This window comes from Lissotriton helveticus, chromosome 1_1 (genome assembly GCF_964261635.1).
Source record: "Lissotriton helveticus chromosome 1_1, aLisHel1.1, whole genome shotgun sequence".
Classification (NCBI taxonomy): domain Eukaryota; kingdom Metazoa; phylum Chordata; class Amphibia; order Caudata; family Salamandridae; genus Lissotriton; species Lissotriton helveticus.
In genome coordinates this window covers 95897101-96185458 of record NC_136057.1, presented here as the reverse complement: position 1 = coordinate 96185458, position 288358 = coordinate 95897101, and the positions used below count along the sequence as shown (strand labels likewise).

At 48.0% G+C, this 288358-nt stretch overlaps 1 protein-coding gene across 1 annotated transcript; it reads right to left on the bottom strand.

Annotated features, from left to right (window-relative positions):
* Window positions 1-113137: 113137 nt before the first annotated feature.
* LOC144758972 (uncharacterized) lies at window positions 113138-244839 on the bottom strand. Its single transcript, XM_078646460.1, is given in 3 exon segments — window positions 113138-116034; window positions 228790-230680; window positions 244649-244839. Coding segments are annotated over 2 exon segments (2373 nt in total). The 5' UTR covers window positions 229869-230680; window positions 244649-244839; the 3' UTR covers window positions 113138-114740.
* Window positions 244840-288358: the final 43519 nt, after the last annotated feature.

The window sequence follows — 288358 nt, the reverse complement described above, 5'->3', positions numbered from 1 at the left end:
AGTGAGTGCAGAGTGCAGAGTAGTGAGTGCAGAGTGCAGAGTAGTGAGTGCAGAGTAGTGAGTGCAGAGTGCAGAGTTGTAAGTGCAGAGTGCTGAGTGCAGAGTAGTGAGTGCAGAGTAGTGAGTGCAGAGTAGTGAGTGCAGAGTAGTGAGTGCAGAGTAGTGAGTGCACTCTCCACTCACTACTCACTACTCTGCACTCTGCACTCACTACTCTGCACTCACTACTCTGCACTCTGCACTCACTACTCTGCACTCTGCACGCACTACTCTGCACTCACTACTCTGCACTCTGCACTCACTACTCACTACTCTGCACTCTGCACTCACTACTCTGCACTCTGCACTCACTACTCTGCACTCACTACTCTGCACTCACAACTCTGCACTCACTACTCTGCACTCTGCACTCACTAATCTGCACTCTGCACTCACTAGAGTAGTGAGTAGTGAGTGGAGAGTGCAGAGTAGTGAGTAGTGAGTGCAGAGTAGTGAGTGCACAGTGCAGAGTAGTGAGTAGTGAGTGCAGAGTAGTGAGTAGTGAGTGCAGAGTAGTGAGTGCAGAGTGCAGAGTAGTGAGTGCAGAGTAGTGAGTGCAGAGTAGTGAGTGCAGAGTGCAGAGTAGTGAGTGCAGAGTAGTGAGTGCAGAGTAGTGAGTCCAGAATGCAGAGTAGTGAGTGCAGAATGCAGAGTAGTGAGTAGTGAGTGCAGAGTAGTGAGTAGTGAGTGCAGAGTAGTGAGTGCAGAATGCAGAGTAGTGAGTAGTGAGTGCAGAGTAGTGAGTAGTGAGTGCAGAGTAGTGAGTAGTGAGTGCAGAGTAGTGAGTAGTGAGTAGTGAGTGCAGAGCAGTGAGTAGTGAGTAGTGAGTGCAGAGTAGTGAGTGCAGAATGCAGAGTAGTGAGTAGTGAGTGCAGAGTAGTGAGTAGTGAGTGAAGAGTAGTGAGTAGTGAGTGCAGAGTAGTGAGTAGTGAGTAGTGAGTGCAGAGTAGTGAGTAGTTAGTGCAGAGTAGTGAGTGCAGAGTGCAGAGTAGTGAGTAGTGAGTGCAGAGTAGTGAGTAGTGAGTGCAGAGTAGTGAGTAGTGAGTAGTGAGTGCAGAGTAGTGAGTAGTGAGTGCAGAGTAGTGAGCAGTGAGTAGTGAGTGCAGAGTAGTGAGTAGTGAGTGCAGAGTAGTGAGTGCAGAGTAGTGAGTAGTGAGTGCAGAGTAGTGAGTAGTGAGTGCAGAGTAGTGAGTAGTGAGTGCAGAGTAGTGAGTGCAGAGTAGTGAGTAGTGAGTGCAGAGTAGTGAGGAGTGAGTGCAGAGTAGTGAGTGCAGAGTAGTGAGTAGTGAGTAGTGAGTGCAGAGTAGTGAGTAGTGAGTGCAGAGTAGTGAGTGCAGAGTAGTGAGTAGTGAGTGCAGAGTAGTGAGTAGTGAGTGCAGAGTAGTGAGTAGTGAGTGCAGAGTAGTGAGTGCAGAGTAGTGAGTAGTGAGTGCAGAGTAGTGAATGCAGAGTAGTGAGTAGTGAGTGCAGAGTAGTGAGTAGTGAGTGCAGAGTAGTGAGTGCAGAGTAGTGAGTGCAGAGTAGTGAGTAGTGAGTGCAGAGTAGTGAGTAGTGAGTGCAGAGTAGTGAGTAGTGAGACTGTTTCCCTGGCATTCTGAGGAGACCTGACCGGCGCTTTGGGGGAGATTAACTACGGCCAGTGCAGAAAGCGGGACTGCGAGTCCCAGTGGACAGTGCGGCGCCCAACCGGCCGCACCTGGAGACTCTTTCCGCCCCGCCTTCAGAGCCCTCTTCACGACTCGCGGCCCCCGCTCCGCAGGCGCCACTCGCAGTCGAGGCGTGAGGGCAGAGGTGTGAGACTGTTTCCCTGGCATTCTGAGGAGACCTGACCGGCGTTTTGGGGGGATTAACTACGGCCAGTGCAGAAAGCGGGACTGCGAGTCCCAGTGGACAGTGCGGCGCCCAACCGGCCGCACCTGGAGACTCTTCCGGCCCGCCTACCCCTATATAGTTCCTCCCTACACCGCGCATGCGGGACGCGCGCGGGTCGGCGCCGGGCAAAGCCCGGGCCAAGGGCGGGCCCGTTGTAGCCCGGAAGAGACCGGACCGGGCCACCCCTCTTGGTCTCCCCGTGACTGATCGTGAATGTTTGGTCGGGAATAAGCTGATATTGTAAGAACATGGCAACGAGGGAGACCAGAAACAAACCATCAGGATTATCTGCCAAGGCTACAGGTACTTTGGATGGTTTTTTCATTAAGCTCAATACCGCAGTAAATAATAGCATGACATCCCCGGAAGATCAGTCTGTGGAAGGATCTGACTTATCCCCATGTCTAACTATGATTGCCAAAACTCCAGACACTGAGAACGTCCCCCATTTGTCTCTTTTGGATAATATAGACCAAACTATAGAATCTGTTCTGCAGCAGCTGCGGACCCCATCGAATCCACGTCGAGATTCCTGTCCTACACCATCTGAGGTCTCCATTTCTCCAACACCCAAACCAGTCACCACTGTGGATGAGGGTAGTGACTTAAATGCAGCACATTCACGGGGACTCCGGGAGGGTGCAGTTCCAAAGAGAAAAAGAACTAGACAGCCAAAGGGTAAAAAAAGGCCCAAACTGGATCACATCCCTAATTCTATTGGCACTGGGCCTGAAACGACGGAACACCCTGCTACCGTGATGGCTACTGAAACGGCAAGCTCAATGCACCCTGTTGATGCACAGACGCACGTATCGGCTGGCCCATTTATATTTGGTGAAGGGTCCTGTGACGCAAGGGCTCAGTCCATTGATTTTATTGTAGATGCCATTAAGAAACTTCTAGATCCCTTGTTGGCCAGGCTTGATTATATTGATATTAGACTACAAGCTCTAGAGGTAGCGGGAAATACAGGAGGAGGGATACGGCGCTTACGGGGTTCGGGCAATAGGTAGCACCCGCAAATACCGGAACCAGTCGATTTATCCCCTCCCGGTTTTCAGCTTGATGCACACGGAAATCAAGCGTCATTGACTGCACAGAGTCTGAACCACAGTGTGCGGTAAAACAGATCAGATGTGACACTTTCCAGGCAATCGACAACGTACTTCCTTTTGCTACTACAAGCTACGGCAGGAACCTACACACCTGAAACCTCCCTACAACACGGATACGTTTCTTCGATATAGTTCTGCAACACCAGTACCCTAGAGAATCTAAACCTATATCTGTACTCATACGTAAGCGGACCACAAAGACACATTGATCGTGACCTTTTAGAACTCTTGGTCGTGTCTTAAGCCCTGATGAGTCGCAGCGATTTGTTCCACTGCGACGAAACACGTGTCGTCTGGTTGTGGAATCAATAAAATCTACATCTATTTTCCAAGGATACTGTACTGTATTGCAATTGTCTGTCTGGCTCTGTACATGGAATGTTTCTGTAGACCTTGCCTACTGTATTGTGATACTTTGTCTTGTGTGTGCGAGGGCATTGCAGCATTTTTACTGTCTTGTAGGTTTGATCTCTAACTTACATTTGAGCGGTTAAGGGGTCTTTTCCGCCCGCCTGTACGCATCACTACCCAATTCTAGTCTCTTCTTTTCACCAAACGGTCACACTAGGTAGTGCGCCCAGCCTATCTGAAACTCTAAAAAACCCACCTGCTGTGTCGCACTCTGGTGGAGACACCATCAAGTTCACACATTCAACTCTCCCTAAAGTAAAATTAGATTAAGGTGAAAAATTGCTCTTTCTCAGAAAAGGTACATTTTGAGAATATTCTGTGGGCACGTTTTTGAGAAGATATCAAACAAGAATTACTGCACTGGGGCGGGAGGAGGGGTCCTTTGAACAATGACCACCAAAATAAATCTTAGGCACAATTTGCCATTTTATTATTTTCTTTCTCTAAAACTTCCTCATTTAAATTCAACTGTAAGGGTTTCCTTAACTAAACCAAAACTAGGAGGCGCTTGGCCAGTGCGCTAACCTGAGGTCAGTGTAACGGGTTGAAGCAAATCAATTTGCCATGGTGTTGAGGTAAATGATTAACCTGTCTAAAGGTTCTGAAAAAACATATATAAAGACTCGTTTTTAGGTCTCGGCCGAGACCTATTGCAGCCGAGTTCGCTCTCAAGGGAGGACAGAGCGGTGCACGAGCCTACCAGGGTCTGAGGACGCGCACACACACAGGCAGGCACGCGCCAGACACACATAGACAGACAGACAGACAGACAGACGCACACACACACACGCACGCACACACACACACACACACACACACACACACACCCTCCCTCTCTGCCCACTCCCTCTCTGCCGCCCCCCTCTACCCCCACTCACCGGGCTCTTTCCCTCCGCAGCAGGTCAGTCGCGGAAGCAGGCAGACTCGGTGTCTTCTCCGGCGATCTTCAGCTGATGTGCACGCCCACGCTGCGTCTCGTACGAGCCCACCACGCTGTTTCGCGCCCGTTGATGCTCAGTTTGTGATTACTACTCCTTCTAACCCGGATTTTAAATTACTATTTCTTGGTTCTCTAACTCCACTCTGTTGATTCGTAACAAACTGATATTCAGCACATTTCACAGTCTCGCTTTTGCTTTTCATAAATACAATAAGATTATTTTAAGCAAATGTCTACCCTTCATTTGGTCCTGTGCCTATTATGCTTCGGACTATAGAGTTTTAGAAAGTGTGGTGGAAGATTCCATGATATCGGCGGTGCGCACAGTGCGGAAACTGGGTGTCATAGACATAGAAAAAGACTGCCCATGTGCCAACTTGTGTGCTGACTCCAGAGTGTGAGTGCAGAGTGTGAGTGCAGAGTAGTGAGTGCAGAGTAGTGAGTGGAGAGTGCAGAGTAGTGAATGGAGAGTGCAGAGTAGTGAGTGGAGAGTAGTGAGTGGAGAGTGCAGAGTAGTGAGTGCAGAGTAGTGAGTGCAGAGTAGTGAGTGCAGAGTAGTGAGTGCAGAGTAGTGAGTGCAGAGTGGTGAGTGCGGAGTGCAGAGGGGTGAGTGCAGAGTGCAGAGTGGTGAGTGCAGAGTGCAGAGTGGTGAGTGCAGAGTGCAGAGTGGTGAGTGCAGAGTGCAGAGTGGTGAGTGCTGAGTGCAGAGTGCAGAGTGGTGAGTGCAGAGTGCAGAGTGGTGAGTGCAGAGTGCAGAGTGGTGAGTGCAGAGTGCAGAGTGGTGAGTGCAGAGTGCAGAGTAGTGAGTGCAGAGTAGTGAGTGCAGAGTAGTGAGTGCAGAGTAGTGAGTGCACTCTCCACTCACTACTCACTACTCTGCACTCACTACTCTGCACTCACTACTCTGCACTCTGCACTCACTACTCTGCACTCTGCACTCACTAGAGTAGTGAGTAGTGAGTAGAGAGTGCAGAGTAGTGAGTAGTGAGTGGAGTAGTGAGTGCAGAGTGCAGAGTAGTGAGTAGTGAGTGCAGAGTAGTGAGTAGTGAGTGCAGAGTAGTGAGTGCAGAGTAGTGAGTGCAGAGTAGTGAGTGCAGAGTAGTGAGTGCAGAGTGCAGAGTAGTGAGTGCAGAGTAGTGAGTGCAGAGTGCAGAGTAGTGAGTGCAGAGTGCAGAGTAGTGAGTGCAGAATGCAGAGTAGTGAGTGCAGAGTAGTGAGTGCAGAGTAGTGAGTACAGAGTGCAGAGTAGTGAGTGCAGAGTAGTGAGTAGTGAGTAGTGGGTAGTGAGTAGTGAGTAGTGAGTGCAGAGTAGTGAGTAGTGAGTGCAGAGTAGTGAGTAGTGAGTGCAGAGTAGTGAGTGCAGAGTAGTGAGTGCAGAGTAGTGAGTGCAGAGTAGTAAGTAGTGAGTGCAGAGTAGTGAGTAGTGAGTAGTGAGTGCAGAGTAGTGAGTAGTGAGTAGTGAGTGCAGAGTAGTGAGTAGTGAGTGCAGAGTAGTGAGTAGTGAGTAGTGAGTGCAGAGTAGTAAGTAGTGAGTGCAGAGTAGTGAGTAGTGAGTAGTGAGTGCAGAGTAGTGAGTAGTGAGTAGTGAGTGCAGAGTAGTAAGTAGTGAGTGCAGAGTAGTGAGTAGTGAGTAGTGAGTGCAGAGTAGTGAGTAGTGAGTGCAGAGTAGTGAGTAGTGAGTAGTGAGTGCAGAGTAGTAAGTAGTGAGTGCAGAGTAGTGAGTAGTGAGTAGTGAGTGCAGAGTAGTGAGTAGTGAGTGCAGAGTAGTGAGTAGTGAGTAGTGAGTGCAGAGTAGTAAGTAGTGAGTGCAGAGTAGTGAGTAGTGAGTAGTGAGTGCAGAGTAGTGAGTAGTGAGTGCAGAGTAGTGAGTAGTGAGTAGTGAGTGCAGAGTAGTAAGTAGTGAGTGCAGAGTAGTGAGTAGTGAGTAGTGAGTGCAGAGTAGTGAGTAGTGAGTAGTGAGTGCAGAGTAGTAAGTAGTGAGTGCAGAGTAGTGAGTAGTGAGTAGTGAGTGCAGAGTAGTGAGTAGTGAGTAGTGAGTGCAGAGTAGTGAGTAGTGAGTGCAGAGTAGTGAGTAGTGAGTAGTGAGTGCAGAGTAGTGAGTGCAGAGTAGTGAGTAGTGAGTGCAGAGTAGTGAGTGCAGAGTAGTGAGTAGTGAATGCAGAGTAGTGAGTAGTGAGTGCAGAGTACTGAGTAGTGAGTAGTGAGTGCAGAGTAGTGAGTAGTGAATGCAGAGTAGTGAGTAGTGAGTGCAGAGTACTGAGTAGTGAGTAGTGAGTGCAGAGTAGTGAGTAGTGAGTGCAGAGTAGTGAGTGCAGAGTAGTGAGTAGTGAGTGCAGAGTAGTGAGTGCAGAGTAGTGAGTGCAGAGTAGTGAGTGCAGAGTAGTGAGTGCAGGTGCAGAGCAGTGAGTGCAGGTGCAGAGCGGTGTGTGCTGTTGAGTGCAGAGTGCTGTGTATTGGCAATGTAAATGACAATGCCATTTATTTATGATTTAAAGAAAAAAAAAGAAATGTCATGAGCAATGCCAATAGCTCTACCTTTAATGATGCCGAGACCATTGCATTGTAAATGCTTGTTCTTTCTGATATCAGATCTCTTTGCAGTCCTGGTTGCAAATTGTCTGAGCTGCAGCTTATTGGCAATAAAGCCATTTTTGAAGCCTTTGTGTGTGCCCTTCTTGTCCCTACTTACAGATTGTGTGCTTTCACAGTAAGTATGTGAGAGGGTATGCGAGTGGCTGTATGGTTATGTGACTGGGTCTACGAGTATCTGTATGGGTGTGTGAGTGGTTTTCTGGGTCTCGGAGAGGGTGTGAGAGTGTCTGTACAGGTGAGTAAGTGGTTGTGTGAGTGTGTAAGTGGGCATGTGAGTGTGTAAGTGGGCATGTGAGTGTGTGATGGGAGGGTGGATATGTGGCTGTGTTGATCTCAGAGTGATTCTCTGGTTCTGTGAGTAGATGTATCAGTGACGGTATAGGTGTGTGAAAGGATGTGTGAATGACTGTATCGTTCTGTATGTGTCTGTGTGTGTGGTTGTATGGATGTGTGAGTAAGTGTATGGATTTGTGAGTGTATATATGGATGTGTGATTGGGTGTATGAGATAGAGTGTGTTGAGTGGGTCTGTGAGTTGGTGTCTTTTTTTTACACAGGGTCTGTATCTGTGGATTCACACAGGGCCACGAAGAGCGCTGCGGTGGATCCGAGGATCCTCATGAGTTAAAATTAAAATCATTTTGCACAATTTCTTGCCCATGAGGAGTCCAGCACAGACCCTTCCATCAGTCCCATGGGGTCGGGATACCTATACTCTGATCCCTTATACATTATTTCTACTTTATTTCCATCCCCCGCCTTCGGAACCATGCTCCGATTTACGAAATGGCAGCTGCAACTTTTCACTCAGGTTGTATCTATTTCTCTTGAGAAACATAAATCTTGTTTCTTTAAAAGCTCCATAACTACAGAACAGATTTACACTACATTAAAACAAGCATTGGCAAATCCAATAGTTCTCAGCAATGCCCAAGCTTTGAGCTATTGACGTTGGGAATTTGAATGTCTTTTAGCCATATTTGGCCCCCTAATTGATGTTACTGTGACAGTGTTAATGTTAGTGTCTTAATGTTAATGTTACTGTGACAGCACCCACGTGCAAAAAGAAAAGAAAATCTGATTGCAAAGTGAGAACAGATCTGCAAAATAAAAGAAAGCTAACTATCGTAAATAAATGTTTGCAATTTTGTTCATTCTGCTGGGCACATTCTTTTCCAATCAAATGCCTTCTGTATGCTTCACACTAAAAGTTAAAAAGAACAAAATATTACCTCAATCATGCAGGGAGCAGCAAATGAGCACTGACGAGGTTGATTACATTTTCCCTCTGGTTTCTTGCTATAAAATCCAAGAGTAAATCACAATTAACGCAAGAGAAAGGCGCACATAGTGCAAAAAAATAGCGATGTTACACAGGCACAAGGTATAATAATGGGGTGTAATTGTTGGACATGCACATTGTTTTACACAGAGCTGCATTACAAATGATTAAAACCATGATATTTATAGACATGCGCGCCATTTTATAAGCAAAAAATATTTGTACACCAATGGGTCTGTATATGTAATACACTTAAAGCAAAGGGTCCCCTACAAGCGTCCTGCGTGATGTCTGATCCAAATAATACAATGGGAAACACTTTTTTCAGGCAGTGGGTATCAAAATAAACCACGCTTGTCACTCGAGAATAGTTGCATAAAATAAACCAACCACAGAACGAGTAAATGAAATAAAAACCCACACAAACATGACATTACCCTTTATTTTCGCCTGCCTCTCAGAATGTACGATGTTTGTCAAGGGATCCTATCTCTTTGTGCGTGTGACATTCAGTATGCAATTCCACTAGCTCAGACGCTGCATACTTTCAGCTAGATTCATAGGCTGGGGGATCGGTGGGAACCTGCTGATTTAATTTTGCCTCGATCAGCTAATGTGAAGGGTAGCCTAGCTTCAGCCAAAATACCCAGGCACCTTAAAACATAGATCAGATTGTAGTGAAGTTCCTTCAAGTCTATAAAGGATCTGCATGTTTAGACAACATAAACTAAGGTATTAGTATACAGACTGATTCGAGACCCCCCCCCCCCGAGGATATGTTAGTCTGTAGACCAGCTAGCTCACAGTGGGCTCGATTCACAGAACTAATTTAAGACAAAATGATAAACTTACTACCATTTTGGTATTCCCAGAAGGCACCTACTCATTTTGGTATTCACAGAAGTTAGGACTCCTAACTTTAGGACTCCTAAATGCCTTCTGTGAATACCGAAAGTCTTAAAGTTAGGATTTTTCTCAGTTTAGGAGTAGTAAAGTTAGGACTCCTAACTTTGCTACTCCTAAACTGAGAAACATCCTAACTTTAAGACTTTCGGTATTCAGGAAGGAATTTAGGAGTCCTAAAGTTAGGAGTCCTAACTTTACTACTCCTAAACTGAGAACATTCCTAACATTAAGACTAGTAAAGTTAGGACTCCTAACTTTACTACTCCTCAACTGAGAAACATCCTAACTTTAAGACTTTCGGTATTCACAGAAGGCATTTAGGAGTCCTAAAGTGAAGAGTCCTAACTTCTGTGAATACCGAAATGAGTAAGTGCCATCTGTGAATACCAAAATGGTAGTAAGTTTAGGATTTGTCTTAAGTTAGTTCTGTGAATCAGGCCCAGTGCCACTTTGAGCCCCTCTTACCAAGGAGTGAACAGTTCCTGGCAACTATTGAACATGACAACCCTGATTCCTCAGGGATAGTGGCAACAGTACAGTACTCTTCGCTCAGTCACTCGTGATCACTTGTTCTCAGAGAGATATACATAATAAAATATGGGGACGTTTTCAATAAGCATTTATTGAACCAGCGTCATGCCAGTACAAAATGCGTGTGCTGCAACAACCATTAGACAGTAACTGATGCATGCAGTTATAAGCACCAATAAAGTAAATAGAAAGTCAAATTCTACTATAGTTCTAAAACAATGATTATGTGCAGGCATATAGATAGATACATGACAATAATAATGCGTACTCCTACGATGCAAACCCAACTAGATGTACCTAAGTCTTCCTAGAATGTATGTAGGTGTATAGCCAAGAATCCCCCTAGGAAAAAGCCAGCCCCATCACCTGATGTGAGAGAGCGAAGGACCCAGTCTTGGTCTTGAATTGGACACCCCTTGTAGGATATTAGACCACTCCGTGCTGGAGTATCTCCGGGCAGGGACTTCAGCGTCTCCTGTCAGCATGCCAGCATGTCAGCATGGAAGTTTCTTCTCCTTTGGCAGCCTGGCAAAGATATGGTGCTTATATACCCGAAAGGTACCCTCAGGGGTTCTACCTAGATGTGTCATAGTACTATGGGCATGTCGGCCAAGGATGATAATAGTGGTGATCCTTATACAGAGTTATTATGCAGAAGATGGTAATCCTGCTGTGATACTGAGAATCCTCATGCATAACAAATGAGGCTGGTTTTTGGAGAAACTACACAACATTTATGCAGCACCCAACTAGGTAAAGGGTCAGCACCAGAACCGTTATGTAGAACAATGGTAAGACAAATGTAGGTAAAAGGTCGTGCAACTACCTAGGACTATAATGGGGTACATTGGGGTTCAAAACAGGATCTATTGGTGACAGCAATAGAAGATAAATATTCATGTAAAAACGCCTCCAGAGCTTCCAATTTGAGAGATGTCACCGATTCCCAACTAAGGAAACAACAATGGTGGAAGAAAAGCACAAGTGACAAGGACAATTCATCTATTTCGTGCAAATAGTTTATTTAGCATACTCGGAGAAGAACGTGAAGTGTGATCATTTTTATTGACAATCGTGTTAAAATAATAAAGGATTGTTGCAGGGAATCTGCTCTGGAACAGAACTATGCTTGGGACCATAGAACATCAGCATGTAGAGACTTGGGGGCATATGTAGGTAATTTCCATTTTGCGATTCCCAAATAGCGATTTTTAAGGAATCGCTATTTGAGAATAGCAAAATGGAATGTAGGTAAAAATTCGCTATTTTTTTGCGAATCTCTAACATTCCTTAATTGCGATTAGCAAATTGCGAATTGCACTTAAGGAATGAGTGTCCTATTCGTTCCAATGGGCCAAAAGGCCCATAGGAATGAATGGGGATACATTCTCAAATTGCGATTTTCTGTGTGAAAATCGCAATTTGAGAATAGCAATTCCAAGGGTGCCAGGGTGTCCAAAGGACACCTGTTGCACCCCTGGAATGTGCCTGTAAGTACATGTGGCGCACATACATTCCCTAAGGGCATGTCTGTGTGCCACATGGCACTTTGAATTTTTTAAAAAAAAGCATTTTTGAAGGAAATCGCAAAATACCATCTACTTGAAGTAGGTGGTATTTTGCGATTCCTTATGCAAAAATCGCAATTTTTAAAGCACCCCTACATAGCATTTAAGGAATCGCAAAATTGCCAAACCACCTCAGTATCTTAAGGCAGAGTCCGACTAACTAGAGTGCCTCACATGCCCTCCTAACCTTACCAGAGAAACAAGTGAATTTCACCCCCAGAACACAACACGCTAGACCAACTCAGGGATCGCCGTAACAGGAAACACAATTTCGTTTGCTCACTTGTAATTGTCAACCAAAAGATAACCAAAAGACACAAAGACGGTTAAGAACATTTATTCTAACTATTGTGCTCTGAAATGAAGTATACGTGCCACAATTAGAAATGAGACACATAATAAAAATATTTTTGGCATGTATAATGATCGATATACAATCAAAAGTGCTGTCATTTTATAGGACAGAGTAATCTTACACACCCTCCCCTGCTTCTAAGGCTAAATGAGCATATGAATGATCTCAGGGATTGCCGGCAGACCCCATACCTAAGCATGCACAGATGGACGTTTTAAATTTCAGCGCACGCAGTGCTATTCTATCAGAACTCTCCTTCCATGTGTCTGTTTTAGCTGATGTACTCATCTATATGATAGGACATGTGTGCACATAAACAACAGCTGCATTCTTGTGTTATATCTAGGTGCTAGTGCCTGGCCAGAAAGAGTAACATGGGGCATTATTGTCTGGCCATGTTGGTTGCATGCAGACTAAATTCCAGGAAAAAACAGAACGAAAAAAGATTTGCAGGTTCCATGTGAAAGTACAAGCAACCATGTTTATATGGTAATGTGTGCAAAGAAAAACTAGGCCTATAATGTGCACAGTTAGGCTAACATAGGGAAAACTAAAATGTCCCACGCAGGAAACACATGACAGGAAGAGAGGCTAGTTTCCACTTCCACGGGTGAAAAAATATTTTCACATGCACTTGGAAAAGATGACGAGTTGTTTCTGAAAACGGAAGTGTTGAACAATGCAAATTTGTGCTGTTGTGGGCGGAAATCGCATTTCTAAGCAGAGTTCTGCCCATCTGCAAGCAACAGCCACATGGCGTGAGGGAGGGGGTGAGGTCACGTAACACGTGCCCTCTAAAGACAGCATCTGGCATTTGATCTCAGTGTTTGAATGCACAGCAAATGGGAAGAGATAAGAACAAGATTTACCAGCCTGTTTACAGAAACTGAATGGAGTGAGTGAAAACAGGACCGATTGTGTGAACTGCAGTTCAACAAAGTGAAAAAGTCGTTCCTAAAAACGGGGCTAAAATGAAACCAATGGATTGATATAGTGATTGCCCCATGCTGTCGGGGAGAACTAAACACAGGAAAAGGCATGACGCATGCATGCCATGGACAAATTGGGAGAAAGACGAGACGGAGAGCCATAATGGAGCCAGCAAATGGGAAGCCTATGGGCGGGCTGAAGCCTAAAAAGTATATGCATCATGTCTCGAAGATGTAGCACAAGCTTTGTCTAGCTGCGACCTAAAAATCACTCTTTCTGGACCAAGATCTAGCTTTCTGGAAACTGCATGTGGGACCCTCGCAATTTGGTACCCTCCTTGCATGTCACTATTTCACTTTTACAGCAACGTTATTGGTGGCATGGTTTGTATCAGCAAACTCACCGTTATGTCCTATGTTGTGACATTTGTCAACAGATTAAGTCTTCTACTGTGCCCCGTCCACCTGAGACACAGCTCTATATTTCAAATCATTTGGCTGTGTTTATCTTGACCATTGTGGTCCCCTTGTTTCTGATAATGCATGCTACTCGATGACATCCATGGGGGTGCAGGTGCATCTTTCATGTCCGTATAGGCATGAGGGCAATTCTGTTGTGGAGCCGATGAACTGCGACTTAAAGCAGTCTTTAACCGCATCGCTGCGGCGACTTTTCCCGCTGTGTGCGGCATTTTTTAAATTACCGCGTTACATGACGAGCTCAGCTCGTCACCCGCATACGGCAGGTAACGCTGATGACGAGCTGAGCTCGTCATCAGCATGGAAGGGGTTAATGGCAAAGGTATTAGGTACGGGACGTGGCTGGTTGACTCATCTTTATGGGGGTCAACGTGCACTTAACAACCTCCCTAAAGATTTCTGGCTAGACGTAGCCCATATGAAATGCTCTTTGGCATCAAGATGTATGTTCCAGACCTTGATGGTCTAAACATTATGGCGGCAGCCACAACCTTTGACAAAGATAATCACTGTACTGTCTTGCAGAATTTACTAAAATGTTGTGACTCTCTGGCAAATGCACATTTGCCTTTGACTCGCTCATTGGATGCAGCTGTTCTGATTCCGGTCTCTGGCTGGCTTCCTAAAGTTAGTGATCTGGTTCGTGAAAAGGTGGCAATCAAGAAAGAATTTGGTCCATCTTACTGTGCTCCTGTTCCAGTGCTTGGTCTTTAGAGTACCGGACCTGTGATTCTACCTCCACTTTCAGGATTCAAAGACAATAGTTTTGTTTCCATTGAACATATCAAGTTACAACATATGGCCAATTCTAAATAATATGCCTAGTAGTGTCCCACTACAGAATGCTGTTTTGCAGCAGTTAAACACCATCATCCCTGCTTCTCCCCGGCCACCGGAGGGAAACGTCGAGTCTTCAGTTGACCTGGTACCTGTTACATCTACTTCACATTCCACGATTTAAATAGTTTATTCTGATCTACCACTCAAGACACCTTCGGATGTGCGAGCTTCTAGTTCTTATCAGGAATTACAGCGTCCTCTATTCCAACTGAGTTTTTCAGGCTACTATATTGATTAAGATAAATGTACTTCCCACAGATTTTCATTGTCCTCGGTTTTGCATCCCCACCAGTGCCGATTTGTGTTTTCATCTCCTGGTTGAAATGCACATATAAAATGTAAATGTTTTGTACTTGTATAGCGCACAGCTACCCGGACCGGGTCTCACGGCGCTTGTACTCATACCGCTAAGGAACCCTTCCTGGCTTTTCCCTGTGAAATGTCCACTCCTGGGCATCCCCAAGGTGAAACCAGGCATCCCAGCGCTTGTTGGGGCCACAACCTTTGACAAAGATAATCACTGTACTGTCTTGCAAAATTTACTAAAATGTTGTGACTCTCTGGCAAATGCACATTTGCCTTTGACTCGCTCATTGGATGCAGCTGTTCTGATTCCGGTCTCTGGCTGGCTTCCTAAAGTTAGTGATCTGGTTCGTGAAAAGGTGGCAATCAAGAAAGAATTTGGTCCATCTTACTGTGCTCCTGTTCCAGTGCTTGGTCTTTAGAGTACCGGACCTGTGATTTTACCTCCACTTTCAGGATTCAAAGACAATAGTTTTGTTTCCATTGAACATATCAAGTTACACCATATGGCCGATTCTAAATAATATGCCTAGAAGTGTCCCACTACGGAATGCTGTTTTGCAGCAGTTAAACACCATCATCCCTGCTTCTCCCCGGCCACCGGAGGGAAACGTCGAGTCTTCAGTTGACCTGGTACCTGTTACATCTACTTCACATTCCACGATTGAAATAGTTTATTCTGATCTACCACTCAAGACACCTTCGGATGTGCGAGCTTCTAGTTCTTATCAGGAATTACAGCGTCCTCTATTCCAACTGAGTTTTTCAGGCAACTATATTGATTAAGATAAATGTACTTCCCACAGATTTTCATTGTCCGCGGTTTTGCATCCCCACCTGCGCTTGTTGGGGCCGTTGTGGAGATTAAGCAAGCTATTGCCCAGAGTTGCAGCGTGGGACCCATGATTAGAATAGGCACCGAGGCGAGAAATCAGGTCTGAGGAATTAAGAGCTCAAGACCCCGCCAAGACCCGCCGAGGCAGGAATTGAACCCTGGTCCCAGGCCAGACCTCTGCATCAGGGTCTGCCGCTCTAACCATTGAGCCACACTTCTCCACAATCTGGTTCCACAGTGGATATATATAACAATACTCAATGGGAACATTGTCCAATTCTGCCTCAGGATAGCTCCAAAACACACAAGATAAAATATACAATTTTTTTCAATTTCAAATCTTTATTTCGATCTGGTGATCATAAAAGATATACAAAATATCACATCATTAAAATTCCAAAGTATCAGTGTATCATTGGTATTAGTACATGAGTTTAAAACAGAAATAATAAAACAGGGGTGATAGTAAAACAAAGGCAGGGAGTTTCAAGGGTCTCTTGCCATCTTAATGTATTGGATTCGGGCATGCCACATTGCAGTTAGGAATTTAGCCAAGGCAAACACAGTTGGCGGTGATAAATCTGTCTTTAGAACTCTAAATGCAGGAAAAAATGTTCTAAATCCCAGGTTTTTAAGGAGGGGGACGAGCCAAAATTTCCTGCTTTTTTGATAGGCTCGACAGAAAAAAATCACCTGTGCTTCATTCTCCTTAGTGTGGGCACATGCAGGGCACGTCTCTGTGGGGGACCGGGAGGACCATGCTTTGGTAAAGGACATCAGAGGAAGGGTCCCATACCTCCATTGCAGAAATAGTTTTCTTGTTAAGACAGGGGTCATGCCATCCAAGACACTTTCGAGGTTGTATGAGTCTTTGATTGTGATAAAACGATGTGTCAGAGATCCCTCTCGTGCACTGTCCAGGGCTCGGAGAAGCATTTTGTCGAAATATGCTCTAGAGAGCACTTTCCTTGGAATCATGGTGCTTGTGCTTTCTGGATGTGACCATAGTTCTAGTAGTCCAAGGGTCTCACAAGTTCTCCTGATATAATTTATCCAAGGGATCTTGGTGGCGTTGGGGAGAGATAAAAATTCCTGTAACTCAGATCTGTAGGAGGTAAGATCTTGGCTGCTCCAGATACGACGCCAGAATGTTAATGGTTTGAGCCCTAATTCCTCCGTGATAGGCCTCAGACCCAAGTCCAGTCTCAGGGGCAGGAGTGGGGTACTTGGCGAGAGAGCGGTCAGCTGCCTTAGGAATTTGTTTTCTGTGGTCAGCAAATTAGATGATGAATTGTGACCCCATATCTCTCCCCCATAGGTAACTCCCCCCCGCGCCTGGGCTTTATATATTTGAATAGCGGGGCTAAGAGGGCGATATGTTGACTTAGTCGCAATCCTCCTGATACCACCCGCCCTCTGGGCCAGCTTCATATTTGCTTTAATCTGGTGAGCCCCCCACGTGAGGTTTTGGTTTAGGGTTATCCCCATGGACTCTATTGTGTGGACCCATTCCAAGCGCACTGTGCCAAGCAGAGGATTTGGCCGCTTGAAGGACATAGGGTTTAAGATCATAAATTTCGTTTTCTGGGGGTTGATTTCGAGTCCCCTTTCTGTACAAAATTCCAGAAAGGCGTCTAACACCCTCTGTATGCCCATCGGGGATTTGGACAGGAGCAGGGTGTCATCCGCAAACATAATTGCGGGCACCCTGCTACCGGTCAATTTTGAGGCATCGGTGTTGGCAATCCCAGTCAGGTGCTTGATTACCCCGTTCACAAAGAGGCAGAACAAGGTTGGTGCAAGCACACAACCCTGTCTCACCCTTCTGTGAACGGGGAATCTTTCAGTTAGATTACCACTTTTCCCGCACCTGACCCGTGCGAAGTTGTTTAAATGTAGTTTCATCAGGATTGCAAGGATGTCTTTCGGAACGCCTAGCTCTCCCATTACCTCCCAAAGTTTGGATCTTGGCACTAGATCGAAGGCGGCACGTAGGTCCACAAAGACCGTGTACAAGGTGCCGCCCTCGATCAACGCAGTCCTCCAGTACATGAGATTTAATCTGAATATTTGGTCAATTGTGGAGACCCCCCTCCTGAAACCTGCCTGGTATGGGCTAAGAGTGTCTGTTTCCTCCAACCAGTTCTGCAACCGATCCAATATTAGCCTATCGAAAAGCTTCTGCGAAACATCGATAAGGCTTATTGGGCGGTAGGTGGCTGGGAGCAGAGGGGATCCCTTTTTAAATATTGGGACCACCTCTGCACCCAGCCAAGTGTCGGGGACCTCCATACCCTTGAGAACCGCATTAAATATCAGCAGGAGATAGGGAGCCTATATCCCTGGCTCCTGCTTGTAAAGATCTCCTGGCACCCCATCAAGGCCTGGGGCTTTCCCTCCTGCCAACCCTGCAATTGCAGCGCGAACTTATTTTTCCGTGAAAGGTTCACCCTCTTGGTTGCTCGGAATAGTACAATGGGGAGTACCTTCCGACGAATCCTCCATTGCATATAAGGATTGATAGTGCTCTTGCCATGTACTCGGGGCAATGTTGGGTTCGATTGCCGTGGGGAGGTCTTCTGACCCATTATTGACTAGCCGCGAGAGTCTTTCGTGGCTAGTACACCAGAGAGTTCCTCCCAGTGTTTTTGGTCCCATTCGGCCTTAGCATTTGCCAACATTGTCTTATAAGCCCGTCTTCTTGTTTTTATCTCCTCCCGGGATCTACGCGCCTTTATTGCAAGTAGAAGTTCTCATTTTGAGTCCCGGCATGTAGCATTATACCAGGACTTTTTATATGTCCTGCTAGTTCTACCTACTCTGTTAACAAATAGATCTAACTCCAGGGTATTTATCAGATCTTCGTGGATTCGCCATAGCTGCTCTCTATTTTCCCCATTATCTAGTTCCTTAGCAAAAGCAAATGCCTTTTCCAGCACCTGGGTAATTCTGGCATAGAGCCTAGGTAGTTTGTCGCCACTTGTGTCCAATTTTCCCCACCTAACTCTCCTCCTATTATTCTCCAGAAGTAACCCTGTCACTGCATTTTCTTTATCCGGTCGCATGTCCTCGATGCCTGGCATGGCGTATTCGAGTTCGAGGGCATTATGGTCACTGTCCTCTCTATCCAGAACCCTGAAGTCGATAATTTGTGACCAACATGACAGTTGGACCAGGACATAGTCTAGTCTGGATTCACTTCCTATTTTATTGAAAGTGTATTTGCTTGGGTTGTCTGATTTGGTGCGGCCGTTACAAGCCCTTAGACCATGGTTAAGGGTGAGTGCGGTTATCTGAAGTGCAAGGGGGGTCCAAGCTCTTGGTGGGGGTGCTACCGTGGCAGGTATCAACCATCTTGTATCTTCCTCTAAGGAGGGTCCATCTAGAAGGCCAGGAAGTGGCTCATAGTGCGAGTTCAGGTCCCCTGCAACCACATAGGGGCAATCCCGTGGGATTTCGCTCAGGAAAACCGAGAGTTCTTCGATGGTATTTGATTCGCATGATATAACAGCAGGTCTCGAATAGACGTTTATTATCATCAGTTTTGCAAAATTTGGCCATTCTAACAGGACAGGTAAAATATCTTCAGAGTCGACAGTTAAGCACCTGGCCTGACAGCCTAGATGGGAGGCAACGAAAGTTGCCAACCCACCTGACGGTCGTCCCCTTCCCCCCCATTTGGCGTATTTGGAGAACCCTGCGAACCCTGGGTATGTGTACTCCTCTCTTGCCCAGGTTTCCTGGAAGAGGCAGATACTTTTTGAGCTAATGAAAGACAGCCACTCCGGGAAATCCATTTTATTACCAAGCCCAGCTACATTCCATGAAATCATGTTGAATGTTGGAGATCTTGGGGGTAGTGTCTCAGTATTAGGGTAGCTGTTTTCTTCTGCGGCAGAGTTTACCGTTGGGTGTTGTAATGATTCCCCCTGTCCAGCCCCTAAGTTACTACTATTTCCCAATGTATCTGTTATAGGGTTACCAGAGTCTTGGCAGTGACTAAGTTCATTGGGAGCAGTTGTTAATTCTTCTAGGGGCTGGGCTCGTTCATGGTCGGTAAATATGTCCTCACAGCCATCCATTGGATAAAATTGGTGCCAACCCCTGACTTTAGACTCTAGCAGTCAGTCAACCGTTTCCAGGCTGCTGTACCTGTTAGAAGTGGGGAAGTAAGCTGGGTGGTGCATTCTGTGTGGCATCGGGACTCCTCTCGTTCTACCACCCCATCCACCCCTCCTCCTAGTGCTATTCTCCCAGCCCTCTTCATCACCATGTATAGGTAAGTATTCGGGCACAAAGCTCCTACGATAATGAGGCTCCCTCCTTCCAACACAATTACTCTCCCAATCTCCCAATAATTCTTGGTGATACCCCCATCTTGGATCTTCTATTGTATACATGCTTGATGGGTAAAAGAATGAGAGAGGGAGAGACTGGATGTTGCTCCCTTGGTCATCAAGACCCCAGCTACAGATGTAGGAGGCTTGGTTCACTAAAACTGACCACAACGCAGTCACCTCTGATTGTTTTTCTCAGATTACCCACCCAGGGGACACGTCTCACCATAAGAACATCGCTGGTTGTGCCTTGCGGAAGAGATCTGTATATATCCAACAACAAAAAAAGAGAGAGGTCTCGTCTGGTCAAGTACACGACTACCAGAAATGTGGAGCAAAAGGATAAGTGGATAGTATTGATCACAGTCACTCTAGTTGAGTGGGATCACAGTCACTCTATTTGAGTATGAAAGCCCTCACACACCGACCTAGTCAGTGTCATGCTTCATCATCGGGCCCCACCGAAGAGACCGAGTGTCTCTTCGGTGTGCTACGACGCCAGAAAGACTGCGGAGCTGGTTGTGTGGGGAGGAAGTGTTGTGAAAATTCTCAAATTAAAAGTGACTAACAGGGTATCAAAAAAACTTTAATGAGTGATCCCTAAGACACGTGTGAGTGGTATATGTGTCTGAATTTAAAAGCCAAGGTTATTAGGATTTTGTTTAAATTCAGCTAAATACCACAAATTTATTAAAATTAATCAGTCAACATGTTTCTGCCTTCAGTGTGGTATATATTCACCATGGCATTCTTCAGGACTATAACCCCGGCGGTATGGACACTCTAATAGTCCACCCTAACCTGGGGGCGTGAAAGTGAAAAGGAAAAGTGAAAAAAGTGCTTAAAAATTGGGAGAGCAATTTGCTCAATCCAAAAAACCCAAATTAGGGGTGTATCAGCACCTGTAAGAAAAGACATACAGACAAACAGATATAGACATACATACAATTAGTATATGCCAGCGTAGACTTATCATAGTGCTCCTAAGATGGTGGCAAACCTATGTGTGCACACAATAACAGATAACTTATGCACCATCCAAGTAGCCCTTAGGGATATAAGTACTTGCTAGGAGGTGAAGTGCTAGAGGTGGTTAAAAACTACTGTTTGTAGTGAAGGAGATAAAAACGCGATGTGAACTCTCCATGAGAAGGGATCAATTTGACCAAATGGTCGGTGACCCCCACAAGATGGTGAAATATGGAGAACATCTCACTTTAAAATTGGGCGCTACTTGCACCATGGGTCTCGGGAGGGGGGTTGGAGCGCGCTTGGCACATCCTAAGAAAAACCGGAATAAAAATGTCAGCATAACCCATACAACACACAGGCACTTAGCTTTTGTTAATCGTAGTAATCGTTCCGCTGTGGGTGCAGACTCACGCCCTCAGCGCTCACAGCCCGCTTGGCAACCTGTTAGAACCCTCTAGACCGGACCCCGACGATGGAGAGCGGGGCCGGTGAATGCGTTTAAGAGCGCTTTGTTTACGCGCTCGATTCCGGGTTGGGCGTGCCTCGTTGGGTTCGGGTTGGGCGTGTCACGCTGGAAACGAGGCTTGGGGCGCACACGCCCACTTGGGCGGAGCGCGTTTGTAATCAGACCGAGGCTTGGATTGAAAAGCCTATCCCTGCGCTAAGCCTGAGGGAGGTGTTTACACGCTAATGGTTGTTATGAGAACCATGGGTAATTGTTGTTTGTCGGAAAATAGAACGAGGGATTTGCTCGTTTTTCCTTTACTTTCAGGAAATTGGTACTGCTATGAACCAATGGGTAAAGAATTTTTTTTGCAGAGGGACAGAGCGAAAAAAACACATACTTTTAAAACACATACTTTCAAAAGGATTGGGATTTTATACATGGATTGATCTGTGGACAAGATGTTAAAGTGCACAGAGTTTTTATGAGAAACATGTTGAATGTTGCATGTTTAAAACAGATCAGTTCTGTGTGATGTCTAACAGCCTACTGGAGTTATGGAGTTCATGTTAGGACTGTGTTCCAGGGGATATCGTCGTTGAGCCCATTGGTATTTGTCCCCAGACGGTACACCCAACGCTGTTCTTTTTCGAACAGTCTATTTTGTATATTCCTTGCACCATCAATGGTTTCAATGACAGTCCACTTCATGTCATTAGTGGTATGATTCTTTTCTAGGAAGTGGCGGCTCAGCTTTGTTGTTACTTTCTTGCACCTTATATTACTCCGGTGCTCGCAGATCCGTTGTTTCACTTTTCTAGTGGTCATGCCCACGTACCGAAGATTGCAGGAACATGTGATCAGATAGACCACATTGCATGAGTTGCAATTAGTATGATCACGTTGCGTCCACACTTTCCCTTCTTCCAATGCCAAGGTTTTTGTAGGTTGTGTTAAATGGCAAACACTACAGTCCGAGCAGGGGTAATGCCCGGTGATTTTAGGGAGTCCCCACGACGTTGTCACTGATGGTGTCATATTCAGTGGATTCTCTTTTGGGCGTGTGTGGACCAGCGTATCTCTTAGACTGCGTCCCTTTTTAAAGGAAAAGAGGGGTTTTTCCCAATCCTTTTTAAAGGTTCTCACAATACTCCAGTGTTTGTTTATACTCTTTTTCATGATGTTGGAGAGGCTGCTGTATGTCGTGACACAGGTGAGTGGAATCTGATCTGAATTATTAGTTTTTTCTTCAAGAAGAGCTTCCCTTGGTTGATTTTTAGCTCTTTTGAATCCTTTGTTTAGGGTGGAGTTAGGATAGCCTCTATTTTTCAATTTTTCGGTCAGATTAGCTGATTGATTTTTGAAGTCTATGGTTGTGCTGCAATTTCTCCGAAGCCTCAGATATTGCCCGTAAGGGAGATTTTCTTTTAGCGGACGCGGGTGGAAGCTGTTAAATTGCAGGAGATTATTTTTTGCAGTAGGTTTGTTGTGGGTTTTTGTGGCCAGTGTCGTTCCACTGATTGAGATGACCACATCTAAGAACACGATTTCTTTTTTGCTTGTGGTGTTAGTAAATCTTAGATTAGGGTCTAAGGTATTGATCCATGAAAGGAAATCTTTCAAGTCATTATCACTACCATTCCAAATGAGTAGGATGTCGTCAATGTAGCGTTTCCACAAAAGCATTGACGAAAAAAAGGTGGCAGTTGGAGGTAGGATATGTTTAGCCTCAAAATCTGCCACATACAGCCCCGCCACGCTCGGCGCGAAGGTGCTGCCCATGGATGTCCCAGAGCATTGAAGGTACAATTTGTTTTTGAATGAAAAAAAGTTTTCTTTTAGTGCTATAGTGGCACAGTCGATGATGAATTTTTTTGGGGTTTGGAATTCCCAGTTGGTTGAGTCTAGGGCCTTTTTAAGGACCTCGATTGTGTCATCCTGCGGAATGCTAGTATAGAGGCTTTCCACGTCTAATGTTACAAGGGTGATAGAGTTTTCAGGAAAGTTGATTTCTGTCAAAAGTCGTAACAGGCTCTTGGTGTCCTTCAGGTAAGTCGGTGTCGACTGGACTAATGGTTTTAAAAAATGATCACAAAATTGTGATAGTGGTTCCAGAAGTGACCCAATTCCTGAGACGATTGGGCGTCCAGGTGGGGGGAGTTTGTTCTTATGCATTTTCGGCAAAGTGTAGAAGTAGGGTATTATCCTACTTGTATTGTTCAAAAATGCAGCTTCATTCTTGGAAATCTGGTCTTGGTCCTCTGCTTGTTTTACCATGGAGCTAATTCTTTTTGTAAGGTCTGGGGTTGGGTCCAAAACAAGTGGCGTGTAATTTCTAACGTCACTGAGTAGATCTTTGCAGGTGGTCTCATATGCAGTAGTGTCTTGGATGACGATCCCTCCGCCCTTGTCCGCGGGTTTTATGGTTATGGAGGTGTCGTTTTTTATGTGTTGCAATGCCTCGAATTCAGCAGTACTGAAATTCCCGAATGTTCGCGGGTTTTGGCAATGTTCTAGGTCCTTAAATACCGCTTGCTCAAAGGCAGTTATGGCTGCTGGTATTGTGTGTGAGGGCGGGATGAAGGTGGAGTTAGGTCTTAAGCCTGTGTCACCTTTCCTGACTGATTCCAGTGGGTCTGTTTTTCCATCAAAAAAAGCTTTCAGTTTCAATTTGCGAAAAAACCCTGCTAATTCGCAGTGCATTTTGAATTTATCGGGTTTGGCTGTGGGGACAAAACCCAGCCCCTTCTCCAATACTTTGATCTCCACAGGAGTAAGTATTCTGGTGGATAGATTTGTCACTAGACTTAGACTCCGCTCGGACCCGGCTGCTGGTTGCTCCGGGAGTGGTTCGCTACTGAGTCGTCTTCCTGCCAGGTTACTCTGGTGTTCCCTCTCCTCTTGCCTCGGCCTCTCCGGCCGCTCTCTAAAAAAGGCTGTCTATACTGTTGTTGGTAGTTGGCCGGAGGCAAGAAGCCTGGGTTCCAGCCCATAAAAGGGTAAGGTGGCTGTTGAAAAGCATAAGGGTGGGTGCCCATCCCCATTTGTGGGGGGTACCACTGTTGGTGGTTGCCTTGGTTTCCGTGTCCACTTCTGTTCGTTCTATTGCCACGGTTACCCCTTCTTTTAGTTTGTTTAAATGAGTTGTTACTAGAACCGCTGCTATTCGATGAGTCATCATCTGAGTAGTCTGGGTTGTTGGCATTACGTGCTGGTGGAGTGAATGAAGCCGCAGAGTAGGGATATACTTTCTCAAACTCAAATTTCTTTTGGTCCTTTTGAAGTTTTGTCACCTTTGATTGCATTAGGTTGTCTCTGTATTCGTTCATCTCCTTGTTAAGTTCATCTAGTCGTTTTTTGTAGCCGGTGATAGTGGCTTTGAAGTGAGTCTCTGTTTCCCTAATTTCTATCATAATGGATTCCGAGAGTCTTAAGGCTGTTTTGATTATTAGGACCATCCAATCGCGTGTGCAGTGCCATGCGATTGCAGCCCAGTCTTTACGGAAGGCAGCATCATTCAAAAAGATGCGTGGGGCATTGGTCACCAGAAGGCCTTTCGGTGCTGTGTTGGTTGTTAAATAGCCCTTCATGATAGTACCATGAAGGACAGTACGTATGTGCTCTTTCTTTTTTTCTGACAGACTGTCCCATTCAGCCGTGTTGGCTATTGCCTGTGATATGTGAGGGTCTGCAAAAACTGCAGCATCTGACATCAACTCCTCGATTTCTGCCTCAGAGTATGTCAGACCCAGGTTCGCCATAGTGAGATGTAGGTTAAAAGAACAAGCAACAAAAGGAAACTATTGTTGTCTTGCTCGCAATAAAAGAAAGCTCTCACAGCTGTGCGCTGCTATGATATATATCAACAAGGAGAGAGGTAGGGAAATTCAAAGACACTCTCTTAGTCCCCGGTTAAATGTCCAACAACAAAAAAAGAGAGAGGTCTCGTCTGGTCAAGTACACGACTACCAGAAATGTGGAGCAAAAGGATAAGTGGATAGTATTGATCACAGTCACTCTAGTTGAGTGGGATCACAGTCACTCTATTTGAGTATGAAAGCCCTCACACACCGACCTAGTCAGTGTCATGCTTCATCATCGGGCCCCACCGAAGAGACCGAGTGTCTCTTCGGTGTGCTACGACGCCAGAAAGACTGCGGAGCTGGTTGTGTGGGGAGGAAGTGTTGTGAAAATTCTCAAATTAAAAGTGACTAACAGGGTATCAAAAAAACTTTAATGAGTGATCCCTAAGACACGTGTGAGTGGTATATGTGTCTGAATTTAAAAGCCAAGGTTATTAGGATTTTGTTTAAATTCAGCTAAATACCACAAATTTATTAAAATTAATCAGTCAACATGTTTCTGCCTTCAGTGTGGTATATATTCACCATGGCATTCTTCAGGACTATAACCCCGGCGGTATGGACACTCTAATAGTCCACCCTAACCTGGGGGCGTGAAAGTGAAAAGGAAAAGTGAAAAAAGTGCTTAAAAATTGGGAGAGCAATTTGCTCAATCCAAAAAACCCAAATTAGGGGTGTATCAGCACCTGTAAGAAAAGACATACAGACAAACAGATATAGACATACATACAATTAGTATATGCCAGCGTAGACTTATCATAGTGCTCCTAAGATGGTGGCAAACCTATGTGTGCACACAATAACAGATAACTTATGCACCATCCAAGTAGCCCTTAGGGATATAAGTACTTGCTAGGAGGTGAAGTGCTAGAGGTGGTTAAAAACTACTGTTTGTAGTGAAGGAGATAAAAACGCGATGTGAACTCTCCATGAGAAGGGATCAATTTGACCAAATTGACCAAATTTGACCAAATTTGACCAAATGGTCGGTGACCCCCTACTGCAAAAAATAATCTCCTGCAATTTAACAGCTTCCACCCGCGTCCGCTAAAAGAAAATCTCCCTTACGGGCAATATCTGAGGCTTCGGAGAAATTGCAGCACAACCATAGACTTCAAAAATCAATCAGCTAATCTGACCGAAAAATTGAAAAATAGAGGCTATCCTAACTCCACCCTAAACAAAGGATTCAAAAGAGCTCAAAATCAACCAAGGGAAGCTCTTCTTGAAGAAAAAACTAATAATTCAGATCAGATTCCACTCACCTGTGTCACGACATACAGCAGCCTCTCCAACATCATGAAAAAGAGTATAAACAAACACTGGAGTATTGTGAGAACCTTTAAAAAGGATTGGGAAAAACCCCTCTTTTCCTTTAAAAAGGGACGCAGTCTAAGAGATACGCTGGTCCACACACGCCCAAAAGAGAATCCACTGAATATGACACCATCAGTGACAACGTCGTGGGGACTCCCTAAAATCACCGGGCATTACCCCTGCTCGGACTGTAGTGTTTGCCATTTAACACAACCTACAAAAACCTTGGCATTGGAAGAAGGGAAAGTGTGGACGCAACGTGATCATACTAATTGCAACTCATGCAATGTGGTCTATCTGATCACATGTTCCTGCAATCTTCGGTACGTGGGCATGACCACTAGAAAAGTGAAACAACGGATCTGCGAGCACCGGAGTAATATAAGGTGCAAGAAAGTAACAACAAAGCTGAGCCGCCACTTCCTAGAAAAGAATCATACCACTAATGACATGAAGTGGACTGTCATTGAAACCATTGATGGTGCAAGGAATATACAAAATAGACTGTTCGAAAAAGAACAGCGTTGGGTGTACCGTCTGGGGACAAATACCAATGGGCTCAACGACGATATCCCCTGGAACACAGTCCTAACATGAACTCCATAACTCCAGTAGGCTGTTAGACATCACACAGAACTGATCTGTTTTAAACATGCAACATTCAACATGTTTCTCATAAAAACTCTGTGCACTTTAACATCTTGTCCACAGATCAATCCATGTATAAAATCCCAATCCTTTTGAAAGTATGTGTTTTAAAAGTATGTGTTTTTTTCGCTCTGTCCCTCTGCAAAAAAAATTCTTTACCCATTGGTTCATAGCAGTACCAATTTCCTGAAAGTAAAGGAAAAACTAGCAAATCCCTCGTTCTATTTTCCGACAAACAACAATTACCCATGGTTCTCATAACAACCATTAGCGTGTAAACACCTCCCTCAGGCTTAGCGCAGGGATAGGCTTTTCAATCCAAGCCTCGGTCTGATTACAAACGCGCTCCGCCCAAGTGGGCGTGTGCGCCCCAAGCCTCGTTTCCAGCGTGACACGCCCAACCCGAACCCAACGAGGCACGCCCAACCCGGAATCGAGCGCGTAAACAAAGCGCTCTTAAACGCATTCACCGGCCCCGCTCTCCATCGTCGGGGTCCGGTCTAGAGGGTTCTAACAGGTTGCCAAGCGGGCTGTGAGCGCTGAGGGCGTGAGTCTGCACCCACAGCGGAACGATTACTACGATTAACAAAAGCTAAGTGCCTGTGTGTTGTATGGGTTATGCTGACATTTTTATTCCGGTTTTTCTTAGGATGTGCCAAGCGCGCTCCAACCCCCCTCCCGAGACCCATGGTGCAAGTAGCGCCCAATTTTAAAGTGAGATGTTCTCCATATTTCACCATCTTGTGGGGGTCACCGACCATTTGGTCAAATTGATCCCTTCTCATGGAGAGTTCACATCGCGTTTTTATCTCCTTCACTACAAACAGTAGTTTTTAACCACCTCTAGCACTTCACCTCCTAGCAAGTACTTATATCCCTAAGGGCTACTTGGATGGTGCATAAGTTATCTGTTATTGTGTGCACACATAGGTTTGCCACCATCTTAGGAGCACTATGATAAGTCTACGCTGGCATATACTAATTGTATGTATGTCTATATCTGTTTGTCTGTATGTCTTTTCTTACAGGTGCTGATACACCCCTAATTTGGGTTTTTTGGATTGAGCAAATTGCTCTCCCAATTTTTAAGCACTTTTTTCACTTTTCCTTTTCACTTTCACGCCCCCAGGTTAGGGTGGACTATTAGAGTGTCCATACCGCCGGGGTTATAGTCCTGAAGAATGCCATGGTGAATATATACCACACTGAAGGCAGAAACATGTTGACTGATTAATTTTAATAAATTTGTGGTATTTAGCTGAATTTAAACAAAATCCTAATAACCTTGGCTTTTAAATTCAGACACATATACCACTCACACGTGTCTTAGGGATCACTCATTAAAGTTTTTTTGATACCCTGTTAGTCACTTTAATTTGAGAATTTTCACAACACTTCCTCCCCACACAACCAGCTCCGCAGTCTTTCTGGCGTCGTAGCACACCGAAGAGACACTCGGTCTCTTCGGTGGGGCCCGATGATGAAGCATGACACTGACTAGGTCGGTGTGTGAGGGCTTTCATACTCAAATAGAGTGACTGTGATCCCACTCAACTAGAGTGACTGTGATCAATACTATCCACTTATCCTTTTGCTCCACATTTCTGGTAGTCGTGTACTTGACCAGACGAGACCTCTCTCTTTTTTTGTTGTTGGACATTTAACCGGGGACTAAGAGAGTGTCTTTGAATTTCCCTACCTCTCTCCTTGTTGATATATATCATAGCAGCGCACAGCTGTGAGAGCTTTCTTTTATTGCGAGCAAGACAACAATAGTTTCCTTTTGTTGCTTGTTCTTTTAACCTACATCTCACTATGGCGAACCTGGGTCTGACATACTCTGAGGCAGAAATCGAGGAGTTGATGTCAGATGCTGCAGTTTTTGCAGACCCTCACATATCACAGGCAATAGCCAACACGGCTGAATGGGACAGTCTGTCAGAAAAAAAGAAAGAGCACATACGTACTGTCCTTCATGGTACTATCATGAAGGGCTATTTAACAACCAACACAGCACCGAAAGGCCTTCTGGTGACCAATGCCCCACGCATCTTTTTGAATGATGCTGCCTTCCGTAAAGACTGGGCTGCAATCGCATGGCACTGCACACGCGATTGGATGGTCCTAATAATCAAAACAGCCTTAAGACTCTCGGAATCCATTATGATAGAAATTAGGGAAACAGAGACTCACTTCAAAGCCACTATCACCGGCTACAAAAAACGACTAGATGAACTTAACAAGGAGATGAACGAATACAGAGACAACCTAATGCAATCAAAGGTGACAAAACTTCAAAAGGACCAAAAGAAATTTGAGTTTGAGAAAGTATATCCCTACTCTGCGGCTTCATTCACTCCACCAGCACGTAATGCCAACAACCCAGACTACTCAGATGATGACTCATCGAATAGCAGCGGTTCTAGTAACAACTCATTTAAACAAACTAAAAGAAGGGGTAACCGTGGCAATAGAACGAACAGAAGTGGACACGGAAACCAAGGCAACCACCAACAGTGGTACCCCCCACAAATGGGGATGGGCACCCACCCTTATGCTTTTCAACAGCCACCTTACCCTTTTATGGGCTGGAACCCAGGCTTCTTGCCTCCGGCCAACTACCAACAACAGTATAGACAGCCTTTTTTAGAGAGCGGCCGGAGAGGCCGAGGCAAGAGGAGAGGGAACACCAGAGTAACCTGGCAGGAAGACGACTCAGTAGCGAACCACACCCGGAGCAACCAGCAGCCGGGTCCGAGCGGAGTCTAAGTCTAGTGACAAATCTATCCACCAGAATACTTACTCCTGTGGAGATCAAAGTATTGGAGAAGGGGCTGGGTTTTGTCCCCACAGCCAAACCCGATAAATTCAAAATGCACTGCGAATTAGCAGGGTTTTTTCGCAAATTGAAACTGAAAGCTTTTTTTGATGGAAAAACAGACCCACTGGAATCAGTCAGGAAAGGTGACACAGGCTTAAGACCTAACTCCACCTTCATCCCGCCCTCACACACAATACCAGCAGCCATAACTGCCTTTGAGCAAGCGGTATTTAAGGACCTAGAACATTGCCAAAACCCGCGAACATTCGGGAATTTCAGTACTGCTGAATTCGAGGCATTGCAACACATAAAAAACGACACCTCCATAACCATAAAACCCGCGGACAAGGGCGGAGGGATCGTCATCCAAGACACTACTGCATATGAGACCACCTGCAAAGATCTACTCAGTGACGTTAGAAATTACACGCCACTTGTTTTGGACCCAACCCCAGACCTTACAAAAAGAATTAGCTCCATGGTAAAACAAGCAGAGGACCAAGACCAGATTTCCAAGAATGAAGCTGCATTTTTGAACAATACAAGTAGGATAATACCCTACTTCTACACTTTGCCGAAAATGCATAAGAACAAACTCCCCCCACCTGGACGCCCAATCGTCTCAGGAATTGGGTCACTTCTGGAACCACTATCACAATTTTGTGATCATTTTTTAAAACCATTAGTCCAGTCGACACCGACTTACCTGAAGGACACCAAGAGCCTGTTACGACTTTTGACAGAAATCAACTTTCCTGAAAACTCTATCACCCTTGTAACATTAGACGTGGAAAGCCTCTATACTAGCATTCCGCAGGATGACACAATCGAGGTCCTTAAAAAGGCCCTAGACTCAACCAACTGGGAATTCCAAACCCCAAAAAAATTCATCATCGACTGTGCCACTATAGCACTAAAAGAAAACTTTTTTTCATTCAAAAACAAATTGTACCTTCAATGCTCTGGGACATCCATGGGCAGCACCTTCGCGCCGAGCGTGGCGGGGCTGTATGTGGCAGATTTTGAGGCTAAACATATCCTACCTCCAACTGCCACCTTTTTTTCGTCAATGCTTTTGTGGAAACGCTACATTGACGACATCCTACTCATTTGGAATGGTAGTGATAATGACTTGAAAGATTTCCTTTCATGGATCAATACCTTAGACCCTAATCTAAGATTTACTAACACCACAAGCAAAAAAGAAATCGTGTTCTTAGATGTGGTCATCTCAATCAGTGGAACGACACTGGCCACAAAAACCCACAACAAACCTACTGCAAAAAATAATCTCCTGCAATTTAACAGCTTCCACCCGCGTCCGCTAAAAGAAAATCTCCCTTACGGGCAATATCTGAGGCTTCGGAGAAATTGCAGCACAACCATAGACTTCAAAAATCAATCAGCTAATCTGACCGAAAAATTGAAAAATAGAGGCTATCCTAACTCCACCCTAAACAAAGGATTCAAAAGAGCTAAAAATCAACCAAGGGAAGCTCTTCTTGAAGAAAAAACTAATAATTCAGATCAGATTCCACTCAGCTGTGTCACGACATACAGCAGCCTCTCCAACATCATGAAAAAGAGTATAAACAAACACTGGAGTATTGTGAGAACCTTTAAAAAGGATTGGGAAAAACCCCTCTTTTCCTTTAAAAAGGGACGCAGTCTAAGAGATACGCTGGTCCACACACGCCCAAAAGAGAATCCACTGAATATGACACCATCAGTGACAACGTCGTGGGGACTCCCTAAAATCACCGGGCATTACCCCTGCTCGGACTGTAGTGTTTGCCATTTAACACAACCTACAAAAACCTTGGCATTGGAAGAAGGGAAAGTGTGGACGCAACGTGATCATACTAATTGCAACTCATGCAATGTGGTCTATCTGATCACATGTTCCTGCAATCTTCGGTACGTGGGCATGACCACTAGAAAAGTGAAATAACGGATCTGCGAGCACCGGAGTAATATAAGGTGCAAGAAAGTAACAACAAAGCTGAGCCGCCACTTCCTAGAAAAGAATCATACCACTAATGACATGAAGTGGACTGTCATTGAAACCATTGATGGTGCAAGGAATATACAAAATAGACTGTTCGAAAAAGAACAGCGTTGGGTGTACCGTCTGGGGACAAATACCAATGGGCTCAACGACGATATCCCCTGGAACACAGTCCTAACATGAACTCCATAACTCCAGTAGGCTGTTAGACATCACACAGAACTGATCTGTTTTAAACATGCAACATTCAACATGTTTCTCATAAAAACTCTGTGCACTTTAACATCTTGTCCACAGATCAATCCATGTATAAAATCCCAATCCTTTTGAAAGTATGTGTTTTAAAAGTATGTGTTTTTTTCGCTCTGTCCCTCTGCAAAAAAAATTCTTTACCCATTGGTTCATAGCAGTACCAATTTCCTGAAAGTAAAGGAAAAACGAGCAAATCCCTCGTTCTATTTTCCGACAAACAACAATTACCCATGGTTCTCATAACAACCATTAGCGTGTAAACACCTCCCTCAGGCTTAGCGCAGGGATAGGCTTTTCAATCCAAGCCTCGGTCTGATTACAAACGCGCTCCGCCCAAGTGGGCGTGTGCGCCCCAAGCCTCGTTTCCAGCGTGACACGCCCAACCCGAACCCAACGAGGCACGCCCAACCCGGAATCGAGCGCGTAAACAAAGCGCTCTTAAACGCATTCACCGGCCCCGCTCTCCATCGTCGGGGTCCGGTCTAGAGGGTTCTAACAGGTTGCCAAGCGGGCTGTGAGCGCTGAGGGCGTGAGTCTGCACCCACAGCGGAACGATTACTACGATTAACAAAAGCTAAGTGCCTGTGTGTTGTATGGGTTATGCTGACATTTTTATTCCGGTTTTTCTTAGGATGTGCCAAGCGCGCTCCAACCCCCCTCCCGAGACCCATGGTGCAAGTAGCGCCCAATTTTAAAGTGAGATGTTCTCCATATTTCACCATCTTGTGGGGGTCACCGACCATTTGGTCAAATTGATCCCTTCTCATGGAGAGTTCACATCGCGTTTTTATCTCCTTCACTACAAACAGTAGTTTTTAACCACCTCTAGCACTTCACCTCCTAGCAAGTACTTATATCCCTAAGGGCTACTTGGATGGTGCATAAGTTATCTGTTATTGTGTGCACACATAGGTTTGCCACCATCTTAGGAGCACTATGATAAGTCTACGCTGGCATATACTAATTGTATGTATGTCTATATCTGTTTGTCTGTATGTCTTTTCTTACAGGTGCTGATACACCCCTAATTTGGGTTTTTTGGATTGAGCAAATTGCTCTCCCAATTTTTAAGCACTTTTTTCACTTTTCCTTTTCACTTTCACGCCCCCAGGTTAGGGTGGACTATTAGAGTGTCCATACCGCCGGGGTTATAGTCCTGAAGAATGCCATGGTGAATATATACCACACTGAAGGCAGAAACATGTTGACTGATTAATTTTAATAAATTTGTGGTATTTAGCTGAATTTAAACAAAATCCTAATAACCTTGGCTTTTAAATTCAGACACATATACCACTCACACGTGTCTTAGGGATCACTCATTAAAGTTTTTTTGATACCCTGTTAGTCACTTTTAATTTGAGAATTTTCACAACACTTCCTCCCCACACAACCAGCTCCGCAGTCTTTCTGGCGTCGTAGCACACCGAAGAGACACTCGGTCTCTTCGGTGGGGCCCGATGATGAAGCATGACACTGACTAGGTCGGTGTGTGAGGGCTTTCATACTCAAATAGAGTGACTGTGATCCCACTCAACTAGAGTGACTGTGATCAATACTATCCACTTATCCTTTTGCTCCACATTTCTGGTAGTCGTACTTGACCAGACGAGACCTCTCTCTTTTTTTGTTGTTGGTCTTTTTTTGTTGTTGGACATTTAACCGGGGACTAAGAGAGTGTCTTTGAATTTCCCTACCTCTCTCCTTGTTGATAGAGATCTGTATATAGACAACCAGTTAATAACTTTGTTCTTAAGTGAGGCAGTCGTCTCTGTGGCAGTGGGTAATAGTTCGGGGACACCCACCAGGATCACTGTATAGGGGGACGCCTCAGGTGGTATATTTGCAGGTTTGATTTTGCGGGGATTATTTTGCATGTTATCTAAGGGTTTTGGATCGCTTTGTATTTTGTCAGAGGGATTAGCATTGTCTTTAGGGTTTACAGATGTGTTTGGGGGTGGAAGTACCAGTGCCTGAGTTTGTGTTGGTGGAACGGTTTTGTTTGCAGTGGCCATGAGTTGTGGAGTCTTATTTTGGTTGGGTTTGTGTTGTGTGTGATTTTTCAATGTTGACCAGCCTGGCTTCGATCTTTATCAGCCGGGCTACAAGGGGGCTTAAGAGTGACCTAAACAGTGTACCTATATCTGCGAGTGTAATGTCCTCGCTAGAGGGTTCCATAGAGATGTTAGTGGAATGAGGTGATGTGTCCGTCGGTACAATAGCAATTTGTGGGGCATCTGCACTAATCTTAGATGATTGGCCGGAGATATTGGCACCAGAACTAGCAGCGTCCTTTTGGGGGTTGGGCTTAGATGTTTTTGGCTTGCACCCTCCTTTAGTTTGCCCCCCTTTCTTCCTTTTTGGAATTGCCCCTTCCTTTACTCCCCTTGAGCGATCGGAGGTGTTCTCGCTGATGGTGACTATGGCTGAGTCCTGGCTAGGGATCGGGAGTGGGTTAGGTGGGTTAGGTGGTATTTGGCCCGTTGGTAGAGTCATTAGGCTCATATCCTCAAGATCATTTAGGGCCTCCATGGTGAGGTCTGGGTTAATAACTGACTGATTTAGCCCTGAACCCTCATGGATGGAAGTGTGGAGTTCTGGCCTTCCTTCGGGTGTTTTAGCCAGAGCCAGTGGACCCATTGATGATCTCCTTACCCAATCGATTTCTTGGGAGATACGTCTTTCGAGTACAGCAATCTCTATCAGAAGTGATCCTGCTTTGACAAAGTAATTATCGATGGTACCTTTGGCAGTTCCAGCCGCGATCTGTGCGGATTTGCTCCTTGTTTCCCTGGTACCCATCCCTGGGTCTATGTGGTCAAGGGGTGTGACAAGTGGGATGGTGTAATGGTCCCGACCAGGGGGATGGCCCGGTCCTGGTCTCTCCGGTCCTCGAACGGCCTCTAACGGCCCGCCCTTTGCCCGGGATTCGCTCCGCGCTTCGTTCCGCGCGCGTCCCGCGGGTCTTAGTCTGTCTGTATACGTGTACACTGGGGACGTGGCTGACAGGGTCAGGTGTTGGCCTCGCAGGGACTCCTGGTTGTTGGAGTCCCTGGCGTCACGCTCACAGCCCGGTAGCACTGCCACACACACCCCAGTGGAGTCCTTGTGCTGCTCCGGCGAACAGTTGATGGAAACTGGGCAATGCAAGTGGGTCCGAGCAGCAAGTCCTGGAGTCCGCTCTATCCGAGGTTCAAAAAGGAAAGAAAATCCCACCATATACATATTTCACGAGTTATGATGCTTCGGACCCAAAATCATCCTATTTTAAATTGGTTCTCGCTACTTAAAAAAATATATGCTTTCTCAAACTAAGTTAATATATACTGCCTTGGCAACCTAGTCCTGAAAGTCTACGATAATTGGAAGGATTATATTGACTTGAAATCTATTTGGGGCACTAAGTCCTGGCAAGTCCAAGGTACAGAATCTCATTTTCATGCATGTCTGATTCCCATCAAAAACATACAGGGGGAATGGGGTCAGAGGGAAGTAAATTAAAGACCTACTACTGGTTCACTTCCCCAGTAACAATAATTGAATAACACACAAGAACCTAGGAGGTCTAGAGGCCAAGCAGATTGCTGGCAAACAACTGTCAGGAATAATCTCTATGTCAGTTGGTGCCCCAGTCACCATATAACAATATGTACAGAAGTAGAGAAGAAGAAAAGGGGAGCAGTGATATCTAATAATCAATTAGAGAACTGATCACACCAAATCCAGTACATGTGTATATTGTGGATAACCATCAAACAAACCAAATGATCAGTCCTATCACTTGGTCGTCCACACTGTGACCTGGCAGGTCCTTAGATCATCTAGACCATATGCCACACAGTCTTAATAAGTACTGGATACGGTCCACAGTGTACCTCCAATTGTTGGTCAGATTGTGATGGTCAGTAGGAAGTGGTGAAAAACAGTGCAACATACAAAAAGGTGGTGAGTCTTAAAATAGGGTGATATGTCTGAAACAGATACTTTAATAGAAACCAGGCACATCCCCTAGTTAAAAGATAGGAACAGCGCAAACGACAGTATGGAACAAATGACTGTCGCAATTAGGGCCAACATGTTTCTGCCTACCGGGCAACACGTCCCTTGGCTTTCGTCAGTGCCACTGCTCTAAAAGATTGCTACTGTTATATGTGTTAGAAAACAAAAATATATATGACAAATCAGTGAACAAGAGTATAAGAGTAGGGACGATACAACCCTGTCATGTTGGATCGCGTTGAGCACCTACTGACAAGGAGGATGAGTAATTAACCGTATTTGTGTTAGGCTTTTGCTTGCTTATTTTGGCACATGTACTGCATACTAGAGCATGATAGTTAAAATAAACATTTTAGGGGGCGTGGCCAAGCAGCATGGCCGACAGGACGTGAGCTCCTTCGGCTCCCGACAGGCCAGCGCTGAAATCCTGTTAATTATCCTTTTGTAGGGTGCTCGGACCGGGTTTGCGGGGGTATATGAGTCCCTGCAAATGAGGGGAACATCCTACTTAGCAGTTCTCCTGCCCGGTGATCTGCAAACGACTGTCGCGGCTCTGGGCCGCGAGGCTGGTGGGCCGGATCAACGCGAGGCCGGGGCAGCGGCCTGTGTCGGTGTAGGCGTGGGCGGAGCGCGGTCCTGGTGCCTGCCGCGGCCTGCCCTGGGTGAAGTGTTGCGGTGAGGGAGGCCATCGGGGGCCTCCCGTGAAGAACCACGCTCCTACAGCGCGTCCGGCCTCTGCAGGTACACGGCTAAAAACAGGGAAAGCGGCGAGGTCCTCGGGGATCTCCATCGGAGCTGAGCCCGTCTGGGGTGGTGTCTGGACTCTGGAGGTGTGCCCTTGTCCCTGGGGGTAGGGGGAATGCCCTAGATGGCAGTGGGCCGGACCGGAGGCTTGCAGCCGACTGCTGAAGTGCTGGACTCCTGCGGCTGGTGGGCCGGCTCTAGGTGAGGTCGGGGCTGCAGCCTGTGCCGGCGTAAAGGAGCGCGGTCCTGGTGTCTGCCGTGGCCTGCCCCGGGTGCAGTGTCGCAGCGAGGGGGGCGCCTGTTGCCATTGGGGGACCCCCTGTGGAGAAGCACGCTCCTGCAGTGCAGTCGATACGGAGAGCGGCGAGTAACCCGGGGGTCACCATCGATACTTGGCCAGCCTACAGTGGTGCCCAGGCCGGACCCCGGGGGAGCCATGGTCCTCGGAAGTGGGGGAAATGCCCTAAGCGGCGGTGAGCCGGACCAGAGGCCTGAGGATGACTGCAGCAACGCTGGGCCCCCGCGGGGCATTCTGTCCATCAACTGTTGTTTTTGCATTTGTCACCCCGAGTGGGACGGGTATGCTCAGACGTGAGTCCTGTGCTCTCCATGTCACTGGAGTCAAGCTATCCTGGCTGATGATGGCTTTATAGCCAGTAACCTGTCCTAGGATGCTTGTTTCCAGTCCAGGGAGGACCTGGCTTGGCAATTCGGGCTGGACTGTTCCCATGGGGCACAGGGTCAAGACTGATTTGCATATGGCTAAGTTCAAACTGGAATGGCATGGTGAGCAAAATAACGATGGATTTAGGCACAGATCTCTGTACTGGGGTGAATGTATGACATTGTTCTGCATTCTGTCCATCAACTGTTGTTTTTGCATTTGCCACTCTTCAGCCCACCACTGATACGGTCCCTAAAATTGTCAGCAGCTCAGTTGCTACCTCCTCAGTTCTGCCATGAAGGGCGTGACCTGTTATGTCCTAGATTGCAATGCCTTAAGGGCTTCGGTTTGCCTGCCTGGAGCCATTCAAGATAGTGAGAGTATTTTGGGGGTGATTGAACTAGGGGGTGCGCTGATACTAGGGGTACCAGGGTTCTGAGAGTTCCACATGTACATCCTCTGATGGTTCGAGCGAATCACTGACAAAATATCGCCCTAGAAAATATGCGCCTACAGAAACATCGATGCTGAAATATCGAAGGCAAGAATATCTACATCCCATCTACAACATGGTAAGTACTAAAATATCGATGTTAAAAATATCGGTTTTTTTTCTGTAAAAATATAAATGTAAAATAAAAGTAAATAACACTAATAAATAAAATAAACATAGTTAAAAATATATAAAAATGTTTAAAAGCTGCGAACAATAGTAAAGATTTCTCTACTGTTATTGTTAGCTCTGGATATTTTGTCTGCAAAAAAGGTGCCTTTGGCTTCTTTAATGGCAGCATAGTATTGTCTTTGGGCGGTGCGAAGAACAGCCTTAGCTCGAGGGCAATACTCCAGGCGTCAAGCCCGTTTCAAATTTTTTGCAACCCAGCTTCAATGTTTTTAGGTGGTCAGTGAACCATCGTTTCGATGGGGCGACCCGTGTGCGACGACTCACCGAAGGTTGCGGGAGCGAATGGACGGCTTCGCTAATCCATTCCGAGAATCTCTCTACTGCACTCTCTAAATTGGAGGCTTTGGCGGGGGACGTAAGAGCCAGGGCTGTGGCCAGGGCTGAGATGTTGATCTTTTTCGGTGGAGGGCCAAACAGGGGGGGGGGCTGCAAATGTCCCATGAAAAACTAATCAGATGGTGGTCCGACCAAGTCACTGGCCGCGGAACCCCCATATCAAGATTAAAGTTAGAGCAAACTAGGTCTAAAAGGTGGCCACAAGTGTGGGTGGGATCGTGCACCTGCTGAGTAAGGTGGGTAAGTTCACAGAGGTCTGTCATATCTCTAGTCCCGGGGGCCAGTGGGTTCTCCAAGTGTATATTGAAGTCGCCTAGCAGCAAACATTTAGAGAACCTGAGCGCTATCTGGGTAATGACCTCCTCTAGAGATTTGATGAAATTACCTGGCGGACCAGGAGGACGGTAGATCAGAACCCCTCCCCGAGTAAAGTGTGGGGATAAGGCTAGAGAAAACTCCAGCGCTTCGCCTTAAAGAATTTCCCCTGTGCACTCCTTTAAGAGTGCCCATCTTTCCCTGAAAATCACGGCGATGCCGCCTCCTCTGCCTGACTTACAATCTAGTCTAGCGAACTTATACCCCCGTGGAGTTGCTAGTTCTATCACCGGGGCACAGGAGTCATGTAGCCATGTCTCCGTAATAAACAGAAGATCTAGCTTCTCATCTACAATCAGCTCATGTACATCTTCTGTATGTTTAACCAGTGAGCGCGCATTAATAAGGGCCGCACGATTGTTGGCGTTGTATTCGGAGCGAGAGGAAAAGGTGGAGGCAGGTGAAGGAGTCTTGAAATGAAAGCGGCAGAAGGGGCAGGTTCGTGACCTAGAGTGCAATACATCCCAGTGCTTATTGGTGTTACATAGATTGTCATTAAGCATAAGCAATGACTCACGTCTGTAGCATATTATGTCGTCCCTAGACCCTGCCTCATTAGAGCCAGCGTTTCTGGCCCTGTGCGCTGTCGGTGCGCGGACGGTCGCAGACGGGCTTACCTTTGGCGCACCATCGGAGCGCCACCGGCGCGCCCGCTGCACGCGTCCGCTGCGCGCACGAGGACACATGTGCATTATATGGCGTGCTCCCCCGATAAGCTGGACCGCTAACTCCGGCCCAACCTCGCTTCGGGACACAACCCAAAATGGCGCTTCGCCCTCCACACAATCGGCACAATCAGCCGCGGTGGAACGGGGCGAGGGAGGCCACAGAAAGGTAAAAAGTGCTCTGGCAGTAATGTGATCTAAAACAGGGTTATAGCTGGTGAGTAACACATTTTTAAAATAAATCGGCGCCAGCATCTAAATCATGCTAGCGCTGTCAGCGTAGTTCAAACAGGCTCTGAAATGGTTTTGGGAGCCTCAAAAGTAAAGCTGCCCACGCTGTCACAGAATCCCCAGTGGACTACAGGAGCTGCAACCACCTGAATGATCCACGGCTATGTGGGTAGAGGTATTTGGCATGTTCGGACACGTCACCTGACATGGGGTATAAGTTTCTGAGCTGGAAAGTGAGGGAGGTGGGTACATGCACCAAGAGGTATAGGGTTCTGTCCTCCCTTCGCATGCACAAGGTATCAATTGCGTGCCTCCAGGAAACTCACCTCACTGACGATGGGGCCCAAAAATTGTGGAAAAAGTGGCGGGTCAGGTGTACCATTCTTCGTTTTCTACATATGCCAGGGGGGTCCTAATATGGGTGGCACCTGGAGTCCCGTTTGCTGTCCAATATGTGGAATCGGACATCCACGGGAGATACCTGCTCCTTAGAGTGAAGCTGGGTGGCAGGGATATCACTATACTGAATTCGTATGCACCAAACACGGATGACCCAGTCTTTTTTCAGTCCCTCCAAGAGGTTTTGATCCATGACCTGGAGGCACCGGTGCTTTGGTTTGGGGACTTTAACTGTGTCCTGGACCCCACTCTTGACAGGTTCCCACCCCGAGCTGGCACAAAACCACGAATGACAGCGAAACTCAGGGAGGTCATGGGGAATATAGGAGCTCTTGATGTTTGGGGCCTGAAAAACCCGACTCAGAAGGTGTATACATGTTTTTCCCCCACTCACAATACACATAGTCGCTTGGACAGGGTCCTAGTTGCAAACACAGAGTCAGACATGTCAATTGAGGTTACCCATCAGGCACGTTTCCTATCTGATCACTCTCCTGTAGCGTGTATGGTGAATTGGGGAACTCAGTTATATCGTCCCCGGACCTGGAGGTTACCAACGGATATCCTTCAGGACCAGGTGGGGAAACATCATATAGAAACCGCTATAAACGACTACGTGGATCTTAATTGGGGGGGGAGCTCACATTGGCCATGAAATGAGACGCCTTAAATGCGGTGGTGAGAGGGGTGTGCATGGGCCTCACCTTCGGGGTTCGGAGACAGCTCCAACGGGAACTACAAGACGCGGAGAGTAGACCTGCAGTCCTCTGAGACTCCTGATGCTCTACCACCAGAGGGGGAACAGGACGCTCGGTCTCGTATTCACAATATCCTGGAAAGGCTTGACAGATATACCCTCACCCAATATAGACAGTGCCTTCACAGGGAGGGCGATAAATATCCGTCTGGAGCAGGCCCCGGAGAGAATTGTGGCCCTGCAGGGGCCTACGGGGGCAGTGGTCCACTCAGAAGTGGGTCTCCTACGAGTTCTCCAGTCTCACCTCCAGCGGGTGTATGCCGCGGACCCCGCCATTTCCGAGGCCTCTTTTCTCCCTTACCTTCAAGGGTTGACCCTGCAGTCTCTTCCCAAAGCAGCACAGAAGGATCTAGACAAAGCCCCCGACGCTAGGGAAGGTGCGCTCCGCACTGCAGCACCTACCGCGGGCTAAGTCCCCAGGAAGCAACGGATTCCCTCCTGAATTTTATCAGACATCCAGGGTGCACTTTCCCGACTCCTATTGCAGGTATTCCTCGAGGCGTTTAAGAGCGTGACTCTCCCACCGATCATGACACTGGGGGAAATATGTATGATCCTAAAACCAGAGGGGACGCTCATGAACCTTCGTCGTATCGTCCGATTACAATGATCAACACGGACGTAAAGATCTTATCCAAGTTACTGGCCTCGCGCTTGGCACTGTATATGTCTCACCTGGTCCACGAAGACCAGTGCGGTTTTAATCCGTGGCGCAATACAGCCATGAACCTGTGGCGGTTGAATCACAGTATTCATGAGATACGTGGTCGGGAGGAGCAGATGGTGTTGCTGTCCATTGACCTCGCTAAAGCGTTTGACACAGTCGACTGGGGGGTATCTACTGGAGGTCCTCCGCGCTGTGGGGCTGGGCCCCAACTTTTGTCGTTAGATTTGCATCCTGTATATGGCTCCTCGTGGCAGAGTGAGACTTGGGGCCGCACGGTCCGAGGAGTGGCAACTAGGACGGGGTACACGCCAGGGGTGTCCCCTCTCGCTGCTCCTGTTTGCCCTGGTCATAGAGCCCTTTGCTGTTTCGAGTCGAGTCCGTGGGGTATCACGATGGGGGACACGTGCAACGTCATCTCTTTATATGCGGACGATGCCTTGTTCTATTTGACTGCTTCAAGGGAGGCACTGCCGATATTGCTGCGCCATCTGGATCGGTTTGGTAAGGTGTCGGGGTTGCGACTTAACCGCAATAAGTCTTTGATTTTTCCGCCTGCTGGTCTTGACTCTGTGCCCCTGGGAGACTTACCAGACCTCGGGCTGCGATGGGAACGAGAGGGGTTCTGCTATCTTGGAATACAGGTGGCCCGACGGATTCACAGCTGCTGGCCCAGAATGTGGATTGTATACTCACGTCCCTACAGCAGTCGGCATCCTTTTGGAATTCTTTGCCACTCTCTCTGATGGGACGGCTGGCCGTCGCCAAGTTGGTAATGCTTCCTCGGACGTTATATGTCCTCCAGAACTCACTGTGTCCACTCCCTCCACGAGTTTTCCGCACTCTCAATACGCTGCTCACGTCTCTGCTAAGGGCGGGTCGGCGCAGCAGGGTAGCACTCCACCCTGTTGTCCGCAGTTACGAGGAGGGAGGTCTCGAATTATATAACTATGCAGCACAGTTGCAGCCTGCTGCACTGTGGTTCACGGACGCGTAAAATGGGAGACGCGCCTCCTTGCGGGTAGGCCGGACATCCAGATGCTACAGGTCGCCATAATGCAGGGCAGGGGGGCGGAAGAGACTCTTCCTTATGTTGAGCGTCACGTGGCCGGCATTTGGCAGAGGTTTGTTGAGAGGATCTTACGGAGGGCACCATTCCGTAGGGAGCTACCGGTCTGGATACTGACCCCCTTCATCGACATGGAGAAATTCATGTCTTTTCACTCCTGGCGGCAGGGTGGCTGCGGGGTTCTGGCTGACCTTTACCCCAACGAGTCCTTCCTAACTTACGAGCAGGCAGAGGAGGCCTTCGGCCTTGGGAGGAGACAATACTTGCACTATCGGGGACTCCAGGATGTAGTGAAGGTTACCTGGCCCTAGTACCCGGACGCACCACCCTTGACTCACACCTTGAACATCTTTCTATCCCACGGCAAGGGGCGTAAACTGACCTCTCTTCTGTATAAGGCTATGAAACAGGATTCCACCCCCCCCGGTACCACCGTCCCGGATGGCCTGGGAGGCAGATCTCAGCACTACACTAGAACAGGGGCAGTGGAAGCGTATAGGTTCCCTCACACGCAAGGTCTTGTGCAATGCACGGTTTAAACGGATACACTTTAATTTATTACACCGCACCTACCTGACCCCAGTTTCCCTGAGGCGTATCTCTGAGGATAGAGACGGCAAATGCCCTAGATGTAGCGCAGAGAGAGTGGGCTTCCTACACTTAGCCTGGGACTGTCCTTTGGTCAGGAGTTTCGTGGTGGGGGTGGTGGATCGCATAGTCACGGCTACATGCCTTTGGATAGCGATGGACCCCCTGCATTGTCTGAAATGGAAGCTCTCATATAAACTCTTACAATTAATGTTGGTGCTCGCCAGGCGGAGGGTGGCGATCACTTGGATGGGGCAGAGGGCTCCGGAGGTGCCTATTTGGCTAAGGGATGTCCAAGAGTGGTCCCTGGCTGAGGAAACTCATATGCAACTCACTCGGAGAGACAAGAAACTGCAGGACAACTTACTCGCCTGGCGCGTCATGTGTGCTTCAGGACTAGCAGAGGGGAGCTTTCCTCCCACGGCGAGTCTGACAGTGCGGGTGGCTGGATGAGTACACCAGTTGGGTCGGGGTCTGATGGTGAGGGAGGATGTGACCACTAGAGATATTCACCACCTATAGATGTGCTGGGCTTGGCTGCATCCTCACGATGTATTATTTGGCTGCTATTGTGTTTCTTCCCCGTGAGTCCGTTCCTCCCTGGATGCTGCCTTCAGTCCTAAGTGATGATAATGAGATCGTTGATCTGTATACATACGCTGTAGTGATGCCAATTGGGTGTTCTTGTATATGTTAAGTAAACTGAAAAATAACGTTTTTAATAAAAAAAAAAAACAGTTTAAACTTGTCTTGTGTCTCTGACAGAATTTACTGTGGACAAGTACATGTGTGAGAGCGAAAGGGTGTGTCCTCTCACCGCTATTGCTGATAGTCGGGAGTGTTGTGTTCTGGGGTGTCTAATCCCTTGGCCCTCTATGAGTGAGTAGGAGGGCAAGTTAGACATGTTAGCGAGTCGGTCCAACACTCATGGGTTCTAAGGTTCTAGGATGACTCCGTCCCTGCCTACTAAGGTTCTATGGTCCCAAGCATAGTTCCTCGACTACGCAGAATCCCTGCAATCTTTCTAACAGTAAACGTACTATGCCCAGGAAAGTGCACCTGCTTATCGTCAGCAGTGATCTTATTCCATTTTTAAGCCAAAAAATATGTATGTAGCCCCGGATTCAGTAACATTCAGTGGGCTGGTGTACCAGCTGGAGGCAAAGTCTCTCCCTCGCTAGTAGTATTCAGAGATTTATTACATGCCCACCCATTCACAATGAGAATCAAAACAACATAAACAAACTCAATGACCAAAACAAATACACCTGTGTCTGCCTTACCAGGGCCCAGGAAGGAAACCAAAGTTACAACTGAAAGGAATGTTGGTGTCCGCATTATCGACAAGGTTCATGTTGAGGCAACAACTACAACAGCCAATAACTGTTCATAAAATCAAAGCTCGACAAAATGTAGCTTTAACAAAACGCACCAATAAAATGAAGAATTAATTGTGAGTCTTCCCCTAAAAACAAGAGAATGGCATTGCACTTTGTACTTTTTACAACAGACCGCACTCTTTGCATTCTTCAGTCTCGCAGGAGGTCTTCTCCTGCCAGAAGTGCTCTCCATAATCCCAAACCCCTCTGGTGGAGACACCATCAAGGTCACACATTCAGCTCTCCCTAAAGTGAAATTATGCTTAAGTGAAAAACTGCTCTTTCGAAGAAAAAGTTCTTTTTGAGACTATTTTTGGGGCACGTTTTTTAGAAGATATCAAACAAGAATTACTGAAAGAAATCAAAGTGCACTGGAGAGGGTTGGGGGGAGGGGTCCTCTGAACAATGACCACCACAATAAATCCTAAGCGCAATTTGTCATTTTATTATTTTATTTCGCTAAACCTTCCTCACTTAAATTCAAGTGTAAGGGTGTCCTTAACTAAACCAAAAGTAGGAGGCGCTTGGCTAGTGCGCTAACCCAAGATCAGTGTAATGGGTTGAAGCAGCGTGAGTAGCGAGCACCAGTGAAATTAAATTAAATTCCAGCATTTGCAAAGCGCACACCTGCCTCCGGAGAGGTGTCCCGCCGCTGGGAGCTGTCGGAAAGATTAAGTGAGCTATTGCACAGAGTCACATGGTGCTGGGCTAACCTGCCGCCGGGGATCGAACATCGTACAGTGAACCCAGGGGCCCGGAGTCAGGATCCCTGGCCGCTGCGCCACACTTCTTCTCAGTGAAAGAATGATGGTAGTTACTCATGCATCGCGTCCCACAGACATCAAGAAAGAGGTCACTGCAGACTCCAAGCTCACTACACATCACTCATCCTTACAATTTTCAAAGCAATTCGCAACATGACCCCATGTTGTGTGCCTGCCCTGATGACACCTGTGCTCCCCGCCAGAAAGAGTTGTATCCAGCACTGCACTCTTCTTTTCAGATGCTTACCTCTCCAGGATAGGCCTCACCTCCTCTACACTCCCTGAACAAGCCTCACCTCCTCTGCACCCCTGGACAGGCCTCGCCTCCTCTGCACCCCTGGACAGACCTCCCCACCTCTGCACCCCAGGACAGGCCTCACCTTCTCTGAACAGGTCTCTCCTTCTCTGCACCCCTGGACAGGCCACACCTCCTCCGCACCCCTGGACAGGCCTCTCCTCCTCTGCATCCCTGGACAGGCCTCTCCTCCTCTGCACCCCTGGAGAGGCCTCACCTCCTCTGCACCCCTGGAGAGGCCTCACCTCCTCTGCACCCCTGGACAGGCTTCTCCTCCTCTGCACCCCTGGACAGGCTTCACCTGCTCTGCACCCCTGGAGAGGCCTCACCTCCTCTGCACCCCTGGACAGGCTTCTCCTCCTCTGCACCCCTGGATAGGCCTCTCCTCCTCTGACCCCTGGACAGTCCTCTCCTCCTCTGCACCCCTGGACAGGCCTCGCCTCCTCTGCACCCCTGGACAGGCCTCTCAACCTCTGCACCCCAGGACAGGCCTCTCCTCCTCTGCACCCCATGACAGGCCTCTCCTCCTCTGCCCCCTGGACAGGCCTCACCTCCTCTGACCCCTGGACAGACCTCAACTACTCTGGACAGGCCTCTCGGTGAAGGATTCTCATTAAGGACAGAGGAGCCCAGAGTTCATTTCACCCCATCCAGCACAACTGACTCTGCCCTGAGCCTCGGGGTGCTATGCACAGGCCCCGAAGAGAGACACTGCCCCCCTTGACAGGCCTCACCTCCTCTGCACCCCTTGACAGGCATATCCTCCTCTGCACCCCTGGACAGGCATCACTTCCTCTGCACTCCCTGGACAGGCCTCACCTCATCTGCACCCCTGGACAGGCATCTTACTCTGCACCACTGGACAGGCCTCTCATCCTCTGCACTCCTAGACAGGCCTCACCTCCTCTGCACCCCTGGACAGGCCTCACCTCCTTTGCACCCCTGGACAGGCCTCTCCTCCTCTGCACCCCTAGACAGGCCTCACCTCCTCTGACCCCTGGACAGGTCTCACCTCCTCTGGACAGGCCTCACCTCCTCTGCTACCCTGGACAGGCCTCTGCTCCTCTGCACCCCTGGACAGGCCTCACCTCCTCTGCACACCTGGACAGGCCTCTCCTCTTCTGGACCCTTGGACAGGCCTCTCGGTGCTTCTCACAGGAGCTCTCGGGGAAGTATTCTTAAGGACATTGGAGCCCAGAATTCATTCCACCCCATCCAGCCCCTTTGACTCCGCCCTGAGCCTCGGAGCGCTATGCACAGGCCCCGAAGAGAGACACTGCTCCCCTGGACAGGCCTCACCTCCTCTGGACAGGCCTCACCTTTGAACCCCTGGACAGGTCTCGCCTCCTCCGTACCCCTGGACAGGCCTCACAGCCTCTACACCCCTGGCCAGGCCTCATCTCCTCTGCCCCCGGACAGGCCTCACTTCCTCTGCACCCCATGGACAGGGCTCACCTCCTCTGCACCCCTGGACAGGCATCTCCTCCTCTGCACCCGTGGACAGGCCTCACCTCCTCTGCACCCCTGGACAGGCCTCACATCCTCTGCACCCCTGGACAGGCCTCACCTCCTCTGCACCCCTGTAAAGGCCTCACCTCCTCTGCACCCCTGGACAGGCCTCTCCTCTGCCCCTCCTCTGGACAGACCTCTTGGTGAAGGATTCTCATTAAGGACAGAGGAGCCCAGAGTTCATTCCACCCCATCCAGCACCTCTGACTACGCCCTGAGCCTCGGGGCGCTATACACAGGCCCCGAAGAGAGACACAGCTCCCCTGGACAGGCCTCTCCTCCTCTGCACCCTCCAACAGGCCTCGCTTCCCATGCACCCCTGGACAGGCCTCACCTCCTCTGCACCACTAGACAGGCCTCACCTCCTCTGCCCTCTGGACAGGCCTCACCCATGGACAGGCCTCACCTCCTCTACACCCCTGGACAGGCCTCACCTCCTCTGCACCCCAGGACAGGCCTCTCGGTGAAGGATTCTCATTAAGGACACAGGAGCCCACAGTTAATTCCACCCCATCCAGCGCCTCTGACTCCGCTTTGAGCCTCGGGGCACTATGCACAGGCCCGAAAAGAGACACTGCTCCCCTGGACAGGCCTCTCCTCCTCTGCACCCCTGGACAGGCCTCACCTCCTCTGCACCTCTGGACAGGCCTCTCCTTCTCTGCACCCCAGGACAGGCCTCACCTTCTCTGCACTCCTGGACAGGCCTCTCCTTCTCTGCACCCCAGGACAGGCATCACCTCCTCTGCACCCCTGGACAGGCCTCACCTCCTCTGCATCCCTGGACAGGCCTCACCTCCTCTGCATCCCTGGACAGGCCTCACCTCCTCTGCACCCCTGGACAGGTCCCTCCTCTGCAGCCCTGGACAGGCCTCTACTCCTCTGCACCCCTGGACAGGCCCCACCTCCTCTGCACCCCTGGTCAGGCCTCACCTCCTCTTCACCCCTGGAAAGGCCTCAGCTCCTCTGCATCCCTGGACAGGCCTCTCCTTCTCTGCACTCCTGGACAGGCCACACCTCCTCTGCACCCTTGGCCAGACCGCTCCTCCTCTGCACCCCTAGACAGGCGTCACGTCCTCTGTACCCCCAGACAGGCCTCTCCTCCTCTACCCCCTGAACAGGCCTAACCCCTGGACAGGCCTCACACCCTCTGCACCCCTGGACAGGCTTCACCTCCTCTGCACCCTTGGGCAGGCCTCACCTCCTCTGCACCCCTAGACAGGCCTCACCTCCTCTGCACCCCCTTTACAGGCCTCACCTCCTCTGCAACCTTGGACAGGCCTCACCTCCTCTGCACCCCACGACAGCCTTCACCTCCTCTTCACCCCTGGACTGGTCTCAGCTCCTCTGCACCCCTGGACAGGTCCCACCTCCTCTCCTCCTCTAGACAGTCCTCATTTCCTCTGCCCCTCTTCTGGACAGGCCTCTCTTCCTCTGCACCTGTGGACAGGCCTCACCTCCTCTGCACCCCTGGACAGGCCTCTCCTCCTCTGCCCCTCCTCTGGACAGGCCTCTCCTCCTCTGCCCCTCCCCTGGACAGGCCTCACCTCCTCTGCACCCCTGGATAGGTCTCGCCTCCTCTGCAACCCTGGACAGATCTCTCCTCCTCTGCACCCCTGGACAGGCCTCACTCCCTCTGCACCCCTGGACAGGCCTCACCTCTTCACCTCCTCTGGACAGGCCTCTCCTTCTCTCCTCCTCTGGACAGGCCTCTCCTCCTCTGCCCCTCCCCTGGACAGGCCTCTCCTCCTCTGCCCCTCCCCTGGACAGGCCTCTTTTCATCTGCCCCTCCCCTCGACAGGCCTCTCCTCCTCACCTCCTCTGGACAGGTCTCACCTCCTCTCTTCCCCTGGACCGCCCTCTGCACCCCTGGACAGGCCTCACTTCCTCTGCACCCCAGGACAGGTCTCACCTCCTCTGCACCCCTGGACAGGCCTCACCTCCTCTGCACCCCTGGACAGGCCTCACCTCCTCTGCACCCCTAGACAGGTCTCACGTCCTCTGCACCCCTAGACAGGCCTCTCCTCCTCTGTCCCTGCTCTGGACAGGCCTCTCCTCATCTGTCCCTCCCCTGGACAGGCCTCACCTCCTCTGCACCCCTGGACAGGCCTCTCCTCCTCACCTCCTCCGGACAGGCCTCTCCTCCTCTGCCCCTCCCCTGGACAGGCCTCTCCTCCTCTCCTCCTCTGGACAGGCCTCTCCTCCTCACCTCCTCTGGACAGGCCTCTCCTCCTCTGAACAGGCCTCTCCTCCTCTGCCCCTCCCCTGGACAGGCCTCTCCTCCTCTGCACCTCCCCTGGACAGGCCTCTCCTCCTCTCCTCCTCTCCTCCTCTGGATAGGCCTCTCCTCCTCGCCTCCTCTGGACAGGCCTCTCCTCCTCTGCCCCTCCCCTGGACAGGCCTCTTCTCCTCTACACCTCCCCTGGACAGGCCTCTCCTCCTCTGCCCCTCCCCTGGACAGGATTTTCCTCCTCACTTCCTCTGGACAGGTCTCTCCTCCTCTCCTCCTTTGGACAGGCCTCTCCTCCTCTGCCCCTCCCCTGGACAGGCCTCTCCTCCTCACCTCCTCTGGACAGGCCTCACCTCCTTTCCTCCTCTGGACAGGCCTCTCCTCCTGTGCCCCTCCCCTGCACAGGCCTCACCTCCTCTGCACCCCTGGACAGGTCTCGCCTCCTCTGCACCCATGGACAGACCTCTCCTCCTCTGCACCCCTGGACAAGCCTCACTTCCTCTGCACCCCTGGACAGGTCTCACCTCCTCTGCACCCCTGGACAGGCCTCACCTCCTCTCCTCGTCTGGACAGGCCTCTCCTCCTCTCCTCCTATGCACCCCTGGACAGGCCTCTCCTTCTCACCTCCTTTGGACAGGCCTCTCCTCCTCTGCCCCTCCCCTGGACAGGCCTCACCTTCTCTGCACCCCTGGACAGGCTTCTCCTCCTCTGCACCCCTGGACAGGCCTCTCCTCCTCTGACCCCTGGACAGTCCTCTCCTCCTCTGCACCACTGGACAGGCCTCGCCTCCTCTGCACCCCTGGACAGGCCTCTCAACCTCTGCACCCCAGGACAGGCCTCTCCTCCTCTGCACCCCATGACAGGCCTCTCCTCCTCTGCCCCCTGGACAGGCCTCACCTCCTCTGACCCCTGGACAGACCTCAACTACTCTGGACAGGCCTCTCGGTGAAGGATTCTCATTAAGGACAGAGGAGCCCAGAGTTCATTTCACCCCATCCAGCACAACTGACTCTGCCCTGAGCCTCGGGGTGCTATGCACAGGCCCCGAAGAGAGACACTGCCCCCCTTGACAGGCCTCACCTCCTCTGCACCCCTTGACAGGCATATCCTCCTCTGCACCCCTGGACAGGCATCACTTCCTCTGCACTCCCTGGACAGGCCTCACCTCATCTGCACCCCTGGACAGGCATCTTACTCTGCACCACTGGACAGGCCTCTCATCCTCTGCACTCCTAGACAGGCCTCACCTCCTCTGCACCCCTGGACAGGCCTCACCTCCTTTGCACCCCTGGACAGGCCTCTCCTCCTCTGCACCCCTAGACAGGCCTCACCTCCTCTGACCCCTGTACAGGTCTCACCTCCTCTGGACAGGCCTCACCTCCTCTGCTACCCTGGACAGGCCTCTGCTCCTCTGCACCCCTGGACAGGCCTCACCTCCTCTGCACACCTGGACAGGCCTCTCCTCTTCTGGACCCTTGGACAGGCCTCTCGGTGCTTCTCACAGGAGCTCTCGGGGAAGTATTCTTAAGGACAGAGGAGCCCAGAATTCATTCCACCCCATCCAGCCCCTTTGACTCCGCCCTGAGCCTCGGAGCGCTATGCACAGGCCCCGAAGAGAGACACTGCTCCCCTGGACAGGCCTCACCTCCTCTGGACAGGCCTCACCTTTGAACCCCTGGACAGGTCTCGCCTCCTCCGTACCCCTGGACAGGCCTCACAGCCTCTACACCCCTGGCCAGGCCTCATCTCCTCTGCACCCCTGGACAGGCCTCACTTCCTCTGCACCCCATGGACAGGCCTCACCTCCTCTGCACCCCTGTAAAGGCCTCACCTCCTCTGCACCCCTGGACAGGCCTCACCTCCTCTGCACCCCTGGACAGGCCTCAAATCCTCTGCACCCCTGGACAGGCCTCACCTCCTCTGCACCCCTGTAAAGGCCTCACCTCCTCTGCACCCCTGGACAGGCCTCTCCTCTGCCCCTCCTCTGGACAGACCTCTTGGTGAAGGATTCTCATTAAGGACAGAGGAGCCCAGAGTTCATTCCACCCCATCCAGCACCTCTGACTACGCCCTGAGCCTCGGGGCGCTATACACAGGCCCCGAAGAGAGACACAGCTCCCCTGGACAGGCCTCTCCTCCTCTGCACCCTCCAACAGGCCTCGCTTCCCATGCACCCCTGGACAGGCCTCACCTCCTCTGCACCACTAGACAGGCCTCACCTCCTCGGCCCTCTGGACAGGCCTCACCCATGGACAGGCCTCACCTCCTCTACAACCCTGGACAGGCCTCACCTCCTCTGCACCCCAGGACAGGCCTCTCGGTGAAGGATTCTCATTAAGGACACAGGAGCCCACAGTTAATTCCACCCCATCCAGCGCCTCTGACTCCGCTTTGAGCCTCGGGGCACTATGCACAGGCCCGAAAAGAGACACTGCTCCCCTGGACAGGCCTCTCCTCCTCTGACCCCTGTACAGGTCTCACCTCCTCTGGACAGGCCTCACCTCCTCTGCTACCCTGGACAGGCCTCTGCTCCTCTGCACCCCTAGACAGGCCTCACCTCCTCTGACCCCTGTACAGGTCTCACCTCCTCTGGACAGGCCTCACCTCCTCTGCTACCCTGGACAGGCCTCTGCTCCTCTGCACCCCTGGACAGGCCTCACCTCCTCTGCACACCTGGACAGGCCTCTCCTCTTCTGGACCCTTGGACAGGCCTCTCGGTGCTTCTCACAGGAGCTCTCGGGGAAGTATTCTTAAGGACAGAGGAGCCCAGAATTCATTCCACCCCATCCAGCCCCTTTGACTCCGCCCTGAGCCTCGGAGCGCTATGCACAGGCCCCGAAGAGAGACACTGCTCCCCTGGACAGGCCTCACCTCCTCTGGACAGGCCTCACCTTTGAACCCCTGGACAGGTCTCGCCTCCTCCGTACCCCTGGACAGGCCTCACAGCCTCTACACCCCTGGCCAGGCCTCATCTCCTCTGCACCCCTGGACAGGCCTCACTTCCTCTGCACCCCATGGACAGGCCTCACCTCCTCTGCACCCCTGTAAAGGCCTCACCTCCTCTGCACCCCTGGACAGGCCTCACCTCCTCTGCACCCCTGGACAGGCCTCAAATCCTCTGCACCCCTGGACAGGCCTCACCTCCTCTGCACCCCTGTAAAGGCCTCACCTCCTCTGCACCCCTGGACAGGCCTCTCCTCTGCCCCTCCTCTGGACAGACCTCTTGGTGAAGGATTCTCATTAAGGACAGAGGAGCCCAGAGTTCATTCCACCCCATCCAGCACCTCTGACTACGCCCTGAGCCTCGGGGCGCTATACACAGGCCCCGAAGAGAGACACAGCTCCCCTGGACAGGCCTCTCCTCCTCTGCACCCTCCAACAGGCCTCGCTTCCCATGCACCCCTGGACAGGCCTCACCTCCTCTGCACCACTAGACAGGCCTCACCTCCTCGGCCCTCTGGACAGGCCTCACCCATGGACAGGCCTCACCTCCTCTACAACCCTGGACAGGCCTCACCTCCTCTGCACCCCAGGACAGGCCTCTCGGTGAAGGATTCTCATTAAGGACACAGGAGCCCACAGTTAATTCCACCCCATCCAGCGCCTCTGACTCCGCTTTGAGCCTCGGGGCACTATGCACAGGCCCGAAAAGAGACACTGCTCCCCTGGACAGGCCTCTCCTCCTCTGCACCCCTGGACAGGCCTCACCTCCTCTGCACCTCTGGACAGGCCTCTCCTTCTCTGCACCCCAGGACAGGCCTCACCTTCTCTGCACCCCAGGACAGGCCTCACCTTCTCTGCACTCCTGGACAGGCCTCTCCTTCTCTGCACCCCAGGACAGGCCTCACCTCCTCTGCACCCCTGGACAGGCCTCACCTCCTCTGCATCCCTGGACAGGCCTCACCTCCTCTGCATCCCTGGACAGGCCTCACCTCCTCTGCACCCCTGGACAGGCCTCTACTCCTCTGCACCCCTGGACAGGCCTCACCTCCTCTGCACCCCTGGTCAGGCCTCACCTCCTCTGCACCCCTGGAAAGGCCTCAGCTCCTCTGCATCCCTGGACAGGCCTCTCCTTCTCTGCACTCCTGGATAGGCCACACCTCCTCTGCACCCTTGGCCAGACCGCTCCTCCTCTGCACCCCTAGACAGGCCTCACGTCCTCTGTACCCCTAGACAGGCCTCTCCTCCTCTACCCCCTGAACAGGCCTAACCCCTGGACAGGCCTCACACCCTCTGCACCCCTGGACAGGCTTCACCTCCTCTGCACCCTTGGGCAGGCCTCACCTCCTCTGCACCCCTAGAAAGGCCTCACCTCCTCTGCACCCCTTTACAGGCCTCACCTCCTCTGCACCCTTGGACAGGCCTCACCTCCTCTGCACCCCGCGACAGGCCTCACCTCCTTTTCACCCCTGGACAGGTTTCAGCTCCTCTGCACCCCTGGACAGGCCTCACCTCTTCACCTCCTCTGGACAGGCCTCTCCTTCTCTCCTTCTCTCCTCCTCTGGACAGGCCTCTCCTCCTCTGCCCCTCCCCTGGACAGGCCTCTCCTCCTCTGCCCCTCCCCTGGACAGGCCTCTTTTCATCTGCCCCTCCCCTCGACAGGCCTCTCCTCCTCACCTCCTCTGGACAGGTCTCACCTCCTCTGTTCCCCTGGACCGCCCTCTGCACCCCTGGACAGGCCTCACTTCCTCTGTACCCCTAGACAGGCCTCTCCTCCTCTACCCCCTGAACAGGCCTAACCCCTGGACAGGCCTCACACCCTCTGCACCCCTGGACAGGCCTCACACCCTCTGCACCCCTAGACAGGCCTCACCTCCTCTGCACCCCTTTACAGGCCTCACCTCCTCTGCACCCTTGGACAGGCCTCACCTCCTCTGCACCCCGCGACAGCCTTCACCTCCTCTTCACCCCTGGACTGGTCTCAGCTCCTCTGCACCCCTGGACAGGCCTCACCTACTCTGCACCCCTGGACAGGTCCCACCTCCTCTGCCCCTCTTCTGGACAGGCCTCTCTTCCTCTGCACCTGTGGACAGGCCACACCTCCTCTGCACCCCTGGACAGGCCTCACCTCCTCTGCACCCCTGGACAGGCCTCTCCTCCTCTGCCCCTCCTCTGGACAGGCCTCTCCTCCTCTGCCCCTCCCCTGGACAGGCCTCACCTCCTCTGCACCCCTGGACAGGTCTCGCCTCCTCTGCAACCCTTGACAGATCTCTCCTCCTCTGCACCCCTGGACAGGCCTCACTCCCTCTGCACCCCTGGACAGGCCTCACCTCTTCACCTCCTCTGGACAGGCCTCTCCTTCTCTCCTCCTCTGGACAGGCCTCTCCTCCTCTGCCCCTCCCCTGGACAGGCCTCTCCTCCTCTGCCCCTCCCCTGGACAGGCCTCTTTTCATCTGCCCCTCCCCTCGACAGGCCTCTCCTCCTCACCTCCTCTGGACAGGTCTCACCTCCTCTGTTGCCCTGGACCGCCCTCTGCACCCCTGGACAGGCCTCACTTCCTCTGCACCCCAGGACAGGTCTCACCTCCTCTGCACCCCTGGACAGGCCTCACCTCCTCTGCACCCCTGGACAGGCCTCACGTCCTCTGCACCCCTAGACAGGTCTCACCTCCTCTGCACCCCTAGACAGGCCTCTCCTCCTCTGTCCCTGCTCTGGACAGGCCTCTCCTCATCTGTCCCTCCCCTGGACAGGCCTCACCTCCTTTGCACCCCTGGACAGGCCTCTCCTCCTCACCTCCTCCGGACAGGCCTCTCCTCCTCTGCCCCTCCCCTGGACAGGTCTCTCCTCCTCTCCTCCTCTGGACAGGCCTCTCCTCCTCACCTCCTCTGGACAGGCCTCTCCTCCTCTGAACAGGCCTCTCCTCCTCTGCCCCTCCCCTGGACAGGCCTCTCCTCCTCTGCACCTCCCCTGGACAGGCCTCTCCTCCTCTCCTCCTCTCCTCCTCTGGATAGGCCTCTCCTCCTCGCCTCCTCTGGACAGGCCTCTCCTCCTCGCCTCCTCTGGACAGGCCTCTCCTCCTCTGCCCCTCCCCTGGACAGGCCTCTCCTCCTCTACACCTCCCCTGGACAGGCCTCTCCTCCTCTGCCCCTCCCCTGGACAGGCCTCTCCTCCTCACTTCCTCTGGACAGGTCTCTCCTCCTCTCCTCCTTTGGACAGGCCTCTCCTCCTCTGCCCCTCCCCTGGACAGGCCTCTCCTCCTCACCTCCTCTGGACAGGCCTCACCTACTTTCCTCCTCTGGACAGGCCTCTCCTCCTGTGCCCCTCCCCTGGACAGGCCTCACCTCCTCTGCACCCCTGGACAGGTCTCGCCTCCTCTGCACCCATGGACAGACCTCTCCTCCTCTGCACCCCTGGACAAGCCTCACTTCCTCTGCACCCCTGGACAGGTCTCACCTCCTCTGCACCCCTGGACAGGCCTCACCTCCTCTCCTCGTCTGGACAGGCCTCTCCTCCTCTCCTCCTATGCACCCCTGGACAGGCCTCTTCCTCTCACCTCCTTTGGACAGGCCTCTCCTCCTCTGCCCCTCCCCTGGACAGGCCTTACCTCCTCTGCACCCCTGGACAGGCTTCTCCTCCTCTGCACCCCTGGACAGGCCTCTCCTCCTCTGACCCCTGGACAGTCCTCTCCTCCTCTGCACCACTGGACAGGCCTCGCCTCCTCTGCACCCCTGGACAGGCCTCTCAACCTCTGCACCCCAGGACAGGCCTCTCCTCCTCTGCACCCCATGACAGGCCTCTCCTCCTCTGCCCCCTGGACAGGCCTCACCTCCTCTGACCCCTGGACAGACCTCAACTACTCTGGACAGGCCTCTCGGTGAAGGATTCTCATTAAGGACAGAGGAGCCCAGAGTTCATTTCACCCCATCCAGCACAACTGACTCTGCCCTGAGCCTCGGGGTGCTATGCACAGGCCCCGAAGAGAGACACTGCCCCCCTTGACAGGCCTCACCTCCTCTGCACCCCACGACAGGCATATCCTCCTCTGCACCCCTGGACAGGCATCACTTCCTCTGCATTCCCTGGACATGCCTCACCTCCTCTGCACCCCTGAACAGGCCTCACCTCATCTGCACCCCTGGAAAGGCCTCTTACTCTGCACCCCTGGACAGGCCTCTCATCCTCTGCACCCCTAGACAGGCCTCACCTCCTCTGCACCCCTGGACAGGCCTCACCTCCTTTGCACCCCTGGACAGGCCTCTCCTCCTCTGCACCCCTAGACAGGCCTCACCTCCTCTGACCCCTGGACAGGTCTCACCTCCTCTGGACAGGCCTCACCTCCTCTGCTCCCCTGGACAGGCCTCTGCTCCTCTGCACCCCTGGACAGGCCTCACCTCCTTTGCACACCTGGACAGGCCTCTCCTCTTCTGGACCCTTGGACAGGCCTCTCGGTGCTTCTCACAGGAGCTCTCGGGGAAGTATTCTTAAGGACAGAGGAGCCCAGAGTTCATTCCACCCCATCCAGCCCCTTTGACTCCGCCCTGAGCCTCGGAGCGCTATGCACAGGCCCCGAAGAGAGACACTGCTCCCCTGGACAGGCCTCACCTCCTCTGGACAGGCCTCACCTTTGAACCTCCTGGACAGGTCTCGCCTCCTCCGTACCCCTGGACAGGCCTCATCTCCTCTGCCCCCGGACAGGCCTCTCCTTCTCTGCACCCCTGGACAAGCCTCTCCTCCTCTGCACCCGTGGACAGGCCTCACCTCCTCTGCACCCCTGGACAGGCCTCACATCCTCTGCACCCCTGGACAGGCCTCACCTCCTCTGCACCCCTGGAAAGGCCTCACCTCCTCTGCACCCCTGGACAGGCATCTCCTCTGCCCCTCCTCTGGACAGACCTCTTGGTGAAGGATTCTCATTAGGGACAGAGGAGCCCAGAGTTCATTCCACCCCAGCCAGCACCTCTGACTATGCCCTGAGCCTCGGGGCGCTATACACAGGCCCCGAAGAGAGACACAGCTCCCCTGGACAGGCCTCTCCTCCTCTGCACCCTCCAACAGGCCTCGCTTCCCATGCACCCCTGGACAGGCCTCACCTCCTCTGCACCACTAGACAGGCCTCACCTCCTCGGCCCTCTGGACAGGCCTCACCCATGGACAGGCCTCACCTCCTCTACAACCCTGGACAGGCCTCACCTCCTCTGCACCCCTGGACAGGCCTCACCTCCTCTGCACCCCTGTAAAGGCCTCACCTCCTCTGCACCCCTGGACAGGCCTCTCCTCTGCCCCTCCTCTGGACAGACCTCTTGGTGAAGGATTCTCATTAAGGACAGAGGAGCCCAGAGTTCATTCCACCCCATCCAGCACCTCTGACTACGCCCTGAGCCTCGGGGCGCTATACACAGGCCCCGAAGAGAGACACAGCTCCCCTGGACAGGCCTCTCCTCCTCTGCACCCTCCAACAGGCCTCGCTTCCCATGCACCCCTGGACAGGCCTCACCTCCTCTGCACCACTAGACAGGCCTCACCTCCTCGGCCCTCTGGACAGGCCTCACCCATGGACAGGCCTCACCTCCTCTACAACCCTGGACAGGCCTCACCTCCTCTGCACCCCAGGACAGGCCTCTCGGTGAAGGATTCTCATTAAGGACACAGGAGCCCACAGTTAATTCCACCCCATCCAGCGCCTCTGACTCCGCTTTGAGCCTCGGGGCACTATGCACAGGCCCGAAAAGAGACACTGCTCCCCTGGACAGGCCTCTCCTCCTCTGCACCCCTGGACAGGCCTCACCTCCTCTGCACCTCTGGACAGGCCTCTCCTTCTCTGCACCCCAGGACAGGCCTCACCTTCTCTGCACCCCAGGACAGGCCTCACCTTCTCTGCACTCCTGGACAGGCCTCTCCTTCTCTGCACCCCAGGACAGGCCTCACCTCCTCTGCACCCCTGGACAGGCCTCACCTCCTCTGCATCCCTGGACAGGCCTCACCTCCTCTGCATCCCTGGACAGGCCTCACCTCCTCTGCACCCCTGGACAGGCCTCTACTCCTCTGCACCCCTGGACAGGCCTCACCTCCTCTGCACCCCTGGTCAGGCCTCACCTCCTCTGCACCCCTGGAAAGGCCTCAGCTCCTCTGCATCCCTGGACAGGCCTCTCCTTCTCTGCACTCCTGGATAGGCCACACCTCCTCTGCACCCTTGGCCAGACCGCTCCTCCTCTGCACCCCTAGACAGGCCTCACGTCCTCTGTACCCCTAGACAGGCCTCTCCTCCTCTACCCCCTGAACAGGCCTAACCCCTGGACAGGCCTCACACCCTCTGCACCCCTGGACAGGCTTCACCTCCTCTGCACCCTTGGGCAGGCCTCACCTCCTCTGCACCCCTAGAAAGGCCTCACCTCCTCTGCACCCCTTTACAGGCCTCACCTCCTCTGCACCCTTGGACAGGCCTCACCTCCTCTGCACCCCGCGACAGGCCTCACCTCCTTTTCACCCCTGGACAGGTTTCAGCTCCTCTGCACCCCTGGACAGGCCTCACCTCTTCACCTCCTCTGGACAGGCCTCTCCTTCTCTCCTTCTCTCCTCCTCTGGACAGGCCTCTCCTCCTCTGCCCCTCCCCTGGACAGGCCTCTCCTCCTCTGCCCCTCCCCTGGACAGGCCTCTTTTCATCTGCCCCTCCCCTCGACAGGCCTCTCCTCCTCACCTCCTCTGGACAGGTCTCACCTCCTCTGTTCCCCTGGACCGCCCTCTGCACCCCTGGACAGGCCTCACTTCCTCTGTACCCCTAGACAGGCCTCTCCTCCTCTACCCCCTGAACAGGCCTAACCCCTGGACAGGCCTCACACCCTCTGCACCCCTGGACAGGCCTCACACCCTCTGCACCCCTAGACAGGCCTCACCTCCTCTGCACCCCTTTACAGGCCTCACCTCCTCTGCACCCTTGGACAGGCCTCACCTCCTCTGCACCCCGCGACAGCCTTCACCTCCTCTTCACCCCTGGACTGGTCTCAGCTCCTCTGCACCCCTGGACAGGCCTCACCTACTCTGCACCCCTGGACAGGTCCCACCTCCTCTGCCCCTCTTCTGGACAGGCCTCTCTTCCTCTGCACCTGTGGACAGGCCACACCTCCTCTGCACCCCTGGACAGGCCTCACCTCCTCTGCACCCCTGGACAGGCCTCTCCTCCTCTGCCCCTCCTCTGGACAGGCCTCTCCTCCTCTGCCCCTCCCCTGGACAGGCCTCACCTCCTCTGCACCCCTGGACAGGTCTCGCCTCCTCTGCAACCCTTGACAGATCTCTCCTCCTCTGCACCCCTGGACAGGCCTCACTCCCTCTGCACCCCTGGACAGGCCTCACCTCTTCACCTCCTCTGGACAGGCCTCTCCTTCTCTCCTCCTCTGGACAGGCCTCTCCTCCTCTGCCCCTCCCCTGGACAGGCCTCTCCTCCTCTGCCCCTCCCCTGGACAGGCCTCTTTTCATCTGCCCCTCCCCTCGACAGGCCTCTCCTCCTCACCTCCTCTGGACAGGTCTCACCTCCTCTGTTGCCCTGGACCGCCCTCTGCACCCCTGGACAGGCCTCACTTCCTCTGCACCCCAGGACAGGTCTCACCTCCTCTGCACCCCTGGACAGGCCTCACCTCCTCTGCACCCCTGGACAGGCCTCACGTCCTCTGCACCCCTAGACAGGTCTCACCTCCTCTGCACCCCTAGACAGGCCTCTCCTCCTCTGTCCCTGCTCTGGACAGGCCTCTCCTCATCTGTCCCTCCCCTGGACAGGCCTCACCTCCTTTGCACCCCTGGACAGGCCTCTCCTCCTCACCTCCTCCGGACAGGCCTCTCCTCCTCTGCCCCTCCCCTGGACAGGTCTCTCCTCCTCTCCTCCTCTGGACAGGCCTCTCCTCCTCACCTCCTCTGGACAGGCCTCTCCTCCTCTGAACAGGCCTCTCCTCCTCTGCCCCTCCCCTGGACAGGCCTCTCCTCCTCTGCACCTCCCCTGGACAGGCCTCTCCTCCTCTCCTCCTCTCCTCCTCTGGATAGGCCTCTCCTCCTCGCCTCCTCTGGACAGGCCTCTCCTCCTCGCCTCCTCTGGACAGGCCTCTCCTCCTCTGCCCCTCCCCTGGACAGGCCTCTCCTCCTCTACACCTCCCCTGGACAGGCCTCTCCTCCTCTGCCCCTCCCCTGGACAGGCCTCTCCTCCTCACTTCCTCTGGACAGGTCTCTCCTCCTCTCCTCCTTTGGACAGGCCTCTCCTCCTCTGCCCCTCCCCTGGACAGGCCTCTCCTCCTCACCTCCTCTGGACAGGTCTCACCTCCTCTGTTCCCCTGGACCGCCCTCTGCACCCCTGGACAGGCCTCACTTCCTCTGTACCCCTAGACAGGCCTCTCCTCCTCACCTCCTCTGGACAGGCCTCACCTACTTTCCTCCTCTGGACAGGCCTCTCCTCCTGTGCCCCTCCCCTGGACAGGCCTCACCTCCTCTGCACCCCTGGACAGGTCTCGCCTCCTCTGCACCCATGGACAGACCTCTCCTCCTCTGCACCCCTGGACAAGCCTCACTTCCTCTGCACCCCTGGACAGGTCTCACCTCCTCTGCACCCCTGGACAGGCCTCACCTCCTCTCCTCGTCTGGACAGGCCTCTCCTCCTCTCCTCCTATGCACCCCTGGACAGGCCTCTTCCTCTCACCTCCTTTGGACAGGCCTCTCCTCCTCTGCCCCTCCCCTGGACAGGCCTCACCTCCTCTGCACCCCTGGACAGGCTTCTCCTCCTCTGCACCCCTGGACAGGCCTCTCCTCCTCTGACCCCTGGACAGTCCTCTCCTCCTCTGCACCACTGGACAGGCCTCGCCTCCTCTGCACCCCTGGACAGGCCTCTCAACCTCTGCACCCCAGGACAGGCCTCTCCTCCTCTGCACCCCATGACAGGCCTCTCCTCCTCTGCCCCCTGGACAGGCCTCACCTCCTCTGACCCCTGGACAGACCTCAACTACTCTGGACAGGCCTCTCGGTGAAGGATTCTCATTAAGGACAGAGGAGCCCAGAGTTCATTTCACCCCATCCAGCACAACTGACTCTGCCCTGAGCCTCGGGGTGCTATGCACAGGCCCCGAAGAGAGACACTGCCCCCCTTGACAGGCCTCACCTCCTCTGCACCCCACGACAGGCATATCCTCCTCTGCACCCCTGGACAGGCATCACTTCCTCTGCATTCCCTGGACAGGCCTCACCTCCTCTGCACCCCTGAACAGGCCTCACCTCATCTGCACCCCTGGAAAGGCCTCTTACTCTGCACCCCTGGACAGGCCTCTCATCCTCTGCACCCCTAGACAGGCCTCACCTCCTCTGCACCCCTGGACAGGCCTCACCTCCTTTGCACCCCTGGACAGGCCTCTCCTCCTCTGCACCCCTAGACAGGCCTCACCTCCTCTGACCCCTGGACAGGTCTCACCTCCTCTGGACAGGCCTCACCTCCTCTGCTCCCCTGGACAGGCCTCTGCTCCTCTGCACCCCTGGACAGGCCTCACCTCCTCTGCACACCTGGACAGGCCTCTCCTCTTCTGGACCCTTGGACAGGCCTCTCGGTGCTTCTCACAGGAGCTCTCGGGGAAGTATTCTTAAGGACAGAGGAGCCCAGAGTTCATTCCACCCCATCCAGCCCCTTTGACTCCGCCCTGAGCCTCGGAGCGCTATGCACAGGCCCCGAAGAGAGACACTGCTCCCCTGGACAGGCCTCACCTCCTCTGGACAGGCCTCACCTTTGAACCTCCTGGACAGGTCTCGCCTCCTCCGTACCCCTGGACAGGCCTCATCTCCTCTGCCCCCGGACAGGCCTCTCCTTCTCTGCACCCCTGGACAAGCCTCTCCTCCTCTGCACCCGTGGACAGGCCTCACCTCCTCTGCACCCCTGGACAGGCCTCACATCCTCTGCACCCCTGGACAGGCCTCACCTCCTCTGCACCCCTGGAAAGGCCTCACCTCCTCTGCACCCCTGGACAGGCATCTCCTCTGCCCCTCCTCTGGACAGACCTCTTGGTGAAGGATTCTCATTAGGGACAGAGGAGCCCAGAGTTCATTCCACCCCAGCCAGCACCTCTGACTATGCCCTGAGCCTCGGGGCGCTATACACAGGCCCCGAAGAGAGACACAGCTCCCCTGGACAGGCCTCTCCTCCTCTGCACCCTCCAACAGGCCTCGCCTCCCATGCACCCCTGGACAGGCCTCACCTCCTCTGCACCACTAGACAGGCCTCACCTCCTCGGCCCTCTGGACAGGCCTCACCCATGGACAGGCCTCACCTCCTCTACACCCCTGGACAGGCCTCACCTCCTCTGCACCCCAGGACAGGCCTCTCGGTGAAGGATTCTCATTAAGGACACAGGAGCCCACAGTTAATTCCACCCCATCCAGCGCCTCTGACTCCGCTTTGAGCCTCGGGGCGCTATGCACAGGCCCGAAGAGAGACACTGCTCTCCTGGACAGGCCTCTCCTCCTCTGCACCCCTGGACAGGCCTCACCTCCTCTGCACCTCTGGACAGGCCTCACCTCCTCTGCACCCCTGGACAGGCCTCTCCTTCTCTGCACCCCAGGACAGGCCTCACCTTCTCTGCACTCCTGGACAGGCCTCTCCTTCTCTGCACCCCAGGACAGGCCTCACCTCCTCTGCACCCCTGGACAGGCCTCACCTCCTCTGCATCCCTGGACAGGCCTCACCTCCTCTGCATCCCTGGACAGGCCTCACCTCCTCTGCACCCCTGGACAGGCCTCTACTCCTCTGCACCCCTGGACAGGCCTCACCTCCTCTGCACCCCTGGTCAGGCCTCACCTCCTCTGCACCCCTGGAAAGGCCTCAGCTCCTCTGCATCCCTGGACAGGCCTCTCCTTCTCTGCACTCCTGGATAGGCCACACCTCCTCTGCACCCTTGGCCAGACCGCTCCTCCTCTGCACCCCTAGACAGGCCTCACGTCCTCTGTACCCCTAGACAGGCCTCTCCTCCTCTACCCCCTGAACAGGCCTAACCCCTGGACAGGCCTCACACCCTCTGCACCCCTGGACAGGCTTCACCTCCTCTGCACCCTTGGGCAGGCCTCACCTCCTCTGCACCCCTAGAAAGGCCTCACCTCCTCTGCACCCCTTTACAGGCCTCACCTCCTCTGCACCCTTGGACAGGCCTCACCTCCTCTGCACCTGCGACAGGCCTCACCTCCTTTTCACCCCTGGACAGGTTTCCGCTCCTCTGCACCCCTGGACAGGCCTCACCTCTTCACCTCCTCTGGACAGGCCTCTCCTTCTCTCCTCCTCTGGACAGGCCTCTCCTCCTCTGCCCCTCCCCTGGACAGGCCTCTCCTCCTCTGCCCCTCCCCTGGACAGGCCTCTTTTCATCTGCCCCTCCCCTCGACAGGCCTCTCCTCCTCACCTCCTCTGGACAGGTCTCACCTCCTCTGTTCCCCTGGACCGCCCTCTGCACCCCTGGACAGGCCTCACTTCCTCTGCACCCCTGGACAGGCCTCACCTCCTCTGCACCCCTGGACAGGCCTCACCTCCTCTGCACCCCTAGACAGGTCTCACCTCCTCTGCACCCCTAGACAGGCCTCTCCTCCTCTGTCCCTGCTCTGGACAGGCCGCTCCTCATCTGTCCCTCCCCTGGACAGGCCTCACCTCCTCTGCACCCCTGGACAGGCCTCTCCTCCTCACCTCCTCCGGACAGGCCTCTCCTCCTCTGCCCCTCCCCTGGACAGGCCTCTCCTCCTCTGGACAGGCCTCTCCTCCTCACCTCCTCTGGACAGGCCTCTCCTCCTCTGAACAGGCCTCTCCTCCTCTGCCCCTCCCCTGGACAGGCCTCTCCTCCTCTGCACCTCCCCTGGACAGGCCTCTCCTCCTCTCCTCCTCTCCTCCTCTGGATAGGCCTCTCCTCCTCGCCTCCTCTGGACAGGCCTCTCCTCCTTTGCCCCTCCCCTGGACAGGCCTCTCCTCCTCTACAGCTCCCCTGGACAGGCCTCTCCTCCTCTGCCCCTCCCCTGGACAGGCCTCTCCTCCTCACTTCCTCTGGACAGGTCTCTCCTCCTCTCCTCCTTTGGACAGGCCTCTCCTCCTCTGCCCCTCCCCTGGACAGGCCTCTCCTCCTCACCTCCTCTGGACAGGCCTCACCTCCTTTCCTCCTCTGGACAGGCCTCTCCTCCTGTGCCCCTCCCCTGGACAGGCCTCACCTCCTCTGCACCCCTGGACAGGTCTCGCCTCCTCTGCACCCATGGACAGACCTCTCCTCCTCTGCACCCCTGGACAAGCCTCACTTCCTCTGCACCCCTGGACAGGTCTCACCTCCTCTGCACCCCTGGACAGGCCTCACCTCCTCTCCTCGTCTGGACAGGCCTCTCCTCCTCTCCTCCTATGCACCCCTGGACAGGCCTCTCCTTCTCACCTCCTTTGGACAGGCCTCTCCTCCTCTGCCCCTCCCCTGGACAGGCCTCACCTCCTCTGCACCCCTGGACAGGCTTCTCCTCCTCTGCACCCCTGGACAGGCCTCTCCTCCTCTGACCCCTGGACAGTCCTCTCCTCCTCTGCACCACTGGACAGGCCTCGCCTCCTCTGCACCCCTGGACAGGCCTCACCTCCTCTGCACCCCTAGACAGGCCTCACCTCCTCTGCACCCCTAGACAGGCCTCTCCTCCTCTGTCCCTCCTCTGGACAGGCCTCTCCTCCTCTGTCCCTCCCCTGGACAGGCCTCACCTCCTCTGCACCCCTGGACAGGTCTTGCCTCCTCTGCACCCCTGGACAGACCTCTCCTCCTCTGCACCCCTGGACAGGCCTCTCCTCCTCACCTCCTCCGGACAGGCCTCTCCTCCTCTGCCCCTCCCCTGGACATGCCTCTCCTCCTCTCCTCCTCTGGACAGGCCTCTCCTCCTCACCTCCTCTGGACAGGCCTCTCCTCCTCTGGACAGGCCTCGCCTCCTCTGCCCCTCCCCTGGACATGCCTCTCCTCCTCTGCACCTCCCCTGGACAGGCCTCTCCCCCTCTCCTCCTCTCCTCCTCTGGATAGGCCTCTCCTCCTCGCCTCCTCTGGACAGGCCTCTCCTCCTCTGCCCCTCCCCTGGACAGGCCTCCTCTCCTCTACACCTCCCCTGGACAGGCCTCTCCTCCTCTGCCCCTCCCCTGGACAGGCCTCTCCTCCTCACTTCCTCTGGACAGGTCTCTCCTCCTCTCCTCCTTTGGACAGGCCTCTCCTCCTCTGCCCCTCCCCTGGACAGGCCTCTCCTCCTCACCTCCTCTGGACAGGCCTCACCTCCTTTCCTCCTCCGGACAGGCCTCTCCTCCTGTGCCCCTCCCCTGGACAGGCCTCACCTCCTCTGCACCCCTGGACAGGTCTCGCCTCCTCTGCACCCATGGACAGACCTCTCCTCCTCTGCACCCCTGGACAAGCCTCACTTCCTCTGCACCCCTGGACAGGTCTCACCTCCTCTGCACCCCTGGACAGGCCTCACCTCCTCTCCTCCTCAGGACAGGCCTCTCCTCCTCTCCTCCTCTGCACCCCTGGACAGGCCTCTCCTTCTCACCTCCTTTGGACAGGCCTCTCCTCCTCTGCCCCTCCCCTGGACAGGCCTCACCTCCTCTGCACCCCTGGACAGACCTCTCCTCCTCTGCACCCCTGGACAGACCTCACCTCCTCTGCCCCTCCCCTGGACAGGCCTCTCCTCCTCACCTCCTCCGGACAGGCCTCTCCTCCTCTGCCCCTCCCCTGGACAGGCCTCTCCTCCTCACTTCCTCTGGACAGGTCTCTCCTCCTCTCCTCCTTTGGACAGGCCTCTCCTCCTCTGCCCCTCCCCTGGACAGGCCTCTCCTCCTCACCTCCTCTGGACAGGCCTCACCTCCTTTCCTCCTCCGGACAGGCCTCTCCTCCTGTGCCCCTCCCCTGGACAGGCCTCACCTCCTCTGCACCCCTGGACAGGTCTCGCCTCCTCTGCACCCATGGACAGACCTCTCCTCCTCTGCACCCCTGGACAAGCCTCACTTCCTCTGCACCCCTGGACAGGCCTCACCTCCTCTCCTCCTCAGGACAGGCCTCTCCTCCTCTCCTCCTCTGCACCCCTGGACAGGCCTCTCCTTCTCACCTCCTTTGGACACGCCTCTCCTCCTCTGCCCCTCCCCTGGACAGGCCTCACCTCCTCTGCACCCCTGGACAGACCTCTCCTCCTCTGCACCCCTGGACAGACCTCACCTCCTCTGCCCCTCCCCTGGACAGGCCTCTCCTCCTCTCCTCCTCTGGACAGGCCTTTCCTCCTCACCTCCTCTGGACAGGCCTCACCTCCTTTCCTCCTCCGGACAGGCCTCTCCTCCTGTGCCCCTCCCCTGGACAGGCCTCACCTCCTCTGCACCCCTGGACAGGTCTCGCCTCCTCTGCACCCATGGACAGGCCTCACCTCCTCTGCACCCCTAGACAGGCCTCTCCTCCTCTGTCCCTCCTCTGGACAGGCCTCTCCTCCTCTGTCCCTCCCCTGGACAGGCCTCACCTCCTCTGCACCCCTGGACAGGTCTTGCCTCCTCTGCACCCCTGGACAGACCTCTCCTCCTCTGCACCCCTGGACAGGCCTCTCCTCCTCACCTCCTCCGGACAGGCCTCTCCTCCTCTGCCCCTCCCCTGGACATGCCTCTCCTCCTCTCCTCCTCTGGACAGGCCTCTCCTCCTCACCTCCTCTGGACAGGCCTCTCCTCCTCTGGACAGGCCTCGCCTCCTCTGCCCCTCCCCTGGACATGCCTCTCCTCCTCTGCACCTCCCCTGGACAGGCCTCTCCTCCTCTCCTCCTCTCCTCCTCTGGATAGGCCTCTCCTCCTCGCCTCCTCTGGACAGGCCTCTCCTCCTCTGCCCCTCCCCTGGACAGGCCTCCTCTCCTCTACACCTCCCCTGGACAGGCCTCTCCTCCTCTGCCCCTCCCCTGGACAGGCCTCTCCTCCTCACTTCCTCTGGACAGGTCTCTCCTCCTCTCCTCCTTTGGACAGGCCTCTCCTCCTCTGCCCCTCCCCTGGACAGGCCTCTCCTCCTCACCTCCTCTGGACAGGCCTCACCTCCTTTCCTCCTCCGGACAGGCCTCTCCTCCTGTGCCCCTCCCCTGGACAGGCCTCACCTCCTCTGCACCCCTGGACAGGTCTCGCCTCCTCTGCACCCATGGACAGACCTCTCCTCCTCTGCACCCCTGGACAAGCCTCACTTCCTCTGCACCCCTGGACAGGTCTCACCTCCTCTGCACCCCTGGACAGGCCTCACCTCCTCTCCTCCTCAGGACAGGCCTCTCCTCCTCTCCTCCTCTGCACCCCTGGACAGGCCTCTCCTTCTCACCTCCTTTGGACAGGCCTCTCCTCCTCTGCCCCTCCCCTGGACAGGCCTCACCTCCTCTGCACCCCTGGACAGACCTCTCCTCCTCTGCACCCCTGGACAGACCTCACCTCCTCTGCCCCTCCCCTGGACAGGCCTCTCCTCCTCACCTCCTCCGGACAGGCCTCTCCTCCTCTGCCCCTCCCCTGGACAGGCCTCTCCTCCTCACTTCCTCTGGACAGGTCTCTCCTCCTCTCCTCCTTTGGACAGGCCTCTCCTCCTCTGCCCCTCCCCTGGACAGGCCTCTCCTCCTCACCTCCTCTGGACAGGCCTCACCTCCTTTCCTCCTCCGGACAGGCCTCTCCTCCTGTGCCCCTCCCCTGGACAGGCCTCACCTCCTCTGCACCCCTGGACAGGTCTCGCCTCCTCTGCACCCATGGACAGACCTCTCCTCCTCTGCACCCCTGGACAAGCCTCACTTCCTCTGCACCCCTGGACAGGCCTCACCTCCTCTCCTCCTCAGGACAGGCCTCTCCTCCTCTCCTCCTCTGCACCCCTGGACAGGCCTCTCCTTCTCACCTCCTTTGGACACGCCTCTCCTCCTCTGCCCCTCCCCTGGACAGGCCTCACCTCCTCTGCACCCCTGGACAGACCTCTCCTCCTCTGCACCCCTGGACAGACCTCACCTCCTCTGCCCCTCCCCTGGACAGGCCTCTCCTCCTCTCCTCCTCTGGACAGGCCTTTCCTCCTCTGCCCCTCCCCTGGACTGGCCTCTCTTCCTCTGCCTCTCCCCTCGACAGGCCTCTCCTCCTCTGGACAGGTCTCTCCTCCTCACCTCCTCTGGACAGGCCTCTCCTCCTCTCCTCCTCTGGACAGGCCTCTCCTCCTCTGCCCCTCCCCTGGTCAGCCCTCTCCTCCTCACCTCCTCTGGACAGGCCTCTCCTCCTCTGGACAGGCCTCCACACCCCTGGACAGGCCTCTCCTCCTCTACACCCTTGGACAGGCCTCTCCTCCTCTCCTCCTCTGGACAGGCCTCACCTCCTCTGGACAGGCCTCTCCTCCTCTGCCCCTCCCCTGGACAGGCCTCTCCTCCTCACTTCCTCTGGACAGGCCTCTCCTCCTCTCCTCCTCTGGACAGGACTCACCTCCTCTCCACCTCTGGACAGGCCTCTCCTCCTCTGGACAGGCCTCCCCTCCTGTGCCCCTCCCCTGGACAGGCCTCACCTCCTCTGCACCCCTGGACAGGTCTCGCCTCCTCTGTACCCATGGACAGACCTCTCCTCCTCTGCACCCCTGGACAGGCCTCTCCTCCTCAGCACCCCTGAACAGGCCTCACCTCCTCTCCTCCTCTGGACAGGCCTCTACTCCTCTCCTCCTCTGGACAGGCCTCTCCTCCTCTGCCCCTTCCCTGGGCAGGCCTCTCCTCCTCTCCACCCCTGGACAGGCTTCTCCTGCTCGGCACCCCTGAACAGGCCTCACCTCCTCTCCTCCTCTGGACAGGCCTCTCCTCCTCTGCCCCTCCCCTGGACAGGCTTCTCCTCCTCTGCACCTCTGGACAGGCCTCTCCTCCTTTGCCCCTCCCCTGGACAGGCCTCTCCTCCTCACCTCCTCTGGACAGGCCTCTCCACCTCTGCCCCTCTCTGGACAGGCCTCTGCACCCCTGGACAGGCCTCTCCTCCTCTGCACCCCTGGACAGGCCTCTCCTCCTCTGGACAGGCCTCACCTCCTCTCCTCCTCTGGACAGGCCTCACCTCCTCGGCACCCCTGGACAGGCCTCTCCTCCTCACTTCCTCTGGACAGGCCTCTCCTCTTCTCCTCCTCTGAACAGGCCTCTCCTCCTCTGCACCTCCTCTGGACAGGCCTCTCCTCCTCACTTCCTCTGGACAGGCCTCTCCTCTTCTCCTCCTCTGGACAGGCCTCTCCTCCTCACTTCCTCTGGACAGGCCTCTCCTCCTCTCCTCCTCTGGACAGGCCTCTCCTCCTCTGCCCCTCCTCTGGACAGGCCTCACCTCCTCTCCTCCTCTGGACAGGCCTCTCCTCCTCTCCTCCTCTGGACAGGCCTCTCCTCCTCTGGACAGGCCTCTCCTCCTCGCTTCCTCTGGACAGGCCTCTCCTCCTCTCCTCCTCTGGACAGGCCTCTCCTCCTCTGCCCCTCCTCTGGACAGGCCTCACCTCCTCTCCTCCTCTGGACAGGCCTCTCCTCCTCTGGATAGGCCTCTCCTCCTCACTTCCTCTGGACAGGCCTCTCCTCCTGTGCAACCCTGGACGGGTCTCGCCTCCTCTGTACCCATGGACAGACCTCTCCTCCTCTGCACCCCTGGACAGGCCTCTCCTCCTCAGCACCCCTGAACAGGCCTCACCTCCTCTCCTCCTCTGGACAGGCCTCTACTCCTCTCCTCCTCTGGACAGGCCTCTCCTCCTCTGCCCCTCCCCTGGACAGGCCTCTCCTCCTCTGCACCCCTGGACAGGCTTCTCCTCCTCGGCACCCCTGAACAGGCCTCACCTCCTCTCCTCCTCTGCACCCCTGGACAGGCCTCACTTCCTCTGCACCCCTGAACAGGCCTCACCTCCTCTCCTCCTCTGGACAGGCCTCTACTCCTCTCCTCCTCTGGACAGGCCTCTCCTCCTCTGCCCCTCCCCTGGACAGGCCTCTCCTCCTCTGCACCTCTGGACAGGCCTCTCCTCCTCTGCCCCTCCCCTGGACAGGCCTCTCCTCCTCACCTCCTCTGGACAGGCCTCTCCACCTCTGCCCCTCCTCTGGACAGGCGGACAGGCCTCTCCTCCTCTGCACCCCTGGACAGGCCTCTCCTCCTCTCCTCCTCTGGACAGGCCTCACCTCCTCGGCACCCCTGGACAGGCTTCTCTTCCTCACCTCCTCTGGACAGGCCTAACCTCCTCGGCACCCCTGGACAGGCCTCTCTTCCTCACCTCCCCTGGACAGGCCTCTCCTCTTCTCCTCCTCTGGACAGGCCTCTCCTCCTCTGCACCTCCTCTGGACAGGCCTCTCCTCCTCATTCCTCTGGACAGGCCTCTCCTCCTCTGGACAGGCCTCTCCTCCTCTCCTCCTCTGGACAGGCCTCTCCTCCTCGGCCCCTCCTCTGGACAGGCCTCACCTCCTCTCCTCCTCTGGACAGGCCTCTCCTCCTCTGGACAGGCCTCTCCTCCTCTCCTCCTCTGGACAGGCCTCTCCTCCTCTCCTCCTCTGGACAGGCCTCTCCTCCTCCGCCCCTCCTCTGGATAGGCCTCTCCTCCTCTGGACAGGCCTCACCTCCTCTGCACCCCTGGTCAGGCCTCTCCTCCTCTGCACCCCTGGTCAGGCCTCTCCTCCTCTGCACCTCCTCTGGACAGGCCTCTCCTCCTCTGCACCCGTGGACAGGCCTCTCCTCCTCTGCACCTCCTCTGGCCAGGCCTCTCCTCCTCTCCTCCTCTGGACAGGCCTCTCCTCCTCTGCACCTCCTCTGGTCAGGCGTCTCCTCCTCTCCTCCTCTGGACAGGCCTCTCCTCCTCTGCACCTCCTCTGGTCAGGCCTCTCCTCCTCTGGACAAGCCTCTCGGTGAAGGATTCTCATTCAGGACAGAGGAGACCAGAGTTCATTTCACCCCATCCAGCGCCTCTGACTCCGCCCTGAGCCTCGGGGCGCTATGCACGGGCTCCGAAGAGAGACACTGCTCCCCTGGACCTGCTCAGAGCCCCGGATGCAGCTGTGGCTCGATGGCTTTAATCCCAGTGTCTCCAGCATTGTTCAAACCCCCAATTTAAAGCTCACTCCAGATACGAGGCGCTGCACACTGACAGGTGTCACTCAAAGTGATGGAATGACAGAAATGTCCCGATTCAGCCCAGGGCCCTGATCTGTTTCAATTAATGATCCATTTCCAAAGAGTGACCTCTGACCCCTGGGGTGCCCTCTCCTGAGGGGGCAGATCTCTGCTGTGTCCTGTGCGGGTGACACTGCACCCTCTGCACCCCACTAATGTCTGCCCCTCTGGGTGGTCACACTGTGTGTATCTCTTCTCGTGAATAACTTGTGATAATAAATGTTTAATTAATCCACTCCACCCGGCCTCGTTCACGCTTCATAAACCTCCTGACATAAATACAGAATAAACCACCCCCTGGGGGACAGCTGCTGCCTCTCCTTGGGGGGCCCTGTAGAAGGTTAGGAGGGGCCCCTCTGCTTCTGTATGAGGGAGGGGCACCTCTGCTTCTGTATGAGGGAGGGGCCCCTCTGCTCCTGTGTGAGGGGGGGGGGGCCCTCTGCTTCTGTATGAGGGAGGGGCCCCTCTGCTTCTGTGTGATGGTGGGGCCCCTCTGCTCCTGTATGAGGGAGGGCCCCTCTGCTCCTGTATGAGGGAGGGCCCCTCTGCTCCTGTATGAGGGAGGGGCCCCTCTGCTTCTGTGTGATGGTGGGGCCCCTCTGCTCCTGTATGAGGGAGGGCCCCTCTGCTCCTGTATGAGGGAGGGGCCCGCTGCTTCTGTATGAGAGAGGGGCCCCTCTGCTCCTGTATGAGGGAGGGGCCCCTCTGCTCCTGTATGAGGGAGGGCCCCTCTGCTCCTGTATGAGGGAGGGGCCCCTCTGCTTCTGTGTGATGGTGGGGCCCCTCTGCTCCTGTATGAGGGAGGGGCCCTCTGCTTCTGTATGAGGGAGGGGCCCCTCTGCTCCTGTATGAGGGAGGGGCCCCTCTGCTCCTGTATGAGGGAGGGGCCCCTCTGCTTCTGTGTGATGGTGGGGCCCCTCTGCTCCTGTATGAGGGAGGGGCCCATCTGCTCCTGTATGAGGGAGGGGCCCCTCTGCTCCTGTATGAGGGAGGGCCCCTCTGCTCCTGTATGAGGGAGGGGCCCTCTGCTTCTGTATGAGGGAGGGGCCCCTCTGCTCCTGTATGAGGGAGGGGCCCTCTGCTTCTGTATGAGGGAGGGGCCCCTCTGCTCCTGTATGAGGGAGGGGCCCCTCTGCTCCTGTATGAGGGAGGGGCCCCTCTGCTTCTGTGTGATGGTGGGGCCCCTCTGCTCCTGTATGAGGGAGGGCCCCTCTGCTCCTGTATGAGGGAGGGCCCCTCTGCTCCTGTATGCGGGAGGGGCCCCTCTGCTTCTGTGTGATGGTGGGGCCCCTCTGCTCCTGTATGAGGGAGGGGCCCCTCTGCTTCTGTATGAGGGAGGGCCCCTCTGCTCCTGTATGAGGGAGGGGCCCCTCTGCTCCTGTATGAGGGAGGGGCCCCTCTGCTTCTGTATGAGGGAGGGGCCCCTCTGCTCCTGTATGAGGGAGGGCCCCTCTGCTCCTGTATGAGGGAGGGGCCCCGCTGCTCCTGTATGAGGGAGGGGCCCGCTGCTTCTGTATGAGAGAGGGCCCCCTCTGCTCCTGTATGAGGGAGGGGCCCCTCTGCTCCTGTATGAGGGAGGGCCCCTCTGCTCCTGTATGAGGGAGGGGCCCCTCTGCTTCTGTGTGAAGGTGGGGCCCCTCTGCTCCTGTATGAGGGAGGGGCCCTCTGCTTCTGTATGAGGGAGGGGCCCCTCTGCTCCTGTATGAGGGAGGGGCCCCTCTGCTTCTGTATGAGGGAGGGGCCCTCTGCTTCTGTATGAGGGAGGGGCCCCTCTGCTCCTGTATGAGGGAGGGGCCCCTCTGCTCCTGTATGAGGGAGGGGCCCCTCTGCTTCTGTGTGATGGTGGGGCCCCTCTGCTCCTGTATGAGGGAGGGCCCCTCTGCTCCTGTATGAGGGAGGGCCCCTCTGCTCCTGTATGAGGGAGGGGCCCCTCTGCTTCTGTGTGATGGTGGGGCCCCTCTGCTCCTGTATGAGGGAGGGGCCCCTCTGCTCCTGTATGAGGGAGGGGCCCCTCTGCTCCTGTATGAGGGAGGGCCCCTCTGCTCCTGTATGAGGGAGGGGCCCTCTGCTTCTGTATGAGGGAGGGGCCCCTCTGCTCCTGTATGAGGGAGGGGCCCCTCTGCTTCTGTATGAGGGAGGGGCCCTCTGCTTCTGTATGAGGGAGGGGCCCCTCTGCTCCTGTATGAGGGAGGGCCCCTCTGCTCCTGTATGAGGGAGGGGCCCCTCTGCTTCTGTGTGATGGTGGGGCCCCTCTGCTCCTGTATGAGGGAGGGGCCCCTCTGCTTCTGTATGAGGGAGGGGCCCCCTGCTTCTGTATGAGGGAGGGGCCCCTCTGCTCCTGTATGAGGGAGGGCCCCTCTGCTCCTGTATGAGGGAGGGCCCCTCTGCTCCTGTATGCGGGAGGGGCCCCTCTGCTCCTGTATGAGGGAGGGGCCCCTCTGCTTCTGTGTGATGGTGGGGCCCCTCTGCTCCTGTATGAGGGAGGGGCCCCTCTGCTCCTGTATGCGGGAGGGGCCCCTCTGCTTCTGTATGCGGGAGGGGCCCCTCTGCTTCTGTATGCGGGAGGGCCCCTCTGCTCCTGTATGCGGGAGGGGCCCCTCTGCTTCTGTATGCGGGAGGGGCCCCTCTGCTTCTGTATGCGGGAGGGGCCCCTCTGCTTCTGTGTGATGGTGGGGCCCCTCTGCTCCTGTATGAGGGAGGGGCCCCTCGGCTTCTGTATGAGGGAGGAGCCCCTCTGCTTCTGTATGTGGGAGGGGCCCCTGCTTCTGTATGAGGGAGGGGCCCCTCTGCTCCTGTATGAGGGAGGGGCCCCTCTGCTTCTGTATGAGGGAGGGGCCCCTCTGCTTCTGTATGAGGGAGGGGCCCTCTGCTTCTGTATGAGGGAGGGGCCCCTCTGCTCCTGTGTGAGGGAGGGGCCCCTCTGCTTCTGTATGAGGGAGGGGCCCCTCTGCTTCTGTATGAGGGAGGGCCTCTCTGCTCCTGTATGAGGGAGGGGCCCCTCTGCTCCTGTATGAGGGAGGGGCCCCTCTGCTTCTGTGTGATGGTGGGGCCCCTCTGCTCCTGTATGAGGGAGGGCCCCTCTGCTCCTGTATGCGGGAGGGGCCCCTCTGCTTCTGTGTGATGGTGGGGCCCCTCTGCTCCTGTATGAGGGAGGGCCCCTCTGCTTCTGTATGAGGGAGGGGCCCCTCTGCTCCTGTATGAGGGAGGGGCCCCTCTGCTCCTGTATGAGGGAGGGGCCCCTCTGCTCCTGTATGAGGGAGGGCCTCTCTGCTTCTGTATGAGGGAGGGCCCCTCTGCTCCTGTATGAGGGAGGGGCCCTCTGCTTCTGTATGAGGGAGGGGCCCCTCTGCTTCTGTGTGATGGTGGGGCCCCTCTGCTCCTGTATGAGGGAGGGGCCCTCTGCTTCTGTATGAGGGAGGGCCCCTCTGCTCCTGTATGAGGGAGGGCCTCTCTGCTCCTGTATGAGGGAGTGCCCCTCTGCTCCTGTATGAGGGAGGGGCCCCTCTGCTCCTGTATGAGGGAGGGGCCCCTCTGCTCCTGTATGAGGGAGGGCCTCTCTGCTTCTGTATGAGGGAGGGCCTCTCTGCTTCTGTATGAGGGAGGGGCCCCTCTGCTCCTGTATGAGGGAGGGGCCCCTCTGCTCCTGTGTGAGGGGGGGGGGCCTCTGCTTCTGTATGAGGGAGGGGCCCTCTGCTCCTGTATGAGGGAGGGCCTCTCTGCTTCTGTATGAGGGAGGGCCTCTCTGCTTCTGTATGAGGGAGGGGCCCCTCTGCTCCTGTGTGAGGGAGGGGCCCCTCTGCTTCTGTATGAGGGAGGGGCCCCTCTGCTTCTGTATGAGGGAGGGCCTCTCTGCTCCTGTATGAGGGAGGGGCCCCTCTGCTCCTGTATGAGGGAGGGGCCCCTCTGCTTCTGTGTGATGGTGGGGCCCCTCTGCTCCTGTATGAGGGAGGGCCCCTCTGCTCCTGTATGCGGGAGGGGCCCCTCTGCTTCTGTGTGATGGTGGGGCCCCTCTGCTCCTGTATGAGGGAGGGCCCCTCTGCTTCTGTATGAGGGAGGGGCCCCTCTGCTCCTGTATGAGGGAGGGGCCCCTCTGCTCCTGTATGAGGGAGGGGCCCCTCTGCTCCTGTATGAGGGAGGGCCTCTCTGCTTCTGTATGAGGGAGGGCCCCTCTGCTCCTGTATGAGGGAGGGGCCCTCTGCTTCTGTATGAGGGAGGGGCCCCTCTGCTTCTGTGTGATGGTGGGGCCCCTCTGCTCCTGTATGAGGGAGGGGCCCTCTGCTTCTGTATGAGGGAGGGCCCCTCTGCTCCTGTATGAGGGAGGGCCTCTCTGCTCCTGTATGAGGGAGTGCCCCTCTGCTCCTGTATGAGGGAGGGGCCCCTCTGCTCCTGTATGAGGGAGGGGCCCCTCTGCTCCTGTATGAGGGTGGGCCTCTCTGCTTCTGTATGAGGGAGGGCCTCTCTGCTTCTGTATGAGGGAGGGGCCCCTCTGCTCCTGTATGAGGGAGGGGCCCCTCTGCTCCTGTGTGAGTGGGGGGGCCTCTCTGCTCCTGTATGAGGGAGTGCCCCTCTGCTCCTGTATGAGGGAGGGGCCCCTCTGCTCCTGTATGAGGGAGGGGCCCCTCTGCTCCTGTATGAGGGAGGGCCTCTCTGCTTCTGTATGAGGGAGGGCCTCTCTGCTTCTGTATGAGGGAGGGGCCCCTCTGCTCCTGTATGAGGGAGGGGCCCCTCTGCTCCTGTATGAGGGAGGGCCTCTCTGCTTCTGTATGAGGGAGGGGCCCCTCTGCTTCACTTTGTGGTAGGGGCCCCTCTGCTTCTGTATGAGGGAGGGGCCTCTCTGCTTCTGTATGAGGGAGGGGCCCCTCTGCTTCACTTTGTGGTAGGGGCCCCCTGCTTCTGTATGGGGGAGGGGCCCCTCTGCTACTCCTTCTCCTTTGATAGAGTAGGGGAGAGAGAGGATAGATGGATGGATGAATGGATGGGTGGATGGATGGATGGACAGACAGACAGACAGACGAATGGATGGATGGAGGGACGGATGGATGGATGGCGGATGGATGGATGGCGGATGGATGGATGGGTGGATGGATGGATGGATGGATGGGTGGGTGGGTTGATAGATAGGTGGGTAGATAGATGGATGGATGGGTGGATGGATGGGTGGATAGATGGATGGGTGGATGGGTGGATGGATGGACAGATGGATGGATGGATGGGTGGATAGATGGATGGGTGGATGGAAGGATGGATGGGTGGACAGATGGATGGATGGATGGATGCGTGGGTGGAAGGGTTGATGGATGGACAGATGGATGGATGGATGGATGGATGGATGGACAGATGGATGGATGGATGGATGGAAAGGGAGAAAGAGGGAGAAGGGAATTTAACATGAAGCTTAGCAGGTGAGATGACAGGTGGATAAGGACCCGCAGTCTGGAGGGGCCTCTGTGATACACTCCTTGACCCCGAGGCCGCTGTGGCGTCTTCTGATAGTGAGAGCATGGCAGGTGATGGAAATGATGGTCCGCAGGTGGCCGGGGGAGGGGCCTCCAGTTAGGGGCGTGGCTCGTATGGAGCACCCCTGTGCGGGGGGGGGGCGACTGTCTTCTGATTGGGCGCTCAGAAACCGTGGACTGGATGATTGGCTCTTGATGTACCTCCCCCGGAATATTCCCGCTATGTTACATGTTTTATAGACTAACAACTGCAGTAGGTTTGTATGATATAAAACTGAAAAATAAAGGCTTTAAAAAACACATACCGCCTCCGAGAGGTAGGACATTGGGTGCTGCACCTGCGGAGAAGTGTCTTCCCAGTAAGTGTACAGAACCGGCATTAGAAGGCGTTTTTGTCTACGGCATCTGACCCCAGAAACCGGCGCTCTTGAGGTAATATCATGGTGGCCGCAATCCTGCAGAGGCTTTCGCGTGCGAGTAACTATTCTGGTTCCCGTCAAGAGGATTCCTTGCTTAGTGTTACATTTCCCTTCCGGTGTGTTTTTGAAAGCCAGCGCGTCTCCTCTATGGACTCCTTCGGGGTGGTCACTCTCGGGGTCCGATCTCCAAAGGTAACGTTAGATCAAAAGTCCAACTTAGACGAAAGTCCAACTTAGACCAAAAGTCCAACTTAGACCAAAGTCCAACTTAGACCAAAAGTCCAACATAGACCAAAAGTCCAACTTAGACCAAAAGTCCAACTTAGACCAAAAGTCCAACTTAGACCAAAAGTCCAACTTAGACCAAAAGTCCAACTTAGACAAAAAGTCCAACATAGACCAAAAGTCCAACATAGACCAAAAGTCCAACTTAGACCAAAAGTCCAACTTAGACCAAAAGTCCAACATAGACCAAAAGTCCAACTTAGACCAAAAGTCCAACATAGACCAAAAGTCCAACATAGACCAAAAGTCCAACTTAGACCAAAAGTCCAACTTAGACCAAAAGTCCAACATAGACCAAAAGTCCAACTTAGACCAAAAGTCCAACATAGACCAAAAGTCCAACTTAGACCAAAAGTCCAACTTAGACCAAAAGTCCAACATAGACCAAAAGTCCAACTTAGACCAAAAGTCCAACTTAGACCAAAAGTCCAACTTAGACCAAAAGTCCAACTTAGACCAAAAGTCTAACTTAGACCAAAAGTCCAACTTAGACCAAAAGTCCAACTTAGACCAAAAGTCTAACTTTACTACTTTCCGTCATTCACAAAGGGACTAATGAATAGTATCTTTACGCCTGCAGGGGTTCCACACTCGGGGTAGCACCTCCGCACTCGGACGGAAGGTCAGCACTTGGGGCAGAGAAAGTGTCATTACATACCCTGCAGATAATCAATGCCACCCGCAACCCACGCACTGCAAGCCACATAAAAGCGACACACATCCAAGGCTCTGCTTCTTCAAACACATTCTTGACCTGGCTGCCTTGCTTCTACGTGCCCTCGTCAAGTGCTGGTATGTTGAGTGTGAGGAGGAAGACAGAAGGCAGCGCTATGGCGCAGTTGGCTAATGCCGTCAGTGCATTGGGGGAGGATGTCCGGTTTGTCACCGACATCAAATAGAAGTGGCAGGATGAGAGGAGAGAGGTGAAGGAGAGGTTCACCAGGATAGGGGTGGCCAGAGCGCTCCCTAGTGGGCAAACTGGAACCCATCTCTGTCTGGCTCCACTTGAGAAGGACGTCCTCTCCACCATGCACCCCCAAGGCTGCTTGTGCTGCCTGTGGCTGACCGTCTCGTTCCAGTCTCAGGTAAGATGTGGTGGGTAAACAATGGACCCAATTCACAAAGATCCTTTGAACTCAGAGCAGAAACTTTGCAACGAGAAGCTGTAGTGCAAAGATCCGACCCGACTGCCGACGCTCTTTGTGAATCGGACCCAAGGACTTTATTAGAAAAATATTTAATATGAAGTACAGATGTGACTATGGACTTCAATTCAAGTTTGCATGGGTAAAATGGGCTCTGGCCCAGGGCCCCAGCTTTTCAGGGGGCCCGATAGAGCCAGCTCTGTTCTGCAGAGAGTCTTGCTCTCATGATATTGAATAATTCTTAAGCAGATCGTTTTAAATAACGTTTTCTTTAAATTCCTCTTTAATGTCAGTGAGGTATTGGAGTCTATTACATACATTTTGTAGAGAAATGTCTTTATGTTTCATGCAACATCCATAGAAAAAGTATTTTTTAGATCAAAACAGGACCGCACATATGCAAAATGGGAGGGTGTCACAAAGATTATTTGCAGTAATATTAGTGAGCTGCTGCTGTGTTGCATTATTGAAATCACACGTCACGATCCCTGGATATTAGATGTAAACACATTTAGTAGTTGAATGAGTGAGCTGTGCACTGTCAGTTTTTTTTGTTTTTTTTTTACACATAAACAAGGGAACCCAGAAGGTATAGTATAGGGACCTTGGGCAGTAGCATATTTTATAAAACAGTGGTCCCTATTTTAGAAACGAAATAGTCTGTGAGGACAGACAAAACAATTTTCATACACTTGATAGGTGAAATTACTTTTGTCCAGCCGGACAAGAATTTCATTTTAATTTGATTTAGAACGATAATTATGAAAATGGAAGAACCATTTAGTATCAAGTGGGCACAGCCGTGACCCATACAATACAAGACAAGACAAGACAACAAAACAATAGTGGCCAAGAGGGAAAAGCAAAAATTGCATCTGTATACTATTAATCAGTTGTTACAGATTTTAAATTTCATTATAACACTCCACTGCAAATGATAATATTTCAGTCATATATTGCATTTGGGGGTTCAGAGGTCGACGACGTTTCGATGCCGTATTTTAATCTAGGGCATCTTCATCAGGAGAGGAAATGACAGTTGTTGTCTTAACCATTATATTTAAACTAAGCCTTTAGTCACAATACTGTACATAAAACATTTACATTTATAAATGGGAAGAAAAGGGAAAAAGAAATATAAAGAGTATTTTGTCAGTTTTAGGCATGTTAAATTACTATACAAATCTCATAACCATTGTGAGGGTTTTGTGAGGATAAAAAGGGACGGCGGGTGCACTGTGAAAACGCTAATAGCATGCAACATGGTTTGGTGGAAAGTGATGGTCCAGGCTTGTTGAAAGTTATATTTCTCTCATAGCGAGAGTGCTTATGCCAATTCTTATAAGGTCGTCAACCAAGACTCCAAAGGCATGCTTTTTGAACAAATCGCTTTTAATCATGCCTTGAGGATGTAAAACAAAACGACGGCGATTGATTTGCATGCTGTGGCTTATTATAATACAACGGGCATGTGAAAACGTGTGGGCAGATTGAGCGGCGCGTGCGAAGCATGCTGCGGGTGGGCAGGTTACCTAGGTGGAGGTTAATGTGGCCGTATTCCGTGACGAGGTCGGTCAAACTGTTTTTTTGGAATCTCTGAAGAGAAAAACAATTTTTGGTGTGAGCTTGGTGAGCATAACGTTTTTTAGCCGCAGTGAAAGAAGCATGAGAATATTTACCGGGTAGCAAGGCACACTGTTGCCCCTGCCAGGATAGGGAGGAGAGCCCAATGGCTCGAATAAAGTTCTGCTCAATGGCGTCTAGAAGGAAAATAATAGCAATATGGAATCAATAAAATTAGAGCGTCTGGGTTCCTGACACTAGCGTAGGGGATGGGGATGAGGAGGAGACCCTTACTTGTTCACCTTTCAGACCGAGCAGCAATGGCAATCAATCGGTGAGTGACTGGCCTGCACTGAAGGCTAATAAGCCACATGGTCCGTGGAAATCGAGAAGGGACTACCCATAGTGCAGAGGTGTATCGAGTGCTGGCAACCATGGCGGCCATTTTGTAATGGCTAAAGTGGTGAATCTTAGTGCAGGGGCTCGTGGTGACATTTCAAAGAAAGGCGCAAGTGATACCATTGGGGCACAAATTGCAGATCAGCGATCATGAATTAAAACATTAGTACTGGATTGAGAGCGACGCGTAATCTTCAGATCATAAAATAAAACAATGTAATTAAGCATTACAATAAAGAAGTCCAGTCTTCCTGACGGTTGAGCCCATTTCTAATGCTATCACATTTCAAAATCCAACTGGACTTCTTTATTGTAATGCTTAATTACATTGTTTTATTTTATGATCTGAAGATTACGCGTCGCTCTCAATCCAGTACTAATGTTTTAATTCATGATCGCTGATCTGCAATTTGTGCCCCAATGGTATCACTTGCGCCTTTCTTTGAAATGTCACCACGAGCACCTGCACTAAGATTCACCACTTTAGCCATTACAAAATGGCCGCCATGGTTACCAGCACTCGATACACCTCTGCACTATGGGTAGTCCCTTCTCCATTTCCACGGACCATGTGGCTTATTAGCCTTCAGTGCAGGCCAGTCACTCACCGATTGATTGCCATTGCTGCTCGGTCTGAAAGGTGAACAAGTAAGTGTCTCCTCCTCATCCCCATCCCCTACGCTAGTGTCAGGAACCCAGACGCTCTAATTTTATTGATTCCATATTGCTATTATTTTCCTTCTAGACGCCATTGAGCAGAACTTTATTCGAGCCATTGGGCTCTCCTCCCTATCCTGGCAGGGGCAACAGTGTGCCTTGCTACCCGGTAAATATTCTCATGCTTCTTTCACTGCGGCTAAAAAACGTTATGCTCACCAAGCTCACACCAAAAATTGTTTTTCTCTTCAGAGATTCCAAAAAAACAGTTTGACCGACCTCGTCACGGAATACGGCCACATTAAGCCTCCACCTAGGTAACCTGCCCACCCGCAGCATGCTTCGCACGCGCCGCTGAATCTGCCCACACGTTTTCACACGCCTGTAGTATGATAATAAGCCACAGCATGCAAATCAATCGCCGTCGTTTTGTTTTACATCCTCAAGGCATGATCAAAAGCGATTTGTTCAAAAAGCATGCCTTTGGAGTCTTGGTTGACGACCTTATAAGAATTGGCATAAGCACTCTCGCTATGAGAGAAATATAACTTTCAACAAGCCTGGACCATCACTTTCCACCAAACCATGTTGCATGCTATTAGCGTTTTCACAGTGCAACCGCCGTCTCTTTTTATCCTCACAAAACCCTCACAATGGTTATGAGATTTGTATAAATTTAACATGCCTAAAACTGACAAAATACTCTTTATATTTCTTTTTCCCTTTTCTTCCCATTTATAAATGTAAATGTTTTATGTACAGTATTTTGACTAAAGGCTTAGTTTAAATATAATGGTTAAGACAACAACTGTCATTTCCTGTCCTGATGATGATGCCCTAGATTAAAATATGGCATCGAAACGTCGTCGACCTCTGAACCCCCAAATGCAATATATGACTGAAATATTATCATTTGCAGTGGAGTGTTATAATGAAATTTAAAATCTGTAACAACTGATTAATAGTATACAGATGCAATTTTTGCTTTGCCCGCTTGGCCACTATTGTTTTGTTGTCTTGTCTTGTCTTGTATTGTATGGGTCACGGCTGTGCCCACTTGATACTAAATGGTTCTTCCATTTTCATAATTATTGTTCTAAATCAAATAAAAATAAAAATTCTTGTCCGGCTGGACAAAAGTCATTTCACCTATCAAGTGTATGAAAATTGTTTTGTCTGTCCTCACAGACTATTTCGTTTCTAAAATAGGGACCACTGTTTTATAAAATATGCTTCATCATAGGGCCTGCTACAAACGCCCTGGTGTAGCCACAACCAGGGCGGAGCATTAGGGAGAGGGGAAAAAATAATAAATTCCACACTACAGGACGTACAACCAAATAAATCAATACGTACAACGAGTAACACACATAAGTTGTAGAACGTGCAGTGAGCACCTTGTGACTTAACTGATAGTGCGACAAAGGAGTGCAGTAAGGAAGTGGTTAAAACTGATTAAGGGTGCCAATAGAAAGAATTACTTTATTTAGACACAGTTTGATACCCCTATCAGGATTAAAAATAAGATATAGGATGGAAAAATGTCTTATTGAGAAAATGAGGTTCCTCAAGACTTCCCTCCTACCACTGCTGAAGTCAACATGTTTCGACCGCTTGAATTGTGCCTAAAGAGGTCACCCCGGTCTTCGTCAGGACTGTCGCGATCAGAGCCACTTGACGCCCTGCCGTAATTTGGTCACAGGGCCTCCAGTATAGAGTAGGTCATTCAGATCCGTACTCCTCCAAATCTTCTGATCGTTCAGTGGACATTAGACCCCATAATGCGGGAAAAAACATTCACTGGAAAAGAGCAGAGGGTAATGATAGGAACACACGTTCTACCCACCATTCACTATACTCGCCCTTTTAGATTTCAGCTTCGATAAATAAGGTGTTACTCTAAGTAAATGAGATATGCTCACATGAGTTTCAATATTAACACTATATCTGTAGTGTTAAAGCCCAGGTTTCTTTGCTTCAACCCCTCGGATGATTCACTACAATCACTTGATCATCAATTATGACATTTGTTTAGTGATTTTATAATGATAGGCGCACCACACTCCTGCTACCATGGCCAAGCCCTGGACTCCCGTGAACTCACACACACACCCCACGTGTAAACCACTCTGTAAAAAACGCGTAGATTTAAGTCTCTACTTAAGCTAATGACACATTCGTAGATCAAACTTACCAAGTTTATGTGATACACAAACTCGAACTGGTGTCCGCCAGGAGGGTCTCCCTATGAACACAATCTATGAGGGAATAATAAAATGTAGAAATGCTTAATCTCAATAAAATAACCTTTCGGCGACTCTTCAGCTGTACCGGCGTCGCCCAAGAGCAAGATCGAGGAACTGTTCTATACACCCCTCAACCAACCTCCTTACCGTTCTCTGGGGATTACCCTGTCAAATATTCCTGTACCTCAGAGCACCGCGTAGATGGAGAACGCCGTGTCAGAACAGTTACTTAACGGAGATCGACCCATTTCCTACTCCGCCCGTGCCGCCGGACATCACGTACATAATGACGTCACGGCGTGAGACACAGGGCTTTATGGTTCTGTCGAAAAATGTAGTTCTCATCCCTTTCACCAACTCAGGGATCAACATGATTTCAAATTTCCGGGAACATCACACCCAAGGAACACACAGTTATCCCCCAGAAGAAAGATAAATTAGTATCCTTGATCTAAGCCGCTTGGCTGAAAAATGCAGCATGAATGTGATACGATAACATGGTGTATAAGGGACAGATCACTCGGTAATTGTAATCATAGTACCTCAAGATCCATGCGTGTGTGATATTCGAGGGGCACTTCCAATCCTATAGATCCCCAACAAAAACTCGAAGGAAAGGGTGAATGGCTATTGGGCATACTTAACATACTTAACATTGCTTCACCAAGACCGAACTAAGGGCTAGTTCATCAGGCTGAGAAGTTGTTCTATAATACAGTCACATTGGAATAATTAATCGCATCCACCCCGTTTTATGCTCCCATCCGGTGGTCATGTCTACAATAATGATATTATAGTAGTGACATAAAACAATATAATGATAGAACCTAACTCCAGTAGGAGCCTTCCAGAATCAAATCTTAGGTGTATGGAAACATGAGTCAGAAGTTCCCTATAAACCTAGTGTATGGAGGGTGTCTTAAGATATAAATAATAAGACGGTGGTCAAATCACCAATGTCAGTATTACAATAAAGTGTCATGTTTGGTATCTTCTCAGTGACTGCCATGGGATATCATCGTTTAATCCCTCTAGGTCACTTTTCAGACGGTACACCCATCTCTGTTCTAGTGAGAAACAGCCTCTGATCTTCTGCTTGGTGTCTCCCAGGTAGGACCTTCTCTATCACGGTCCATCTAAGATCTTCTATACTGTGTCCAGTTTAAGAAAAGTGAGCTGTAAGTTTCGTATTTGTCTTGCCACACCTTATTGTGCTCCGGTGTTCCGTGATTCTACTGCGCACCTTCCTACTTGTCATCCCTACATACTTTTTTTGACAGGGGCAGGTTAGCAAGTAAATCACACCCTGGGAATTACAATTGGTGTGAGATCTCTGTTCCCAGGGAGTGTGGAGTCCTAGATCAAGAGAAGTAGAGTTGTTCGTCATGTGGCAGACGCTGCATGAACCGCATCTTGTGTGTCCCACCAGTCTAGGTAAACCTGTCACAGTAGTCATCTCACTTGTTAACCCCCGGTCCCTGGGTCTGGTATGTATGAGAAGGTCCTTCAGGTTCTGACTGCGTCTAAAAGAAAATAGCGGTGTCTCTATACTCATGCCCCCTGTATTGAGTATCTTCCAATTCTTCAAGACCAACTTTTTAATTTGGTGTGACGCGGTGTTAAAAGTGGATACAAACACCGGTTTCTTAGTTTGGGGTCCCATGTTCTTAGACAGCAGAGCATCACGGTTTGCATTAAGTGCTCTTTTGCGGGTTCTTTTAATAACCCGTCTTGGGTATCCTCTTTGTTGTAATCTCATTGTTAGGGCTTCTGATTCCGCAATAAAATCATTCTTTTCAGAGCAATTACGACGGATCCGGAAAAATTGTCCTACTGGTAAATTCTCCCGTATGGAGCGCGGATGGAAGCTCTCAAATGCTAGCAGAGCGTTCTTGTCAGTAGGTTTATGAAAAACCTTTGTTTTCAGGGTACCGCCCCTAGGTTCGATAACTAGAACCAGGAAAGGTAGGTTGGTCTTAGTGATGGTTGAAGTGAAATAGAGGAACTGATTCTGGGCATTGAGCCAGTCAAGGAAAAGGTGAACAGATGTTCTCGCGCCCCTCCATATCACTAAGACTTCATCGATATAACGTCTCCACAGCCTCAGATTGTTCGCCCATGGACCATTGGTATTCAGTACTGTCAGTTCTTTAAAGGCCCCTACATAAAGTCCCGCCAGACTGGGGGCGAAGACACTCCCCATGGAAGTGCCATGGGTTTGGAGGTATAGCCCCCCTTCAAACTCCAAAAAGTTTTTGGTTAGAGCTATCTCAGCCAAGTGTAAAATGAAAGCCCGTGGGGTTTCGTATAGCCAATCCTTTTCAAAAAGTAATGATTCTAAGACCCTGGGTGTCTCCAACTGCGGAATGTTCGTATAAAGGGCTGCTATATCGAGCCCTATCAAGAACTCATGGTCAGGATCGAATGATGTGTCTTTCAACAGATTAAAAATGTCCAGGGTATCCCTCAGGTAGGTAGGTAATCGCTGTACCATCGGCTTTAGAAAGAAATCGCAAAATTGCGAAAGAGGTTCTAGCAAAGACCCCATCCCGGAGACAATAGGTCTACCGGGAGGGGGTCTTGCTGTTTTGTGGATCTTCGGAAGGCAGTAGAAATAAGGGACCTTAGGTTGTTTGTTCACAAGGAACTCAGCTTCCTTTTCCGTGATCCAATCGTTACTTCTCGCCTCTTCCACCATGCTAGCAATCTCCCTTGTGATCTCCTCCGTGGGGTCCTCTCTGAGTCTTTTGTAGGTTCTAGGGTCAGCCAGAAGCCGGGTACATTCTTGACGGTAGGCCTCTACGTCCATGATTACAGTAGCACCACACTTGTCTGCGGGTTTCAAAATAATTTTCTTGTTATTCCCCAGATCTCTCAGTACCTTTCTCTCACAATTAGACAAGTTGGAGAAATAACCCGATTGGTTGAGGTCAGCTGTTTCTAAATCATGTACCACTGCTTCCTCAAAAGCTGCAATCTGTGGAGGGAGCACAGCCAATTGTGGTGTGAACGTCGATTTTGGGCGAAATGGTGTATCACCACTGGTTCCTTCCTTTGGGTCCCGATCCTCAAAGAACACCCTCAGTCTCAAATTGCGGAAAAAGACAGCCAGGTCCTGTCGGAGTTTGAACAGATCAGGGTAATTGGTTGGAACAAAGCCCAATCCTTTGTTCAAAACCTGTTCCTCAATATGAGATAAGGGGTAAGACGACAAGTTCACCACTAAAGAGGGTCGCGGCTCGTGCTCGGTGCGGTTCCCTGTGCCATGCTCCTGGTCACCCGTTGGGTGATTTCCTGTTCTTGATCTCACCAGTTCACCCGCGTTGGTGTTTTCTGTTTGCTGCGTCCCTTGCCCCGGCCTCTCGCTAAAAAAGGCCCCTGGTAATTTTGGAATTGGGGATTCTGGAATTCCGGGTTTGGGAATCTTTGATTCTCATAAGTCTGATTCGGGAAAAGACCAGGGGGTTGATATCCCATCATCGGCCAATTGTAAGCCTGGTTAGGGTATTGTTGGAAATGCTGTTGGAAAAATGGAGGTCTGGGGCCGCGCCAATTGCCTCGCCCTCTCCCTCTTCTCTTTGGTTGGTTCAGGTATGCCACAACTTGTCGTACTTTCTTGGGAGAGTTAAGACCACGCACATTCCAGGTCAATAACCTACATTTATCCGTCATCTAATAGGTTAAAAGACGTGTAAAATCGCCACCTGACCAGTGCCTCGATGTCACAGAGCACAATAGTGACAAACAACAGCTCTGTTTTGTACCAACAGCTAAGAGCCCTGTATGGCCTGCAAAACAAAAACCAAAAACACACAAAATCCAACAATAACCCTACCCATTCCATCCCGCCCCACCCGCCACCCACTCCAACCTCCCAATCAGGTCGGAACCAGATACCTCCCCCAACCTCAGCACTTTGCACCTGGTAATCCCAAATACCATATGGGGAACACCCAAATGGGGGAGAGGTGCAGCGCGTGTGCACACACCGAAGTGTGGTTGCCGGAATCACTATTCGTCCCCCCTGCTTGTCTCCTATGCAAATACTTCCAACAGTGATACTGAACCCCCCCGATGAACAAAAACATCTTCTTCAAAAATGTTATCAGGTCTGTGCCCCCCCCCCCCCGGCCACCGGGGGGGGGGGCACAGTCCCCAGTCCACAGTCCCCGAAGTCCCCAGTGTTCGCAGTAATCCGGCTCTAGTCACCCTAACAGACCCATAGTTCATCGACGCATCGCCCACTGCCTCAGTCCGCATCATCAAGACCCGACTCCAGCATCATTAGCTCAGCCGACTGCTTCTTGGGTTTCGCCTTACAGATGTGTTTCGTGAACTTCAGTGCCGATTTCGCATCCGTGAAAAAGTGTGATTGTTCTTTATGTGTGATCTTTAACTTGGCTGGATACAACATAGCATAAGGGACAGCCGCTTCTCTCAGTAGATTTTTTGCCGGCACAAACTCTTTGTGAGCCGCTTGCACCACAGGTGTATAATCAGGGAAGAATGATAACTTGTTTCCCTTGTATACCACTGGTTCCTTAGCTCTGGCTTCTCTTAAGATGGCGTCCCTGTCGGCGTAGTTGAGGATTCGCGCATTGATTGGCCTCGGAGGCGCGCCCGGCTTGGGTCGCAGCCCCAAGGAGCGATGGGCCCTCTAAAAAATCCTCACTGTCGACAAGGCTGGCCCAAACAGCTCACGCAACAGTCCATCCACAAAGGCTCCATTTTGTTTATGGGCGTTGTCTCCGAAAAACCAAGAATGCGAACGTTGTTTCTGCGTGAACACGCTTCTAAGTCCTCATTCTTGGCGCTGATCACCTCCAGCACCTTTTCCATCTGGAGCAATTTTGTACGTGCCTCAGCCTGCGCATCGTGCTCGTCCGACACCCGATTCTTGAGTACGTCAAGCCGGTGTTCATGCGTCTCCACTTTCTTCTTTACTAAGTCAAGCCCCATTGCTAGAGAATCTATCTTACTGTCTATTGTTTTCATTCCTGCCCTCAGCTCTAGGAGGATGGATCTCGTGTCGTCCTCTGCCCCCTCCGCTTGGCCCGCGGCACTCGTGGCATCATTCTGTTCACCCGAGCCCTTTGCGGTTCTGGTGAGTCTCTTATTCTCAAACTGGAGCTTCGCCTGCCTCGGCTCAGATTTGCCCATTGTGAAATAATAGTAGGCCTTACCCCCTAAGTATGCTCTGCTACAGTTCGTGTCTCTATAGGCATTTACAATCAGCACCACTCTCCTGCGTCCCGCTCAAGACACTGGCACGCCACATGTAACTTCTCTTCATCGGCACTCTGCTTTCTGTAACTCTCCTCTGTTACTGAGTATTTTTCCTACAGTCCTTCTGCACATGTAGATTCGCTGCTTCCGCAATAGTCTCCGGTTGTTAGGCTTCAGCCCGCGTGCACCACGAGCCTCCTGCAGAGCGCTGCTGCAGACGACCTCCTCCTCCGGTAACGGCCGCTCCGCCCAGTCTCCCAGCACGTCTCCTCAGTTTCGGTGACTCCTGACATCCGCCATCTCAGTATCTGCTGCGCCGGTGTGAACACTCGTTGTGGAGCAGAGAGTGATCGCTGACGTCCCAGGGCTGCCGCGGGTCTCACCAGCTCCTAAGGTACTGTGCAAAGTCGGTCGACTCGCACTTTTCCGCTGCTCTCACGGCCCAGTCACCAGAACGCTGCCATTTTCAGGGCTCGCACGCCAGCACTGTCTCGGCCACTTTCAGGGCAACCCCGTGGATAACAGACACCAAAGTCCGCAAATCCGCTCTCCTGACCACACTTAGTGTCTCGGGGAGACTCAGCACCAGCAGGAGGGAGTAGAAGGATGGTATTAGCCTAAATTATATTCTGGCGCGCGGAGCTCCCTCAAAAGGCAGCCATTCCGCTACGCGCCTTAGCCACGCCCCCAACAGAGCAGCTATTGATTATTTGCTGCTGAAGCATGATCATGGATGCTCGGATTTTGCGGGTCTTTGTTGTTTTAATTTATCTGACCATTCTAAGTCTATTCAATCTCATATTAAAATCTTGCACAATCGGTCTTTAGAAAAGCAACAAAATTTGGATTAAGGGTGGTTTAATTGGCTTTTCGGGTGGATGCCTGACTTACATTTGCTTCGTTCTATCCTGGTGGTGTACTTCTGGTCCTTTGTTTTTTTATCACCATTTGCTGTTGTATTCAATGTATACCCAATCTTTTGAATATGTTTCGACTGAATACTATGACCATATCTGTTAGTTATGGTTCCTATTATTCTACTAATGATTTACGTTCTGTTTCAAAATTATATACGTTTGATGGTATTGGACAATGGTCATGGGTGGAATGTAGTGACCATATATTGTTGTGAATAATCGGGTCGATTATGACCGTTGCCCACTACCATCTCAGTAGATTTTGTTATAATATAGTGCTGTGTAGGCCTGTGTAACACAAATTAGTAATAAAGTAGGGCTTGATGATGTCTTTTCTGTTTCCGACTTCATCTTGCTTAATGGCAGGGCTTGCCTATTGGCTTTGGCATGATCTTATGCCTTCTTGCATACTAATTTTGGTCTTTTGCGGTAATTGAGGCCTATGCTCGAGCAACTCCATTTTCTGAGCTGTCGCCATCTTCTGAGCCTCTCTAGGTGAGAGGCTATGTTTTACTTTCCACTTGTTGTTCACTCTTCTTAAACCAGAGAGAACCGGTTCTTGTCGGAGGAATGTGCTCACTCTATGCCGAAGTCATAACAGATGCCTAGCCAGCCGATGCTGTGTCTTTGGCACGGAGTGGTACGGAATCTGATGGGAAAAGGAGGAGAGGCTTGCTAGAAGCTTTGACTAACACTTCCATGTCTGAGCTCTGATCTCTGGTAGTCTGCTATCCTGGCAGTTTGGTGATACATCACGTTGCAGACGTGCAGCTGTGATCGTGGAGCAGAGAATCCTGATTAGACCGGAGTGATGGGCCCCCTCTGGAAACATGATGTGTAGGAACTTGGTGAGGTGTTCCACTAATCCTTAAAATCTAACTGTATTTGCCTAACTATCCCTTTTATTTTCATGTTTTATACATTTATATACATATAAGTTTTATATGTGTCTTACTAATTGCATTCAGCAATTGCTTAGGTGTTATTGTGAAGAAGGCCTATCGTGACATATTAGTTATTTCTTTCTTTTGTTATTCTATCAATGTATAATAAAGAAATCCCCGAGCATATTATAATTTGTTTGTGTTCCTTGGGATGGGAGGTCAGGACCTTTCTGATCCAAGTGCTGTCGGATTGGAAGGATGGTTAAGTTTCCCTTCCTGCAGGTAATTGTAGAAGGAGAGTTGTTCCGCTCCCATCTAGGGAAGTATAAATTCTAAATATTCTACCGGAGGCATTGTTAGGAGGAGCATGCGCTGCGATTTTCGAATCTCTCGTATGGGGAGGAGTGCGTTGTGGTGATTTCCGAATCCTCTCATATGGGTAGGTGTGCGTTGTTGTGATTTCCGAATCCTCTCGGAGGTGGAGAGGTGTGCATTGTGATTTCCGAATACTCTCGTATGGGGAGGTGTGCGTTGTCTGAGTCCTCTCGGAGGTGGAGAGGTGTGCGTTGTGATTTCTGAATCCTCTCGTATGGGGAGGTGTGCGTTGTGGTGATTTCCGAATCCTCTCGTATGGGGAGGAGTGCGTTGTTGTGATTTCCGAATCCTCTCGGAGGTGGAGAGGTGTGTGCTGTAATTTCCGAATCGTCTCGTATGGGGAGGTGTGCGTTGTCTGAATCCTCTCAGAGGTGGAGAGGTGTGCATCGCGATTTCTGAATCCTCTCGTATGAGGAGTTGTGCGTTGTCCGAATCCTCTCGGAGGTGGAGAGGTGTGCGTTGTGATTTCCGAATCCTCTCGTATGGGGAGGTGTGCTTTGTCGGAATCCACTCGGAGGTGGAGAGGTGTGCGTAGTGATTTCCGAATCCTCTTGTATGGGGAGGTGTGCGTTGTCTGAATCCTCTCGGAGGTGGAGAGGTGTGCGTTGTGATTTCCGAATCCTCTCGGATGTGGAGAGGTGTGCGTTGTGATTATTTGCGGGCTCCTCGGTAATGGCCTTATAGCTTTAGTTTGTTGTTAGTGTTTATTCCTTTCTTAGGTAAGTATTGTGAAGCATGGTGTTCTTTTGAGTCCTGAGAAGGGATAGGGCAAGTAATGCCCTGGTGATTGGCAGAAATAACAGAATTATCAGGACATTACACATGTACAATTTGCCCCATGTAGTTCTTCCTTTGAATTCAATACACACACTCATCATCCCTACTAAAGGAATGTTCTCATTGGCATACCCTACAGCTGAAATGTCAGGTTCCAGCATTTTGAGACTGGAGGTATCAAAAATGTCATTGAACAAGGTAACCGGGGCACATGAATCAGCCAACACATCTATGGGCTTACTATTCACAAGGATAGTACATTTAGGATGTTCAATAGGCTTGTTGTCACTGAAATGCCCTTGAGAACTTGGGGCAGTTTGACAGTCCCTGGTTTTCACTTGGAAAACATACTTAGGGGCCAAGTCCCCTTCATTGTGCACTACTTTCACCTTTCACTTGGTAGTTTTCACTGTTGTTGCACACTCCACCCATGTGCCCCTTCTTGTTACATTTTACACACGTGACATTACGGGCAGTGCAGCACACATCATTAGCAAGGTGATTGCTGCTGCCACATCAATAGCATTTCAACCTTCCCTTTTCACTGGCAGATTGATTATCTTTGACTTCTCCGGGTCGAACCTTGAATACCTCATTATCAATGGAATTAGCCTGTGCATTACTGCTATTGCGAACATTGGCAACAAACTCATTGGGAGTCTTCATCTCTTTGATACACTTAGCAGTGTGTTCCACAGAAACTGCTATACTAACTGCTTCTTTTAAGGTGTTTTTTTTTGCCAGGAGCTTTTCTTGAATACGACTATTGTTTGTGCACCTGACAAGTTGGTCCTTGATGTGTGATTCGGTGAGTTCACCAAAGTCACAAAGTTGTGTCAGACCTCTAAGTGATGCTATGTAATTGATGACAGATTCCTGTTTACCTTGGATGCGGGAAAATAACTTATGTCGCTCCAAAACTACGTTCACCCTGTCACCAAAATGTGCCTCTAATTTTAACAGGGTGACTTTAAACTCATCAGCATCCTGCTCATCCTCTTCTAGTTATGGTTCAGGTAAGGTGTTGCAAACAGTGGCGTTTGGGTGCCGCCCCCCTGCTTTCTCGCAGTGCGAGAAGGCAGAAACATAAATGGTAATAACTACCATTTGTTTCTGCCTTCTCGCACGGCGAGAAAGCTGAAGTTCCTGGTTGGGGGTGGGTGGTCCTGCTCGAGGGCAGGGGGGGGTGGCTTGCCCACTGTTGTTCATACTGACTGTTTGGGCAGCCTGAGGCCGCCCAAACAGTCAGTATGAACAACAGTGGGCAAGCCACTCCCCCCTGCCCTCGAGAAACACCGCCCACTCTCCCTGTTCTCTATATATGCTGCAGCATACACAGAGAAAATGATGCGGTTGAGGCAGTGGCCTCACCAATCACAAGGCTGCGGTGGAGGGGGGGAGGCTGCCTGCAGCCTTCCTGATGACGAGCACTACAGTATTCAAAACCAGGACGGCGGGAGACGGGAGTCTCCGAGACAATAAGTTTTAATTTATTTTATCTCTTTTTTTTCCCTTAAACCCCTCCCACCTCCCCCTCATCCCCTCCGGGGCGCGACGCCCACATTTCCACCTCCCCCCACCCGCCTGTAGCTGGCTATGCAGAAGTTTCCAGAGGAGCTTAACGTGGGAGCAGCTGGCTTGGATTATTTGGTCTGTTTGCTTTGTCATGCTCAGCAAGGCATGGAAGAGAACTCAGAGGGGCCTGAACCTTGGGTTTAAGGTTAACGTCCATGCTCTTCAACATTTACTAGCCTACTCGTTTCTTCTTTATTAGCGGTTTGTAACATGAGGCCCTTCAGTGCGCGTTACCTGCTTTGACTTCTACCTCAGTTTTGTTAGGATTGAGTTTATAATGCGGTGACCTCAACTTGAGATTCTCATTGGGTGTGTAAAGTGCACGTGGGATGTTTTATGAGCTGCAAGGCTTTATATGGAATGTGCGATCCTGCCAAATTCATGTTGAAATTCAGTTGTTATGAGGGAAAGAAATGCCATAGTTTCTGTCTTCTTGCTTCGTGGTGGATTCAAATTCAGCTTGTCATCTAATTAGCCTTTTCTTTGTAGGGTCTGCTTCCCATGTGACGATGGGCCGCTCTTCTCATTCAAATACTTTGGTGTCAGGCCCGAGGGAGTGGTGCCCTGGATGTCATGCTGCATCCAGACACTTCAAGGGAACACACATGCATGGGTGTCTGCAAAAAACCCTTTATTTTAGGGGGAGGGGGCATCTGAATGTATGAGAATTAGTGCTGCGTGCTTTGAATGGGCGTGTGCATGGGTATGTGCTAGCGAATGATGGGTGTATGTGTACGCGCTTGTGAATGGATGGGTGTGAGTGCACATGTAGATGGGTGGGAGTGAGTATGTGTGTGTGGGTGCTTGTGAGGGATGGGAGGAAGGGAGTGTGATTGTGCGTGCCCGCCCCACTGCACGTCGACATTACGAGCCGCCACTGGTCGTAAATCTTCCTACCTTGTATGCCTAGGTTGTGCAACAATATGTGTTGTTTGCGAACTGCTGAATACCTTTCGCCACCTATGTCTATGAGGTATGAGGCAAATAAGTTTATCCATTCCTTCCAGTGAATTTCTGGTTCCCCAATTTCATTTAGGAATGGAGGTGGTTGGCTCATGGCTTGTCCAGCCATGGTGAAGAGGGAAGCTGACCTAGCTGAGCCGTAGCCAGAAAGTTACTAGCCAGAACGGGTCCCACAAAACCAGGCTGCACAAGGGGGAAAGAGAAGGAGAAAAATGTAGGAGGGGGTTCCACAAAAGGACTTTTAATTAAATAACCTGTAAATAAAATAAGCATGTAAGGCTGCACTACCATGTAATATACAACACAGAATTTAAAAAATACCTGGAAGGAGTATAAATTTGAGTAGGATATGAACACGCAGGTTGTAGCGTGATATCAAATGTCACTGAAGTAAGTAGCAAACCAACCTCACAGGTAGTATATCATAAAGAATTTAGTGTAAATACAACTACACCATTTTGAGGCGTAACTCTGGAGTCACTGAAGCAATTCACAAACTTCCCCCACAGGTAGAGTCATAGTAAGATGTATAATTTACGTAAAGGGTTGTTTACAGTCGGAAGGGTGTGCGTATCACCATAAGAAGCGCCCAAAAAGGAGGAGTACAATTCACAAGATGACAAAATGAGTGATAACTGAGGAAGATAGTAAATAGTCACAAACTCTGTTATATAATTCCTTAAGATGATAGGTAGCAAAGGTAGAAGCACCGCTTTGAAGGAGGAGAGAAGAAAACAGTCTAGTCACACTGCTCACAAAGCCTATACAAGTGTTTTACGTCTATTAAGAAACTGGTCTGAAACTGCTTTTGAAACTGTTCATGCACATGGAGAACTGATTTTAATGAATAGGATGATTGTTTGTACAAAACACTAGTACCAAAACTGTCCACCAGATGGCTGCTTGACACGAATTGCACTACGGAAGGGAAAAGTGTCTCTATACAGCACTTGCCTCAGCGTGGCTTCTGCTGACAGGATTTTCACAGGCAGAGCTGCTGCTGCGCAGGCTCGATGAGCAACAGAGAACACCACAGAGACTGACCGGGGAAAAAATGTCTCCGCAAAGCGCCTGCCTCAGCTCGTCTTCTGCTGACAGGGATATTCACTAGGAAAAGCTGCAGCTGCGCAGGCTCGAGGAACACAGACAGGGGATGCTAGGAGGTGACAGCTCATGAGGTAATGTTGACGACCATGGAGAGGGGCACCGCTACTGCCAACAGACACCACAGGGAAGTGGAGTAGTACCTACATGGCGCAGGATTACCGCTACCCCCCGCTGTTTCTTCAGGGTGAGTGTAAGTCGGCAGCGCACCACAAAGGAAAGTGCCCCACACGCTGCCCGCTACGTCATTCAAGGTTTCACCCTTTCTCCCCTCGCTGTGGGAAAGCAGAGTAATCACGGAGCAGGGCAGAGTGGCGGCGGAGGAGCAGCGTGGTGTTTTTTAGCTATTAACGGGGCCGGGAGTTAGCAGCGGCAACCGGGACCAGAGAAACACTGCAAACCCCGCGAAAACGAAGACTCCGCAGCTCCGCGTCTTATGACGATTCCACAGCCATAGCACAGCCACAGCCGACGCGGGGGGACGACCCGACCAACCAACCAAAGGGGTTAAAGGGACAACCGGCTAATTGACCCCCCCAGCCCAGCCCAGCCTAACCCAGCACAGCCCAGTCCAGCCAGCTTGTGAAGGCGCTGATAGCGCCAGGCAGCACCGGCAGTACCAGTACCAAGCACATACCAGGACAGAGCCGGTGAGTGCTGTGTTGGGGGTGCGTGGGGGGGGGGGTGCCAAAGGATCAAAGGACTAGTGCACCGGCCACCAACCCAGCAAAACCACGATCTGTGACAAGATCAGGCGGGGCTACACCCCAACTCCCCCAAATCTTGGACAGAGTCCGGCACTGAGGGGGAAGAGCCACTGCCGGCCAGTACTGATAATGTCAATGCACCCGGGGGTCGGAGGCTAACTGAGCAATAGCTCATTGAACTACAGCCAGAGCACCGCCACAGCAGAGGCTTGGAAGCGATACAGACCCCGTTTACAGCCTAGAGCCTTCAGCCTATAGCCTACAGCCTACGGCCTTACCACGGCACTACTACCCACCATTCTTACCTGAACTCGTACTGCCTCCCCTGGCCACAGCACCTGACGGACCCCCTGCTCCCTCCCTGACGGCAGTAGCCCCTCTCGCGGGAAGGGTCGACAGGCTTGGGAGAGTGAGCGGGGCTGCTTCTGATAGGGTGGACGAGGTGGCAAAAAAGACCCAACGCCAGGGTGTGGAGCAGACGTCACTAAGATCTAAGACCTTATCAAGGCCCTGCCCTGATCAGCACAAGTTAGGCTGGTTGCATGAGTGAACCCGTCAATAGGCATAAGGCTACAGCTGAAGAGTCCAAGAGCTGAAGAGAAAACGATCCCAGGATTTCAAGAATCTAAGATTCCAAGAGCCAAGAGCCAAGAGGACACTAAGTAACAGCTGCACAATTGGCGTGTAGGTGTGAGCGCTGCACAAGCGCTGTGAAAACAAGACCTCCGTCACAATTCGAAACTTGCAAGCAGCAGACAGCAGGGGAAAAGTAGACAACCTGCCTACAACTGCAACTGCAACTGCAAGCTTAAAAGACTAGCTCAAAGGGCTGACGGATCCAATCCAGATCTTTTAAAGACACCACCGGACAGTGTGCACCCTTAGTTTCCCCAGCTTCTACCTTCTTCCTTCTGCCGGCCGCTCGCAACCCAGGGCTAAATAGCCCCAACATGAGATCTGGAATGATCCGAGGGAACCAAATGAACAAGGGAGGGAAAAAAAGCAAAAACAAAATCTTCAGCCATCTAAGGGGGAAAAAGAGGCTCAAACAGATACAACTAAATCCACACCGAAGAGCCCATTACTGGACATAATCGATCTAACGGACTCAACTGAGTCAATACAGAACCAATCGGCTACAAATAAACAACAAGCATTGGCATTGCCAATAGGTCTCGCTTGTGGGACCTTATAAGTATTTAGTTTTGCAGCACAATATCCTTGTTGCACCAATGATATTGTGCTGTAAAACTAAATACTTATAAGGTCCCACAAGCGAGACCTATTGGCTATGCCAATGCTTGTTCATTTTATTTCGCAGTAGCAGGAGGAATGTAAACAAAGCAGCCATGTCCCTTCCCCCCCAGCGCCGGTGAGGAAAGAAAACAATGATCTGAAGTGCAGCGTCCCTGAAGCGGGTGTCGTGTTGATAACATAAAAGCCGCGTGGTGTCCAAAAGTATATAAATAAACACATTTAGTGCAGTTCAAACAGCTACACACACTTCCTTTTATTTAAAAAAAAAGTAATTTAGAAAATAGCTTACAACTGCAAGAACTGCAATTAATTAACAACTGTACGCACAAGAGCAGCTGTTAAAAAAAAATATTAATTCAAAACAAGATTAATGGCGTAAAATCCTAAATAAAAGCTGGACAAGTCATGTAAAAATAACAAAAGCTACAGAGCAACAAGCGTTATATAAAAAAAAAATCAGCACTGTACAAAGTATGCTACGAGGTTTGCAAGCTTTACTACTGCTTCAAAACTAACTGTCTACGTTTCATCAACATCAGAAAGATGATAGGCCAAGTTGAATTTCAAACGTGTGACAACATTGTCGACAGATTGATGCAGTGGCAGCTTTGACTAACTTAGCTATTATAGTGGCTGTTGAACAGGGGCAAGTGCCTCTAAATTCCAGTCTCAGGGTCCATGGGGCTACTTGACAAAGGACTAGAAGGCTGTTAGCCCCCTAGTCCCTTTTAGCCCTTAGCCCCACGCCATGGGAAAGGAGCCAGACTCCTGTAAATTGAGGGCACACGCCCTTCAAAAATACATACTATACCCACAAAAAGTGCTGTTTGAGGATTGTTTTTCAGATAATAAATTGACAGAGGTGACAGGTGAGAAACAGAGTTGCCCACTCAGTGGCCACCATTAGCAAAGCAAAGTTGGAGCCGGAGCGGCAACGCACACAATTGGAAGTGTCATTCGTAATTTTTGATTCCTCCGACGATTTGTGGCCTCACATATTTAGCAAACCAGAACTTCCAGGAGTTAGTTACCTTGGTGTCATGGTTGTAAATATCCCCGAAGGCAAAATGGTAAAATTTTGAGAAAAAATTGGTACCTTTTGTCAAATAGCAAAAGAAATGCAAACCCAATCTCTTAATAACTTGCATCAAAAGAATGTTTTATTTACACTTCTAGCCAAAACTATCACGTGATGGAAGGGGAAACATACTTCTGGCTGAAAAACGAGAACGCCACCTGGCATGTACCTGAGCCGTTTTCAAAAGAACGAGTTCTTTTGAACTTTGGGACGTTGGCAGGCACGCAGCTGTGTTGCAAACAATTACATTGCCAGCTTCTTGGCACTTGCTCACATTGTAGACGCGTTGGCTACCCCTAGTCTCCATCATACAGTTTATTGTATTGGATCGGGCTGGAAAGACAACTGCTTTCATGTAGCAGCGCAGTTTGCACTGTGTTTTACCACAACGTGTGCTATTTTTGTTAGGACGCCATGCATAACTTTTGATCAGCCACGTTCCTATTTTGCTGAGACTGCAATGAAGCATGCTGCACGCTTTGTCATGCAAACAAAAATTATGAAACTGCAGCTGAAAGTCAGAATCGAGGTTTGTCTCAGGCATGAGTCACACACCAGGTAATGTGGTGTATTGTAATCATATCTGACTTTAAAACCAAGCGTACTAACCACATTGTAAGACCGGCTTCCCCCTCAATCAAATTGTGGGTTCCCAGGAGAGTTAGTTTATCTCCCTGTGCCTGATCTGCCCAAACTGGAAGCCCTCGTTGACCACATGTAAAACAGTGTGGCTATCCTGATTGTTAAAAATGTTTGCATGCTTGTGTAGTACACATAAGATGTAGTTATTAGTAGCAGACAGTAGTGGTTATTTCAAATAAGCTGGGATCTCGTAACAACAAGACTTAAATTAAAACAAGACGGAATGGAAGGCAGAGAAGGGGAGGGGGGAGGAGAAATGCGACACGGCGGGCAGGGGAGGGGGCGAGTGGGGAGAGCGGCGAAAAAAATGTGAACAAATGCGTGCGCCGGGAAACTGAGCCATGAATAATTAGGGGAGGAGAAGCCTAGAAGCCGCAGAGCGCACGCTGGGCGAAGCCCTTTGATGTGCTGTGCGGCGGCCGTTAAAAAAATGCAATTAGGAGGGAGGGAGGCTGATGCGCGTGCTTGTTTGATCACGTGATTCACTTGAACTTAAACAAAACTGCAGCGCAAGAAGCCCTTGGTTTCACGAGGATTTCGAGCACTTGAATTCTCGCTCCGCTCCGCTCGATGCGCGCAACGCGAGACCTAAAAAAGAGACACGACTAACAAGGAAGGGAGAAATAAAATTAATAAAACTTTTGCACAGCCCAAAATTATACAAAATTTTGCTTTCTAAAGAATCATGGGGACGCTTTATTCTCAAAGATCAATAAAATATTAGGCCTTCAATCGCCTCTTGAACCACTTCAACCAACCCTGTGTCACCAGCCCGGTGACAAGCAGTCCCGACTGGACGATGGCAATAGCAATAGCATCAGTAACAGTAAAAGAGACAAAAGCACAACATCTATAACATCACCCCAAATAACATCAACACCTCAGTGTAATAACACTAAACCAGGGCAAAAGTGCGAAACGGCAGGTACCCCGGCAGGACGAAAAATTGTTGTAGACGCCAATTTAATCCAAGTACATGGGCCAAATGATGCCAAGGACATGTTGCCATCAAAACTGGAGGAGTATATCTTTAACTTCAGTAGCAACTCCGAGAACGTCAACATGAGCAATGAATTTGGCCATGGGGGCATAAGTAACAACGGAGAGTGCAAGAGGAAAGAGGAAACTGCTACAGCACCAGTGCGGCCAATAGAGACGGAACCCTCACTAGCAGTCCTTGACATCACAAACAACGAACCCACATTAGTATCCAAGGCGTCAAAAGGGATGCGAAACAAAGACACAAGCCAGAAGAATCTTACCCCAGAGGTGATCGAAATCTCTTCTTACTTAAGGAAAGAGGAGTGGGAGGAACTCATAGCGGCTTACCCTAAAGACCTGAGCATAAGTAGGACGGCCAGTGAGACACCAAAAAGCGGAACAGTATGCATGCAGACAAAAATAGCAGGAACAGGCAGGCCAGAAATAGCGCAACCCCTCAAAGAGCCACCCGTGTCTCAAGAAGCGGGTCTTAAAGAGAGTCATGGAAACCAGGATGCAATTCCAGCACAAGCCAGGCAAGAAAGCGTATGGCCCAGTCTCCTCAATACAGTACAACTTCTGGTGGATGCAACACACTACCAATCAGAGAAAATGGAGACTCAACTAACGCTATTAGACACACTGGCAGTATTTGTAGTTGCAATAGATGGGAAACTGGGCATGCTAAATTCACTTCTCCAGAGTAAATTTGACCAACTTGAGGATATCAAAAGGAGTAACGGCATCGAGTGCGAATGTGGCCCAATCATCGACAAGCTGGCCACCCTGCCGACATTAATGTCAGACTTATGCGGTCAGCTCAAACGATCTGCCGAACATAGTCAGAAGATCAGCGTTGACGCACAGGGGCGCCCAAAACGAAATGATATCGGAAAAGTGACTACTGCAAAAGCAGGGGCGGCCGAGGTAGACACTACCCTCAGCAAGGATACAGCTGTCGAACGGCAGGGCAAGACATCGATGTCTGGAGCCCAGGATCATCCCAGGATGAAAGAGTCAATCCAGGACACGGGGGAGAATAGAATGGAGAATAGAACGGAGCCAACAAAATCTCTACCAGCGGGTGCCGAAGACGACGCTGATTCAAACCAGAAATTAAATGCCAAACAGCGGCGAGCGAAAAAACGCAAAGGGAGGAAATATAAGCTTTGCTCAAAATGTGAAGGCTTCAGGCAACTCTTTGGGCAAACTAACCCCGCAGAACAAAGCACGAGCAATCCGGTGGAAGTAATAACATCAAATCGTGATCAAGACGAAACGAGCGACACATCTGAAGATAATGTCCAACTAGCAAACACAAGCTCAGCGATAACAGCAAGTGACCCACAAAGCGATCAAGCTGCTATGCCTCAACACTCTGGGTCCCCATCTCACCGGATGACCCTGGGTCACGGAATTGGCAAACACACAGCACCAAGCCGTGTACAAAACCCATGGGAATCCCAAAAGTCTCCATTGGCTCAAGGGCAGAAAAAACAGGAAGACAAGATCTAGGACTCACTGAAAACCAAATACAAGCTATCACCCTAGCAACAGTGTCAACTCATTTATGGGCAGACCAGACAATGATAATACCTGCCCCCGTAGCCCTGATTCCAAACACGCAGCAACTACGCTGCGAAACCTCTGGATTAACCGTATGTGCAAGAGATCAAATCTCAGCATGGGAGCACAACCAAGAGGGCTATCGGGCATCAGCAAAAGCAACAAGTGGCGTGAAACTAAATACGGACAACGTATCTGGGGGCGCAACCAACCAAGGGAAAGATTTAGATGTCACATGGTTCACCCCAGACTTTATATCCAAAGGAAGACATGACGTCCTCAATAGAGGCAACATCTTACGATTATTGGCCCACATCCCCTCACTGTCTTTTGTGACAAGCTCTGACCTGAAGTCTATTGAATTTATAGTTGCGGAAGGCACAGGAAAAGAGGCGACGAAGGCGACTTGGGCTTCGGCAGACCTGGCACAAAAGATCCTTATGGAATCCGAGACCTTTAAAAACTGGGGCATCACGATGAAGTCTTTTACAAAGACAGGATATCCGGACGTATTGTGCTCTGAGAGAAGCCTGAACTCGAGGGAGCACGCAGAAGGCAGTAAAATCTCGGTTCTCAGGGGCGCTGCCGGTTCAAGCTGTACTGGCAGAAATGGGTTCATCGAACTTGCTTACGGGGAAGGACAGGGAAGACAAGCTCCAAATGGGTGGCAGGAACAAAGACGGTTCGTGAGAACCATAACAAACAGCAACTGACACGCGGAGCTGATAACAACGGAGCATCCACAGAATCAATTGTGTATATGCTCCTGGAATATAAATGGCCAGGCATCCAAAATGCTGGATATGGATTTCATAGACTACATTCGATCCTTTGACTTAATAGCGCTACAAGAAACTTGGCTTGCTGAGCCCCCGCATCTCATGGGGTACCTACGCTTTTTTTCTGGCGCCAAGAGCTTAGCCAAGTATGGGCACTTAAGAGGAGGTTTGGTAATATATGTAGCCACAACTAGCTTTGTGATGGTAAAAGAAACTGGGCCCCCGGTGACAGCTGCACTCGCAGTCAACCTGACACTGACAACAGGCTCAGGCAAAGCAACTAACAACTGCACCCTGGTCAATGCTTATATTCACCCCAAAGGAAAGAAAAAAGCAGCGGAGGACTTATATGCCTTCATAGAAGAGTGCATCACGGGGGAAAAAACAGCGAACCTAGTACTCACTGGGGACTTTAACCTCAATCTCATAGGAACAACACAAGAGGAGGGAATTATGGCACAAAATACATCTTGGGCCCTACCACTACAAGGAAAGCCACAAACAGCCAAACAATCAAAATTGAGAAAAAAGGTACTCAAGGCATTAGAAAACTTCAATATCAGGGCACTAAACGGCAGGTTTGCAGGGGATAATCCGCCAGCCTCAACTTTTCACTCAAGGAAAGCAAACAGCATACTAGATTACACCTTCATGTCACTACCGCTTTTTCCACACATAATAACCTATCGGATAGGGAACCAAATAGATAGCGATCACTGCCCTCAGGAGATCACCATGGACCTTGCTAGACCAACTTATGAGCGTTTGACGGCTCCTAAAGAGTCCATCTATACCGTAAACTTTAGGAAAATTAAGTATTCGGCTGCAACGGGTGAAATCTTTAGAGGACTGGCAAAACAACATTACATGGAGCGTACAGGCCTCAACGAAGTAGCGAAATGGGTGCAGTTTACTACCACCCTGGGGCAACATGCAACAAAGCCCAAAGCGCGCACAAGGATGATCAAGCTGGGTAACCTTCCCCGAGCACATATAGGGAAAATTAAAGAAATAAAAAACTCAATCTCTAACTTAATGAGAGCAGTACAGCTGGACCCCAATGATAAAGGGAAGTCGGTTCAACTCACGAAATTAAAAGCTTCATTAAAAAAACAAAAGTGGGAAGCAAACAGAACTATAGAGGAACAACTATGGGCAACACTTCATGAGGACATAAAACAGAACGACGGGGCAAGGTTTTGGAAAACAATAAATTCACTAACGCACCCTGCAAAAATGGAGATCACATCAAACATCACAGAGGCAACTTGGGCCGCTTATTTCGATAAGCATTTTAACCGATTCCTGTAATCTAATCAGAATACGAGCGAACCTATTTTCGGACAAGCCCATGACGTTGGTAACACGTTACCAAGGTGCTCAATTAACCAGAATACGGTGGGTGATACAGATCATATATCACTGCAACCCAAAATCAAACGGCAAATAAAGAAAGGAAGAAGAGAAGGAGCGCCGGGTCCAAACGGGATCCCGCCCGTCCTCTTCAAACAAGATATGGATTATTGGGCAGCGGCACTTGAACCCCTCTTTCGGGAAATCAGGTACACTAACATCTTGCCAGACACTTGGAAGGGCTCCATCATTGCCCCCATATATAAAGCTGGGGATAGGGGCCTGCCTCAAAACCACCGGTAAGTTGCCTTGATCGATAATGACGCGAAGTATTTTGCAGGGCTCATACTGGAAGAACTACAGGCATGGGCCACGAGGAAATCTCTTATACTGTTAATCAAACAGGCTTGTCATATTGACAATGGGTATGCTTATAGACAAGGCAGAGACGAAAAAACTGCCCCTACACCTCTGCTACATTGATTACAAAGCGGCATTCGACAACATCAACCGCAATCTACTATGGACAAAACCAAATGGCTGGGGCATCCCAAAAGTTTTGTTGGAGCTGTTAATCAACTTACACACTGACACATGGATTCAGATCAAGGTGGGGGACGGCTCAATGCGGTCAAGGAGGATACAAACCAACAACGGCCTTAAGCAAGGCTGCGTACTGGCCCCCACACTGTTCAACCTGTACCTGGGGGACCTGGCGCCCCTATTAAACAACTGCAATTCACACTCGCCAAAATTAGGAGGCCTTAATCTACCATGCCTCTTATATGCAGACGACTTGGTGCTAATAAGCCATACAAGAGTAGGGCTCCAAAATCTCCTAAATACGACCCAGAGATATTCCGAGTCAAATGACTTAACAGTGAACCTCGAGAAAACGCAAACAATGACAATCAGTAAAGAGAAAAAAAAGAAAGCTTTCTCGTGGTTCTGGAATAACACCCGCATCAAAGACACCTTGTCGTACAAATACCTAGGTGTGAATATAGACAGTGGTGGCCAATTCAGCGCACAAAGGGCCAGCATAAGAGGCAAAGGCCTTGCTCTGGCAATCGCTCTAAAAACACTAAACAATAACCTCTCCGGCCCTTATCTAACACCTTTACTACATGTCATACGTGCCAAACTGTTACCAACACTAACTTATGGGAGGGAGGCTCACCGAGGCAGAGATGCCATAACACTTGACAACACAATCATGTCAGCATACAGAATTATTTTCAGCCTCCCAAAGCGATCCTCCCCAGCACAGATCAGACTGGAATTTGGAATTCGGCTACAGCGTTTGGCACGACAGGGGGCATATATCTGCATTTGGGACAAAGTGAGAAAAACGACCGAAGGAACCCTGAATGAATATTTATGGAAAGAGCTAGAGCAGTCCCAAAACTCACCAGCAGCAAAATACCTGGCAAAAAGCTTAGAGAACACCGGGCTGGCAGAGCTCTGGGCGTCCGCTTCAGATCATAAAACATTTAACAAGCTGGTAAAGAAATCGATTAAGCTACAGTCATGGGTCCAGGATAAAGCCATCCTATCAAAAAGATCTCACGCTTGGATGGTATTAAATACATATCCGGCACAAGCCTCCCAGCCGTATCTCGGTCAGGGTTACGCAAAAAAAAACAAATTGACCTTCTTAAGATACAGACTGGGCCTGCTACCATGTATTCAGCACCTTCCTCACTGGCTGAGATCGAAAGCAGGAACACTTTGTCGGCTATGCGGCACCGGGGCAGAAGACATGCTGCACCTGCTATGCTCGTGTAAGGAAATGCAAGAAGAAAGGAAGCTCCTGCTGAAACACCATTTTATTCTATACGGGGCACATACACGTAGGAGCGCAGTGCTAACCTGCTTCTCAGCACAGGACCCCCATCTGAGCTGTAGCTTTGTGAAATTTCTAAAAGCTGTGGAAACAAAACTACCAAAAATTGACCCTTGAAAACTCAATAAATTAGGACATCTGTTTTAACTCATATTGTGGAAATCATCTATGACGCACAATTTTATGAAAAACATGAATGGACTAGCAGGTCTACAAAGAGGATGGGAAGTATAGTACGGCCCAATGCAGGCGACCTGCAAACAATTTTTTTTATTTATGTCGAATCGTTTATTTTTATCTCGTCATTGTATAGCACTGGTCTTAAACGTATGTTTTTTTTTATGCTGCATTTTAAATTCTCTTATTGTGTTACTGTATCGCATTGGTTTTAATTAACTGTGCAATAAACTTAAACTTAAACTTAAACCCCAACCGCAGTGACAAAGACGAGGGTAGAAAAGCAGAGTCAAAGTGCAGCTTGAAGATGCGGCGGATTTCAGTATAACTTTATGGCACTTGGAAGATGGAAATTGAAGAGGGGAAACGGTTGCTGGGTTATGCCGATGAATGAGCAGAAGAATTTGGAGGCAGCCAAAGCACGTAGACACAGCGCAAGGTAGAAGTTACCTTTAATCACAGCTCACGGTGAGAATGGACAGGCAAAGCAACAGCAGCTGTCCACTTGTGGAGCTTACTCACGACTGATGGTGGTGGTCCGACGCAGAGAATCCTCAGCACATTTCTGACCAACCAGAGACAGTGAAAAGGGGGCACTCAGAGGTACCTCACAGCAGAGGTCCTTAGGTCCACGATGGTCAAGAACTAACGGCAGGTGAACTTTCACAAGGAGCGGGACATGCACGAAATTTCCATCCTCGCAGGCACTGGAGTCTTCTTCACCTCACAGGAGGACTCCTGTTAGGACTCTGGACCAAGGACACACCACGCAGGAATTACAAGAATCGCTAATCCGAAATTCAGGAAGGAGAGAGTAATGAAAGGGGAGATGACAGGATGACCCCCTTCGCCAAATCGCCGCCAGTGTTATAAAGAAGAGGAACACTGAGGCAAGGTAAGTTCAAACGTCTTTATTCTGTCATCCACTCTCTGAACTGACAGGCAGTTCAACATTCCATGGTGAACTCTCGGGAGGAACGTTCAAGAGGGAGGAAGGGGCAGGGGAGAACGGAAGCTACCAACCGGGAAAACGAGAAAGTAAGCAACAGAGAGAAAGGTACCAGGGGGGAAATAGAGGGAGATTAAAACAATGTCTCTCTTCATTAACACAGAAGGGGAGGTAGTACCATCTCAAGCAAAAAAACAACTCGCACTCTGAGAGAAGGCATACTGGCGAGAATAGTCCCCTCTGATACCACCTGCAACAGACTCCCAGCTGAAAGCAGTCATGCTATCGAGATTTGACCCCTCTATTACCAAATAAACTAGACTCCTTGCTGACATCACAAATTATCTTTATAGTTTAGAGAATACATCACATTTAAGTTCTCCTATACAAACAGCAGTCAAATATCATGAATTCAAATACATTTGTTATTTTATTACATATCTAAAAACATACATTTCGTATTAATATGTAAAATCTAGTCATCATTGTGTACATTTCATAGCCTCATGATTGTTCTTGCTGTATCATAATTTTGTTTATGTTAATGTTAAAGTAAACTGAGTTTGATCTCGGTACACACGTCTGTAGTGTGGTTTTTAAAGGCTTTTGAATGTCCATACATAAGTGTTTGGATGTTTGGTTATGTATCATTAGTACAGATTTCTAAAGTATTGGGTTTTTTCTTTTCTTATGTCACTAATGGCCATGCAAACCACTTATTCCGTTTAGAACTTGTTGCTGATAACGTGAAAGTAAAGTGAGTTTGGCCCTGGAGCAAACCCCTGTAGTGTGTTATGTATAAGGATCGGTGTGCTGAAGAGCAGTCTTGTTCCTGTTCCTGACTGGCTGTGTGGTAGTGTGGTGATGATGATGATGGTCGACAGCAGGAAGAACATCCTAGACTCAATAATTTGTTCAAATGAACTTGGTGGAAAGCATTCGTTTCTACTATCTTTGGCTACTGAAGATGTATCCGTTCTTCTGATGTGCATATTATATCGGTGAACTCCTTCCTCTAGGCAAGGTTGGGCTATGAGAACACCGTTTATTTGACAGCTCCAGCAACACAAAAGCACCTTACAGATGATTCAGAATGTTACGGTCCATCTTATTTGTGGTCGGAGGACGTCCCAACTGCATCGCAAAGTTTCACTGCTTGCTCACGAGGCAGCACATACTTTTTACGCCCATTCATTCACCGGCAGTTTATAAAACAAGAGTTTCTTTTTACTTGTAAAAACAAACCTGAATATCATTTGTATCAAAAATCTGTATCTTTTGTGTTCCTTTACTTCTAAATCCAGATTGTTTTTCCAGTGACAAGGATTAAGAAATGTAAAGTAGGGAGTTGATAGATCTGGACTGTAAGTGCTGGAATTCTTTACTGCTCAAGATTCTTTACTTAACTGTCAAGCTTTCAGAAACGTATTAAGAACTAAACTTTTCGTCAGCTCTCTCTGCGATCAATACTTTCACCATCATGCACAGATTCTGTCCTTTCACCAGTTAGGAGTTGGTTGGTTGATTCTCTGTAAATAAGAAAGGTCTAAAATATATTCATATAAAATTAATCTCACTGTGAATCATTTACATAGTTAGTGGTAAGCCAGCACATTTCCCAAGGGTCCAGCTTGATATTGGACACCTCTGGGGAAGTGCCACTATGGTGGGTGCATTAACAGATGCATTTGAGGAGTGAAATGAGCATAATGTCTCCCAAGTCAGTGCTTCGGAGGTAAATGTTGTGCACTGCAAGCATTAACTCTCAGTTACAGGTCACAATTTCCTACTTTGACTTCTTGTGCCTTTGGACGTTGATCTCTAGCAGCTGTCATTGAACGAGTTATTGCACAAAATGACTAAACACCAAAATCAGCTAGAAATATTCTCCAGTCTGTGCTTGTTAAACTTATTCATGTGTGCTGTGTTGATAGATTTTACCACTAATCTCTGTAGTTAGCTGTAAATTCTTCCGATAACACTTCCAAATCCACTACAATGGTATGGGTCCTCTCCTGTTTGTGTTTGTGTGGTGCACTTGAATGGCATTTCCCCTAAGTGGGTTCGCTGGAGATTTCTTAATGTTGAAGGGGCACTAAAACTACTTCCACATTCACTGCAAAGGTAGGGTTTTATCACCTGTGTGTGTATGCTGATGGTTCCTTAATGCTGAGTAACGACTAAAACTACTTTCCCATTCACTGCAGTGGTAGAGGTTTATCACCTGTGTGTGTTCGTTGTTGTCTTTGTATTTCTGATAATTGACTAAAGCACTTAACACACTCACTGCACTTGAATGTTTTTTCCCCTATGTGTGTTCGCTGATGATTCCTTAATTTTGAGGAACGACTAAAACTATTTCCACATTCATTGCAATCAGATGGTTTTTCCCCTGTGTGTGTTCGCTGATGTCTCTGCAGAATTTATAACAGACTAATGCTCTTCATACATTCATGGCACTGTAATGGCTTTTCCCCTGTCTGTGTTCGCTGATGACTTCTGAAATTTAAGGAAACACTAAAACTACTTCCACATTCATTGCAATTGTATGGTTTTTCTCCAGTGTTGGACTTGGCCCTTCTGGCAGGTTCACCCCTAAACTTTTTGCTTTTAATGGTGACCTGGTGATGGTGATTTTTGGGTTCTGCGCACTTTCACGGTGTCCCAGTGGAAAGTGCGTGCACACTCAGTGCGTGGAGTAAGGTTGGCCTGCCCTCCAATAGGAATGCATGGGGAAGGTATGTGTCCCTGGTAGTTCCTGGTGCGTGGGGTGTACAGGCTCGAGTCTGGTATGTGCGGACTCGTGTGATTGAATGCTGCAAAATGATGTATGCGGCGTGTATGTGTCTAGTGTGGAAGTGCCACTTCTAGACATGGCTGTGTGTGTGCTGTAAAGATGCTGGCGTGTGATTGGCTGGAGCTGGCTGGGATGCCAGGCTCCATGAGTCATGATGGGTCTGCCCGGTGGTGAGTGTGGAGATTAGCATGCTGATGGCTGGGGAGGAGTGCACCTCGATCCTGAATAGGGCTGGGCTTTCCCCACACAATGCTGGCTCCGCCCCCTGTGGTGCGTCTAATGACCCTAGCCTCCCTAGTGAATAGAGTGAGGGACTGAGCACTTCAAGGGTGCTCCAAAACCAGCTGCAACTGGTTTCTCCCCCACCCTGCGACAAAGGGATTTCATATATAAGAAGGGGCTGTGTCCCCTTACAATTTGTTCTCTTCCAGGATCCTAGCTGAGGGGGCTGCTGCTGTTGCTGGGCAGGAGGACCGCCACTTGGATTGCCTCCCTGCATGGAGGCCCAGTGAGCTGGCTCTGGGCCCAGCCTTGCCCCCCTGCCTGCCTCCAGAACCTTGCTGGAGCTTTATCCTAGCCCCTGGCGCCTGGGAGCGCCTTGTTCTGCTTCTAGCGCTTAAGAGCGCTTTATTTTTGCTTGTAGCGCTTGGGGAGCACTTTATTTGTAGAAGCCGGTGCCCACCCGGCGTTCGACCAGATTATTGAATTGCCGATTTTTGGCACTTATTGCCCCTCTTTGGCTGTGTTCTTTATTTTATTACGAGTGCCCACCTCGATCTATTACTTTACAAGGAAAGCCGGTGCCCACCCGGCATTTGCTGCTTTGTCCACCGCCGGGCCACCACTCTGCCTACGACGACCCAGAAGTGTTTGGCCGGCCGGCCAATCGTAGCGCGGCCCGACCGGAAATTCCGCCCCGCAACCGGGCAGCGGGCAAAGAGGCGACGGAGGGTGCAGGCGGTGCTCCGTTTTCAGGAGAGCCCCGCCACCCAGGAGTGAAGAGCCGCCCCAAGACCGGAGACTGCCTCCAGGCCCAAGAGAAGCCGGTGAGTGGGGCAGCTGTTTCCCGTGTGGTGGAGGGGACGTAGGGACACACTGTCGGTGCCCGCCCCTCCCCTCCAGAGCAAAAGCCCCAGTGTGCTCGAGCCCCGAGAGGCTCGCGGGGGCACAGTATTGTTTGAGCCCCGAGAAGTTCATGGCGCCACATTTGTCTTGAGAGCCCCGAGAGGCTCAGTGCGCCCCGTTGTAGTTACGAGCCTGCGAGGCTCGAGATGCCATTTCTTTGTTCTAGATCCCTGAGAGAGGCTCACAGCCCACATCGGTTATGAGCCCTGAGAGGCTCAGGGGTAACATTGTATTTGTTTAGGGCCACGGGGCCCCCAGCCCACAGTTAGTTGGTCAGAGCCCCGAGGCTCCCACGCTGTGCTTGGTCCCATTGTTGTTCTTGAGTCCACGAGGCTCCAACGTTGGCCTTCAGTATCTACACAGCTGCCCAGCACTTTGTGGGCAGCTGCTAAGTTTAGGCCCCTGACATTGGGACACAGGGCGTCCTAGCCCTAGAGAGGCCAGTTGGTCTAGGGACTGCCACAAGTGGTGACTTAAGTGAATTTGGTGCAATTGTGTTCCCTACACCTCTGAATGTGTTGTTGATGCATCATGTGTTTTCCTTCCCTACTCCTCTGAATGTTTATGCATCATGTGTAATGTTCCTATGCTTATACCCCTACAGGTATTGTGATACTTAGGTGGTTGTTCTTGCTAGTACAGGTGGTGCTAGTGAGGTCCTGGTTCACTGCGCAATATTCTGTTGCTTAGTTGCCCCTGCATTTGTGACCTTTCTGCCTTCTGTGCCACTCGTTTCCCCCCATTTTTTGTGACCTTTTCTGCCTTTTCTTGGGACTTTTCTGCCTCTGTGCCACTCGTTTCCCCCCATTTTTGTAACCTTTTCTGCCATTTCATGTGACCTTTCAGCCTCTGTGCCACTCATTTCCCCCCGTTTTTTGTGACCTTTTCTGCCCTTTCTTGGGACTTTTCTGCCTCTGTGCCACTCGGTTCCCTCTGTTTTTTATGTGACCTTTTTCTATCCTTTCTTGTGACGTTTCTGCCTCTGTGCCACTCATTTCCCCCCATTTTTTGTGACCTTTTCTGCCCTTTCTTGTGACCTTTCTGCCTCTGTGCCACTCGTTTCCCTACATTTTTTGTGACCTCATCTGCCCTTTCCTGGGACCTTTCTGCCTCTGTGTCACTCATTTCCCCCTCAATTGTTGTGCCTTTTTGCCTACTGTTTCCTTTGTCGCCCCTCACCGCTGTGTCCCCTGTAGCCCCGCCCCCCTGACTGCCCATACGCTGCCCCCACCTCCCGCCTCCCAGCTGCTCCTCCCTCCCACCTCCCCATATAGGCCGGCCGCTGCGCGGTGAGGAGAGCGACCCTTGACCCTTCCAGGTAGATCGCTCCCCCTCCGCACAGCACCGCCTGTGCCCGTTCTCTCCCTCGATGCCCCCGTGTCTCTCTGCCCGGTTTCCCTTCTGCCCCCCTCGCTGCCCCCGTATCTCTCAGCACGGTTTTTCCTTCTGCTCCCCTCGCGGCCCACATGTCTCTCTGCCCGTTTTTGCCTTCTGTTGCTTAGCTGCCCCTGCATTTCTGTGACCTTTCTGTCTTCTGTGCCACTCATTTCCCCCGTTTATTGTGACCTTCTGCCCTTTCTTGAGACCTTTTGCCCTCTGTGCAACTCATTTCCCCGTTTTCTGTGACCTTTTTACCCTTTTTGTGACCTTTTTGCCTTCTGTGCCACTCGTTTCCCCCTGCATTCTTGTGACCTTTTTGCCCTTTCTGTGATCTTTCTACCCTCTGTGCCACTCGTTTCCACCTCAATTGTTGTGCCCTTTTGCTTTCTGTTTCCTTTGTCGCCCCTCACCGCCCCGCCGCTGCGTCCCCTGCGGCTCCGCCCCCTGACTGCCCATTTGCTGCCCCCGCCTCCCGCCTCCCAGCTGCTCCTCACTCCCACCTCCCTACACATGGCGGCCTCTGCGCGGTCGCGCCGCTGGTGCGCGGCAAGCCCGTCTGCGCCAACCCGCATCTGGACCGCACCCAGTGCCAGAACCCCTGGCCCCCGCACCCGCCACGACGAACGCCGCCACTACGACGCCAGCACTCCGACGCCAGCACTCTGCACGCTCTCAATCCTGGACGGACCGACAACTGCTTCAAGATCGCCCCGAAACGCACACACAGTCCCTTCACCTGCCGGAACTGCAGCTACACCAGCCACAGAGCCGACGTACCACCCACCAAGAAAATCCTCGACCACATCCGATGCATACTACTGAACACCCGCTCTGCACATAAACACGCCGTCGAGCTCTGGGACCTGCTCAACACAACCTCCCCAGACGTCACAAGGACAGCATCAGGGTCTCAACTAGCACAGACGACGCGCTCAGCACCGCCGAACACATGAATTTCCAGGCACCCTCGTCTACCGACCCCCAGGACCCCACCCCCAGTTCAGCGACTTCATCGCCGACTTCATCAGCACGCACGCCCTGACCTCCACCGACTACATCCTCCTCAGAGACCTGAACTTTCACCTTGAGAACAACACCAACAACTCCACAACCCTGATCGATAACCTCGCCAACCTCAGACTGAGACAACTCGTCACAACGCCCACCCACTCCGCCAGCCACACGCTCGACCCCGTCTTCTCTTCAAGCCCGCACGTCTCCGTCAGCCACACCACCAAACTCCTCTGGACCGACCAACGCTGCATCCCCCGCCGCTGCTGGAGCAAAATCACCGAAGACATGCAAACCTCGCTCTCAGCCCACCCACCGAACCCTCCAACACCGACGTCGCTGGCCACAACCTCAGACGCTGGATTGAGGTCTGTGCCAACACACTCTCCCGCTGAAGAAGCCCCCCCCCCCCCAAGAGAGACCCCAGCAAGTGGGCCAGCTGGTTCACCCCAGAACTCCTAGATTCTAAGCAAGCCTGCCGGAAACTAGAGAAGAAATGGCACAGTGAACAAACTCCGGACAGCCACGCAGCACACAAGGACGCCGTCCGCAACCACCACCACCTCATCAGGGCTGCCAAGAAGACCTCTTTCAAAGACCACCTTGACAACAACGCACACGACAGCAAGGAGCTCTTCAACATCGTGAAGGAACTTTCGAATGCCAGCTCCAACACCAACACATCTTGCCGTCACAAGCCCTGTGCGACTCCCTCGCTACCTTCTTCCACCGCAAGATAGCAGACATCCACGACAGCTTCAACATCGAGACAGCCCCAACAGCAACACAACAGACAATCCGCACACCATCGACCATGTCCCCTTGCTAGCCTGGACCAGCGTGAGCGTCGATGACACCATCAAGACCATGAGCACAATCCACTCCGGCTCTCCGTCAGACCCATTCTAGCACCACATCTTCAACAAAGCAAGCAGCTCCATCGCACCCCACCTACGCAACGTCATCAAGCTCTCCCTTGAGATTGCGACCTTCCCAGAGAGCTGGAAACTCGCCGAGATCAACGCCCTACTCAAAAAACCCAAGGCAGAACCAAGAGACCTCAAGAACTTCCGACCCATCTCTCTACTCCCCTTACTGGCCAAGGTCATCGAGAAAATCGTTAACAGACAGCTAACCCGGACAAGACGGAGGTCCTCATCCTCGGCTCCAACCCGTCAGCCTGGGATGACTCCTAGTGGCCAATGGCACTGGGGGCAGCCCCGACCCCCACCGACCACGCACATCCTCGACTCAACACTCTCAATGACCAAGCAAGTCAACGCCGTCTCCTCCTTCTGCTTCAACACCCTCCGCATGCTCCGCAAGATCTACAGATGGATCCTGACAGATACAAAAAAGACAGTCACCCAGGCCCTCGTCATCAGTAGACTCGACTACGGAAACGCCCTCTACGCAGGAGCCCCGACCAAGCTCATCAATTGACTACAACGCATCCAAAACACCTCGGCACGACTGATCCTCGATGTACCACGACACGGCCACATCACCCCCCACTGGCTTCCCGTCAACAAGAGGATATATTTAAAGCTCCTCATCCACGCACACAAGGCACTCCACAAGACTGGCCCAGCCTACCTCAACAGACGTTCTCCTTCTACACCCCCAACTGCCGGCTCCGCTCCGCCGAACTCTCACTCGCCACCGTCCCGCACATCCGAAGAACAACCACCGGCAGGAGATCCTTCTTCCACCTCGCCGCCAAGACATGGAACACCCTCCCACTGAGCCTACGACAGACCCAAGACCTGCTGACCTTCAGGAGGATACTAAAGACCTGGCTGTTCGATCAGTAGCGGCCCCCACCTCCCCATCCCCAGCGCCTTGAGACCCTCTCGGGTATGAAGGGCGCTTAACAAATGATTGATTGATTGATTGATTGACTGATTGATTTTTGTAGGTCTGATGACCCACTACAGCTCTTTACACATTCACTGCATTGGAATGGCTTTTCCCCAGTGTGTGTTCATTTATGTTTTTGTAGGCCAATAACTGAAAGAAGCTCTTCACACATTCACTGCAATGCTATGGTTTTTCTCCTGTGTGTGTTCGTTGATGTCTTCGAAGATTTGATAACATACTAAATCTCTTCACACATTCATTGCAATGGTATGGTTTTTCCCCAGTGTGTGTTTGAATATGTTTTCGTAGGTCTGATGACCCACTGAAGCTCTTCACACGTTCACAGCACTGTAATGGCTTTTCCCCTGTGTGCGTTCGCTGATGAATCTTGAGATTTGAGGAATCACTAAAACTACTTCCACATTCACTGCAATGGTATGGTTTTTCTCCAGTATGTGTTCGCTGATGTCTTTGTAGGTGTGATAACCGACAGAAGCTTTTCACACATTCAGTGCAATGGTATGGTTTTTCCCCTGTGTGTGTTCGCTGATGAACTTGAAGAATTGATAACTGACTGAATCTCTTCAGACATTCATTGCAATGGTATGGTTTTTCCCCAGTGTGTATTCGCTGATGTCTTTGGAGTTGTGATAACCGACTGAAGCTCTTCACACATTCACTGCAATGGTACGGTTTTTCCCCAGTGTGTATTCGCTGATGTCTTCGGAGGTGTGATAACTGACTATAGCTATTCACACATTCATTGCAATGGTATGGTTTTTCTCCTGTGTGTGTTCGCTGATGAACTTGGAGTTGTGATAAATGACTGAAGCTCTTCACACATTCAGTGCAATGGTACGGTTTTTCCCCAGTGTGTGTTTGCTGATGTCTTCGGAGGTGTGATAACTGACTGTAGCTCTTCACACATTCATTACAATGGTATGGTTTTTCTCCTGTGTGTGTTCGCTGATGAACTTGGAGTTGTGATACCTGACTGAAGCTCTTCACACATTCAGTGCAATGGTATGGTTTTTCCCCAGTGTGTGTTCGCTGATGAACTTGGAGTTGTGATAAATGACTGAAGCCCTTCACACATTCAGTGCAATGGTATGGTCTTTCCCCAGTATGTGTTCGCTGATGAACTTGGAGTTGTGATAAATGACTGAAGCCCTTCACACATTCAGTGCAACGGTATGGTTTTTCCCCAGTGTGTGTTCGCTGATGAACTTGGAGTTGTGATAAATGACTGAAGCTCTTCACACATTCAGTGCAATGGTATGGTTTTTCCCCAGTGTGTGTTCGCTGATGAACTTGGAGTTGTGATAAATGACTGAAGGTCTTCACACATTCAGTGCAATGGTACGGTTTTTCCTCCATGTGTGTCCTCTGATGATCTTTTAGGAGTGCTAACTGACTAAAGTTCTTCACATATTCATTGCAATTGCACGTTGCTTCTCCTGTGTGTGTTTGCTGATGGCTTTTTAGTAGTGATCACAAACTAAAGCTCTTGCTGCTTGTGTATGATTTTTCTTTCTTGGTTAGTGTCTCTGGGTCGGTTTATATTTGTCTGCATCCCATGACTGCGTTTCCTGAGGAGCTAACATAGTTGATAAAGCACTTGTGTTATTCTCATATTCCATGTATGTCTGTGGTATTTTGAATGGTTGTTCAGATTTCACAATGAAATACAAGACTCACCAACTACATATATTATAATTGTGGCAAGTAAAGCTTCTTTGTAGGTGGTTATGTTTTTAGATTGCGGAATGGTTTTGCATGTTTATGAGTGAAGATCAGTCTTCCTTCTGGTCGAAGCAAATTGGGACAGTCTGTTGTAGATCAGAGACCCTCTCTTTCCTTTACCCTTCAGTTGTCTGGCTCCACTCCCTTGTGCTTTTATCTTGTTCCTGTGGTTTGGCCAGAAAACGTTTACAATACACCTAGCGTGCTCAATGGTGGTCTGTCATCATTAAAGGAAGCAGAGAAATGCTGTATCTACCTCATACCGAACACATGATCAAAGCTGGTGGTAGAGGCCTGTTTATACAGGAAGTGGTTTGTCAGTGTTGTTGCCTTAATTTTCTAGAGGTCATTTCTTATCCTGTTGAGTGGAGGTGCACAGCTCAGACTCTTACATCCACAGCGTTGCTCTTGACTGCCTCTTCCAGGATCTATCAGTTTATGTTCATGTTCCTCAGTCTTTATGCAGATCTTTTCCTAAATATTGGAGCTCTTTTTTCTAACCACCATTTTTCAGATTTTCACGATTACTGTCATTATTCACGATCATTTGTGCATTCAAGGCTGGTTTCCTATTGGATGTAAAGAGATTTAAAATCACTAAATGGAAATGTAAGAGCATGTGAATACACAATACTTAACTAGTTGTAAAAGACATCTGGTCATTCGCATTAACGAAAGTTACCAAGAGATATTTCACCATACACAGATATTTAACTAAATGTTCTATAGAACATGTCAGATTTTACTTAATTCAGAAAAGGAGGTGATTTTTCGGTGTTCACACAGTAACTCAGTACAGAAAGAGCACACATGGAGTGCCCACTTGCTAGAGGTACAGCTTTACGAAGACGCACATGGCTAAGATTTCATTTAACCCCTCCCGTGCTCATGACGTTTGCGCTGTGCTCATGACGAGCTGAGCTTGTCATGACCCGCGCGGCGCTCACACTTGGGGATAATTCCCCTGCTGTGCTTAGCGTTCCACAGAAACGGGTGTGGCCATGACGAGCTTAGCTCGTCATGAGCACAGCACCACCGTGCAGCGTGACAAGCCGAGCTCGTCACAAGCACCGTGGTGCTCATGCACCCTACCTCCCCCAGCGCCGTGGGGGAATTAACCCCGCGGCGAAGGGGTTAAACAAGAAGGGATTGTGTAAGAAGAGATGGATCAGGATGTGTTGCTGTCACTTCAGTTTTAGGAATTGTATAACAGCAGTAACACTTTCAAGGCTACATGACAAAGAAAACTCTTCATGAAGTATATAATAAATATAACGCTTCAGGAAGTATATAATAAAGGTAACGCTCTAGGAAGTATATAATAAAGGTAACGCTCCAGGAAGTACATAATAAATGTAACGCTCCAGGAAGTATATAATAAAGGTAACGCTCTAGGAAGTATATAAACAAGCATTTGCAATGCAATAGGTCTTGCATTAGGAAAGTTTGAGCCATTGGTATTGCGAATTACATTTTTTTTATTTATGTGTTGGTTGTGAAAATAGCTATAGTAATAGCTAAAGTAATAGCTTTGTCATTTACAATGCCAATAGTTTTAACTTTCACAAATGTGACACCTATAGCATTTGCAATGCAATATGTGTTGTATTTTCACGAAAATCCAAGAACAGAAGTGAAATATTAACTTTTTTTGTGACATTTATAAGACAGACGTTATTGTTGTTCGAGTACTTTACGCTGGTGTTTGGATTCCTGTAAATCCCCAGTGTTGCAGGGTGCTTAAGAATTTTGTGATCACAGTGGTACTGTATTCCGGGCTACCTTTGATACTTGCACAAGTGCCACCTTGCCCATGTAACGCTTGTTCCTGAGCCTGAGTGTCTAGCACTTATTGCAGGACTATACCTCTAATCATACTCTGTTTTCTCTTATAACTGCACACTTGTCACTTTCATTTCCTCTGGTGCACTTTTGACTACCTCATGTATTTTGTTTGCTCACAATTTTTACTCAAGTATTTTGTTTGCTCACGATTGTCACTATTACCTTTACTACCTCATGTATTTTTGGTTGCTCATAGTTTTTACTACCTCATGTATTTTGTTTGCTCACAATTGTCACTATTACCTTATGTAAGTAACGTATGTTTTTGCAACCTGTTCTTTTGTAATGTTTCTCATTATGTTTCATTTCTGTTCCTGTTGTGAAGCCTCCGACGCCTTCGGGTAAAGTCCGCGCTATATAAAAATGCATAAATACATGAATAAATAAATACCGCCTTCGGGTAAAGTCCGCGCTATATAAAAATGCATAAATATATGAATAAATAAATACCGCCTTCGGGTAAAGTCCGCGCTATATAAAAATGCATAAATACATACATACATAAATACCGCCTTCGGGTAAAGTCTGCGCTATATAAAAATGCATAATTAAATAAATAAATAAATACCGCAAAACATCCTCGTTACTCTGCCGGCCTGCGACCAGGAAGTCAGGCAGGCCGGCGCGACAACAGGAAACAGGAAGTAGGAGGGCGGGAGCCTACCCCGCCTCCCACGGAAGAGCCGCGATTGGAGCCGTGCACCGGAGCAGGCAGGAGCCTACCCTGCACCCCGGTGCCTAACGAGGGAAGACGAGTCCTGCTGCCGGGCCCTGCAGCTGAGGAGAGCCGGTGAGTGCGTTGCTGACCTGCGGGCGGGGGCGGGGGGGGGAGGGGGAAGCATGTACGCGCGCGCGTGCGGGGGGGGGCGGCGTGTGTATGTGTATGTGTGTGTGTGTGTGTGCGTGTGTGTGTGTGTATGTGTCTTGGAGTGCGTGTGTGTGACTGTGGGGGAGGGGGTGTGTGTGTGTGAGCGAGTGTCTGTCTGCGATGTGTACGGCGCGGGACGCGACGTGCACGTTCGCGCACACGAATACAGGAGAGAAAAAGCGCGGGCACCCTCTGGTCCGTCATTCCTCCCACAGTGATCGCTACTGGTCTCCAGCTGGATGCATCCTTACGGATGCTTTTCCAGCGAGACCCAAAAAGTAATCAAGTCAAGCATCCATTTTGTGGGATGTGGAATAAAATGTGTATTCAGTGTCTTCTGCAGGGAATCTGGAAAGGGGCGACCGCTAGGTCCCCCCGAACGTATGGATGGGGGCCCGAACCTCCCGGGAAGCCATTTTGGGCGGGGGTGGGCGTGGCCCGGCTGGTATGCCCAAAGCGGCGTAGCCGGAGCGCGCCTTCCCCCTGCCCGAGAGGGGTTGTCCTAGACACCTTGAAGGAAGACCACGCCCAGTAGGCGTATCGGGGACGGGTACACGCCCTCCCGCAGAAGGATAAAAGAGCGGGAACCCCGAAGATCGTCCTCTTGTTCCTCGGATCGGAAGGCTGCACCCACTCGTTGCTCGTGAGCCCTCGACGGAACAAGCAGCAATTTTGAACGTGGTAATTTTGTTTTTTCTCTTTCAGTTCCGACAAGGATTTCAGGACCTCGTGGATCGACCAAAGGCGGAGGACTCGAAACCATGCCTAGCAAGCAAGCAGGAAAGGGTTCCGAGACGGAAAAGATGTTGCGCCTATTGTCGAACAGGATGGCCTGTATGGACCGAAAGCTCGGTCAAGTCCAATCGCTCGGTAGAGGTTTGGCGGAGGTGAAGAAGCAATTGGCGGCAATGAACGACCCAGGTCAGCCGAAAAAGGTAATAGGCCCGGCCTTGCCGGGAGTGGTTCCCGCGTTAAGAGGGAAGCGGGTCAAAGAGAGGGCAGTCTCGGGGGGGTCCCGGCACCGGAGGTGCCACCCATCGTCCCCCTAGTACCGGCTGGTATCCCGGTTCCGGAACCAGTTTTAGGCCAACCTATCCCAGTGGTGATCACCTCGACCGAGGATGATGAAATGCCCCCAGAATTGGCCGCACAGTTGACGGCATGGTTTAAAACAAAGGTGGGGGGCACAGCGACCCCGGGTGATCCGGCCGAAGAGGCCAGAGTATTAATCAAGCAGTTGCGGCAATCGAGAGATGTCGCAAAGGCGAGTGTTCCTCTTGTTCCCCCACAGGTGGCGCCAGGAGTACCGGCAGCTGGTCAAGAGAAGGGGGCGGCAACAATAGCCGATCCGGGTAAGCTCGCATTGCCAATGGTGGGGGAGGGCTCGATACCCTCAAGGCGGGAAAAAGTTGCACAGCACGTTCCCTTGGTCACGAAAGAGTTAATATGGGGAGACAAGTATGTCAACATGTTTTCATTGTTAACGGACCATCGTGAGATAGAGTATGCTAAAACGCAGAAAGATTTGTGGCACCCTAGTGTGTGGCGCGCCAAGATGGCCGAGTTCAGGGTGGAAGAGACACGGACGAACTGGGTTAAGGCCTTCTCTATATTTACCGCAGTTTTGGTGGAACGTAAACCTGATGTTATGACTGAGTTGGTTTGCTATCAGAATCGCATTATGGATTTTTATTCAATGTATGAGGGGGAAGAATGGAAAGGCTATGACATGAAGTTCCGTAAAGCAAAAGAATTTGATTCTTCTCTGTCTTGGGATTGTTTGGACTCGGTGTCATGGCACAAGCAACTCCTGCCAGGGGCGACAGGTACGTCCTCGCCAGGCGGGAGCGGGTCCGGAGTTGTCCGCCAAAAGCCCGGGGTGCCCTTTCGAGCAGGCACAGGTGGGGGCTATCAGCCTAGAGTTGGCGGGAAGGGCGGACACGGAGGGGTCTGTTGGGGTTTCAATCGAGGCAATTGTAACAGACCGCAGGGGACATGCAAGTTTAAGCATGTGTGTGCCGGGTGTGGGAATTCCTCACACCCGGAAAGTGCTTGTAGATCAAAGAATGTCGGGGCGGGTGGAAAAGGAGGACCTAAACAGGAGTGAGGTGGACCTTTGTGACCGAATGCCTACACCCGTTGATCTAATGGTTATGATTCCGTGGTTAAACAAATACCCTGATCATGTGTCCGCTGGGATGTTGAGGAAGGGATTCTTACATGGCTTCCACATCCCAGTGGGGGAAGTTCGGGGGAACTCCTTTTGTAGAAATCAGTTATCGGTACGGCACAACCCAGGCGTGGCAGAGAGGAAAATAGCTAAAGAAGTCAGTTTAGGACGAGTGGCTGGCCCCTTTCCCTGCCCGCCGGTGGCCGATTTCATATGTTCTCCGTTAGGGGTTGTCCCAAAGAAGGATCCGGGGGAGTTTAGACTCATACATAACCTTTCTGCTCCCAGGGGTTCCTCGGTGAATGATGCCATAGACCCAGAAGTTTGTTCGGTACGATACGCATCGTTCGACGATGCCATGGCCATTTTGAACCACCTAGGCCCCGGGGCGCTGATGGCGAAATGTGATATCGAATCAGCATTCCGGTTGCTTCCGGTGCACCCGCAGGATCAGCGCCTGCTAGGTTTTGCATTTCAGGGAAAGTATTACATGGATAAATGCATGCCCATGGGTTGTTCCATTTCATGTGCATATTTTGAGATGTTTAGCTGTTTCTTGGAATGGGCATTTACAGAGGCCACAGGGCATAGACATGTTATGCATTATCTGGATGATTTTCTGTGTTTGGGGGCAGCCGATGATATGAATTGCGCACAGGCGCTGTATGATTTCTGCATCCTCATGAATGAATTCGGTGTCCCATTGGCACCAGGTAAGACGGTTGGACCATCTACTTCACTGGAGTTTCTGGGTATTGAGCTCGATTCTGTGGAGGGGTGTTTCCGCCTGCCAGTAGACAAAGTGACCAAGTTCCGGGCTTCCTTGATGCAATGCCTGAGTGGGGAGAAAGTGACCCTGCACCAGTTACAACGAACAGTGGGTCAGCTTAATTTTGCCCTGAGGGTGATTCCTATGGCCCGCCCGTTTTCGCGCTCTATCGCGCAAGCTATGGGTGGTCTCAAAGAGGCTCACCACCGTACGAGACTGTCTGGAGAGGTTCGCCAGGATATGCGGATTTGGTTGGCATTTCTGGCGGACTTCAACGGTCGAGTCGTCTGGAGTTCCCCGCCAGAGTCTTCAGTGGAATTAGGTCTATGGACCGACTCGGCTGGGAGTGTGGGTTTTGGCGCCATCTTAGGTGATCGATGGTCGGCACAAACATGGCCAACATGGTGGCACTCCGACGGCCTCACTGGTAACATTGGGTTCCTGGAGTTATTCCCCATTTGGGTGGCTCTGATGACATGGGCTGATGAGTTCAGGGGCCGCTCAGTGGTGTTTTGGTCCGACAATATGACTGTCGTAGATTGCATTAATCAACAGGCAGCACGCTGCAAAATGATTTTGAGATTGTTGAAAGAGATTGTGCTGCTGTGCATGAGGTTGAATGTACTGTTCAGGGCAAAACATGTGCCAGGTGTACTGAATCATGCGGCTGATGCACTCTCTCGTTCACATATGCAGGCATTCAGGGGTTATCTGCCCACAGCAAACTTAGAGGCAGCACCATTCCCGGAAGCAATGTGGCTTATCGGTGCCTCGGATTACAAGACCTCGTGGCAGCGAGTCTAGCCCCCAGGACAAGGAAAGCATACGAAGGAGCGTTTCGTTCTTATTGCACATATTTGGGTCCTGTAGGGAGTCTGCATTGGGGGCAGGAAGAGTCCTTCCTGGGGTACCTGGTTGCACTACACAGGGAGGGCCGATCAGTGGCTACGGCCGGTAGGCATAGGGCGGCCATTTCCTTCATGGCCCAGGTACACGGCATAAAAGATCCTACAGGTTCTTTTTTGGTGAAGAAAGCCCTTCGCGGCTGGCAGCGCCTTGAGGGTTGCAAAAGAGATACGAGGCACCCGATTGGCTTAGACAGACTGTCTCTGCTTTTAGCAAAGCTGGATGAGACGTGTTCCTCCCATTATGAAGCAGTTCTGTTCCGGGCAGCGTTCACATTGGCATTCCATGGGGCAATGAGGGTGAGCGAGCTTGTCGCAAGGAACAAGAGAGAGATGGAGGGAGGTTTGTGCAGGGATCACATCCAGATAAGGGGTGATTCGATGATAATCATGATAGCCAGGTCCAAGACCGACCAGGGGGCTATGGGAGATAGTGTGGTCGTACAGCGTAAGCGTGGGTCCCCCGTCTGTCCGTTGAAGTGTGTGGAAGACTATTTGGCGCTAAGAGTGGCCGCCTGGGGGGGGAGCTTGCTCCGACACAAGGATGGCACCCCACTGACGAGATTTCAGTTTCAGAGGGTGCTGGCACTGGCAATCGCTGACGCGGGCATGGACCCGTGCGATTTTGGGACCCATTCCTTTAGGATAGGGGCTGCTACTGAGGCTACAGCCAGGGGTCAGAGTGCCGAGGAAGTGAAACAATTGGGCCGTTGGTCCTCGAATTGCTTCAGGAGGTATGTGCGATTGCACATGTTGTAAGTGATCAATTGACATGCACTCACGTTTTCTGTCTTTTGTTTACTTTGCAGTTTCGCGGGCCTGCCATGCAGGGCGGAATTGGAGGTCGACCCTACATCGAGAGACCAGCGGTCAGAGATCACCGACTGGGGAGAGGATGGTATGGGTCGTGGGCCACTCATACGTGAGGCGCGCCGGTGACGTATTCAAGGAAGGTGACGCGATTCACGCAGCTGGGGAATACGGGTTCAGAGTGGCTTTCCATGGGAAAGGTGGGCTCGTTTTTGACCAATTTGAGTCATTTTTCGAGGGACTTTTAGGGCGGCATAGGTCACCGCCATCTATAGGCATAGTACACCTGGGTGGCAACGATTTGGTGACACTGGGTAGACGGGTGTTACTTGAACGAATATTGTCAACTGTTAGCTGGTTGGCTAAAAGAGTCCCGGGGTGCACGATTGCCTGGTCCCACATGATTCCTAGAAGGAGGTGGCAGGGGGGACTTTCGGTGTCAGCTCTGAACCATTCAGTTAAACGGGTCAATAATAAGATTGATAGACTGTTCCGTTCTGCACAGTTGCATGTCATTCCTCATGGGTGTATCCGGGGTGACCATATGTATCTGAACGATGGGGTTCACCTGTCCGGGGAGGGGAATGCTTTACTAATAGGAGATTTTGTAGCATGGCTGAGAGGTTTGAGGAAGCATGACCTATAGGAGGAGTTGGGGGGACCGGATAGTCGGTCAACTATCCGGTCTGTGGCGGTAAGGTCATGATCGGTGAGCAGTAATTTAAAGGTCCCTAGAGTGGGGCGCCACCCACAATGGATGGGAGCGCCCGGGGGAAGACGGCCATTGGCCCCTTCCATGGGGAGGCGACACCCACTAAGGATGGGGCGCCTAGGGGGAGATGGCCATGGGCCCCTCCCAGGTGGGGAGGCGGTTAAATGCCCCTCCTGACGAATTTCCCGGGGGCCGGATATCCGCGACGGCGGATAGAGAGTATGGGGTGGGGGGGAGAGTCCACGCTGTCCTTCCTACAGAGACCTCATACGGGAACTCGGACGATCCTTAAGATGGCGTCGAGTGGAAAGGGGGCCCCCACCACGACAAGGGAAGTTACAGTTGGCAATGAGGGTAGAGCCCTCTGCGCATGCGCCGCTCACACGGTGAGGGCGAGAGTTTGGTAGTAGGGATCTGACACCGGTTAAGACCTTGCAGTTGGCCGTTAATGCTAGGATGTACAATTTGAATTAGAGTGTATGCATTTTCAGGATGTTAGCCAAAAGTACATGACTGCATCGAAATGTAATAAATGTCAAATTGTACATAATGCATAATGATGAAACTTTTAATTTAATGTTTTAAATTTTGTTTCATATTTTAATAAATACGGCCGGGAGGGTGACTCCCTCCCGTCTTCCAAAAAAGTCAACTATTGTCCGACTTCCCATCCTTGGGGATGTGTGTTGGGAGGGGGTGGCGGGCATCCCGGCAATATCCCACAGGCATTCAACAGTCCTACCACTCCCAGCCAACTCTTAAGGTTCAAAGTAGCTGCATCACTCCCATCATCTTTTTTGCCGAGATCAATCTTTTAAACCACCAACTGCTAAGTTAAGGCACTCCCCTCCCCATCAGCACCTCTCGGTCTGCATACTCAAAGCCTGTTGATATGGCTGATTTAATGAATGTCTCTTGTTTAGTGTTAGAGGCGTACCGTGAGAGTATAGTGTAAGTGTTGGATCCTATTTGTATTACAAAATGAAGCAGCCTTTCTGCTTTGCCCACAACCACCAACCGTATAAATTCGCTAAAGGAGCAGTTATGCATGATTGCTACACCTGCTAACTTTACATTGGGAAGGCAAAAAAATGTACGATGAAGTATTCAGATTTTATTCCATGCCAATCATTTTAAGGAGATGTGTCTCCTGCGGGAGACATATATCGTGCTTACAGTAGATTAAGGATCAAGAGATGTTTAACTGTGGTGTTTAAACCCTTAGCACTGAAACAATTTTTAGCATTCAATCTTGTTACAAAGCTCTGTGCTACTGTATCCAATAAATCTCTGCTTGATCCTATCTCTAAAAAGAACAACTTTCCCATTTCCCAGCTCTCCAATATATGGGCATGTATTTCTCATGGCACCACCCCCCATCCTGGTGCATAAGAGTCTGAAAAGGTGGCACCACTAAATATGGTGTGTTGATCAGGTGAAAACCAGAAATGTCCCACAGTTCTCTTCTCTTCAGGGGGCCAGCTGCCAAATCGTTAAGAGAGAGAGAGAGAGATCATTCGTCTCTCAGAAATGACTTCATCCACAAACCTGATTAGGTGCATCATTTTCACCTTTTCTTCATAAAGGTGCACCTGCATGAGAATGTCTGGGAGGCATACCACATTGGGGGTCCTACTTCTGCTACTCTGCATTCAGATTCAATCAGAAAGGAGGGTATTCTGGGCAATTTATGATGTGGTGCATGTTGTTCTGTACATACTCTTGAATGTCCAAACCTTCTGCTTCCCTCAGAATACACCTTCGTAGATTCCAGTTTAAGCAGTAGGTCTTCATATCGGTCGTCTGATGTATGATGTGATATGATGTATCTCCTCAGATCTTTCGTCCACTGTCTGTTATAGATCAAAGACATGCATGCCAAGCTCATTTATGCCACTCTGCATTTCTCAAATGTATTCCTTTAGGTCCCCTATCTTGGGGTGTACCTCATCTAATATCTTTTTAAAGAATTGCTGCAAAAACTCTTAAATGATGTTAGTGCCAGAATTAGGATTAAATACCGCCTTCGGGTAAAGTCCGCGCTATATAAAAATGCATAAATATATAAATAAATAAATACCGCCTTCGGGTAAAGTCCGCGCTATATAAAAATGCATAAATACATACATAAATAAATACCGCCTTCGGGTAAAGTCTGCGCTATATAAAAATGCATAATTAAATAAATAAATAAATACCGCAAAACATCCTCGTTACTCTGCCGGCCTGCGACCAGGAAGTCAGGCAGGCCGGCGCGACAACAGGAAACAGGAAGTAGGAGGGCGGGAGCCTACCCCGCCTCCCACGGAAGAGCCGCGATTGGAGCCGTTCACCGGAGCAGTCAGGAGCCTACCCTGCGCCCCGGTGCCTAACGAGGGAAGACGAGTCCTGCTGCCGGGCCCTGCAGCTGAGGAGAGCCGGTGAGTGCGTTGCTGAGCTGCGTGCGGGGGGGGCGGCGGCGTGTGTATGTGTATGTGTGTGTGTGTGTGTGTGTGCGTGTATGTGTCTTGGAGTGCGTGTGTGTGACTGTGGGGGAGGGGGTGTGTGTGTGTGAGCGAGTGTCTGTCTGCGATGTGTACGGCGCAGGACGCGGACGCGACGTGCGCGTTCGTGCACACGAATCCAGGAGAGAAAAAGCGCGGGCACCCTCTGGTCCGTCATTCCTCCCACAGTGATCGCTACTGGTCTCCAGCTGGATGCATCCTTACGGATGCTTTTCCAGCGAGACCCAAAAAGGTAACGTTCCAGGAAGTATATATTAAAGGTAACGCTCTAGGAAGAATATAATATTGGTAACGCTCCAGGAAGTATATAATAAAGGTAACAATCCAAGAAGTATATAATAAAGGTAATGCTCCAGGAAGTATATAATAAATGTAACACTCCAGGAAGTATATAATAAAGGAGTATATAATAAAGGTAACGCTCCAGCAAGTATATAATAAAGGAGTATATAATAAAGGTAATGCTCCAGGAAGTATGTAATAAAGGTAACGCTCTAGGAAGTATATAATAATGGTAACGGTCCAGGAAGTATATAATAAAGGTAACGCTTAAGGAAGTATATAACAAATGTAGCTCCATTCACACTCCTCTTGACAGAACTTTCCAATTTACACTGGAGAAGCTTAAGTTCCAACGCCTGTCTTTACTTTTCTGTTTGTTAAGTTATATTTGCCACATTCCTAGGGATGGTTCAAGCATTTGTTGGAAGATTGCAGCATTTATTATAGAGATTCCATCACAACCAGTAATATACCTGCGATATCTCTGCTGCCAATACATGTCTGCTTTTTGTCTTTTTCTACCTTACCATGGTATCTGACTTAATCTCTTTCGTTTGGTGCTAGGTCGGGGATGGAGCATTGGCAGAGTGGAACAAGATGTCCATTGCTTTCAGGTGAGTATAGCATTTTACAACATTGGTAATTTCTTAAAATCAGCTTTACCTTACTCCCTGTTCATCACCTTCCATACTCCCTTATGCCTGTGTACTCGCTCAGCAGGGTTCATTGACAGCTAAAGCAGCGGAGTGATTCGATGAACACAGCAGACATCAGGTAATGATCTGATAGATAAACGCCATGGTTGGCAGTAGAAGGATCAAAAGAGTCTTTAGAGAAGCTCGCGCGGGACATAAAAACGGAGGAAGTGCACAGGTAGATACATATGAGGCACAAACAGGGGAGGCGATCATGTAGGTGCATGCTCCATTTTGGGTCTGTTTCAGGCCTTTACTTGGTGTGCACTATATCTTAATACTGCGGCTGATAAAGGCACTTGTTGCAAGGGTGTTACCACTTTGACCCTTTACAAGAGGGGAGCAGAGCCTTAGAAAGCACAACACCTGAAGGCTGCCTGGCCTGAGGGGAAGGTGAGGGTCCAGGTGTCTGACAATATCATCAAGGGACATAAAAGGATCCTAAGAAACACAGCGGCAGAGAGGCAAAATCAGCAGTCCACATGGAGAAGAGCTGTGTCCTCCACTGTTTCCGGAAAAGCTTTCTAAGGTTAGGAGGCATAGAATTCCATTGGGTCGGAGCTAAGACATGGAAGGAGAAACCTCCCATTCTGGCTCTGCTGTGACGAGGGATGTGGGACAGGTATAGATTGGTGGAGTGTAGTGTTCTAGAGGGCATGTAAAATTGCATCCAGGCAGCTAGGCTGGGTACTCCTTGGATCTCTGTTTTTTTAGTTCAGTTTAAACAGTTGTCCCGCATCCATTTGGCCATATTCCAAAATTTTCACTACCTCCGCCAGAGGTCTGATGTGAATAATAAAAAGGATAGGACTGAGCTCCGAACCCCGAGGGATGCCAGGAGCCAGTCCTCTTTGTGATGAGACGAAAGGGGGGGGGGTATAACTTTAAAAGACCACTCCTTTAAAAAGAAGGTACACCAGGCCAGACCTATGCCCTGTACCCCCCGGGCAGTGAGGCGAGTTAATATATTTGCATGTGAGACAGGGTTGAAGGTCACACTTAAATCCAGGAGGATCAGAGCCTAGGATTTGCCGGCATCTGCAGTACTGCAAAGAGATTCAGTAACTGTTAAAAGAGCAGTTTTGGTGCGAAATGTTCTAAATCCATTTTGGGAACAATCTAATATTTTATATTGTTCTAATATTTTGGTTAGGAGATTGTTTACATGTTTCTCCTCATCCTTGGACAGAAACGACGGAAGAGAAATGGGTTAATAGTTTTCTGGCTGAGTGGCATTTAGCGAAGGCTTTTTTAGAAGACGGATAACCTTGGCGTGTTCCCATGATATTGATACTTCTTCAGTGCTCAGCAAGTTTGGCTAATTCTATAAATATGGGTGTGACACTCTCTTGAAATTTTTAAATATATTCAGGTTTAAATGGGTCATCCGGAGATCCAGATTTCACTTGACGCATTAAGGTAGAAATAGAATCTGTGTCAAGTAGAGCCAATTGGTCCAAGGGAGCCCATTGCGAGTGGTAGGTCCCTGTGTCAGGTTTGACTGTTTTCTCACCCCTGTTAAAGTAAAGATAAAGATCATTGACCAAGCTTGCTGCAGTGGCTGTTAGAAGCTTCTGCTAATCCAGGAGTGGAGGTGGGTTTAATCAGGTTGTTCACAATAGAGAATATTTCCATGCTTTGATGGAAGTCTCCGCCCGTTCTCTATTGGAGTCTACTAGAGGCACACTCCTTTCAATACACCTTGAAAAGGCAGAAGGGTCCAGTTTATGCTACTGCTTTCTCATTGTGGGGTTACCGGTAATGTTGTTTTCAACGCTAGGTGTATCAATGGTCATAGGCACCAAATAATGGTTTGATCAGGTCACTGGACTAGGGGGAGCAGTTTGAAGGGTGGCCAGGTTGAAAAGAAAAGGGTCCAGCAGATGGCTTGCCTCATAGTTGAATGTTTTACTAACTGAGCTAATTGGAAAGTGGCCAGGTCATTAGTAAAGTCCTGGATTTCTTTATTGTTGATTAAATCAAGATGAAGATTCAAGTCTTCAATTATGCTTAAGTTGGACAATTGAAGTGAGTGCAAGGTAGAGCATTCTATTAGAGATTCCCTGGGGTTGCATCAGAACAGGGCCGGGGCACGGACTACAGCTCAGAGGCTCCACCGCACGCTGCATCACTCTTCCCGTGTGCGGAGGCGCTTAAAGGCAGCAGTGAGGTCCCGCTGTGGGGGACGCATTGGAGCAGAGCCATGGCAGTGACTACAGCCCCAAGGCTCCACCACACAATGCATCACTCTTACCGCAACCTGGAGCCGCTTAAAGGCAGCAGTTAGGTCCCGCTGTGGAGGCCGCATCGGAGCAGAGCCAGGGCACGAACTACAGCCCCAGGCTCCACTGCACAAAGCATCACTCTTCCGGCACCCGGAGATGCTTATAGGCAGCAGCGTGGTACCTCTGCATGGGCCTCTCCCGGGCCAAGGGCGGACCCATCCATGCCCGTCGGAGCCCGGTGGAGGCTGGGCTGGGCCCCCCCTCTAACTTATACACTCCCCCATTACAGGCCCACCTTGGGCAAGAAAAAGCTGAGAGCAACAGAGGAGGTAACTGTTACCTCTTTAGATACCTTTCTGGCCAAGGCAACATCGGCATTAGAAAAATACATTGTACTTACAGAAAAGAGAATTTTGTTGGGGTCAGGGACAGGGCAGTCATCTAATCAAGTTGTTTCTCCAACTAAGGGCGTTGTAAAGAAACTATATGGGGTTTCTCTTCCAGAATTGCCAGCAGTCTCTGTACCAACCCCGAACATTGCCAGCCTGCCTCTACATTTAGTGAGAAACCAACTGACGCTACCTCCGTAAATGGTTAATGAAAAAGAGGTTATGCGATACTGCCCTCCCTGCCAAGAAGATCAGAAAGGCCGCTATGCCAGCGAGTTCCACATGTATGAATGGCCAGCAACATTCAGAGACTACATTTCCCTCATATTGGTGTGATCTTCTTGATAACTTTAAACAACTTTTGCAACCAATCTATGCTCGTTTAGATTCTATAGATCGCACTTAAGGTCATCCCCTCTGATGTCTTTAAAACTCTTAAAAAACTATAATTGTGAAAGTCATAATTTGCGTTTTAATTGTGAAAACATGATCCTGAGTTAGCTAAATCACCCTCTACTTCTATTGGTCATCCTTGTGTTGAAAATCAGTTGGCCCCCAGCAGGGATCCTATAGGTCCAGACCATGTAGATTTGGTCCCTAGGTGTTGCCCACCGCAGGTGACCATATAAGATTCTATGCGTAAGGGGCAATCACACGACTTATCAAGACCATAGGTTATGGTAAATCTCCCGTCTACTCAGGCCCATAGCAAACCAAATCAACAATACATGAACTTCCCTCCTGCAGCTTGTCACTATGTTTAAATTTTAGTCAACATGCCTTTATTACGTCCCAATCTTAGAAAATCTTCACTTCAGCTGATGGCCAAGGCAAGACACTGGATGACTCAAAACTCTAATCACGGTCATCTCATCCAAAATCATTTGATAATGGCCAGAATAACGCAGTGAATTGGGTCTGATGTAAAAACAACCAACAATGACAGGTTATTTTAACCTTTGATAATGAATGGCTAGTGAGAAACCCATTAGGGAGTTTACCGGTTGCCCCTTCACTCCATTCTCAGATTTATGCAGTCTCGTTGGGCTTTTTTTTATAGGTCCGCACAGGTATGTAGTTCCACCGTACTCACTCAGGTCCGTTCTGTGTGAGAACTGGTCATAAGCCTGCCCAGGTGGCTTTTGATGCCCTTGCTCTATCAAATAGGTACTCATTGTTGGAAGATATGGAGGCATGTGATTGACTGATCTTTCCACTTAATTATTTGCCTCCTCAGTCTGTTCTTTATAACGATTTTTAAACGGTTTCTGGTTTGGTACCCGTGAAGAGGATTCAGTTGGTCATTTTAGATTCACTAAGCAGTATTACATCCTTACCAATTGACGCTCCATCATCCTTCTCACCAGTACCAACAGCAATTTGGTCGCAGGAGTCCCTAAGTGATATAAAGTTTCTCTCTAGGAATATAGCGGGCTATGAAAACAAAAAGGATAATCAAAATTGGTATAAAGTGTTTACGAATTCTGATTTTATCTGCTTTCAGGAAAATTGAGCAGAGCAGTCTGTCTATGTAAATGGCTACAGCTCATTTGTTACACCAGCAGTTCCACCAGCAGCAGGTAGATCTAAGGGGGGGCTTACTCAGAATTATAGCAAACACGATCACCCTAGGTAAGGTGACCTTTATCAATAACTCACCCCGTTTTCATGTTATCTTGGCTGAACATACTAGGAAAATTGATTTGTTATGGAATCATTTTTATTATAATAATTTTAACAATCCTACACAGGTGACTGCTGTGTTGGCGGGAATATTGGAATCTCTGTTAACATACCACACACTTTCAATTTGTTTTATTTGAGCTGGGGATTTTCACGTGTACTGTAGCCCCAATTCGAACCAATGTATTTGTGGGGTAATTGACACACATCATTCGTTGCTAGTCCATTTTATGCATCATAACTACGGAAACCTTTCAAACAATTTTTCATTAACTTGGGATATAGTTATAATAAACTTGTGTCACCCCATGACTGGTCAACCGCTCCCCACCTTTCAAATTACTGGAGTTACCTCGACATCTGACTTTACAATTATTCAGACTACTTTTAAGAGATGTATTAAGTCCTCCATAGTCGAGTTGACAGAGTTCAGTGAACATGCTTTCCTTCTTTTTTTGTTTTGTTTGGCCTCTTTCTGCTAAGTCAAGCTCTATATTTGCCCCAAAACCGTATCTGAGTAGTAAAAATGGATCTACTCTTAAATTAGAGAAAACTAACCCTATTTCCTTCCTCCCAAAGGTTACAAAGGAGGTGTTACCTGACATTGAATCCTGCTTAGACACCAACACTGATAGTAATAGCATTTAGTAAAATGTTAATATCTATAAATTCAAATCTTTTACATCCAACTACAAGAAACACTCCTTTGACGATAAGGGGGTTTGAGACAAATTGCTCAAAGGCCTCCAAAGAACTTCACACTGCTCTTACAACAAGTCCGAGACTTGATAAGGAAGCTACGAGCTGACTATAAGACAGGGAGGGCGGTGAGAAAAAGGGATTTACGGGATGAAGCATGGGTAAATTTGTGTGAGGCTTCGAGGAGTAAAGCTAGGAAAGGACATTTTGGAGGATGGTAAATGCCCTTTTTTGGCAGGATCAGGGCGGCCCCTCTCTTGAGATTCATATAGATCAATAGACCTGGGTGTCTCACTTCCAGAGCATTATTAATGTAGAGATGGATAGCGCTACAAAAAACCTTAGGACTTGATGACTGCCCATGTGGGGATGGAATTCTCATTAGAGGAAATTGAGCTTGCACTCTCTCAATCGCCTGCCCTAAAAGCAGCAGGGTTAGATGGGGTTCATCTGGATATTTTCTTTGTACATAAGAATTTATGGGCTCCACTCTTGACCCAAGTTTTAATACTGTTTCCAAAGTGGGACCCCTGGTATCTTGGAAACAATCCATGATTATCCCCATAGATAAGAAGGGGGATCCCTTGAATCCAGCAAATTACCGCCCAATCGCCCTGCTGGATAGCGCTGCCAAGCTAATGGGGAGATTGCTCCTAAATAGACTGGAGGAGTGGGCATTTGTTAATAATGTTTTAGCTGAGACACAATACGGGTTTAGAAATAGGAGGGGTACGATCGACCACGGACAAAATTCACCACAAAGGGTTAGTTTTATATGGCTTTTGTGGACTTGTCCTGCGGCCTTCGACTACGTGAACCACTCAAAATTGTGAGTTCTTTTGGAGTCGCAGGGCGTGGACAACTCCATAATTCTTTTTATTAGGGAGAAGTATAGAAAGGCAGGGTGTTCTGCTCGATTTTTGGGCTCTATTTATGAGTGATGGTGACTTTAAGCTTGCTACCATCCTGAATATCTATTCTTGCCTTGTGTTGGTCCTTTTAAGGCCTTTTTGCCATACCTAGAAGCATAAACTAGAGGATAGCTGCTTAATATGATGATAGATCCCTTATTGTCGACTCTAATCCATCTATTGCCTATTGGCTTTGACATAATTATGTGTCCTTTCATGATTCTACCTATAGTAGAGGGTGGATCCTGTTGTCTTGACTTCATATTACATATTGGTATGGTTTGTGTAGGTACTCTGATAGAGCTAAGTGTTATTTCATCCTTCTCAGGCCTACAAGGCCCAGAACTAGAGAGACTCCATTTTGTTTTCTGTCCCTGCAGACTGAGATGCTTGCAGGGTAAAGGTAATGTTTTAGTTATGAGGTGTTGTTCGCTTGGAGAGAACCGGTTCAGGGCGGCCCTTGTCGAAGGATTGTATTTTTCTTCGTGCCGAAGACACAACATCGGGCCGGCCGGCTGGGGATGTGTCCTTGGTACGGGGAGGTGCAAGAATTTGGAGGGCGGCAGGCTGATGCCTGGAACTTTCCATGAGGAGACAGCATTCCATATTAGTGAAGTGCAGAGGCGGAGTCAGGGAGAAGGACTTTGGGTTGGAAGGAGTGCAGTCGTGGATTGGAACGGAGAGCGTTAGAGTGCAGAAGGAGAGGAGATGGAGCAGGGGAGAAGAGACAGTGGATGCTTGGAACAGAGGGAAGACAGACAGCCAGTGAGCTGGAACCAGAGAGAGAGAAACTAGAAGCAGTTGTGAGTAGATGGTGTTCTGAACAGAGAGAGATGAAGCAATGTTTGGAGCTGAAGACAGCAGTTAGAAGTAGTTACTTATCCGGAGGAGTTGTGATCAGCTGGAGTCTGAGGTGATGCCTTTTGGAAGAGACTGAAGTTATACTAATCTGTGAGAGCAGCTGGAGTGAATTGGATATTTGAACAGAGATAATCAGACAGAATGAAGAAGCTAGTGGAGCGAACGGTTATCAGAGCGGCAGAAACAATTAGACTGAAGCTGGAAGGCGGAGACAGTTCGTGGGGGAGAGGTGTCCAGTGCAGAGTGATCAGCGCAGATGCATGTCCAAGAGTGCAGAGGAGAATCACAGACGAGGGAGGAATCCAGATGACAGCTAGAACAAGACTCCATACTAATCAGGTGATATCTGTCCTGTTATGTTAGTGCCCATGAAACATTATTACTAATCCTTTTCCTTTCAGCGGTGTGCAGTCTATTTACAGTCCCTGTTAGTTAGATGTGGATGTGGTCTTTACAGAGACCCTGCAGATCTGTGTATGTGTCTATTATGTGTTGCTAATGTTGTTATGGTTGTGTAATAAAGATACCCCAGTTCTTAGTGAACCATTGTGCAGAAATTATTATTATTAGTGAGGCTAACCTTTCTTCTAGTCAGGTGCAGGTGAACGGATGCATCTCCCGTCCATGTGGGTCTGAGCAAGGGGGTAGAGGAGAGCTTATATTTGATAATAACCTTTGCATAGTGAACCAGTGTGCTTCTTATTCTTGTATGAAAAGGTACCCTGTTCTTCTAGTCAGATGTTACTGCGAACAGATGCTACCCCTGATCAGGTAAGTGATAACTGAATAAGGGAGAGAGGAGCTCTTGGATTGAAGGATAAGTTGTACATCATCTAATTTGGCAACTATGGTGTGATCCAGAATATTGTAGTACTATACCCCTGATGAATAGTGAGACTGATCCCTTTATGTAATGGTAATCATAGGATATTGATACTGCCAGCAGGGTAGAGAGGTCTGGGTCTGAGTGACCGCGAGGCCGCCGATATTGATACTGCCAGCAGGGTAGAGAGGTCTGGGTCTGAGTGACCGCGAGGCCGCCGATATTGATACTGCCAGCAGGGTAGAGAGGTCTGGGTCTGAGTGACCGCGAGGCCGCCGATATTGATACTGCCAGCAGGGTAGAGAGGTCTGGGTCTGAGTGACCGCGAGGCCGCCGATATTGATACTGCCAGCAGGGTAGAGAGGTCTGGGTCTGAGTGACCGCGAGGCCGCCGATATTGATACTGCCAGCAGGGTAGAGAGGTCTGGGTCTGAGTGACCGCGAGGCCGCCGATATTGATACTGCCAGCAGGGTAGAGAGGTCTGGGTCTGAGTGACCGCGAGGCCGCCGATATTGATACTGCCAGCAGGGTAGAGAGGTCTGGGTCTGAGTGACCGCGAGGCCGCCGATATTGATACTGCCAGCAGGGTAGAGAGGTCTGGGTCTGAGTGACCGCGAGGCCGCCGATATTGATACTGCCAGCAGGGTAGAGAGGTCTGGGTCTGAGTGACCGCGAGGCCGCCGATATTGATACTGCCAGCAGGGTAGAGAGGTCTGGGTCTGAGTGACCGCGAGGCCGCCGATATTGATACTGCCAGCAGGGTAGAGAGGTCTGGGTCTGAGTGACCGCGAGGCCGCCGATATTGATACTGCCAGCAGGGTAGAGAGGTCTGGGTCTGAGTGACCGCGAGGCTGCCGATATTGATACTGCCAGCAAGGTAGAGAGGTCTGGGTCTGAGTGACCGCGAGGCCGCCGATTCTGATACTGCCAGCAGGGTAGAGAGGTCTGGGTCTGAGTGACCGCGAGGCCGCCGATATTGATACTGCCAGCAGGGTAGAGAGGTCTGGGTCTGAGTGACCGCGAGGCCGCCGATATTGATACTGCCAGCAGGGTAGAGAGGTCTGGGTCTGAGTGACCGCGAGGCCGCCGATTCTGATACTGCCAGCAGGGTAGAGAGGTCTGGGTCTGAGTGACCGCGAGGCCGCCGATATTGATACTGCCAGCAGGGTAGAGAGGTCTGGGTCTGAGTGACCGCAAGGCCGCCGATTGATTGACATTATAGGAAGTCCGGGTATGTATATTAGGAATTCCCTGTCCTTAGGTGGTAGATATATGTTGTTACCTATTGTAAATAGGCCCTAGGGAGGGGGAGAGGGTAACGTTCTGGCTGAGTTAGTAAGGCTCTGATGAGCTGGTTCTATCTAATCTGAAAAACCAGGCAGAACATTTGGCGTCACTGAACCATTTACGTAAACCTGTGTGAAAACCCTTTGAAAATTTGACATCTGTGAACAGTCTGTGAATTGCATGGTGAGGTGTGGTCCCTGACCTATTGGCTTGAACAGTTGGAGTGTAAGGAGATTGCAGTACATCATGGCATCTGACTTATGCAGTGTAGGAGAAATGCTTTTCATCTTGGTGTTTGAACTGTCAGGCTGGAAGGGTGACTGTGTGTGAGGGAGCCAATTACATTTTGGTGTTGATGAGATTGTACATTTGTGTATAAAAAAGGCTTGTACATTGCTTATCACATGGCTTGCTGCATTTACTTATGCTGTGAAGTGTGAAATGTATTCTGTGATATAACTTGCTGAAAATCCTGTAAATAGCGTCTTGTGATTAAGGCTTTTGAAACTTTGTAGATAGCGCCTTGTGATTAAGGCTTTTGAAACTTTGTAGATAGCGCCTAGTGATTAAGGCTTTTGAATCTTGTAAATGTGGTCTGTAGCGCCTTGTAAATATGGTCTGTAGTGCCTTGTATATTTGGCCTGTGAATAGCGTGTTATCATTGTGTTTCTTGTGAATAGCGCCTTGTGCTTAACATGTATGAGTGGCTTCTTAAGACCATGTGCATAGCGCTTTGTGCTTCGGATTTGTGAATAGCTTGTTCAATCCATGTGCATAGCGCCTTGTGAGTGACTAGTTGAATTATTTGTGAATTGCGCTTTGTGCTTGAGACTTGTGAATAGTTTGTTGAATCCATGTGCATAGCGCTTTGTGAGTGACTAGTTGAATTATTTGTGAATTGCGCTTTGTGCTTGAGACTTGTGAATAGTTTGTTGACTCCATGTGCATAGCGCCTTGTGAGTGACTAGTTGAATTATTTGTGAATTGCGCCTTGTGCTTCTGACTTGTGAGTAGCTTTTTAAGGATCTTGTGCATAGCGCCTTCTAACTAAGGCTTGTGTGCCTTGTGTGTAGCGCTTTGTGCTTGAAATTGGTGAAATGCAACCGTGTGCTTTTAAATGAAGTGATGAATCTGGCCCTTTTTTTATAGGTAGAATGGAAAAGCTTGCACACTTAATTATGAATTCTTGGTTATGCAATGCAAAATTATATGTTGCCCCTTGTTTAATTTGATGGTGTTTCACATGTTATAAAAAAAATGAAATGTGTCTGCATGCATTGTTGTTCTAATATTTTTTCCCTTTCAGCAAGTAGTGAACCGTTATGACAGAATTATTTTGCACATGTGATTATGTTTCTGAAACATTTTGATGTTCGTGTATACAGTCAAGGGTGGATATGAGGTTCTATTTTTATTTTGACTTTAATACACTCACATCCCTTACATCAGTTTAAAATTGCTTTAGTGCAGAATGCCGTCTTTTGAATGTTGGTTAACTTTTCACATGGCTATAGAAAAATAAAATGCCAGCTGCAGGGAGTTTCATTTAAAAATGTGTGAGAAACTCCACAAAGCAGAAGTTGTTTTTTTAACCTTGAACGAGATAACTCAGGCCCGTCTTCAGACCGGATGGTGGGGGCCTTGTGCGAGTGAAGGCTCCCCTTGGCCATAACCCAATTTTAGAGAAGCAGAGAAAAGAGAGAGAGAGCTGTCTCCTATTTTGTTATGATTGAAACCGAGCCAGCTCCTGAGCGCGGATGGCTCTGAAGGGTGGGGTAGGAGAGCAAGGAGTGTGATCGCAGCGAAGCTCGGCTCCTGCTTGTTATGGTTGGAGCTGGTTCAAAACTCCGAGCGCGACCATCTTTCTAGAGGGAGGGGCTGTTTCTCAAAGGAGTGAGGAATGACTAGGCCCCAGCCCTTCTGACTTGTGTAAAAATAAAATTGGGATTTTGCCCAAACAAATTTAAAGAATAGAGTTCTTTTCAGGAATTAGGAGGTTTTCTTCTTACAAAAATGAAAAGCACTTGGGGTGCTTTTTTGAATGGAAAATCTGTTTTTGCAAGATTGATGATATTTGTTTTTCGTTCCAGATTGCTGATCTATGGGGGCCCTGTATGAGTGTGACTTTCTTATTTTGGAGTGATGGGCTTTGTTATTTTCGGATGAGTGTTGCCCTTCCCAACCCTCCCCCGAGGCTGAATCCAGGATTAGAAGCAGACGTACCAGGCTGACCAGACTGGAGGGTGTGCTTCCTTGGCACCGGATGCAGATGAAGATGGAGAATTATGGCCTACAAGAATGAACTGTTTTCCTAAGGAGAAACCAACGATGGATTCCTACAGAAGAGAACTTGTACATTAACTGAACTTTTGATAATCATGTTTGGATTTCCCCCCCAAATTTTTTTTTTTTGGTGACAAAGTCAATAGCCCTAGGTGTGAAAAAACACATTTTTTTTATTGACTTTTGAAAGTGATGATCTAAAAGAACTCATTGGTATTTGGTTATAATGAAAGGAGTCTATAATGTAATTCCTTGGCCTGCATTCTTGAGTCTTGCATTTTTTCCCATGTTTCTATTTCAGATGGACATTATGCCACTCTTTGCAGTTACCACAAACAGGCCCCAATGATAATGTTAAATTTGCAGTCCTGTTTATGCTTTTGATTTTCCAGTTTGAAAGATGCAGTGCCACATTCATAATTTGGCCTTTGGTTTAATGATTCCTTTTGATATATGCAAATGATTTTGTTTGAAAGTCATAGGGTGCAGTATATAATTAGTGAGCTGCTTTAGTAATCTGATGCCCTGTGATACACGATATTTTGATCTTAGTATGCTATGCTATTACAGATTGACTTTACACTTGTCTATCTTTCACCTATTGGATAGTTTTCCTGTTTTCTGTAAAACAGTTTTGCCAATGAAGGGAAAGTAGTGTTCTGTATGATGGTGCATACATGTGGTCTACAGATTGATACAGAGGGATTAGGTGCACACTGTTTCCTGAGTTAGATGACTTATGACCTTTGCCTATTGACTTTGGCATGGTCTCCTATCACTTAGTTTTTCAAGTTTAAGTTTCTGATTCAGCTATTTTAGCTATAGGGATTTCTGGACAGACTATGTCTGAATTATCTTTTAGAAGAGTATATGCACCACACTTAGATCACTGTTTCTGATTTCTTGCTTGATATGCATAGTGCTACACCAGCTATTTTGTAGGAATGGGGTTATCCTTGTTTTCCTGTTATTACACTTTTACTTTGATCCATCAACTTTTAATTGGAGCAGTGGGATTAGTTCCAAGGGTGGTCACCCTAGACTTTAAGTTGTCCCGGGAGGTGTGTCATTTAGTTAGGTCATGTCCTAGATTTACTAGTAATAGTTGCCCAGACATTGAGGACCCTTTGTTATGTTATTTGTCAGACTTTACCAAATCCTTTCTTAAGTTGACCGAAGTAGGTAGGCCTCGTTTAGGCCCTTTGTTGTTTTTACTTCACAGACATGTCCCTACATCAATAGATTTCATGAGTTAGTACTAGAAGTTGAGGCACATTTAGTTCAAGGGTGCTTAGGTTAGTTTCTGTGGTTATCAGATATTTTGATTTGTTCCCTATTTCAAGCTTTAGGTGGTATTTCCTTGGTTGTTATTCATTTTAGGGAGTCTTTTTGTTTTTGATTTTGTTGATAGATCATGTCGATGTTTGTTTATTTGGTTGTTATTGTTTATAGATGTTAGCAAGTTAAAGTCAAGGGTGAAATGTTCTGCTCGATTTTTGGGCTCTATTTATGAGTGATGGTGACTTTAAGCTTGCTACCATCCTGAATATCTATTCTTGCCTTGTGTTGGTCCTTTTAAGGCCTTTTTGCCATACCTAGAAGCATAAACTAGAGGATAGCTGCTTAATATGATGATAGATCCCTTATTGTCGACTCTAATCCATCTATTGCCTATTGGCTTTGACATAATTATGTGTCCTTTCATGATTCTACCTATAGTAGAGGGTGGATCCTGTTGTCTTGACTTCATATTACATATTGGTATGGTTTGTGTAGGTACTCTGATAGAGCTAAGTGTTATTTCATCCTTCTCAGGCCTACAAGGCCCAGAACTAGAGAGACTCCATTTTGTTTTCTGTCCCTGCAGACTGAGATGCTTGCAGGGTAAAGGTAATATTTTAGTTATGAGGTGTTGTTCGCTTGGAGAGAACCGGTTCAGGCCGGCCCTTGTCGAAGGATTGTATTTTTCTTCGTGCCGAAGACACAACATCGGGCCGGCCGGCTGGGGATGTGTCCTTGGTACGGGGAGGTGCAAGAATTTGGAGGGCGGCAGGCTGATGCCTGGAACTTTCCATGATGAGACAGCATTCCATATTAGTGAAGTGCAGAGGCGGAGTCAGGGAGAAGGACTTTGGGTTGGAAGGAGTGCAGTCGTGGATTGGAACGGAGAGCGTTAGAGTGCAGAAGGAGAGGAGATGGAGCAGGGGAGAAGAGACAGTGGATGCTTGGAACAGAGGGAAGACAGACAGCCAGTGAGCTGGAACCAGAGAGAGAGAAACTAGAAGCAGTTGTGAGTAGATGGTGTTCTGAACAGAGAGAGATGAAGCAATGTTTGGAGCTGAAGACAGCAGTTAGAAGTAGTTACTTATCCGGAGGAGTTGTGATCAGCTGGAGTCTGAGGTGATGCCTTTTGGAAGAGACTGAAGTTATACTAATCTGTGAGAGCAGCTGGAGTGAATTGGATATTTGAACAGAGATAATCAGACAGAATGAAGAATCTAGTGGAGCGAACGGTTATCAGAGCGGCAGAAACAATTAGACTGAAGCTGGAAGGCGGAGACAGTTCGTGGGGGAGAGGTGTCCAGTGCAGAGTGATCAGCGCAGATGCATGTCCAAGAGTGCAGAGGAGAATCACAGACGAGGGAGGAATCCAGATGACAGCTAGAACAAGACTCCATACTAATCAGGTGATATCTGTCCTGTTATGTTAGTGCCCATGAAACATTATTACTAATCCTTTTCCTTTCAGCGGTGTGCAGTCTATTTACAGTCCCTGTTAGTTAGATGTGGATGTGGTCTTTACAGAGACCCTGCAGATCTGTGTATGTGTCTATTATGTGTTGCTAATGTTGTTATGGTTGTGTAATAAAGATACCCCAGTTCTTAGTGAACCATTGTGCAGAAATTATTATTATTAGTGAGGCTAACCTTTCTTCTAGTCAGGTGCAGGTGAACGGATGCATCTCCCGTCCATGTGGGTCTGAGCAAGGGGGTAGAGGAGAGCTTATATTTGATAATAACCTTTGCATAGTGAACCAGTGTGCTTCTTATTCTTGTATGAAAAGGTAACCTGTTCTTCTAGTCAGATGTTACTGCGAACAGATGCTACCCCTGATCAGGTAAGTGATAACTGAATAAGGGAGAGAGGAGCTCTTGGATTGAAGGATAAGTTGTACATCATCTAATTTGGCAACTATGGTGTGATCCAGAATATTGTAGTACTATACCCCTGATGAATAGTGAGACTGATCCCTTTATGTAATGGTAATCATAGGATATTGATACTGCCAGCAGGGTAGAGAGGTCTGGGTCTGAGTGACCGCGAGGCCGCCGATATTGATACTGCCAGCAGGGTAGAGAGGTCTGGGTCTGAGTGACCGCGAGGCCGCCGATATTGATACTGCCAGCAGGGTAGAGAGGTCTGGGTCTGAGTGACCGCGAGGCCGCCGATATTGATACTGCCAGCAGGGTAGAGAGGTCTGGGTCTGAGTGACCGCGAGGCCGACGATATTGATACTGCCAGCAGGGTAGAGAGGTCTGGGTCTGAGTGACCGCGAGGCCGCCGATATTGATACTGCCAGCAGGGTAGAGAGGTCTGGGTCTGAGTGACCGCGAGGCCGCCGATATTGATACTGCCAGCAGGGTAGAGAGGTCTGGGTCTGAGTGACCGCGAGGCCGCCGATATTGATACTGCCAGCAGGGTAGAGAGGTCTGGGTCTGAGTGACCGCGAGGCCGCCGATATTGATACTGCCAGCAGGGTAGAGAGGTCTGGGTCTGAGTGACCGCGAGGCCGCCGATATTGATACTGCCAGCAGGGTAGAGAGGTCTGGGTCTGAGTGACCGCGAGGCCGCCGATATTGATACTGCCAGCAGGGTAGAGAGGTCTGGGTCTGAGTGACCGCGAGGCCGCCGATATTGATACTGCCAGCAGGGTAGAGAGGTCTGGGTCTGAGTGACCGCGAGGCCGCCGATATTGATACTGCCAGCAGGGTAGAGAGGTCTGGGTCGGAGTGACCGCGAGGCCGCCGATATTGATACTGCCAGCAGGGTAGAGAGGTCTGGGTCTGAGTGACCGCGAGGCCGCCGATATTGATACTGCCAGCAGGGTAGAGAGGTCTGGGTCTGAGTGACCGCGAGGCCGCCGATTCTGATACTGCCAGCAGGGTAGAGAGGTCTGGGTCTGAGTGACCGCGAGGCCGCCGATATTGATACTGCCAGCAGGGTAGAGAGGTCTGGGTCTGAGTGACCGCGAGGCCGCCGATATTGATACTGCCAGCAGGGTAGAGAGGTCTGGGTCGGAGTGACCGCGAGGCCGCCGATATTGATACTGCCAGCAGGGTAGAGAGGTCTGGGTCTGAGTGACCGCGAGGCCGCCGATATTGATACTGCCAGCAGGGTAGAGAGGTCTGGGTCGGAGTGACCGCGAGGCCGCCGATATTGATACTGCCAGCAGGGTAGAGAGGTCTGGGTCTGAGTGACCGCGAGGCCGCCGATATTGATACTGCCAGCAGGGTAGAGAGGTCTGGGTCTGAGTGACCGCGAGGCCGCCGATTCTGATACTGCCAGCAGGGTAGAGAGGTCTGGGTCTGAGTGACCGCGAGGCCGCCGATATTGATACTGCCAGCAGGGTAGAGAGGTCTGGGTCTGAGTGACCGCGAGGCCGCCGATTGATTGACATTATAGGAAGTCCGGGTATGTATATTAGGAATTCCCTGTCCTTAGGTGGTAGATATATGTTGTTACCTATTGTAAATAGGCCCTAGGGAGGGGGAGAGGGTAACGTTCTGGCTGAGTTAGTAAGGCTCTGATGAGCTGGTTCTATCTAATCTGAAAAACCAGGCAGAACACAGGGGCAGTAGTCAGGTTTGGTAAACAGAGGGAATTTTTGGAAATATTTAAAATTGAAAAGAGGGTGCGACAGGGGGGTGTCCTTGCCCTCTTTCTTTTTTTCCTTGTACACCAATAACTGTAATGAAGTTACGACCGCGCAGTGCAGAGATGTTCCATCAGCATGTGGCTTATCGCTGCCTGCTCTCTTCTATGAAGGTGATGCCGTTTTGATGGCCAGGACACCGCTGGCCCTACATCGCTTGATTGGCTCTTGTTCAATTTTCAAGGCTGAACTGGGCCTGCTTGTTAACAAATCATAAACCTTTGTTATGATAGCCGGACTGAGAAGGAAAAAGTTGTATTTCTCTGGAACGGGTAGAGTCCTTTATTAGGTCGAGCCTGAGCCAGCGTGCAGTTGCTGCTCTGCGAAGATCTGTGGTAGTGCTGTACGGTATGGAGAGAAGCTTCGCTCACTCCACCGACCTTATTTTTGATTGGCTTGTGTCTTTTTCCTTCGTAAATGCTGCAGTCTGATTCATTATGAGGCTTATTAGTCCCTCCTTAGTATGGGCAAGTAGCCTTGTGTATCCTCTCAGGGCTACTAGCACCTTTACTTGTTTTATCAGTTTTTTTAAAGACATTTGTTGATGTTGAAAGTTGTTGGTCACAGCATGATGCCTACATCCCTTGGCGGGGCGGCAGTAGGATGTAGTATTCTGCAAAGCATTATAGGCGGTGAGGGTGTACACAGCAAGCCGCCTACAATTACTTTGGGCTGGCCATGTTAGGTGGGACGGGTTCAATTAGGAGCATTAAAAGGTCATAAACATTCTTTTTCTCTAGAACATGAAGATAAGCAACATTGCCACTTTACGCATGTTTGAGAGGATAAGGTGCCCATTTACGCTGATTCATGTTGAACATACAATCTAGTACATGATGTTATCCTGCGCCCTGGAGCCAAATTGGCCGCTATACTCTGGCCTAAGCGAGATCCCACATGTATTGATTCACATCTCTACCTGGCATCACCAGTACAAGGCTCAGTAGCCATGTCGTGGTGGTGGTGGTGTGCTCCAGGAGGTAGGTCTGAAGGGGAGCCCATTCATCGCGTGGGCAGAAGGAAGGTGGTAGGAGTTCGGAGTAGACGATTAATTGCTCTTGACAATAGATAAGATTGTGTAGCCAAATTTTGAACTTGGGGGCTCTCCCCCTTCCCTACCTGCAGGCAATCCGTTGTTTGGCCAGGAGGAGCGCCAGAGAAGTATAGCGCCGCATCTTAGCGGCGAGCGGCTCAGTGTACCCTAGTAGTGTGGTTAGGGGTTCAGCAGGAATATGTAGACCAGTCATTTGGTCCAGTGCCAGCAAGACCTCCGTCCAATAACTTTGTATGGGCGGGCAATCCCAGGCAAGGTGTCTCAAGTCTGCTCCGGCGCAGCCGCAACAATCACATTGATCGTTATCTCAAAGGTGCAGCCGGTGTAATCGCGCCGGTGTGTAATAAAGGCAGTGAATTTATTTGTAGTGAATGATGCGCAATCTGCTGCTGGCGGAGATAGTTCCAGTTTGGTGGCAGCAGAAGGACCATTGTTCTTCAGTGAGGGGTGACCCCGATTCTTCCTCCCAGTGACCCTTGGCTGGGGGTAGGCCGTAGTGATGGTCGCTTTGGATTGTGTGGTATAGGAGTGACACCATGTGTGTGGGGGTAGTTTGTTGGAAAAGGTTGTGAAGGGGGACATAATGGGAGGTTCCTGCGGAAAACATGGGGTTAGGGATTTCACATCCTGTCGCAGTCTGACATAGAAGAACCGCTCAGGTGGGGTGGGGGGTGAAGTGCCAAAAAATTCTTTGCTGGTGAGAAACCTGCCATTGACGTAGAGTTTCCCCAGGTCTGGATGGATAGTTTGCGGAGGAGTCGACGGCAACCCCCTTCCTTTGTGACTGGGAGGTCGTGTCTGTCACGAATGGGGGTCAGGGGGGAGTAAAGTGCAGTGTAGCCGTCTAGCTAGGTCGTGTCAAGCGCTGGTGGTGCATTGTACGTTGGTGAAGGCTGCGCATCGCAGGACGGCGGGAGAGCTCAGATAGGCGGAGCATGGTATTGGGCCATGTAACCGTCTTCTATCGCCAGGTGGGGCATGTAGGAGGAGGGTTAATCCAGTAGGATGTGAAATGGGCCTGCGCGCAGCTAAAGTATGACTCAAGGTCTGGTACCTCAAAGCCTCCGGCGCTAAAAGGTCGCTAGAGGGTGTCACAGCAGAGTCTGGCTTGCTTCCCACCTCAAACTAGGTGAATGAGTTGGCTTTTAATGGCGTTACAAAAATGACGAGTGGGGGCGTAGGGGATGTTAATGAAGAGGTATAGTAGTTTGGGTAGGACCACCATTTTTATAAGGGAGACTCTCCAAACCATATAGAGGGGTAACGCTATCCACCTGGCGATTTTCTCAGTTAGTATATCAAGCGCCCGTCCGTAGTTGGCCTTTTTCAGTTCACTCCAGTTTCAGGAGATAACAATACCGAGATAGGTGAGGGTGTCGTCACACCATGTCATGGGAAAATCAGGCATGGAGCACGTGGTGGCGTCAGTGAGAGGGTACATCTGGTATTTCCCCCAATTAATGATAACCCCAGAAAGGTGCCCAAAGAGAATCAGTAGGTGGAGAATGGGATTGAGACTTTCGCCTGGATTGCGGAGGTCGTCGGCGTATAAGATTAGTATTTGTCTCTCTGGGTAGATGAGAGCATGGTCACGATAGTCCTGTTGGATTTTGGCAGCCAGGGGCTCAACAGCCAGGGCGAAAAGTAGGGGTGAGAGGGGGCACCCTTGACGGGTGCCCCTGGCTATTGTGAAGGGAGAGGATCGAACGCCGTTGACCCTGACTGTAGCCCATAGGCCAGTATATAGCAGGCTAATCCAGGCTACAAAAGGAGCGGGGAGCCCCATATGATGTAGGACAAAGGCTAGATAATCCCATTCTAGTGAATCAAACACCTTAGTGGCATCAAGGAAGACGGCTGCGGCGTTCATGTCAGGGTCGATACCTTGGAGGATAGCTAACAGGGTGCACTGGTTATGAGAAGTGCCTCTGTTTGGTACAAACCCAGATTGGTCAGGGAGGACCGGGACAGTCATGAGGGGGTTGCTGCAATTGGAGATCAACTTCGCTAAGATCTTAGAGTCAATGTTGATGAGGGAGAGGGGTCTGTATGAGTCGCACCACGAGGTCGGCTTGCGCGGTTTCGGCAGGGAGACTATGAGCGCTTTTCGCATTGTCTGAGGCAGTATACCCGATTCTCGTGCCTCTTCGAAGACATGTCGCAGCACAGGGATGAGTAAATGGTGATATGTTTCATAGAACTCGGCCGGGAGGCCATCCGGTCCCGGGGCTTTGACAGATTGTAGATGCATTATAGCAGATATGATCTCCTTGTCCTTGTGGTGCGCAAGGAAGCAAAATTCTCTTTGGTTATCTCCCAGCCAGGCTATTGCGGTGGCCTCGAAAAAAGGGGTGAAGTGTACGGGCTGTGTTCTGTGTGTTGCATATAGGGCTTTATAAAGCTGTCTGAAAGTGTCTACTATCACTTTACTTGGTTGTTACATGGTGCGTGCTCTATTTTCTGTAATGAGTTAGTCCTACAGCAGGCATAACGACGTGCCCACCTGGGACAATGGGGCCACTAATTTTCCAAGCGCCACACTTTAATTTTATTTGCAGCTTCAAAGCAGCATTTGCTCCCTCTCCTGCCCCTCCCATGTCTTCATCAACGGCAAAAGCCTCTACCGGCTATAGTGATTAGCCGCTGAGCTGGGCTCCGACCGCCCGCCACCCCATCTCCTCTGCAACAGCTGACCAGCAGCACATGTGGCTGCCAGGAACCCGATGCATGCGAGTACTGATTTTGTTAAATTTAATATATCAGAGTACTTACTTGCATAGACTCGCAAATGATACACTTATGCCGTCCACACTGCATGTACATGTTAGTTCTCCGAAATGCATCCTACTGCTTAAAGTGTTACTATGGAACAGAGGATTAGGACATATGATTTTGCTTTACTAAAACACTTCCAAGTTGGACATACAAGCCTAATTAGAAAGCTACCTTTTTTTAATAAAGGTTGTTGAAAACAATGGGCAAGAGCTCTCCTGCAACCAACCTTGAATCAATCAATCAATCAATCAATCAATCATTTGTAAAGCGCACTACATACCCGCGAGGGTCTCAAGGCGCTGGGGGGGCGCTATTGATCGAACAGCTAGGTCTTGAGTATCCTCCTGAAGATCAGCAGGTCTTGGGTCTGTCGTAGGCTCAGTGGGAGGGTGTTCCATGTCTTGGCGGCGAGGTGGGAGAAGGATCTCTCACCGGTGGTTGTTCTTCAGATGCGCGAGATGGTGGCGAGTGAGAGGACGGCGGAATGGAGCTGGCAGTTGGGGATGTAGAAGGAGAGCCATCTGTTGAGGCAGGCTGGGCCGGTCTTGTGGAGTGCCTTGTGTGTGTGGGTGAGGAGCTTGAAGGATATCCTCTTGTTGACAGGGAGCCAGTGCAGGTTTCTCAAGTGGGGGGTGATGTGGCCATGGCGTGGTATGTCGAGGATCAGTCGTGCCGAGGCATTTTGGATGCGTTGTAGTCATTTGATGAGCTTGGTCGGGGACCCCGCGTAGAGGGCGTTTCCGTAGTGGAGTCTGCTGCTGACGAGGGCCTGGGTGACTGTCTCTCCTGTATCTTTCGGGATCCATCTGTAGATCTTGCGGAGTATGTGGAGGGTGTTGAAGGAGGAGGAGAAGACGGCGTAGACTTGCTTGGTCATTGAGATCGTTGAGTCGAGCATGAGTCCCAGGTTGCGTGCATGGTCGGTGGGTGGGTGTCGGGGCTGCCCCCAGTGCCGTTCATCCGCCAGTAGTCATCCCAGGCAGAAGAGTTGGAGCCGAGGATGAGGACCTCCATCTTGTCAGAGTTCAGCATCAGACGGCTGGTCTTCATCCAGTCGGCGACAGCCTTCATTCCATCGTGGAAGTTGGCTTTGGCGATGATGGGGTCCTTGGTGAGGGAGAGGATCAGCTGAGTGTCATCGGCGTAGGAGATTATGTTGAGGTCGTGCTGTCGGGCTACGTGTGCGAGCGGAGCCATGTAAATGTTAAACAGCGTCGGGCTGAGGGAGGATCCCTGGGGTATGCCCCAGATGTTCTTGGAGGCTTTGGAACGGAATGGGGGGAGGCTGGGTTCTGTCGGAGAGGAAGGAGGTGGTCCAATCCAGAGCCTTGTCTCAGATCCCGGCGGCGTGGAGGCGTGCGCGTAGTTTGTGGTGGCAGATGGTGTCGAAGGCGGCAGAAAGGTCTAGGAGGATGAGTGCTGCGGTCTCGCCGTTGTCGTCGGTGGCGGCGATGAGGGCAGTCTCGGTGTTGTGGTTGCTGCGGAACCCTGACTGGGATGGGTCTAGGATTCTGTTTTCTTCGAGGTATCGGGTTAGCTGTCTGTTGACGGTTTTCTCAATGACCTTGGCCGAAAGGGAGCAGAGAGATGAGTTGGAAGTTCTTGAGGTCTCTTGGGTCTGCCTTAGGTTTTTTGAGTAGGGCGTTGATCTCGGCGTGTTTCCAGATCTCTGGAAAGGTCGCGGTCTCGAGGGAGAGATTGTTGAAGTTGCGCAGGTGGGGTGCAATGGAGCTGCTTGCTCTGTTGAAGACGTGGTGCGGAAATGGGTCTGACAGAGAGCCAGAGTGGATTGAGCGCATGGTTTTGATGGTGTCATCGATGCTCACGCTGGCCCAGGCTAGCAGGGGTCGTGGTCGATGGTGCACGGAGGGTCTGTTGTGTTGCTGTCTGTTGGGGCTGTCTGGGTGTCTGCTATCTTGCAGTGGAAGAAGGTGGCAAGGGAGTCGCACAGGACTTGCAACGGCGGGATGTCGTTGGTGTTGGAGCTGAGGTTGGAGAGTTCCTTCACGATGTTGAAGAGCTCCTTGCAACTGTGTGCGTTGTTGTCGAGGTGGTCTTTGAAGGAGGTCTTCTTGGCCGCCCTGATGAGGCGGTGGTGATTGCGGATGGCGTACTTGTGTGCTGCGTGGCTGTCCAGAGTTTGTTCACTGTGCCATTTCTTCTCTAGTTTCCGGCAGGCTTGCTTGGAGGCTAGGAGTTCTGGGGTGAACCAGCTGGCCCTCTTGCTGGTGTCTCTGTGGGGGGGTTTCTTCAGCGGGGCGTGGGTGTTGGCGCAGTCCTCGATCCAGTGCCTGAGGCTGTGGGCAGCGTCGTCGGTGTTGGAGGGTTCGGTGGGTGGGCTGAGAGCGAGGTTTGCGTGTAGTTGGTCTTCGATGATTTTGCTCCAGCAGCGGCGGGGGATCTGTTGGGTGCAGTGGTGTGTGGTGGGTTTCTGGAAGGCGAAGTGGATGCAGCGGTGGTCGGTCCAGAGGAGCTCGGTGGTGTGGATGATGGAGACTTACAGGCTTGAGGAGAAGACGGGGTCGAGCATGTGGCCGGCGGAGTGGGTGGGGGTTTTGACCGAGATTGGCGAGGTTATTGATCAGGGTTGTGGAGTTGTTGTCGGTGTTGTTCTCAAGGTGAAAGTTCAGGTCTCCGAGGAGGATGTAGTCAGTGGAGGTCAGGGCGTGCGTGCTGATCAAGTCGGCAATGGAGTCGCTGAACTGGGGGCAGGGTCCGGGGGGTCGGTAGACGAGGGTGCCTCTGAGGGTGGAATTAGGGTCTGTGTGGATCTGGAAATGCATGTGTTCGGCGGTGCTGAGTGCGTCATCGTTTCTAGTCGAGACCCTGATGCTGTTCTTGCTTGTGGACAATGGCGATTCCTCCTCCGACTCCGTTGGTGCGGTCTCTGCGGGTGATCTTGTAGCTGTCTGGGATGGCTATGGCAATGCCGGGTGCGGAGGAGTCGTTAAACCAGGTCTCTGTCAGGAAGGCGACGTCCGGGGATGTTGTGTCGAGCAGGTCCCTGAGCTCGATGGCATGCTTGGGTGCGGAGCAGGTGTTCAGTAGTATGCATCGGAGGTGGTTGGGGTCTTTCTTTGCGGGTGGTTCGTCGGCTCTGAGGCTGGTGTAGCTGCAGTTCCGGCAGGTGAAGGGGCCGTGTGTACGTTTCGGGGCGGCCTTGAAGCAGGTGTGGCTCCGTCTGGAGATGAGAGCGTGCAGAGTGCTGGCGTCGTAGTGGCAGCAGTCGTCGTGGCGGGTGCAGGGGCCAGGGTTTCTGGTGCTGGGCGCGGTCTAGGCACGGACGGGCTCGCCTTAGGCGTGCCTTCGGCGCGCCAGCGGCATGACCGCACAGCGGCTGGCATATATGGGGAGGTGGAAGGGAGGAGCAGCTGGGAGGTGGGAGGCGGGGGCAGCGAATGGGCAGTGGGCAGTCAGTGGGGCGGGGCCGCAGGGAACGCAGCGGCGAGGGAGGTGAGGGACAACGAAGGTAACAGAAGGAAAAGGGGCACAAAATCGAGGGAAAAACGAGTGGCACAGATGGCAAAAGGGCACAAAAAACTAGTGGAACAGAAGGCAAAAAGGGGCACAGAAACGAGGGAAAAATGAGTGGCACAGAGGGCAGAAGGGCACAAAAAAGAGTGGAACAGAAGGCAAAAGGGGCACAAAAAACAAGTGGAACAGAGGGCAGAAGGGCACCAAAAAACGCGGGAAAAACGAGTGGAACAGAAGGCAAAAAGGGGCACAGAAACGAGGGAAAAATGAGTGGCACAGAGGGCAGAAGGGCACAAAAAAGAGTGGAACAGAAGGCAAAAGGGGCACAAAAAACAAGTGGAACAGAGGGCAGAAGGGCACCAAAAAACGCGGGAAAAACGAGTGGAACAGAGGGCAGAAAGGCACAAAAAAACGAGGGAAAAAGGAGTGGAACAGAGGGCAGAAAGGCACAAAAAACGAGGGAAAAACAAGTGGCACAGAGGGCAGAAAAGCACATAAAAAGAGGGAAAAACAAGTGGAACATAGGGCAGAAAGGCACAAAAAACAAGGGAAAAACGAGTTGCCGCAAGTCTCTGCACCAACCTCCGAACATTCACAGCCTGCCTCTACATTTAGGGGCCTATTCCGATGTCGGACGGGGCAGGAGCTGTAACTGATCAACCTGCTGTTGTCGGTTACAGCCCTGGTAGTATGATGCGCCCCAACAGGGTACGGTTGCATTCTTATACCTTACAATGCAAACATGCTTTCCGATCGGAAAGCATGCTTGCATTGCTGAAAGCAGGGGTGCAGTTCATCCACAAGGTGCCTGCCACCGGGTGCAGGGATCAACGGAGGGGCACCATTGGTGCCACCAGGCTGCCATCCGGTGGCCTCACACCTATGGGGGCCTTGCTGGGGGCCCCCAGAGACAGCTTCCAACTGCCTTTTCGTGCCGGAAGGACCGGAACGAAAAGGCAGTAAAAAGCTGCCTTCGTACTCCCTCTGTCGCACAGAGGCGACCGGAGGAGTACTGAAAGATTTCCGGACTGCGGACAGGTTCTCCAAGCCTGTCGTCCGAAATCCGGAAATCCGAGTCAGATTCCTTCCCGACCTAGCCCATCGGAATGGCTTGGTCGGGAAGGAATCCGGCCGGGACTGACCGATTCGGTCGGAAGGGCTCCGAACATGGTTGGACTGGCTGGTAGGTTGGGTGAACTCCTTGATGATGTTGAAGAGTTCTTTGCTGTTGTGTGTGTGGGTGGAGATTCTGTCTTCGAGTGCTTTTTTCCTTGTTTTTCTGATGAGTTGGTGGTGGACTTTGGTGGCATCTCAGAAGTTGTTGTGAGCTTCTGTGGATCTGGTGTACCTCCAATCCTTTTCGAGGCGGAGGCAGGTACGTCTGGACTCTCGAAGTTCAGTGGTAAATCATCTAGCTTTCTTGGCGTGGGTGTTGTTGTTTTTCTTGAGGGGGGCTGCGGCGTTGGGATTGCCGGTTTTGCGATGGTAGGAGCCATGACACCTGTGGTCACAGACGACTGCCAGAAAATGTGTTTCTACAGCACCATTTACCTGGATGATGCTTGTTGTTGCTCTGTGGCCAACTGGTCTGGAAGGAGCCTGTGGTTTGTGGTGGCTTTGAAGCCACCTCCAGGCAGGAGGTGCCTCATGCAGATGTTCCAGAGCTTTCTTCCAGTCAGATGTTGCTCCTTTCATGGCTGAGTAGTTCAAAGATCATGTGAGTCAGACCTGCTCTAGGTCACCTTCATCTTAAATGGCGTTTGACTGATAAAGTCACAGAGCTCAAATTGTCTGAAAAAAAGAAGCTGGATTTCACTGAGCTCAGAGGAAAACTACTCCTACAATGAGAGGGATTTCAAGATCTCCCCCCTGCATTCCCCACCTACTTCCAGTATCAGGTAGGGGAGCCAAAGCAATAGATATGGTCAGGTTGTCAGGCACATCAGGGACACAGGACAACCAGCATGTAACAGCAAATAGCCAGCCAGCCAGACAGACACATACCTGCCTCCCCACCGTCAGCCAGCAGTATTCCCCTTAGGGGTGCAAACAAATACAGTGGTACCCTGACGAATAATCTGCTGCCATCACAGCCAGTCACATCACAGCATTGTTAGAAGGGGAACTATCCACCCTCAGTGTGACTGGGGAACATGTTGGCAGTTTTTAGTCTCTTGGTAAAGAGTATGGGATCACAGGAGACTGAATGTGTATTACACATAGTATTCCAGACATCAAGTAATTAACCGGAAGGATACAACGGTTGCTATCTGAAGAAGGTGACCTTCACACGTAACGAACCCCGTGTGGGGAAAAGCCCAATTTGCTTTTTCCCCTCAGATGTTCACAAACTAAATGAGGTTCTCTTTGGGTCAGAAATTGAAGCATTCAGTGTCCTCAAACTGTTTGGAAGAATTAAGGTGAACTTGCCAACTTATGTCTTTCTAGGTTAACAACAAAGTGAATTATCAAAAGTCAGCAGTCCCAAAGTACAATACAGAAGAAAAATGGGAAAAGGCTTGTCTTGACTTTCATATATAGAGATATAGTTTTGTGTAACTGAAAGACTGGAAATTTGAATGACTCTAGTTCTGAGATTGCCATCAACTCCAGAACCTTCATCCTCCTTTGAGACCCGAACTTTCACCTACAGGGCCGTAATGACTGAAATTCAAAAACCCTCCTCAAAAGCCTTTCGAACCCCAACCTTACCCAGCACATCACCAGATCCACTCACACCGCCAAACACTTCCTGGCCCCTCTGTTCTCCACACTAAACGACATCAGAGTCTACAAACAAAAGCCTATCACCTGAACGGACAACACTCTTTTGGGTTTCAAGCTCACCCTCCTGGATCACAGGAGATCCACCACCTCTGGACAGGCTTGCTGCTGCTGGAAGAACATCTCGGAGAAGGACTGGGCTTCTGCACTCTCCATACACCTCTCAAAGCACACCATGAACCTAGTGGAAGATATCCAAAACTTCAATGAATGGATCACCACCTACACAAACAACCTGGCCCCCCTCAAGCACAGAAAAAAAAATTAAGATCAGCAAGCTAGCTGGTACACAGAACTCAGGATGACAATGCAGCACTGTAAGCACCTGGACAGCAAGTGGAGAATGATCCAAGACACCGCAGACTATGACGTCTTCTTATCTGCCCTGACATGCTTCCACCAGCATGTCTGAAATGCCAAGTGAACAGCCCCCACCCAAAGCATTAAAGCCAGCAACAACAGCAACAAATAAATCTTCTTCGTGATCAGAAAATTCACTGTGCTGCAGCCACCACCAGCAACATCTCCCCTTACAGGACCAATTGGAAGACTATCACATCCACATACGCCAACTTCAACCTTCAACTTGACTCCAGCAACCTCGCAGCCAGTCTTCCAATCTCAGCTAAAGAATGGACCATGACTATGTAGAATACCATCACCACAAGCGAGACTGCCGCAACCATGAAGACCATCCACTCCGGGGCCCCGTTAGACCCATGTCCCCACCAAACTTTCAAAAAATGTCTAACCACCATCAGTGAAGTCCTCACTCCCATCCTGAATGACTCCATCAATGCGGCCCTCTTCCCAGAAACCTGGAAGCAGGCAGCTGTCACAGCCCTGCAGAGGAAACCCTCTGTGTACCTCACCAAACTCTCCAACTACTGACTAATCACCCTCCTATCATACATGGCCAAAGTCCAAGAGAAAACCATCAAGAAGTGTCTGACCAGCTACTTCGTGAACCACCAGCTTCTCAAGGCCACCCAGTCTGGATCCTGCCCAAGCAGAGTATGGATACAGAGCTAATTGAACCTACCTACGCCATGTGCATGATCCTACACAGAGGCGAGAGTACGGCCGTCTGTATGAGAGTAGGGTCTGCTTCCTATGGTCACCCCCACTTTTTGCTTTGATTTTCTGGTTTTTCCACTTTAGACTTGCTGTGGCCCTGCTAATCAGACCCACAGCCTAGCTGTTTTCTCTCTAAATTGATACCATGTACTTTAGGTACATACCAGATTGGTTACTGGGTCACCTTTGTAAGCCACTGTATAGTGTACCCTAGGTACCCAGAGCATAGGTGCATCCAAGGCCTACCAGGGGCTGCAGCATGCATTATGCCACCCCTGGCTGGCCCTCCAAACTGACACCACAGGCTGATCACACAGCTTGGGTAAGGTGTTGTAATCACCCCTTACTTAGGTATAGTATATCTATATCTACCTTATATATAGACACATATGCACCTATAAGTCACTCCTATGGAAGGCCTCGACAATCCTGGAGGCAGAGTGCTTGGTTTTATGTGAGAGGGTGCCCTAGCATGAGCTGAGCCCTTCTACAGCTTTCGGAACCATCTCCTTATAGCGGTTCTATGATATAGCCATACCATATACTCTTAAGTGCATTATAATCCTCGTGGTTAATGCTAACTTTGGTTTGGCTTTATCGAAACATGTTGTGTAAGGTGTCAAACACTTTGGAATACTACCAACTCCCCCCCCCCACCAGTTCTGGCGGCGGGGGTAGCATTCCACCCTTCTAGAGGGAGAAGACATGTAGTTACTGCTAACCCCGGGTAAATTAAAACAGAGCCTCAGCATCACAAAATGGATGATGCTGCCACATACACGAGTCTGACCTCCTGCTGCTGGGGGGAAACTCCAGCAAGGGAGGCCTGGACAATAGGTTTCCTGGCACCTCCCCAGACAGCCTGTAGTGTATTGGGGCAGGGTGGGCTGCATTCACAGATGCTTTTACAGACACTGCCTGGGGCACACAAGATGCTCCATGCATAGCCCGGTTCAAACCAGTTGCTGGGGCACTCCAGCCCCGCTCTGGTGCGAAACTGGACAAAGGGAAAGGGGTGTAACCTCCCCCTTCCCCGGTCCACCCATAGGAGGGACCTAGCAGGTAATCCAACCCCTTTTCTTAGTATAAGTGTAGGAGCTGCGTCCCCAGAACTTTAGATTATCCTGGCACGAAACTTTGATACAGAACTCTTGGACCTTCGACGAAGATATCTCACTTGTGGTCAAGGAGTGACCACCCTGTGCAAACAGGCACCGCCAACTTCCCGGTCTGCTCTGTCGACGCTCCCGCCGGAACCCAAAGACTCAGCGACTCAGAACTGGACTTCCAGACTTCTCAGACTCCGACCCACATCCACAGCAAAGATGAGAGCCATGGGGGACACGAGAGACGTGGGACCAGACTCCCTGGAAATCCTGCATTTTGCTAACTGCATCGACTCCTGAGGTAACTCGAAGTTGTGCATTGGGCTCGAGAAGCCCCAGACCCGAGCGCCATTTGCACCGAAGCTCAGCCCTCCACACTCCACGAGTGCCGCGTGGGGCCAGCTCCTGCATTTCAGCTTGACACGTCTTCCCGGTTCCTAGTCCGTTGACTAGTGAGCCCTCTGAAGACTTTCTTTTGAACTTACACTGCTGGCCTGGTTGCTCCTGCTTCCCTTCAAAGCAGAAGCGCCCCAGACCTTGCTGGTCTCACTCGAAGCCAATCTTCACTTCCTGCGTGGGTTGCGTTTGCCAAGGCTTGTTGGGTCCGATCCGGATACCGATGCCGCAGACAGTCAGATCCTTCGTGGGACAGCTCGAATAAAGCTCCTGGTCGTTGTTGACAACTTCTGGTCCTCGTGGCTGCAGAGACAAGCTTCACCTCCTCACCTGAGATCATCACGACATTGCCTGGTTCCTTCCTGGTACCTTCCTGGTCACTGGCTAGTGACCCAGACTCTATCCCCTCTGCTTTCAGGTTCTTCAGATCTTCGATCCACCCTTGGATCCACCTGGACACTTTTCCTCTGTTCGCCTGCAGCACTTCTTTGCAGATCTCCATAGAAAACATCGACGAAACCCGCCACCAAAAGGCACCTATGCACCCGGCTTCCCTGGGTGCGGTAACACGAGTACTCCAGTGCTCCAGTGGGTCTTGACTCTCGAAGTGTCCTAGTATAAAGGGGTTTTGTCATAGTCCATCCGGAAGGGCCCTTAAATAGTAACTTTGTAACTTCTTTGTTCTCTATTAAAAGTCAATGGTAACTCGCGACTGTGTTTCCACAATGCAAGCGTCTCCCATGGGTCTCCTACTTCCTAAACTTTGGTTGTTTAGTGTAGCCCCAGTGATTCCCTAGGCCCTAGGCCTATTCACTATTCCTGTAGTGGCTCTTATACCACTATTTTAGTATATGGTTTGTGAGGCCCCTAGGGCAAAACTGTATTTGTGCAACTTATCTTATGCTAATTGGGTAACTTGTGATGTACATTTACCTCTGACCTCATAAAGAGTCCAGAGGGGTTGTGTTTAGAATAAATACATATATATTTGATATATAACTTGTGTGGTGTCCTTTCTTTTGGTATTCAAGGGATTATAATTGGTAAAACAAACAGCTTCACATGCTCTTTGGAGTCTTACCCTAAGACTGCTGGTCCATGTTACCACTAGGAAAGCTTGTCTATACGGTTGACTTTACAACCACCACCAATAAGGGTCGATTTAGACTGGTGCAAAGTGCCACTAGAACTAGTGATATCATATGCCAGGCTAACTACTCACATTGGTGTGCAGTAGATGGGATAAGAGCTTGCATTTGTTTTACCATATAAACTTGTAATATCATTTGAAAGATCACATTAAGATACCAGTAGGTACATACGAATCAAGTCTTATAATACTTTAAGTTCTAAGGGCTTAGCACACCCTGACTACAACTTTAGCGAGGTTTTAGTAGGAAACATTTAGTGTAGGTAGGTGCACACACCACACCTCACTAGAAAATGTCCTTGGATGCAGGGCTTAGTGTGCCTCTGGAAGAAGCTGACCCTCCCAGGGCACCTTCTAAATATGATACATTTGCTTTTCAAGAGCTGAGAAGCCTATGGTCAGTCAGGAAACTGAGACAAGGGCAGAGTCCAACCTTTAACCACCTAGTGGATATCCTAGTGGCTTATGATGAAGAAAAAGCATCAAACCCAGGTAACCAAGGTAATGTAGAGGGGGGCCATCCCTCAACAGAGGATCGCACTGATGAAAATCACGTGGACTCTGATGCTGATGTAGATGCCAGCCAGGTAGAAGTCAGGGAACTGAACAAGGCTAACCTAGACCTGCATGGGACTGAGAATGGAAGAATCCAAACCAGATCCCCAAGTAGGCCTAACACTGGGCACAGAAGAAGAAGGTCACTCTCCAGTGATTCCAACCACTCTGATGACTCAGTAGGGTCCGATACCTCAGCTCTAGGGAGAATGACGTCCCCTCATAGAAGAGAGCATAAGGCTAGGATGAGGGAATCCAAGCTTAGAATCAAGAGGCAAGAAATTGCCCTTGAGAAAGAGACCATGGCTCTTGAGAGAAAGAAAATTGTATGGACTAGAGTCCACTGGTAGCAGCATAGTACCTAGAGATAGGGAAAGGTCTCATGACCATAGAAACCTGAATAAAATTGTGCCCCCCTGTGGAAAAGTAAATTTTGCCATGTTGTATGTGCCTACGTGTTCCCCATCTTATGTTATATGTGCATGATCGATATGCATGTATTCCCCTCTGATCGATTAAAGACGCAATTACAGTTGTGTCCATCTCTAGTACGCCAGTTTCCAGTCTTCGTGAAAGCAACGAATATTGGGCCTATGTAAACCTACGTTGCCGCATTTCACAGTGTGCACGTTAATTCATTGAATTGTCCCTGTTTCTAGGCCTCAAAAGGGCCCGGACTCAGATTCAGCTCCTGTCTCCTGAACCCTCTCCGAGGAGCGATACAGCCCCCACCTGTATCCCTGACCCTTAGCTTACTTCCTGCCTCGCAGTGCCCGGCCCGGCCTGGCTCTGCCTCCCAGTCTGCCAAGAGTATGTTATGTTTCTAGTTATCAGTCCAGCCCTCCTTCTCTGCATTCCTGAGCTACTGAATCGCATCAATAGTTTCCGTCATGGTCTAGCCTTTATGTCTCCATGTAAGAGAAATACTGTATTAATATTCATAGAATATTCCTAACACACGCAATACATGTAGAATTATGCATGCACCAGTCTTAGAGTCTATTAGCCTTTGCCCTGATAACTTTTGGATTCTATCAACATGTACTCTAAACACCAGATACTAGATATGCCTTGGGTACATGTCGCTCTGACACTCCAGACTTTAGTCTCCTCTTCTAGCGCAGAAGTCATAGCCCCCAGTTCTCCCTGGTAACACGTCATTGCCGTTTGCGCGCACCACTAGGTTAGAGGTCCCAGCTGCTCAGGTAGCCCCCTCCATGTTTCCGCCCCGTTTATGACATATCCTGTTACGTTTACATCACATGTCTATGTATACGCCCTGTACACGCCTTCTTGTTACATCATTTTGCCCTTATCTTTCGCGACTGCTACGAGTCACGCCTACTGCTACGCCTACTGTATTGAATGTAATGTATTTGTTTAAGTATATATATTGTGCACCCATATTAAAAGTTACGCATTATTCCCAGATCCTGCCCCCGGCAGCTGCCTTCATTCCCTTCCCGTACAGGCTGTCCTGTTCCTGTCCTTTATGCCTGATTAAAGCCTGTTGACTCAAGATACCTCGAATCCTGACTCTTATTTATTGAGCTATCTGTTTATATGAGTATCCTGAAAAATAGAACCGGTAATTAATTATTTATTTACCACATAATGGCGCCCGAATAGGGACTTGCCCTTTCCCCACGCGCCGGCGAAGCCACGCAGGCCCCCTGATCCTCTGCAGCCGTGACGGAACCATACCGTGCACGTGCAGATATTTCTGCTTCAAGTATCCCTCAGGCCCACGGAGGAGACGGAGGTTGCGGTCCAGCGTCCAGACGAGGCGGTGAGGAACGCGGCGAGTCCCGACCAGAGCCCAAGCCGAGAGTCCAAGGTCCGAGGTATCCGGAGGCTCACCTGTAACTGAAGTCCGAAGTTCGTAGTCCGTCGTCGTAGCAGTCCAGTCCAGTCCGAGGCCTTCAGTTCTTGCTGCCCGGTGAGTACCGTTGCTGGGGTAGTATCTAGACAGGGTCAATTAATTTGTCTCTGGTCCGTGGGTTTGGGTACGCAAATCCAACACGAAGTGTTCACCTAGGTGGACGCGGGTCCTGACGTGTCTCTTTATGGGACCGGTAAGTTTCGTGCTGTTTTAGCAGTGCATCTAGTCATTCCAGTAAGTTCTGTTCTCGAGAAAATCATGTGTTCTGTTCTCAGTATACCAGGTAATGATCTGTCCGAACTGTTATTTTAAATGTTATTCCATGTGTTTTTCAATGTCGTGGTATGAGTGATTTGTTTTTCCAGTCATTATTGTGTTTATCGTGTATTGTATTGTGTCCAGATTCCAGTCTAAACTATGCCTCTGTTCTCGAGGTTACGTCAGTTAAAAACCAGAAAAGGTCTGCTCGAGGAAGCAGTTCCTGTCCCGCCTAGGGACAGTCCAGGTCATTTTATGTATCATAAGCATGGCTTAAGTGCCATATTATATCTAGATTTATGGGTGGATTACACCAAGGAATTAGAAGAGAAATATAGATGGCCCATGTCAGGTACATGGGATGCCGAGTGCATCATGCGAGTAGAAGAAGCATTATGGAAAAAGAAATCCAGACAGTCCCAGAAAGATGCCATCGAGTTATGGCGCAAAGAATCTCATAGAAGAACAGAAAATGAAATCAGAAAAACAGAATTAAGTAGAGAATCCTCAGAAAGAGCCCAAGAAAGGGAATTAATCGAAGTAGGTGAACGAGTTAAAGCCGAACAGTCAGACAGACAGAGAAATGCCCTTATTAAGGGTATGTATCCTCTTCTTGCCGAGGGCTTGCCGAAAGCAACCCCGGAAGCACCATGTAATTTTCCGCCGCCATTAGTTCCGATTAAGCTACGTCACAAACCGACCGCAGCTGATATTTTTCTCTCGTCCTATTTGGACGATACAGTCCCGGAATATGCCAATCCTGTTCCGCCAGCTCCCGTAAATAATGTAATTCCTGTTCCTCCAGCCACCGGGGCACCCGTTGCAGCACCTGTTACGGTACCCCCGGTCCAGCCTACAGTACATGTACCAGCTACATCAGTCACTCTCCCAGCACGTACAGTACCCGTCGACGCTTCTAGTCTAGGGGCCACGGGGGGAAGTCCTCCTGGAACCCCGCCGCAACACAGACGTCTGACACTTCTCGAGCTACATGAACGAGCGTTACAGCGTTCGCCCAAACTCCAGTCCGTTGCAGATATCAAGCAAGCTCTTACCGAATGCCGTTATGATCCAGTCCCAGGCGATGATGATATGGTCCTGTATTCATTGCGTGTAAGACGGGTGACCGAATATTTGGACACCCTGCCGAATATGAAAGGTTATCTAGACAGAATATATCGTTTTATCCGTACAGGAGCAGATCCAGGAAGATCCTTGTTTTTTATTTACTTTGAGATTTGAGTTATTATCCCCTGTTCTTAACTTGCGCTGACAGCGCCTGGCCCTTACTTGCATTTTAACTCAGGGACACTCACCGCTGTTTGGCGGGTCCGCTTCCCGGCGCAGGTCCGTTTTTTAGCGCCATCTTGGATGGGGATGGTCGAGCATTAGCGCTGATTGGCTGGTATTGCGCTCTAGTCGCCAGGAGGACGCTAGGCGTCTACTTAAGAGAGGTAAACCTCATGCTCTTCCTCTATAGCTGGCAGTTGATTTGTGCATGCGCTTAATGCACCTCAGGAACCGAGCTGCTGCTCGTTTTTAATACAACCTTGTTTTTTATTTACTTTGAGATTTGAGTTATTATCCCCTGTTCTTAACTTGCGCTGACAGCGCCTGGCCCTCACTTGCATTTTAACTCAGGGACACTCACCGCTGTTTGGCGGGTCCGCTTCCCGGCGCAGGTCCGTTTTTTAGCGCCATCTTGGATGGGGATGGTCGAGCATTAGCGCTGATTGGCTGGTATTGCGCTCTAGTCGCCAGGAGGACGCTAGGCGTCTACTTAAGAGAGGTAAACCTCATGCTCTTCCTCTATAGCTGGCAGTTGATTTGTGCATGCGCTTAATGCACCTCAGGAACCGAGCTGCTGCTCGTTTTTAATACAACCTTGTTTTTTATTTACTTTGAGATTTGAGTTATTATCCCCTGTTCTTAACTTGCGCTGACAGCGCCTGGCCCTCACTTGCATTTTAACTCAGGGACACTCACCGCTGTTTGGCGGGTCCGCTTCCCGGCGCAGGTCCGTTTTTTAGCGCCATCTTGGATGGGGATGGTCGAGCATTAGCGCTGATTGGCTGGTATTGCGCTCTAGTCGCCAGGAGGACGCTAGGCGTATACTTAAGAGAGCCATGCTGACGCGCAGCGGATACGCGCTGCGGGGACGCCAGACTGACGCCGGAGTTACGCCAGAGTTCAGCCCGTCTGCGCCCGTCCGCGCTGAGGACGCGCTGCAGGACGGGCTGGACCCTGGGCCTCCTGGCGTGCATCCTCCCCCATCACTGGAGAACTTGTACGGTACCATTCTTTCCCTGAGACCCCCTGCGCTCTGTTGCCATCATCGGCTTAGACCCGAGGTTCTGAGCCGGGCCCGTTTGTGTCCCTCTTGCAACAGTTCTTTTGCTTGTCCTACTCAGGCCCGTATCCATTCTATCCCTTTTCAGTCCACCAGCCATATCTCCCAACCCAAACAGGGTTTTTTGATCAATGCTCGTTCTCTAATCAAACATGGGATTGAATTTCACGACTTTGTCAGTTCGAGGAACCCTGACTGGGTCTTTGTTACAGAAACTTGGGCTTCTGAGTCCGCTGGCCACGATTTGCTTTTGGCCATACCTGAAGGATACACCTTCCTAAGGTTAGATAGAGAACGTTGTAGAGGTGGTGGAATAGCCATTCTTTTTAAATCTACTCTTTCTTGCACCATAAAACCCTTATCGGTCTCTACGGATCCCTTTGAGGCGCTATACTTTTGTATTGTGCACACCCCGGTGAGTTCCTTTTCCGGCATTTTACTCTATAGGCCCCCTGGGTCCAGAGTCAACTTCTGCCCAGAACTCTTTAGAATTTTGGAACCTTATTTTGGTAGACCTCACTTCACCATTCTGGGCGATATTAATTTCCATTTAGAGGATTCTGCTTCGAAAGATACTTCCTCTCTGCTTAATTCCCTGGAGGCATGCGATTTTGTCCAACTAGTTCTCCACCCAACCCACAAAGCGGGGCATATCCTTGACGGGATTTTTTCTAACGATTCCAGACTAGAGGTCGGTATACCGGTACCAATTACCTGGTCTGACCATCTAGCAGTCCCGCTGTCTTTAGACATTCCCTGCCCTGAGGTTACGGTGGGCACTGGCAAAAAACAATCTAAAAGGAGCTTCAAAAACTTCACTAAGGAGGCTCTTGCCCCTTTTATTCGTAACATCAGTATTTCAACTCAGCGGAAGGTGGATGAATCGGCCCAAGAATTCACTGATGCCATTACCAGAGCCGTTGACGAACTAGCCCCCCCCTCCTTGAAATCTGCAGCTAGACAGAAGCCATCTGCCCCCTGGTTTTCTGCCGATCTGAGGCTTCTCAGACAAAAATGCAGACAGAAGGAACGTGGCTGGCGTAAATCCTGGGATCACAAAGATAGAGAAGGCTATAAGAGCCTACTACGAGAGTATAAAAAGAGAGTCATCAAGGAAAAACAGGATTATTTTTCCAACCTAACCTGTTCTCTAACATCCTCCAAAGAGCTTTTCAAAATTGTAGACTCCCTTTGCTCTCTTCAGGTTCCTGATCCAGTAGTTGCTTCCCAGGAGCTATGTGATGACATATCAAACTTTTTCTACAAAAAGATAGACGATATTTACATAGCCCTAAAGTCGCAGAGGAACTTGCTTAGTTCGGAGGACTCCTCGCAAATTACACGACTGGAAGCTTGGAATAAAGACTCCCCTCAGTCCCTTGAACACTTCCCTGCTCTCTCTCTAGAAGATCTTAATAGCCTGCTGGATAAAACAAAATCTTCATCCCCACTTGATCCAGTTCCTCTGAAAGTACTTAAGAACTGCAGAGAGATCATTCTTCCCCCGATGCTTGAAGTAATGAATGGAGCCTTGGAACAGGGTATCTTTCCGTCACTCTGGAAGAGAGCCATCGTAAAGCCGCTTCTGAAAAAGACCACCTTAGACCCTGGAGTGCTGAAGAACTTTAGACCCATCTCTCTGCTGCCGGCCCCTGCTAAGATGTTGGAGACCCATTTGAATTTCCATCTTTCAAACTTCCTTGACACCTCAGGTTTCCTGGACGGGTCCCAACATGGCTTCAGAAAGCTGCATAGCACGGAGTCTGCCTTGACGAAAGTCATGGATAACATCCGCAGAAAAGTAGATTTGGGTCTCACCACCGTACTGGTGCTGCTAGATCTTTCAGCAGCTTTCGACACCCTGTCTCCCCTGACTTTAACATCTAGGTTAAGGGAGGCAGGGGTAGATGGACCGGCGCTCAGCCTCCTGAGCTCCTTTTTACATCAACGAGAGCAGCGTGTCATGCTAGGTGAATACCTCTCCCCTGCTAAGTCTTTGCAATGTGGGGTGCCACAGGGGTCGGCATTGAGTCCGACCCTGTTCAACATCTACGTGGCCCCCCTTGCAAGACTAGTAAGATCTCAGGGGATGGAGGTAGTGTCGTATGCTGACGACACGCAGATTATGGTATCCCTGACCCACTCTGTAAGTGAAACTGCTTCTAACTTTAGGGCCTGCATGCAACTTGTTGCAGAGTGGATGGTCTCTAACTCCCTAAAGTTGAACGGGGACAAGACAGAGGTCCTGGTCTTTGGCAAGGACCAGGACATGTGGTCAGGTGATTGGTGGCCTCCTTCTTTAGGTAGCTGCCCTATACCTACACAATCTGCCAGGAACCTAGGTGTCATCTTTGACACCCAGCTCTCCATGGAGCTTCAGGTTAACAGAACGGTGGCTACCTGTTGGGGTGTCATCAAGACCCTGAAAAGGATCGTGCACTATCTGTCCCCACAGGCACGGAAACAGGTGGTGATTGCCCTTGTTGGCTCAAGGCTTGACTACTGCAACTCAGTATACGCCGGGGCCAACAAGGGCCTGCTTCAGCGTTTGCAGGTCATACAGAACGCTGCAGCGCGGTTTGCTCTCGCTTTGCCCTGGTTGGCATCTATGACCCTAGCGAGGAAGAACCTCCACTGGCTCCCCATTCCTTCAAGGATCACTTTTAAACTCCTTTGCCTTACATATAAGGCTCTAACTGCAGGCTCGGCTGATGCCCTTGGTTCATTACTCACTAAATATGTTCCGAGCAGATGTTTACGATCCAGCGAGCTTAATCAACTGGTAATTCCCAGAGCCAAGAAGGCTAGATGGGGGAGCAAAGCTTTCTCCATACTGGCACCTCTGATGTGGAATTCACTCCCCCTTGAAATCAAACTACTTCCTTCCCTCGACCTCTTTAGGAAGTCACTGAAAACTTGGCTCTTTATTAAGGCATACCAGTAGGCTCTGTTTCTGTCTGCTAACAGCTTTTTATTTGGCTTAGGCGCCTTGACGCCCATTGGGCATAGTTGCGCATTACAAATGATATTTCATTCATTCATTCATTCATTGGCGAGGCCATGATTCAAAGAAAAGTCGAGATTCAGCTCATGCTTTTAAAGTTTCTAATTAATTGTTTAATAAGAGAACAAGATTATCCGGATAAAGATCCGGAAGAAATGAAAGTCCTGACCAGGTGGAGTGACCATATAGCCGAGGGAAGACACAAGACACAGAACTGTATAGAGAGTATGTACAAGAAAATTCGTAGGGAAATAATAAAGTTACACGAGAAACGAGAAGCAGTACGAGTAAACGAGAAAGAAGATGCCTCTGATAATGAAGAGGTAGACGACGAGAATCCCTCCAGAATAGCGTATGTAGGTAGAACTAGACTTCCCGACCGACATTCACGCCTAGAACACAAGAAAGTTTTCCCTCCTCCAGCACCAGAACAAGGTTCTCTTGAGCAAGTATTTCAAGCTACCGATCACATTCTGAAATCACGAATCGGTTATAGTGAACTTAGTACCATGCATGAACAAGAACTAGCCCGATCAGCGGTCCGATGGACTACTGATTCTACCACTTTTCCAGACGAAATAGTGGCACAAATGTTTCTGAAACTGCCCCCAGCCGAGCAGCGACTGGTGGGTATGTATATGATCCAGCACCTCATTACACTGTATGAGGGACAGCATTCTGATCCAGGTCCGTTACATGATGTTCTGAACGAGTTACTCCAGTATAGATGGAGAGGTCTAGGTACCGATTTAATTAGTATCATTCTAGAACAGTGCCATAAATATAGAACGTTTCTGAATCCGCATTTTGTTCACGTCTCACCTCCAGAAAGTAAATCATTTTACATAGATAGACAGCATCCGTTACGAGAAGAACACCCAGTTAGGACAACGGGTGGTGATCTAGAACGAGTATTTGTTTACACCCCTATCACAAAGATGGAACTCTTAGAGATGAAAAAGTTAATTCCCTGTCACGACAAAGATCCAGCAGGGTTCCATCGATAATTAAAAGACATGCTCCGTATGGGAGAATACACGTATCCTGATATCATTAAAATGTTAAAGGTCCTGTTGCCCGCAGGGGTATATGAAAAACTCAAGGAAAAAGAATGGGAGGTGGGAGAGAAAAAGATAGATTGGACAGCTCTAGAAGCTGAAGATACTTCACGAGTACCAGGTACCGGTCTTGGGGATAAAGCTAAAGAATTGCCCGAGTTATTGATACAGGTTTTGCCAAGATTACTGGCCACGAAAAAGGAAGATTGGGATGAAATCTCAGCATGTAAACAGAAACAGGATGAAGACACTAGTGATTTTTATTCTAGATTCGAAAAATGTTTTATTATTAACAGTGGTCTGAAAACGAGTAGTGAATCGTACCCTCATCTTTTTGTTACCAAACTAGTCGAGAATTCAAGTCCACAAGTTAAAAATCGAGTTTTGAAAGTCGAAAGTAGTTGGCAAGCTAATACTCCGTCCCAAATGCTACAAATGCTCCAGTATCACCAGAACAGAATCAGGGAAGAGCAAGAACACGAAAGGAGACGTATGAAAGACACGAAAATGAAAGTATTAGTTGCACAATCTGTTCCACAAGACAGTCAGAAGAGGGGTCCGAATCAAGCCAGTCATCCTGCATCTCCCGTTAAAGGGACTTGCAATTATTGTAAACAGCCAGGTCATTTTATAAACGAGTGTGCAGTTCTGAAACACAACATAGCTACTGGTAAGACTAAAGAAAGACCACGTCCGCCTAGACAAGAACAAGTTTCACAGACTTCCCAGCCACCACAGAATGCACAACAGACAGTTCCAGTACTGCAGCCTATCGCTGCAACACAGCATGTTACACAGCAGATGTACCAGTATGCCCAGTCAGAGTATCCAGAGTATCAACAGTATTCATGAAACAGCCTAGAGAGGGAGGTAGGCTTGCCTCTCATCGAGATACCTGTAGATCAAGAGGGTCCCTATGTACACAGTCAAGTATTAGGGAAAGATAGAAAGTTTTTGATTGATACAGGGGCAAGTAGGACTACTATCAGTCATGACGAGGTTCCAGGGGCTCCGCTCTCAGGCTCTAAAAATGTTTCCCTTGGATTTTCAGGAAAGCCGATTGTTAATGAAATTTCGAAACCAGTTTCCCTAGGAGTTGGTCCATTGTCCCGAACTACTGATTTGTTACTCACGAATTCATGTCCAGAAAATTTGTTAGGCATTAAAACATTAAAAGAATTAGGTGCAGTAATTTGTTGCTCCCCAGAAGGAGTTCGATTGTTTTTACGTGACTTTAAAGGTCACTATGTATTACGTGATTTTGATCCAAGATTATTAAATGTACCACAGCATTTATGGGCGCAAGGTCCAACTGATGTAGGTTGTATGCACATCACACCCCATCGTGTGACTCTCAAACAAGGTATAGTTTTGCCACGAATCAGACAGTACAGATTGCCACCTGAGGCTGTAGCAGCCTTATCCAAAATTATTGACGAGCTTATTGCTCAAGGAGTGGTTGTAGAAACTGACTCCAATGTATGTAATTCTCCTATCATTCCAGTCTTGAAACGTACTGATCCAAATGCACCTCCAGTATATCGATTAGTGATTGACCTTCGAGAGCTTAATAAGTGTATCATACCCCAGTACCCAGTAGTCCCAGATATTTCTTCCCTATTGACAGCCATTGATTCCGAAGCTACGTTCTTCACTGTTATCGATCTCAAGAACGCATTTTTCAGTGTCCCCATTCATCCAGACAGCCAGTACCTTTTCGGTTTTTGTTTAAATGGAAGGAGCTATAAATTCACACGAGCTCCTCAAGGTTTTACAGAAAGTCCTAGTATTTATAGTCAAGCACTTAAGAGACAACTAGACAATATTCACATGCCAACTGACACTGCCCTGCTCCAGTATGTCGATGATCTACTGATCACAGCCCGTTCTGAACGTGACTGCGAGCGTGCGTCACTTACAGTTCTGTATTTTCTGGCCGAGCAGGGGCACAAGGTGTCCCCTTCCAAATTACAATTCTGTGTCCAGCAAGTGATCTACTTAGGACACTTACTGTCCAAGTGGGGTAGGCAGTTGACACCAGACCGTATCCAGTTAATAGCGAGTCTTCCACAGCCCAAGACACAGAAGGAGGTACGAGCTTTTATCGGCCTTACTTCTTATTGCAGACAATGGATTCCTCAGTATGCATTTCTAGCCAAGCCACTGATACAGTTAACGACACAGGAGGCAGCCGTATCGACTGTCCTCCCTTGGACCCAGGAACATACACTTGTTTTTAATGAATTAAAGAAAGCCTTATGTCAAGCACCTGTTCTAGCAACACCAAACTACAGTAAGCCTTTTACACTTTTTGTTACAGAACGTGATGGTGCTGCATTATCTGTTCTTACACAAGATCAAGCAGGACAATACAAGCCCTGTGCTTATTTTTCGAGCACATTAGATCCAGTAGCCCAGGCTCTGCCTGCGTGCCTCAAGTCAGTTGCAGCCACAGCTCTAGCTATCAGACAAAGTGATTCCATAGTGTTAGGACACTCCCTGACAGTACAAGTTCCACACTCCGTGGAAGTCCTTTTAAACCGAACCCAGACTCAGCACTTGACCATTGCACGTTTAACAGGTTATGAACTGACACTGTTCCAGCCACACATAGAAATCAGACGCTGCAACATTCTAAATCCAGCTACACTGTTACCGTCAGTTACTTCAAATCCTGCCACACATGACTGTGTGGAAGTTGTTAACACTATGACTAAGCCAAGACAAGACCTGACAGATATTGCATTACCTAATCCCGACCTGACACTTTATGTGGATGGTTCATGTATGAGAACAAGTACAGGAGAACTAGTAGCCGCGTATGCAGTGACTACTGAAACTAAAGTTATAGAAACACATCGTATTGACACCCTGTCTGCTCAAGCAGCAGAGCTAGTTGCTCTGACCCAAGCCTGCATACGTGCCAAGAACCTGAAAGTAAACATATATACAGATTCACGTTATGCATTCGGAGTCGTACACGACTTTGGAGTGCTCTGGCAGGAGTGAGGTTTCATGACTTCTCATGGAACCAAGATTCAGCATGGTCTCCTCATTCAAGCTCTGTTAGATGCAATACATTTACCGACAGCTATCGCTATCATGAAGTGCAAGGCACATACGAAAGTTACTGACATTATTTCCCAAGGTAACGATCTAGCAGATCGAACAGCCAAGCTTACAGCTCAGACCCCAGACATTCCAGTTAACATGACACAGACACTCACTCCAGATCAGACTACCTGTATGACTGTCAAGGACCCTACACAAGACGTCATAGACATACAGTTACATGCTATTCCCGAAGAAATCAAGAAATGGTCCGAACAAGGAGGGGTCCAGACAGATCAAGGATGGTTGACGAAGGGAAAAGCCACATGGTTTCTCCCCGACTCTATGGTTCAAGTCATTATTAATACCGCACATAGTCCAGCACATCTAGGAGAAAAAGCTATGTTAGACAGTATTCAGAACCTTTGGTTCAACAAGCACTTACGAGCTGCAGCCAAGCAGAAAGTCCGTACCTGTATGATATGTTGTCAGTTCAATCCAGGAAAAAGTGTCCCGGTGGAACAAGGTGGATTCCAACCTCCTGACCACCCTTTTGAAGTCCTCCAGATGGATTATATTCAGATGGAGCGATGTCGAGGTTTCAAGTATGTCCTCGTAGTTGTATGCGCTTTGTCCAGGTGGACAGAAGCATATCCAGTTCCAGATTACACAGCTGCGACCACTGCCAGGCAGTTGGTTCGTGAATTCTTTCCCCGCTATGGACTCCCTAGGGTCGTATATTCTGATAACGGCAAGCCATTCTCATCCGAGCTTATGAAACATGTTTCCCTTCTGTTAGGGTACCAGTGGAAGGTCCATTGTGTGCGCCATCCTGAAGCAGCCGGTCTTGTAGAGAGACATAATCAGACGTTAAAAATTCGCATTGCAAAGATATGTAAAGAGAAAGGTGTAGACTGGCTAGTCGCCCTGCCAGTTGCTTTGTTTTTTATGAGGATGGTTGCACATTCCAGATCAGGTCTGTCCCCGTATGAGGTCATATTCGGCCGCCCCCCAAACATGTGGGGTACGCCTAGGCCCCGCAGTATTACAGATGTTTCCAGTAATATGCTGACAGATTACCTAGCTTCCTTGATGTCTGCCCTACACTCTTGTCCTTCGCAGGTTGCCGCCGCATTTCCAGACAACACCGAGGTTAAACCGCATGAAGTCATTCCAGGCGATCTGGTGTTGGTGCGGAATTTTGATCGTTCAAGTTCGCTGGAGCCCCGCTGGAAGGAGCCCCGCCTCGTCTTGCTTACAACAAGGACCGCCGTGAAGCTCGAGGGGAGGAAAGGATGGGTCCACCTGACTCACATAAAGAAATTCCATGGAGTACCAGAAAAGACTTTCGCTAAGGACTACCTCATTCCTAAAGACTGCCTAAAAACAGACTCTGACCTCAAAGTTCCACTGTTAGAGAAAACTCCGCAACAGGAGTATAAAGAGAAACTTCGGTCTAGTAAAATAAGTCAGCCAGTTTAATTGTCTAAGTCCCTCTCGGGTGAAACGGTTAGACAGGTTCCTGACATGTATGAGATAGACCCCCATAGTGAGAGAGTTAGTCAAAACTCTATAAAATGTATCATTGTTCTAAGTTTTTTGTTATTTTTGAGTCTTATGGTTACCTGCACAAGTTATGCTTTACATTTATGTTTTCCAGTTTCCCATGTAAATATGTTTTCTAATGCTACAGTAGAGCACACATTTAGTGATCTGCCTCCTCATGAGCTATCCTATCGTCTTGCTATGCGAAATAACACATTCATCCGAATGTTGCACTATTCACACCAGACCAGCAATGCCACTAATTGTTGGGTGTGTGGTCGACTCCCCCCTTTCCAGACACCGAAGGGAGTTCTGCCACTCTTTCCTTATCCGTTCTCACATAATGGTTCGTGTGGAGCATGGTCCACGTTAACGTCATCCTCAAATGATATGTCCCTTCTGAATAGAACATGTTTTCCAGACAAGCAAGGTCTCTCCCATAGAACAGGGTTAGATCTAGAAAATGAAGTATATGATTTAGGTAATTATTCCTCGAATTTCATGGTCCTGAATGTTCAGTCTGATACCACTCCAGATTTACCTGCTATTTCAGTATTACCAGTCAAAGGCGAATTATGTATCAGAAAGAATGGTTCCGCACATGTAGGACATAGTGATTGTACTACTACTGTCGAGTATAGTGACAGTGGGAAATCTATTTTCAAAGCCTCACGTCATTCTTATTTTGTGTGTGGTCAGACCGCATATGTTCGTCTGCCCCTCGATTGGGATGGCACATGTTACATTGCCTTCCTACTGCCACCAGTTTTTCTAGCCCCATCTGATTATCACAGAAACACACATCTAGTACACGTTAGACATAGCAATCTGCTATGAGATTTGTCGTGCTCCAAAATCGTCTCGTTCTTGACGTCATACTGGCCGATAGAGGAGGAGCATGTAGAGTCATCGGATCTAGTTGCTGCATTTTCATTCCTAATAACGCGCCGTCTGTTTATTCAGCTATAACCAGACTTCATAAAATTGCCCATCAGTTACACCAGAATCCAGGCACCTGGACATGGTCCGGTTGGCTCTGGAGTATTATATCTGCCTGGGGATGGAAAGTATTGTCATTCCTAGGTATTGCAGTAATGATCATATTCAGTTGCTGCCTCTGTATACAATGTGGCCCTGCGATTTGCGGCATGTGTGCTACCTCTTGTATTCCTAGTCCTAAATCCCGTTCCAAGACAATTCGAGACGAGCAAATGATGCTATATGAAATGATAGATGGTATCATGAATATTGATGTTTCCTGATGGAAACGTAGGGCACAAGGAGGGAATGTGGAAAAGTAAATTTTGCCATGTTGTATGTGCCTACGTGTTCCCCATCTTATGTTATATGTGCATGATCGATATGCATGTATTCCCCTCTGATCGATTAAAGACGCAATTACAGTTGTGTCCATCTCTAGTACGCCAGTTTCCAGTCTTCGTGAAAGCAACGAATATTGGGCCTATGTAAACCTACGTTGCCGCATTTCACAGTGTGCACGTTAATTCATTAAATTGTCCCTGTTTCTAGGCCTCAAAAGGGCCCGGACTCAGATTCAGCTCCTGTCTCCTGAACCCTCTCCGAGGAGCGATACAGCCCCCACCTGTATCCCTGACCCTTAGCTTACTTCCTGCCTCGCAGTGCCCGGCCCGGCCTGGCTCTGCCTCCCAGTCTGCCAAGAGTATGTTATGTTTCTAGTTATCAGTCCAGCCCTCCTTCTCTGCATTCCTGAGCTACTGAATCGCATCAATAGTTTCCGTCATGGTCTAGCCGTTATGTCTCCATGTAAGAGAAATACTGTATTAATATTCATAGAATATTCCTAACACACGCAATACATGTAGAATTATGCATGCACCAGTCTTAGAGTCTATTAGCCTTTGCCCTGATAACTTTTGGATTCTATCAACATGTACTCTAAACACCAGATACTAGATATGCCTTGGGTACATGTCGCTCTGACACTCTAGACTTTAGTCTCCTCTTCTAGCGCAGAAGTCATAGCCCCCAGTTCTCCCTGGTAACACGTCATTGCCGTTTGCGCGCACCACTAGGTTAGAGGTCCCAGCTGCTCAGGTAGCCCCCTCCATGTTTCCGCCCCGTTTATGACATATCCTGTTACGTTTACATCACATGTCTATGTATACGCCCTGTACACGCCTTCTTGTTACATCATTTTGCCCTTATCTTTCGCGACTGCTACGAGTCACGCCTACTGCTACGCCTACTGTATTGAATGTAATGTATTTGTTTAAGTATATATATTGTGCACCCATATTAAAAGTTACGCATTATTCCCAGATCCTGCCCCCGGCAGCTGCCTTCATTCCCTTCCCGTACAGGCTGTCCTGTTCCTGTCCTTTATGCCTGATTAAAGCCTGTTGACTCAAGATAGCTCAATAAATAAGAGTCAGGATTCGAGGTATCTGTTTATATGAGTATCCTGAAAAATAGAACCGGTAATTAATTATTTATTTACCACACCCCTATCAGGTAGGGGATGACATCCACAAGTGGATCACTGCTTTAGAGAGGGCCTGCAAAGTACAGCAGGTACGCCAGAGTCAGTGGGCAGCAATTTTATGGCTCTCCTTTGCAGACAAAGGTAGAGATGAGCTCCTAACAGTTAATGAACAGGATGCTGACAACTAAACTGTCCTGAAGAGTGCTCTGATAGATGGGTTTGGCTTAACCACTGAGCAGTACAGGTTGCTATTAAGAGACACCCAAAGACACAGACTCAGGACTGGACTGACTTTGTAGATTGTGCAACTAAGGCTCTGGAAGGCTGGTTACTGGGCGGTAAAGTAAGTGACTATACAGGATTGTTTAACCTTATTATGAGAGAACAGATTCTTAATAATTGTCAGAACCAGTTATTGCATCAGCACCTGATTGACTCTGATTTGACCTCTCCCCAAGAATTGGGTAAGAAGGTAGACAAATGGGTCAGAACCAGGGTGAAGCAGAAGGTCCAGAACCAAGGTGGTGATCAGATGAAGCAAGACCAAAAGGGCGAGGAGAAAGCAAAAGACCAGAAGTCTTCTCAAGGTCCCCAAAAAGCTTCTACTGGTGGGGGTCCCCAACAATCTAAAAAGAAAGAAGGTCCTAAGAAACCATGGTGCAAAGTTTGTAAAGTAGCTTCTCACTGGACAAGTGATTGCACCAAAAAGGAGGCAGCTCCAGCCAGCAGCTGACTTGACAGCTGGCTACTGGCAAAACAGACTAGCTGATGATGCAAAAGCCAAAACAGCATTTTCAACCCCAGGAGGTCATTATAAATTTGTGGTAATGCCCTTTGGTCTGATTAATGCACCTGCCACATTCCAAAGGTTGGTGAACCAAGTCCTCTCAGGTCTGGATGACTACTGTGCAGCATATCTAGATGATATTACTGTCTTTAGCTCCACTTGGGAAGATCACCTGATCCACCTGAAGAATGTTTTGGAGGCCCTGCAGAAGGCAGGCCTAACTATCAAGGCTACCAAGTGCCAGATAGGGCAGAGTCAGGTTGTATACCTGGACCACCTGGTAGGTGGAGCTCAGGTTCAACCATTGGAGAGCAAGATCCAGACCATAAAGGACTGGACTGCTCCCACAACCCAGACACAGGTCAGAGCTTTCTTGGGCCTGACTGGGTACTACAGGAAGTTTGTCAAAAGTTATGGGTCTATTGTGACCCCTCGCAATGACTTAACTTCAAGGAAAATGACAAAGAAAGTTCAGTGGACAGTAAGCTGTCAAAAGGCATTTGATGACCTGAAGCAGGTCATGTGCACTGCACCTATTCTGCAAAGTCCAGACTACTCCAAGGAATTCATTGTTCAAACAGATGCTTCTGAGTTGGGGTAAGTGCTGTTCTTTCACAACTGAATAAAGATGGTCAAGACCAGCCAGTAGCTTCTATTAGCAGAAGGCTGACTCCTAGAGAGAAACGTTGGTCAGCTATTGTGAGGGAGGCCTTTGCTGTGGTTCGGGCCCTGAAAAGCTGAGTCCATACTTGTTTGGTACTCACTTCAAGATTCAGACAGACCATAAGCCCCTCTTGTGGCTAAATCAGATGAAGGGTGAAAATCCCAAACTCCGTTGGTGGTCCATTTCCTTACAGGGGATTGACTTTACAGAGGAACATAGACCTGGGACTGACCATGCCAATGCAGATGGGCTCTCCAGATATATCCACTTAGAACATGAAGACTCAACTGGTCAAGGTTTATTTAATGTCCCTATGGTGGGGGGCAGTGGCGTCACTAGGGGGGTGCGGGGGGTGCGGACCGCACCGGGTGACACCATCCCAAAGGGGTGACACCATGGTCCGTGTTAACAATAATCTTGGCCGGCGGCCGGGTAAGGTTTGACAGACAGTAATATTATTTTGCATTTTGGTTTCGCGGAGTCCGTGACACCAAAATGCAAAATAATATTTCTGTCTGTTGAACCTTACCCGACCCCCGGCCAAAATTATTGTCCTAATTAGCATCCGGGCGTCAATGACGTTCGAAACGTCACTCACGCCATGACGTGGACCCGGACCTGACGTTTTAAAAATCCAAATGCTGCAAGTAACAGCGCGAGCTGCTAATGCTCTCCAGAAGCCCGCCGGCCTCCTTGCTCATCGTGCCAGGCAACGAGGGCTCCTGTTTCCTGCAGTCGGACTCGGAGCACAGAGCAGCATATTATCCTGGGAGGCGGAATGCTGAAGCAGAGGCAGCGCTGCCCATGCCTGTCTGCACAGTGACGGATGGCTTTCTCAGAGTCCTGCCTGCCTCTCCTAACGCTCCAGGGTGAGACATTCAGAGGGCCCCTCCCCAAACCCTTCCTGCAGTAGCGATCCTCGAGCCCCAAAAAGTTTATCTATTATTTTTTATATAGCACGGACTTTACCCGAAGGCGTCAGAGCGCTTCACAATAAGGGCCTGTGTTCTATATATTTTCTGTTTGGTGGTGTTAGCCAGTTAGCAGATTTATTTTAAATAGACTGTAGGAACCCACTTACGCTTTTGACATTTGGACCACCATGCCCAACATTTTGTGAAAAGGTTTTTGTGGGAATCAGTACAGTCAGGACTTGTATCCCTTTTCTGAAAAGGTTATATCCAGGTTCCCTGGGAAAGGTTAAATGAGGCTCACTGCCATAGTTTTATAAGCCAGTTATTATCCTGCTGTTAGCTGGATTACCTGTTGGTCCACACTGCCTAATTACTTTGATTGTTATTGCCGCAAGACCAGTTAGATGCCATTTTCTTGTTATATTCTTAGTGGCTGGTTGCATATGGGTACTGAAACTAACAGAATCCATATTCACGGCACATAACCGGATCATGGGACAAAGTGGTGCATGTCTCACAGTTACTATAGATAGCACTGCAGTGATTAAAGGACGTTAACAGACTCGCTATGGGCCTATTGTACAAGTGACGAGCACCAAGGTTCGATTTGAGAACTGACAACCGAGTGGATGGGTGGATTACTCATCAGCAGGATTTATTTTCCAGACATCTTTGATCAGCGGAAGGCTCACAATTACACATAAAGGTACTAGATGTAAAAATGTAGATTGATACTTGGATAGCGCACTACTCACCCGCAAGGGTCTCAAGGCGCTTGTACGAATACCGCTGTGGAACCCATCCTCGCTTTCCCTGTGAGGTGTCCACTCCTGGGCACCCCCAAGGTGGAGGCCAGGCATCCTTAGCGTTGTGGGGGCCGTTGTGGAGATTAAGCAAGCTATTGCCCAGAGTTGCAGAGTGGGACTCCATGATTGGAATAGGCACCGAGGCGAGAATTATCAGGTCCGTGGTCTGAGATGTGTTTTCTAGGGTTTTATGCTTCCCACCCCCCAGATTCAGTCCCTAATTATGATAAATGCATTATATAAACAAACCATGTCGAACAAAAGCCCCTATTGTACCCAAAGAGGTTTGGACCTTGTCTGACTGGGGAAAAACACATTGTGTCCCTGTCTGTGTAGAACCTTTCATGGATAAATAAAGAAAGGGGAGACACTGTAATCCAATCAAGAATGTGAGCTCTGTTTCCAAGTATAGGAAGGGTTCTGAAGCAGGGAACGTGAGATGTTTTAAAAAAAAATGTTTAGAAGCTTTCCCCAGTACGCAGTCATCCTGCAACCGGAAAACTGATCCAAGACATGTCCAAGAGGATGGTCCCGCCCCCATGCTCTTTATTTATTTTATTTTTCCCAATTGTAACTGATCTGGACATCTTTTTAGTGAAAAAACTCAAACGAAATACGGGCATTCAAGATGAAAGATCAGAAATCCTTTTCTTCTCTTTAGTAGGGGCTGGCTATAATCAAACATTCTAAGTGCCATCTTTATAATTGTAACGGTGATATTCATGCTAAGCTCACTTGTTTGCTTGGGAGCACCTCTTAAGCAAAAGGAAGTTTGACCAGCAAGAATCATGCCCAGCAAATATATGTGGACTAAGTGCCACCCAGCTAGCTCTCTACATCCCAGAAGACAGTCAAATCTAGTACAAATGAACCACTTTACTACTGTGCCATTTTTAAACAATCAAGGATGTATAATACTCGGTTTTCTCTTACTTTAGTGGATTTGATAGCTGCTCTAGTAAAACCCTCCACATAGTGACACTGAATCTCCAAGGGGGACAGAACTTAGAATCAGATAATTAAAGAAGGTATTTACTGAAGAAACACAAATGGATGTTCCTCCTTAAGACTGTCGCAGGCATCTTCAGACAGTGCCAGAAAAACTAAATACTCTGTCTTTGCTTGTGATTCCTGCAAGACCCAATGTAGTAGTGAAATCACTTTTAGTACACTAGTCTGCAACTTCTCCACCAGTTCCCCCTCCTGGCAAATGTAATGCTCAAGATCACTCAGCATAGAAGAAAGAAGCTAGGGCGCTCGACCTCGGACCTGGGGTTCTGGGTTCGAGTCTCAGTAACGAAGCCAAAAGCCTCCTGTGATTCTGGGCAAATCACTTAATCTCCCCGTGCCTAAAAATGAATGTGTGTCCTCATGTAACGTAACTGGTGATATGTAAAGCGCTCTGATACCTGATTCGGTTCGGGTCTAGATCGCGCTATATAAAACTCTGCAAAAAAAAAAAAAGAAATAGGAACTCTGTTACATGATGATTAGAAAATAACAAGTGAACAAATTACAAAAGCAAACGTTAAGTTGCAAAAGTGACAATTGTGAGCAAACAAAATACATGAGGTTGGTAGCAAACGGTGCAATACAAGAGGAAAAAGTGACATGTGTACAGGTTACAAGAGAAAACAGTACAATTAGAGGTATAATACTGCATAATCTGGCAGACACTCAAGCACAAGAACAAACGTTACGTAGGCAATGGTGGCACTTGTGCAAGTATCTAAAGCAAACAAAATGTGAGAGGTAGCAAACAGTGTGCTACAAGAGAAAAGTGGCGTGCTAAACACTCCAAGGCCTCAAAAATCTTACCCGACCCAACACCAAGAAAGGGGAGGATGGATTCCGCCCCTGAGATTCTTGCGATGCGGGCAAGAGGAATCATTTCAGGAAAACCAAAGGAAAAAGAAGTCCCTGCAGGCTGTACTCTGGCTAACCGACCCAGCGAAGTGAACCAGGGTTTTGCAGTGCCAGGTGCACGCTTGTCTTCCTCTGCAGCTGGTAAGTGGCACCCCCATTCTTCCCTTCGCTGTGTTTGAAAGTATGCCCTTTGAGGATTACAACCTGTGCTCCTTGTGTCTGAGCGTGCGATATACCCAGTAAACTGCTTTGGTCTGTAGTTGCGCTATTGTGTGCAAGTGTAACGTACTGCCCACTGGCTATGAGTTGCACATGGGTGTCATGTTTCCATAAGTTACTGTGCGCATCTTTCTGAGTCTGTGCAGATGTAACATGCTATGCCCGTAAACAGTGTAGCCTTGAACGTGCATGTAGGGTTCTTGTGCTGCCAGTAAACCTGTGTCTAACTGGGCATGGGTAGACTGGTGCCATGCGTAGTGTGTTTGTCCTGTACTGTCCAGGACATGTGTGTAGCTGCACATGACACGCGGGTGCCATGTGCATTTTAGTCCCTTTGTAAAGCTGTGTAAGGGTATCTGGGGGGCATCATGGATTCATGATGTAAGTCATGAGGGGGTGACACCATGAGTTACCCGCACTGGGTGACACCAACCCTAGTGACGCCACTGGTGGGGGGGAGATGTTGTGTAGGAGAGTAGGGTCTGCTTCCTATGGTCACCCCCACTTTTTGCTGTGATTTTCTGGTTTTTCGACTTTAGACTGGCTATGACCCTGCTAATCAGGACCACAGCCTAGCTGTTATCTCTCTAGATTGATGCCATGTACTTTAGGTACATACCAGATTGGTTACTGGGTCACCTTTGTGAGCCCCTGTAGTGTACCCTAGGTACCCAGGGCATAGGTGCATCCAAGGCCTACCAGGGGCTGCAGCATGTATTATGCCACCCCTGGCTGGCCCTCCAAACTGACACCACAGGCTGATCACTCAGCTTGGGTAAGGTGGTGTAATCACACCTTACTTAGATATAGTATATCTATATCTACCTTATATATAGACACATATGCACCTATAAGTCACTCCTATGGTAGACCTCGACAATCCTGGAGGCAGAGTGCTTGGTTTTATGTGAGAGGGTGCCCTAGCATGAGCTGAGCCCTTCTACAGCTTTCGGAACCATCGCCTTATAGCTGTTCTATGATATAGCCATACCATATACTCATAAGTGCATTATAATCCTCTCGGTTAATGCTAACTTTGGTTTGGCTTTATCAAAACATGTCATGTAAGGTGTCAAACACTTTGGAATACCACCCCACCAGTTCTGGTGGCGGGGGTAGCATTCCAACCTTCTAGAGGGGTAAAGACATGTAGATACTGCTAACCCTGGTTAAGGTAAAACAAAGCCTCAGCATCACAAAATGGATGCTGCTGCCACAGACACGAGTCTGACCTCCTGCTGCTGGGGGAAACTTCAGCAAGGGAGGCCTGGACAATAGGTTTCCTGTCAAGGGAGGTACCAGCTAGCAGGTAATCCAGACACTTTTCCTAGTATAAGTATAGGAGCTGTGTCCCCGGGACTTTAGATTATCCTGGAACGAAACTTTGATACAGAACTCTTGGACCTTCGACATTCTATTCTGGCTAGAAGGACTGGACTTCCAGACTTCTCAGCCTCTGACGCACATCCACAGCAAAGCTGAAACCCGTGGCGGACACGAGAGACGTGGGACCAGACTCCCTGGACATCCTGCATTTTGCTAACTGCATCACCTCCTGAGGTAACTAGAAGTTGTGCATTGGGGCACAAGAATCCCCCGACCCAAGCGCCATTTGCACCAAAGCTCAGCCCTCCACACTCCACGAGTGCCGCATGGGGCATGCTCCTGCATTTCAGCTTGACACGTCTTCCTAGTTCCTAGTCCGTTGGATAGTGAGCCCTCTAAAGGACTTTCTTTTGAACTTACACTGCTGGCCTAGTTGCTCCAGGCTTGCTCCAGCTTCCCTCCAAAGGAGAAACGCCCTAGACCTTGCTGGTCTGACTCGAAGCCAATCTTCACTTCCTGCGTGAATTGCATTTGCCAAGGCTTGTTGGGTTCGATCCGGATACCGACGCCGCAGACAGCCAGACCCTTCGTAGGACAGCTTTAATCCAGCTCCTGGTCATTGTCGACACCTCCTGGTCTTCGTGGCTGCAGAGACAAGCTTCACCTCTTCACCTGACATCATCGCGACATTGCCTGGTTCCTTCCTGATACCTTCCTGGTCACTGGCTAGTGACCCAGACTCTGTCCCCTCTGCTTTCAGGTTCTTCAGATCTCCGATCCACCCTTGGATCCACCTGGACACTTTTACTCTGGTCGCCTACAGCACTTCTTTGAAGATCTCCATAGAAAACATCGACGAAACCCGCCACCAAAAGGCACCTATGGACCCGGCTTCCCTGGGTGATGTAACACAAGTACTCCGGTGCTCCCGTGGGTCTTGACTCTCGAAGTGTCCAAGTCTAAAGGGGTTTTGTCGTAGTCCATCTGGAAGTGCCCTTAAACAGTAACTTTGTCACTTCTTCGTTCTCCATTAGAAGTCAATGGTAACTCGCGACTGTGTTTTCACACTGCACGCGTCTCCCAGAGTCCAGAGGGGTTGTGTTTAGAATAAATACATATATATTTGATATATACCTTGTGTGGTGTCCTTTCATTTGGTATTCAAGGGATTATAATTGGTCAAACAAACAGCTTCACATGCTCTTTGGAGTCTTAGCCTAAGACTGCTGGTCCATGCTATCACTAGGGTAGCTTGTCTATAAGGTTGACTTTAGAACCACCATCAATAACGGTTGATTTAGACTGGTGCAAGGTGCCCACTAGAATAGTGGACATCATATGCCAGGCTAACTTCTCACACCATCAACCTATTAAACCTCTAGGCAGTGTGTGTGTACCCATGAGGCACAGGGTCAGACTGATTTGCATATGGCCATGTCTGAACTGGGGTGGCAGAGTGGGCTAAAGAATGGTGATGGATTAAACCCAGCTCAGTTGACTGGGGGTGAGTGCTTGTATTGTCAACGCTCCGTCCATCATTTCCTTTGGTTTTTCTTTGTTCGCCCTAAGTTGGCAGGGTATGCTCAGACGTGAGTCCCTTGCTCACTTTGCCACTGGATTCAAGCAAGCCGGGCTGAAGACGGCTGCAATACCAGAAACCGGTCCTGGGAAGCTTGTTTCCGGTCCAGGGAAGGCATGGCTTGGCAGTTCGGGCTGGACTGTTCCCATGAGGCACAGGGTCAGACTGATTTGCATATGGCCATGTCTGAACTGGGGTGGCAGAGTGGGCTAAAGAATGGTGATGGATTAAACGCAGATCAGTTGACTGGGGGTGAGTGCTTGTATTGTCAACGCTCCGTCCATCATTTCCTTTAGTTTTACATGGTACCACATCCCATTCTCATCAGGCGCCATCACATTATCGAGATTCAAGAACCTGCATGCAATTGTTCTGCTCCTTTTTGATAAAAAGAACTCTGACAATTAACCTGACATCATTTTCCTTGGAAACTAGAAATCTCATTTGCAGAGCACCTCAAGGTTCACTCCTCATCAGAACAGTATTCATCACTTAAATAACTCCACCGGCCAACGCCATCCATACCCACTACATCAACATCCTTTCCTACACTGATGACACACAGCAAATACTGTCACTCTCGGACAAAATCCACAACAAAAGGAACAAATTCACTACTGCATGATGGAAGTAGCCACTAGGATGAAGTTTAAGTGTCTCAAACACGATACTGACAAGATAGAAGTGTTGATCTTTGGAAACATCCCCTGTCCATGGGACTCCATCGGATGGTCATCCAACCTACGACCTACTCCCACCTCCAGCTTGCACACTAGTAACCCAGGAAACATCATCAACAAAAAGGTGGACAGGTTCTCCCAGGTCAATGCCGTCACTGCTTACACACCCTAAAGAACATTTTCAAATGGCTCCTGAGAATCACCAGAAGACCATCATCCACACACTCATCAACAGTAGTTTGGACTACAGGGACTCCTTTTATGCAGGAATAATCAAACAACTCACCAGAAGGCAGCAACCATCCAAAACACAGCAGCCAGACGTATCCTCAACCTCCCACTCAAAACACATATAATAGCTCCCTGGCTCCAGATACATAAGTGCTCACAGTTAAAACTCCACACCCACACATTCAAGACACTACCCAAAAAATTCCTGCCTACACAACTGCATCTCCTTACATCAACCTCCTATGCACCTCTGTTCAGCCAGAATCATACTCAGACACATCTCATGCATACACAGAAACAGATCGAGAGGCCAACTCTTCTCATACATCACTCCTAAAGCGTGGAACGACTTCCCTCAACACATCAGAGCCTCCTCCTCACTTCTTGAGCTAAGCAAGAAGCTAAAGACATGGCTCTTCAAAAACATGTCTAGAGTTGGGACAGATTGAGGTGGTCTTGGGTGCAAAATTGATGCAGCTTAATTTTTTTTTCAATGCATTTATTATTTGTTAGACCCAGCGGTTTCTGGCTGGGATGCATCAAATTCAGGCAGAATCCACTGTCCTAGATAGTATGAGTACGATACACTTGTCTGATAACCTACGCTCACCCTTGGATAGCTTGGCACAGAGCAGTCAGGCTGATCCTCAGAGTCAAAGTGTTGGTACAACTCTCAACCTCGCAACACCCTGAGGATGCTACAAAAAGACTCTACACAGTATGTATACAACATTGGTCTTTGTATTGCATACACATTGAAATCAAAACGACATTCACATTGCGTATATACTTTACAGTTACGCGTAATTTTCAAACTCTTCCATTAGCAGCAGAACGGCATGAACATATATATAATTGCACCATTATCCGTTCAGCCTTGTAAGCATCATACACACAATACAAGCAATCCCTTCCACATTAAAAGCAACAGAAACATATATCCAGGCTGTTCAGAGGTATTCCACTTTTCCGCTAACACATTTGGATAAACAACAACATTCACATTATCGTGTACTCTGTATACTTGTAATGGTCAAGAAATCACAGGTTCTCTCTACACCTTGTGACTTAGCTCCTCAGCCACTCAAACTACACCAGCCAACGATACAGATAGCCCCTCAAGTACCCAGTGACACCTTCACGAGTACAGGATCACTATCCTTCCCGCAGGAAAAAGACTGCAACAGCAGAAGCTGGCACGCTCCCAATTTGGAGAATGATTTCGCCTCTGGCAGAGGTGGGAGCTACAGTTGCTCCAGGGAGCAAGTCGTGGTTGCACACAAGGCATGACAAGACCTTTCAGTCACGCTATCCTTAACAACGTCGTACCTTGTGGCATAGGCCTGGGGAGAGGGAACGAGTGACCTCAGACTGAGGCTGCAATGTCAGGCACTGTCGTCCTCCCAATCTGGAGGTCTGACACAGTCTATGCAGCCAGCTTGGCTATCGCAGACGCTGCAAACTTCTCTCAACACTACTCAGAAACCATACGCTAAGGAATACTAACTAGCAGAGGTTTCCGGCTGTAAGCTCGAGCCTCTCGGACTCATTAAATGTCCCCTGCACTCGTCGAACTTGTGACGCTATAGCCTCTCCAGGTGAGCCACTGAACTTTACCAGCTCACTCCTCAGCACAGTCTGATGACTGCACACGTCGGGAGGGTCCTTGCCCCAACCGACGATCACTTCCACATGTTTACGCCTCACCCTGCGAGGTCCTTACCATCTTGTGGAAATGAGAAGATCTTTTCTGTCCCTGGGTACTCGAGGACAGGAGGCCAGTCAATCAGCCCTTGGAGAGTGCTTCGGGACCTGGGCCACAACAGTTGCCAATTAGCTGCAGGCCAGCAACATCCAGGCAAAATCCACCAAGTGATAGTCCCCTTCCTAGAGCATAACAAGCGCCAGGCCACCACTAGTTTGCAGATAATCCAGTTGCAGCCCCCCCCAAACCCCAATAGTTCTTCTTGTTGATGACCCATCATCGAACCAGCATAGCATGTTTCCAATCCCCAAAGCGTCTCTAACTCCTAAAGGCAGAGCCCCAGTGGTTATACCCACAAAGACCTATGAAGATGAGATCAGCTCAAAAGGCCACCTTTGAAATGCACAGGCCCTCTCTAAATGTTGTCATGTCTGACATCCTACCCTGGGAGGCTTGATCAGTATCTTTAGTGGGGCCACAACCCTGCCACTTGGAATGCAGGTGCCAATTCCACCCCGTCTTAACCAACACAGGAAGGCCCCTCAGAGTGAGAGGTCTACAGTATACCGTAAGCCCTTAGTTTATGACTGCCTTATCATAAATACACAAATGTAGCCATCCCCCCAGCAGCCAGCTGTGAATTGGAGACAGGTGGATAGGCATACAGAGCCATGAGTACAAACATTCCCAATTTCCCAAAGTGGTATTTCCACCGTCATAATGTCGAATTCACTCACACGACCGGAGCAGGATCGCCATTACAAACTCATCGATATCAAACACTATATGCATGCAGGAAATCCAGCTCAATAGCCTTTCCTCAGTTCCCTCAAGCCAATCCAATACGAGGAGAAGGCCCTACTGTACCCAATACACTACTCATTGCCATTCACTACTAGTACATGTAGCAGACACACGCACATGCCCTTTCCTTTACCGACACCGCACCCTGTCCCCAGGAAGTACTCAGATATAGCAAGAGACATACAGAACCTTGGAAAGCGTCTTCTTAAATGCCAAGCATAGTATCAGTAACCTACAGACACAGGCCCCGTCATGGCAAATCTGTGGCCCATTTGAAGAACTACCTCCGTGGGTGGCACAACCAGTTCTGCAGGCCCACGGAGAAGGTGTTGAGTTACATGTCCTAGGTATATGTCTTACCTATAGACAATGGACTTACAGCTAACTCAATTTAGCCAATCATGTATACACTAATCACCAGTGTGTATATGACAAGCACAGCACTTTAGCACTGAATGGCAGTGTAAAAATCGATCAAAGTCCTTAGGATATTACATAGCTCAGCGGAAAACCAGGAGGGACAAAAGTAAAACAAAAGTTGAGGGAAAGCAACCAAGAAAGGGCCACCTCCAACAGAATTTATTAGGATTGGATATGTGTAGTATGCGCATAAACACATTTATAAAGGAGGACGGTTGGAACGTGGGACCTCTTAACATTCTCACTAGAGCTGAGATTGGTAACCCAAAAATACATTCATCCCTCCCTTTGGTTCATTTACACCGTTTGGTGATTGGGATTAAATCCCAGATCCAAAGCTATCTGGTTCAAGTATTGGTACCACTAAACAGCACATTACACCTATAACACTTGAAGACTCACATTCACGTCACACTTAAATTACATTTTTAGCTCCTAAAATATAATTCAACTTTTGGCAATTTATAAATAATGTTCATTCGATTTTTTTTCCTGGCCATCTTTTAGAACTCTCGTTCCCTCCCTTACACATTTCTTTCTTTTACATTTTGGCCAATATCTATTAATGACTTTTCTCCACCCTTTGTGAGTTTTCTCTCTGTATCCCTCTTATTTCTCTCCTCTGGCCTCTCTTTGCTTTTTCTGCTCGTTCATCTGCTGAAGTGACAACTGGAATCAAGCTATCCTGGCTGAAGAGGGGTGAAACCCCAAAACCGATCCTAGGATGCTTATCACCGGTCCAGGGAGAACCGCACTTGGCAGTTCGGGCTGGACTGTTCCCATGAGGCACAGGGTCAAGACTGATTTGCATATGGCCAGGTCTAAACTGGGGTGGCATGGTGAGCAAAAGAATGATGGATTTAACCCAGATCTCTTGACTGGGGGTGAATGTTTTGATTTGTTCTGCATTCCGTCCATCAATTGCGTGTCTTTTGAAGTGACAACTAGAGCAGAATGACTATAAGAGTCCTTTGGAATCCTTCATGTAGGCTTCATATCATAGCACAATCCTCATCAACACACTGTTGATGAGAGAGTGAAGCAACTCCTTGTAGCATTGTCATGTAAGTAGCCCTGGGTGCTTGTGGGCACTCGCATATTTGGAAGCCGTGCTGAAGTCTCACTCAAAGCTGCCTAATTCTTTCAAACTATGGGGAAGAACTAGAACTTCACACATGACTTTGCTCAGACGTCTACAGTGTGCCGAGTAGTACCTGACTATTCTGCACAGAGCAGACCCTCTTACAGCAAGTGATCATAAAGATTTCGCTACAGAGAGGCCAAGAAGAATCACTGACAGTCCCACCAACATCTACTAAGACAGACACACTTGAAAAAGACACACTGTGGATGAGCCTCATACACACAATGCACACAGCCTGCAAAGACAACTCTACCCTGTTCAGATGCACACACATCCAACCTGCAGAGGTACATTAAAAACACAGACATGTACGTTCCACTGCTTGAAAGGCCTACTACCTGGCAGACCCAAGGTCAGTGCACACGCCCACAATCCCTGCAGCAGACACACTACCTCTGCAGCAGATAATGCTATAAGCCAACCTATGCCGCTGGAATGTATTGCAATGACTGAGGTTTTACCTAGACTGAGATATGAAAACAGGGGCACGGGCAACATGGGAGCCTTGACGTTCAACTGCCCGGTGGACATACTTCTGACACAGGGGTAGAGGTGGGCAATTTTAACAAACTGACAGGGAGAGCCGAACAAAGAGTGTGCACAGATTTCTCATAGAGCGCTAATATGCAGTGCAATGTGAAAACATTTTTCAGTGCAGTAAGATGCAGTGCAGTGGCACAAATTCCTCATAGTGCAGTAAAGTGCAGTGTGCATAGATCTGTCACAGTGCATTAAGATGTAGTGCAGCGTTCACAGATTCCTCATAGTGCAGTAAGATGCAGTGGACAGATTCCTCACAGTGCATTAAGATGCAGTGCAGAGTGCACATATTTCTCACAGTGCATTAAGATGCATTGCAGTGCACAGATCCTCTCTTTAAAACAAATGTTAACAACAAACACCCCCAGGGCTGCACGGAACGGACCCTAGAGGTCCCTGGATAGAAGAGCTCGGCTCCTGAAGGAGATTTCCTCCAGGATTATTCAGTCTATTTCTAGAAACACAGCACAAGGTGCTGACAATCTCCTACCTGAGCAGAAACCTGTGCAGACATTTCCAGACTCTCTCCTCCTCCTATGGCTGGGGTGGGGCAGGTACAGATTTGGGGTCTGGGAGAGGTGGTGGGGGGGCTGTGAGGGTCTGAAGATGAAGATAACTGCACAGACAGGGCGTCCTTCCTCTTCTGCAGCAGGCTGGACACAGAGGGAGAGGAAGGAACTTATGTCACCATCTGCTGCTTGTACTGTCTCTGCCACCGCTGACCTGGAACAGGAAACCCTTTTCCCTTTCATACAATGTGCTCAGTGGATTCATCTCAGCAGGCAAAGCGCGCCCTCTGCTGGCCATTTAAAGAACCATCACATCTAGTCTCCAGGAGTGAATATACACAAACAAGCATTTTGTGGCAGGAAATGCCTGGGTTTTTAGATGTATCAGTAAGTATTTACAGTTTCACTTCACATGATCATCTTCAAAACACTGATGCAGAGGACTAAAGAGTATTTACAGAAAGTTTTCAACTGGAAGTGACAGTTTATATTTCATTAAATATATGAGAATATGTGTTAGTGGTGGAATTAAACTGGACAGCGTATTAATTTTTCATCTAAATATTTTTAACGCTTTATTTATCGGGGTTTTCAGATGCACATCATGGTACATAGCAAAGTAAATAGAGAAAAATACCATGCAATTTCATACACCTTTCCAAATACAGTGTGGCATAAGTCATATGTTAAAGCGAAAATTAAAAGAACAGATTTTTTCTAATCTTCCTGTGTTTTTGGGTTATTCCTTATCATAGCTGCCAAGGTTTCAGATTGCTATGAGTGACATTTCAAGGACTATGAGTGACACTTTCTGGTCAGCATAATTAAGCGAAGAAGAGGAAAGCGTATAAATATCAGAAATTACATCTATCTGAGCAACAAAGAACTAAAAAGTTAAGTGCTGCAAAGCACCAGAAATGGAAGGGCACTAACCTAGTGCCCTTGTACAGTCAGAGGCACAACACTACTGTTAACTGCTGCAACTATTTAAAATATCTAAAAAAATTCATAAGCAATAGCTGTGTCACCTATGGTTTCACCATTAATTTTCGCTATGCGTGCCATGATGTGAAGCTGTTTCTGTGATATCGAGTGATGGAGCTAATTCTGTTTGTCTATTTCTGTATTACACATGCAGCACAAATGATGTAATTCATGGATTTAGGATGACTGCTGTGATTTCTGTCTAGAAACAGGAGGCACGCTGGACGTGAGAGGAGCTCTCTGAACTGGTGGATGTCACCAGCTTCAAAGTACTAGTGTTATCAGGCGACAGCAACAATTCCAGGGGCCCGGGCAGGTAGGAAATTGAACTAGGGACATGTTGCCACAGCCTCGGATACCTGTTGGGAGGACGGGCTGGTGTTCTATGGGCACAAAAAGACAGGGAGCTCAAAACAACGTTACACCCGCAGAAAAGCAATTAGTCATTCCACCTTTCACCAGCCTTAATACGCCCACTGGGCCCCAGGCTTTTTGCTGACAATCAATCGAGGCAAAGGAGGAACATCACTGGCCAGGCGGCGCTCTCCCGGGTCCTGTCTTGTAGGATTTGAGATACAAAATACAAGGGCCAGAAGACGCCCGCAATAATTGAAGTACTTGATTCCAGGACAGAATATTTTGACAAACAAGCTCAGAAAAACTTGCCAAATAGATCCCCACATGCAGCAGTAGCCACCCCCCCAAAAGGTTTGGGTATAGGGACCTCTCCAAGCACTGAGCAATGTGTTTCTTCAGGGTCAAACTTTACCATTGATCAAGGAGACAGTTTTGATGGTCAGTCAAGCATGCTACTAACGATTCACCAATCCAAATCGGGAAAACCTGAACCTGCCTCTAAACAAAGTCCTAGTCTGCAGAGCACGTATAAGCAACTCATAATCATTGAGAAAGACCCAAACAATGACAAGTCTGGTAAAGACAGGCCTTATAGTCAGGTCACCAAAAAAGCAACCAATAACGACATAGCATCCCCAATTTTAATCACCACCTCAAGTGCGGACATAGAAACTGATAGACAACTAGTAACAAATGTGAACAGGAAAAATCTTGATCTCATCAAAGTAACCTTCCCAACTGACACAAAGGTAGTCAACGCAGAAACAACAAGTAAAGTTGGGGGAAGATACCACTCTGAGAATCTGGTTGAGGCAAATGAGTGCCTAGCATCAAGGAGGCATGCAATAAGCATAAGACAAGAAGCAAAAACATTAAGCATGCCACAAAAACGACTCCAGAACGGTGTACATTATCCACTCGAAAACTATCACACCATTAACATAATAGATACTGGAAGTCACAATCAAATGAATCAACGTCAAATTGTTAAAATTTGTGATAATTCACAAATGGCAAAGGAAGAAACTACCAACACAGGGAAGCTTCTCTTTATCCCCGAATATGAGCTACAAGGCTCGCAAGATTACCTAAACCGAGGGAATATACTTTGTTTAACATCAGCAATCCCAAGCCTTGGCCACCTTACTTCAGCAGATCTTCTGTCGGTTGAGTTTATAACAACGAACGACAAGGCGAAAAATGAATGCACAGTTACAACATGGAGCGAGGCAGGAACAGTGACCCACATCCTCTCTGAGACGGCAAAATTTAAGGAATGGGGAATCCTTTTGAAGGAAGTGGCTAAGGCAGCGTACCCGTCCCCGCTCCTACGAAGGCACAACAAGAGTGCAAATCAAGTTCGGATGAATCGACCAACGCGCTCGGTCCTTCAAGGTGCTAGGGGAGCCGAAGCAGCTGAGTATGAGCACCTACGGCCGCAATCGTCATCCCCAAATTGAACTTTCCGTAAGTCAACTAATACCGAAAGACATGTCATAAAAGTACTCTCTTGCAACATTGCGGGCGCAAAAGACATCGTAAATAAAAACGGTAAAGCTGCCACCTGGGACCCATACGCAATAATAGCCCTACAGGAAGCGTGGCTAACCGAACCAATTGACATACCAGGCCGTTTATGTTACCATGTAAGTACGAACCCCCTACAGCGCTTCGGGCGAGCAAGTGGGGGACTTTCCCTCTATATTTCGACAGCCTTAAAGATCAAAGTTTCACAACTGGCTGCAACGACGGCGGACATGCAAATTCTGAAACTGGAAAGCTCAACAAAGGGCATAACCAGAACTTTAATTTTAATAAATACATATGCCAATCCAAAAAAACCTCTCAAAAAAGCACTCTTCCAACGCATTATCACAGTGGTCTCAAATATGCATTTGGACATCCTAACTGGGAGATAATTCTCACTGGTGATTTTAACTCTAATCTTCTACAAGAACCAGAAGACGAAGTTAACATCAAAGCAGCTAACGAAATTTGGAATGTCTTGCCGCAAGCGATTCCTCAGGTTAGGAAGAGCGATAAGGAGGGCAAACAATTCATGTTGGATCTTGAAAATCTTGGCCTAAGGGTATTAAATGGAAGATCTAACCAAGACAACCCTCCCTCCATGACCTACACAGGCCACAATGCAAGCTCCATCCTGGACTATACATTAGTCACGTTACCCCTGCTATGTCAAGTACAAGACTTCCACATAATCTGTTCCTTGGACAGTGACCACTCAATGCAACACTTTGAGATTAGGATAGATATAACTAAACACGCACCAGCACCCATGTTAACAGGCAACATCACAACCATTAACCTGAAGCGGCTCAAGTGGACAAGCGAATCCCTCCCCCAAATAGCTAATGAAGCAAAGAACCTACTACAAGCGCTACTTATAGAGAACGTTCTGAGTCCAGAAACTTGGAGTGATAATTTGAAACAACTCCCGAGGACCAGTTCAAATAACAAAACAAGAACTCCTCTCAAATTTAACATCAGATTCAATAGATCAGCATTATTATTAAGGAGGCACTTGAAAAAACGAACGCATCGAGTACATGGTCAAACCCTAAATTCCAGCGTTTGGGAAACAGTACGTGAGGCCAGGAAACAATATAAGAAATTAATATGGACTGAAAAGCAAAACCTTGTAACTGAATTCTGGTCTAAACTACTGCATAATATAAAGAGAGCGGATTCAAGGGCCTTCTGGTTACAAGTTAACTCCGTAAATCGGACAGCTCAGCCAATAAGTATGACCTGCATAACTGAATCAGAATGGACCCAACACATAACGGACATATTTTCAATAAATAACTTGAAGACAATAACAACTTTGGCAAGCAAAGCAACAGACAAATCAGAGTGGGAAGACATAGCCCGAGTCCATCAAGGCAACCGGTTAAAAGTCCATGAAAGCATGGTATCAAGCTCCAGGCAAGGTGACGAACAAAGCATATTAAAAATAATTAAGAAAAGTAGGCAAGACAGCGCCCCTGGTCCAAACGGTGTCCCGCAAGCTATCTACAAGGAGGACCCACAGTATTGGGCTAGCAAATTCAATTCACTGTTCCGAACAGTAAGCAACACAGGTGGTATTCCAGAGAGCTGGAGGGGGGCGATCATAACTCCAATCTACAAAGGCGGAGACCGTAAAGATCCAAACAACTACCGTCTGATCGCCCTCATTGACGCCGAAGCAAACTACAATGCGTCAATGATATTAGCAGACCTGGCTCAATGGTCAGAAATGAATAACAAAATACCACTGAATCAGACCGGGTTTTGCCGTGGCATGGGAACAATGACGAATGCTATGGCCCTATGCCTGATTGCAGAGAAAAGCTTACAGAATTGCCAGGAGCTTTACACCTGTTTTGTGGGCTTTAAAGCGGCATTTGACCGCGTCAACAGGCAAATGCTATGGGCAAAACTAAAACATCAGGGCCTACCAGACTCAATTCTCTTGCCCATCATTGACCTGTACACTGACACCTGGATGCAGGTAAAATCGATAATGGGCATCGCTTGACCCAGATGATCAATACTGCCGAAGGCCTAAAGCAAGGCTGTGTTTTGGCCCCACATTTATTTAATCTATTTATGGGTGATCTGGCAGAAAGCTTGGACAAGGTCAATGCACATCCTCCCCGGTTAGGTAATCTCCGTGTAACGCATTTATCGTATGCGGATGACGTGGTACTGATGAGTCAGACAAAAATTGGCCTTCAACGCCTATTGCATGACATGTCCGGTTATACAAAAAAGAATTTACTAACAATAAACATCAGGAAAACAAAATAATGCTCATACCGTGACGACACAAAACTCCACCAACCTTCCGAATAAACAATGACCAGCTGGAAGCGGTAAATAGCTATATATACCTGGGGGTACATCTAGACAAGCGTCTCAACTTCCAAACGCACTTTAAGGACATGGAAAAAAAGGGGTCCACTTTACTGCATGCCTTCACTAGTCTGGCAACTGAGCTAAAAGGTCCTCTTGTCTCCCCCTTGCTAACTGCAATGAAAGCAAAATTATTACCCACAATAGCATATGGTAGTGTATTACACCATGGGAAAAGCGCAACTCTCATAGACAAAATACAAACCAAAGTCTACAAACGGGTCTTTTTCTTACCGAACAGTTCCTCACCAGCGCAAGTAAGACTTGAATTTGGATTACAATCTCAAGTACTACTGAAAAATATGAGGCCATTAAATTCTGGTACAACGTTTGGAGGAACAAGGAGAACAAAATAAACGGGGCATTGTGGGAAGCAATCCACACAAACCTGAACTCCGAGTATGCAAAGTACCTAAAACTCTCACTAGATGCAACTGAGCTGGGAACATTGTGGGGAAAAATTGCCGATTTCTTCGTTTAAACAGGTGGTTAAGAGGATCGCTAAGAAACACTCGTTCCTCAACGACAAAATAACCTTCAGCGCACGAACCCACGCTTGGATGACTATCCACCCTGACCCCGTGCGCTTGACCATTGACTAGATAATTGATCCTCCTCTAGAATACTTATGATGGTAGCCCATTTAATTAATTATATGCTTCCATGTGAGGAGGGCACTCGCAACAACCGAGAGGTTACTGCCACACTCTGCCCTGATATATCTCTTCCGTGGCCATTTTAACTTACCTGGCGAATGACTCCTCTGTTGTTCCATCGTAGTTCATACCCCTTCCCCCACGGACCCTTCCCGTCACCACACCCCGCCCTCCCCAATGCTCTCACCAATTGTCCATGAACCTAACCTTTCCCACTTTGCCCTACAGCACCCTTATTGAGACAACCCTGTCCTGAAGATGGTCCACATTGGTTAAGGACCGAAACGTCGTCGACCTCACAGCGCAAACCATAGGCGCATTCTACCCTGACTTCATTGAAATTGCGAACTGTATTATATAAAGTCACTTATTCCATGTCACTGTTGAGCTACTCACTGTAAATATTTCACCTTGCTCACCTTGCACCGTCCGTCGCTGTTCACTTTTTCACTTGTTGCTACATATCACTTGTACATAATTTGCACCACATCTCTCCGGTTGTCATTTCAATTAATTGATTGTGTGCTGTACATAATTATTCATGTATGAACCTTTCTTCCCCTACTTGAATACCAAAATTAAAAAAAATTATTTTGACTTTAAATCATTCTGAATAAGTGTCTCCTTTCTCTGTTCTATGTAATGCCTTGTGCATGCTATATAAATTGCCTTTTTATCCATACCTTTTGGGATATTGTTTTACCTTTATACCTTTGAACCCTAATCCCGATTGGTCTATGGGTCAGACTCACACTCCTGTTTTTCTTTACAAGATTGTGAGCAGCTGCTGAGCTGCGAGAGTTTATACCCTTGTGGTATACAATTCTAGATCTAAAATAATTAGATCCACTAGTTGTGCCACTAACCAGGACACATACGATGTCTAAGGAGACCTCAACCTACTCAGAAGAGTATATTTAATCATTGATGGTTGGTCCCTCTCTCCTTTCAGGGACAGCTACTTTACCCACTTCCACGTCCATACCCAGTGCTTCTAGGGCAAATTTAGACAAGCTTGAACAATTAAAGAAGAAACAAATCCGGACAGTTCTACATGCTCGCATGTTAACAGATTATCTTAGATCAGGAGTGATCCCGGTAGGATTACAGATTTGTAATACCCTGGCTATCTTCACTACAGATCCTAATTTCCGCACTAAATTCAGCCATTTAGCCACCACCTGCTCCAGACATTGGATGGTTCTTGGCATCGACACTGCTATTGAACACAGCCGTAGTGAATTGGAAGAAATAGCGGAACTGGAAAAATTTATCCTAGCTGACCCATCACTGACGGATGCCAAGAACTTACTAGAAAAAATTACGACTACCATTGCTACCTTCAATACATTCGAACACAATAAAAAGGTCAATAAAATTGAAAAAGATATCAAATATTACAAGGTAGAACAAACCTATCCATACCTTAAAGACACATTTTACAATACCCCTTTCACTCCTGCCAGAACACGCAATTGGGGACGGTTCCGAAACAACCAACGGATCACATTTTCTGACTCTTCTAATACTTCTGCGGAAGATTCTGATCCGGGTCAGGGACCAAGTACATCTGGGATTAACAACAGACCCCAACCACTACTACCAAGTGGTTTTTTATCCCGGGGCCGCGGCCGCGGCCAACCTCCACCACCAAATCGTCCCGTAAGAAACCGACAATATCAACCAACATTTGCAGGAGACCGGCAAACACGCAATCGATATTACCAATGGGGGCCCCCACAGTAAACAATGTTGAAGCTGAAGGAAGTGGCGAGCTGGCAAATCCAATCTTCAATTTATCAGACTATTGTCTTAGTCAAGAAGAAACCTCCCTTCTTTCCAGAGGCCTCACATTTGAGCCTACTTAACGCACAGATTTCTTGGAACTACAAATGAACCTGTTTAAAGTTTTCAGACGGATCAGACTCAAACAATTCTTCATTGATAAACAAGACTCTCCATACCCAACGGTCTCATCCTTCCGGCCTCCCTCTTCCTTCAACCCCCCTTCAAATTCAATGCCTCCGGAGATTATCACATTTGAACATCTAGTGATGAGGGATGTCATGAGTCTTAAATCCAAACCATATTTCACACCATACAATCTCCCTATGGTTGAAAAACAAGCACTCCTCTCTCTGAAAAACAACACAGAGATCGTCATTAAACCGGCGGACAAAGGGGGTGGGATTGTAGTGATCGGACAGAATAAATATGATCAGGAAATACAGAGACAACTCTCTAACCTAAATCATTACCAACCACTCTCAAAAGATCCATTGGAAGACATCTGACAAAAAATATTGACAGTGACAAATGAAGCAAAGGAGCTTAACATCATTACAAAAAAAGATTTTGAATTTTTGAACAATCCGAGTCCTAGAACCCCTGTGCTATATGTTTTGCCCAAGATACATAAAGACCAAATCAACCCACCAGGACGCCCAATAGTATCTGGGTGTGGGTCCATCCTGGAACCACTGGGCAAATATATCGATGCCGTCATTAAGGAATTTGTCCCCTACACTGATACTTTCATTCGTGACACCACTGATTTAATAAACACAATCGAGGACAAACCCTTTGACATTACATCTCAATTGCTAGTTAGTATGGACATTGAATCACTTTATACTAATATCCCGCATGACGAAGGCCTCCTTGTGATTCGGACACTTCTGCTCACTAGACCTCAACCAACCAAGATTCCAACAGATTTCATCATGTCATTATTACGTATCGCCCTACAAAATAATTATTTTTTATACAATGACACCTTCTACCTACAAGTTAAGGGCGTCGCCATGGGCGCATGTTTTGCTCCAAATTTCGCGATTTTGTTTGTACATGAGTTAGAGAAATCTATGATCCTCACTCCTACCAACCCATATTCCTCTAACATACTTTTATGGCGTCGATATATCGACGATATTCTACTGATCTGGAATGGAGGCAACCTCACCTTAAACAACTTTACTATTTGGCTCAACCAGGCCCAGGAACATCTTACATTTACTTGTGAGAACAAAACCAATGACCTCCCATTTCTGAATGTCACTATCCATGTGGAAGATGGGAAATTGGGAACGACCCTATTTCGAAAACCTAGGGAGAAAAAACCCCTTTTGGCTTACTCTAGTTACCATCCTCGAGGTCTGCGTGATGGATTACCTTATGGGCAATTTTTACGCATTCGGCGTAACTGCAAATGGCGAAAGGACTATTTTAAGGAAGCTGAGGTCCTTACAAAGAAATTTATCCATAGAGGCTACCCACGACGCTTGGTTTCCCAAGCTGGAAAAAGAGCATGGTATTGCCATAGAGATACGCTCCTTTCACCTCAACCCAAGAAAACTATAAGCAGGATCCCGTTTGTGTCTAAATTCAGCCCACATAGCAATGAAGTCAGCAAAATCATTAAAAAAAACTGGCCAATACTCCGAGCGCATGAACCATTCAAGGAGTTACCCCTATTTTCTTATCAAAGTGGCCGAAATATCGCTAGCCATTTGGTACATGCCATTACATGGCAACAACCAACAAGCGAAAAACACACTATCACAGCTGCTTGGGGACTAAATCCAGTGATTGGACACTATAAATGTCAAAACTGTAGCGTCTGTGAACTGACACAAAACACCAAGGTTTTCATTAACAAAGACCATACCTACAAATTGAAATGCCATACTAACTGCAGAACGCAGAATGTTATTTACGCCATTACTTGGCCCTGTGATCTCACCTACATAGGGCAGACAACACAAATGGTAAAACAAAGGATTATCCAGCATAAAAGCTGGATTAACTGTAAAGTACTTACTGCCCCCTTGGTCTCACACTTCTTGGACCTAGGTCACCATGACACAGATATCAAGTGGCAAGTGATTGATAAACCATCCCTTCCTGCTCGGGGAGGGGATATCAAGATCCTTTTAAATAAAGCTGAATGTAAGTGGATGACCCTATGTAACTCCATCACCTCTGGTTTGAACACCCTTGATGAGTGGAACAATACCATCACCATCTAGTTACCCCACTTTAAAGGTCTTTCTCCCCCCTTGATTATCAATACCGTCCCGCCACTGTACCCTTAAGGACTTCTTACAGACTGCACTCCATGTATAGAATACTTGGTACCCCATTGTTTCTCCCTTTTTTAAAAAAAAACTCTGATTAAATTCCGATTTTGCATGACTCAGGTTTTACATCAAACATAATTATGGTCCATGTATATACCACTGGATTCAACTGTTAACTGTGTAATTTGTATCTTTTAGGCATACATGTAAATGGTATATTCCTGTAAAAATACCTAGTCCTTTAAGTATTGTATCAATGCGAGTATTGTCTTTCTGTCATTAGGCGCCTGTGTTTCTTTGAATAGGATTGTCCAGCTTGCACTAACCTTTTCTTTAGGTTAACGTGGACACAATATTCCGCTAAAGCAAGTTAAATTGCCTGATCATGCCCACTCGTCCCCCACCCCGCCTCCCGCCCGCCCCTTCCGCCCCTTCCCCCGGCACCGTGCCACGCCCCCCAGTAGATTTCCTTCAGCTGTCAGCGTTTTACTCTGTATTTGACTCACACGCCGTTAGCGATCCCTGACCCCTGGCTGGAACGCCCGATTGGATTCATTACGTTAACGGACCATGTAACTCTACAGGTAACAGAAACGCCACCCCGTCTTTCTTGTTTACCGAAGGGATACAATATAGCAGGGCTTACAAATCCATTTCATCCTTAGGTCCCTGGCTGCCGAAATAATAAATCATCGTGATCGCTCTGCGACGCCCAATTTGACCTCGAAAAAGATTCAGGTAACTCTTTAAGACACAGCCTTATTATCCCTTCCCTTAATTGCTGCACAATTCGGGTATTTATGATTCCTTTCATTCACAGATCCTTGGTTGCGGAATCATAACACTACCGGGATCAAAGTGTGACGATTGCTTTAAACCAGCAAATGATTCAGGTATTCTTTTAAATGCAGTTGCACCGGCTTTTATCGTAGTTGTTACATAAAGATGGGTTCTGATAGATCCACTCTTTTGTAGGTTCCTGGCTGCCAAAAGCACCGCGATCTGTGTGTGACGCTCTGCTTGTGACCCCACATAGGATTCAGGTAACCCTCATACACTGTTGCTGTGCTCGTCTCGATCCCTTCAGGGCTTGATGAATGTAAGATTATTTTCCCTCTCGCTTCAGTTCCTGGGCGTCCACACGAACCTCACCGGATCCTTTGGATCAAGGCTGAGAGTTTACCCGTCCACAGGTAAGACCATTTCTGGTCCCATCCACCCTGACCCCATGCGCTTGACCATTGACTAGATAATTGATCCTCCTCTAGAATACTTATGACGGTAGCCCATTTAATTAATTATATGCTTCCATGTGAGGAGGGCACTCGCAACAACCGAGAGGTTACTGTCACACTCTGACCTGATGTATCTCTTCCGTGGCCATTTTAACTTACCTGGCGAATGACTCCTCTGTTGTTCCATCGTAGTTCATACCCCTTCCCCCACGGACCCTTCCGGTCACCACATCCCGCCCTCCCCAATGCTCTCACCAATATGGCTTCATTCATTGTCCATGATCCTAACCTTTCCCACTTTGCCCTACAGCACCCTTATTGAGACAACCCTGTCCTGAAGATGGTCCACATTGGTTAAGGACCAAAACGTCGTCGACCTCACAGCGCAAACCATAGGCGCATTCTACCGTGACTTCATTGAAATTGCGAACTGTAATATATAAAGTCACTTATTCCATGTCACTGTTGAGCTACTCACTGTAAATATTTCACCTTGCTCACCTTGCGCCGTCCGTCGCTGTTCACTTTTTCACTTGTTGCTACATATCACTTGTACATAATTTGCACCAAGTCTCTCCGGTTGTCATTTCAATTAATTGACTGTGTGCTGAACATAATTATTCATGTATGAACCTTTCCTCCCCTACATGAATACCAAAATTACAAAAATGTGTTTTGACTTTAAATCATTCTGAATAAGTGTCTCCTTTCTCTGTTCTATGTAATGCCTTGTGCATGCTATATAAATTGCCTTTTTATTTATACCTTTTGGGATATTGTTTTACCTTTATACCTTTGAACCCTAATCCCGATTGGTCTATGGGTCACACTCCTGTTTTTCTTTACATGGATGACTATCAAATCATACATAAAGCCCACACCAGCAGCTTATTTAAACATTGCATTTTCGTCGTTCATCAAACGTAAATTTCTCCATTTAAGGCTGGGCAATCTTCCCACAAGATTGGACCAACCAAAATGGAGACCACAAGAAACAACAGAATGCGATCTTTGCGGTGCAGGCAAACAAGATATTATTCATACAGTTTGCATCTGTCCAGCTATGTACCAAGGTCGGCGGCATTGGCTAAAGGATAAGCTCAATGAGCAAGGAGTACGCACCCGCCGGACTGCGATAGTCCAAATCCTATGCACAGCGGATCCCCAACTGATTTGCAGATCAGTTAAATTCCTGGACAGTTTTGTGAAAAAATGAGGCCCATTGTCATAGGCCCGACCTTTATCTGGACTTAAGAACTCTGTTATTAAAGACAATTTTGTGCTCTGAACAAGTTCACCGACATTTACGACAGACTCTCGGCCACACAGATTTTACTCTTTTTCGTCTTTTTTCTTTTTTTTATTGTAGCACTAAAAGCTTGTTTTAAATATTGTGAAATTTTATACATTGTAATGGTTTTAATTAACCAAACAATAAAGAATTACTTACTTGAGAGGCCCGACACAGATTTTGCTGCCTCACCTAGTCAGCTAACAGAACTCTAGGTCACAGCGGGCAGGCTGCTGTATTTCAAAACACACTCACTGACAACTCACAGTAGCAAAATAAAAATCATTCATTATAGCTGAGATTCTGACTGCTACGTGAGACGGCGCTACGTGCCCACGACTTCAGTTTTGTTGCATCAGTATGGCCAGCCCTGCCACGTACCATGCATCAGGCATTAGACTAACACATTTCAGAGTGGATGTCCGCATCACTGCACTGAAATCCGAAGTCACACATTATTGCGTCTCCTCAGCTGCTAGCATGCATCATGACTGAGGGGCAATGCATGTTGCTCGCTTTAACTGTTAGGTTTCAGGGGCGTGCTCATGATCTGCTCCTCGCAGCTCTCTTCTTTGTTGAAATGTATTTGGACTGGACACACCACAGGCATCACTGAGGAGTCCCTACCGAATGGCTTGGCTACTTAGATACTTAAAATATAATTGTGAAGCCTTGAGACATTTTAATAAGCGGGGGTGAGTCACGGGGTAACATTGCAGTGCTGCCGGCCCACACTACCCACAGCGGTGCGAGTGCGTGGCATTTCAGGAAGTGTTCGCTGACACTTGTCAGTGTGTTGGGCAAATTAATGGCAGCTCAGATCCTCTTCGCTGCTCGCACCACGGCATTGTGGATGAGGATCGATTCCCAGACCCAAAGTTGGCCGTTGCCTGACCTGCCATTTTGGTGAAGCTGGTCAGAATTGCCATATGCTCCCCAGCCCAGCGGTATGGATTCCATGAGTCACCATGTCACACACTGGCTGCGCCCACCAGTGCTGGCAATAAAGCTGATGCCAGTCCGAGTCAGCAGCCTGCCCCCCTGCCAGAGTGAGTACTGTCACCGCAACACACACAAAGGAGTAGGAAAGTGGATAATAAAAGTTGGCACATGCTCAGTGAGAAAAAACTACCCTCGCTCACAAAATTGTGACATGCTTCATCATTGGGCTTGCTTACTAACAACCTTGTGTTCCATGATGCCCCCTTGCCCCATGAGCATCTATCTGTGAATAAAACTAAATAATATACGAGAAATACAAACAACTGAGCATGCTGTGTGGCTAAAGAAAAAACCTGATGAAGGAAAACGTAGGAGAGACACGAGTTAATGCGAACCTTAGGAGTAAGAACACTGAAGTACCATTAGATACCAGAAATCCAATACAAGGTTTACTGCACACTACCTAGAGGAACCCCACACAGCAAATTACCTACCCTGGATGGGCCAGGACTAACCAGGAATCAGACCATCTATAGGAGATACAAAGAGATGACTCCTGATGAGGGAACAGAAGTGGGTGTACAGAATAAAAAGCCACGTGTTGGGATTGACTGATGATATTCCTTGGAACACCCTGAATATATAAAGTTGACCACTATATAGACTCCAGTTTTGATTAGTGGCTCCCTTGGTAACTTGAGGAATAGACAAGCATTCAATAAAGTTATCATTCCAATAACCTGTAAAAACAAATCACAGTATAGATCTGAAGATCGGACACATGACGCCGTAGACGTCAAGATCATGTGACTCCTATGTCCCCCGCGTGACCTGAACTTCTCCTCTCTTAGGGTAGGAGGAGGACCGCAATTCGCACCTATATGGCGAGAGTTAGCGAATGTCCAGAAAGTGTACCCACCTTGACGAAGTAAGGCGCTAGGGGTGGGGTCTGGGATGGAACATCTAAAAGATGTGAACATAGATTACAGTCCTGGGTGTGTAGTTACACCGACAAAGTAAATACGTGATCGCTTACTTTAATAATGACCATGTGTGGTGGTATACGCAAGTATATCGTGAACTGGAGCATTTCCACTGTAATCTAGGCATTCTTTCAGCGGTCATGACCCTTACGACTGTGTGAAGTGGCACTCTGAGTTGCTTCCAGATTTATTGATTTTCCCCAGTTATACATATTAAATAATCATGCCAATTTAAAACGCCATTATGTATATGCTTTATCTCTTTATAGAGTTTGACTTTAGAGGGTCCCTCATAACACCTCGCTAATTCTAGCGATTCGCTTGGTGAAACTCGGTGAGTGAGATTTTCTTGCTCGGCCTTAGTGGGTGCATTTGATTGAAATGGATTTCAGTGATGGCAAAAGCATTTTCCTGAGTGTTATGTGGTGTGTACAGTGTTCCAGATAAATGTTTAGTCCGATTTGGACGCAATGCTCGAAATATTATACCTACAGTGTACTGTGAGCTTTGTGGTGGTCCGCGGATGTGGTGCAAAGAGGGAAGAAGCACCCAGGGGTTTTGATTTTCCACCCCTGGATACTTTGTGGAGGATCAAATGGCAATCTAGCAATAATTCTCTACCCTCCGTGTGCTTTTTCCACAGATTATGAAGTGTGCGTGAAATAGGGAACCCCATGTTAGAAGGAATGCATTCCGTGGATACCTAAGCCAGGATCAGTGGGTTCTACGTTTTGGGATCCGGAGGTTCCTGATGAATGCTGGATTGACCCAACACTGTGGTCACAATTTAAACTGCAGAAACCTGTTGACACCTTGCCAGTAAGGAGGGGTTAAGGAATCTTAATCTTCTTCTATCACCGCAATCCTTCACATTTTAAAAACTAGCCAGATGACCCAGGAATAAAGTTTCGAGTGGGTACACATCCGAGCTAGTTTTAACTTTCACTAGCTGCACTTTTCTTCGTGATCCCAAATTTTCATTGTTTGTATTGTTTTCCCCTCCCTTTGCTCTACCCCAGGTGTTAGTGTGCGCAGGGGTGTTAGTAGGCAAGCCCAATGATGAACCATGTCACAATTTTGTGAGTGAGGGCCATATATTCTCACTGAGCATGTGCTACCTTTTATTATCCACTTTCCCTCTCCTTTGTGTGTGTTGCAGTCATAAATTGGGGAGGTCAGAGTAGGGATGTCACCTCTCGCCCCTTCAGGTTGTGTTAAAGTGAGTGCTGTCACCATCAGTGTGTGTACAGTGGCACATGACCATGAATCATGCAGGGGTGGTGTTGGTTGCACCACAGGCCCGGGAGTCCACAATGAGTTGTTGCAGGCTGGCCATGCAGGGTATCCGCCTGTTGCAGCAGCGTCAGTGTTCCGTTGTAGAAGTAAGTACCTGAGAGCGAGCCCGCATTCATCCGTCTTCATGTAAATTTGTGCCATATCTGTTATTTGCTTTTAAAAGACTATCCATACATAGCTACCAAGGTTTCAGATTGCTATGTGTGACATTTTCATATTTTCAGTGTAATAATGAGTGACATTTCAATGACTAAGAGTGCCACTATCTCCGTCACCATTGACCAGAGTCACCCGACGTCACCGCCGCGGCCAAAGACACTTCTGATGAAGATAGATAAAAAAACGAGCCTTTGGACATGGCATTTCTTGAGACCAGTTGTGAGTAGCCCCGTAGCTTGTCCCATTTCTCCTCAGTGAATTGTTTGCTCTATGTTTCCTCCCATGTTCTTATTTGAATCACCTGGAATAATTCGGTCACGCCTTACATCCAGTGACCATCCTACAGGTGGGCTTTTAGTAGGGTATTTGTGACACATAAAATAAAGGCATGTTTTGCTTCAAAAATCATGAGTATCCCACCAGAATCAGGTCTGTCGATATTTATGTTTCTGTTCATTGGTCAGCGCATTCTGCCATGTCGTCTTCCGTTAATTTCGACCTTCTCTGAAGAATTCCATGGTACTTGTGTGTCCTTCCACTGTTTGGGTTGTGGGATCTACTTTTCCCTGCTCTCTTGATGTCTGATTATAAATCAATTAATCAATCAATCAATCAGAGAATTGTAAGCGCACTACTCACCTGTGAGGGTCTCAAGGCGCTGAAGGGGGGGGGGGGGCACAGATCTGTTTAGCCAAAGTGCCAGGTCTTGAGGGTCTCACTGAATGTGTTCAGGGAGGGGGCATATCTGATGTCTGCCGGTAGCTCATTTCAGGTCTTGGCTGCAATGTGAGAGAAGGATCTTCCCCCTGCTCTGGCTCTGTGGAGGTGCGGGGTTTCAGCCAGTGCAAGGTGGAAGATCGGAGGTTTCTTTTGGGTACGTGGAAGTTGATTCTGTTGTTGAAGTATTTGGGTCCGTTGTTGTATAGGCATTTGTAGGCATGAGTGAGGATTTTGAAAATTACTTTTTTCTCCACCAGTGGAGACTTCATAGTTGTTAGCTGATGTGTTCGTGTCGGTGGATGCTGAGGACGTGTCTGGCGGCGGTGTTATGTATTGTCTGGAGTTTGAGGAGTAGGGACTTCTTGATGCCAGCGTAGAGTGCGTTTCCATAGTCCAGTCTGCAGGTGATGAGTGCGTGGGTGACTGTCTTCCTTGACTCAGGGGGGATCCACTTGAAGGTCTTGCGGAGGATGCGGAGGGTGTTTAAGCAGCTGGAGGTGACGGCGTTGACCTGTCGGTTCATGGTGAGTGATGAGTCGAGTACGATGCTGAGGTTCTTTGCTTGGACTGAGGAGGTAGGTGGTCTTCCAAGGGTAGTCGGCCACCAGGTACCGTCCCATGTGGAAGGAGTGGTACTGAGGATGAGAACTTCTCTCTTCTCGGCGTTGAGCTTCAGGCAGCTGTTGGTTATCGAGACTGCAACGTCTTGCATTACTTTCTGGAAGTTGATTTTGGCAGTGGTGGGGTCTTTGGGGAGAGAGGGTATGAGCTGGGTGGAGTTGGCGTAGGATACGAGGTCGAGCCTGTATTGTCAGACGATGGCTGCGAGGGGGGACCATGTAGATGTTGTAGAGGGTGGGGATCAGTGATAAACCCTGTGGGACTCCGCAAGTGATTTTCGTGGGGTCAGAGAGGAAGGGTGGGAGTCTGATCCTTTGGCTTCTTCTGGTGAGGAATGATCGGATCCAGTCCAGGACTTTTCCTTGTATGCCGGCGTCATGTAGTCTGGCGACTAGTGTGCTGTGGGAGACGGTGTCGAAGGCTGCTGATAGGTCGAATAGGGTGAGGGCTGCTGAGTGGCCCTGGTCCAGGGGGGTACGAATGTCATCTGTGGGGGTGAGTAGGGCAGTCTCTGTGCTATGGTTGCTTCGGAATACGGATTGGGACTGGTCGAGGACGGCGAAACACTTTCAGCCTCACAGGCATACGCTGTGTGAATGTATTTTGTTACTAGAGGCTTTTTTTCGCTTTTTAATACTTCATTCAATAGTTTTGTTTTAATGATATTCACGTATGCATTTTAAACTTGCCTTGTAACTATGCCCTTACCAGATGCACATCCAGACCGCATACTTTAAATACTTTGCTCAACATTCTTTGTTTATTTCTTAATTTCAATGGCACGTACACTTTAAACTCTCCCTGTGACTGTGTGTCATTGACAGCTGCACATCCCGGACGTATACATTTCTTTCAACCATCAAAACAAATTTCCATATTATATATTTTTACTGACTTGAATTGGAATAGAGTTTTACTTTAAATATATCTACTTACACAGCTAACTAGACTTATAATGCTACATCTTACCCCAACACCCATACTACCAACCTGCTGTTAGAAAATAAAGAGCTATGACGCAGCCAGTGCTTGCCACGTCAGAGCGCTTTATCTTAACTGTACTATTTGGTTTAGTTTTTTGTGAAATCGGTTGATGTTTGCACACTTTCGAGACAACAGTGTTGCGTAATAAAAGTGTTTTTCATAAAATGATATATAGCTTCTTTGGCTGCTATACGATAACTTACGTTTATTTGACAGACTCAATATATTTTCAAAAGCTCACAATGTATTGCAATCTGTTCTTTCACAATCTTTTAATTTCGTTATTTTAACTGACCTTACTGCTGCAAAGAACCTGAAATATAAGTAAGGGCACTTGTGAGAGGACCCTACGGTGAGCGGGCCTGAGACAGCTTTACGAAACTGAATAGAACTCAACTTGTGTGACATTTTCATATTTTCATCTTCACAGCTACCCCTTTGAGAGCTTTCTAAGGTTGTCTAGGACCTCTTAAATCACCATAGGGTTGTCTGGGCTGGTGCAAAGTGTCGACTTACATTAGTGGACATCATATACCAGGCCAGCTTCTCACATTGGTGTCAGTCCGGGGAGCCCAAAAGTAACAAAGGTGAGCCTCAAATGGACCCACAGGCCAGAGGCACTGGAGTCGCGAGAGGACCTCGAGCAGCTTACCAAAAGCTGCAGGCCACGATGCACGCAATGTGGTGTGGCTGATGATTCTGGTCACTGGAGGTGCTTGAGGGTTGGGCTACTTGGTCCCCAAAGATCTTCTTGGAAGGAAGCCAACAAGCCTTTGCAACTGTAAGTTAACGTGGTGCACAGGGGTTCGGTTCGGCTCTTGCAACCCCATGAGGGATACTAGCCTCAAACTTGGTGAGAGGTCAGGGTAGGCCTGGGAAGCTTTGGAAAACTACCACCTGTGTTGCAGAACCTTACGGAGTCCAGAGGAGCTCAGGATCAGCAGACTGGTAGACTTATTTGCAGTGCCTGTAATTGCAGGGGAGTGACTCCTTCTGGTGTATTTGATGTCCACATGCCTTGGAAGGTTCCTGTATGGTGCACAGGGACAGACTATGCAGTAGACTGGAAGGGAGACAAAGTCGGGCCCAACCGAATTCCAGCAAAAGGACAGAGTGCCCAGATGGTAGAAGAAGAAGTGGTGTCTGATCTGAATCTTGTCCCACGACGAATCTAGAGACCTACACCCAGGTAAGCCCTTTAGTACCCTAAAGAACGGTTTGGGATGATCCAGGGGACCCTCCCATGGGGGAGGTTGCTCCCATGTCCTTTGTGCAGGTTTGGGTCAGAGCGGGAGCCAACGGCTCTCAGGAGTGGTTTGAATAGTAGTATGCACTTGGATACCAAATGTGCCCCTCATACAGACTTTGTGGAACTGGCAAGAGCACCCACTGGATCCCAATACATTAACTCCTGTCTAGGAGGTGGACGCGCCTCCCTGTGACAGAAAACCTATTGTTCTGCCTTCCCCTGCTCGAGCTTGGCTCAGCAGCAGGAAGGCAGAAATGTGTCTCTGGTTGGCAGCAACCATTTTATGCTTTCCGGGTCTAGAAGATTGGCACCGGGAACACTGAGAGTCTAACGGAGGGACTTATAACAGTACCCCAGCATCCAATCTGGGATGTATCTAAGTACTGAACTCAACAATTTAGGGAGAAAGCAGATAGACAGGGGTCTTGATTAGCAGGATCCCAGTCAGACTAGTCAAATACAGCTTAGCACCAAGCAGAAAGTGGAGGTAACCATAGAAGCAGATCCCACTTCCCCACAGTGATAATTGACGTTTTAACTATAAAAAGTTTTGTTTGTGTATGCATTATGGCCTTGAAGATACAGTCTGTCTTTTGTTGGTTTGAAGTTATTGTTTATGATAACCCAATAATCATGTAAACAATATTGTTGTATTGCATAAACCAGGGCTCTGGCCTAGCTCAATCGGCTTTGGCTTTCCAACCCACAGGTGCATGGACTAAGTTCAGTGCTCCATCACTTAAACAGAATTCCAAAGTATCGTACCCTCCACACAACCCACTGGGCATACGTGCCGGTGTGGTGTCCGTGCTTTCTGGGTTACTAACAGTTCTGTGAAGGGGCCAGGGATGCAGCGGTAATTTAAACCCAATTTTGTTTTTTAGCATAGCACTCACAAGTAATGTACTAAGAAAAGACACTATATATGTTTAAAAGTATTTTTTTCAACTGTTTAATCTTGTTGCTTAGCAAATAAGTAATATCAACACACAGAATATAATTAGAACAGCACTCATGCAGCAAGAATAATATGAACATTTGAAACAAGAGAAGAATGTTCCTTGGAGCTTAGCAACTGTAATACTGCTTCTATGTGCTGCACTATGAGAGTTTGGAGTAGCTAAGTTGCCGCTAGAGTTTCTTGGGACTCGGCACACTGCATACCTGTTTACATTGAAGAAGCTGTGACTATCAAATTGAAGTCGATAAAGAGTGTTCCTTTGGAAGGAAAACACACATCAGCTGGGCTTAGCTCTGCTCCTCTCTGATCGGCTCTCAGCATCGGGACGGATGCTGCAGCCGTCTGGCAAGAGTTCTTGCGATAAACTGGGGTGAATACCTCCCTAATTAAGTGGTCAATCATGAGGTACATACAGTGTTAACCACTGACATTTACTCTACAGTGGGGGGCTTCCTATTAATCCGAGACATAACTGCTATGAACCAGCACGATGTAAATATGTCAAACCAGACTACATGTACGCGTAGAAGTCAGACCCCTGGTAAGAAGCCCTCAGCAGATCCCACGGACCTAAAAAACTACCGGCCCATCTCTAAGTCACAGAGAAAACTGTCAACACACAACTCACAAGGTTCATCGAAGACAACTGCATCCTCGACCCCTCCCAATCCAGATTCTGCAGCAACCACAGTACCGAGACCGCGCTAGTTGCCACCACTCATGACACCTGCACCCTCCTCGACCAAGGTCATACCGCAGCCCTGATCGTACTCGACCTCTCAGCGGCATTCAACACCATCTCCCACCGCCAGACTACATGACACCGGCATTCAAGGAACCGTCCTCAACTGGATCCGCTCGTTCCTCACTGGCAGAAGACAAAGAATCAGACTCCCACCCTTCCTCTCTGAACCCACAGAAACCAGCTGCAGAGTTCCTCAGGCATCATTGCTCAGCCCCACCCGTTTAAACAGCTACATGCCCCCCCTCGTCGCCTTTGTCAGACAGCATGGCCTCAGCATTGTATCCTATTCCGACGACACCCAGCTCATTTTCTCCCTCACCGAGGACACAATCACCACCAGCCTCATCTTCCAGGAAGGAATGCAGGACGTCAAATCCTGGAAGAGCAACACCTGCCTGAAGCTCAACTCAGAGAAGACAGAAGTCCTCATCCTCGGAACCACCCCATCAGCATGGAACAACACCTGGTGGCCCACTGCCCTCAGCACCCCCTAACCCTCATGGACCATGGCAGAAACCTCAGCTGCTTCAACACCCTCCGCATCCTCCGCAAGACCTTCAAATGGATTACCCCGAGTCCAGGAAGACAGTCATCCACGCAGTCATAACCAGCAGATTGGACTACGGAAATGCCCTCTACGCCGGTATCAACAAATCTCTACTCCGCAAGCTCCAGACATTACAGAACACCGCAGCCAGATTCGTCCTCAGCATCCCTCAACATGAGCACATCAGCCAATACCTATGGAACCTCCACTGGCTCCCCGTACAGAAGATAGTCACTTTCAAGATACTCACCCACGCCTACAAATGCCTCCACAACACAGGACTCCAATACTTACGAGAGAATCACCTTCCACATACCCAAAAGAAACCTCCGATCCACCAAACCTGCCTCTGCCGAAACCCAGTGCATCCGCAAAAGCCAGAACAGGAGGAAGAACCGTCTCCTACATTGTGGCCAAGACCTGGCACAAGCTCCTGATCGACATCAGACTGGCCGCCTCCCTGAACGCCTTCAGGAAGACCCTCAATACAAGGCTCTTCAACTGAATGGAGCTGCTGACCACCCCCCCCCCAGCTCCTTGAGACCATCACGGGTGAGTAGTACACTTACAGATCCCTGATTGATTGATTGAATGATGCATATATTTCATATTCACTGTCAGACCTTGAAAGGCAAACATCATGCAGCTGGTAGCAGACTTGTGTCGCCTTGTGTGGTAGTGAAGTTATTGTTTAGATGAATTGACACATTCACAAGTCCTCCAAAAGATTTTGACATGCTGCATGTCGGCCAAACATAGACAGATAACGTGTTGCGAGTTTACAACAGTTGTGCATCTAGTTATCTATTTGGGGAAATAATATTGTCTTTGATAACCATATAATCATGTAAACAATGTTTAGGCAATAAATGTATTTGTACTTTTGTGATTGAAGATTGTTCTAATGAAATATATGTGCTTCCAGAATGCTATGTATTGAATTTTCTTTTTAAGGCTCTAACAGTAGATGTAATACTGTTTGAAACAAGATGGTAGGGTTATACTGGCTGGGTTGGTTGAAGTACATGCAGGGTCACTGGCTCTCCTAGTCTGTTTCTTTCATATCCCTAAATATCCTGAGTTAAATGTTAAAGACACACTACATTAGAGCAGCAGTTCTTAACTTTTCAATTCTGAGGCTCCCTACTTCATCAATACTGCAATCCAGTTATTATTGGAAACCAGGGACCCCCGGCCTAAGTTATTTTTTTTACGTGGACCTTAAAACAATACTCAAAAATATAGACGCAAGAATACATGAAACAAATTCTCAAATATTGAAATCTTTTGTTTAATTTGAAATCAAATATTTGTTTAGTCTTTTTTTAAATAACTTCAAATCTGTATTGCTTGATTAATTAAAATCATACAATAGAAAATCATCAATTACATAGCTATAATAGAAGCAATTTCTCTATTTCGAGAACCAAGAGAATATAATGTGGACACATTTAACGCCTCTATATTGCAAATCTACAATTCTTTGCATTTTTATAAAAAATCAAGTTACACCCAAAAAATCATGAATTATGTGCAAATTATCCTGTGCAGATTAGATTTCTATATTAACCGATTTAAACTACCAAATGTTTCTATACTCAAATCACAAGCTTCTAGTTTCTCTTTTGTTAAAATCAAGAATTTTGTAAAATTGGCATTCATGATTATATCATTTGGCTTAAAACAAATTACCAGAGCTTGTCTACAAGTTTGTACTCCTCGTGAATTAAAATAGTATTTTAAATATCTCCTTTCCTCCTTCATTTCAGTGCATATACAAACTAAGTGGATCCTATTTTCTTCCCATTGATTGCAAAGTCTGCAAGGAGTCGGCTTAGATGGTCACAGCCATTGCATTGCATGCGTTGATCCTGGGTGATAGCCAAATCTTGCTTTAATAAATACATTTTTCAATTTTGCTGACCAAGGTTTCTCTAAATAAGGCTGCGATTTGCGCATCTTGTTCTCATTAATGCCCATCCATGCATGTGCTCTTTTGGTAAGCAGTTCTTTATCTTTCAAGAGCGACAATCGTTTTGTTATTCCATTCGTTGTCTTTTTGAAGGATGCTGGTGTTCCCAAACTTCATGTGCCGATAACTCCTTCAGTCTAATTTGTAAGTACTTCCAAAATTGTGACTTTCGATTCTGCTGTATTTCCTGCCAAAGTATTGGATTAAAGGTATTAGTTCTTATTTGTTTCCATACTTTTATATATTGACCCATCTATTCATTGAATCAGGCCAGGGCGGGGTTGCCGATCTATCATCAGGGAGGATATTGTTGGGGCTAGAAGGTACTCCATACTGGGGGCGACACGGATGCCATAGCTCTCACCCTAATACACCACGACCTGGCTGAGAGCTTGGTAGCCTACGATTTAAGGTCACAACATCTTTTTAAAACAACTATCTGTATCAAATACAACCGCTGCTGCTTCCCAACAAACTGTGCCCACGCTAAGTGAGATTGATTGACTGTTTTCCCCGCCCCTCTTGCACAGCATGTTGGCTGCCCGAACAGATCGTACAAAAACGTAACTTACCTCACCCTTAACAAAAAACCCTTTGCATGAGTTAGGATCCCTTGACAGCGCCCAAGCCCAATCAAACCAAGAACCTGACCCGTCAGCCCTAATCGCCACTATGAATATCAACAAACACCAAACATTGTGCACTACTTCATTATTATCTTGGAATATCACAGGGTTGAGGAATAGTAGTGATGATCCTGACTGGAATAATTTCATAGGAAAATTTGATATATGTGTTTTTCAGGAAACCTGGTCAACAGAGACACTTTACCATCTGGGTTACTTAAATTATTATATCCCAGCCACTCGGGGAGTAAGGGAACGGCCGCTTGGGGGCGCTACATTCTGGGTTAAACAAGATATTGGTATCAAGATCCGGGTCCTACCCTCGAAATGCAGTGAGATCCTTGCATAAAGGGTGTCTTTTGGACCATACGGATATTCCATCACCATAAATATATATGCTAGTGGCATCAAGGAAGTGGGAGGAGTCTAAGAGCCGATGGCTGCCTGATCCCGTCTCACTGCCATGTACGGAGAGGCAATCCACGATTTCCGGAGTTTATGAGATCACCGCACACCGGAACACCAGACTTCGGTTCCGGAGGGTGCACTGCTTTCAGTGGTGTCGGCATCAGTAACTAATATGTGAGGAATGAAGTAGCATTAACGTCGGTAATTTTGCCGCTTGCGTAATCTGATCAATCAAAATGGCAGATTTTTGCCGATTTGTTCACGGAGCTTATTAATGGCCCATTAATGACTATGATTGCTTCATGAATCAGTCGATCTGAGAGATATCGACCGAACTCACCCTTGATGTGTTATATGCACTGTTACACCTAGTATTCGATGCTTTGCAGTGATCGTTTACTGTATGATGCCTGTACCTAAAAAGGCAGCTCCACGAGCACTGCGGAGATTATCTTTCCGGCTCTGCGTTAAGGCGTTCTGCCTGCGAGGCGATATGTAAGCTTGAGGAACCAGTGCTAGTTTTTGAGGAGCAATTGATAACAGGGCCGGCTTCAGATTCCTGATGTCCTGCAGCTGTACAGTGCATGACTCTAAAATGGCGGCCGTGTAAGACGAAGTGGTTCGCTTTATTTTCCTGATGAGATCGGGTATGGTGTAATAGGTGTATAAACAGTGGCAAGTCGGCCTGAGTGTACTGTGACTGGTCTGTGGAGCACTACGGCAGCGGCTCACCATAAGGGACGTTACCTTCTTAATGGCCGGTGAGTGGGGGGGTTTAAATCGGCCCACAGTGATTGAAATGGTGGTGGAGGCACCCCTGCTCTTTGAGAGATCGGATTGCTCCTATGTATCGGTGGCATTCCGGGGTCTTGCCTGAACTTAACATGGCAGCCAGAGGCTCTTTCACAACCCTAATCCCGGCGCTACTCATCCAGATGCAGGCATGTTCTTGCTTGAGGCCCCCCTCGAGCGAAAGACTAAAATGGGTACCGGCTGTTTCTAACTCCAAGGTCAGAATCCCTTGCCCAACCCCAAGATGGCTGCCACAGTTTTCCCTACCACCGGACTCCGACCAGACCTTGATCACAGCTCCCATCGCCCTATATGGTAGCCCCAGCTCCTTCTCTGATTTGTTTTTACTCCCTCCCCATCTCCTTCTTTTACCTCGATCCTCGTACCATATGAATCTATTCAAAACTGTTCTTCCCGAACATTGAGAACTGAGCAACATGGCTGAGGCCCATTGGAGTTGCTCAACAGCTAATGAGGAGATTGGCACTGGCTTACCCCTCGACCGTCACCTACCCAGCCAGACATTGGACACAGTTCTTCCTCGTCTCTCTGCTATGGCTCCTTCCTGCCATCATTTCCTACAAATTATCTCAATCCTCGTTGTTTGTTTACTGTACCTTACTACGCAATTGTAACTGATGTAATTTGTAACACAATGTTCCTCTGGTATAGCGCTCTGATACCTCAGGGTCTAGCTAGCGCTATATAAATACTTTTTAGGTGTACCTTGTAATGCAACGATCCTCTGGTTAAGCGCTCTGATACTCCGGGTCTAGCCAGCGCTATATAACCTTCTCAAATCAAATAAACTAAAAACTGGTTTTCCTGAACGCTGAGACCTGAGCAACATGGCTGATGCCCGGTGGAGCTGCTAGACAGCTAATGAGGAGGTTGGCACTGGTTTCCCCCTTGACGTCACCTACCCAGCAGGACATTGGGCACAGTTCCTACTCGTCTCCCAGCTATTACTCCTTCCTCCCTTCCCTCCTACAAAATTCTTGAAACATTGTTTATGTTTACTGTACCTTACTATGCTCTTGTATCTGATGTAGCTTTTAACGCAACGATCCTAAATGTACAACTCTCTGATCCCCTCTTGGGTCAAGTTTGCGCTATATAAAACTTTCTAAATAAATAAATGTGTGGGGGTGGGGGGGCAGTGATCCGAAACCAATAATGACTTAGGTGGGCTCTTAGATACCCTACCGGGGTGTCAAGGCCTTGAATTCTCAGAAACGTACGATGCTCAATAGGGTCCACCTCCTAATAGCCCCACGGTCTGAGTGATACAACAGACTCTATAGAGTGATCAGGTGAGGGAAGGAAAGGATAGGGTCAGCAGGGAGGGAGGTTTGGAATGAAAATAAACAAAATAAGATTACAATTACTACAATTCCCGGCCAAGGTCATCGAGAAGATCGCCAACAGACAGCTAACCCGATACCTCGAAGAAAACAGAATCCTGGACCCTTCCCCGTCAAGTTTCTGCAGCAACCACAGCACCGAAACGGCCCAGAGCGTCCGCCTCCCCCCTTTCGGATCCAAAGCCTCCGAGATCATCTGCGGCGTACCCCAGGGATCCTCCCTCAGCCCGACACTGTTCAACATTTACATGGCCCCGCTCTCACACGTCGCCCGACAGCGCGACCTCAACATAATCTCCTACGCCGACGACACTCAACTGATCCTCTCCCTCACCAAGGACCCCATTACCACCAAAGCCAACCTCCATGAAGGAATGAAGGCCATCGCCGACTGGATGAAGATCAGCCGACTGACGCTGAACTCGGACAAAATGGAGGGCCTCATCCTCGGCTCCAACCCATCAGCCTGGGATGACTCCTGGTGGCCGACAGCACTGAGGGCAGCCTTGACACCCACCGACCATGCACGCAACCTGGGAATCATCCCCGATTCAATGCTCTCCATGACCAAGCAAGTCAACACCATCTCCTCCTCCTGCTTCAACACCCTCCGCATGCTCCGCAAGATCTACAGGTGGATCCCGACAGATACAAGAAGAACAGTCACCCAGGCCCTTGTCAGCAGCAGACTCGACTACGGAAACGCCCTCTACGCAGGAGCCCCGAGCAAGCTCCTCAAACGACTGCAACGCATCCAAAACGCCTCAGCACGACTGATCCTCGAGGTCCCACTCCACAGCCACATCACCCCCCACCTGAGAAACCTGCACTGGCTGCCCGTCAACTAGAGGATATCCTTCAAGCTCCTCATCCACGCACACAAGGCACTCCACGAGACCGGCCCAGCCTACCTCAACAGAAGACTTTCCTTCTACATCCCTAACCGCCAGCTCCGCTCCGCCGACCTCGCACTCGCCACCATCCCGCGCATCTGAAGAACAACCCCTGGCGGGAGATCCTTCTCCCACCTCGCCGCCAAGACCTGGAATACCCTCCCACTGAGCCTACAATAGACACAAGTCATGCTGACCTTCAGGAGACTTCTCAAGACCTAGCTGTTCAATCAGTAGAGGCCCCCCTCCCCTCCCCAGCGCCTTGAGACCCTCACGGGTATGTAGCGCGCTCTACAAATGGTTGATTGATTGCATGCTAAACAACAGAATACCTTTTGCTATATCTATATCTTGGCATCAATACCTGTAAAGGAAAATAACAGCTGTTTCTGGTAATAGGTATTCCTTATGAAACCACACCACTATTGAATCTATGGAGAGAATAACAGTATAAATATAGGAATCCTAAGAACTTCTTATTCTCGTAATTAAGAGTTACTCCCCAACCTACATACCCAATCTGGTCAATAATGGCGTATACCAGGGGGTGCAGAGCTGCTGTCATTTATGCTCGATATGACCCTATTGTGGAAGATAGAAAGAGACAAGCCATACCCAAGGCTTAATTAATGACAATGCTTGGGAGGAGGGTTTCATTTAATACACAGGAACTCTTTATATAAATAGTGGAATAGGCTCCAATACTTCTTGGACCTATCGTACACCCATCAAGTTCAGTGATTGCACATAGTTCTTTCCATCGACAAGAATAAACAAGTTTGTAACCAAAACGGAGTAAAAAGTATTTTGTGTGTAAAGCCTTCAATCCTGCTGGGTATTGTCACCACTCGTGAAGAGGCACAGAATGAAGCCACAAGTTTAGTATGCATAAAATTCTGACAGAAGTGCAGCACGCTCTGTCTGATAACCAAAGTAAATCCTTCTTGGGGGAAAGGAACACATCTCTCCAGGTCCCCGATCCTGTTACTCCATCTCAGGAGCTCTGTAATGACATAGCCCTCTTCTTCCAGTCCAAAATATCGGACATTTACACTTCCCTGGAGTCACAGAGGCTCTTAACGGCTGATCCTCCGGCCATTGCGGTCCTGGATGTTTCCTCGGCGGAGCCTCCCGTGGCCGGCAATTTGGAATCTTTTCCTCCGCTCTCCCTACAAGATCTTGACATGCTGCTTGAGAAAACCAAGTCAGGGTCTCCATTAGATGCTTGCCCTCTTAAGATCATGAAGCAGTGTAGAGGATCTCTTTTACCCCCTTTACTTGAGATCATGAATGGGGTAATGAGGGAGGGTGTCTTTCCACAGCAGTGGAAAAATGCTGTGGTAAAACCTCTTCTTAAGAAACCCTCCCTAGATCCCGGGGTATTAAAAAACTTTCGCCCCATCTCACTGCTTCCGGCCCCTGCAAAGATGCTTGAGTTCCACCTAAATGGGCATCTAGCTGCCTTTGTGGAGAAGTCGGGCTGTTTGGACCCTTCCCAGCATGGTTTCAGGAGGGAACACAGCACCGAGTCCGCCCTCACCCTGGTCCTCGACTCCATCCGTATGAGTGTGGACGAGGGTCGGACATCCCTCCTGATCCTTCTGGACCTCACGGCTGCCTTCGATACCCTATCTCCCCGTGTCTTAACATCTCGACTGGGTGAGATTGGGGTCCGGGGGGCAGCCCTAGGTTTGCTCTCTTCCTTTTTAGATCATAGGGAGCAGAGGGTAATGCTGGGAACATTTCTATCTCCATCCCTGTCTGTGCATTGTGGGGTCCCTCAAGGGTCGGCGCTTAGCCCCACCCTTTTTAACATCTATGTGACCCCCCTTGCCAGACTTATTAGATCTTTTGGGATGGAGGTAGTTTCCTACGCGGACGACATCCAGATCCTCGTGTCTCTCTCCCAGTCAACAGAGCTGACGGCCTCCAGATTTAGATCTTGCATGGAGGCCGTCGGCCAGTGGATGATTTACAACTCACTGAAATTGAATGGGGAGAAGACCGAGGTGATGGTGTTCGGCGGAAGGGAAGACATTTGGTCCATGGAGTGGTGGCCTGACTCGCTCGGTCCCTGCCCTAAGCCCACCTCTTCGGCTAGAAATCTCGGGGTGATGATTGACCCTACGCTTGACATGCGCCAACAGGTCAACAGGACGGTATCTACCTGTTGGGGGATTATCCATGTTCTCAGGAAAATTAGGAACTACCTCTCCCTGCAGGCAAGAAGGCAACTTGCTGTCGCCCTTTTGGGGTCCCGTCTGGACTACTGCAATGCGCTGTATGCTGGACTGAATAAGAGTCAGCTGCAGCGCTTGCAGGTAGTCCAGAATGCGGCAGCCAGATTTGTCCTTGATCTTCCCCGACGTTCTTCGGCAACGCTGGCCAGGAAGCAGCTCCACTGGCTGCCGATAAAGGAGCGGATTGTCTTTAAGTCCATGTGTATGGTCTATAAGGCCTTGGCAAAAAGTAGCCCTACAGGCATTAGATCCATCTTGACCTATTACAACCCAGGCAGGAACCTTCGCTCCTCCAATCATTTTCTTCTCCACATCCCTCGCATTCGGAAAGCCAGATGGGGTGGTAGGGCTTTCTCCATCTTGGCTCCAAAATGGTGGAACGATCTCCCATTAGAGCTCAGGTCTCTCCCCTCCCTTCAAACCTTTAGAGCCGCCCTTAAAACTCGCCTCTTTGTCCAAGCGTATGAATTAAGCGCATGAGTGCCCGCTTTCTGATCTTTTTTTTTTAGGCGCCTTGACACCTTCGGGTTTTAGTTTGCGCGTTACAAGATGCACAATAAATAAATAAATAAATAAATAAGCGGAATCACCACAACTTAGCCCCGGAACAGCTGAACAACTGGCTTGTCCAACGGGGCTAAGTGAATGTAACTTGCTTCCGAGCATCTGGGACACCGCGGAACAAGTTCATGGAATAAACACAAAACAAAGAGGTTTAGGTGCAGGAGGCACCCCTACCAGGCGCGCAACACCCATTGGGCTCACAGGGCTTCAGCCCCCCCCCGTCGCCTCCTCTGCCCGGGCTAAGATGACACGCACTGAAATGATGCAAGAAGGCTGCGCATCCGATCCGAGAATGTGATTTTTTTAATGCTTTCTGAGAGGCCCGGCAGCCCGACCCAGACAGCTAGCCTCTGAACAGTTTCCTCGAGTGAACCCCCCTGCCCCCACCTCTTGTTTTCCTTTAGAGTGGTGCAGAGGTGAAATCCTTGCCTGAAGGCAGGGATTTCACCTAAGCACTTGATGGGTTGTGAGCATGGGGTGTGAAGTGCACACCAGGGGGAAAGGGCTGGCCAGTGCAGGTGACACTTTTCCTTTGTAAAGGAATTTCTGCTGGCGTCATAGCCCAGGGTGTGCTGTCTGTGCACTTGTATAGATGTGTATTCCATACAAGTGCACAGACAGCAAACCCTGGGCTATGACGCCAGCAGGAATTAATTTACAAAGGAACAGCTTTACCTGCACTGGCCATCCCTTTCCCCCTGCTGTCTGTGCATTTGACCCACATTGATCTACACAGTGAGACCTTCGGGAGGGGCTGGATGCCAGGACGCAGTGCTGCTGATCAGCCAGACTCCACAGTACAGTATCAGAAGAGCAGGCAGCAGTTTTTTGTGTAAGTTCCAGTAACTTTAATGCATTTTTCAGCACAGCATTACCTACTGCCTGCATATCTAGGTTACTGTGAATGTTGTTTTTGACTTACATACATAGAAACGTCAAAGAGGACTGTCCCCTCCAAATATGCAAATGTAGTGTAAGTTTGTAGTGTTCATTTTTTTTGGGGGTGCTAGTGGGTAATTTTAGAGTTCAGGGTGGGTGTGGGATTTAGGGTGCCAGTGAGTAATTTTATGGTTCAGGGTGGGTTACGGATTGGGGTGCCAGGGGGTAATTTTAGGGTTCTGAGCGGGTATGGGTTTTGGGGTTCCAGGGGACATTTTAGGGTTCAGCGTGGGTATGTGTTTTGGTGTGCCAGGGGTAATTTTATGGTTCAGGGCAGGTGTGGGTTTTGGGGTGTCCTGGGGCAATTTTAGGGTTCAGGGTGGGTATGGGGTGCCAGGGGGGAATTTAGGGTTCAGGGTGGGTATGGGTTATGGGGTGCCAGGGGACATTTTAGGATTCAGCGTGGGTATGTGTTTTGGTGTGCCAGGGGTAATTTTATGGTTCAGGGCAGGTGTGGGTTTTGGGGTGTCTGGGGGCAATTTTAGGGTTCAGGGTGGGTATGGGGTGCCAGGGGGGAATTTATGGTTCAGGGTGGGTATGGGTTATGGGGTGCCGGGGGGAATTTATGGTTCAGCATGGGTATGTGTTTTGGCGTGCCAGGGGTAATTTTAGGGTTCAGGGCAGGTGTGGGTTTTGGGGTGCCAGGGGGGAACTTTTGGTTCAGGGAGGGTGTGGGTTATGGGTTGCCGGGGTACATTTATGATTCAGCGTGGGTATGTGTTTTATAGTGCCAGGGGTTATTTTAGGGTTTAGGGCAGGTGTGTGTTTGGGATGTCAGGGGGCTATTTTAGGGTTCAGGGTGGGTATGGGTTATGGGGTGCCAGAGGGGAATTTATGGTTCAGCATGGGTTTGGGGTGCCAGGGGTAATTTTAAGGTACAGGGTGGGTGTGGGTTTTGGGGTGCCATGGGATTAATTTTAGGGTTCAGCGTGGGTATGTGTTTTATAGTGCCAGGGGAAATTTTAGGGTTTAGGGCAGGTGTGGGTTTTGGGATATCAGGGGGCTATTTTAGGGTTCAGGGTGGGTATGGGTTATGGGGTGCCAGGGGACATTTTAGGATTCAGCGTGGGTATGTGTTTTGGTGTGCCAGGGGTAATTTTAGGGTTCAGGGCAGGTGTGGGTTTTGGGGTGTCAGGGGGAAACTTTTGGTTCAGGGAGGGTGTGGGTTATGGGTTGCCGGGGGACATTTATGATTCAGCATGGGTATGTGGTTTGGGGTGCCATGGGTAATTTTAAGGTTCAGAGTGGGTGTGGGTTTTGGGGTGCTATGGGATTAATTTTAGGGTTCAGCATGGGTATGTGTTTTATAGTGCCAGGGGTAATTTTATGGTTTAGGGCAGGTGTGGGTTTGGGATGTCAGGGGGCTATTTTAGGGTTCAGGGTGGGTATGGGTTATGGGGTGCCAGAGGGGAATTTATGGTTCAGCATGGGTATGGGTTTTGGGGTGCCGGGGGTAATTTTAATGTTCAGGGTGGGTTTGGGTTTTGGGGGGCAAGGGGGGGATTTATGGTTCAGCATGGGTATGGTGACTGGGTTGCCAGGGGTAATTTAAGGTTCAGGGCGGGTATGGGTTTTGGGGCTCCAGGGGGGTGATTTTAGGGTTCAGGGTGGTAATGGGTTTTGGGGTGCCAGGGGGTAATTTTAGGGTGTGGGGTGGGTATGGGTTTTGGGGTGCCAGGGGGGATAATTTTAGGGATAGGATGGGTATGGGTTTTGGGGTGCCAGGGGTAATTATAGATTTCAGGGCGGGTATGGGTTTTAGGGTGTGAGGGGGTTAATTTTAGGGTTCAGCGTGGGTATGTGTTTTGGTGTGCTAGGGGTAATTTTAAGATTCAGGGTGAGTATGGGTTTTGGGGGGCAATGCATCAAACTAACAAAAATGTGTGCTTTAATTGTTGTCCAGTTTCAAATGCAGAATTCACCACATTTTTTTCTCAGCTTGACCTGAGCATTAACCGATCCTGATTATCTGCCATTTTAGCTCCGCCCCATTGATTTTCATTAGCCACGCCCCTTCATCTGCCATGTTAGCCCCCCCGAAATTAAGACCTAGTTGCGCCCCTACCAGATACTGCTCCCGTCCGTCTTCTCAGGGGCTGTGTACAAAATCAACGGCACCCGACTGGTGCCCTGGAAGCCTCTTCAATCGGCTTCTCAGAACGTTGTGACGTCACAAGCGTCACGCATGTAGTGCCTCACGGGAATTGTAGTTCACGGACTACGTCAGACCTGATGAGAGGCTCGCAGCATCAGTGTTCTATGCTGACCTCCATGGTGCGCTGCGACACGGGGGAAGCTGGATTTATAGTTGCTGGAGATCTAAATACCACATTTGAGCAGCTCGACAGTGAGGATAATGACCTAGCGAGAGAGGAGGTTAAATATTGGGGGTGTCCCATTAGAATTGCACCAGATAAAATGGTAGACTGAGGCCGCTATCAAATAAAAGCTCTCTATTTTTAACATGGTTTAAGAGTTTCCAACGGTGGCTCCCTCTCTGACAGACTAGGCCAAACTACATTCAATAATGGCTACCATTCTAGCCGCATTGACTATTTATTGGTCAGCCTGCATTTATGGTTGTTCAGACACGCTTAGAGAGTGATCAAGATCCAGTCTGCTCACAGTTCATATTTAAGGACTTTAGCGAACCAGTACAACCGGCTAGCTTACCCCTCACTAGTGATCTTCTAGGCTTAAATAACATGCGTCGAGTGAAATGGTCCAGGATTTTAGCTAGTCCAGAAATATTAGCCATAATAAGTAGTGAGCATGAGTGTACAGTAAGTCTGATGGAGGCATCTCTTACCGCCCATGAATCAGCTACAGAACTTACACACCTCCATAACTCTATGTTCCTAAACATCCAAGGGCATTTCTTAAAACAAAACAAGCCCAACGCAAAAGCTATCACGCCCAACCACCATTGGTATAACCACAAAAGCAGGTGTGCCCTTAAAGCTCTTGGGGAAGCAATTAAGGTGGGCATTGTGGCCAGAGAGCGTACGGCAAGGACTACCTATAAGAGTGTTATTCATTGTGCCAAAAAATCTTGGGATGAGAGCAGATGGCAGGAATTAAAATGTGCCTACGATAGCAAAAACTCTAAGTGGTTTTGGAATGTTGCCAAATGGGGGTAGGGGTGGAACAGCACAGCCATCAGAATATCACATTGACCCTGAAGCATGGGTTGGTCACTTTCCACTCAATACGATGATGACAAAGCAAACGGGAAATTACCCTTCCCAACTCACCCTTTCTCTTATGGTGGGACATTTAATGAGGCAGATGTCAGTGCTGCAGTCAGCACAGGAGGTAGTGCCCCATGGCTATATTGTATTCTTGTGACATTTTCTCACGCGATAGACAAAAATGGTACCATTACATACTATTACTTGCTAATGCCACAGCCCAAGGTGCACCTATTCCGGCTACATGGCAGGGGCAGAGATAATCCCCATATATAAAAAAGTGGATACATCTATTCCTGGCAAATATAGGTCTATAAGTTGTATAGACTCCATACAGAAAGTGATGGCCAGGCTTGTTCTGGCCAAGGTCCAGGCCTGGATCAAGCTAAATTCCATCCTTACTCCTCTCCAGGCAGGATTCAGGGCTCATATTAGCACTATCGATCAGGTCTTTCATTTTGTTCTTCTATATTGGCGGACAATCATTCTCAGCAAAGGCAGCATGTATGCTGCATTTGTCGACCTCCAAACTGCCTTCGACTTGGTCTCAAGAAATAAACTGTGGGTGGTCTTGAAGGAGATGGGGATGCCTCTTGATCTACTCTCTCTGATTGCCAGTCTCCACAAGGATAATTATGCACAAATACGCTGGGGGGCGGCCGGAAATAAAACAGATCCTTTTCCTAATAATAACAATACACAGATTTATAAAGCGCATGTGTCCCAGTGCTGCGGCAAAAATACCATTTTGGGAGCAGTACAGTGGTAAGCATTAGAAGGGAAGGCCTAACGATGGAAAGAGCCAGGTCTTGAGTTTTTTCTGGAAGAGTGTCTCCAATGACTCCATCCGGAGACCCGTGAGAAGTTTTTTCCAGTGTTTAGCTGCCAGGCAACGAAAGGATCGTCCACCCATTCTTTCTCTTCTGATGACCGGGATACTAACCTGTCCCGTCCCGCTTGATCTCAACCGGCGGGATTGGAAAATAGGGAGTGAGTAAATCAGGAAGATAGGTAGGTTCTTTCCTCTATAGGATGCGGTGACTGACACAAAGGGCTTTAAAGAGAATTGTTTCCCTCACCGGAAGCCAGTGAAGGGATGCTAGGGCCAGGTTAGAAGGAGCTCTCCTAGGTAAAATTAGAACAAGATTAGCCACTGCGTTCTGAATATATTGGAGTCTTTGCACACATTTGCTGCTAGCCCCCAGGAAGAGGGCGTTCCCATAGTCCAAGTGTGAGGTTACCAAAGCGTGGACCATGGTTTTCCTAGGTGTTACAGGTAGTACTTCAAGGGTCTTCCGAAGACCTCACATGACCCCGAAACATTTCCCTGCCACCCGCCTGGTGTGGTTCTCGAAGGAAAGTTTAGTATCTTGTTTAAAAAGACAGCAAGAACTGTCCTAATTCATAAAAACAATATGTGATATTAAATTCGAGGAACTATTGCGTAAAAATAAATTTAACATGCTATGACTGCGATATAGTTTCAGTCGAATTAATGCTTTACTGATGATTTTTTATTTGTCACTTGTTTTTTGTCTCTGTTTATTTTGATTTTTTATTAACATTGTTTTTATGAATTAGGGACAATTTTTGCTGTCTTTTTAAACAAGTGTATTGATAATTGTTCATGATGTATATGGAATATATCTATGTGGTTTTTTAACTTAGAGTGGGGTTTATAATTGCAGTTTGGGTATTTATTTTTACATAGTGTGTGGTTGATTGTATTGTATTGATCGAGAGATGGATCCAAGGGAATATAGTTTTTTATTTGTTACAAAAGTTTGGCACCCTGTACCTTGGATAGTTGGGCCTCTCCCTTTACTTCAAAACACATTATTTGGCAGCTCCAGCAACACAAAAGCACCTTACAGATGATTCAGAATGTTACGATCTATCTTATTTGTGGTCGGAGGACGTCCCAAATGCATCACAAAATTTCACTGCTTGCTCACGAGGCACCACATACATTTTATGTCCATTAATTCCCTGGCAGTTTATGAAACAAGAGTTTCTTTTTACTTGTAAAAACAAACCTGAATTTTATTTGTGTCAAAAATCTGCATCTTTTGTGTTCCTTTACTTCTGAATCCAGATTTTTTCCAGTGCCAATGTTAAAGAAATGTAAAGCAGGAAGCGATAGTTCTGGACTCTAAGAGCTAGAAATATTTACTGCTCACGATTCTTTTCTTAACTGTTAAGCTTTGAGAAACGTATTAAGAACTAAACTTTTCATCAGCTCTCTCTTCAATCAATACTTTCACCGTCATGCACGTATTTTATCCTTTTATCAGTTAGGAGTTGGTTGGTTAACTTTCTGTAAATAAGAAAGGCCTAAAATAATATTCATATACAATTAATATAACTGTGAATCATTTACATAGTCAGTGGTGAGCCAGCAAATTTCCCAAGGATCCAGCTTGATATTGGACACCTCTGGGGAAGTGCTACTATGGTGGGTGCATTAACAGATGCATATGAAGAGTGAAATGAGCATATTTTATTTATTTGAAAAGTTTTATATAGCGCTGGATAGACCCAGAGGAATAAGAGCGCTTTACATGAGGAAGAGCATTGTTTCAGAGCATAATTACCAGTTACATAGTTACAAGTTACACAGTTTCAGAGCATAGTTACAAATTGCTGGAGCGTAGTTGCATGCGTTAAAAACAAATATGTAAGGGAAAAAGCAGGCAAGGGTAGAGATTCAGGGGACAGGATAGGAGCAGGGGAGGTAGACAAAGAAGGAAAGAGGGAAAGAGGTGGGGAAGGGTGAAGGAAACATAACCGGGAGAGGAGGAAAAAACGTGAAAATGGTGTCATTCCCACACCTCTGCTGTGTGTGGCTCCCTTTACGCTGATAACTCTCAGAGTGGTCTCTGAGACTCCAGGGCATAAATACTGTACCGAAATTACAAAACAAGAGATCATAGGTCAATTGACAGACACTGTCATATGAGCTTCAAGAGGATGAGAACATCAGACACATGCACTCGCATTGTAATAGCAGATCGGTTTTAGAGGCAATCGCCTATGCAAAGAATAATGCCGCTCAGGGAGAGATCGCGCACTGCTCTTTTTTGGTGCGCATGCGCACTGGTTGATTTTTCGATCTCCGGGAACAGGCGCGGCCCCAGAGGGTAGTGTGGCATGTGTCGCGCATGCTCGAAGATCATCCTTCGTCCTGGGCATGCGCGAGAGACTAGTGCCACGATAGTTAACACAGATGCCGGTCGCGTCATGTGCTCTATCTTTCACCAATTAGCCTCCAGTCATTTTTCGTCATTAAGCCAATTAGAGGCTGTATTTAAAGAGGGCCTACCTACTGTTCGGTACCTCCCCTTCGGCTGGGTCTCACACCGGAGGTACCGACTGACAGGTAGGCAGCCTGCTAATGCTCTCTCTCACTAATCCTCTCCTTCAGTACTTGTAAATAACATCTAAATATCAATCTGAGTTCTTTAATCTCTGGGAGGCCTTGGGTGGTTTGTTTGTTTCTCTTCACAAATCAACTTTTGTTTAGCAGCCCTTGCTTATTTAGTGTGAGGACAGGTTTCTCTATATAACAAACACTAAGTGCAGACCCATGCGTCCATATTTATTAAGTTCTTAATACATTAACATCATCAATATCACTAGCTATCCTTACTGATCCCTAGCTCCCTAGTGGATCGTTGGAATCTTATAAACAATGAAGGTTTTAATTACATTTTCTTTGTGCTGTACAATAAGGAACAATGTTTGAGCTTCTGACCTGTGCTCCTTTGTTTTACTCACAAATAGAGCGGGGCCTCATTCACCGAGCAGTTGCCGGGTGAGGTGAGGCTTACTCCCAAACAAGGCTGGGTGAGTACTTAAATGATTTTTGGAATGTAATCAGGCCATGCTGGACCTGGTTGTACTGGCCAATGTCTGGGCCCATTTTCTACCTTAGAAACTATTACTAAACTGTATACTGTGCTCAAGAGGATTTGTTTTATTTTTTTATCTTTTACGCTTATACACTATCTCAGGAAAGAAGATTACTTACGGACCTACCTGACACCATGGCGCACACCAGGTTCTGGTAGGATGTTTCACAACCATCGATGTTTAATTTTCTTAAGATAATTTTTTATTAACAATTGTGTCACACATTGTATATATTATTGCAGTAGCATTCCATCAAATGTAGGTCCTGGCGAAAGCCGGTCATTGCTGCCTTCACGGCTAAAACATGTTGACCTCCCACCTATTGCCAAAGAATAGTGATTTGTTCACACTGGCTGGTTGTTTTTAATCTTGACATAGGGACGATCTCTAATAAACATATTTTTTGTCCTTATAGTCATTTTTAGTTATCACACTCACTTTGCACTGCACACCATCAGTACCAGATTTAAGAGCACCTCGGCTAAACCAACTATTGGATAGAAGTCTAGTGTTATACAGCCATTCCATTTTTTGGTCTTGGCACACAGATTTCATTCCACTACATTCCCAGATGACGATGCTCCGCCAAAGTGGTGGGCTGATGGGATTTATTCACTAAGCCCTGGGCTACTCAAATGATCTGTGTCTGATGTTCTCATCCTCTTGAAGCTCATATGACAGTTTCTGTCAATTGACCTATAATCTCTTGTTTTGTAATTTCGGTATCTAATCAGGGGTGTAGAGATTATATGGTCGCTAAATATTATCCCCTAGACCCCCTTTTCATATTGTGGTTTCATAAATACTATACTCCTCCCCAACAAGGAGAGAGGGAGTGCTTTGGCAAGGAGCACCATTTCCACACCTCTGCTGTCGTGGCTCCCTTGACGTTGTGGACTCTCTCAGGGTGTGGACTCTCTCAGGGGGGTATCTGAGACTCCAGGGTATAAATGCTGGATCCCTTACCAACAAGGGAAAAAAGAGTGCTTTGGTGAAGGGCACACACCATGCTGGTAACTGTAAGGATAATGGTGTATTGCTTGGTAAAACAGTTCTAGAATCCGCCCATGGGGCATAGTCAGAGGTCAATCAGAAGATTCCATCTTCGTGGGGAAGGTTATTTGATTGTGTGCTCTAAGTTGATTCCGCCTCCAACACCAGATCACATAGAGGACTTTGTGTTAAGGTTAAAACACAAGGGTGGTGGCCAATTTGAGGACATCATTTCTCCTGTGTCTGGGCTTCAGAGGTAATTTTTGTGCACTGCAAGCATCAACTCTCAGAGTTACTGGTCACGATTTCCTACTTTGACTTCTTGTGCCTTTGGACGTTGTTCTCTAGCAGCTGTCATTGAACCAGTTATTGCACAAAATGACCAAACACCAAAATCAGCTAGAAATATTCTCCAGTCTGTGCTTGTTAAACTTATTCAAGTGTGTTGTGTTTATAGGTTTCATCACTAATCCCTGTAGTTAGCTGAAAATATTTTCCACAACACTTCCAAATCCACTACAAAAGTATGGTTTCTCCCCTGTTTGTGTTTGTGTAGTGCACTTGAATGGCTTTTCACCTAAGTGGGTTCGCTGATGATTTCTTAATGTTGAAGGGGCACTAAAACTACTTTCACATTCACGGCAATGGTAGGGTTTTCAACTGTGTGTGTATGCTGATGTCTTTGTATTGCTGATAATTGACTAAAGCACTTAACACACTCACTGCACTTGAAAGTTTTGTCCCCTGTGTGTGTTCGCTGATGATTCCTTAATTTTGAGGAACGACTAAAACTATTTCCACATTCTTTGCAATCAGATTGTTTTTCCCCTGCGTGTGTTCGCTGATGTGTCTGCAGAATTGATAACAGACTAAAGCTCTTCATACATTCACTGCAGTGGAATGACTTTTCTCCTGTGTGTGTTCGCTGACGATTTATGAGATTTGAGGAATCACTAAAACTACTTCCACATTCATTGCAATTGTATGTTTTTTTCCCCAGTGTGTGTTTGTTTATGTTTTTATAGGTTGAATAACCGACAGAAGCTCTTTACACATTCACTGCAATGCTATGGTTTTTCTCCTGTGTGTGTTCGTTGATGTCTTCGAAGATTTGATAACACACTGAATCTCTTCACACATTTATTGCAATAGTATGGTTTTTCCCCAGTGTGTGTTCGCTGATGTGTTTGGAGTTGTGATAACCGACTGAAGCTCTTCACACATTCACCGCACTGTAATGGCTTTTCCCCTGTGTGTGTTCGCTGATGGCTCCTGAGATTTGAGGAATCACTAAAACTACTTCCACAATCATTGCAATAGTATGGTTTTTCCCCAGTATGTGTTCGCTGATGTCCTTGTAGGTGTGATAACTGACTGAAGCTCTTCACACATTCAGTGCAATTGTATGGTTTTACCCCTGTATGTGTTCGCTGATGAATCCTGAGTTTTGAGGAATCACTAAAACTACTTCCACAATTATTGCAATAGTATGGTTTTTCCCCAGTATGTGTTCGCTGATGTCCTTGTAGGTGTGATAACCGACTGAAGCTCTTCACACATTCAGTACAATGGTATGGTTTTTCCCCAGTATGTGTTCGCTGATGTGTTTGGAGTTGTGATAACACACTAAAGCTTTTTACACATTCAGTGCAATGGTATGGTTTTTCCCCAGTATGTGTTCGCTGATGTGTTTGCAGTAGTGATAACAGACTAAAGCTCTTCACACATTCAGTGCAATGGTACGGTCTTTCCCCAGTATGTGTTCGCTGATGTGTTTGGAGTTGTGATAACAGACTAAAGCTCTTCACACATTCATTGCAATGGTATGGTTTTTCCCCAGTGTGTGTTCGCTGATGTGTTTGTAGATTTGATAACTGACTGAAGCTCTTCACACATTCACTGCAATGGTATGGTTTTTCTCCTGTGTGTGTTCGCTGATGGCTTTTAAGATTTGATAACTGACTGAATGCCTTCACACATTCAGTGCATTGGTATGGTTTTTCCCCCATTGGTGTTCGGTGATGATCATTTAGGAGTGCTACCTGACTAAAGTTCTTCACACATTCATTGCAATTGCACGTTGCTTCTCCTGTATGCGTTTGCTGATGGCTCATTAGTAGTGATGACAAACTAAAGCTCTTGTTGCTTGTATTTTATTCTTCTTTCTTGGTTAGTGTCTCTGGGTCAGGTTTATATTTGTCAGTATTTCGTGACTGCGTTTCCTGAGGAGCTAACATGGTTAATAAATCACTTGTGTTATTTTCACATTCCCTGTATGTGTGTGGTATTTTGGATGGTTGATTTCAGATTTCAACAACTACATAGATTATAATTGTGGCAAGTAAAGCTTCTTTGTAGGTGTTATGTCTTTAGATTGTGGAATGGTTTTGCATTTTTATGAGTGAGGATTGGTCTTCCTTCTGGTCGAAGCAAATTGCGAAAGTCTGTTGTAGATTAGAGACCCTCTCTTTCCTTTACTCTTCAGTTGTCTGGCTCCACTCCCTTGTGCTTTTCTCTTGTTCCTGTGGTTTGGCCAAAAAGAGTTTACAATACACCTAGCGTGCTGAATGGTGGTCTGCCATCATTGCAGGAAGCAGAGCAATGCTGTATCCACTTCATACCGAACACATGATCAGAGATGGTGTTTGACGTCTTGTTATACAGGAAGTGGTTTATCAGTGTTGTTGCCTAATTTTCTAGAGGTCGTATCTTAGTTTTGTTGCGTAGAGGTGCGCAGCTCAGACTCTTGCATCCACTGAATTGCTCTGGACTGCCTCTTCCAGGATCTTTCAGTTTATGTTCAGGTTCCTCAGTCTCTATGCAGATCTTTTCCTAAATATGGAGCTCATTTTTTCTAACCACTTTTTTTAGATTTGCACGATTACTGTCATTATTCACGATCATTTGTGCATTCAAGGCTGGTTTCCTATTGGATGTAAAGAGATTTAAAATCACTAAATGGAAATGTAAGAGAATGTGAATACATAATATTTAACTAGTTGTAAAAGACATCTGGTCATGACCATTTATGAAAGTTACCAAGAGATATTTCACCATCCACAGATACTTAAATAAATGTTCTATAGAACATGTAACATTTTACTGAATTCAGAAAAGGAGGTGATTTTCCAGTGTTCACACAGTAACTTAGTACAGAAAGAGCACACATAGAGAGCCCACTTGCTAGAGGTACAGCTTTACGAAGACGCACATGGCTAAAATTTCATTTAAACAAGAAGGTATTGTGTAAAAAGAGATGGGTGAGGATGTGCTGCTGTCACTTCAGTTCCAGGAATTGTATAACAGCAGTAACCCTTTCAAGACTACATGACAAAGAAAACTCTTCAAGAAGTATATAATAAAGGTAACGCTCCAGGAAATATATTATAAAGGTAAAGCTCTAGGCTGACCCCCCAGGATTTCGCAATTTCGCAGTTTGCAGTGAAATCGGCACTTTTGTAAAAATGCCGCGATATTTACAATGGTGCCCGCGAAACTGGCACTTTTGTAAAAATGCAGTGATTTTTACAAAAGTGCACGCAAAATCCAGACATCCAGACCTCCCCCTTCTATTGGCCCAGTGGCTCTTGCTACGGGGCCAATAGAATGCCAATAGAAGGGGGGTCATCACAGCAGGCAGGCGAGGTGGTGTTTATTGCCCTGCTGTGCTGTTCTTTATTACATTCTGAGGCTGAGGGGGACTCACCTGGCTGCTGTGGAGCATCGACAGATCGCGGATCGTCGGCGGCCCAAGTAAGCTGCTGCTTGCTGTGTTTGGTGCCCGCCGCATGCCCAGTGAGTGGCGGGCCCTGGGGGCACTGTTTTGGGGCCCGCCGAAGACTGGGCAGCATATTTTTAAACAAAATGTTTGTTGGTGGGTCCACTGCGTTCAGCAGGGTTCACTGACAGCTAACGCAGAGGAGTGACTCGATGAACACAGCCGACAACAGGTAATGATCTGAAAGAAAAACGCCATGGCTGGCAGTAGAAGGATCTAAAGCGTCGTTAGAGAAGCTCGCCCAGACCATAAAAACGGAGGAAGTGAACAGGTAGCTACTTATTAAGTACAAACAGAGGAAGCGAACATGTAGGTACATGTTCCATTTTGAGTCTGTTTCAGGCTTTTACTGGGCTGGGAATCGGTATGCACGGTATCTTAATCTTGCGGCAGATAAAGGCACTTGCTGCAAGAGTGTTACCACTTTGACCCTTTACAAGAGGGGAGCAGAGCCTTAGAAAGCACAACTCATCGAACAATTGTCAACATGCAACTGGCCCGCCACCTGGAAGACAACAACATCTTGGACCCGTCCCAGTCCGGATTCAGACAAAACCACAGCACCGAGACAGCCCTCATCGCCGCCACAGACGACATCAGGCGCCAACTAGACAACGGCGAAACATCAGCCCTCACCCTCCTGGACCTGTTAGCCACCTTCGACATGGTCTGCCATCGCACTGTAAAGACACGCCTCCTAGAAGCCGGAATCCAAGAGAAGGCTCCTGACTGGACCAGGTCCCTCTCCGGAAGAACCCAGAGTGTCCGCCTGCCAGCCTTCTGAACCGAAGCCACCGACATCATTTGCGGTGTCCCCCAGGGCTCAGCCCGACGCTGTTCAACGTCTACATGGCCCCCCTCGCACTAGTGGCCCGCCATCATGACCTCAACATCATCTCCTACGCCGACGACACCCAGCTCATTCTATCCCTCACCAAGGACCCACGCACCGCCAAAACCAACCTCCACGAGGGAATGAAGGCCGTTGCCGACTGGATGAGGAGCAGCCGTCTGAAGCTGAACTCAGACAAGACTGAGGTCCTAAGCCTGGGACCCACCCCCTCAGCCTGGGACAACTCCTGGTGGCCGACTACACTAGGAACAGCACCAACACCCACCGACCATGCACGCAACCTAGGATTCATCCTCGACTCCTCCCTCTCCATGTCAAAACAAGTCAACACCGTCTCCTCCTCCTGCTACAACACCCTCCGCATGCTCCGCGGGATGTACAAGTGGATCCCCACCAATACAAGAAGAACAGTGACACAGGCCCTCGTCAGCAGCAGACTGGACTACAGCAACGCACTCTACGCAGGAATCCCAGCCAAACACCTACGGCGACTACAACGCATCCAAAACGCTTCTGCCCGACTGACCGTCAACGTCCCCCGCCTCAGCCACATCACCCCCCACCTGAAAGACCTATAATGGCTCCACGTCGACAAGAGGATCACCTTCAAGCTCCTCCCGCACACACACAAAGCACTCCACAACGCCCGGCCAGCCTACCTGAACAGCCGACTCAGCTTCCACACCCCCACCCGCCAGCTCCGCTCTGCCAGCCTCACCCTCGCAGCTGTCCCCCGCATCCAACAAACGACCTCCGGCGGCAGATCCTTCTCCTACCTCGCCGCCAAGACCTAGAACACCCTCCCTACCCACATACGGCAGATCCAAGATCTTCTCGCCTTCAGAAGACTCCTCAAGACCTGGCTCTTCGAGCAGTAGCAGCACCCCCCTCCCCTCAGCGCCTTGGGACCCTTACGGGTAAGTAGCGTGCTTTACAAATACGCTGATTGATTGATTGATTGATTGAACTCCTGAAGGCTGCCTGCCCTGAGGGGAAGGTGTGGGTCTAGGTGTCAGACAATATCATCTACGCTGGAGCCCCAACCAAGCTCATCAACAGGCTGCAAAGAATCCAGAATGCATCTGCACGCCTGGTCCTCGACATCCCACACCACGGCCACATCACCCCCCACCTGAGGAACCTGCACTGGCTCCCTGTCGACAAAAGAATCTCCTTTAAACTCCGGATCCATGCACACACGGCACTCCACAAGACCGGCCCAGCCCATCTCAACAGCCGACTCTCCTTCTACGTACCCAACAGGAAACTCTGCTCCGCAGACCTCTCCCTGGCTACCGTCCCACGCATCCGTAAAACCACAGCCGGATGCAAATCCTTCTCCCACCGTGCCACAGAGACCTGGAACACCCTCCCCCTCATCCTACGACAAACCGAAGACCTTCTATCCTTCAGGAGACAACTCAAGACATGGATGTTTGACCAGTAGCAACAGCACCCCCTTCCTCCTCTCCCTTCAGCGCCTTGAAACCCTCACGGGTATGTAGTGCACTTTACAAATTATTTGATTGATTGATTGATTGACTGTAGATGAGCCTCATACACACACACACAAACAGCTTGCAAAGACAACTCTACCCTGTTCAGATGCACAAACATCCAACCTGCGGAGGAACATTAAAAACACAGACATGTACGTTCCACTGCTTGAAAGGCCTCCTACCTGGCAGACCCAAGGTACACACACCCACAATCCCTGCAGCAGACACAAAACCTTTGCAGTATAAATAAAAGGGCGGTGGTCTTGGTAGCGAACTTAATTAAGAGAAAAGAATGAATAGTAGTAGCGCGACATACAACTAATACATCAGAGCATAAATGCAATATATTCAAGTTGAACAGAAAGATAAACAAGCATTGGCATTGCCAATAGGTCTCGCTTGTGGGACCTTATAAGTATTTAGTTTTGCAGCACAATATCCTTGGTGCAACAAGGATATTGTGCTGCAAAACTAAATACTTATAAGGTCCCACAAGCGAGACCTATTGGCAATGCCAATGCTTGTTGTGTTTTGTTTTAGTATTTGTATGCAAATTTTCTTTTTCCAGTTTTAACATACTGCTTAATGACACAATCCCACTACACAAACATTGAAAGTAATGAAACACAACAATCATAGTCATTCAATAGCTATACACTAATTAAATAAATATTCCTCAGAAGCAGACAAAGAAAAAAAAACAGCCGAGCATCCCTCGATGTCTGCGAAAGAGACACCTAGGGGGCGCCCACGCACAAAATGAAGACGCGTCTGTTAATGCATCCCAGGTGTGTTAAAAGTGCAACAGTTGTTTTTCTACCTTCGCGAAAATCTTAGAAAATGTGGGTCCTCGAAGATATCCCCTTTTCTAAATATGAATGAATTCTGTGAATTTTGCTACAGATTCGTTTGGCAAAAAGTAAACTTTTCAAGATACGTTATCGATATACTTGCCCTTGAGCACTGAAAAACTCTGTACAATATTGGCTTTGATTAGAACAACAATTGCCTTAAAGTGAACAGAAAACTTTGAGAAACACGAACATTGGGAACATTGCAAAACAAATGGAAGCAAATGGTGGGGGCCTGAAGGAGGAGGGGGTGCGAGGGATGAGGGAACACGGCCTGGGGGAAGCTGGCTGGGGAGGGGGAGGAGAAATCCAAGGAAGGCTGTGTGCCGGCCGGCCATCCAAGATTAATTAGGGGAGGAGAAGCCGAGAAGCCGCCGAGCGCACGCTGGGCGAAGCCCTTTGATGTGCTGTGCGGCAAATGCAATTAGGAGGGAGGGAGGCTGATGCGCGTTCGTGTTTGATCACGTGGTTCACGTGAACTTCAAGAAAACGCCAGCGGAAAGCCCTTAGTTTGACGAGGATTTTGGCTACTTGAATTCTCGCTCCGCTCGATGCGCTTGCGCGCATCGATAGGTCGCGACACCTAAAAATATATATATATATCACCAATGCGATTTAATTCAAAGCATTAGTGACAGTAAAGGCGATACTGTTGCTCAATATGATTCTCAGTGCAATATATTACAGCGCTCGGGGTGCAAAAGGGGAAGGTAGGATCGGGGTAGGTGTTGAGTGATAACGTGTAGGAACAGGGACAAGGAAAAGATAGTTGTGACATATGTACATCAATATTTCATTAGATAGACTTTTCCACCTTTGATAGGTCAAGAGTTCCCAATGGAACACATAACTGAGATGGACAAGTAATATTTCAAGCAAAGTCACTGGAGTCTGTGTTGTGTGGGTATTGTCGACGTTTCGACCCCTATAGGGCAGGACTGAGTGTGGCCCTAGTAGCGGGGTCTTCTTTAGGACTGAAAAGAGCACCTAGGAATTGATAAGAAATGGGTATCAAAGGAAGGAAAGGTGGTTGTATGTGCTACTAACGTAGGAAAGTGTTCTCTACCTACTATGTTAAAGATCGGCGAGTATCCTCCGGCGGTCAATCAGAAAAAGGGCCTATGTGGGCTCCTGTGGGGAACAAGGAAAAGGTCACATCTGCTGTAGTGGCCTCGGCTGATCGGGCTGTGTATACTAAACGCCCAAGTGTACTTACTCACGGGAGTAGAGATTGCAGCGCAGTGTGCTTGCAAATAACAGGGAATACATCCAATGATTCTGAAAAGGAAGAAGGAGGTATCTGTCAATGAGGCAGTAGTTAGAACTGGGACTGGAACCCAAGGAAACCGATTGTGTCACGCCAGTGTTACTGAGACATCCAGCTCAAAAAGCATCCAGCTCGTCAAGGAGAAAGCCGAGATGCGGGGGCCCTAGATATTGTTACCCGGGAATTCCTGAGGGAAAAAACGTAAATTGTGGTGGAATGAGGTGTAACTAGCAGCGTTTAAAATGGAAGACGTATTGATTTCAGGAATTAAAGGAGGCCGGTGACTTAAAAAGACGAGTGTAACTAGGCAAATGTGCCGGTGAATTCGCAAAGTGGCATGAGTGGGGCCGGTGACATGGTACTCCACGTGATGCCCGATATGTGGCTGAAACAAGGCAGCGTACTGTGGATGTACCATCGATAAAACAAACCAGCAGACAAGAGTGGAGCGATTGTGGTCCAAAACATCCGTGACTATAAGGATGAAATCTACTCGCAACTACAAGATGGGTTACAGACCTACACCCATGGACCCCACCAAAGAAGTAAGAAAACGCATCCAACGCATAACGACGGATGGCAAGGAGTCTGGGTTTCTGTCTGAACATGAGTTTAATTACCTTAACAATATCGAACCTCGCCTCCCCACAATCTACACGTTACCCAAGGTACACAAGAACCTCCAGAAGCCACCAGGCAGACCCATTATATCCGGATGCGGCCCAGTCCTGGAACCTGTGTGCAAGTACATGGATTTCTTCATGAAACCGCTGGCTGAAGCTACCAAAACGTATCTTCGGGATACTATGCAGGCCATAAACATAGTGGACGGATTGGAGTTAGACCCGGCGACACAATGGTTGGCCATCCTAGACATTGGGTCACTTTACACAAGTATACCTCAACAACAAGCTCTTGATGTGATGCGACAAACTCTGGACACAAGACCACAACCACCCAAAGTACCCACCGACTTCATAGTGGACCTATTGTAAGTCGCCATGATGCAAAATTTCTTTGTCTTTCAGAATAATTTCTACATCCAGACCAAAGGAGTGGCGATGGGGGTAGCCTTCGCACCGGACTTGGCCACCCTGTTTATGGACCACTTTGAGAATGAGAACATCTTGTCTAACTCTAAACCATACAAGGCAAATGTGACAAAATGGTATAGGTATATAGACGATATACTTCTAATCTGGTCGGGGATTGAAGAAGATCTCAACAAGTTCTTCGAATGGTTGAACACATGCTCTGTGGATATCAAGTTCACAATCCACAATGACAGGCACACCATAGACTTCCTTGATGTCACGATCAAAACATTGGAGAATCACCTATACACCACACTCTACAGGAAGCCAGCTGAAAGGAATTCTCTACTACGATACACCAGCCACCACAACCGCAGCCTGAGAGACAACCTTCCGTTTGGCCAGTTCCTCCAGATCAGGAGGAACTGTACCCTAAAGGATGACTTCTTCCGAGAATCAGACGACCTCATCAACCGGCTAATAAAGAGAGGATACCCCCAGCGACTGGTAAAAGGAGCCAGGAAAAGAGCGTGGTACCAGAACAGAGAAACTCTACTGACACCCAAAGAACAAAAATACGGCAATAACAGAATGATCTGTGTAACTACATACTGCACATGCAGTAATGAGTTTAAGAAAATAATCAACAGGCACTGGAAACTCATATCCGACGACCTGGACATACAGGAACCCCCTATGCATGCTTTTAAAAAAGCCAGGAATGTTCAAGACAATGTAGTCCACTCACTGCTTGATACACCACCGCAATAGACTATCCAAACAATGTGGAAACTACCACAGATTGTGGGCCATTTTAAGTGCACACACTGTAAGGCATGCAAAATGGCGCTGGAAATCAAGTCTTTCAACTATAAAAACCATACCATCCAACTCAAGACTCACACAAACTGCAATTCCAGTGACATTATCTATGCCATCCAATGCCCATGCAATCTACTGTATATAGGACAAACCAGACAAAAGGTTAAGACTCGAATATTGCAACACGGCAGCAGGATTCGCTGCGATACACCAGGAGCTCCAATGGTGGAACATTTCAAAGCACACGCACACCCACCCGAGTCGATGAATTGGGTAGTTTTAGAGAAGGTATCAGTGGGACCGAGGAGTGGAGACATTACACCTATCCTTAACGTCAGAGAGTGCAAGATTATGTGCCTTTTAGACACAGTTAACAATGGGTTAAATGAGTTGGATGCTACTAATGCTCAATTGGCGGGCCTGACCACTGAATAGTCAGTACTCATATCACTGTACTTTGCAAGTGATGGGTGTTATGAGAATCTGTACCCCCAGTCTAGACGTAACAAACCCTATGCCAACCTGAGTACATCGATTGTTACTGTATATCCTCTGATCTTTGGCCAGATATCTGCAATCATGTAGCCTGTTTCATCCTTACATTAATATGTGCCTGTACACAAGCTGTATCCGCGCGACATGCGCAGCACTGGCTGCACCTTGGACTTACCTAATGTGTGTAAACCAACCTCACACAATCTTTGTATAACTGCATGTAATATGCCTTTGCCACAAGTACCTGCTAGGCTGTATGTTTTGGATATAACCATGCATCACAGTCTAACTACCAATTATTGAAGTACTGATCTATAACACTAGGGAACCACACGTCCTTCCCATACTGACCTATTTTATACACGAGCCCTTAGATCCAGGCCCCCGCAACTTGTGAGCGAGTCCCTGATAAATTTGGACTTGTTGAAATGACGAGGAAGTTCACCACGTCCTATTTAACAGGGCACTTGTCAGATGCATTTCTGACTGGCTTAGAGCATCGTGCCGTTCAAGCCAGATAAGCAGATGCCCTTTCCGTCTACTAGGCTATGGTGCGCCCCTATATTCTGACGAAGATGCACGTTTTTAAGGCACTGTTTTGTAGCGATGTGACTCGTAGACTTTCACCTTTCACTGAGCCATCACTCTTCTCACTGTAAACAGGCCATGCACTCGGATTCACGCCCTATGATGTGGCTCATTCTCAGCTAGTCCCTGGATTGCCCAGTCTGAGACATGTACCAGGCATCAGATGGCGTAGCAACAGACCGGCATGAGACAGCTTAGTTAGACACCGGCATTGTTTTATGGAGCACAGCCTAGTTTCAGTCACATATCGGACATCACATGGAGTACCTCCTCATGCCACTTTGTGAATTCACCGACACATTTGCCTAGTTACACTCGTCTTTTTAAGTCACCGGCCTCCTTTAATTCCTGCAACCAATACGTCTTCCATTTTAAACACTGCTAGTTACACCTCATTCCGGCACAATTGACGTTTTTTTCCTCAGGAATTCACAGGTAACAATATCTAGGCCCCCCCGCATCTCGGCTTTCTCCATGACGAGCTGAATGCTTTTTGAGAAGGATATCTCAGTAACACAGGCTTGACACAATCGGTGTCCTTGGGTTCCAGTCCCAGTTCCAACTACTGCCTCATTGACAGATACCTCCTTCTTCCTTTTCAGAATCATTGGATTTATTCCCTGTTATTTGCAAGCACACTGCGCTGCAATCTCTACTCCCGTGAGTAAGTACACTTGGGCGTTTAGTATACACAGCCCGATCAGCCGAGGCCACTACAGCAGATGTGACATTTTCCTTGTTCCCCACAGAAGCCCACATAGGCCCTTCTTCTGATTGACCGACGGAGGATACTCGGCGATCTTTAACATATTAGGTAGAGAACACTTTCCTACGTTTGTAGCACATACAACCACCTTTCCTTCCTTTGATACCCATTTCTTATCAATTCCTAGGTGCTCTTTTCAGTCCTGAAGAAGACCCCGCCGCAAGGGCCACACTCAGTCCTGCCCTCTAGGGGTCGAAACGTCAACGATACCCACACAACACAGACTCCAGTGACATTGCTTGAAATATCCATCTGAGTTATGTGTTCCATTGGGAACTCTTGACCTATCAAAGGCGGAAAAGTCTATCTAATAAAAAATTGATGTACATATGTCACAACTACCTTTTCCTTGTCCCTGTTCCTACACGTTCTCACTCAACACCTACCTCGATCCTACCTTCCCCTTTTGCACTCAGAGCACTGTAATATATTGCACTGAGAATCATATTGAGCAACAGTATTGCCTTCACTGTCACTAATGCTTTGAATTAAATCGCATTGGTGATATATATATATATTTTTATCTTTCTGTTCAACTTGAATAAATTTCATTTATGCTCTGATGTATTAGATGTATGTCGTGCTACTACCATTCATTCTTTTCTCTTAATTAAGTTCGCTCACAAGACCACCCCCCCTTTTTTAGGTCTCGTCCTAGGAGATGACCTCTTGCAATCGCTCCGGGCTTTTGTGGAAACGGTTTCCACTGGGCCCTCATGCATGTGCAGCGCTTGCCTTGCGGGAGCGAGCAGCTGCTGGTCTCGTCCTACGCAGCGCACATGCACTGCATAGGCGATGACCTCTTGCAATCGCTCCGGGCTTTTGTGGAAACTCGTGCATGTTCTGCACGGTTTCCAAAGGACCCTCGTGCATGTGCAGCATTTGCCTTGCGGGAGCGAGCAGCTGCTCGCTCCCATAAGGTAAACACCGCACATGCACGCGTCTCTTTAACTTTCGCACATGCGTCTCTTTAACTTTCGCTCACGCGTCTCTTTAAATTGCCGGGCCTCGCTTCTTATCTGTCGTCATAGCCAAGAGGTAGAACGGAAATCTCGGCTTCCGTTCCCTCCAATTTTATGCTCTGCCTCCATCAAAACTAACTTCTCCGTGACAGCTCCGAATGTACCATTTCTTCCTTCGGTTTTCTTTGCAAAACACATTTTACCTCAGTATACAAAATAAATAGATTGTACTTTGCATCACTTCGTCCAGTAGCCATTTCTTTGTGTCTTGCACACCAGCACTTTGATCTTCCGTGATCAAAGCCCAGTGTGCACACAGACAGACACTTGTCTATAGGAATCTGATGGGCTGTGCCACAAAGTCAGTGGCTTCCTGACCCTACCCCCTCATCGGTAATTCATTTCAGAAGTTGCTGCTGGTGCCCCAGGGAAGTTCCAACCCGGCGCACAGCCGTAACCTTTCACAGCAAAGCAAGTATGCGTGAAAATAAATGGCTTTCAATAAATCATTCATGCTATTCACAAATGGTCGTTGCTGGTATCAGGCTTTGAGAGGCCAGAGGTGTCTTCTTCAGTCTCGCGAATCTCCTGTCTCAATTTGTGTTCATGGGCTTGGAAAGAGAGGTATCTTGGGGCCATTAACAAGCTGGTTTTTCTTGTCACCCCCGCTCTTGCCCGCTGTTGCACCTTCAGCAGAGGGTTGCTCTGGGGTTTGCGTTTTTCCGAGACATTGCGACACTCGGTTTCAGGTGCAGCCTGCACTTGTCTGTGCAGGCTGCCGCATAGACTCACAATAAGTATATTTCTTCCCAAAAATATTACCTGGCTCCAACACTGAAGGGAAACACGCTGTGTGACAGCCTGCTTTTATAAAATAAAAATATTAATTCAGTTACTGAGATAGTCAGTGGAAAATGCTTAGATTCCGGGCGTTTACACACACATATGAATAAAAGTGTGTTTATGTAGATATATCATATGTAAATGTGTGTGGATGTACACATAGAGGTAAGAATGTGCATATATACGCACGTAGTATGTATGTATGTGCAATGATGTGTGTTTGCACACATATATATCTTAAAGTGTAGATTTGGAAAATGTGCTTGAGGGATTCATTTATCTGGTTTCCTCCAAATTCATCTAAACCATTTTGTCTGGTGGTTTGAGAAAAGAGGCACACTCATTCAAAGAACAGGCGCTTCAATAATGGAGATCATAATTATTAAAACATTTTAGAAGGATGGAAGGCTGTGCATTTGGCAGATCTCCGTAGCAGGCACATAACCCGCTGAGCAGCCTCGCCACTTGGGCTGTTCTGAGGCCTGCAGCTCGCAAGGCCCCCGCCCCCTTCGCGTTGGACCGAGAACACAGCTGGAGATGTAAACATCTGTTTACTCCAAGCCTGGTTTCCGCTGTAGTGCTCACACATCTGCTCGCGCCTTGTGCGCCCTGCCTGTTGTGTCTCGTGCCTCCACCAGCCTCAGCTTGCATGTATGTGCCCTCTCTCATAGAAACAGTCGATCAGTGAGATTTGCAGTTAACCAAAAGGTGCAATCAATATCAATCTTTTATAAATAGGGAATCAAACAGGAAACAATAAGAGAGCAATAGATTTGGAAAACGTGCTTGAGGGGTTCATTTAGCTGGTTTCCTCCAAATTCATCTCAACCATTTTGTCTGGTGGTTTGAGAAAAGAGGCACACTCATTTAAAAGAACAGGTGCTTCAATAATGGAGATCATAATTATTATTATTTTTTTACAAGGATGGAAGTTTGCGCATTTGGCAGATTTCCGTAGCAGGCACATAACCCGCTGAGCAGGCTCGCCACCAGAGCTGTTCTGAGGCCAGCAGCTCTCAACGCCCACCCCCTTCGTCTCCCCCTCCCCTAGCATTGGACCGAGAACAGAGCTGGAGATGGTTATATGGATGTCGGGCATCATCAGAGCAAAGACAGGCTGCCACCCTACTTCACAGCTGGCTGACAGGAGTGCACGTCACTAAACAAATCTCAGGCGTCTTGCAGAGGGGCTGTGGTCTATGGCTGTGGAAATAGCAGAGCCAACTGTATTTATTCTGGGTTGCCCCGCTAGTCCACACCGTGGTCCTAAATAAGGCACCTTTCCTCTGCCAAAAACAGGACGTACTTTACAAAGAAACTGCAAAACATTCACAGAAAGGCGGGGTACGACGGCTAGTGTTGGGCCACTGTGCACCAGAACTGGCCCATCTGTAAACCACGTTGCTCCTGTTTGCCAGACAACATCACTAATATCAACACTCATGGCTACCTATCCCACATACACATACTTTAAATACAAGGGAACGTGTCGTCTTGGTTTTTGAATAAACACGCCATGTTTGGTCCCTGACATTGGCACTGAAATAGTTACAGGGTCCTGGCTGCCTCGACAAGGTTCGTTCAGAACTGGACATTAACCAAACACAAAAGAAAGCTTCCTTCAGTGGTGGAGAGAACGGATTTTTTGTGTCATATTTTTACAAGAACACCTGCCACCCGTAACATTCTGGCGCCAAGGCCGCAGAGCCTCAGGAGAGAGCCTTTGATGAGGCACAGGGGCATTTGTAGAATAGATGAACTTGGATGTGACGGTAATGGGTAAATATTTGGAGACTGGGCACTTGCCGCCATTAGAAATCCACTGGCAAAATGAAGTGGTTTGTTAACCAGGGTGTTTTATTTTATCGATGTGCACTCTGTCGTCAGTCACTCACATTAAAGACATATCTTAGACATGATAAATGTATGTGGTCATTGAAAAGGTACATACCGTACATGCAGACTACTTTGGGAATCTTTAGAAGGACAAACTGTCACCTTGTTAATAAGGACATCGTTCTAACTTCTTCACTCCTCATTCATGCATTCTTCCAGTTTAAGGGACTCTTAGCATCTGGTTCCTCTTGTTACCTTTTACTCCGTGGTATTAGTACATGCTTTGTTTTTTGTAACATTTGTCAAGGCAACAGCTTCAAAATGGGGGCACACAGAATGCGATAGTGCTGTGGACTTGAATCAAGTCTCTTGTCTTTCTGTCTGTGCGTTAAAAAGTCTCGGAATGTGTCTAAATGTTTTCTGATGCAAGCATGTATTCCTAAATCAGACTGCTTGACCCAGAGTGTAGTAATTGTACAGCTCTTCAATGACTGGTGGCACAGCATCTAGGATAATGTACTGCATGGCTAAACACATAAGGTCCCAAAGGCGAGACCTATTGGCTATGCCAATGCTTGTTTTGTACTGTATTTGTTGACCCAGGTCAGGTAGTATAGATGGGCTGCCCCTTTTATACTCAACACAAAGGCTTTGCAGCAGATAATGCTATAAGCTAACCTATGCCGCTCGAAACTATTGCAATTACTAAAGCTTTACCTAGATTGAGTTATGAAAACAGGGGCAAAGGGGCACGGGGCAACAGGGGAGACTTAACGTTCAGCTGCCTGGTGGACATGCTTTTGACACAGGGGTAGAGGTGGGCAAGTCAACAAACTAACAGCGAGAGCCGAGCAAAGAGTGTGCACAGATTTCTCACAGAGCGCTAAGATGCAGTGCAATGTGAACAAATTTTTCACAGTGCAGTAAGATGCAGTGCAGTGGCAAAAATTCCTCAGTACAGTAAGATGCATTGTAGTGACACAAATTCCTTATAGTGCTGCAAAGTGCAGTGTGCACAGATCTGTCACAGTCCATTAGGATGCAGTGCAGCGTGCACAGATTTCTCATAGTGCATTGAAATGAAGTGCAGTGTGCACATATTTTTCACAGTGCATTAAGATGCAATGCAGTGCACAGATCCTCTCTTTAAAACAAATGATGACCACAAACACCACCATGGCCGGACGGAAAGGCCCCCAGAGGTCCCCGGATAAAAGAGCCTGGCTCCTGAAGGAGATTTCCTCCAGGATTATTCAGTCTATTTCTACAAACACAGCACAAGTAGCTGACAATCTCCTACCTGAGCAGAAATCTGTGAAAACGTTTCCAGGCTCTCTCCTCCTCCTATGGCTGGGGTGGGGCAGGTGCAGATTTGGGGTCTGGGAGAGGTGGTGGGGGGGCTGTGAGGGTCTGAAGATGAAGATAACTGAACAGAGAGACAGGGCGTCCTTCCTCCTCTACAGCAGGCTGGACACAGAGGGAGAGGCAGGAAATGATGTGAACATCTGCTGCTTGTACTGTCTCTGCCACCGCTGACCTGGAACAGGAAACACTTCTCCCTTTAATTTAATGTGTTCAGTGGATACATCTCAGCAGGCGAGGTGCGCCCTCTGCTGGCCACTTAAAGGACCATCTTATCCAGCCGAGTGAATATACACAAACAAGCATTTTGTGGCAGGAAATGCCTGGGTTTTTAGATGTCTCAGACAGTATTTACAGCTTCACTTCACATGAACATCTTCAAAACACTGATGCAGAGGACTAAAGAGTATTTACAGAAAGTTGTTAACTGGAAGTGACAGTTTATATTTGATTAAATATATAAGAATATGTGTTAGTGGTGCAATTAACCTGGACAGCGTATTATTTTTTCATGTAATTTTTTTAACGCTTTATGTATTGGGTTTTTAAGATGCACATCATGGTACATAGCAAAGTAAATAGAGAAAAATACCATGCAATTTCATGCACCAGACCAAATACAGTTTGGCATAAGTCATATGTCAAAACGAAAATTAAATGAACAGATTTTTCTAATCTTCCTGTGTTTTGGGGTTATTCCTTATCATAGCTGCCAAGGTTTCAGATTGCTATGAGTGACAATTCAATGATTATGAGTGACACTTTCTGGCCAGCATAATTAAGCGAAGAAGAAGAGGAAAGCATATATATATCTATATATATTCACTGAAAAAACATAGGTTTCAGGCCTTATATAGTTAGGAATAAGCATTTAAAAAACCTTTAAAATTCACTCAAAAAACTATAGGTTTTAGGGGTGTTATAGTTAGCTAGACATTTCTCTCATACAAAACCATTGAAATTGCTCCTATATAGTTAGTTGTACTAACTATATTTTGCGCACCCGCAATCCACTGCTGATGATGTCACATATTACATCATTCATGACATGGTCAGTGACATCACTGATGACTTCTCAAATGACATCACTGATGACATCATCCAGTGAATGTGGTTTGCTTCGTTATTTAAATATGCATTATATACATAGCAATTTGCATTGAAGAATGAGTGGATATATAAAAATAAATATTTGGATGGAGGATTTAGTAGCAGTGTAATTGACTGTTTACTTGACCAATTTATAGTGTCTCACTAAATATAGTGGATAGTGACTAAACTGTTTAAATATCTGTATCACTTTGTCAGTTGTTGTGTAAACTGGTTCTCCAGTTCAGTTGGTTACTAGCTATGTGAAAGTCTGTATTAGTTATTGATTAGTTAACTGAGTATTTGTATGGGAGAGTGAATGTGTGTGTGGTTCGGTGGGGGGGGGGGGGGGGTGTGACTGCCCAAAGATGTGTGAATAATTGACTCACTAGATATCTGAAGTTAAAACTACATGTTCTAACAGTTGTTTGGGTGAGTGAATATCTTTATGGGTGTGGTGATGAGCCAATATATTTCTCAATGGTACATGTCCAACAAACTAGAAAAATAAAAGGCAGTGTATGTGTCAGTTGTTGTACATTAATAAGTATACATAAGACTCAATGATTGTGTGAGTGACTGTATGGATAACTTTATACTTGTAATAATGATTTTATAATTCACTAAGTATGACTTACTATCTAAATGAATAGATGAAGTTGTGTTTGTATAAGTGTGTAGCTAAGTCAATATGTAAGTATGATCCATTGTTTGCATAAGTGAGTAGGATGACTTCATATGTGAATAGGATGTGTGCTGGTGTGTAATGTCGAATTAGGTGTATAAGTATTTTTGATACTTTTTAGATACTTGTATTGCTGTAACAATGGATTCAAATATGATACTCTGTATTTTACAAAGAGTGATGAAAGATTTTATGAGTGTATGAAAAGGTGTATGTGATTGTCACGTGGATGATGTCATCAGTGATGTCATTTGAGATGTCATCAGTGATGTCACTGACCATGTCATGAATGATGTAATATGTGACATCATCAGCAGTGGATTGCGGGTGCGCGAAATATAGTTAGTACAACTAACTATATAGGAGCAATTTCAATGGTTTTGTATGAGTGAAATGTCCAGCTAACTATAACACCCCTAAAACTTATAGTTTTTTGAGTGAATGTTAAAGGTTTATTAAATGCTAATTCCTAACCATATAAGGCCTGAAACCTATGGTTTTTTTCAGTGAATTCCAAAGGTTTTTTGAATGCTAATTCCTAACTATATAAGGCCTGAAACCTATGGTTTTTTCAGTGAATTTGCAAGGTTTTTTAAATGCTAATTCCTAACTATATAAGGCCTGAAACCTATGTTTTTTTCAGTGAATTTCAAAGGTTTTTTTAATGCTAATTCCTAACTATATAAGACCTGAAAGCCCACCAGGAATCTCCAGTATGCGCCATGGGACTGCATTGCAGAGAGGTATAATGAAGCCACGCCCCTTTTTACACCTCTCTGCAACGCAGCCCCTGTGCATGTTTGAAGAGGGGGGAACTAATTCCCCTTGCATACTGGGGGCCCCTGGGGGCCAACTAGCCCACCTTGAACCTCCAGTATGCGCCAGGGGGCTGCATTGCAGAGGTGTAATGAGGCTATGCCCCTTGTTACACCTCTCTGCATCGCAGCCCCCTGGCGTATTTGCAGAGGGTGAACTAATTCCCCTTGCATACTGGGGGTCCCTGGGGGCCAACTAGCCCACCTGGAACCTCCAGTATGCGCCAGGGGGCTGCATTGGACGGAGGTGTAATGAGGCTATGCCTCTTTTTACACCTCTCTGCAACACAGGCCACTGGTGCGTTTGCAGAGGGGGGACTAATTCCCCTTGCATACTGGGGGTCCCTGGGTCATATCTGCCCAAACGCCGAAATTCCGAACGATTGAAAATGACTTTTCTTGAGAAACATTTGGATTTAGATTATCATGTCCTATACTTTGGAATTTTTGAAAGACTGACTTTGAGGATGCTATAAATTACTCAAGTCTGCCCGAATTGTGTGGGTAAAATTGATACCTAGTCACTTTGAATAAGAATGTACTTACGTCTCGTCTAACGTTTGGAAGAAATATCTAGTTATATGACAACAGGATACCGACATAACTTGAAGGAAATAAGAACGCCCTGAAGAGTTCTGTTGTACAGAACGAAACGCGTCGGCTGGCTGTGGTACATAAACTTAAGGAAAATAAAAGCATTTGAATATACACCAAGATTCAGCGCTTCAATAAGGACTCTAAGTGATATGATTTGATTGGACTTATTGTGCAAGTGGTGCTGTGCCACACTTTGGAATATTCTCCACTACTCTCTATTACTTACTCTCTACTACTCCACTACTCTCTAATACTCACTCTCTACTACTCATTCTCTACTACTCTACTACTCTCTACTACTCTCTCTCTACTACTCACTCCCTACTACTCACTATCTACTACTCTCTACTACTCACTCTCTACTACTCACTCTCTACTCCTCTCTCTCTACTACTAACTATCTACTCACTCTCTACTACTCTCTCTCTACTACTCACTCTCCACTACTCACTCTCTACTACTCTCTACTACTCACTCTCTACTACTCTCTCTACTACTCTTTCTCTACTACTCTCTACTACTCACTCTACTACTCACTCTTTACTACTCTCTACTATTCTCTCTCTCTGCTATTCACTCTCTACTACTCTCTACGACTCACTCTTTATTACTCTCTACTACTCACTCTCTACTGCTCTCTACTACTCACTCTACTACTTACTCTCTACTACTCACTCTCTACTACTCACTCTCTACTACTCACTCTACTATTCTCTCTACTACTCTTTACTACTCACTCTCTGCTACTCTCTCTACTGCTCTCTACTAATCTCTACTAATCACACTCTACTCTTTTACTCACTCTCTTCTCTCTACCTCTCTCTACTTCTTTCTCTACTAGTCTCTACCTCTCTACCTCTACCTCTACACCTCTACCTCTCTCTACACGCACACATATACACATATATATATGCATATATATGCATATGCATTTATGTATGTGTATATATATATATATGCCTACTAACAGAATTTATTCTTATTTTTAAGACTGTTAAAATTGTACAGTGAGTTTAGTGTTTTTGCATTTAGCATTTGTAGGAAGGTGGCTACCTGACTATGGTTACCCCGGATTTTTTGCCTGTGTTTAGCTGGTTTTTTGACTTAGTTGACCTGGTTCCCTGCTAATCAGGGCCCCAGGCCATCTGCTCTCTCTGTAAAATGGATTCCATGTACCCTAGGTACATACCACAATTGGAAATGGACTCCTTGTCAGCCCCTGTATAATGCACTATAGGTGCCCAGGGCATAGGGGCCACCAAGGCCTACCAGGGGCTGCAGCATATCTTTTGCCACCCCTGGCTGGTTCTTAAATTGACACAACTGGCTGTTCACTCAGCTGGGGTAAGGTGGTGTAATCACCCCTTGCTTAGATATAGTATACCTATATCTAAACCTATATCTGGACACATGTAAACCTGTGAGCCACTCCTATGGAAGGCCTCATCAATCCTGGAGGCAGAGTGCGTGGTTTTATGTGAGATGGAGCTCTAGCATGAGCTGAGCCTGTCTGCAGCTGTCGGGAACAACTCCCTAAGCTGTTTCAGGATAATGCCATACCATATACTCTTAAGTGCCTTATAATCCTCGCGGTTAAATAGCAACTTTGGTTTGGCTTTATCAAAACATGTCGTGTAAGGTGTCATACGATTTGGAATACTATCCCCTCGCCAGTTCTGGCGACGGGGATAGCATTCCACCCCTCTAGAGGGGTAGGACATGTTGCTTTACTTAAATGCGGTTAATTTCTCCAAAGACCTTAGATCCACAAAATGGATGCCTCTGCCACAGACAACAGTCTGGACCCCTGCAGCTGACCGAAACTCAGCCAAATGGGGCCTGGACAAAGGGTTTCCTGTCACAGGAGGGTGTCACTGCCCTCCAGACAGGAGATAGTGGATTGTAGCAGGGAGGTTTGAAAGAAACCAGACACTGCTTGGGGCGCACAAGGCTGCCCCTTGCATAATCCGGCCAAACCGGTTCTGGGGCACTCCAGCTCTCGTGCCAGGGCGGCCTGGATCAAAGGAAGGGGGTGTATCCACCCACTTCCTGGGTCCCACCCATAGGGGGGGACCTAGCAGGTAATCACGCCCCCCAGATTCGAATAAGAGTGGGAGCAGTGCCAATGCACATCAGATTTCCTGGAAGAAACATTAGAAACGAAACTCTGGACCCTTGGACCTCCATCTCAACGTGGAAGCCCGAAGAATCTCCCTTGTGGTCAAGGAGTGACCACCCTGCAGCAGCAGGCACCATCCAGCCCTTGACGTCTACTTGGTTGCAGTTCCCGCCGGAACTCGAGCGACTAAGATCGACGAGATCAAGCTTGCCTGCCTTCCAACAGCCCGATCCACAGTCCCTGCAGAGCTGAGACCCGTGGAGGCGACCGGAAGCGTGGGGCACGCCATCTTGAATTGACCACGAGACGCTGACCGTGCAGCCCACGAGTGACCCTCGAAGCTGTGCACCGGGGTTTGAGAAGCCCCCACCCTGAGCTACTCTTGAGCCAGAGTTCAGCCCTCCACACTCGACGAGTGCTGCGTGGGGCCCTTCTTCTCCATTTGGATCAACGCGTTGGCCCGGTCACTTGCCAGCCGGCTAGTGGTCCCTGTGCCGACGAAACTACAAAGAAGACTCGTGAATCTGGTTGCTCCAGATCCACACCAGCTCCCCTGAAAAGGAGCCCCCACTCTGACCTTCCTGGTTCGAGTGAGAAGCAATCTCCCGGTTCCGCGTGGATTGCTCTTGCCAAGTGTTGTTTGCTCCAAACTTGAAGCCGACAGCGCCGACGGTGAGAGCCTGCGTGGGACAGATCGTGACCTGCTCCTGGACGTCGCAGATGCCCCAGAGCCCACGTGACAGCGGAGAGAAGCTCCTCGACGACCACCTGATTGCGCCCGACATTGCCTGGTTCCGTCCTGGTTCTACCCTGGTCACTGCTGAGTGACCCAGACTCTGTCCCCTCTGCTTTCAGGTACCCTTCGACTTGAGTCCACCCTTGGACTCCACCGGACACTTCATCTTCAACCCGCCTGCAGCCCTTTCAGCTTCAAGCACCAAGAGCCTGCGTGTCAAAACCCGACGCCACTTCGACCCTGTGCACCCACTTCCTGTGGGTGAGGTAACTTTGCTCCGCCGGTGTTCCCACACTGGTGCACATCTCTAGGGTCTGTGTCTTAAGTTTTGTCCATCTAGGTTCAGCGGAAGTGTCCTTAAACTCTAACTTTACACTTTTTACGCACCATTGGTTAACATTGGTGCATGCGTGCGCTTTCCGCACTGCTCCCGAATCCCGAGGGCCATTCCCGACTTCAGCATTGCTTGTCCTGACTGCTCCCAGCGATTCCCTAGGCCCTAGGCCTAACCACTGCTCGAGTGGCATCTCTTATACCACTTGTTTAGTATATGGTTTGAGTGGCCCCCTGCCCTCATCCATAATTGTGCAACTTTGTATGTTTAAACAGTGCTTTTGATTTAACGCTTGTGCCCCTTTATTCATAAAGAATACTGGGGATTGTTTTTAGTAATAAATACATATATTTTTATAATATATACTTGTGTGGTGTCCTTTCATTTGATATTACAGGATTGTATGTGGTAAAACAGCTCGCTTAACACGACCTCTTAAGTTAAGCCTTTAGGCTGCTTAGTCCATGCTACCCCTAGGATAGCTTGTCTAATAAGGTTGACTTACAACCAGACACCATAAGGGATTGTTTGGTCTGATAATAGGTGGTTCCAGAATTGGAAACATCACCTATCAGGCCAACTTCTCACAGCATTTATTTGCACTGTACATTGCATGTGGATGAAGTATTTTCTTCACTGAATGATATTACCTTTATGTCTATTTATTTGTGGGAGGAGTCTCGTTTTTTCACCAGTATTTAACCACCTATGTCTCTGGGTCTTGTCATGTGATCAAGTCCGGGTTTCCCGGACGAAACGCGTCATGCCGCCATCCCCATTGATGGAATAAAGCACTATATTTCTTTGTGAAACCTTGGTTTGTGGTCTGTACCTGGCTGTGTCCGTTGCTGTTGCTGTTCGGCGCTTCAGGATTGTGGATTTCTATTCATTTGGCGAATTGGCCGAATTCGTCTCTTACAGACCCTCTCGTCTACTTTACTGTGGCTGGTTTGCAGTTTTGGCCGCCCTCGCCTTTGGCGATCGTTTCTACCCGGAAGGAGTACAGCGTTGCCAGCCCCCCACGACCCGGAAGTCTACGGAAGTGCTTCACGCTGCGGCTCGCCGATGGTTTGCTGGTTTCCGTGAGGAATCGTTTGGCTCGGAGGACCCGAATCTTTCCTCGCTGGCAGTGAATCAAGGTGAGCCCTTAACGTTTGAGGCTACCGCTGGGAGACTCGTGGGTTTGTGACGAGATACGAGGATATCAGTGTTCATTCTTTTTACAAACGTGGTGAACATTACACGTGCAAAAGAATCTTTGAACTTGTGCTAAGTACCTTATTTCCCGTAATTGTAATGGCGATGGCAGCTGACATTTTCCGAGACAGGGAGCAAGCAGCAGATGCTCTTTTTTTAAATTTGCCGGCAGTTGCTAACTCAGGGGAGAAGCGGAGAGAACGAAACACTGAAGGAGATGATGTCAAATCTAAACTGAAAAAATTAGAAAAACTGCTCCGGACGGAGCTTACTAAGTGGTGGGAACAAAAGAGCCTGGAAAAATACAAGGAAGCTGAAAGGGTTCCTCGAGGCTTAAGGATTTTAATAGCCCCATCCTTCGAAAACCCAAATCCCTTGATGCTGAAAAAATGGGCACAACACAACCTCGATGCATCCATGGGCATGGTATGCATATTAATCGAATACGCCGAGATCGATAGAGTCGAACTAATGACCCAGATTGAGAAACTTAATCTCGAGTTGAATGCTATGGAACTACAAGAGGCAATTACTAAAGGGCGAGAGGATATTAAACAAGCATTGAAAATGCAATAGGTCTCGCAATAGAAGAGTTTAACTTTTTTCGTTTTGCAAATGGATGAGTGGCGTTGCGTGGATGAGTGGCGTTGCGTGGATGAGTGGCGTGTGAGAACACTAAGGCTATTGGCATTGTAAATGACAATGCCTTTTAATTTATCTGTTTTGAAAACCAATATATAAATAAATAAATAGCATTGTCATTTATAATGGCAATGGCTCAAACTTTCACAAATGCGAGACCTCACTCCAAGCACACTGAAAGGGAGGGGTGGAGGAGGGGAATGCTGCAGAGGCCGAGGCCTATGTGTTTAAGGGAGGTGCTCAGCTGTTCTGGGAACTCCCAAGTTGTATCAGTATAATCATTAGCAACAAGCCCACAGCTGCACAATGTGCTCACAGAGTAGACATCAGTGTAGACGTGTGTGTTTCCTTGCTAGTTGAACTAGTTAGCTCTCAACCAAAATGGTTGTAATGGTTTAGGTTTGGGGGTTTCACATTCTCACAGGCCATCTAACTTTGACACTCTTATTTTCTCACTGGGTGTTTTGTTCACATTTCATATTGTGTTGCAGGTCCCTCAGTCTGTGCACACAATTGCAACTAATGCCCCTGCTTGTGCATAGATGCGGGGGTGCAAAGAGACAGGCTTGGGACGGTCACGATACAAATTAGAAAGTGTTCCTTTCAACTTTATAGGCATCATTGATGTTTACCATAACTCCAATACTAAAGGCCACACTCCATCGTTCTAATACGGTTGCAATGGAAATAAAAAGGGGGGACCCATGGGGAGCAGGGCACAAGCCGGTCTCCCCCAGGCTGTTTTGCGCGGAGGGAGCAGCGCACAGGTGGGGGCAGGGGTCAATTAGGGCAGCTGGCGTGCGGCGGCTAAATTTATTTAGCAGGGCGGGCGGGGCGGGAAAACTACTGTGCCCTCGGGAGGCGGGAGGAGCGGAGGAGTTTATGTTCGGCGTCGGGATAATTTTACGACGTCACTCACCCTGCTCGGAGTTCCTTTCACATGGCGGGGCTTAAGGACATCAGGGAGGCCGTCTGGATTCTGCAGGAGGCCGGGAGGAGTGATTTATTGGTGCCTGGGGTCCCAGGTGCGGCATGGCTGGGAGCAGCTCGCCGGAAACAAGACGGAGGGAAGAGAGGGGAGGGGGGAGGAGAAGTGCGACAGGGGAAATGCGAGACGGCGGGAAGGGGAGGGGGCGGAGCGGGTAAACAAAGACGGACATGCACGCGCCCGTGACTTTTAAGGTCAATGCGCATGCGCATAAGCTTAATGCGCATGCGCATTGACCTTAAAAGTCACGGGCACTGCAAGGAATCGCCACGATTCCTTGCAGTGTGGATAAAGAGTGGATAACTCGCAATACTCTCGCCTTGCTCGATGCGCATGCGCATCGACAGGCGAGACCTAAAAACGTCTTGATAAATATGAAGAGACCATAAAAACTCGTAAAGCCTTTAAGTTTGCCAGAGACAAAGCTGACTATGAGAATGGCAGAATTTTTACCTTCTCAAGGAAATTTGAATCTGCTAAAAGACAAGCTTTAACTTCATCTGTACCAGTGTCAGCTATGACATCGCAGACTCTTCAGAACCAACAAGTGGTAGTCCCTGAGGGATCAGATACCGATGTGAGTTCCATCTACAGCAGTGGGGGGTCTGATGATGAAATGAATGCACAGCATCCTGGGACTAGTAGTTTCACCCTATCTGAGGAATTGGTTTTTATGGTGGAAGATCGGCGGAACACCCTAAGGTCGAGAGGGACACAGCCAGCAAGAGGAAGAGGCGAAACAAATCCCGTAAAGAGAGGAGGAAACGGCAACAGCTACGGGAAAAAGAAAAAAGGAAGGGGGAATGCCCAAATGAAGTAATAAATAATTTGTTGAAATTACCCACCACAAAAAATACCAATGAAAAAAATACAAATGAAGAAAAAAATACTACAGAAGAAAAAAACAAAACAAAAAGCTCAAAAGAAGAAAAAAACTTACAAGAAAAAGATAAAAATTCTACGAGCACTACCAATTTTGACAACTCTGATGTAAAAAACACGGTGATCAATCTGACAGAAATTGATTTAAATGCAGCGGAAACTCAACTTCTTTCATTGGGTCTCTCTTACTGCCCCAATAATGGATTCAAGTACGTACAAGCCAGAATAGATACTTTTAAATTCATAAGGAAACTTAAACTTTTGAAATTCCACACCACAAATAAAAAAAGTGAAAAAGCAAGAGCAATTGTAAATGAATCACAAACTCATAAGAACTTTACTATTGCTGACACATTGGCTCTTAAGACCGCTCATTCTCTTGCCATTGATGACGATGTTTCAAATAACACCCAGGAGGTATTAGGTACTATGGGTATCAGCAGTGGCAGTGCTGGTAATAGTCCCTTTTGTCCCAAATCTACATTTGTCCCAGTGATGCCTCGGGATGCCATTGACATTTTTAATGACAGAGTTGTGGAAGATCTGAAGGAGCTCAATAAAGCTGTGGCTAAGAATAAAAAAAGAAGAAGTTTCAGAGACAAACAATATTCTCTACTTATGCGCAAAATCAAATCTAAAGGTGACATTATTGTCAACAAAGCGGACAAAGGTGGTAATATTGTTTTATGGCCACGTACCTTATATCTAGAGGAAGCGGAAAGACAATTAAAAGACCCACTTTGTTACAGGAAGGCCTCCTATAATGAACTCAACAAAGTAAAAATTCTTGTACATTCTAATCTTTCATCTTGGAAGAGGGTAGGATTGATTAGCAAGAAGGAATTTGATTTCTTGAACAAAGATTTTCCCATCACTCCGACGTTGTATCTTTTACCAAAGATTCATAAAGGCATTACACCGATACCAGGGCGGCCAATTATTTCTGCCCAAAATATCCTGTTGGAACCCCTCTCCAAATATGTTGATTTCTATCTACATGAATACATGGAGGCCCTTCCTAGTTACCTAAAAGACACTGGTGACTTTTTGATGAAACTGAAAGAAGTTGCTTGGAATCCTAACTATCTTTTTGTAGTCATGGACATTACATCATTGTACACCTCTATTAATCATGTTGATGGTTTGAATGCTATTGAATATTTTTTATCTACTAGAGACATCAAGTTCTATGAACATAGTAAAATGCTCATCAGCATGATTGATCTATGCCTTAAGAATAATTTTTTCATTTTCAACAATGAAGTTTACCAGCAATTGCGTGGTGTAGCCATGGGTGCGTGCTTCTCCCCCAACTATGCGTGTTTACACGTGGGCTGGTGGGAGAAGCACGTCCTGGGTGGCATCCGCAGTCTGGAGGAGGATGAAATTGGCATTGTTAAGATGTGGCGCTTCATCGATGACGTTTTCATAATTTGGCAAGGGTGCAGTTCATCAGCAAAAGAATTTGTTAGTAATATCAATAACAATTCTTTAAACCTAGAGTTTAGTGCCAACATTAGCGATGTTAGTGTCAACTTCTTAGATGTGGAGGTCTACATTAAGAATAATGAGATCATGACTAGGATGTACAGAAAATCCACAGCTGGCAACTCAATTCTACATGCCCAGAGTAACCATCCACATCATCTCATTAAGAGCATCCCTTATGGGGAGTTTTTAAGAATTAAACGGATATGCAATAATGAGATTGATCTCATGAACTGTTTGAATGGATCTTATCAAAGATTTTTACAAAGAGGCTATGAAGTTACTAACCTCACTAACTCTCTCAAAAGGGCTTTATCAACTCAAACAACTGTAATGGTAGAACAACCTGCTTCAGACATTCTAGAAGAGGGAGTTGCTACAGTTGAAAAATCTTCCATTCGCCTAATCACCACTTTTAATAACCAACACAAAAAGATGAGGCAAATTATTAAATCTAACTGGCCCATCTTAAAAACAGACATTGTGGTGGGCCCTCTGGTGGGAGACTTTCCCAACATTACTTTTCGACGAGCACCCTCTATGAGGGATGCTTTAGTCAAAACTAGTCCTGAAACCATCACTAAACCTAATTGGTACTCCAGCAAAACAGGCTTTCGGAAGTGTAGTTCATGCCGGGCATGTAAATTTGGTGTGAACACCAGCGAGTTTGTTGAGGGTCTTACGGATGCAGTAATTCCTATAAAGAATGTGTATACTTGCAAAACAGACCATGCGGTCTATGTTTTAAGATGCACGTGCGAGTTATACTATGTTGGTAGCACTAAGTTGCAAGTATTCAATCGAATTTTACAGCATCTTCGTGCTATTGTGAATTCTGACCCTAATTACCCAGTGGCACGTCACTTTAAGCTGGTACACAACAATAATCTGAATGACCTGCAATACTTTGTTATTGATGCAGTCCCCGTGAATAAAAGGGGTGGAGATAGAGAGAAGAGACTTAGACAATTAGAAAGTCAATACATTTTGAGGTTAAACAGTAAGATCCCTAATGGCCTGAATATGGGAGAAGATCTTAACAATTTTTTGTAAATATTTTATTCCATCATATGCATAACCTTTTTATAATGGATTTTACACCTTTTTGTATATGGTTTTAATCTATTTTGACTATGTTATGGATGGTTTATGGATGAATTTACACTGTTTACTCTGATCATCATACTATTTTTGTATTGATGTTTGGCTTTTACATACTCAGCTGCATTAACATGAAATTTATAGATATGTCCTATTGTCTGCTACTATATATGAATTCTATAAGATGTGATTGCCCCTGTTCCCCCTCCCTTAATTAATCATTTCTAGGCATTGCCGACTTTTGCACTTAATTGGCACTTTGCACTTTATTACGTTTTTTTATTCTGCTCCAGGTTTTTATCTGGATATACAATGTTTGTTCCCGACTATTTGGGATTACGCACCCTGCACTTTTCTTCGTTGCACTTCAAAACTTTTTGTGGTTATTATAACTATATTACTGGTTTTACAACATGCCCCACTGACATTGGCTCTCATCGTTCAGCTATAATACATAAATAAGATATTATGATTATCCATTGGGCACTTGCCCTTTATGCCTACTAACAGAATGTATTCTTATTTTTAAGACTGTTAAAATTGTACAGTGAGTTTAGTGTTTTTGCATTTAGCATTTATTTGCACTGTACATTGCATGTGGATGAAGTATTTTCTTCACTGAATGATATTACCTTTATGTCTATTTATTTGTGGGAAGAGTCTCGTTTTTTCACCAGTATTTAACCACCTATGTCTCTGGGTCTTGTCATGTGATCAAGTCCGGGTTTCCCGGACGAAACGCGTCATGCCGCCATCCCCATTGATGGAATAAAGCACTATATTTCTTTGTGAAACCTTGGTTTGTGGTCTGTACCTGGCTGTGTCCGTTTCTGTTGCTGTTCGGCGCTTCAGGATTGTGGATTTCTATATATATATATATATATATATATACATACATATATAAACATATATATTATCTATATAAATACAAATATAAATGCATGCATACATATACATATATGCATACATATGCATGTAATTTACATGACATTTTTAAAAACACTAATAAAAGCAAAGCTAAAAAGCCACCTCATTACAAACAGAATGGCTTTAACTTAAACGAGGGCGAGATCTATTGCATTTTCAATGCTTGTTTACTTTGGTTCCATCAAGAAGGCATTCAGATGTGTCACACATTTGCCATAAATTCTGAATGTTAGCACTCTAGTTGCTCATTAGATCACTGTAGTAAAGCTACTGCTCACCAGGGAAGTCTGCTGCTAATCATACTTTCTATTTCTATGGCAAAATGAACCCCCTCATTTTGTTCCTTTTTAAATTAAACATTTTCAGACTTACCACTTCATTCCAATCAAGATGGCTTCTGGTGTGCCATACTTTTGTCATAAGTAAGACTGTTAGCGCTCTAGTTGTTCTTTAGAACACTCTGGGACATTCTGTCATTGGGCTATACTTGGGCTACATCTGGGTGATATTTGGGCTACATTTGGGCTCTTTTGTCTCTGGTGGCCATCTTGGGAGACTGCATGTCAGAATTTTTTAATGAAATAGAAGAGGGTTTGGGAAGTCACTCAAAATGTGCCCTAATTTTTCTTTCTGCAGCACTAATCATACTTTCTATGGCAAAATATGCCCCCTCATTTTGTTCCTTTTTAAATTAAATGTTTTAAGAGTTACCACTTTATTCCAATCAAGATGGCTTCAGGTGTGCCATACCTTTGTAATAAGTAGGACTGTTAGCGCTCTAGTTGTTCTTTAGAACACTCTAGGCGGCTGCAGTAGAACACAAAGGAATCAACTGACAGTCTCTGTCCTTGTTGGATGTACATGTTTTACGGAGAATGTCAGACTTCATTCTCACATGACTGAGAAAGATAATGTGAATTTACAGAAAATATGCTTTCAGTTTAGCTTATAGATCCCCTTCCAAACCACTGTGGGAAAAGCATGAGATAATAGTTTTCTTTCAAACATGATTCATGATATCCCAGCAGAAGGCTTTTTCACATGGTAAAATCACCTTAGAACACACCACAATTCCTAAAATGAGTATGGTACCATCACCAAATGGTTTATAATGTAACTAAAGTCCTAAAACCCTCTATTAACTACAATGTTTTTAATGAGGTGCGTTCATGTATATTGGTCCCAAGATGGCTGCCAGAACTCCTTGGATGAAGTGTTGACAGCCAATCAGATCTCACGATGAGATGTGTGGTTAGGCTCCGCCCAGATATATGTGTTTTTGAAGTTAATTTTCATAAAAACCACTGGAGCAATTGATAGAGCGCGCGAGGTCACCCAGCCAATAATTTCGCCGTTTCCGGCTTCGGGCCCATATACTTTCAATTCACAATATTCATTGACAGGGTGACTTCACGGGCTGCTACCAATTTGTGTGAATCCCTACTGTTATTACTCAGTGTACCCGACTTACCATCTACCGACACGGGTACCTATGACCACAACGGATCAGGGAGCTAGCTGTAAAAGGAAAGGCAGCAAAATACCAACTCAAAATAACATTCAATACTGTTGTAAAATGACCACGGACAACTGGAAGTTTAAAAGCTTTATCTAAAGTTTGTTTTCGTTGAGCATTAGGTTTACAAGAATAAGACAATCAATAATCAAAATAATGAAGAGTACATAACTATAGAGAAATAAAGTCAGGGTAATCATGGAAATGCTAATATGAGATGCAACAGGAAACGCTATGCATTCAGGGTAAAGGTTCTTTAGACAGTTTAAGTAAGGCCGTTCTAGACCATATCAGAAAATGACAAACTGCAATGCAAAATATGATTTCTAAAAGGTAGGGTAACATGGGAACAAGTTATGAAAATATGCAAATGACTTTATGTTTCAATTAGTTGCGGCAAAAAGCATGGAAAAATCAACATATGCAAGGATATGTCTTTATTGAAGCAAAAGACAGAAAATAGAAAGGTGCAAGTTTAAAGAACTTAGAGTGATATTTACCTAGACTGGTGTGGAAACCAAACCCTGGCCACGGGTCAGTTAAGGACAGGAAACCCTCAAGGAAGGATACCCCTCAAAGGACAGCAGGTGCAGAATGGACACCCAGGACAGGACAGGATACCCTCAGATTAGGAATCAAGACAGGACCTCAGGACAGGACCGCTCAGGACAGGACCGCACCCGCAGTTTGGAAGCAACGCCTGCGCTCCACCCTCTCTGCAGCTATCGATCAAGACCCCGATTGGGTCAGCGAACTCCCAGCAAAGTGCTTCGCCAGCACTTTAAGGTTCAGTAGAACCTACGTCTATGGTCAATTTCGGACAGAGTGCTCCGCAGGGCTCTGTATCTTCAGTCACCTATTGAGTACGATGGGTCAGTGACAGGTCAGCTAAACCAGACAAGTCGGACAATTCCCTAGGCGAACCCAGGGTAGATATACAGTTTGGGTACGGTGTATCACCCCCCAATGTTGCAAAGTGTCAGAATCCCTCAATTTGGATTGGTCCTAAGATAGGATTTGGGTAACACACCAATCAGAATACACTATTTGGAGGCCTTATTTACATCTCAGGGCACCGACTAGCAAGATTGGGGTTCCCATGAGAAAGTTGCGCAGAATACAGGCAAAGAATACAATTTTGCAACATAATAGAACAATATCGTGACGTTGCGGGGCGAAGGTACTGCTTCCCAGGCTTGCTTCTGGTATCAACCTTCTTTGGCAGCCATTCAATGACAAGATGCTTTTTGTCGAGTCTGCGCACAAGTACCCTCCAAGATGGCTTTCGGCTCAGTCAGACCCCCATTCCCCGCGGTACATGAAAAGTAAGCGAGAACAAATTAATACATAGAAATAACATTATGAAAACACATCACGGGGTTTGTACTTTCAACTTATCACTAAGAAATATACTTATGCAGTCTAAATGTTAGCTACATATAAACAAGTACAAGAGCAGTGGCACGAGCAGTACCACGTTATTGGCAAAGCTATGCATTACGCATGCGCAACTATTTCCCTCCAAACCTGCAAACACATCAGGACACGTGAGTGTGACTGACGCATGCGCAGACACTTACTTCCAAGCAGCGGCCATTTTTAAAGACTCAAATTAATTATTTTAGTAAAACACATAGGCAAGCTTCGGGGAACCTCGTTTAAACATAAAATAAACGTTAGTAAGACGTACAACTTATTACGTTATTACACATTAACGAGGTTCATGACAAAAGCACGTCGCGAATGCGAAGCTTTGCTTCATCAATCCCCTCTTTGATGATATTTACTATCATCACAAAAATAAATGGAACCAGATGCCAACTTCTCACACCTTATACAGCTCTATTTCTTCCAGCAAACGATTCAATTTCTCTTTCTCATCTTTGGTAGGGTGAGAATTCTTCACCCTTTTGTAGATCTGATTATTTATCTCCTCCAATTCAAGCTCATCCACACTTCTTTTCACCCCTCTTGCATTCACTTCATGCTTTCTGGTGTGCTTACAACATTTGCAACAGACAAATATGAAGAATAGGATGAGACCTATAATTCCAATTGGCATCAGTACCTTGAACAATAAGCTTTTACCTACGCTAGCAAGCCAATGACCTACATTTGAGAGACCATCTACCAGTCTCTTCCAGGCACTATCAACCTCGAGTGGTTTGAGTTCCTTTTCCAAATTAGTAATGTTTTTCACATATCTTTTGAGCTGCACACTTTTGTCCGGAATATAAGTGCAACAATGTTGCGCCTTCAACATCCGGCAGACTCCGCCCTCTTTCGCTAATAAGGTATCAAGAGCAAGTCGGTTCTGCAAAACCATTGATCTGATCGCAACCATTTCGGTATTGACCAGCAGAAATCCATGAGCTGTGTCAGTAGACAACACATCCACTATAGTGGACAATTTGCAAATTCTGTGAGTGTTCAGAACCACTCCCACTCCAGGTATCAGTGCACTGAAAATACTACCCATTATTTCACCTACACTTTCTCTTTTACTACGCACTAAGCCATTAGTATTTTCACTGCTTCCAGCAACTCCATTCACATGGTATATTTTCGGGAAGATAATGCCAAAGTAGCAGCTTCCATACCAGTGATCCGGCAATTTGAAATAAGCCTTGTCCCCACAAATATAATAAATTCCAGGAAACACAGGCTCTGACCCATTTTTGAAACCCCAACCTCCAATTACCTTGTAATTATGTTCGCATTCACTGGAACCAATGAAAATGTTATTATAATAGCTAGTCTTCTCGCGGTGAAGACATAGCTTGCCTTTCTTTTCAAAATCCAGCAACAGAGCAGGACCCGCCCCACCAGTTGAGGTGCCTTCCATGTTCTCTGCCCACCTTGGTCTTTTCTGACTTTCGTCATTTGCCTTCTTTTGTATTTTAATTCTCCTTTTCTCTGCCATGTTCAGGAACATCTTTTCCTGCTCACGCAAAGAACAAGTCAAGTTATCTCTGTGTGCGTCACCTATGTCGATATTACCAATAGTCAGAAAGTATTCTCCCATATAGCGAGTAACGTCACTTTTGGTATGTACAGGATTCAAGTTCCCACGTATAGGAAGTTCAGAAAAGATCACGTCATTGTTAGAGTAATAGTACTGTAACGGTCCTCTTTTGTAAAATAAACTAGCTAAAATGCTACAGGAGATTCCATATGTCAGCGGCAAGTGATGGTATGTCACGCCTTCAGCTACAGAGGTAGGTAGCTTCATGCAGACATAGCAATCTTCAATTTCCATAGTCTCTACATAGTGTATTAACAAGTTTGCGAAAACATTTAAGTGTGTCTTGTTCTTAACTCCGTGATAATGTAGTCCTCCCTCATCTGATGCTTCTAAGTCTTGTTTTGTTTGTCTCAGTGCTCTCTCATGTCTTGCTACACTCTGTGTTGTCAGCTCCTCACTGTCAGTATTTACAATTTCAGTAGGGACAATATTAGTATTTTTGCTCACAGCAAAGGGAATGAACACTGTTAGTCCTATCCAAACTAATATCAGGACAACTATACTACAAACACATACCTTGCAGCAAGTTTTGCAACAGCTGCGACTAGGTCTACCACTCACGCTTGAATCAGACATTTTGGCTCAGAAGAAGTTTCTCGACCCCTCTTTGTGACTTTACACGAGTAGCTTACTTTGTGCAAATTCACGGTGGCTCGTCTTCTTCTTCGGCAGAGTACTCAGGGACGGGTTCTCCGTCGCTCTCGTCAGTTATATCAAGATCTTCAAAGTCTTCCAACAGAAGTGTCCATTCAGGTGACTTGTACTTTTTGTTTTGTCTCTTTATTCGATCACTCCTTCTGTTGGAGATACCTTCTTGTTGCTTAGCTATGCGAGCACTTCTCCTTTCTTCCGCGCGTTTTTCTTCTACTGTTTTTATCCTTAGTCTCAGTTTCTTGACAAATCCAGGCTCAATGTGCTTTCTTTTCTTAAGTCTTTTAGTTGGCACTTGGACTTCGTTTTCTTCTCTTGCCCTCTTGTTTTCATTATTTTGTGGCAATTCTGTTTCAGTTTCTTCCTCTTCTATCTGACTGTTTCCAGGACTATCATCTATTTCTTCTGCCTGGTTACTAATCTGGCCTTGTTCAGGACAGTTTTGCGTTTGGTCTTCAAATGTCTCTGTTTCTGTTTCCTGAACACGTTCTTCTAATCCTATCTGATCCTGTTCAAGCACTTCGATCTCTGGACTTTCTTCTGCTCGAACTATTACGCTATGTCTAGTCTGTCCCTTCCCGATATCAGGAGTCAGTGGAGGAGTATCAATCACTTGCTCTGTATCATTCACTTGTTCTGTATCAATCACTTGTTCTGTCCCTGTCTGACCTTCTCCTTCCTCAGTTTTGATGTGAATCTCAAGATCCTGAGGTTCTTCGCCTGTGCCTTGCTTTTCCTCTCTAGTCCACTCTCTACCTTCCCAAAGTCTCTCACTTGTTCGAATGGGGTCTTCAGTGAGATCAATCAATGGAATCCACTCCTCTGGCCATATGCTCGGCAGCTCGTCTTCAGCTACTTCTGGCTCAGCTTCTTGGACCCCTTCAGCAGGCTGGGCTCTTGGTAGTTCGTTATCAACTATTCTTGGGCCAACGTCTGCTGATTCTGCAGCTCGACTGGTACTGGGATGTACGTCGTCAGCTACTTCTGGTCTGGCTCCTGCAGAGTCCTCCGCTGGACGCCCTTCTTCTTCAGGCTCCTCGTCTGGTAATACCTTCTGGGTGTGGCTGGCGTGTATCCAGCGTGGAACCCCTGTACACTTTACTGCTGTGGTAGTTACCAGGATCACCTGACGTTTCTCTCCCCACCTTGGCTCCAGGCAGCTCTTCCGAGTATGCTTCTTTATCTTGACCCAATCTCCCGGGACCAGTTTGTGGAGAGGAGTCGTTGGATTGAGGATGGCGTCTTCTCCGATCTGGCGAGAGATAGAACGCACTTGGTCACCCAATCTCTTGCAGTATTCAAGCACCAAATCATCAGTAATACTCAACAGTTTGCTTCCTGGCACCCATGCTTGCCTCATCACTCTTCCCATAATGATTTCATGGGGACTTAGGCCTGTCTTTCGGTCAGGAACACTTCTGAGTCCCATCAGGACCAGGGGCAGGGCCTTCACCCAGGTCATCCTAGATGCATCACACAGTTTTGCTAGTCTGTTTTTGATAGTTCCATTTATTTGTTCCACTATTCCAGAAGCCTCTGGACGGTATGCGCAGTGAAGCTTTTGTGATATTCCAAAGGCCTTACAGAGTTCGGCGATCACCTCATTCTGAAAATGTGAGCCTTGATCTGATTCAATAGTGACTGGAACCCCGAACCTAGGTATCAGTTCTTTTAGTAAACACTTAGCTACTGTTTTTGCGTCATTTTGGGGAGTAGGGAAAGCTTCCACCCACTTCGAAAATAAACAGACCATGACAAGGACATATCGCTTCCCTTCACAACGGGGCATGGTGATGAAATCAACCTGTATTCTCACAAAGGGACCCCCGGACCTCCCAATTTTTCCCAGTTCCACCACAGTTTTCTTCCCTGGGTTCATCTTTTGACATGACAGGCACCTCTGGCAGAGGGACTCTGCTACTTTCCTGAACTTTTTACTGTACCAAGTCTGTTGGAACACTAGAATCATGGCGTCCCTACCAATGTGTGATCCTTCATGTATCAACCTCGCCATTGTGCTAAGTAAGTGTCTAGGTAACACAGGCATACCAGTTGGACCTAAGATGACACCATCCACACGTCTTGGTCTACACCCATCTTCCTTCCACTTCTCTCTCTCTTGCCAAGGTGCCGCCTGCTGCCACTCTTTCACTTCATCCCATGTAGGCACTTCTTCAAACACCTGAAGTTGGCAGCTGGTTCCTGGCCCCCCTCGTTTTGGATTTACGATATACCGATCTCTGGCGCACCATTGGGCCACTCGATCAGCAAAATCATTTCCCAGTGATACAGTGTCCATGTCCTTCTTATGAGCGACACACTTTACCACTGCCAGTTCCTTTGGTAACTGGATTGCCTCTAAAAGGTCTTGAACCACTTTTCCATTTCGAATAGGGGTACCTGATGAAGTCAGGAACTCCCTCTGTAGCCATAACTGGCCAAAGTCATGCACAACCCCATAACAGTACTGACTGTCAGTATACATTGTTATGCGTAGGTTTTTCCCAATTTTGCAAGCTTTTATCATAGCGATCAATTCGGCTACTTGTGCAGACTTTATATCAAATAGATAACCTGCTTCTTCAATTTTAGTTAAGGAGACTACCGCATAGGCAGCACTCAGGCCTCCTTGTTCATGTCTTAGACATGAACCATCTACAAATAATTCCTTGTCATGCACAGGCAATGGTGTTTCTTTAATCTCTGGGCGTGGCTTGGTATTGAATTCTGTTAAATCAATGCAATCATGCTCATCATCCACCCCACCTTCCATATCCATTGGGTCGGGGAGTAAAGTGGCAGGGTTCAAAATACTGCACCTAACAATGTTTACATTTGCAGCACCCACAAGAATCCTCTCGTATTTAGTCAGCCGACTAGGGGTGAGATACTGAGTCTTTGTTCTGGTCAGTAAAATTACCACTCCATGTGGGACATACACAGTTACAGGATGTCCCATGACAATGGACTCACTCTGCTCTAAACTTGCGCAGGTCGCAGCTACTGCTTTCAGACAACCTGGTAATCCAGCAGCCACTGGATCCAGGGTGGCAGAGAAATATGCCACAGGCCTTCTCGTTGTGCCATGATCTTGTGTCAGGACTGACAACGCGCAATTATCGCGAGTGTCACAGAATAGGGCAAATTCCTTGGAATAGTCTGGCATTCCTAATGCAGGGGCTGTACACAGAGAATTTCGCAGTTTGGTGAAGGCTGTTAAGCTTTCATCATTCCATTCTACAATATCAGGTGTTCCTCTCTTGGTCATTTTTATCAAGGGCCTAGCTAAGACTGCAAATCCCAGAATCCACTGCCTGCAGTATCCTATCACACCCAGGAACATTCTGATCTCTTTCTGAGTACGGGGTAACTGCATCTTTTGAATTATTCTCACTCTTTCCGATGTCACTTTCCTGACACCTTTCTCTATCTGGTGCCCCAGATATTTCACTGATTTTGCACAGAACTGTAATTTGTCAGGGGCCACTTTATGTCCCTTCTCACTCAGATGATTCAGTAGGGCAATGGTGTCAATCACACAATCCCTATGACTTTTAGACGCCACCAAGAGGTCGTCTATGTATTGCACTAGGACAGAGTTTCCAGGTAAGACCAAAGTTTCCAAACATTTTTTCAAGATCTGATTAAAGATAGAGGGGCTCTCTGTGTACCCTTGAGGGACCCGGTTCCAGACATACACGTGACCATTGAAGGCAAATGAGAAAAGAAATTTGCTATCTCGATGCAAGGGAATGGAAAAGAATGCATGACATAGGTCTATCACAGTGAACCACTCAGCATCCCAGGGAATCTGATACAGAATCACTGCTGGGTTCGGGACAATAGGGCAGCAGGGGACTACTATCTTGTTGACTTTTCGTAGGTCCTGCACTACTCTGTACTTGCCACTAGGCTTCTTGATACCCATAATCGGTGAGTTACATGGGTTACTCATTACTTCCTGTATGATGTTTCCTTCTAGCAATTTCTGTATTTCCAGAGTGACACCTGCTCTCACTTCTGCATTCATCCTGTAGGGTTTAGTATTGGGGTATACTGCATTGTCCTTGATTGCTATCTGTATGGGGTCCACGTTTTTCATTAACCCTACATCTTTCCCAGTAAAGTCCCATACCTCTGGCTTCACTGCTTCTTGGAGTTCTTTGGGCAAAACCTGCATGGTCATTCGTTTAATTTCTGAGTCAGGTCTGATTAACATTAATTTATAAATGCCGTCTTCATCTGGGGTCTGAATTTCAACACCCTTTGGTGTGCAAAAGATGGTACAGTTCATTTTGCACAGCAAATCACGTCCCAGTAAGTTCACTGGACTGGTGTCGCAAACGACAAATCTATGCATCTCCTTAAAGTTTCCAATTGAGATCTCCATGGGCTTGGTAACAGGAGTACTAATCAATTGATTAGATACACCTACTACTTGGATGGCTTCTCCCGAGAGGGGTAGGTTTGGAACGTCCACTGTTCTCACAGTAGAACGGGTAGCACCAGTGTCCAACAGAAAAGTGACATCGTTTCCGTCAACCTTTCCTTCAATGTATGGTCCGGACTGGTCTACCGGCAAGGAGGCGCCAAGTACGCACTCCTCGTCCTCCCCTCTCAGGCCCCGTCAGTACTGGTCATCACAAAGGAAGGGATCATTTAACAAATACTGCGAAGTTGCTGCATTTCTGTTCTCATTGCTTTCCCAGACTTCTATCTCATCACCCTCTGTGCCTTTTCCCTTATGTACTTGCTTTGGAGTGGTGTGGCTCACTGGTTAGAGGCGGCAGACCCGGGAGCAGAAGTCCGCCCGGGACCAGGGTTCAATTCCCGACGCGGCAGGGTCGTGGACCAAGGTCAGCGGACTCGACAATTCTCGCCTCGGGGCCTACTCTAACCTGGGGTCCCACTCGGCAACTCTGGGCATTAGCTTGCCTAATCTCCACAACGGCCCCATCAACGCCGGGGATGCCTGGCTCCACCATGGGGATTCCCAGTAGGGACCATCCCACAGGGAAAGCCAGGACGGGTTCCCCAGCGGTATACAGCGCCGGGACGCCCCTTTGCTGGGGCAGCTGTGCGCTTTACAAGTATACGACATTTAACATTTAACATTTGGAGCTCGGGGCACCTGAACCGTTTTTACCTGTGGTTGAGTCTTTCTTGGTCTTTCTTTCTGCGTCTGTGGAGTTAAATCAGGTGGTTTGGGGTTATCGTCAGGCAAATAAGGACACTCGTTACGCCAGTGTCCAATTTCTCCGCACTGGTGACAGGGAAACTTCTTCATAGCCTCTTCCCTGCTCATCTTGGGCCGGGGCTTGCCTCCTCCCCCACCCCCAGGACCTTGGTTCTTAGTGTTTTTGACCATATTACTCAACTGTTTTTCCTGCTGTTCTGCGAGCTTCACTTGAGCCCACATGACCTTTTCCTTGAGCGCCTTTTTCTTTTCTGCCATCTCGTCCTCGCAGTACTTTGCGTACCGCAGGACCTCGTCTATCTTTTTGGAGTGCCAACAAATTTTGTTATCTTTTATCCACTGACAAATTTCAGGCCTTAAACCGTTTACAAACCTGTAAATGAAATGCGTCATATCCTTCATCTCGATGTTATCTATACCACTGTATGTTTTAAACACCTGCAACAGCCTTTCGTAATAGGAGTGCACTGTCTCGTCTCTCTCCTGCGTTGTTCTATCTATCCTGGTCCAATCAGTTTCCTTTGCGGGCACCTTATTTTTCAAATGCAGCATTACTTGTTCGTATTTTTTCATCACTTCAATCGACGGCTCCCCTGTGTTAGAGTCCCTCGGGTACTCCTCACTAGGCCAGCCTATGGCAATTTTACACTCGGTCCATAGATCTACCGGGACCACAATATCGAAAAATCCATCCAGGTCTTTCCACAAGCATTTTTGCACCTTTACGAACCTTTCCACCTGCCGGTACCAGTCCACTGGCTTTTCGCGCAGTTTCGGGAAATCGTTAGTAAAGGACACAATATCCTGTCTGGACCATGGAACGTGCACATACCTCCCACCTGGCACTTCACGCATGGGGCATAATGTTTCGGGCTTGTCTACTTCTCTCAAAGGGAACTCAGGGGTGGCTTGTCTGGATCGAGCCTCATCTTTCTTTCGTGCCCACCTGCTTCTCCATTTTTCCACGTCTCCCCATTTTTGCAAAACTGCAAGCAACTCTTTAATCTGCAACTTTTTCCCTGACACATTCAAGTTCTCTATATCCTTGTCTGAGAATTCAGCTCTGTAAGGCTTTTGTAAGGGCTTGGATCATGAAATATCTACCCCCATACTAGCTGCGGTGTCTGTCAGCTTTTCGTAGAGCACCCTGGTACTTCTGGTAAGGCTTTTACACATAAACAGCAACTCTTCTTCAGAGTAGGTATTTAATCTGTCTAATCCCACATTTCCTGCCATTAATTCTTCTATTTCTACCCTCAGTTTGTAGAGGTCTAAAGATTTCGTTTGCGAAGTCTGTTTTTCTAATTCACGACTCCAATTTTCAATTTCTTCCGGAGTTACCAAAGAAACACTCCTAGTACCTGACGTCGATTCTAATTTAATTTCTTTCGCATTAAAAGGATTATGCCTCTTCTGCACTCCCTTCCCGGTCTGTTTGTTTGGCAGGTCCAAGAACACAACTTCGGACTCGCACTCACTGGACTGATCGTCTATCAGTAGGGGCTCTTGCCTCGGCGGGGCCATGATTGGGTTCATAACTGGAGGGTTTGGACTTCCTTGATTATTCCCATACAACGGAACCACTGGTCCGATTGTTACCGGAATAGTCAAAGCCTCAGGACTGGCATTTAACTGGGAGATTTTCTGAATTATTTCTGTTCTCTGTCTAGCTATGGCCTCTTGCTCCCTTTCATCTAATACTCTTCCTAAAGTTCGGTCAGGTATTATCTGTGGGGTCAGGTGAGGGGTAAAACTCGGGGCAGTAGGATGCGTCTCACTTGGTCCTCCACCATAATTTGGTTTTGGGAACAAAGTTCCTGTGCCAAATGACCTGCGCTCTTCCCCATATGGAGGCTGTAAAAAGGGCATTCCTGAACTTAATGGCTTTTCTTCGTTTTCATAAAGAGGTCTGGGGAAAAAGGCTCTTTCACGGGAATATTTTTCCTCCGGGCTCACGGGCACTCTAGGATATATCTCTCTTACCTCCGCGGGTCCGGGATTCTCAAAATAGGGCAGTACCTGACCCCCTCCCCGTCTACTTAGGGATCTGTCCTCTTCCTTAATAGATGGACGCTGGGGATTCTCTCCTGCACTGGAAGGTCGGGCTCCCTCATTATAAGGCGGCGGACTTCTCGTAAAGATGTCATCTAACAACTCATCGTCTGACTCCCCAAGAGCTCCCCAATGCTTACTCTTTTCTGTCTTTTTCTCTCCCCCAGAAGGGGTACATGCTGGCATCATGGGAAACAGACCTTCAACAATCATACTCTGTCTCCACTGTTTCATCCTCTTGTCCCTGGTCTCTTGTTTCAGCCTTGGGTACCACTTGGTCAGACCTTTGTCCATCCGAGGTTTCTCTCTTTCAAAAGCTTCAATCTCCCATTCCTCTAATGCCTCATACTGCGTTAGTCTCGGTCTGGGATGCAATTCATTCATGCGGGTTCTCAAATTAAATAAAATCCTGCCATTGAAAGTACCGTCTAACGGAAAAGCCAATATTCTGTCATCTTTTGTGTACTTTACCCAATTTTCCAACCACACACAGGTATTGTACCCTCGGTCAAACATCATGAACGAGGCGGAAGTATTCGGTGGCGGGACAATAACGCCCTCTCTGGACTTAATCGGTTTGTCCGTTTTGAAATAATTCTTTACCCTATTTACAAGGGACATTTTTCTCTTAGTTCCGTACATAATATCGTATCTCTTGGCCTTCCACTGATCCCTTTCAAACCCTTGGCTTCTTGGATCAGGTCTAGTCTCTGGACAATACGAGTGCCACATACGATTTCTACGCTTAACTCTGTTTACAAAGTCACCTCCAATCAAAACGCGTCTTGCAATTCCGTGCGACCAATGAGGTGCACGCATTCAAATAATTTCGGCCAATGGGTGCGCGGCCCCTTCGTGAGACTGTCCTCACGCTCTGGCACTTCACCCCTCCTTTACAATTCCAGCCCTGCTACCCGCCCGCTGCTTCTACCAATCCCAGCGCGGCACGGAGTGACGTCAGAGACGCTTCGCGGCTGACTCCCTCCCTTCACAAGGTAACGGAAACTTTCTTTCTTTCTAAAGTGCTAGTGCTTGGTTATTTAACAACGAATACACATTCGCCACAGTGCTCAAGTGTCTAGACAGAGAAAGAATTATTTTACTGCAAGTAAACTACTTCCATTTACTTTTCACGCGCTGCGGGTAGATCTCTTCCGCCTACCCTTCAATCTAGCATCGGTGAACCTGTTATTCCCCTAAACTCATCCACTTCTCCGGGATATATCCGAATCTAAGGTTTCCCAGCGGACCCCTCTGCTTTCACCCCAGCTCCGAAGAACCTGCTACTCTTCCGATGTGACCCTTACTAGGTTACGCCACTATGGGAATTTTGCCAATGAACCTCGTTACTGACATTTATTCACACACGTATTCAGAAAAACCCTAGTTAGTGCTTCCCGGTTATCCTAACCTGCACCTAACTTTCCTTAAGCCTGCGACCTCAAGGCAATGGATTCTATTCACCACTTGCCTTTTCAATTCCCCGGGGAGTTCGGACAACAATGAACGATACGGTTTACAAACGCATGGATTAATACATATAACAATATAAGAACAAGAATAACAATGATAAAACAATTCATGAATTTCAAAAAGCAACCCCTTTCAAGAGAGTGATCAGTTTATTTATTTGCAAGCTTATACCGCGCTGGGAATCGACTCCCTGGGGAGTATCTCCGCGCCATTGGCAACATCAGAAAGCAAATAGCCCTGTCATGTGTTATTAATATTCCACCGTATCAATAGTTAAACAAGAAAGTTTTAAACTTTTTCCTGAAGGGAAAATGTTCCCTGCAAGCTCTGATTTCCAATGGAAGTTCATTCCAAAGTTTCGGGCCTGCCACTGACAGTGCTCTTCCACCTTGTCGTGTTTTCCAGAATCTGGGGACACATAATAGTTCATGGTCTCCGGATCTCAGAGTTCTTGCGGGAATATATGGGATGAATTTCTTAATTAAGTCCTCCGGGCCTCTACCAGACAGGCACTTGTGGATAGTGCAACAAGTTTTAAACAGCACTCTTTGTTTTATGGTGAGCCAGTGGAGTTTTTTGAGAAGCGGTTTTGAAGGAGTCCTGGCCGGGGCATTAAGAACAAGGCGGGCAGCCGTGTTCTGCACGACTTGAAGTCTAGCGATGACCCCTTCGTTGGCGGCTAGCAGCAGACCGTTACAGTAGTCCAGTCTACTCAACACGAGCGACTGAACTAAAGTTTTCCTGGTGGAATCAGGTAGCATGGGGAACACCCTTCGGAGAAGACCAATAACATGGAAACAGGAGCTTACTACATGAGTAGCGTGATGTTTTAGGGTGAGCTCCTGATCCAGTTTGACTCCCAGGTCTTTCACTACCATTTTTGGCTCTGGGACTGGGCCAAGATCACAAGGCCACCAGTCCGGAGTCCACAGTCGTTTTGCTTCCCCAAAGAGCATCACCTCCGTCTTGGAGACGTTGCACTGAAGGAGATTTGCTGCCATCCAGTGTGCTACTTCTTTCATCTCTTGGGCAAAGGAGTGGCGCACTTCAGGAGTCATGATTTTAAACGGAAAGAGGAGTTGTGTATCGTCTGCATACGATACAGGGATAAACCCGTGGGATCTCATGAAGTTCCCTCGGAATGGCCGCTCTTGTAGCAGCATTAATGTACTAGCAGCTACCGACTTAGCTAGCCTAACTAATCCTGCCTAACCTTCAACTAGTCCCTAACCATCCTCTGCTAACCAGAAAAACTGATAGAGCGCGCGAGGTCACCCAGCCAATAATTTCGCCGTTTCCGGCTTCGGGCCCATATACTTTCAATTCACAATATTCATTGACAGGGTGACTTCACGGGCTGCTACCAATTTGTGTGAATTCCCTACTGTTATTACTCAGTGTACCCGACTTACCATCTACCGACACGGGTACCTATGACCACAACGGATCAGGGAGCTAGCTGTTAAAGGAAAGGCAGCAAAATACCAACTCAAAATAACATTCAATACTGTTGTAAAATGACCACGGACAACTGGAAGTTTAAAAGCTTCATCTAAAGTTCGTTTTCGTTGAGCATTAGGTTTACAAGAATAAGACAATCAATAATCAAAATAATGAAGAGTACATAACTATAGAGAAATAAAGTCAGGGTAATCATGGAAATGCTAATATGAGATGCAACAGGAAACGCTATGCATTCAGGGTAAAGGTTCTTTAGACAGTTTAAGTAAGGCCGTTCTAGACCATATCAGAAAATGACAAACTGCAATGCAAAATATGATTTCTAAAAGGTAGGGTAACATAGGAACAAGTTATGAAAATATGCAAATGACTTTATGTTTCAATTAGTTGCGGCAAAAAGCATGGAAAAATCAACATATGCAAGGATATGTCTTTATTGAAGCAAAAGACAGAAAATAGAAAGGTGCAAGTTTAAAGAACTTAGAGCGATATTTACCTAGACTGGTGTGGAAACCAAACCCTGGCCACGGGTCAGTTAAGGACAGGAAACCCTCAAGGAAGGATACCCCTCAAAGGACAGCAGGTGCAGAATGGACACCCAGGACAGGACAGGATACCCTCAGATTAGGAATCAGGACAGGACCTCAGGACAGGACCGCTCAGGACAGGACCTCACCCGCAGTTTGGAAGCAACGCCTGCGCTCCACCCTCTCTGCAGCTATCGATCAAGACCCCGATTGGGTCAGCGAACTCCCAGCAAAGTGCTTCGCCAGCACTTTAAGGTTCAGTAGAACCTTAGTCTATGGTCAATTTCGGACAGAGTGCTCCGCAGCGCTCGGTATCTTCAGTCACCTATTGAGTACGATGGGTCAGTGACAGGTCAGCTAAACCAGACAAGTCGGACAATTCCCTAGGCGAACCCAGGGTAGATATACAGTTTGGGGACGGTGTACCACCCCCCAATGTTGCAAAGTGTCAGAATCCCTCAATTTGGATTGGTCCTAAGATAGGATTTGGGTAACACACCAATCAGAATACACTATTTGGAGGCCTTATTTACATCTCAGGGCACTGCCTAGCAAGATTGGGGTTCCCATGAGAAAGTTGCGCAGAATACAGGCAAAGAATACAATTTTGCAACATAATAGAACAATATCGTGACGTTGCGGGGCGAAGGTACTGCTTCCCAGGCTTGCTTCTGGTATCAACCTTCTTTGGCAGCCATTCAATGACAAGATGCTTTTTGTCGAGTCTGCGCACAAGTACCCTCCAAGATGGCTTTCGGCTCAGTCAGACCCCCATTCCCCGCGGTACATGAAAAGTAAGCGAGAACAAATTAATACATAGAAATAACATTATGAAAACACATCACGGGGTTTGTACTTTCAACTTATCACTAAGAAATATACTTATGCAGTCTAAATGTTAGCTACATATAAACAAGTACAAGAGCAGTGGCACGAGCAGTACCACGTTATTGGCAAAGCTATGCATTACGCATGCGCAACTATTTCCCTCCAAACCTGCAAACACATCAGGACACGTGAGTGTGACTGACGCATGCGCAGACACTTACTTCCAAGCAGCGGCCATTTTTAAAGACTCGAATTAATTATTTTAGTAAAACACATAGGCAAGCTTCGGGGAACCTCGTTTAAACATAAAATAAACGTTAGTAAGACGTACAACTTATTACGTTATTACACATTAACGAGGTTCATGACAAAAGCACGTCGCGAATGCGAAGCTTTGCTTCATCACAATTTAAAAACCAAATATAGCAAAGGCACTTCTGCGTACCAGTCCCTACAATTTTGCAAAGTTTGGTGTAATTCCATTCAGCGGTTCGGGCTGTAGCTGTGTCTAAAGGTCCTATGGAAATTAACATGGGGAAAACACGTTTTGGGACCCCCCCCCCTTTTTTCTCGGCCCCCGCATGACGAATCCCCCCGAAAATTTCAGGGAAGGAGCAGAGCGGAGCTGGCCTAAATTTTGGAAAATTACACACAAATTCCTCAACCGGCGTCAAAGTTATTCCCAATAGAATGTTGCAGATTTCCTATGGTAACTAGGTCCTAACTATATATACCTACTGGCTTTCGCCAGTAGGTAATATATATAACTCTATCTACCTATATATATATATATATATATATTCACTGAAAAAACCATAGGTTATAGACCATATATAGTTAGGAATTAGCATTTAAAAAACCTTATTTTACTCACACAAAACCATTGAAATTCCATATATAGTTAGTTGTACTAACTATATATCGCGCACCCGCAATCCACTGCTGATCATGTCACATATTACATCATTCATGACATGGTCAGTGACATCACTGATGACATCACTGATGACATCGCACATGACATCACTGATTACATCACTGATGACATCTCAAATGACATCACTGATGTCATCTCAAATGACATCACTGATGACATCACTGATGTCATCTCAAATGACATCACTAATGACATCACTGATGACATCACTGATGACATCTCAAATGACATCTCAAATGACATCACTGATGACATCTCATTTGACATCACTGATGACATCACTGATGACATCTCAAATGACATCACTGATGACATCACTGATGACATCTCATTTGACATTACTGATCACATCACTGATGACATCATTCATGTGATATTATGATGAACCTCTTCAGACTCTTATATAATCTTAGATACACTCAGTATAAACATACACTCACAGACTGTCACTCATCCATGGAGTTACTCACACACCTAGACAGTCATGCAAAGAATCAATCCCACCTCCATTTCCTCAACTATACAGTTATACACACCTTACTTATTCAAACATATACTAAAACATATTTACTCACTTATACAATCCTGGATACAAGTTCACAATGATCCATACAGCCACTCACACATTCACTGGCTCTTATGCACAGTTATTTATATATGTCAACTCTCACATGTACTGTATTTCACATATGTACTTACTTTGACATGTAGCACTGAGATATCCATTCACTCACCAATACACTCATGCACACAGTCAACCGCCCATACAGCTGTTTCCACATGCACTTTTGAACCCATACATCTAGTGAATCAACTGCTCACACATCTATGCAGAGAGTCATACACCTCCCAGCCACCCACACACACACTCAGTCTCCCATACAAATGCTTGGGCAACCAATCAATAACCCATATAGTTAATCATATAGCTACTGATCAACACATGCAGCAGTTTACAGAACAACAGACATAATGATGCACAAATTAAGACAGTTTAGTCACTAACCCATGCACTCAGTGAGACACATTTAATCAGTCACTCATACAGTCAGTCATGCCCCTACTAAATCCTTCATCAAGACACTTATACATCCACTCATTCTTCAATATGTAAGACATATTTTAACTTTACAGAAAAATACAGTCACTGGATGTTGTCATCAGTGATGTCATTTGAGATGTCATCAGTGATGTAATCAGTGATGTCATTTGAGATGTCATCAGTGATGTCATCAGTGATGTCACTGACCATGTCATGAATGATGTAATATGTGACATCATCAGCAGTGAATTGCGGGTGCGCGATATATAGTTAGTACAACTAACTATATATGGAATTTCAATGGTTTTGTGTGAGTAAAATAAGGTTTTTTAAATGCTAATTCCTAACTATATATGGTCTATAACCTATGGTTTTTTCAGTGAATTTTCAAGGTTTTGTATATGCTAATTCCTAACTATATATGGTCTATAACCTATGGTTTTTTCAGTGAATTTCATTGGTTTTTTAAAAGCTAATATCTGTAGCTGTAAAATGTATTCTTCTTTAAATCCAAAAATATATGTTATATGTTTATTAATGATTTTATTTTTATTTTTCTTCGCTCCCGGTTCGCGAACCGGGAAGCTTCCCGTTAGCTCAATTTGATGCCGCGACCCGGTCCGCGAACCGGTAAACATTCCGTTTGTGCAACTGCCGCGTTAGAAATCAACATCGTGACGCGTCGCGGAAGCGCGACGTATCACGTTGTCGCGTAATGCGTCTTATGACGCGCCGCATTAGCGCACCCGGAAGTGCTCCGGTACGCGAACTGAGACGCGAAGCGCAGCTCCCCGGAAGCGATCAGGGGCGCGTCGCGAAAGCGCGACGTATCGCGTAGAGAAAGAATTATTTTACTGCAAGTAAACTACTTCCATTTACTTTTCACGCGCTGCGGGTAGATCTCTTCCGCCTACCCTTCACTCTAGCATCGGTGAACCTGTTATTCCCCTAAACTCATCCACTTCTCCGGGATATATCCGAATCTAAGGTTTCCCAGCGGACCCCTCTGCTTTCACCCTAGCTCCCAAGAACCTGCTACTCTTCCGATGTGACCCTTACTAGGTTACGCCACTATGGGAATTTTGCCAATGAACCTCGTTACTGACATTTATTCACACACGTATTCAGAAAAACCCTAGTTAGTGCTTCCCGGTTATCCTAACCTGCACCTAACTTTCCTTAAGCCTGCGACCTCAAGGCAATGGATTCTATTCACCACTTGCCTTTTCAATTCCCCGGGGAGTTCGGACAACAATGAACGATACGGTTTACAAACGCATGGATTAATACATATAACAATATAAGAACAAGAATAACAATGATAAAACAATTCATGAATTTCAAAAAGCAACCCCTTTCAAGAGAGTGATCAGTTTATTTATTTGCAAGCTTATACCGCGCTGGGAATCGACTCCCTGGGGAGTATCTCCGCGCCATTGGCAACATCAGAAAGCAAATAGCCCTGTCATGTGTTATTAATATTCCACCGTATCAATAGTTAAACAAGAAAGTTTTAAACTTTTTCCTGAAGGGAAAATGTTCCCTGCAAGCTCTGATTTCCAATGGAAGTTCATTCCAAAGTTTCGGGCCTGCCACTGACAGTGCTCTTCCACCTTGTCGTGTTTTCCAGAATCTGGGGACACATAATAGTTCATGGTCTCCGGATCTCAGAGTTCTTGCGGGAATATATGGGATGAATTTCTTAATTAAGTCCTCCGGGCCTCTACCAGACAGGCACTTGTGGATAGTGCAACAAGTTTTAAACAGCACTCTTTGTTTTATGGTGAGCCAGTGGAGTTTTTTGAGAAGCGGTTTTGAAGGAGTCCTGGCCGGGGCATTAAGAACAAGGCGGGCAGCCGTGTTCTGCACGACTTGAAGTCTAGCGATGACCCCTTCGTTGGCGGCTAGCAGCAGACCGTTACAGTAGTCCAGTCTACTCAACACGAGCGACTGAACTAAAGTTTTCCTGGTGGAATCAGGTAGCATGGGGAACACCCTTCGGAGAAGACCAATAACATGGAAACAGGAGCTTACTACATGAGTAGCGTGATGTTTTAGGGTGAGCTCCTGATCCAGTTTGACTCCCAGGTCTTTCACTACCATTTTTGGCTCTGGGACTGGGCCAAGATCACAAGGCCACCAGTCCGGAGTCCACAGTCGTTTTGCTTCCCCAAAGAGCATCACCTCCGTCTTGGAGACGTTGCACTGAAGGAGATTTGCTGCCATCCAGTGTGCTACTTCTTTCATCCCTTGGGCAAAGGAGTGGCGCACTTCAGGAGTCATGATTTTAAACGGAAAGAGGAGTTGTGTATCGTCTGCATACGATACAGGGATAAACCCGTGGGATCTCATGAAGTTCCCTCGGAATGGCCGCTCTTGTAGCAGCATTAATGTACTAGCAGCTACCGACTTAGCTAGCCTAACTAATCCTGCCTAACCTTCAACTAGTCCCTAACCATCCTCTGCTAACCAGAAAAACTGATAGAGCACGCGAGGTCACCCAGCCAATAATTTCGCCGTTTCCGGCTTCGGGCCCATATACTTTCAATTCACAATATTCATTGACAGGGTGACTTCACGGGCTGCTACCAATTTGTGTGAATTCCCTACTGTTATTACTCAGTGTACCCGACTTACCATCTACCGACACGGGTACCTATGACCACAACGGATCAGGGAGCTAGCTGTTAAAGGAAAGGCAGCAAAATACCAACTCAAAATAACATTCAATACTGTTGTAAAATGACCACGGACAACTGGAAGTTTAAAAGCTTTATCTAAAGTTCGTTTTCGTTGAGCATTAGGTTTACAAGAATAAGACAATCAATAATCAAAATAATGAAGAGTACATAACTATAGAGAAATAAAGTCAGGGTAATCATGGAAATGCTAATATGAGATGCAACAGGAAACGCTATGCATTCAGGGTAAAGGTTCTTTAGACAGTTTAAGTAAGGCCGTTCTAGACCATATCAGAAAATGACAAACTGCAATGCAAAATATGATTTCTAAAAGGTAGGGTAACATAGGAACAAGTTATGAAAATATGCAAATGACTTTATGTTTCAATTAGTTGCGGCAAAAAGCATGGAAAAATCAACATATGCAAGGATATGTCTTTATTGAAGCAAAAGACAGAAAATAGAAAGGTGCAAGTTTAAAGAACTTAGAGCGATATTTACCTAGACTGGTGTGGAAACCAAACCCTGGCCACGGGTCAGTTAAGGACAGGAAACCCTCAAGGAAGGATACCCCTCAAAGGACAGCAGGTGCAGAATGGACACCCAGGACAGGACAGGATACCCTCAGATTAGGAATCAGGACAGGACCTCAGGACAGGACCGCTCAGGACAGGACCTCACCCGCAGTTTGGAAGCAACGCCTGCGCTCCACCCTCTCTGCAGCTATCGATCAAGACCCCGATTGGGTCAGCGAACTCCCAGCAAAGTGCTTCGCCAGCACTTTAAGGTTCAGTAGAACCTTAGTCTATGGTCAATTTCGGACAGAGTGCTCCGCAGCGCTCGGTATCTTCAGTCACCTATTGAGTACGATGGGTCAGTGACAGGTCAGCTAAACCAGACAAGTCGGACAATTCCCTAGGCGAACCCAGGGTAGATATACAGTTTGGGGACGGTGTACCACCCCCCAATGTTGCAAAGTGTCAGAATCCCTCAATTTGGATTGGTCCTAAGATAGGATTTGGGTAACACACCAATCAGAATACACTATTTGGAGGCCTTATTTACATCTCAGGGCACTGCCTAGCAAGATTGGGGTTCCCATGAGAAAGTTGCGCAGAATACAGGCAAAGAATACAATTTTGCAACATAATAGAACAATATCGTGACGTTGCGGGGCGAAGGTACTGCTTCCCAGGCTTGCTTCTGGTATCAACCTTCTTTGGCAGCCATTCAATGACAAGATGCTTTTTGTCGAGTCTGCGCACAAGTACCCTCCAAGATGGCTTTCGGCTCAGTCAGACCCCCATTCCCCGCGGTACATGAAAAGTAAGCGAGAACAAATTAATACATAGAAATAACATTATGAAAACACATCACGGGGTTTGTACTTTCAACTTATCACTAAGAAATATACTTATGCAGTCTAAATGTTAGCTACATATAAACAAGTACAAGAGCAGTGGCACGAGCAGTACCACGTTATTGGCAAAGCTATGCATTACGCATGCGCAACTATTTCCCTCCAAACCTGCAAACACATCAGGACACGTGAGTGTGACTGACGCATGCGCAGACACTTACTTCCAAGCAGCGGCCATTTTTAAAGACTCGAATTAATTATTTTAGTAAAACACATAGGCAAGCTTCGGGGAACCTCGTTTAAACATAAAATAAACGTTAGTAAGACGTACAACTTATTACGTTATTACACATTAACGAGGTTCATGACAAAAGCACGTCGCGAAAGCGAAGCTTTGCTTCATCACAATTTAAAAACCAAATATAGCAAAGGCACTTCTGCGTACCAGTCCCTACAATTTTGCAAAGTTTGGTGTAATTCCATTCAGCGGTTCGGGCTGTAGCTGTGTCTAAAGGTCCTATGGAAATTAACATGGGGAAAACACGTTTTGGGACCCCCCCCCTTTTTTCTCGGCCCCCGCATGACGAATCCCCCCGAAAATTTCAGGGAAGGAGCAGAGCGGAGCTGGCCTAAATTTTGGAAAATTACACACAAATTCCTCAACCGGCGTCAAAGTTATTCCCAATAGAATGTTGCAGATTTCCTATGGTAACTAGGTCCTAACTATATATACCTACTGGCTTTCGCCAGTAGGTAATATATATAACTCTATCTACCTATATATATATATATATATATATTCACTGAAAAAACCATAGGTTATAGACCATATATAGTTAGGAATTAGCATTTAAAAAACCTTATTTTACTCACACAAAACCATTGAAATTCCATATATAGTTAGTTGTACTAACTATATATCGCGCACCCGCAATCCACTGCTGATCATGTCACATATTACATCATTCATGACATGGTCAGTGACATCACTGATGACATCACTGATGACATCGCACATGACATCACTGATTACATCACTGATGACATCTCAAATGACATCACTGATGTCATCTCAAATGACATCACTGATGACATCACTGATGTCATCTCAAATGACATCACTAATGACATCACTGATGACATCACTGATGACATCTCAAATGACATCTCAAATGACATCACTGATGACATCTCATTTGACATCACTGATGACATCACTGATGACATCTCAAATGACATCACTGATGACATCACTGATGACATCTCATTTGACATTACTGATCACATCACTGATGACATCATTCATGTGATATTATGATGAACCTCTTCAGACTCTTATATAATCTTAGATACACTCAGTATAAACATACACTCACAGACTGTCACTCATCCATGGAGTTACTCACACACCTAGACAGTCATGCAAAGAATCAATCCCACCTCCATTTCCTCAACTATACAGTTATACACACCTTACTTATTCAAACATATACTAAAACATATTTACTCACTTATACAATCCTGGATACAAGTTCACAATGATCCATACAGCCACTCACACATTCACTGGCTCTTATGCACAGTTATTTATATATGTCAACTCTCACATGTACTGTATTTCACATATGTACTTACTTTGACATGTAGCACTGAGATATCCATTCACTCACCAATACACTCATGCACACAGTCAACCGCCCATACAGCTGTTTCCACATGCACTTTTGAACCCATACATCTAGTGAATCAACTGCTCACACATCTATGCAGAGAGTCATACACCTCCCAGCCACCCACACACACACTCAGTCTCCCATACAAATGCTTGGGCAACCAATCAATAACCCATATAGTTAATCATATAGCTACTGATCAACACATGCAGCAGTTTACAGAACAACAGACATAATGATGCACAAATTAAGACAGTTTAGTCACTAACCCATGCACTCAGTGAGACACATTTAATCAGTCACTCATACAGTCAGTCATGCCCCTACTAAATCCTTCATCAAGACACTTATACATCCACTCATTCTTCAATATGTAAGACATATTTTAACTTTACAGAAAAATACAGTCACTGGATGTTGTCATCAGTGATGTCATTTGAGATGTCATCAGTGATGTAATCAGTGATGTCATTTGAGATGTCATCAGTGATGTCATCAGTGATGTCACTGACCATGTCATGAATGATGTAATATGTGACATCATCAGCAGTGAATTGCGGGTGCGCGATATATAGTTAGTACAACTAACTATATATGGAATTTCAATGGTTTTGTGTGAGTAAAATAAGGTTTTTTAAATGCTAATTCCTAACTATATATGGTCTATAACCTATGGTTTTTTCAGTGAATTTTCAAGGTTTTGTATATGCTAATTCCTAACTATATATGGTCTATAACCTATGGTTTTTTCAGTGAATTTCATTGGTTTTTTAAAAGCTAATATCTGTAGCTGTAAAATGTATTCTTCTTTAAATCCAAAAATATATGTTATATGTTTATTAATGATTTTATTTTTTTATTTTTATTTTTCTTCGCTCCCTGTTCGCGAACCGGGAAGCTTCCCGTTAGCTCAATTTGATGCCGCGACCCGGTCCGCGAACCGGTAAACATTCCGTTTGTGCAACTGCCGCGTTAGAAATCAACATCGTGACGCGTCGCGGAAGCGCGACGTATCACGTTGTCGCGTAATGCGTCTTATGACGCGCCGCATTAGCGCACCCGGAAGTGCTCCGGTACGCGAACTGAGACGCGAAGCGCAGCTCCCCGGAAGCGATCAGGGGCGCGTCGCGAAAGCGCGACGTATCGCGTTGCCGCGTAATGCGTCTTATGACGCGCCGCATTAGCGCACCCGGAAGTGCTCCGGAGCGCGAACCGAGGCGCGAAGCGCAGCGACCCGGAAGCGATCCGGGGCGCGTTCCGCAGCGCGTAACATAAGCGTAACAGGTCATGTGACTTGTTAATAAAACTTTTCATTGGTTCATTTCACTTTTGGTTTCATAATGATGTAAGGCTAGGTCAGGTGACCTAAAAATAACACTTTTCATTGGTTTAGAACTATTGTTTTTCCCAAATGATGAAAACCCCTCCTTCTTTCCTCACTCTGACTTTCATCTTTGTGAGAGGAAGACCTTTTTTGATATTTCAGCAATGGCTTCATTGGTAGCTTCAGCTGGTGGACCCCCACCACCACCACCACCTCCTCATGGGAAGAGAGGACCACCTCCCCAGTTCATCAGCAACACAGAGGAGGAAGAGGATGAGCAAGAGGAAGAGGAGACAGAAGGACCACAGTTTTTACAAGAGCAGCCCCGGGTTTCTCATCGGAAAACCAGTTTTATTTGGCACTTTTTTTCGATCCCTGAAGGGCAGAAGAAAGTAAATGCCAGATATGTCACCTGCCTCATATGTAAGGAGAAGTTATCTAGAGGCACCTTAAAAAAGTATAGCTTCGGTAACTACACCATGCATCGTCACATGAGCAGGTGGCATCCATTAAACTACAGCCGGGCAGAGATGCGTGACCAGCAGGACAACCCAACAACTCCTGTGGCCAGGTCATCATCACAGATATCTTTGACAGCAGCAGAGGCACGGGAAACCGTGCCAAACATTCAGGACAACTTTGTCCATATGAAGTTTACCTGCTTGTATTGTGGTGTGTGAGAAGTTGGCCTGATAGGTGATGTTTCCAATTCTGGAACCACCGGTTATCAGACCAAACAATCCCTTATGGTGTCTGGTTGTAAGTCAACCTTGTTAGACAAGCTATCCTAGGGGTAGCATGGACTAAGCAGCCTAAAGGCTTAACTTAAGAGGTCGTGTTAAGCGAGCTGTTTTACCACATACAATCCTGTAATATCAAATGAAAGGACACCACACAAGTATATATTATAAAAATATATGTATTTATTACTAAAAACAATCCCCAGTATTCTTTATGAATAAAGGGGCACAAGCGTTAAATCAAAAGCACAGTTTAAACATACAAAGTTGCACAATTATGGATGAGGGCGGGGGGCCACTCAAACCATTTACTAAACAAGTGGTATAAGAGATACCAATCGAACAGTGGTTAGGCCTAGGGCCTAGGGAATCGCTGGGAGCAGTCGGGACAAGCAATGCTGAAGTCGGGAGAGGCCCACGGGATTCGGAAGCAGTGCGGAAAGCGCACGCATGCACCAATGTTAACCAATGGTGCGTAAAAGTTGTAAAGTTAAAGTTTAAGGACACTTCCGCTGAACCTAGAGGAACAAAACTTAAGACACAGACCCTAGAGATGTGTACCAGTGTGGGAACACCGGCGGAGCAAAGTTACCTCACCCACAGGAAGCGGGTGCACAGGGTCGAAGTTGAGTCGGGTTTCGTCACGCAGGCTCTTGGTGCTTGAAGCTGAAAGGGCTGCAGGCGGGGTGAAAGAGAAGTGTCCGGTGGAGTCCAAGGGTGGACTCGAGTCGAAAAGTACCTGAAAGCAGAGGGGACAGAGTCTGGGTCACTCAGCAGTGACCAGGGTGGAACCAGGACGGAACCAGGCAATGTCGGGCGCAATCAAGTGGTCGTCGAGGAGCTTCTCTCCGCTGTCACGTGGGCTCTGGGGCATCTGTGACGTCCAGGAGCGGGTCACGATCTGTCCCACGAGGGCTCTCACCGTCGGCGCAGTCGGCTTCAAGTTTGGAGCAAACAACACTTGGCAAGAGCAATCCACGCGGAACCGGGAGATTGCTTCTCACTCAAACCAGGAGGGTCAGAGTGGGGGCTCCTTTTCAGGGGAGCTGGTGCAGATCTGGAGCAACCAGATGTGCAGGTCGAATTTCAAAGTTCGTTGGTACAGGGGCCACTAGCCGGCAGGCAAGTGACCGGGCCAACGCGTTGAGCCAAATGGAGCAGAAGGGCCCCACGCAGCACTCGTCGAGTGTGGAGGGCTGAACTTCGGTGCAAGAGTGGCTCAGGGTTGGGGCTTCTCAAACCCCGGTGTACAGCTTCGAGGGTCACTCGTGGGCTGCACCGTCAGCGTCTCATGGTCAATTCAAGATGGCGTGCCCCACGCTTCCGGTCACCTCCACGGGTCTCAGCTCTGCAGGGACTGTGGATCGGGCTGTTGGAAGGCAGGCAAACTTGATCTCGTCGATCTCTGTCGCTCGAGTTCCGGCGGGAACTGCGACAAAGCAGACGTCGATGGCTGGATGGTGCCTGTTTGCACAGGGTGGTCACTCCTTGACCACAAGGGAGATAATTCAGTCTTCTACGTTGAGTAGGATGTCGAAGGGTCCAGAGTTTCGTTTCTTATGTTTCATCAGGAAATCTGAAGTGCATTGGCACTGCTCCCAGTCTTATACTAATTTTGGGGGCTGGATTACCTGCTAGGTCCCCTCCTATGGGTGGGACCCAGGAAGTGGGTGGATACACCCCCTTCCTTTGATCCAGGCCACCCTGGCACGAGGGCTGGAGTGCCCCAGAACCGGTTTGGCCGGATTACGCAAGGGGCAGCCTTGTGCGCCCCAAGCAGTGTCTGGTTTCTTTCAAACCTCCCTGCTACAATCCACTATCTCCTGTCTGGAGGGTGGTAACACCCCCCTGCGACAGGAAACCCTTTGTCCAAGCCCCATTTGGCTGAGTTTCGGTCAGCTTCAGGGGTCAGACTCTTGTCTGTGGCAGAGGCATCCATTTTGTGGATCTAAGGTCCTTTTAGAAATTAACCGCATTTAAGTAAAGTAACATGTCTTACCCCTCTAGAGGGGTGGAGTGCTATCCTCGTCGCCAGAACTGGCGAGGGGATAGTATTCCAAATCGTATGACACCTTACACGACATGTTTTGATAAAGCCAAACCAGAGTTGCTATATAACCGCGAGGATTATAAGGCACTTAAGAGTATATGGTATGGCATTATCCTGAAACAGCTTAGGGAGTTGTTCCCGACAGCTGCATACAGGCTCAGCTCATGCTAGAGCTCCATCTCACATTAAACCACGCACTCTGCCTCCAGGATTGATGAGGCCTTCCATAGGAGTGGCTCACAGGTTTATATGTGTCCAGATATAGGTTTTAGATATAGGTATACTATATCTAAGTAAGGGGTGATTACACCACCTTACCCCAGCTGAGTGATCAGCCAGTTGTGTCAATTTAAGAACCAGCCAGGGGTGGCAAAAGATATGCTGCAGCCCCTGGTAGGTCTTGGTGGCCCCTATGCCCTGGGCACCTATAGTGCATTATACAGGGGCTGACAAGGAGTCCATTTCCAATTGTGGTATGTACCTAGGGTACATGGAATCCATTTTACAGAGAGAGCAGATGGCCTGGGGCCCTGATTAGCAGGGAACCAGGTCAACTAAGTCAAAAAACCAGCTAAACACAGGCAAAAAATCTCGTGTAACCATAGTCAGGTAGCCACCTTCCTACATGGTGCATTACTGTCTTGTGGCAATATGAGTATTACCTTAATCAACCGAGCTTATGAAAATCACAATTGCCCTAAACGCCCCAGACAGTAATTTTTTTTTTTTTGCTCCTGTTGAGCCCTTTCCAATGCCTGTTTTTTGTTGTTTCCCCTCCATCAAAAACCAAAAAAAACATAAAACTGTTCAAAAAATACAAAAAAAACAAAAAATGTTCAGAAAAAAAAAAAAAAAATATATAAAACAACAAAAACATTAAAAAAAAGTTCTTTTCAGAACTACCTCCCCTTTCAAAAAAAATTGCTAGAATGTTTAGCACTCTGGCAAGCTCTATTTCTTTTGGTTCGCTTCCCCGTTCGCTTCCCGGTTCGCGAACCGGGAGCGAACCAAAACATTTAAAAAAAAAAAAAAAAAGAGTTAGTATAAGGGAAGTAAACAGAGAGTAATGTTAAAAGAAAGACAGCTATAGGGAGTAAACCAGAGATACTGTTTAATAGATCTATTTACCGAAGAAAAGATGGAAGAGGGTATAATTGTGAAAAACAAAATAAAAAAGGAAGTGAAAGAAAAAAAAGAGAGTAGAACAATAACAAAGAAGAGTTTCTTGGAGAATGTGAGTGAATGTTCAAAATAAGATTAAAACATGTGGAATAACAGAGAGAAAAAACAGAAAACAAAAGAAAAAATAACAGAAAAAGATTAACTGAAACAGCAAAGAAATGTAAATAACATAGAGCCATATCATCAACATAGCCAATAAAAGTTTTGCAGCTTTTATCGGCAGAAATGTGTCGCTAAACCCGCTTTTGCGGCAGAAAACTGCCGCTAAAACCACTTTTGCAGCAGTTTTCTGCCAATAAAAACAGCAATAATTTTATTGGCTGTGTTCA